This window comes from Podarcis pityusensis (genome assembly GCF_964106645.2).
Source record: "Podarcis pityusensis genome assembly, chromosome: 12".
Taxonomy (NCBI): domain Eukaryota; kingdom Metazoa; phylum Chordata; class Lepidosauria; order Squamata; family Lacertidae; genus Podarcis; species Podarcis pityusensis.
Window position 1 is genome coordinate 1,716,922 of NC_138037.1, and position 280,394 is coordinate 1,997,315.

The 280,394-nt window shown below is 47.8% G+C and overlaps 14 protein-coding genes and 3 long non-coding RNA genes across 34 annotated transcripts in view; 9 read left to right on the forward strand and 8 right to left on the reverse strand.

Moving 5' to 3' along the window:
- Window positions 1-4,879: 4,879 nt before the first annotated feature.
- LOC308459828 (GTPase IMAP family member 4-like) lies at window positions 4,880-14,851 on the reverse strand. 6 transcript variants are annotated; one of them, XM_080975560.1, is made up of 5 exons: window positions 14,713-14,851; window positions 14,003-14,080; window positions 13,434-13,596; window positions 9,380-9,441; window positions 4,880-8,479 (listed from the first exon to the last, which is right to left on the reverse strand). In XM_080975560.1, the coding sequence occupies exons 4-5, from the start codon at window positions 9,396-9,398 to the stop codon at window positions 7,761-7,763; spliced, it is 738 nt and encodes a 245-aa protein (XP_080831686.1). In that variant the 5' UTR covers window positions 9,399-9,441; window positions 13,434-13,596; window positions 14,003-14,080; window positions 14,713-14,851; the 3' UTR covers window positions 4,880-7,760. The 6 variants fall into 6 exon arrangements, with proteins under 6 accessions (XP_080831686.1, XP_080831687.1, XP_080831684.1 ...); XM_080975561.1 differs by lacking the exon at window positions 13,434-13,596; XM_080975558.1 differs by lacking the exons at window positions 13,434-13,596; window positions 14,003-14,080 and having other exon boundaries at window positions 14,713-14,732; window positions 14,765-14,830.
- LOC308459851 lies at window positions 12,228-129,793 on the forward strand. 2 transcript variants are annotated; one of them, XR_013978338.1, is made up of 4 exons: window positions 12,228-12,317; window positions 126,022-127,056; window positions 128,263-128,374; window positions 129,751-129,793. It is a non-coding gene; the product is annotated as an uncharacterized lncRNA (long non-coding RNA). The 2 variants fall into 2 exon arrangements; XR_013978339.1 differs by lacking the exon at window positions 12,228-12,317 and having other exon boundaries at window positions 125,755-127,056.
- LOC308459797 (GTPase IMAP family member 8-like) lies at window positions 14,914-19,562 on the forward strand (the record flags this gene model as incomplete). The annotated part of the gene is given in 6 exon segments (XM_080975496.1): window positions 14,914-14,996; window positions 14,998-15,118; window positions 16,171-16,213; window positions 16,692-17,417; window positions 18,109-18,881; window positions 19,419-19,562. Coding segments are annotated over 6 exon segments (1,854 nt in total). The 3' UTR covers window positions 19,527-19,562.
- Window positions 70,075-100,081, forward strand: LOC308459819 (glycine receptor subunit alpha-4). Of its 2 annotated transcripts, XM_080975541.1 has the most exons (10): window positions 70,075-70,174; window positions 79,413-79,546; window positions 80,541-80,608; window positions 81,578-81,801; window positions 81,918-82,000; window positions 84,642-84,782; window positions 93,036-93,250; window positions 94,598-94,747; window positions 97,667-97,777; window positions 99,021-100,081. In XM_080975541.1, exons 1-10 carry the CDS (start codon window positions 70,128-70,130, stop codon window positions 99,315-99,317), a joined length of 1,470 nt encoding a protein of 489 aa, XP_080831667.1. In that variant the 5' UTR covers window positions 70,075-70,127; the 3' UTR covers window positions 99,318-100,081. The 2 variants fall into 2 exon arrangements, with proteins under 2 accessions (XP_080831667.1, XP_080831668.1); XM_080975542.1 differs by lacking the exon at window positions 97,667-97,777.
- LOC308459861 lies at window positions 99,971-106,108 on the reverse strand. The gene is made up of 2 exons (XR_013978348.1): window positions 105,987-106,108; window positions 99,971-100,059 (listed from the first exon to the last, which is right to left on the reverse strand). It is a non-coding gene; the product is annotated as an uncharacterized lncRNA (long non-coding RNA).
- On the forward strand, window positions 103,922-108,333 carry LOC308459832 (erythroblast NAD(P)(+)--arginine ADP-ribosyltransferase-like). 2 transcript variants are annotated; one of them, XM_080975565.1, is made up of 3 exons: window positions 103,922-104,485; window positions 106,011-106,778; window positions 107,813-108,333. In XM_080975565.1, the coding sequence occupies exons 1-3, from the start codon at window positions 104,420-104,422 to the stop codon at window positions 107,930-107,932; spliced, it is 954 nt and encodes a 317-aa protein (XP_080831691.1). In that variant the 5' UTR covers window positions 103,922-104,419; the 3' UTR covers window positions 107,933-108,333. The 2 variants fall into 2 exon arrangements, with proteins under 2 accessions (XP_080831691.1, XP_080831692.1); XM_080975566.1 differs by having other exon boundaries at window positions 103,924-104,485; window positions 106,011-106,785.
- LOC308459840 (GTPase IMAP family member 4-like) lies at window positions 119,642-128,065 on the reverse strand. The gene is made up of 3 exons (XM_080975577.1): window positions 127,977-128,065; window positions 121,925-121,986; window positions 119,642-120,982 (listed from the first exon to the last, which is right to left on the reverse strand). The coding sequence occupies exons 2-3, from the start codon at window positions 121,941-121,943 to the stop codon at window positions 120,264-120,266; spliced, it is 738 nt and encodes a 245-aa protein (XP_080831703.1). The 5' UTR covers window positions 121,944-121,986; window positions 127,977-128,065; the 3' UTR covers window positions 119,642-120,263.
- An 836-nt stretch (window positions 129,794-130,629) lies between the features above and the next one.
- On the forward strand, window positions 130,630-134,391 carry LOC308459798 (GTPase IMAP family member 8-like; the record flags this gene model as incomplete). 2 transcript variants are annotated; one of them, XM_080975497.1, is made up of 4 exons in its annotated part: window positions 130,630-131,383; window positions 132,040-132,252; window positions 132,953-133,716; window positions 134,248-134,391. In XM_080975497.1, 4 exons carry the CDS (start codon window positions 130,630-130,632, stop codon window positions 134,353-134,355), a joined length of 1,839 nt encoding a protein of 612 aa, XP_080831623.1. In that variant the 3' UTR covers window positions 134,356-134,391. The 2 variants fall into 2 exon arrangements, with proteins under 2 accessions (XP_080831623.1, XP_080831624.1); XM_080975498.1 differs by lacking the exon at window positions 132,040-132,252.
- A 24,389-nt stretch (window positions 134,392-158,780) lies between these two features.
- On the forward strand, window positions 158,781-179,380 carry LOC308460116 (GTPase IMAP family member 8-like). The gene is made up of 5 exons (XM_080976103.1): window positions 158,781-158,933; window positions 160,554-160,578; window positions 161,201-162,000; window positions 176,573-176,597; window positions 178,180-179,380. Exons 2-5 carry the CDS (start codon window positions 160,560-160,562, stop codon window positions 179,007-179,009), a joined length of 1,674 nt encoding a protein of 557 aa, XP_080832229.1. The 5' UTR covers window positions 158,781-158,933; window positions 160,554-160,559; the 3' UTR covers window positions 179,010-179,380.
- Window positions 165,514-170,750, forward strand: LOC308459842 (GTPase IMAP family member 5-like). Its single transcript, XM_080975578.1, has 4 exons — window positions 165,514-166,101; window positions 167,401-167,467; window positions 168,133-168,187; window positions 169,272-170,750. The coding sequence occupies exons 2-4, from the start codon at window positions 167,441-167,443 to the stop codon at window positions 169,892-169,894; spliced, it is 705 nt and encodes a 234-aa protein (XP_080831704.1). The 5' UTR covers window positions 165,514-166,101; window positions 167,401-167,440; the 3' UTR covers window positions 169,895-170,750.
- A 2,149-nt stretch (window positions 179,381-181,529) lies between the features above and the next one.
- On the reverse strand, window positions 181,530-186,569 carry LOC308459843 (GTPase IMAP family member 9-like). Of its 2 annotated transcripts, none has more exons than XM_080975579.1 (3): window positions 186,432-186,569; window positions 184,193-184,257; window positions 181,530-182,930 (listed from the first exon to the last, which is right to left on the reverse strand). In XM_080975579.1, exons 2-3 carry the CDS (start codon window positions 184,230-184,232, stop codon window positions 182,284-182,286), a joined length of 687 nt encoding a protein of 228 aa, XP_080831705.1. In that variant the 5' UTR covers window positions 184,233-184,257; window positions 186,432-186,569; the 3' UTR covers window positions 181,530-182,283. The 2 variants fall into 2 exon arrangements, with proteins under 2 accessions (XP_080831705.1, XP_080831706.1); XM_080975580.1 differs by having other exon boundaries at window positions 186,391-186,527.
- LOC308459834 (GTPase IMAP family member 9-like) lies at window positions 181,530-221,498 on the reverse strand. Of its 5 annotated transcripts, none has more exons than XM_080975571.1 (4): window positions 221,073-221,443; window positions 219,085-219,228; window positions 218,359-218,423; window positions 208,432-211,361 (listed from the first exon to the last, which is right to left on the reverse strand). In XM_080975571.1, exons 3-4 carry the CDS (start codon window positions 218,396-218,398, stop codon window positions 210,700-210,702), a joined length of 702 nt encoding a protein of 233 aa, XP_080831697.1. In that variant the 5' UTR covers window positions 218,399-218,423; window positions 219,085-219,228; window positions 221,073-221,443; the 3' UTR covers window positions 208,432-210,699. The 5 variants fall into 5 exon arrangements, with proteins under 5 accessions (XP_080831695.1, XP_080831697.1, XP_080831698.1 ...); XM_080975572.1 differs by having other exon boundaries at window positions 221,070-221,443; XM_080975569.1 differs by lacking the exons at window positions 218,359-218,423; window positions 219,085-219,228 and adding an exon at window positions 181,530-182,305 and having other exon boundaries at window positions 210,731-211,361; window positions 221,073-221,498.
- Window positions 186,586-202,773, forward strand: LOC308459856. The gene is made up of 2 exons (XR_013978344.1): window positions 186,586-186,728; window positions 202,504-202,773. It is a non-coding gene; the product is annotated as an uncharacterized lncRNA (long non-coding RNA).
- Window positions 221,499-229,122: 7,624 nt separating the features above from the next.
- LOC308459866 (GTPase IMAP family member 8-like) lies at window positions 229,123-241,633 on the forward strand. Of its 2 annotated transcripts, XM_080975594.1 has the most exons (4): window positions 229,123-229,194; window positions 230,492-230,535; window positions 232,797-233,543; window positions 239,189-241,633. In XM_080975594.1, the coding sequence occupies exons 1-4, from the start codon at window positions 229,184-229,186 to the stop codon at window positions 239,845-239,847; spliced, it is 1,461 nt and encodes a 486-aa protein (XP_080831720.1). In that variant the 5' UTR covers window positions 229,123-229,183; the 3' UTR covers window positions 239,848-241,633. The 2 variants fall into 2 exon arrangements, with proteins under 2 accessions (XP_080831720.1, XP_080831719.1); XM_080975593.1 differs by lacking the exons at window positions 229,123-229,194; window positions 230,492-230,535 and having other exon boundaries at window positions 232,359-233,543.
- A 1,463-nt stretch (window positions 241,634-243,096) lies between these two features.
- On the reverse strand, window positions 243,097-251,245 carry LOC308459831 (uncharacterized protein). 2 transcript variants are annotated; one of them, XM_080975563.1, is made up of 2 exons: window positions 250,690-251,245; window positions 243,097-247,374 (listed from the first exon to the last, which is right to left on the reverse strand). In XM_080975563.1, exons 1-2 carry the CDS (start codon window positions 250,775-250,777, stop codon window positions 246,467-246,469), a joined length of 996 nt encoding a protein of 331 aa, XP_080831689.1. In that variant the 5' UTR covers window positions 250,778-251,245; the 3' UTR covers window positions 243,097-246,466. The 2 variants fall into 2 exon arrangements, with proteins under 2 accessions (XP_080831689.1, XP_080831690.1); XM_080975564.1 differs by lacking the exon at window positions 250,690-251,245 and adding an exon at window positions 250,506-250,673.
- Window positions 251,246-260,083: 8,838 nt separating this feature from the next.
- Window positions 260,084-267,829, reverse strand: ZNF775 (zinc finger protein 775). The gene is made up of 3 exons (XM_080975513.1): window positions 267,749-267,829; window positions 263,991-264,092; window positions 260,084-262,906 (listed from the first exon to the last, which is right to left on the reverse strand). The coding sequence occupies exons 2-3, from the start codon at window positions 264,070-264,072 to the stop codon at window positions 261,222-261,224; spliced, it is 1,767 nt and encodes a 588-aa protein (XP_080831639.1). The 5' UTR covers window positions 264,073-264,092; window positions 267,749-267,829; the 3' UTR covers window positions 260,084-261,221.
- A 4,024-nt stretch (window positions 267,830-271,853) lies between these two features.
- REPIN1 (replication initiator 1) overlaps window positions 271,854-280,394 on the reverse strand; it is a 10,710-nt gene continuing 2,169 nt past the window's right edge. For both annotated transcript variants that reach the window (XM_080975514.1, XM_080975515.1), the window contains 2 exons: window positions 278,962-279,066; window positions 271,854-275,590 (listed from right to left, as the gene is read on the reverse strand). In XM_080975514.1, the coding sequence (XP_080831640.1) occupies window positions 274,107-275,590; window positions 278,962-279,066 (1,589 nt within the window). In that variant the 3' untranslated portion in view covers window positions 271,854-274,106. The remainder of the gene's footprint in view (window positions 275,591-278,961; window positions 279,067-280,394) is intronic.

Genomic DNA, 280,394 nt, shown 5'->3' on the forward strand with positions numbered 1-280,394 from the left:
TAATAATACAGATATAAAATCCTTTGACTCAATACACAACACCCCTTCCCCCCTAGTGAGCACAGCAGACGTAATCTCTCAGGTACTGTGGGGGCCTACAACTTCTACTTGATCTCCTGACAACAGGTGTTGCAGGTTCTGGATTGGGTGTTACCTGTGGTAGAGGGGCTGCTCTAGGGGTTTCGTCAGGAACAGATGGAGTCCCCGACATCTCAGGGTCCCCTATCTGTACCTCGTCATCGTGAGGACTAGCAGACCCTGGTTCATTTGTTAAAGCCCCTGGTGATTGCACCTTTGGGCCATTTTCACTCTGGTCTTGCGGCTCTGTGTCGTTAGCCTGGGATGAATTATCTGGCTCCTCCCTGCTGAGCGCCCGGCGCCTCAGCTGATCTATATGTCTCTTCCACACTTGCCCATTTTCCAAGGTCACATAATAGGACACAGGTCCACTAGCCCGGGTGACCACACCAGCCACCCACCGCGAACCTCGTGAATAGTTCCTCACCCAGACCAGATCTTCAGGGGCGAGATACCTTGTTGTGTCAGTCTCAGCCTGGGGGGTTGCTCTTGAATTATGGTTTGGCATTTTATCCGGGTGGACATAATCCAGCACCGTTACCAGTCTCCTACCCAAGAGCAGCTCAGCTGGCGACTTGCCCGTTGCGGTACACGGCGTCGCATGCTGCAAAAATAACATTCGCGCGATGCGAGCTGACCAGTTACCCTCCATTAAGCGCGCAATGGATTCTTTGGCTGTTCTTACCATGCGCTCAGCCTGCCCATTGGAGGATGGGTGAAAGGGCGCGGATGTTACCCCTCTTATGAAGTTATCAGCCAAGAGTGCCCTGAATTCTTGGGATACAAAAGCTGCCCCATTATCAGATACAATGGTCTCAGGTAACCCCTTGGGTTGCAAACAGCTGCCTCAACACCTTGATGACGGCAGCTGATGCCATGCTAGGGACCATCGCCACTTCTAACCATTTGGAATATGCATCAACGATAACCAAAAAGACCTTTCCTTGGAATGGCCCAGCAAAATCTAAGTGCAGCCGGCTCCAGGGAGATCTGGACTGCTCCCACCAGTGGACTGGTGCTCTGGCCACTTCCGGCCGCACCTCTTGGCATGCCTTGCATGTTCGTACCCATTGTTCTATGTTCTGGTCCATTCCAGGCCACCACACATAACATCGGGCTAGCGACGTCATCCTGACCATTCCCGGGTGTCCCATGTGAAGCGTCTCAAGAACCCTGTTTCTCAGTGGTGCTGGGATGATCACCCTATCTCCCCACAGGAGACACCCCTTATGCATGGACAACTCGTGCTGCCTAGTCGCATAAGGCCTGAATTTGTCTTCATGTGGACCACCTGGCCACCCCCTCCCCACCCAAGTGAGCACACAGGAAAGAACAGCATCTTCCCTCGTTTTCTCAGCTACATCAGTAGCCGTTACAGGAGCCCCCGGAAGTGTTTCCAGCATCATTATGTGCTCCGCTGGAGCAGGATCCTCAGTGCTCCCGCCAGGAAGGGGCAATCGACTCAGCGCATCCGCGTGGCACAACCGTTTCCCCGGCACATGGGTCAAGGTGTACTGGAACCCGTTCAGGAATATAGACCAACGTAACATTCTGGGGGAGAGAATTTGTGGCGTTTGTTTGTTCGGGTTGAACAACCCTAACAGTGGCTTGTGGTCCGTTTCAATGTAGAAATGGCGACCGTACACATAATCATGGAACTTTTTGATTCCTGCCACAATTGCAAGCGCCTCTTTGTCAATTTGAGCATAGTTGCGCTCCGTGGGCGACAACGTACGGGAATAGAAAGAGATGGGCTTTTCCGACCCATCCGGTTCCCTATGACTTAGCACCGCCCCCAGGCCGTATTGAGAGGCATCACATGCCAGGACCAGAGGCTTTGACTCGTCATAATGAGCAAGGACACTCCTGCTACTCAGCATTCCTCGCAAGGAGTCAAAAGCCTTCTGCTGCCCCTGCCCCCATCGCCACACAGTCTTTTTCTGCAACAGTCTATGTAATGGTTCAGCTACCGAAGCTTTCTGGGGTAAGAACGAATGATAAAAGTTAATAAGTCCCAGGAATGACTGCAACTCCGTCTTGTTCTGTGGTCGTGGCGCCTCGATGATGGCCTTAATCTTAGCATCTGTGGGGTGGATGCCTGATGCATCAATTTTAAACCCCAAGAAATCCACAGTTGGCACCCCAAAACTGCATTTTTCCTTTTTCAGTTGCAACCCCACCTCCTTGAACTTGAGCAACACTGCACGAACACGCGCAACCAGTTCCTGTGGGTCTTTTCCAGCAATCAAAACGTCATCAAAAAATGGCAAGACCCCCGGCAGACCTCTTAACAGGTGTTCCATGAGCCCTTGAAAAATCCCTGGGGCCACACAAACTCCAAATTGTAATCTGTTAACTCTGAACGCCCCTTTATGTGTGACAATAGTCTGTGCTTCCGCTGATTGTGGGGTTACTGGCAGCTGTTGGTAAGCTTGTGCCAAGTCAATTTTGGCGAACATCTTGCCCCCAGCCAGTTTAGCCAACAGATGTGATACGACTGGAATGGGGTATGAGTTTCCCCTGAGTGCCTTATTGATAGTACATTTGTAATCTGCACAGATCCTGACTTCCCCATTTGCTTTAAGGGGCGTGACGATTGGAGTCTCCCACTTAGCAGAGTCCACGGGTGAGAGAACTCCCTGCTTGACCAATTTCTCCAGCTCTGCTTCGATCTTGGGTTGCAGTGCAAATGGCACTCGCCTTGGTTTGAGTCGGATTGGGGCCACCCCAGGGTCCAACTCGAAGTCAACTGGGGGCCCTTTATAACAACCCAGTTTTCCATTAAAGAGACCAGCAAATTCTTTGCATAATGCCTCGCTCATCTCAGGGCAAGTTTGGATTGAATTAAGCCCTGATATACTCAGTCCCAGGGCGGGGAACCAGTCAGTGCCCAGGAGACTGGGGCGACTGCCCTTCGCAATCACCAGTTTGAGTACAGCCTGTTTGTCCCGGAACTGTACTCTCACGGCACACATTCCCATAACATGGATGCGGCCCGCTGAGTATGACTGCAAGGTTGCCGGGAAGGGTTCCAGAGGGGGCAACTTACCCCTAGGGAAGAATGTCCTCGCGGTCTGGTCCGACACGATAGTGAATCCAGATCCGGAGTCCACCTCCATGTCGCACTGCTGACCCTCAATCTTCACCTTGACGTGTGCCTTGCCTTGTGCTGGGAACTGCACGACCCTCCCGTTGATCTCCGTAACGTAGTGGCAGTCCTTTAGAAAATGGGTTGCTGCGGGCGGTCTGCGATGCTCCGGTCTAGGTGCTCCTGTCGCTCCCAACGCCGCCGATCTACAGACTCTGGCGATGTGACCTGTCTTCCCGCACGTCCGGCACATAGCATCCCGGAAACGACAACTCTTCCGCTCATGGTTTCCGCCACAACCTGGGCACCTGCCTCGGTGATCTTTGTGCACTGTGCAGGCCTGACTCACTGACTCGACCCCACGGACTGGGCTCTGGCTCGGAGTAGCCTCTAGCTCGTCCATGGCATGCGCAACTTCTATCTGTGGCTTAGGGGCCTTGCGACTGGCATCAAGCTCCTCTCTTTCATAATTCTCCGTGGCGGTGGCCTCCTTCAAGGTTGAAGCAAGGGTAACCTCTTCTTTAGCCACGATGCGTCTTCTGGCCTTCTTGCTGCTCAGACCACCGATAAACCGATCCAGGAGAGTCTCTTCCAGATTTTGGAAGTCGCAGTGCTGAGCGAGCTTCCGCAGTTCAGCCAGAAATGCAGATACAGACTCCCCAGCATGCTGCTGCCTCTTATGAAACTCCATCCGCTGAGCCATCTTGGTCTCAGTAGGCGCCAAGTGGCTTGTTAGGCAGGCAAGAATATCTTTGAGAGATGTCTCACTTAGCTTCGCTGGAGCAAGCAATGCCTTGGCCAGCTTGAAGGTCTCAGGCCCACAGTAGCTCAGGAATGTGGCCCTTCTTTTGCTGGCATCGGTGATCCCTTGAGCCTCTGCGAAGAACTCGAAGCGTTCGACGTAGTCTTCCCACGTGTCGGGCTCTGATGGCTGGAAGGGCTCCAATACCCTTGGACTCTCCATTGTCCTGTGGCAGGGTCGTCTTCTCAGCTGGTCAGTGAGTCTTGTTCTTAGCTGCAATCCGGACTCTGAGGCAGGGCTGCGTTTAACCGCTCCTCAGCATTCCGGATCCCACCTTCGTCGCCAGTTGTTGTGACGTGGGGTTTGTGATTTCAGCTCTCTTGATATAACATGCTGGAGACAGTTCTCTAGTAACACTTCTTTATTAAAGCACAAGACTGAAGACTGGGGAGAAGAAAGCTACATTTATAGGGACAGGGAACTAGCAAGAAAGGATACATTTTGGAGGGAACAATATCAGGCAATCACAGTCCTGCCTTTTGGAGGGAACCAATAAGACAGAGGATCCAAATACAGCAGCTTAAATGAACCAATAGTAGCTGTACCCTCTGGAACCAAAAGGCAGTTACTTTACCCTAATGCAAATACAGACAATAATAATACAGATATAAAATCCTTTGACTCAATACACAACACATGCAACTGACCTCTTGGTGACTTTGGATACCCTCAACCGCAGTCTCCTCCTGGAGAGGCTCTCTGAGTTGGGGAGGGCAGCCCTGCATTGCAGTGCTTCTGGTCCTACTTGGATGGTTGTCTTCCATGGGTGAGGCTTGGGGAGTGTTTTTTGGCAACGTGGGTCCTCAATGTGGGCTTCCTCAGGGCTCATGATATTAATATTGCACAGCCTGAAGCAATTGGATATATGAAAACTGACTCCTTTCGGAATAAAAATAGTCCAGACTCATAAATTTTCTTCAAAGCTTTACTAACCAAAACATGTTCAAAAACAGGTAGAAAACAATCAATGATACATCCAGAAAGTTGTATAAAGCACTTGCATATTCAAGCATAGGTTTTTCTTAAAAATATAATTATGATCAGAGCAAGAAATTCAAGCTCTGTCTCTCCTATAGTTTGCATTAGCCTGCACCAAGAGAAGGCAGAGGGCCTTCTTGGTAGTGGCATCTGCCCTGTAGAACGCCCTCCTGTCAGATGTCAAGGAAATAAACAACTATCCGACTTTTAGAAGACATCTGAAGGCAGCCCTGTTTAGGGAAGTTTTTAATGTTTGATGTTTTATTGTGCTTTTAATATTCCGCTGGGAGCTGCGCAGAGTGGTTGGGAAGGCCCAGCCAGATGGGCAGGGTATAAGTAAAAAAATATTTTTATTTATTATGGTATTTATTATTATTGCTACCACTACACACATTTACAAGCATGCCTGTGTTGCCTCACACAGTGTCCTACATTCATTATAGAGTTGCGTGTGAAATAATTTGTGTATGTAGCATTAAGAAAGGTTGTCCAAGGCATCTTTCTGTTTGCCTCTCAGATCTGCCCTCCATTTCAACCCTGCTGCCTTAAGTGGAAACAGGAGGCAACGGTCAGGCTTCCTTTTCTTCCCAACATTTGATTTAATGTTGTTGATATCTTTGCATCTAGCAACTGTGGGGAGGGAGGAATCCGGAGGGAGCCTGTGGAGCATCAACCCTTGCCTTGGTTCCCATCGGCTCCTCTGCTGAGCCCGACCCTCACCCCCTCAGCATGGCTAATACCTCGGTGGGTCAAGCTGCCTTTCTGGCAGGTGTGCTGCTATTTACTGAAGCCTTTAAAGAAACCCCACAGTTTGGAAAGGATCAGCCAAACCCTTCACCTTTGCAGCTTAAAAGAACTGGGTGGTGGTGGTGGTGAAGGAGGAGGAGGAGAAGAAGAAAGGGATTCCAGAATCAGGGAAATGAAACTCTGAAAATTCAGCTGAATGTGGCTTTTTACAACCTCTGTAAACATACTGCATTTTTTTGGCTGGAAGTCTGCATTCACAATTCACACAAGTGTATATACTGAAGGTTAGCAGGTGTTGGTTTGCACATTTCCAAAAACTGTGGAGGAAGAGGTGAACTGAATTGAATTCATCTTTGATTAATTCTGTTGGCAAACTGCAAACTGTCCCTTGCCCTGCCTTACGGATAAGCTGGAGGAAAGAGCTGCTGCTGAAAGCGCCCCATCTTTGAAAAGGGGGTCTACAGAGCCATACGTTTCACAGGGAGACAGAGAAATAATTTACACCAGGGGTGTAAAGAAATCAAAATAGTCCTTATTTATGAAAATGAACTCACCCTGGGGGGCGGGGGCGGGGAAAGGATTGGACAAATAACTCTCCCACCTTCGCTTCCATTTTGTAACATGGGAATGTGGGCCTTCCACAATATCATTCGGAGGGCAGGCCCCAAAGGATGTAAAGTCATTGGGGATTCAGAAACACACTTCTTCCAGCAGCCGAGCTTATCTAAGTGAGACCTCAACAAACCAAGCTTATCTATATTTGGCTTCTCAGTCTGTATTGTGTGTGAAATAGGGATAATTGTGTGGCAGAACATACAAGGCTTTTCCATCTCGCCCTGTCCTCAGATTCTTCTTAAAGGAGGAAGAACACTACTTAAGGGAACACTGCCCTTAATTTTTCTTTTAATATAGAAAAAAATCATAAGCAAAGTGAGCATTTAATATGAAAACCCCCAATTCAGCAAATGTGCTGCGGAATTCAAAGTATTCTAGCACTGGCAAAATTGTACTTGCAAGAGATTCATGGCTGGATCAGGGCACCAGAAAGTGAAAAACAATAGGATGTTTTGATTTCCATGTTTCTGAAGTGATGTTTGTTCCCAAAAGCAGCCTATCTGCAGCAAGACAGCAGTCCTAATCCCAGATAAGGTAAATCCCACTGAATTCAGTGAGGCTTACTCCCAAGTAAGTGGCATTAGGATTTCAGTCTTAATCGGCTGAATTTTGAAAAGCAATGAAATGCACTGCTCATTTCTGCTCTTTTGACATGGAAAGAAGCTGTCTCCTTTTTAGTTTTTGCATTTTTTTTTATTATATTACCACAGTAAGCATTACAAGTGTAAACAAGAAAACATTGTTCAATACACAGGTGTGTTGCATATTTAAATACATTCAGGAATTATTTCATAGCACATGTCAATTTCCATCCACCTGAAAGAAATTTAGAAGTGATGGCTTTTGTTAATTCTGTGGAATTTTTACCTGTCTTCTCAAGTTAAAGTCTGAGCATCTTTGCTGAGGGGGGGGGGGGGAGAACCACCTGGATTTGGCTGCCTGTTTTTCAGCATCTCCAAACTTAATAGAAAAGTAAAATTAAATTTAAATTTTCTTTCCTTCCCCAGCACTAAAGTTTTCTTCACTTTCAGCTAAACTGTCCCTCCCTTGTGTCCGAGTGAGGGAAATGAGATAGAATGACAAATTTAAACTGAACTGTGAAATTAAGGTAGGGAGAATGGCTGAAATCTTAACCCGAATTAATGGGAACGACTTGTTGAATTCAGTGGAACTTAAAGCCCTTAATTTTGAAAGGCACCATGCAAGGAAGGTAGTTGAATTGTAAATACACGATCAACTGAGTGTCTATTGCGTGCTATGAAAAAAATACTTCAAACTATATGCATTTCCACATTAGTAGACGACAAAATGGAATACTGATTTGTGCAAAATAAACCAATTGCAGTGGCTGAAAGTACAAGTGGAAATCAGGACAGACGGAGGCATTTCAGCACATCCCTACTGAGAGTGAAAATGTTCTGGTGTTTAAGTGGATCATTCCCACTAGATGCATTACAGTATGTTGCATATTGAGTCAGACTCTTCTTCTTTCTTTCTTCTCTTCTCTTCATTAATTTCCCTTTCCACCTCCTCACGTATTTTCCTCTTCATCTTCTCAATCTCTTCTTTGTCCTCCTCTAGCATCTCTTCAGTGTAGCAGGGGGCTGCCTTGTTCCTTTCGACCAGGTGGTCGATCATCCCAAGCAATTCGGCCACCTGCTCTTCTCTTTCCTGCCCTTTCGCCCGGTTGTTGAAAGCCAGGCATCTCCCGCCACACTGAGCGATCTGGTTCTGCAGATCCTGGTCTCCCTCCGCCAAGAACTCTTTCAAAGGCTGATCGTCCAGCTCATCCTTCCGGGTGAACAAGATGATCATGTAGTCCTTGGCTTTGCAGCTGAAGATCTTCTGGATCAACCGAGCAACGGCTTTCTCCTCCTTGCTGAAACGAGTCAGCTGAATGACTTGTATGAGGACATGGGCTCCTGGGTAGATGTACTTCACACAGGTCTTGATTTCCTTGGTTGTCACATCTTCTGGAACATTTGTGTCGAAAAAGCCAGGTGTATCAACCACCACAATTCTCCTACCACCAATGACAGTGTCCTCTTTCTGACACTTTGCTGTCACGGAGGTAGGAGAGAGGCGTGATAAAAACCTCTGGTCCCCCAGGATGGTGTTTCCTGTTGCGCTTTTCCCAGCTCCAGTTTTGCCCACCAGGGCGATCCTCAGTTCTGCAAGAAAGAGGCAAGAGATGGTGAGCAACTCTTCTGCATTGTCACCAGAGAGGAAACTGAGGAGAACATGGGCACCACCCCTCCCCTGCCCATCTCCATCACCCAGAAGCTGTGGGGAGGAAGAAACAAATCGGTCAAGTTCTCCTTCCCTCAGGTTCTCATTTCTCCAGACTTAAGTTCAGTTCTCCACTTTTTGGCATGACAATCTGTACACATTTTAAGTGCATTTAACCCAGTATACGTTTCTGTGTGCAATTATGCCCACTATAAACCTTTCTGCAAGCAATTTCCCCTAATATAATTCATTTCTCTACAGATATATGCAAATTTGTGTGCATTTTTTCCTGTTCAATGCTTTTTCATATATATTTTCATATATATATATTGGTTGAACTGCATCTTTTAGCTCGTGTAATAATTGGCTACCTTTCACCCCAGGGTGAGTTACAACAATTGAAACACAAAGTTAAAAACAGGCTAAAATTACAGAAATAAGACGGGTGCTAAAGTTAGACACCTCAAGCTCAAGAGGTGCACCTTCAGCTTTTGCCAGAAGCTGCACAATGAAGGCTCCAGGTGCTCCTCTCTGGGGAGGAAGTTCCACATCTATGGGGCCACCACAGAGAAGGTCCTGGGCTGACCTTTTGTAGGTGGTAGAACAACCAAGAGGACCCCTCCCCCAATCATAGCACCCAAGAGGGTCTGCAGGGAAAGGGGGGGGTCTTTCAAGTATTGGAGACACGAATCATTTCGGTCTTTAAACACCAACGTGAGCACCTTGAATATGGTCTGGAAACAAACCATGAATCAAGCTAATGTCTCTCCCATGGTTACATTGATTCCATCCAACGCTGTCCAGGAATCTGGGAGAATGAGATCAAATCAGCTCGGCCTTACCTGTGCTTCTTCCAGCCATATTCAGACAAGCAGAAAAATTCACAAGCCAATATTTAGGATTTCTAGATCGGAAGCAAAAGGAAACAGAATCAGCCAATGGGGAGCTTTCTGTATTAGGCAGAAATGTGTGTCCCCCCCCAAAAGAAAAATCTGCCTCACAGAATTCTTTTTCCAATTTACAGGATCTTCCTAAGTGTCCACTGTCCCAAATATTTGGCCATCATGTGTGTGTTTCACTCTTTTTGTGTTCCATGCCCCCCCACTGGCTCATGTTCAGAATAAGACCCACGACTCCCAGATTCTGACTAAAACGTCACACCTATGTAGCAAATGAAAAGCGTCTCTGCTTCTTCCAAAAGACACTTTAGCTCAACCTTTGGTGAGGCTCCAGAGGATGAGATGACAGTCATGGACTTGTGGAGCAGCCATGATGGCACCCTCAGACCCACAGTTGGCATCTGAAGGGAGTTCGGAGGATCTGCTCCCTTCGTATTTGATCTGTTTCTCCATAGGATACATTCCTCTGGGGAGCCATGGGGCCACCATTTCCCTCCAGTATGTGCTGAAAGGAAAGGATGTCTTGTGGAGAAATGGCAGGTCCCACAAAAAAGGAATGGCCCTCACTGACGGCTGCCCCAGAATGGAGACTGGTCAATTGGGGCAAGAGGGACACTGCCCCACCCAGCCCCCACTTGCTCCTCCTTCCTTCCTTCCTTCCTTCCTTCCTTCCTTCCTTCCTTCCTTCTGCTCTAGGGTGCAGCTGTGAACATCTTCCTCCTCCTCAGCCTCAGAGTTGCCTTGGTAGATGTCAGTAGGGAGGAGGATGGGAACCACAACAGAGAGAGTTGACTCCGCCCACCAGTGGTTCTGGCTCCACCCACTCTTGGGCTCCCTGCCTCCCACCCCTCCCCCAGTCCGAATGGCCACCCCTGGGACTAGGACTTTCTTTGCCTCAGATCCCAAGATGGACCTGGCTTTGGCTCACTGTCCAAAGCTCTGGATGTCTTCTTCCCCACTGAGGGAAATAGGAAAATGCCTATCACCTTCCAATTCCTTGGCGGAACTGGGAAGGGCAGAAAAGACCATTCTTAAGGGAAGAAGCCTTGCGTGTTTCAGGCAAACAAGGGCAGGAGTTATTACTCAAAGAGCCTTGGCAGTCTGAGGAAACTCCCTCCCCTGCCGTGGTCTTAATAGTGCGGAAAATATAGCGTGACTCTGCTTATGTAACAGAGAGGGTCTGCCAGAGGGCACTGCTGAGCAGCCTTAAGACTGGGGCTGGAAGACAATATCCCATTCCTCCACCCCATGAGATCACTGAATTCATGCACGGGGACGGGGCTGAGCTCTCTGAACATCCTCTACATCATAACTTCCAGAGTTGCAACTATGCCAAGGATTTAGTGGTAAACATAGTTTTCTCCATCTGGTGTAAGCTGAAGAGAGTACAGATACATACAGTCCTAAGTATTATTGTGGATTGCTCACTTTCCCTTGTTTTTTGTCTGAACAGCTAACATACAGAAGAGCCCTGTGTGAGTTTAAAGCTTGCATCTTGCAATTTGCATAAGACCTGGTCCAGAGAAATATATTCTTCCTCATTCTGTCCTTGGGAATACTATTCATCTCCCTACCACCCCATGCCCAGGGGACATGGGCAGGTCTACATTTCTTAGTTATTGTCTGCATCCCACCTCCAAAATGCTGCTTCTCTTGGACCATATAATAAGGCAGAGACTGAAACAAGTTGAGGGCTTCTCATCTCAAGGTAATTGAGAAAGTTCATAGATTAAAGTGACCCCTTTGGATGCAAGCCACAGCCCAGGCGGGGCAGTTCAGAGAAAATCTAGTATACTAATCTGCAGAACCAAAGAAGGTGGCCAAGATTTCTACATGAGCAGAACAAGAATGCAGGGGAGGCCTGGATCAAAAATTCCAAGAGGAAGGAGAGAGACATGGAGCCATCGCAAGATACAATTAATGTTTTGTCCATGTGGAAAGTAGCAAACAGAGTGAAGGAGAAGGAATGCAGATCTCTGCCTCTGTTTACACTAAGTGGGATAGAAACATCTTTTGTTTATGGAGAAAGAAGAAGAGGATGAGATTCTCCAAAAGTCAGTTTTCACCTCAAGGGCTCGTTTTCCATGCACCTTCTCAGCATCCCTGTATCGGACACATCTCTCCCTTTGGACCTCCTTACAGTTCTTTATGGTGCCTCTGGTCAAAGGCCTGCACCAGTCACGATAATCCTGCCACCCACATGGTTGCCTTGCTCAGTCCGATAATATTATAAGAAAAGAATCCGAGGTGCATCTCTCAGTGTGCCTCCTGCTTGATAGGAAACCCCAAAAGTGCTACTGCAAAATTATTGCTGGTGTTAGAGTACAGGGGTATTTCCCAAGATTGAGGGGTGCGGGTGTCAAGGATATTTTGTTCCCCAACAAACAAACCCTATGCACACTTTCCTGGTGTAAACACCATGGAACTTAATGGAGCTTTCCCCACCAAAGTAAAAATCCTCACTATTACTCCTGAAACTGCACTATTAAAATACTAAAATATTAAAAAGATCTGCGGCTCTTGCTCCAGTTAGAATTACTGTACAGCATTTTAAGTGTAGAGCAGACAGCTATTGGAGGAGGGGATTTAGCCTTTTTTTTATTTTTAGCCCTGGTGAATCCTCCAGGGGGTGCCATTGAAGCTCCCAGTCTGTGTACCCAAATGCCTGGGGGGGGGGGAATTGCCAAACTGGGTTTTTGACCCGGGTGAAAAAAAGGCTCCTTTTTTAATTATTTGTTGAAAGCTGCCCAGAGTGGCTGGGATATAAATAATAAATTATTATTATTATTAGTTTGCCCCCCCCAACAGACTGTTGAAGCCATTGAGTTCAACCATTGAAGAAATTCATTGTGGGAATTGGCAGACTTCACCCCTTAGAAAAGTATGACCATGTCTAAAGCTATAGTTTTCCCAGTACTGATGTATGGAAGTGAGAGCTGGACCATCAAGAAGGCTGATAGCTGAAGAATTGATGCTTTTGAAGTATGGTGCTGGAGGAGACTCTTGAGAGTCCCATGGACTGCAAGAAGATCAAACGTATCCATTCTTAAGGAAATCAGCCCTGAGTGCTCACTGGAAGGACAGATCCTGAAGCTGAGGCTCCAAGACTTTGGCCACCTCATGAGAAGAGAAGACTCCCTGGAAAAGACCCTGATGTTGGGAAAGATGGGGGGCACAAGGAGAAGGACGAGATGGTTGGACAGTGTTCTCGAAGCTACCAGCATGAGTTTGACCAAACTGCGGGAGGCAGTGGAAGACAGGAGGGCCTGGCGTGCTCTGGTCCAGGGGGTCACAAAGAGGCGGACACGACTAAACTACTAAACAACAGCATATCTGCAGATTGCAGCCATTTCTGGCAGAAAAGAAAACCGCTCCGCAGTTCTTTACAAATGCCCTTTGAAAGGTTCCCTGTGCGAAAACATAATTTTCTGGGCCACCTCCCTTTTGGTTCTATAAACACATCTCCAGGACCCCCTAAACTACTGTATAAAAAAGTACTATTCAGAATAGCATTTTGCAAAACCCACTAAGCTAGGTAGTAACACAAAAACATTTTGCACGACAGCAACAATTGCACAATCATTCAAAACTATTTTGTTTAATTCATTCAACCATGCTGGTGAATTTGATTCAGTGATACCAGCTTTTCAAAGCCATTTGACCTCCAGCGTCCCCCCTGCCGCCCCCTTAGGCAACCCCACCGCCCCCAACCCCCAAGCACGGGGTGGTACCTCCCAGTTTGGGGGCCGCTGCCTGGCCGGCTCTGCCTGCAGGTTGGCAGGCGTAACTGTGTGCAGAGGCTCCTTCGCCTAAAGGTTTCAAAGGACGGAAGGGGGAAAGAATGTTACAGCCATTTCGAGAGTCACAATTGTAGGGGGTGGGAGGAGGGGGCGGAAACAAAGCTGCGTTTTCCACCTATCTAACAAGAGTCCCAAATTAAAAGGCGAACAGGAAAGACACGGAGCATCTCCAACACAGACTGATCTGCTTCCCAAACCTGCAGACTCGGACCTTCAACTCTTGCAGCTGCTGCTCACGCCTCCCCAACACCAAGCTGTGGGTCTCTGAGGAAAGTGTGGGGTTCCTCTGCCTCTCGGGTGCTTCTGCAAGCGCCGCGGAAGACTCAATGGGGCGAGCAGAGTCGTCTCCGCTTGGCAAATCTTTTGGTGAATGAGAAGTCAGAGAAACCTCCCTGACTTCCCCAAAACAGGCCTGGGCTGCTAGCCAGAAATATTTGGTGGCACTGCAGGGTGAGAGGGGGGCTGGATTCGCCCCTCTCCGTTTTATTCCCCTCTGAACCGAGTCCCTGGTCCACACGAGAGAGAGAGAGAGAGAGAGAGAGAGAGAGAGAGAGAACAACGCCCATCAAGCGCAGCTGCTCTCTGACAACGCGGCGAAGAAGGTGCGCTTCTCTTTCTGCGTTTGGGAACCCCAGACGTCGCCTTGCGCAGAGTGGGGCCCTCGCTCCGTCTCGCGCAATGTCGCCTGCACTGACTGACAGGCGCTTCCCAGGCCCAAGTCTCTCCCCCAGCCCCACCTGGAGAGGCCGGGGGTCAAACCTCGGACCTTCTGCATGCAGGGCAGCTGAGCTGATTCTCCCTCCTGGCGAAAGACTCCCTTGCTCTGAGTTCGAGTGCGGATGGGCTGGAGAGAACAGAGGAGGGAAGGGGGAGATTCCACTTTCACCTGCGAGCCGAGGTCCTGATCCCTGAATTCAGTGATTTGGGAAGAGATGCCAACGAAGGATTGATTTTTCAGAGAGACCCTTTCTCTTTCCTCTGCCTCTCCTTTCTCTATCCAATTCAATGGAGAGATTTCTTTCTTGCAGGGAGAAGCTGTGTTCCGAAAAATCCCTGGTGTGGGGCAGAAGAAGTCATTTCCATTCCTCCCCCCTACTGACTTTTTCTTTGTCTTTTTGTACCATCCCCCCCCACAGCTCTAATTTTGGGATTTGTCAGTCTCCATGTCTGCAAATTTCAGGCAATTCTGGCGGGGGGGGGAGGGGAGGGGGAAAGGACATGTTCTTTTAAAAATAAACTTTAAAACCCCTAGAAGGATGTTCCTGCAGATTGTCAGGCTCCTTTAACTGCCCATTTAATCAAAGGTAAAAGATTCATGATTATACACGCAAGCCAAAGTTTTGCTTCCGAGAGCTCTAACTCAGCCTCTAGCAACAGGTCAAACAAAGCAGACCTTGAGCATCTCTGAGGCAGGTTGAGATACAGAAGACTTAAAGTCAAACCTTGTGGCTGCTGCTCCCTCTCCCAAATACCAACCTGTGGTCCGTCTGAGGTGCGGGTCTCCCTCCGTGTGGGTCTTTCTCTGTGTGGGTCTCCCTCCGTGTGGGTCTCCTCCTCCTTCTGCTGCTGCTCCTCTTGGGTGCTTCTTCCAGAACTGCAGGAGACCAAATGCAGCTCCTCTGAAATTATCCTCCCAGAGGGCAGTTTTGTCCTCTCCTGTAGTCAATAGAAACAGATATGCAATTCCGGGAAGCTGTTTTGGCTTCTCAGAACATGATCTGGCTGCTAGCCATGAATGCTTTTGGGGTGGGTGTGTGGAGCTCCATTTTATTCAGCTCAGAACAGAGTCAGCCATCGACAGAGAGGGAGAGAAGAAACTGCAGAGCAGAGGGACCATCGAACACGAGAGTCTTCTTCAAGCTCCAGAGGCGTCACAAAGAAGGTACCGTTTCCTTTCTTGTCTTAGGAACATCCGAAGCTCCCTTTGCAAGGAGATGTCACCTTTGTCCTTCTGGCTCAGCAATGGCTACCTGCCCCCCTGGAGATGCCAGCGGTTGAACCCGAGACCATCTCTATGCAAACCAGATGCTCAGCTGCTGAGCTGTGCCCCCTGCCCCAAACCACATGGAGAAAAAAGAAGCTGTTTTGTACTGAACCAGACTGACTGGTCCATTTAGATTAGTATTGTCCACACTGGCAGTCAGTGGCTTCTCCAGGGCTTCTGAGTGGGGAGGTTCCATGGAGGGGGGCTGGAATGGCGACATGCAGCAGCAGCAGAAGGAAGCAAGTGGGAGAGAGTCCGCTGGGGGGAGGGGGGAGGGAACTGGTTGGCATCAGCCCCTCCCCACTGAAAAGCAGCTGCCTTTAAGAGATGGTCATCTCTGGAGGGTATTTTCATCAAGACTAGGCCCCAAGGAGCCTACAGACCATCATCCTGAGTGGCTGCAGCTGTTCAGGGCCCTCCCCAAACCAGCCCACCTGCCTGGGAGCTGCAGAAGGGAGGATATCAGGCCAGGCTGCCAGGGACCCCCAAGGCAGAAGCAGAAGCAGGTAAGGGGGGGGGAGAGATGCAGCTCTGGCTGGAGGAAGGGAATATCCGGGTGCTTCCCCCCCCCAATGCAGAGGGTGGGAAGATTCTTGAAGAGATTGTGAAGGACAAAGTGTTAGGCATGTTTGTTTATTAATGCTTATACACCTGTTGGTGGTAAAAACCACACACCCTCAAATCCAAAAAGATAGAACAATGAAATTATCAACAGGAAAAATTAGCAAACCTAATTTAGGACCAATGCATGTAAAAAAAAGTCACCAGCTGCCTCCCTAGTAATTGAATCCCAAATCTGCAGGGGCAGAATATGGTGCTTTGAGGTTCTTTCAGGGTTGTGTTTACACCATAAGCTTCCTCTGGTGATGGAGAGGAGTTTGGGCAAAGTACTAGTCAAACTGTATTGCAGGAGCTAATGAACTTCTTTTTCTGGTTCTCTTCCGGCTCAGCATTCTGCCTGGACAATGGATGAACGGAGAGCGGAAGTTAGAGGTAAGTCTCTCCCTTCTCCTGACCCTCCTGTGAAAGAACCACGTGAAGGGAATGGTGAAGGTTGGACCATTTGTGGGCCACAGTTGGAAGGGTGAGGTGACCCCAGGTGCTTAGGGGAATTGTTGCAGTGTATGGACCCTGGATGGTGGCAATTCAGGAGCGAATTCCCAGGCAACCGGCAGGCTCACAAATCTGGAAATGAGCAGCCCACTCTCCCTTAAGGAACAAGACTTAGTGGTGCTGCAGGAATAGTTGTTGACTTGGGTCTCCAAGGTGTGAGTGTGGCCAGGTCAATATTGTTTTCACTCCTGACTGACTTAGGGTCAGCCACCTTAGGGTCTTTCTTGAGAATAAGAACCTGGGTGGTGTTTCTACAAGGTAATCTCTCAGTTGGGCTACTGCAACGTGCCATGAAACTGACATCCCTTTAAAACTGTTCAGTCTTGGATTCTTAGACATCTTCCTAATTTCTTTCCAGAGACCACCAAAGCACACGAGAGCAGAAACCTCCATGAAGATCTACGGATTGTTCTTGTTGGGAAGACGGGAGGAGGAAGAAGTGCCACAGGAAACACCATTTTGGGCGAAAAGAAGTTCGAGTCCAAAGCTTCACTGAAGGCAGTGACCCAGACTTGCAAGAGAGAAGTCCAGGCAGAGAAATGGGAAGCAAAGCAAGTTGTTGTCGTTGACACTCCGGCCATTTTTGACACCTGCCTTCCAGAGCAGCAGAATAATGCAGAGATCCAGAAGTGCCTCTCTCTGTGTGAGCCAGGTCCCCACGCCCTGGTGTTTGTGACGCAGGCCGGTCGTTTCACCGAAGAAGATGCTGTGGCCGCCAAGAGGGTGGAGGAGGTCTTTGGCCCAGAGGCCACAAAGTACATGATCGTCTTGTTCACCCGCAAAGAAGACTTAGAGACAGAAAGCCTAGAGGAGTACATAGGGCTGTCTGGAAACCGACCTCTTCAGGATTTGGTGGGGAAGTGCAACAGCAGTTGCTGCGCTTTCAACAACAAAGGGACGGGAGAGGAAAGGGCCAGCCAGGCGGAAGAGCTGCTGGTGAAAATCGAGCAGATGATGATGGACAACCAGAACAAGCCTTTCCTCGAGCTGTTTCCAAGAGGACCTACAAGAAGCGCAGACAAAATGAAACCAGAGGAAGAAGCAATGGACACAGACAAAGGAGGACCAAGTATATTCCCTAAAGGTAGAGTCAAATTATGATTCGGAAGCAGTTATAGATCTCCCTGAGTTGAGATTCTCAAGGTAGCCCTTCCTTAAAGAGACCCACCAAATACCTGCTCTTCTTCTTTGTACAAGGAAGAGCCCAAAGGCAGAAGAATTCTGCACCCATAAGGGGGTGGCTCTGTAACTTGCAAACATTTTGCAAATTATGGAGATGGGTGCAAGAGTTAGCTTGCTTTGTGCAATCCACCGCATGAATTCTGGTGTATTTGGAGGGGAGGGATTTGGGTCATGGTGGAGGGAGAAAGGCAATGTCTACTGTATTAAGAATTTAGGATAACCCTGGAGCTGAATCCTGCCAAAGGCCTCTCAAGCACAGCATCCTGTTACATAGAACAGAGGAACCTGCCTTGTACTGAGCTCAGTACTGTCTACACTGATTGGCAGCAGCTCTTCAGAGTTTCAGGCAGGAGACTTTCCCAGCCCTGCCCTACAAATACTGCGTTCCCTTCCTCCCCCTCTGTGGGGTATGAAATTAACAAACCTCTCTTGCAAGACATTCTCACACTTTTCATCCAAAAGACAGGATGGAGCATAATATGGACTTGTGCAGTAGGAGAAATTCCTCCTTGTGATGCATTTTAAAATACTGCGTGGACAAAATTTCAGTGACACTCTTAATAGTGTTAACGTTCCTTATTCCTTCCCAACAGAGCCTGGGAACCAGAGTCGATCCCACAAGGATTCCGAACTGCGGGTCGTTCTTGTTGGGAAGACGGGAGGAGGCAGAAGTGCCACAGGAAACTCCCTTCTGGGGGAGAAGAAGACCTTTGAGTCCAAACTCTCCCCGAAGCCAGTGACCCAGACATGCAGCAGAGAGGTCCGAGCAGAGAAGTGGAAGGGGAAACAAGTTGTCATCATTGACACTCCGGCCATTTTTGATGCTTGTCCTCAAACACAGCATGATATTCTGGAAGTCCAGAGGTGCCTCTCTCTTTGTAAGCCAGGTCCCCACGCCCTGGTGTTTGTGACACAGGCCGGTCGTTTCACCGAGGAAGACGCTGTGGCCGTGAAGAGGGTGGAGGAGGTCTTTGGCCCAGAGGCCACAAAGTACATGATCGTCTTGTTCACCCGCAAAGAAGACCTAGAGACAGAAAGCCTAGAGGAGTACATAGGGCTGTCTGGAAACCAACCTCTCCAGGATTTGGTGAGGAAATGCCAGGACCGTTGCTGCGCTTTCAACAACAGAGGGACGGGAGAGGAAAGGGCCAGCCAGGCGGAAGAGCTGCTGTCTCTGATTGAGAAGGTGGTTCAGGAGAACGGAGACCAGCCGTATCTCAAGCCGCGTCCGATGGAGATGTCACTGAGGTCAGATGGAAGGAATCCTGGGGAGACTTCAAAGCAAACAGCAGCAGGGGAACCAGTGGAAGATGAAATGAATGCTGGAGAAATCCCTGAAGGGCAGCAGAAGAAGAAATCAAAGAAGGTAGGGTACAAAGAATAAGAATGGGGCCCCTGTCTTTTCCAATTGCTGATGACTTACATTGTTGACAAATTCAAACTTGGAAAAGGAGGATGGAAGAGGGTTGTTTTCAGTTGCTCCAGAGGGTAAGAGCTGAACAAGCAGCTTGAAAGAACAAGGAAAAGGGATTTAGACCAAACATTAGGAAGAACTTTATGGTCCTGGGGAAGAATTTATTAATTTAATGCATTTATATCCCACCTTTATATCCGTGGGACTCAAGGTGGCACAAGTGGTTCTCCCCCCCCCCTTTATTTAATCTCCACAAGAATGCTATTTCTATTTCTATTAGAGGTTTTTAAGCAGAGTCGGGGGGGGGGCTCCCTATTGAGAGGCTGCAGAAGGATTGGGCTAGATGACGTTTGAGGTCCTTCCCATGAGCTTAAGGGGGGGTTAAATTCTTGCTTATTTGAGAATTCCCCCCTCCTTCTCCCCCTTGACATCTTTTCCCCTTTCTCTTGACTCCACACCAATCACTTACCCTGGGTTTGTTTCCAACAGGCATCGACTTCTCCCCTGAGCATCCTTTGTCCCCCCTTTGCCCTAAAATCCGGAGAAGCTTCCAAAGAAGGCAAAAGAGGAGCAGGAAGACCTCATCCTCCAATGTAAACGGAAGCAGAGTCATCAATAAACACAGCAGGATAATTTGTGTTCTCCCATCATTATTGCACGTCCTCCGTGTGGCACTATTTCACAGCCTTCATCCCCCTTGCCTTCTCAACCTCCTTAAGCCTAAAGTGGGTTTCACATTTTGGATCCAGGGAATTCTGTGGCTTATCCACACTTCCCCTTGTTTTTCTGCCTCTCCACAGGAAACCCTCTCCTTGGCACTCAGTTGGAGCAAATGTCAACCGTCTTTCCCAGGAATTGATGTTTGCTCTGATTTGGAGCAGAAGAGGGGGTGTTCCATGGGAGAGGAGTGTGAAAAGCGGGAAACTGCTCAGACCGGTGCTTTCTAGGGACGGGATTGAGGAAGAGTGGACAAGCCCAGTGTGCGGTAAATAAATCAAGAATCCTGTTTTAAAGTCATCCATGTTGGTGGCCATCAATATGAGCTTATTCTTCATATGTTGAATCAGATATATATGGGGGCACCAACATCTTTTAAATGCTTGGAGCCTTTAAAACCCTCTCAGGCCCTGGCAGTGGGCATGGGGAGTTCAGTGGCACTGTGTGTGCACCAGGGGAAGGTGTCGAGGCACAATTGTGCCCCTGGAAAACATACTGGCAGCTGCTGGTCTATGAGGCCAGGCTCCAAGGCAGCTGGAACATCCTTTTCTTCCCTTTCTGAGATCACTTAGCTCTTTCTGCCTCAGCAACGGACACCTGGTATCTGCTGCGCACCTGATGCTTCTCATTTCCATTTGGGCAGATTTCCTTTTCCCCTCCCCTCTCAATAAGTTGACATGACTCCCACTTTCTCCTGCTTCCTCTCATTGGTAACAAACACACAGCAGATCGGCGGGGGGGGGGGGGAGGTGAGTGTCTTACCTTGGAAATTACCCTAGGGGCTGATGGGTGAACTGGGGTTTACTGGTATTTTGAAATATATGGTGGGAGCCATATATTCATGTCATATTTGGTGGGAACAGTAGTGACAGAAGATGGTTTTGCTACAAACTGTTTGTACTAAATTTGAATATTTTCCGTTCATCAAGCTGCATGAATTCTCTAGTTGCTCAGATATTAGAATGTGATTCTAAGTTTGGTTCCCTTCACATGCATCTCAGCTGTTCCAGAAACTCCTCCCTGGAAGAGGCAGAGAGGCAAAGAACTGTCCATCCCATAATGACTCCAAGGTCGCTTCCAGCAAGGTTAGAAACTGAGAAATGAAAGCTAGGAACTCAATGGCACCTTAAACCGAGGTTATGGGAGCAACAACGGAATGTTGTCTAGGTGCGCTTTTTTAATAACAAGAATACAAAGCTGAAAAGGAATAGATTGTGGCTAAAATATTATCTTCATTTTTCACATGGTCTAGTCCTTCCCCTGCCCACCCCCCTAATATTCGTAAGAGGGTCTCTTCTTCAGAGAGTAGCTGGAAGTGGGGAGGCAGAAAAAGGTCCTCCTTTCCTTCTGCTCTGCAGTTTTAATCTGAAATCAGTACTGCGCCCAGAGGTCAGAAACTGCTTGCTGTTTGAATGAAGTGTCGCAAAATGTGAGTTTCAAACACCGGCTCGCTGTCCAAGCATTCTGTCTGACCTGCTTGCAGGAAAGTGCGAGTTGCGTGACAACAGGGCGTCAGAGACAAGCCCATACTCCACACTTCGCAGGAGCATTTCTCCTCCAGAAGTCGGATCTTTCAGGCTCACTGGGGGGGGGGGCTGGGGAAATGGCCCCTTTCCAGGCACGAGCTGAGGAGATTTCACCCCTCCCATACCCAAGAATCTCCTGATGATCTCCTGATGGTCTCTGCTGACTCTCCAGAGAGGAGGAGGCGTGTCCTGCCTATCTACTTATTCTGCCCAGCAACATATCAGTCTGTGTGAGAGAGAGTCAGTCAGTCAGTGTATCGGAGAGAGTGAGAGTGTTGGAGATCCTAGAGATAAGATTGCTGCTAAGAGCAGCTGCAGACTCTCAGTGTAGCATTGATTTATGCTTAGAATATTCAGCTCTGTATATAGCTTTGTATCATAGTTGTAGTTATAGAATAAAAGGAAGATATTCTACAGAGCTGCTCTCCGAGTGGTTTATACTCTGCAAGACTCTGCAAAACTCTGCTGCGCAACGACTGTATTATTGAGACAGTGAATCCGGTGCTCTCAGCTCTAAGCTGTGAGTCCACAGCACTGTGACCTGTTCCTGTGAGAAGGAGGTCTCTGGCGGTGCTACCCAGCTCGCCTAGCCCAGTCGGGGTTGAGGTACATGAGTCCAGTCGGCGCACTGGCTCTAGGGCGATGCTGACATCGGTTATGGGCCCAGTCGTTGTTCCAGTCGTCTGACCTGGCGTTGCTCCAGTCATCCCAGGCGTCCCAGGCGTCCCAGTCGCCAGAGGTTTCTGTCGCTGATCGCCGGACGGTGGAACGGACGCTGCATGCTGGACTGATTTGCGGTGCCCAGAAGCAGAGCTGTTTTGGAGCAGAGTGTTCAAGCTGCCGCTGTTGCTCTTGCTGCTGCTTAATTTATGGAGGTATGTTGCTGACTGCCAAAGGAAGAAGATAGCATCCCTGTTTGCCTGTTAATTGCGCTCTGAGTGGGAGAGAGAGTGGCTGAGGGAGTCAAGGCTTTATCTGTGTTGCACGAGGGAAGTGTCTTGCTCTAAGTAATAGCAGACATGGCCTGTGCACATTCTGGCCAGATGGCTCTGGCCTTTCCTCTCCTCACGCCTGAAACCTATGCAGTTTGGCAAGTAAAGATGAAAGCGCTTTTACAGAGGGAAAAGCTATTTCACACGATAGAAGATGACCCTCCAGATAAGGATGATGATGATTGGGTTGAGTGGCATGCTGCAGATATGAAAGCCCGAGGGACAATTATTTTGAGTGTTTCAGACCACTTGCTGGTGAACTTAGAGGGTCAAGAGACTGCACAAGCTGTTTGGCATAAGTTGAGAGATATGCATCTGAGGCAGAATGCTGGTTCCAGTGTGATTTTCTTTAAGAAGCTGTGCAGGCTGCAGTTGGAGAAAGGTGGTGATTTGCCTAGCCATCTATCTCAATTAAAGCGTCTCAGACAGGACCTTGTTCAGCGAGACCCGGCTATTTCAGAGGCTGTGTTTGCAATGCTGATGATCAATAGCCTAGATGAGTCTTATGATGGAGTGGCTGCCCAGATTTCCACAATGCCTTCTGACCGGCTAACAGAAGATTATGTGTCTAGCGTGCTCTTGAATGAGTGGGATTGCAGACAGGCTGTTAAAGAAAGCCGGGACTGTGCTGTTAAAAATATGCTTGAAAATGTGCCTGAGTCTTCAGCAGGGGAAAGTGAAAGTGAAACTGCTGCTGTTAAAGCTTTGAAATTGAAGCGGTGCTTTTCGTGTGGAGCACAAGGCCATTTGAGTTTCCAGTGTAAGAAGTCTTCAAAGAAGAAGGGAAACTTCAGAGGCAGAGGGGGAGGAGGACGAAATCCCCATGCACCTGCTACTTCAAAGGCCTTGATCTCTTGCTGTTCCAGTCAACGTGGGCGGAGTTTCTTCGTGGTCGACTCTGGCTGTGCAAACCACGTGGCCAAAGATAAGAATCTCTTTGTTCAGCTTGAGAAGCAAGAGAAAGAAATTCATCAAGCAGATGGGACAGTTCTCACGAGTATGGCTCAGGGAACTGTGTTCTTAAAGAGCCTGAATGCAACTATTAAGAATGTCCTGTATGCGCCTGATATTCAGGACAATTTGTTGAGTGTTTCCCAGCTTGATCGTCAAGGGTTTAAGGTGGTGTATGCTAAATCTCGCTGTGAAATTCTTAGAGATGGCAAGCTCATTCTGTATGCAAAATGTGTAAATGGATTGTACCAATTGCCTTTTGTTTCAGGTACAGGCACTGCAGAAGCAACTGAGAAAGAGTGTTGCAATTTAACTGTAGATAAGAATGAGAAGTTGCATGACCAATGTATTCATTATTACCATCGCGTTTATGGTCATTTGAATTTCCAGGCTGTGGCAAAAATGCCTGATATGGTTCAGGGTATGAAGTTGAAAGAATGTCCCTACCACATGAAATGTGTTTCTTGTGCAGAGAGTAAGGCAAGGCAAGCTCCCAAAGGTACAGAGTCTGGGAGAGAGGCCAAGAAACCATATGAAGTCATTCATGCAGACTTAGTGGGGCCTCTAGCGCTCTCTAGAGGCAATTCAAGGTTTTTCATGGTTCTGATAGACTCCTATTCGAAATATGTTTGGGTCTATATGCTGCAGAAAAAGGCTGAAGCCTTTACCAAGTTTCGCCAGTTTTGTAAATGGCTCAGAAATGTACATAATGAGAATGTACGTTTTCTTTTCACAGACAAGGGTGGAGAGTTTTGTTCAGAAGAGTTTGAGAGTTTTCTTTCTGAACAGGGCATTGAGCATAGGACAGCCACGCCCAGATCACCCTGGCAGAATGGTTTATGTGAGAGAGTAAACCAGACTCTGCAGCAAGGAATCAGAACGCTGTTACATGATTCAGGGCTGCCCAATCCTTTTTGGGCTGAAGCTCTTTCGTTTTTCTGTCACGTGTATAACAGGAGGTACCAGTCTAGTGTAAATTGCACCCCATATGAGATGCTTCACGGAAGAAAGCCATGTGTAAAGCATTTTAAAATTTTTGGTTCGGAGGTTTGGGTGCACACCTCGCAGGGTGACAAACTGAGCAAGCGTGGAGAACATGGTGTTTTCCTAGGATATGAGAAAGGGGCTTATCGTGTTCTGATCACAGACACGAAAACCATAAGGCTGACCAGGAGTATTGATGATAATCCACAATGGGACAGAGTTGGCGTTTTTCAGTATCATCCCATTTGTGATGATGGTGCAAAAGGGGCAAAGAAAGTTAAGAGGGAGGCAAGTGTTGTTGGTGGTGATAATCCTGATGCCAATGTAGTTCCAGATGATGGCACAGATTATCAGAGCCCAAAAGCCTCAGGTGAGTCTGACGCTGACTCAGACTTAGCAGCTTCATATACTTTAGCTCCCCATTCTCCCAAAGAGGAGGAAGCACCAGAACAAGAGGATCAAAGAGTTTTGCGCAGGTCCGAGAGAACAACCAAGGGTGTACCACCGAAAAGGTTTTCTGAAGAGTTTGCAAAGACTGCGGTCACGAGCAACTCTGGTGGGGTTTTCAAACCTAGCATGAAGTGTGCTGAGAGTAGTAGCACAAAACGCTTTATTTATTTCCTTACCTGATATTTGAAGGAAAGCGTGTATTTGAGTTCTGAAAGTGGTTTGTTCAAATCTGCCTAATTAGAAATGTCAATTTGTATTTGAAAGGAAGAAATGTGTGTGAAGATTTTTCCAGAAGCTGCTTATTCAATGGTATTGTAAAAGTGTTTTATATGCCGGGAGAGAGATACCTGCAGATATGTTAACCAAGGTTGTAAGCAGAGAACAACTTTTGGAGTGTATGTGCAAATTGCAGTTATGTTAAAGATTCTTGAAATGGTCGGATGAAATGGGGGAGGATGAGGAGATTTCACCCCTCCCATACCCAAGAATCTCCTGATGATCTCCTGATGGTCTCTGCTGACTCTCCAGAGGGAAGGAGGCGTGTCCTGCCTATCTACTTATTCTGCCCAGCAACATATCAGTCTGTGTGAGAGAGAGTCAGTCAGTCAGTGTATCGGAGAGAGTGAGAGTGTTAGAGATCCTAGAGATAAGGTTGCTGCTAAGTGCAGCTGCAGACTCTCAGTGTAGCATTGATTTATGCTTAGAATATTCAGCTCTGTATATAGTTTTGTATCATAGTTGTAGTTATAGAATAAAAGGAAGATATTCTACAGAGCTGCTCTCCGAGTGGTTTATACTCTGCAAGACTCTGCAAAACTCTGCTGCGCAACGACTGTATTATTGAGACAGTGAATCCGGTGCTCTCAGCTCTAAGCTGTGAGTCCACAGCACTGTGACCTGTTCCTGTGAGAAGGAGGTCTCTGGCGGTGCTACCCAGCTCGCCTAGCCCAGTCGGGGTTGAGGTACATGAGTCCAGTCGGCGCACTGGCTCTAGGGCGATGCTGACACGAGCTGCCCACCCACAATGCATTTTGTGTGTGCCAGAAGAGGGCCGGATTGAGGTTTGATGAGGCCCTCAGCTACTGAAGGTAATGGGACCCTTTCTATGTCCAGCTGTCCTTTGTCAACCACAAATTGTCACTGTTTTTTGTGTTGAATAAATGCTATATGGTAATTTATGGACCTCACAGGTATCTAAAGCCATTTGCACATAACAAAATACGTGCGGGTTTTTCAAAGTAATTGTTGAACTGAAATACAATTAAGAAGTATATTAATAGTGAAATAGTTATTAAGCTCTAACTTAAAATGATTTTTATGCATAACAAAATAATGCAAACACATTGGTATTTGGGAATAACAAAAGTTCATTGAGAAAAACAATTTACAAAGACTCATAATCTAGTCTCTAGAAACTTGCTATAACATGAAATAATAATAGGTGTAAATAAATGTATGATGCAAACTACAAATAATTATAAATAGCAGAATGTAGGCACCCTATATACAGAAAGGAGCAAACCAGGGATATTTGAGGGAGCAGGCGAGGCCCAGGACTTACATCATAGGAGCCAACGCAACACACAAACACTGTTGCTGGATGTAGGTTTTATTTTATTTGTTATCTTACAGTTTGGAAATGTACATCCAGGTGACGGAAGCCAGCCGTCACAAATGGCGCTGTTTAGCATTTGAAAAAAGACACAGAGAGCCAGCAATATTTTCAGGATGGTATGAGCAGCTCCTTCGACCACCCTCCTCCGATTTTATTCTCCTTTGTTCTCTCCTCTCGCATGGCCGTTTGCCAATGTCTCACGTTACCTACATCCGGTCATGGCTTTTACCCACCCATCGCCATATAAGGTAATTACTGCCCAGAGGGGGAACATAACTCCATATAAGGTTATGCACTTAATACACTGCAAGGCACGGACATGCAGGTCACCGAGGTCAGCGAGGCACCAGGTGGCGCTACAAGCCTTTGCCATGACTTCATGGCTCCCACATCCAGGTTTTTTTCTTTACTTTTTTTGGGCCCCCCTAGCGAGTGGGGCCCTAAGCTATAGCTTGTTTAGCTCATACATAAATTCGGCACTGCCCCCCCAACCTCGGAGCACCCACTGCTTTCATAGTTGGCATACGGGGAGGGGATTGGGGTCTTTCCCTGTTTCAGAGCCAAGAAGCTCCACACATCCCTGTGACTTGAATTTTAAGGCACTTTTGGGTTTCTCATTCCTGGTATAAGACCAGGCGGGAGTAAAGTCTGCCAAGTCCTTTTTTCTAGATCGTCTGCTTTAGTGAGCCACTTCTGCTAAGTAACGATGCTGAACCTTCAACTTCACCATCAATTTAGACTCTCCCTCCCTCAGGAACCATCTCTTTTCTGTTATCAAATAGCCTTTCACAGAAACACCCTTATTTTGACAGCGAAAACTCATTTTGACAGCAGGTGGCGCTGTGGTCTAAACCACTGAGCCTCTTGGGCTTGCTGATCAGAACGCCAGCGGTTTGAATCCCCCGACAGGGTGAGCTCCTGTTGCTCTGTCCCTGCTCCTGCCAACCTAGCAGTTCAAAAGCACACCAGTGCAAGTAGCTAAATAGCTACTGCTGTGGCAGGAAGGTAAACGGCGTTTCCATGTGCTCTGGCTTCCGTCATGGTGTCCCGTTCCACCAGAAGCAATTTAGTCCTGCTGGCCTAATGACCCAGAAAGCTGTCTGTGGACAAACACCGGCTCCCTCGGCCTGAAAGCCATATGAGTGCCACACCCCATAGGCACCTTTGACTGGACATAACCATCCAGGGGTCCTTTACCTTTTACTCAGATGGCCCTGTGAGATTTCGCGTGAGCATCCCAGGGTCCGGGCTCTGAGCAGGCCTTGCCTCCCCAGCAAGGCAGAGAGCTCAAAAGCTCATGATGTGCCGGCTGAGCTTGCAGGGCAGTGGTTGAAGAAGGAGCAAAAAGGGTTTTCTTGTGTGTGTGTGTGTGTGTGTGTGTGTGTTTCTTTGTGGCTGATTGGCTGCTCTCCCTGTGCAAAGGTCAGAGGGGGCAGGGTTTCTGTTGAGGCAGGTGATTAGCTGTGGGAGGAGCTTATCAGAGCTTGCAGGGCAGCGGTTTGATCCATCTTTTAGATTTAGGGGAGCTAGTCTCAAACGTTTGTTGGGGGAGACCTAGGTTTTTTTGTGGGGGGAGTTATTTGTCCTGTCTTCATGCTTTTTATGATGGAGGACCGCTGTAGCCACCCCCAACGACACGTTCTCAAGATGGAGGGGGAGGGAACAGCTGCAGTCGCCTGCGGTTCCTGCGCAATGTTTGCCATCTTGCCAAAGGTTGCAGGCAGCTTTACCTGCAGCAATTGCATGTTGATTGCCCTCTTAAAAGACAAAGTCCAGCAACTGGAGGAACGTGTAGCTACGCTCCAAAGAATTAGAGAGCTGGAGCTCTTCTTGGAAGCAACAGAGCACACCGTCTCCACCAAGGAGGAGACAGGGGACTCCCCTGAGAAGGAGGCTAGTTCACCAACACAGGAGCCAGATATATGGAGAAACGTGACTCAAAGAAGTAGGAGGCCCAGGGTTCGCTCTGATTGTTTAGAAATACACAATCGCTTTGAGGTCCTCTCCCCTAGCATGGAAGACGAAGAGCAGACTCCATTTGAGGATCTCTCCCTCATTACAGTCGATCAGGTATATGAAGACGAGCAGCAAAGTCAGTCCTCAGGGAATGTGCAGGCGACCTTGGAACGGACAGCTCACGGAAGAACCCCGACCAAACCTAAGAGGAGGCGTGTAGTGGTGATAGGGGATTCCCTACTGAGGGGAACAGAAGCAGTGATCTGTGGGCCTGACAAGATGTCTCGGGAAGTGTGCTGCCTCCCCGGGGCTAAGATCCAAGATGTAACTGAACGACTGCAAGGAATCATAAAACCCACTGACAAATACCCCTTCCTCTTGGTTCATGTGGGAACCAATGACACTGCAAGCAATAGCGTCCAGAAGATCAAAAGAGACTACGAGGCTCTGGGCAGGAAATTGAAGCAATTAAATGCACAAATTGTCATCTCATCTGTCCTCCCAGTTGAACGACATGGCCCAGGGAGAGAGGGGAAAATAGTGGAAGTGAACAGCTGGCTTCGCAAATGGTGTAAACAGGAACGGTTTGGATTCTTAGATCACGGACTGCAGTTTCTTGAAGATGGACTTCTGGCAAGCGATGGGCTGCACCTCACAACGGTTGGGAGAAATGTTTTTGCCAAAAATCTCAGAAACCTCATCAGGAGGGCTTTAAACTTACTAATGTGGGGGAGGGATACAGTGCTCCTGAAGGTAGGAGTCTATCAATTGATGAAGATGATCATCCAAATGTCATAGACCAAATGGAGCAAACAGCACACAGACCTAGTGGTGGGAGGAAAAAATCCTTAAATAAGAGTCACGGGGGAATGATTAATGGACTTCAATGTCTGTACACTAATGCGCAAAGCATGGGAAATAAACAAGATGAGCTTGAGCTCTTGGTACAGCAAACTAAATATGACATAATAGGCATCACTGAAACCTGGTGGGATAAGTCCCACAATTGGAATGTAATAATGGGGGGATACAATCTATATCAGAGAAACAGACCAGACAAGAAAGGAGGAGGAGTGGCGTTATATGTCAGGGATGTGTATACCTGTGAAGAGTTCCAAGATTTAGAACCTCAAAGCCAAAGTGAGAGCATTTGGGTCAAAATTAAGGGAGAGAAGAATAACAGTGACCTCATTGTGGGAGTTTACTATAGATCCCCAAGCCAAACGAAGGACATAGATGATGCCTTCCTGGAACAGATGGCCAAGCATGCAAAAGGAAGGGAGATAGTAGTAATGGGGGACTTCAATTACCCGGATATTTGTTGGATGTCAAACTCAGCCAAGAGCATAAGGTCAAACAGATTCCTCACTGGCCTTGCAGACAACTTCATTGTCCAGAAAGTGGGAGAAGCAACAAGAGGAACAGCCATTTTAGATCTGGTCCTAACCAATGTTGATGACCTGGTTAGTGGGATAGAAGTGGAAGGATCATTAGGCGCGAGTGATCATGCTCTTCTGAAGTTTACTATACAGCGGAAAGGAGGAGCCAAGCATACTAGGACTCAATTTCTTGACTTTAAGAAAGCCGACTTCATAAAACTTAGGGAAGTGCTGGGTGAGATCCCATTGACAGTAATACTAAAAGGAAAGGGAGTTCATGATGGCTGGGAGTTTGTTAAGAGGGAGATACTAAAAGCACAACGTCAGGCAATACCAATGAGACGGAAACATGGAAGGTGCCTAAAGAAGCCAGGGTGGCTATCTAAAGAACTTTTAACTAAGTTAAGATTAAAAAAGGATGTGTACAAAAAATGGAAAAGGGGGGAAACCACCAAAGAGGAATTCAAACAAATAGCCAGCACGTGTAGACACAAAGTCAGAAAAGCTAAAGCACAGAATGAACTCAGGCTTGCTAGAGAGGTTAAAAGCAACAAAAAAGGCTTTTATGGGTATGTTCGTAGCAAAAGGAAGAACAAAGAAACAGTGGGGTCACTCAGAGGAGAAGATGGTGAAATGCAAACAGGGGACACAGAAAGGGCTGAACTCCTCAATGCCTTCTTTGCCTCAGTCTTCTCCGATAAAGAAAACAATGCCCGACCTGAAGAATTTGGAGCAAATGATTCAGCAAAGGAAACACAGCCCAGAATAACTAAGGAGATAGTACAAGAATACTTGGCTAGTTTAGATGTATTCAAGTCTCCAGGGCCAGATGAACTGCATCCAAGAGTATTAAAAGAACTGGCAGATGTGATCTCAGAACCACTGGCAGTCATCTTTGAGAATTCCTGGAGAACAGGCGAAGTCCCGGCAGACTGGAGGAGGGCAAATGTTGTCCCTATTTTCAAAAAGGGGAAAAGAGAGGACCCAAATAATTACCGCCCAGTCAGTCTGACATCAATACCAGGGAAGATTCTGGAGCAGATCATTAAGCAAACAGTCTGTGAGCACCTAGAAAGGAATGCTGTGATCACCAATAGTCAGCATGGATTTCTGAAAAATAAGTCATGTCAGACTAACCTGATCTCGTTTTTTGACAGAATTACAAGCCTGGTAGATGAAGGGAACGCAGTAGATGTAGCCTACCTTGATTTCAGCAAGGCATTTGACAAGGTGCCCCATGATATTCTTGTAAAGAAGCTGGTAAAATGCGGTCTTGACTATGCTACCACTCAGTGGATTTGTAACTGGCTGACTGACCGAACCCAAAGGGTGCTCATCAATGGTTCCTCTTCATCCTGGAGAAGAGTGACTAGTGGGGTGCCACAGGGTTCTGTCTTGGGCCCGGTCTTATTCAACATCTTTATCAACGACTTGGATGATGGACTCAAGGGCATCCTGATCAAATTTGCAGATGACACCAAACTGGGAGGGGTGGCTAACACCCCAGAGGACAGGATCACACTTCAAAACGACCTTGACAGATTAGAGAACTGGGCCAAAACAAACAAGATGAATTTTAACAGGGAGAAATGTAAAGTATTGCACTTGGGCAAAAAAAATGAGAGGCACAAATACAAGATGGGGGACACCTGGCTTGAGAGCAGTACATGTGAAAAGGATCTAGGAGTCTTGGTTGACCACAAACTTGACATGAGCCAACAGTGTGACGCGGCAGCTAAAAAAGCCAATGCAATTCTGGGCTGCATCAATAGGAGTATAGCATCTAGATCAAGGGAAGTAATAGTGCCACTGTATTCTGCTCTGGTCAGACCTCACCTGGAGTACTGTGTCCAGTTCTGGGCACCACAGTTCAAGAAGGACACTGACAAACTGGAACGTGTCCAGAGGAGGGCAACCAAAATGGTCAAAGGCCTGGAAACGATGCCTTATGAGGAACGGCTAAGGGAGCTGGGCATGTTTAGCCTGGAGAAGAGGAGGTTAAGGGGTGATATGATAGCCATGTTCAAATATATAAAAGGATGTCACATAGAGGAGGGAGAAAGGTTGTTTTCTGCTGCTCCAGAGAAGCGGACACGGAGCAATGGATCCAAACTACAAGAAAGAAGATTCCACCTAAACATTAGGAAGAACTTCCTGACAGTAAGAGCTGTTCGACAGTGGAATTTGCTGCCAAGGAGTGTGGTGGAGTCTCCTTCTTTGGAGGTCTTTAAGCAGAGGCTTGACAACCATATGTCAGGAGTGCTCTGATGGTGTTTCCTGCTTGGCAGGGGGTTGGACTTGATGGCCCTTGTGGTCTCTTCCAACTCTATGATTCTATGATTCTATGACCCCAAGAGGACCTGGTGCAAAAAGAGCTTTTAAATTCTCCAAGTTGCTTGGCTTTAGCTTGCGTACTTTCAGCCAGCCTGTTTCAGAGCTGCTTCAGCTACAGGTGAGCACAGAGACTCGGAGATGAGCAGTAAAGCTGATTCTTTATTCAAGGAAGCAGAACACAAACAGAGGAACATACAGGCAAGACTTGCCCTTGTCAAGCAGTTGCCAGAAGTGATGCTCTGTGACTCCCAATTCACCATGGCCCAGTGAAGCATAGCGCTGATCCCTGAGCCAAAAGGGGCGCCTTGTTGAGAGATACTCAAACAACTGAAAATCTGGGCTTTAAGTGTTATTCTGAGCCAACTTATCCTTATGGGGAAAGGGTGGTGAATCCCGGATGAGTGAATATTACAATGCCTTTATTCATAGAATCACAGAATTGTAGAGTTGGAAGGTCACTTTCTATATCTGTTTATCTGAAACAAAAGGGCTTAATTATCCTGTGCCTTGTATTGTTTGCAAGGCACCCTCTGAAGCATTGTCAGGTGGCGTTCAGAAGTGAAACTGATCTGTAAAAAATGTTACTTGGAGAGAGAGAGAGAGAGAGATTGCACATACTTTTGTAAACCAAGAAAATCTTTCATTAAAATACATAAAAAAGAAAGAAAGTATATGAGCCCAAAGAGGGTCTTTGCATGCACAAGTGTTCTAGGGAGTCTCTGCCCACCATCATATGTGGCTCACACCATGACCCTGTTCTAATTTCCCCCGTGAATGTGTGAATGGCCAGTTATGCAGTCATTTGGGCCAGGTTTCCCAATCATTCTCCGAAAGGGTAGCCATGCCAGTGATATTGAGGCACCGTCTGTTGCTGTTCTCTCCCTGCTCCCCCTTAGCCCAAACACAGCAGGCTGGCTCCTGTGGGATATAGCATCACTGCAGCACTCAAATACAACATTTCCTGTTTGCCCAGAGTGGACACACAGGGGAATGTTGCTCCAGTCAGGAGGACTTCCTGTCACACCTGGTCTGGAGCATCCTCCTCCTGCTTGTGACCAGGTTGATGGGCATGACCCTGGGAGACCCTATAAAGGGGCTAATCACGCAGCCACCTTCCTCTCACTCTTCTTGACTCTCTTGATGCCTTTTGCTGTCTGCTGGCTCTTAGCCAGCAGCACATGGGCTCATCCCTCGCAGAGGATGAAGCCACACTTTTCTCTGCAACTGTAACTACTAGCTAAAGCCTGCCTTTGGAATCATACTGTGAACTGAATGTAAGTAAACCTTATCATTACATTTAATAGAAGACTGTTGTGTCATTATTGCTTTTAAGAGGGAACTAAAGGGGAAATTTACCAGGAACAATCCAATCTGGACAAGCCAGACTGGATTGTTGTGACTAATCCATCAACCAGCTTCCAGCAAGGGAATGTGCTCTGCTACTAGCTCACTAGTATGAGTGAGGAAGGATAATATTTAAACAATATATCCTCTCCTGCTATCCACATTCCCACAGCCCCTTCCTCCTTCTCCCCCTCCTTGCCCCCTCTCCGTCCCAGAGCCCTTGCAATGCAGCCTCCCTTAGGGCTCTCAAGTGGCCTGCAGATGGCAGTGTGTCCCTTCCAGTGTGGGAGAAGCGCCTCCTGCAACAGCCAGGCCACCTTCCAGTGCCAGAATGCCAGGCTGTTCCTGGAGGTCTTCGTTTGTTTGTGAGGTTAAGGCAGGAGGGATGCTAGAACGGTTTCTTCAGGGAGTGAAGATGCTACACAGAAGTGGCTTGTGGGGAGATGGGGAGCGCATGGAAGCAGGTGGCGCCAACAAGGGCAAACGTGCCTGAATGGTGAACTGCTGGTGCTGGTGCAAAAAGGAGGCACTGGCTCAGGATCACACCCTATATTAAAAGTGCATATCCCCCCACAGAATCCTGGGGACTGCAGTTCATTTAGGACGCTGGGAATGGCAGCTCCGTCTGTGATAGGAAAGCTATAGTTACCAGGATTCTCTTACAGTAGACATACACTTCAAAACTGTGTGGGGTGTTGCAGGTAGTTTGTTGCTTTCTCCCACAAGAGAGTGCCGCATCCATTTTTATTGTGCAGCTTAAATTTGCTGGCCTACAATTAGATCATCCCTGCAAAATAGTCACATTCTGGGAGGGGCCCACAGCCAAGCTCTAAAGGCCTTGGGACTTGGGGTGTCTGCACACAGCAAAGCACCCCAAGGTGCCCTTCAGCTTCTCTTGCGATGCCCCGTGTGGGGTGGTTTTAAGGCATGCAGGATGCCCAGGGGAAGAGAGACCCAATTAATCTGTGTTCTGTTCTCCGCATTCCCATCTCCAGCTGTTTTAGGTAAACAGTGATTTAAGGCTCGTTCTTAGGACGTCCTTTAATGTGCAATTCTCTTTCTGTTTAAAGGGGGCCTGCCCAGGATGTAAACAGAGGCTCCCTTCTTAGAGCCCTTCTTCCTTGCTTGTGGGGCGGGGGCGGGGCAGGGGCTAAGCGCACAGCAGCCGTAGCCACATGGAAAATGTACTGTCATGGACGCAGAGGCGTGGTGGGGGCACCAGCTAGGAGCCCCCAAGGGAAGAAGGCTCAGGGCCCGGGAACAGTGAGCGAGGGAGAAGAGGGAGAAGTCTGGGAGGAGGAGGTGTGTGGGGGGGCAATTCAGGAAATGAGGCTGAGCCCCCCCCCCAGATTTTGGCGTTTCTGCTGCATTGAGGACTCTGTGTCATTTTTAGGGCTCTGGGCGAAAGTCCCAGCCACCCCCCATCCTCCCCCTGCTCCTCCCAAAGTGGGGGCAGACCCCCCCACAGACCCCCCAAAGTGGGGGCAGGCCCCCCTCCTGTTTTGCCACGCCTTGGCATTCCAAGGTCACTGCGCCCGCAGAAGGCGGTTTTCCCTTCTCTCTTTTTTAAGCTTAAGCGAAAGCAAGCAGGAGGCCGTCCCCTTGAGAGTCCTCCAAAAAGGATTTCCATGCTGCTTGGATTATTCTTGAAATCCTTCAAGATTTCTAAAGTGCAGCAATTATTTCCAACGGCTGAACCGCTTCTTTCTTGGAAGTCAAAAGGAAAGCTCTTTCCCTGCCCCCATGCTGAGGTCGGGTCCAGAGCATCACAGGAGTCGATTAAACCGCCCTGGCAGGGGTGGCTAAAGAGGGGCAGGGCAGTTGAAGGTGTGGGGCATGGTGGGGATCCTCAGCCCCATACTCCACAATTCGCACAAGACAGGAAAAAGTGTGTCCCTGTTCTGGGAGGGGTCTTGCCTTGAGTTAGGGGAGAAATAAAGGCAAGACAGACTGGAGAGCCAGCCAGCCTTGGTCATTTTTGCATCTTGTTGTGAAAAGTCAGCATGATGCCCCTCTCAGGACTGGGACTCCAGGTTTTGTTGCTGACACACAGAGCTGGAGGTAGGACAATCGTGTACCATGCAGACACACTTCTCTGCAGAACTGTGGTCTGGAGCGGCTGCCCCATGCTACCCCATAGTAAGGCTGGCTTTGCTCTGAGGAAGCTTCCTCGCCCCAGGCCTGCTGACCACAAAGTGCGCCCCCAGATGGCAGCCTCCCTGCTTAAAGGCCCGTCCCTCCGCAGGCCAGCAGATGGCAGGAGCTGGGATGGTCCAGAGGTGGGAAAGGGCCCTGCTTGGCAGACTTTTGCAGGGGGTTCTGTTAGGCTCTGCTCAGTCCCTGTTTGTGAGCAAGTCACAGACTCATGGAATCAGAGGGTTGTAAAGGGACTCGGGTGGCACTGTGGGTTAAACCACAGAGCCTAGAGCTTGCCGATCAGAAGGTCGGCTGTTCGAATCCCCTCGATGGGGTTGCTCGGTCCCTGCTCCTGCCAACCTAGCAGTTCAAAAGCACGCCAGTGCAAGTAGATAAATAGGTACCACTCCGGTGGGAAGGTAAACGGCGTTTCCGTGCGCTGCTCTGGTTCGCCAGAAGCGGCTTAGTCATGCCGGCCACATGACCCGGAAGCTGTACGCTGGCTCCCTCGGCCAGTAAAGCGAGATGAGTGCCGTAACCCCAGAGTCGGACACGACTGGACCTAATGATCAGGGGTCCCTTTACCTTTAAAGGGACCCCCTAGGGTCATCCAGTCCAGCCCCCTGCAATGCAGGAATCTCAACTCAAGCGTCCATGATGGATGGCCATCCAGCCTCTGCTTAAAAGCCTCCAAGGAAGGAGAGTCCACCACTTCCCGAGGGAGTCTCTTCCACTTCTCAGCTTTCAAAACTATTTTACAATGCAGCTTAAAATATAAGAACAGAACACAACAGCTAACCGCAAGCAATAAAACAACAAAATGCAACAAGCCAGACCTTCGTCAGCAGCAGTTTCAGTAGCTACCCTGCCGTGTTGAGTTCTTACTGTTAATTAGTTTATTTTGCGCTGAATATAGTTCGATATGCTATTATCCTGCATTTTGTGTGTGTGGATATGTAGGTATAGATATAAACACAAAAAAAACATTCTACACCGGGGGATTTGCCCGTTTACTCCATTTTCCACCCCCGCCTTACTCCCCTTGCTAAAACCCCACAGCTTCTCCCACCCCTGGCTACTTCCAATTGCTGTGAGTGAGTTTAACCCACCCAGGGTGTTGCTAACCCTCTGGGCAAAGGGTCTCCTCAGCCCTCCATTAAACTTCATGGAGGGTGCATTGAATGGAGGGGGGCAGGTGCCTCGCTCCTCTCCCTCTTTTGAGCAGCAGTGCATGGCCTGGGCTGGGCTGGCATTCCTTGCGCTGCTGTTGGTGTGGCCTCACCTTCTGCAGAGTGTGACAACGTTTTACATTCTTATGTACATAGGGAGATGCAAACCCCCAATCCTGGACAAAACTGAATCATCTTCATCTCCTTCTGCAAGGCAGCAAGATGGGGGGACATTCCACATTGGTCATTGCCTGGATAGCTCAGCTGGTTAGAGCATGGTGCTGATAAATGTGGGATGTGAAACAAGTAGCAGTCAAGAACAACATTCCTAGAGTGGACATGCAAGGGGATGCTTGGTCCAACCAGTAGAAAACTTCCTGTTTCCTCCTGGGCTGGGACAAACTTCCTCTGCATGTGACTAGGGATGGGCGTGACCTTACCTGTCCAGGTGACAAAAGGACCAGGAACAAAGCCCCCCCCCCCCGATTCCATTCCTCGAAGATGCAACATCTCTTCAGCTAGAGATGCCCAGTTGGCTTTCAGCCAACAGAGCACAAAGGGACTATCTCCTTATGGGATAGTTCCACATGTATATACTTCTGTGACCTAAGTCTGCCTTCAGGGATCCATCTGTGAACTGAGTGAATGTGAGTAAACTTCTTTTATACTTTTTACACAAGATTGTGTCATGTCTATTCTTTTCAAGGGGGAGTAAAGGGGATTACCAGGAATCTTATACTGAGAGGCTAAAACTAGCCTGCAACAAGCTAACCGATGTGTATTTAAAAAGGGGAATGTTAAAACTCTGCTAAGTTATAGAAATTGCTAGTGCAAGTTAGGAAGGATATTATTAAACAATATATCCTCTCCTGCCTCCCTGAACATTCCCACAATAATGCCAAGGTTGCAGGTTCGGTCCCTGTATGGGACAACTGCATTGCACAGGGTTGGCCTAGATGACCCTCAGGGTCCCTTCCAACTCTACAGTCCTATGATTCTATGACCCCAACCGGATATTCATTCATTCATTCCCTGCCCATCTGACTGGGCTTCCCCAGCCAATCTGGGCGGCTTCCAGCATATATAAAAACATAACAAAACCTTAAACCCTAAAAAGCTTCCCTGTACTGGTCTGCCCTCAGATGTTTCCTAAATGTTATATAATTACTCATCTCCTTAACATCTGATGGGAGGGCGTTCCACAGGGTGGATGCCACTACCGAGAAGGCCCTCTGCCTGGGGGCCTCCCCACCCACCTTCCCCTCTCTGGGTTACTTTAAATGGGGCTGTGGAGTGTCTTCCAGGTTAGCTGTGGAGAGTTTGTATTGGGGTGGCTTTGTCCCAGTCATCCGATGAGCAAAGGCATCTTGCAGGAGCTCTCTCCCTCCCACCCCCCGCGATGCCTTCATTAGCCTGACCTCGATTCCACACAGCCTCTTCTCCTGGACATGCATTTTGTGCTGATTGCTTGAGCAGTCCTTAGACTGATAATAAACTGCGCTCCCATAATAAACATGCCTTGCACCTCCAGGGCTGGCGCAGCAGAGAGGAGAGGCCTCAGAGGACCCTCGGCTGCTCTTTCAAGGCTCCCACTGAGCCAGGCCGAAGTGTCCTTTGATTTTTTTATTTATTGTATGTCTATGCTGTTTTTCATTCAAATGAATCTCAAAGCGGCTTACAACCAATAAATAACCATAACATAAAAACAACAACAGAATAGGGCATTGCGAATACAGCATACATCATACAAAATAATTAACAAATTATCAATGAAACAGTTGCAATAGTAATTAAAAAAACTTAACAAAACAGCAACGAAAAATAAGCTAAACCTCACTATTATGGCAAGTTAACAAATCAATGCAGCCTTTAGAATCTATAAGGATAAAGGACCCCTGACCATTAGGTCCAGTTGTGTCTGGCTCTGGGGTTGCGGCGCTCATCTCACTTTCTTGGCTGAGGGAGCCGGTGTACAGCTTCCAGGTCATGGCCAGCATGACTAAGCCACTTCTGGTGAACCAGAGCAGCGCATGGAAACGCCGTTTACCTTCCCGCTGGAGTGGTACCTATTTATCTACTTGCACTTTGACGTGCTTTTGGACTGCTAGGTTGGCAGGAGCAGGGACCGAGCAATGGGAGCTCACCCTGTCACGGGGATTCGAACCGCTGACCTTCTGATTGGCAAGCCCTAGGCTCTGTGGTTTAACCCACAGCGCCACCCGCGTCCCTTTCTTAGAATCTATAAAACGATATTAAAAACATGAACGAAACAGCAACTAAAAATATAAGCTAAGCACTAAGTTAATTCACACAATCTCTGCACCCCCACGACTCACGCTCTCTCCCCAAAATAAAACTGTGCTGCTTCCTCGCCCCCCCCCCCAGGGAAGGGAGGGTGCTGCTGGTGACCTGCCCAGCCAGATGGTGCTCAGTCTCCTTATTGCAGCCACACAGACCCCACTCCAGACCCCAACTGGGAGGCTGGGGAAGGGAGGTGCAGAGGGGCCGCGTCAGGAGCTTTCCCTGGGGTTTTTGGAAGATAACAACAACAAGAAGAAACCAGAAGCCTTTTTATTAGGAATTACAGGTACCGACATACCAAAGGAGAAGAAAAGACTCTTTATGTATGGAACAACTGTGCCCCGAATGCTCCTAGCCAGAGATGGAAAGTCCTGACCAGAGAAGAATGGCAAACCAAGCTGATGGACAATGCTGAGATGGCAAAGTTGACTGGGAAACTCAGAAACCCAAGAGGATAAAAACTTTACAAAAGAATGGGGGGGGGATATAAACTACATAGGAGCCCACTGTAAGCAGATGGAAACAAGAGCAGGATTTTGACTCACTTGTAGTGTAAAAAATACTATGGATATTGTGGTTTGATATAAAAATTGGAGTATGGATGAATATGCAATTGTAGATGATTAAAATGCGGTTCCATGGAGGTGAAAAAGATCTGTCCCGGGGTGACCAGGTCTGGCTGAGATCTGCTCTGCAGTCCAGCCCATAGCTGTCAACTTTTCCCTTTTCTTGCTAGGAATCCTATTTGGAATAAGGGAATTTCCCTTTAAAAAAGGGAAACGTTGACAGCTATGCTCCAGCCTTCCTGACCCTACCTGAGAGTTTAGGAAACCACTTAAGCACTGGCCCTCACCTTCCTCGTTGCATATGAGTCACTACTTTGGATTTTTCATAGGAAGGAGGAAAGGAGACGGGGTTTCCTGGCTTCCTCTTGGGAACGACTCTGACGGCATGTCGGATTGTCGGAGCCATCCATCTCCCTAATAAGCCGCCCTGGATGGCTGCTGGCAGCTGCAAGAAAGAGGCAATTAATAAGGATCTTTCTGACCTAGATCCAGGTGGGTTTGTGGCTCCCGGATGAGATGCCACATTCATTCCTCACGCCATCCTCCCTGCTGAATGCTAACCTCTTTTCCAGCAGCAGTGGGAAAAGGGCTTTGGCTGGGGGGCGGGGAGATCGCAGAATGAAGTCGCCCCTTAAGCAAGGAGTGGGGAGATGAAAGGATCAAAATGGCATCCTTTTTGATAGTGTTATCGTCATTTCTGCCCAGGGCAGCGAGCAAATCATTAAAACAATATCATTCAAAACATTTCTTAAAAGCAGTTTGAAACATTTGCTACTACAGTGGTACCTTAGTTCTCAAACTTAATCCATTCCAGAAGTCTGTTCCAAAACCAAGGTGTTCCAAAACCAAGGCACGCTCTCCCTTAGAAAGTAATGCAAAATGGATTAATCCATTCTAGGCTTTTAAAAACAACACCTAAAACAGTAATTTAACATGAATTTCACCAATGCTTGTTTCTGGGGGGATGCAGGGGTACGCATACCCCTAAACATTTTGTGAATCTAAGTTTGGCCTCATTGAGGGGCAGTATTTCAACATGAGTAGGAAAATGAGAGTACCCCTAAACATTTTTTTTAGAAAAAAGCACTGAATTTTACTATCTAATGAGACCATTGATCCATAAAATGAAAGCAATAATCAATGTACTGTACTATAAAATAAATAACACAGTATTGTAGATGATAAAAATTAAAATTAACTTTTTTTCTTACCTGCACTGATGATAGTCATTGTTTGGATGGGGGGGGGGCTTTTGTCCATTTCCACAGTCACACAATCAATCAATCAATCAATCAGTCAGTAGTTGAACTGGGTTACACACAGTCACAAAAACAAATGAACTGAAAAAGCCTCAAAAACAAAAACTCAAAATAAATAGCAAAAACAAAAGCACCAAACTTAATCCGTTCCAGAAGTCCATTTGATTTCTGAAATGTTCGAAAACCAAGTTGCAGCTTCTGATTGGTGCAGGCGCCCCGGAAACAATCGCTGACACCCACATCGGAAGTCCGCTTTCCAAAAAATGTTCGAAAACTGGAACATTCACTTTTGGGTTTTCGGAGTTTGGGAACCAAGGTACCACTGTATTGATCTCAGGGTTGCCAGGAACAGTATCCTTCAGCCTGGCCAAGCGGGGATGCTTTCAAAGCCCTATTAAAAGTCAGCAGTGAGGGAGACAGACACACCACCCTGGGGAGGGCATTCCACGAGGGGAGAACCACCACTGAAAGGCCCTGTCCACACCAACAAGGCCTCACAACAAGTATCTGAGATAGATAAGGGCAGTGGCTGCATCCAGGTCACCCCTGTCAGCATCGCAGCTGAGAGCGGGATTTGAATCCAGATCTCTTTGGGTCCAAGTCTAGCACTCTAACCACTACACCGCCATGGCTGTTCTTGCTCACCATCTCTCCTCCTTCTCCCACCTGCTTTCGCTGCCCTTTTCACCTTCATTCTGACTTCTCAGCCCTTCCTTCGTCCCTGCATGTCCCGTCCAGGATCCCACGCATTGTTGACCAAGTATATAATTGCTCCTTCGTTGTATAAACTGCTGCTCTACGGGTATTGTAGAACGGGGATTTGACATTGTAAATTGATAGATATTGTGCGCTCTGCTTCAGGCAGAGCTTCATCTAGGAGTTTTCTTTCATCGTGTGCTGAGACAGTAATTCCCCAGAGACGCAGTTCAGTCGAGCTCCTTTGACACCCTGGGACTTTGATGCAAGGTTGAAGTTCTTCTGTCGCCGCCACTATAGGAGTATCCGAATCCAGAACGCACCATCTGCATATAGATTTGTTTTATCCTCTGTAGGGTGGTTTGCTTTCTCTTTGTTATTCTTTAAACCTTTTCTTAATCCCACAAATCTGCATATCCATTAATGTTCTTAAACATGGTATAAATACATTTCTTTTCCTTTTCCCCTTTTTGGAACTGGTCTAAATTAAGGAGAGTGGCTAGCCCATCCTGCTAATTTAAATTTTCTCATTGATCCCACACACCCACACTGGTTTGGCAAGATTTGATCTTGATTGCATCCTTAGAGGCTTTTTGAGAATGAAAGTAGACCTTGCTCACTCAACAGGGATGCCCACCTCTTATCCAGGCTAAACTTACGCAATCCCCTCACGCAAAAGGCAGATCTCTTGGGCTGTTTTCCTTGCCTATGGGAGTACAAAGGGAAAGCAGGATCCTGCCCCCTCTCTCAGGAAGTAAGGGATCAGCCTGCTCCTGCCTTTCAGCGCTCCGCTCAGCAAGGGCAAAGGCACCGGGCTGGCTGACAAGCGCCAGGCATTGTTTGTTGCGGTTACCAAAACGATTTAACAGCAAAACTTTAAGCAGCTTTTAGTTTCACGTTGTGAATGCATTTGGCCGTTTGCCCTATTTGCAAATGCACCTCCCCGTTCCAGGATGCCCTCAGCTGCCCCTTATACTTCTGGCCCCCTTCGCCTCACACGCAGAGACACCGCACCCCTCCGCCCTCCACTTTCCTGGCCCTGCAGCTTAAAGCCCATGGGCAAGCTGGCAATCAGAAAGGGCGCTTCTGCCGCTGAATGTTCCCAAAGCAAGTTCCTCACTGGGGTGTAAGTAATGCCTAGCAAAGACAGGGGGAGAGAGAGAGAGAACACGAAGCACTCAAAGACACTTCTCACCTGGGAAGCGAATTTCCTTGTGAATTCCTCAAAGCGTGTTTGTTAATGCTACTAAGTGCATAAATTGCTTTAGCCAACTCCCTTCGGGCATTTGTGTCCCGTTCATTCATATTCTAGGATTTAAAGATCATGCAAATTGACGCCGCTCAGGCTGCGTTGGGTCGTCAGCCACGGCAGAGGCTTCACTGCCCGGTTGGCACCCAAAGCAGGCTGCCGGGCACCAAGTGCTTTACTTCCAGGGGAAAAAGGTGCCAGGACACACCCGTAGCCTTGAGAACCCCCCGGGGGGGGGGAAGCACTGCTTGGCATTGATATCTGAGCTCTCTGGCAACGTCACCCCTGTTCCCGCTGGAATGTTGAGTCCCGGTCGTGTTGTACAAAGCTCACTGGCCATTACCAGGGCGTAAGAATAGTAGCCCAGGACAAAAGGCTAATCTTGGATAACTGTGTGTGTAAAATAATAAAATAAAATAAAATAAGGGAAATGACATCAAATCATGTGTAGAAAAGAGCAGAAAAGTAGCACACGGAATGTGTCAAACAAGGACAACACGTTTGGCGTTCTTTGTCATCCTGGAAAAAAGTGAGAATTTGGGTGCCGCAGGGTTCTGTCCTGGGCCCACTGTTGTTCAGCATCTTAATAAATGACTTGGATGAAGGAATTGAGGGGATGCCCATCCAATTTGTAGGTGACACCAAACTGGGATGGGTAGCTAATGTCGCAGAAGACAGAATCAGAATTCAAAATGACCTTAACAGATTGGAGAACTAGGCACAAGCTAACAAGATGAATTTCAATTCATTGAGGGAGAATCTGTTGAACTGGCCAAACCAGTCTCTTTGTAAGATACAGGTAGGTAGCCCACCTGTATCTAAGTTTGTTATGAGTATGAGCTTTTGTGTGCATGCACACGAAAGCTCATACCAATAACAAACTTAGTTGGTCTCTAAGGAGCTACTGGAAGGAATTTTTTAATCTTTGTAAGATAATGGCCTGACCTGGGCGGTAAAGTGCTCTCATCAGCATCTTAGAGAGCGAGCCATGTTGCCATAGTGACAACTGAGTGATGTTGCTCTCCAGAGAAGAGGGGCACAGCCTTTTCCCACCTCACATGGATGTCACATGATCCATGAAGGAGATCAAGAGGCTAAAGGGGCAAATTCTGGCATGGGAATTTTTGGCCGGGCTGGGAGCTAGTCAGAAAGAATAGACTTTTCTGTGGAATGAATCCAGAGCTGTGAATTTGTGGGGTTTCTTCAGGAACCCTAGTGGGGATCAAATTTAGCTGGGGTGTTAATGCTATGAGTCCCTCTACCCAGGTCCCTATGCTCAGATTGTATGTATATTTGTCAATGAAACCATATAGCCTACAGACACCACAGACTCCGCTGACCTTCAGTCCAAGGAAACTGAACAGGCGCCCCAGAGTCTCTCACCACCTGGAGAATGAGGTGTACAAAACAACATTATTATTTCTGGTGCTTTCAGTTTAGAAGGTTTTACCTGCTGCTTTTGCAATGTTTCCTTAATTCATGTGACATTTTTGCTGTTTTTTTAGCATCCTCTGGTGTTTTGCAAGACATGGAAAAGTAGGATACAGACTTGGGGGGGGGGGGAATATCAACAAATACAAATGAATAGTTGTGAACAGCTCCACAGACACATTTCAGGGGGGATGCCTCTGCAATGGAAGCTAGGCTGGACATTAGTCAAAATGCCCACACTTTGGCTAAGAGTGGTCAAGAGTATGCACAATCAAGTATGTGACTTTAGATATCTGAAGATGGCTCTTGTATCTCCTCTTGGTCTCCTCTTTTCCAGGCTAAACATACCCAGCTCCTCACAAGGCTTCGTTTCCAGATCCTTGATCATCTTAGTTCCCCTCCTCTGCACACCTTCCAGCTTGTCAATATCCCTTTCCCTCTCTGTAATTCCACATTCTGCTGAGTGAGTTCCCTGGCTGTTGGCACTGCCAGGAGGAGCCCCTCTCGGACGCCTTGTGATTCTGAGACAGGGAGCCCCACGGGACAGCAGTTCCTTGCCTTGCATCACCTGCCATCTTTTAGGTAAAGGCAAAGGACCCCTGGATGGTTAAGTCCAATCAAAGGCGACCATGGGGTTGCGAAGCTCATCTTGCTTTTCAGGCCGAGGGAGCCGGCGTTTGTCCACAGACAGCTTTCTGGGTCATGTGGGCAGCAGGACTAAACTGCTTCTGGTGCAATAGAACACCGTGACGGAAACCAGAGCGCATGGAAACGCCATTTACCTTCCTGCCACAGCAGTACCTATTTATCTACTTGCACCGGTGTGCTTTCGAACTCCTAGGTTGGTAGGAGCTGGGACAGAGAAATGGGAGCTCACCCCATTACAGGGATTTGAACCACTGACCTTCAGATCAGCAAGCCCAAGCTTTAGACCACAGAGCCACCTGAGTCCCTGCGCCACCTATTAGCAGTCTTGTGCTCACCTGGAAGAGGCCCTCTTTGCTCTGCATTTCAGAAATGAAGAGCGAAGCACAGGCCCAGCTGGGGAGAAAAGCAACTCTGCAGAATCAGCCCTGCAGAGGTGATGCTGTGAAGCTCGGTCGCTCTGCCGTTCCCGCCCACTGGGGCCATGTGCTTCTCCTTCCCTTCCACACAGCCATTAAGAGAGATCAAATCACTGAGTTAAGAAGGAGCATGGGGAGGATGCAGGAGCCCAATTAAGCGCAGGCACAATCCTCCACGGCCGAGCCTCGCACTCCCCATCTTCCAGCCGCAGAACCAGCTCCCGGCTAATTGGGCCCGGCAGTCTGTCACGCAGGTTCCTGTCAGACTTCTCCTTGATCCTTTGGGACAGGAACCTATCACACAGGCTCTCCCCCCCTTGGCTCCTGTGTAGTTCTGTGCCCCCTGCCCCCAGCAGCAGCAGCAGACAACAGAGAGAGATGCAAAGGGCTGCAGGTGAGTGTAGAATAAGGTTGCCATATACCCCAAAGTGAAAATCCCGAGGAAGGGTTTTTGCTTCCACACTAGGGTTGCCATATGTCTGGGTCTTCCTGGACATTTTGCAGATTCAGCAAAAATCCACCCAGAAGCTGCTTTGCAGCCCGATTCCCGGATGTGTCCGGGACGTAGGAAAGCCCTAGTGTAGAAGTACGTGTTTCACATGCAGAAGATCCCAGGTTCAATCCTGGCATCTCCACGTGGGGTTGGGAATGTCTTCTCCACTCAGACTCTGGAGAGTGACAGCTGCCAGTCACTGAACAGCACCTGGAGCTAGTTGGGTCCAACGGTTTGACTAAGTGTAAGGCAGTTTCCAATCTTCCCATGCGTCTAAAGTAAGATGACAACAATGAGGATATAAATGAGCTTGCAGGGCAGCAGTTGAAGAAGGAGCAAAAAGGTTTTTCTTGTGTGTGTGTGTTTCTTTGTGGCTGGTTAGCTGCTCTCCCTGTGCAAAGGTCAGAGGGGGCAGGGTTTCTGTTGAGGCAGGTGATTAGCTGTGGGAGGAGCTTATCAGAGCTTGCAGGGCAGTTTGATCCATCTTTTAGATTTAGGGGAGCTAGTCTCAAACGTTTGTTGGGGGAGACCTAGGGTTTTTTTTGTGTGGGGGGAGTTATTTGTCCTGTCTTCACGCTTTTTATGATGGAGGACCGCTGTAGCCACCCCCAACGACACGTTCTCAAGATGGAGGGGGAGGGAACAGCTGCAGTCGCCTGCGGTTCCTGCGCAATGTTTGCCATCTTCCCAAAGGTTGCAGGCAGCTTTACCTGCAGCAATTGCATGTTGATTGCCCTCTTAAAAGACAAAGTCCAGCAACTGGAGGAACGTGTAGCTACGCTCCAAAGAATTAGAGAGCTGGAGCTCTTCTTGGAAGCAACAGAGCACACCGTCTCCACCAAGGAGGAGACAGGGGACTCCCCTGAGAAGCAGGCTAGTTCACCAACACAGGAGCCAGATATATGGAGAAACGTGACTCAAAGAAGTAGGAGGCCCAGGGTTCGCTCTGATTGTTTAGAAATACACAATCGCTTTGAGGTCCTCTCCTCTAGCATTGAAGACGAAGAGCAGACTCCATTTGAGGATCTCTCCCTCATTACAGTCGATCAGGTATATGAAGACGAGCAGCAAAGTCAGTCCTCAGGGAATGTGCAGGCGACCTTGGAACGGACAGCTCACGGAAGAACCCCGACCAAACCTAAGAGGAGGCGTGTAGTGGTGATAGGGGATTCCCTACTGAGGGGAACAGAAGCAGTGATCAGTGGGCCTGACAAGATGTCTCGGGAAGTGTGCTGTCTCCCCGGGGCTAAGATCCAAGATGTAACTGAACGACTGCAAGGAATCATAAAACCCACTGACAAATACCCCTTCCTCTTGGTTCATGTGGGAACCAATGACACTGCAAGCAATAGCCTCCAGAAGATCAAAAGAGACTACGAGGCTCTGGGCAGGAAATTGAAGCAATTAAATGCACAAATTGTCATCTCATCTGTCCTCCCAGTTGAACGACGTGGCCCAGGGAGAGAGGGAAAAATAGTGGAAGTGAACAGCTGGCTTCGCAAATGGTGTAAACAGGAACGGTTTGGATTCTTAGATCACGGACTGCAGTTTCTTGAAGATGGACTTCTGGCAAGCGATGGGCTGCACCTCACAACGGTTGGGAGAAATCTTTTTGCCAAAAATCTCAGAAACCTCATCAGGAGGGCTTTAAACTGACTAATGTGGGGGAGGGAGACAGTGCTCCTGAAGGTAGGAGTCTATCAATTGATGAAGATGATCATCCAAATGTCATAGACCAAATGGAGCAAACAGCACGCAGACCTAGTGGTGGGAGGAAAAAATCCTTAAATAAGAGACACGGGGGAATGATTAATGGACTTCAATGTCTGTACACTAATGCGCAAAGCATGGGAAATAAACAAGATGAGCTTGAGCTCTTGGTACAGCAAACTAAATATGACATAATAGGCATCACTGAAACCTGGTGGGATAAGTCCCACGACTGGAATGTAACCATGGAGGGATACAATCTATTTCAGAGAAACAGACCAGACAAGAAAGGAGGAGGAGTGGCGTTATATGTCAGGGATGTGTATACCTGTGAAGAGATCCAAGATTTAGAACCTCAAAGCCAAAGTGAGAGCATTTGGGTCAAAATTAAGGGAGAGAAGAATAACAGTGACCTCATTGTGGGAGTTTACTATAGATCCCCAAGCCAAACGGAGGACATAGATGATGCCTTCCTGGAACAGATGGCCAAGCATGCAAAAGGAAGGGAGATAGTAGTAATGGGGGACTTCAATTACCCGGATATTTGTTGGATGTCAGCCAAGAGCATAAGGTCAAACAGATTCCTCACTGGCCTTGCAGACAACTTCATTGTCCAGAAAGTGGGAGAAGCAACAAGAGGAACAGCCATTTTAGATCTGGTCCTAACCAATGTTGATGACCTGGTTAGTGGGGTAGAAGTGGAAGGATCATTAGGCGCGAGTGATCATGCTCTTCTGAAGTTTACTATACAGCGGAAAGGAGCAGCCAAGCATACTAGGACTCAATTTCTTGACTTTAAGAAAGCCGACTTCATAAAACTTAGGGAAGTGCTGGGTGAGATCCCATGGACAGTAATACTAAAAGGAAAGGGAGTTCATGATGGCTGGGAGTTTGTTAAGAGGGAGATACTAAAAGCACAACGTCAGGCAATACCAATGAGATGGAAACATGGAAGGTGCCTAAAGAAGCCAGGGTGGCTATCTAAAGAACTTTTAACTGAGTTAAGATTAAAAAAGGATGTGTACAAAAAATGGAAAAGGGGGGAAACCACCAAAGAGGAATTCAAACAAATAGCCAGCACGTGTAGACACAAAGTCAGAAAAGCTAAAGCACAGAATGAACTCAGGCTTGCTAGAGAGGTTAAAAGCAACAAAAAAGGCTTTTATGGGTATGTTCGTAGCAAAAGGAAGAACAAAGAAACAGTGGGGTCACTCAGAGGAGAAGATGGTGAAATGCAAACAGGGGACACAGAAAGGGCTGAACTCCTCAATGCCTTCTTTGCCTCAGTCTTCTCCGATAAAGAAAACAATGCCCGACCTGAATAATTTGGAGCAAATGATTCAGCAAAGGAAACACAGCCCAGAACAACTAAGGAGATAGTACAAGAATATTGGCTAGTTTAGATGTATTCAAGTCTCCAGGGCCAGATGAACTGCATCCAAGAGTATTAAAAGAACTGGCAGATGTGATCTCAGAACCACTGGCAGTCATCTTTGAGAATTCCTGGAGAACAGGCGAAGTCCCGGCAGACAGGAGGAGGGCAAATGTTGTCCCTATTTTCAAAAAGGGGAAAAGAGAGGACCCAAATAATTACCGCCCAGTCAGTCTAACATCAATACCAGGGAAGATTCTGGAGCAGATCATTAAGCAAACAGTCTGTGAGCACCTAGAAAGGAATGCTGTGATCACCAATAGTCAACATGGATTTCTGAAAAATAAGTCATGTCAGACTAACCTGATCTCGTTTTTTGACAGAATTACAAGCCTGGTAGATGAAGGGAACGCAGTGGATGTAGCCTACCTTGATTTCAGCAAGGTATTTGACAAGGTGCCCCATGATATTCTTGTAAAGAAGCTGGTAAAATGCGGTCTTGACTATGCTACCACTCAGTGGATTTGTAACTGGCTGACTGACCGAACCCAAAGGGTGCTCATCAATGGTTCCTCTTCATCCTGGAGAAGAGTGACTAGTGGGGTGCCACAGGGTTCTGTCTTGGGCCCAGTCTTATTCAACATCTTTATCAACGACTTGGATGATGGACTCAAGGGCATCCTGATCAAATTTGCAGATGACACCAAATTGGGAGGGGTGGCTAACACCCCAGAGGACAGGATCACACTTCAAAACGACCTTGACAGATTAGAGAACTGGGCCAAAACAAACAAGATGAATTTTAACAGGGAGAAATGTAAAGTATTGCACTTGGGCAAAAAAAAATGAGAGGCGCAAATACAAGATGGGTGACACCTGGCTTGAGAGCAGTACATGTGAAAAGGATCTAGGAGTCTTGGTTGACCACAAACTTGACATGAGCCAACAGTGTGACGCGGCAGCTAAAAAAGCCAATGCAATTCTGGGCTGCATCAATAGGAGTATGGCATCTAGATCAAGGGAAGTAATAGTGCCACTGTATTCTGCTCTGGTCAGACCTCACCTGGAGTACTGTGTCCAGTTCAAGAAGGACACTGACAAACTGGAAGGTGTCCAGAGGAGGGCAACCAAAATGGTCAAAGGCCTGGAAACGATGCCTTATGAGGAACGGCTAAGGGAGCTGGGCATGTTTAGCCTGGAGAAGAGGAGGTTAAGGGGTGATATGATAGCCATGTTCAAATATATAAAAGGATGTCACATAGAGGAGGGAGAAAGGTTGTTTTCTGCTGCTCCAGAGAAGCGGACACGGAGCAATGGATCCAAACTACAAGAAAGAAGATTCCACCTAAACATTAGGAAGAACTTCCTGACAGTAAGAGCTGTTCGACAGTGGAATTTGCTGCCAAGGAGTGTGGAGGTCTTTAAGCAGAGGCTTGACAACCATATGTCAGGAGTGCTCTGATGGTGTTTCCTGCTTGGCAGAGGGTTGGACTAGATGGCCCTTGTGGTCTCTTCCAACTCTATGATTCTATGATTCTAATGCTTGTTTGGTGTTAGGTGTGGGGATGTTCAGGGATGCAGGAGAGGATATATTGTTTGATTATAGCCTTTCCAACTTGTGATAAGAAGTTCACAATTTAGCAGAGTAACATTCTCCCTTTTAAACTCACAGCGGATGCTGGAAGCCAAGAGAGCATTTTTGGCTAATCAGATATTGCTTCTTCGACTAAAGTAGTCACAGAGAGAGAGATGGGGGCCAGTCCTATGCTTTTGTTACCTGCACAGGTGAGGCCACGCCCACCTCTAGTCACATGCAGAGGAAGTCTGTCCCAGCCCAGAAGGAAACAGGAAGTTTTCCTGCTGGCTGGACATTCCTCCCCATGTGTAAACATGTCCACTCTAGGAATGTTGTACTTGGCTGCTTTTGTGTTTCCCGTGCCATATTAGGCACCAAAGGATGTACTCCACAGGGAGCTGGCTTCTGGCACCAGACCAATTGGCAGACCAACTCTGCCTCACAAAGATGTCTGCAAACATAAAATGAAGGTTGGCAACATCAACTCTGCCGTGCGCGAATCCCTGGCAGATGACCGCAGTGCCTGGAGACAGACAGTCAGGCAGTGCATCCATAGCAGTGGCCAGAGAAGGAATGACCACTGGAAGGAGAAACCCTCTGGTGCATCAGCAGCAGCACAACTGGACACCTTCGTCTGCCCCAGCTGCAACAAAACATGTCTCTCCCACATCGGTCTCTGTGCTGCTACCTCCCAACAGCTTGACCTCACCCCCAAAGGTGCTCTCCTCCATTGTCTCATGAGACAGAGGGGTTAGGCAGCCTGCCTCCATCATAAATGCGCAATGGAATCTTGGACCACATCTTAAGTCCTGCCTCTGAATATCAGTAGCTAAAAACCACAGGAGGGGAGAATGTTGTTGAGGTCAGGTCTTTCAGTTGCAATGGTTGGGGATGTCTCAATTCTGTTGGTTCAAGGAAAAAATAGGTATAAAAAGGAGAATTCCTGGGATGCCAAGATCCAAGTTAGAGGCTAGTACTCTTGGGCGAGAGAACCCCAGCAGAGCTTTAAAATCACAAAACGCACAGCAAAGTAAAGTGTGGCTGTTAGACCTTTAAAATATGCCCTTCCAAGTTCCTTCCAAAGTTCCCCTCTTCCTTTGACATAGAAAAAGACTGCCATGTTTCGAAAGTTTAAAATGGTTTACTTACAAACTCTTCAAAGGTCAGATTTCTGTGCTTTCCCATACAAGTCAGTAAAGTTGCACAGGCAGAAAAACTTGGCTTAGTTAACAGGTGGTGAAAGTTCCCAAATTATTGGTTAGCAACTCAAAAGAGGCTTGTAAGAGCCATGCAGCCTGAGCTGCAGCAACCAGCTCAAAACCTCTTCACTTGCTGAAGTTCACCTGTAGACTGGAAGCTGAACTAAGTAAGGGGAAGTGACCTTGCTAGGCCTAGCAGGGCAGCTTACTCTATGGTATCAACCCCTTCATGCATTAATCAAAATTAAGCATGTTGGTTATAGGATGCTGGTTATCCCACAGATCCCACCATGTCAGAAAATGCCTCCTACTTTTAGGTAGTCTGGGCCCTATCTTTGCCATGTAAGCTGTCAGCCGCACTTGACCCGGCCAGCATCAGCTTCTCTTAAATCTGATCTGCTACACACAGCAACCAAGTCAGCTCAGAGCTCCCTCCACAAGCAACCCACTGTCAGCTCCTGTCTTCCCCGGGGGCTGCCCTTTAATATCTCGCTACTCAGAAACCGAGGGCGGATTCATATGGGGGATGTAACATGAGAGCCAGGCCATAATATTGAAGAGACAGCCAAGAGAAAGCAGTTGCCAGAAGCCGTTATCCTCAGTGAGATCTGGCCAAGGGAGGCCTGCGGCAGGCTGGTGCAATCTCTGCTTCCTAAAAGTTTAATACGGCAAGAGTGGAGTGTGTTACGAAGGCCCAGGAGATGCCTTGTTCTAAGCCACAAATGTTTGCTCAGTCCTGCTCTGCGGGGGATAAAGAGGAGCAAAGAAGCTCTCTCTCTCTCTCTCTCTCTCTCTCTCTCTCTCTCTCTCTCTCTGTGTGTGTGTGTGTATGTCTTGCAGAACAGCTCTCCTGGTCAGGCTAATGGAGCCTCAACTTTTTCGTAAGCTGAGAATGTGGAGTTTGTTTTTCTGATCACAAAACCAGCACCATGTTCTGGGTCTGGGGAGAGAGGATGTTGCAGGTATTAAATATATCACAGTCTGAAGCAACTGGGCACATTTCCTTTGGAAATGAAGACCTATGAAAATATTATTTAAACTTTTACTGGCAGAACTTTCTTCCAAACAGAATTCAAGTATCAAAAATACCCATACAGTATCTTGTGCTGTCCAGCACAGGCTCAGCATCTTACAAAATGCAATATAATCCAATCAGACCTAAAAGCAGAGGTCTCTCTTTGCGTTCAGAGAAAGACTCGCGGCCACTACCTTTCCAAGGTGGCGAATTTGCAACTCATCACCTTCATCACATGATCAAAGGTTCACTCTCAGTACATAGGAGAGAAACAACCAACAGGTAAGCATAAACTAGTTACAGCTCAGAGTCCGTTAGAAAAATTCTTGTGAAAAAACCCAGCGTTAGCAACCCTTCAGCAACACACATTTAACCGTTTTCCATTTTAAATCTCCATTAATACATGCACACTTTTCATTTCTGTGTGAATTAAACCATTACACTTAACAGAGGAGGAACAGATGTCCAGGTTGTGTTGCACCCTTTTTTGAAAAACCAGTTGATTAGTACCATCAGATCCAGCTGGGGACCGGCTCTGTAGGGTACTTTTTAGTCAAACAAACAATGCAGGACTGCCCAGAGGACATTCCTTGTCCACCTGGCATGGTTCCTTCTGAGGAGGCCAGCAGGAAGCAGGAATGGCACAACCTCAGGCCGCAAGTGACTCTTCCAGATGCCCCCTTCCTCATCAACACAATCCTTCACTTTGTTCTCCTTTTCCAGAATCAACATCAACTTGCCTGGAATATGCTGCCTTCATTTCTTGAGAACTGATCTTCAATTATTTTTATACTGAACCAAAACAAACAAAACCCGAAGGAGCAAAGCTAGTGGTGGGCTGGACTGAGCATGGGTCGGCAGGCACAGAGACCTTGGCAGGAGAAAAAGCAAGGGAGGGGCAGGACCATGGACAGCAAAAGGACCAGCGTTTTAAGGAGCTGCTGCACCACTGCTCTGCTTGGAAGCATTTTTGGGGAAAGTGTGGGATGTGAAACACAAGAGCAGTCAAGTACAACATTCCTAGAGTGAACATGTTTACACATGGGGAGGAATGTTTGTCCAGCCAGCAGGTAAACTTCCTGTTTCCTTCTGGGCTGGGACAGACTTCCTCTGCATGTGACTAGAGGTGGGCGTGGCCTCACCTGTGCAGGTAATGACAAAAGCACAGGGCAGGGTAGCCATCTCTCTCTTTTTGACTACATGCATCGAAGAATCAACATCTGCTTAGCCAAAGATGGTCTCAGAGGACAAAGGGACTGTCTTCTTATGGAATAGTTTGCAGGTATATGTTACTTTTCTAAGCTAAGTCTTGCCTTCTGGGATCTGATTGTGAACAGAATGTGAGTGAGTAAACTCTTTTTATACTTTTATAGAAGACTGTGTCATGCCTTATCTTTTATGAGGGAATAAGGGGAAAATACCAGAACAGTTATTATAGAGGCTTCAGCAAGCCTGAGCAAACGCATCCGCTAGAAGTTTAAAAAGGGGAATGTTACTCTGCTAAAATTGTGAACTTGTTAACACAAGTTGGAAAGGCTATAATCAGATAATATATCCTCTCCTGCATCCCTGAACATTCCCACAGAAAGGAGAGTCACAAGTTCTTACCCACTCGAACTGGTCTGCAAGAAATGTACATTTATATCCTCCCCCTTTTAAGAAGCAGCTGCAGGTGTTTTGGCACCTGTAGAAAGTCAGGGTGTAACCATTGGAAGCTGCCGTAAACCAAGCCAGACCACTGGTCCATTTAGCTTGGTATTGTCTGCACTAACTGGCAGCAGCCGTGGCTCTTCATGGTTTCAGGCAGGGTTCCCCTCCCCCTCCAGCTTTACCTGGAGATAGCAAGGATCAAACTGCATGCAAAGCAGGTGCTCTGAGAGGCAACTTCTCCTTAAATATTGGGATTTCATAGACTTGTAGAATTGTAGAGGGACCCCTAAGGGTCATCTAGTCCACTCCTCTGCAGTGCAGGAATCTTGAGTAAAGCACATTGCCTGGCAGCTAAATACTTCACACTGTTGCCTTAAGAAATCATGGGTGAAAGATTAGATTTGATGCTGTCGTGTCACTGGCAGTGACTTTTTAAAATCAAAATGTTAAAACAGTAGATACCAGTTTTGAAAGGTGATGCAGCTTTGAGGTCTGGGTGTGAAATGGTTGTAATGTGGGGTCTAGTAATTCTGTTTCTTCCCCTTTTTCATTTATTTTGACAAAGTAATAATCATAAATAAATAAGAATTAACATGTGCACCTCCACAACCGAGACCACTTCATTGTAACTACCCAACCTCCCAAAATTTCAACACATCTTGCAATGGTTTGATCCCTTTCTGTTTTAAAAGTACAAATTCTACAAACACCCTCCATATCTCCTCAAAATCAATTGTCCTGCATATTCCCTGTCTTACTTTAATGGAACATGTAAATTTATCATTAATAGCTATATTGCACACCTCTTTATTCCATTTTATATCCTGCTTGCCCCTTCCACTTCCTGGCTATAATAATTCGTGCAGCTGTCAATATGGGGCCTAGTAAATCTTATGGAGTATTATTATCATCATCATTGCCGTTATATCAAGATAGGATGGCAGGTGTCTGTCCACATCTGCATAAGGACAGGAGAGCCACAATTTCCTAAAGAGCAACTGAATGGCAAGGAGAGGGAAAACGGACATTGGCTGTGCAGGAAGATCCACGTTGCCGTGAGAGGCTGGCTTGCCCTGACCCAGAAATGCCTCCCCAGAACTATTATCCGTGAGTCTTTGGACGCAGTGACTCAGTGAAGCTGCTCTGCTGGGGGCTCTGCTTTTCTCCTCCTCCATCCATTCCAGATCAAATGGTTTCCGCTTAATGAAAGCCACAGGGATGCTTCCCTCCTCTGCACTTTCAGTCCTGCAACCTGTTGTTCTTCGGTATTTTTTTTTGTTAAAGTATAAAAGGAGAAACCCCTGGACACCTAGTTGCAGGTTTGGGGCAACTGCTCTTTGGCAAGAAAACCCCTGCAGAGATTTAACATCACAAAACGTGCAGCAAAATTGTTGTCTGCCTCCGTCTGTCTCAGGAGACAACGCAAGAGTACACCTTAGAGGGTGAAGCAATAAATAAACCACATATCGCAGAGACAGCACAGTCTTTGCTCTTGCCCAAAGGAAACACGGACCCTGGATCCCCTCAAAACTGCTCAGAGATTGGGGTGGTGTGCAGCAGTGTGTGAGAAGCACCTGTCTCCAGCCATGGCCTTTCCTGGACTGGGATAGCATTGCAGCAGTGGCACGTGCTCCAGGAAACTCCTGCGTAGGCTACTGCAATGTGCTGTATGTGAGACCTCCCTTGAAGATGGCCCAGCTGGTGCCAAGTGCAGCCACCCAGATCTCAGGTGGTGGAGTCAGGTGGGACCATGTTGTGCTCCCTCCTCCAAGAACTGCATTGGCTGCCAATTTGCTATCTTGGGTCCAGTTTAAGGTGTTTGCTTCAGGGACTTCGCATGCAACTTGGGGACCAGGCACTTGAAGGAGCAACTCTCCTGTTTTTTGCCAAACTCCGCCTTAAGATATGGTGTGTGTGTGGTTCTGCTGATGGAATCATAGAGTTGTAGAGTTGGAGGGGCCCCCGAGGGTCATCTAGTCCAGTCCCCTGCAACGCAGGAATCTCAACTAAAGCAACCATGACAGGTGGCCATCCAACCTCTGCTTCAAAATCTCCAAAGAAGGAGAGTCCATCACCTCCTGAGGGAATCTCTTCCACTGTGGAGCAACTCTTCGTGTCAGAATTTTCTTCCTGATGTTTAGTGGGAATCTCCTTTCTTGCAGTTCGAAGCCATTGGTCTGGGTCCTACCCTCCAGAGCAGGAGAAGACAAACCTGCTTCTGTCTATAACTGCAGCCCATTGTGCAATGTCTCACAGCAGGGTCTTCCTGGGTCTGGCTGGCTTCCTGCTCTGTCATCTCCCACAGAGGGACCTGCTTGCCACTGAATTAATTCTTTTAATATGGAAAGCCAAGAGAGGAGAGGACAGGGTGGAAAGCAAAGATGGAGGAGGCTGATCACCCTCTTCTTCTTCCTCCTCCTCCTCTGCTTGCCTCCAGGTGCTCCATAGCATCCCACCTCAGTGGACCACCTTCTTCCTTCTATGAGCCTCTATACTGCTGTCTGTTGTCCACAACCAGCTGCTGGAAATGCTTTTTGGGGTTGGAGGTGATCAGGGATGGAGGGTGCAAAAAGCTTACTCAGCCACCCAGTAAATTTGTAGTACCACTAGTTTGTGACCACACCACCTACCGTGTCATGACATTCTTGACAATTTTATTTTTTAGTTGCGTACCCTGTAGGTTGTATCTGACACTGGATAACTCAGTTGGTTAAAGCATGGTGCTGATAATGCCAGGGTCGCAGGTTCGATCCCCTTAAGGGACCACTGCATATTCTTGCATTGCAGGGGGTTGGACTAGATGCCCCTTGATGCCCCCTTTGAACTCTACAATTCTTCGATTCTATGATTCTATGCTCACAGGCAAAACCAACCACCAGAAGCCTTTTCTCTTCCCAGCTCCTCTCCTCCTCCTCTCTCTCTCTCTCTCTCTCTCTCTCTCTCTCTCTCTCTCTCTCTGTAGAGGGGCTACTCATCACCATGGCAACCACTCCGCCTTTGGGCTCCCACAACTGCACAGTAACTTCACTGCTGCTCCTGCCTCTGCTGTTTGCAGAGCCGGATAAATTAAAAGGAAGGGGGAGAGTTGGAGGGGAGGGGGAGGAGAGGACAGTCTGGGGCCTCAAAATGTGGGAAAGGTTCAGAGGAATCGCCCCAGGAGGAAGCCAAAAGGAGGGCTCAGCCTCTAGGCCCATCCATCACGCAGCTCCTCCGCATTATGTAACTGGGCTCGCCTGCCCCAGGCACAGAAGATGATGAAAGTCCTTTGCATCCATTCAGGCACTCTGAGAGTGGCTTGAGGTGCAGTGAGCCCAGGCAGAGCAGGACCCGAGGACTCTCAGCCACCCTGTGTGTTCTGGAAGGTTGCTCTGATGTTGCACGGACAGAAGTCTAGTGTCCAGGTCAAGGAAAGTCATAGTCCCACTCTATTCTGCCTTGCTCACACCACACCTGGAGTCCTGGGTCCAGTTCTGGTCTCACAATTTAGGAAGGATGTTGACAAGCTGGAAGGCGTGCAGAGGAGGGTGACCAAGATGATCAAGGGTCTGGAAACTAAGCCTTATGAGGAACGGTTGAAGGAGCTGGGGATGTTTAGACTGGAAAAGAGAAGACTGAGAGGAAATATGAGAGCTGCCTTCAAATATCTGAAGGGCTTTCATATGGAAGAAGGAGCAAGCTTGCTTTCTCCTACTCTGGATGGTAGGACTCAAACCAGTGGCTTCAACTTATGAGAAAGGAGACTCCAACTAAACATGGGGAAGAGCTTTCTGAGAGTAAGAGCTGTTCGACAGTGGAACAGTCTCCCTCGGGAGGTTGTCGACTCTCCTTCCTTGGAGGTTTTTAAGCAGGGGGTGGATAGTCATAGGTCAGGGATGCTTGGGGTGAGATTCCAGCATTGCAGGGGGTTGGGCTAGATGACCTTTGGGGTGTCTTTTCCAACTCTGCAATTCTATGACTCCATGAAATGCCACTCCCAGTTGAGGGAGAGGTCCCCCTGAACCCCCCCCCGGGTGATTCTTCCAGCTCGGCTGCCTTGCTTGGAGGAGCAAGTCCCTCCTTTCACTAGACACCCTCTTGGGCATGGGGCTGCCCAGCCCAAATGGAGCCACAGGGGAGGCTGTGGAGACTGAAGGGCAGAGCTGAAAAATCAGCCTGGGGTGCTGTCCAAGTCTTGAAAGTGCAGGGACTGTCAGGAGTTCAGCCTACACTCGAGTAGGACTCTGGCAGAGACACGTGCCCGACTGGCATGTTCTCTCCCTCCTGGCTGATCATTCGGGAGCTTCATAAGCTTTCTTCAGCCCAAACATCACAGCGACCAATGCCAACCGACACTGGCACACTTAGGGATCCACAGAGTTTGCGCAACTTGTGTAACAGACCTCAGCAACTCAGCATTTTGGCTAATCTACTTTATCTACATATAAACACACATGGAGCACTGCAACATGGCTCCCTCTCTCTCTAGCATCAGACAGCAAAGAGAAAAAGAACAAAGGACAAGAGTCCCACTTCACAGAAACACAGTAACACAAACATCCTGTCTCCGTCACTTCCCACTCTGTGGAGTCAAAACATACACTGTCATGGGATAGACAACAATCCCATGACTGCAATCATGGAGCAGGAATTCTAACAGGGACACACCCACCCTCACTTGGTTGCCATGGACGGCCACCTGCCATGGCCTCTTTATTGAGATTCCTGCATTGCGCGGGGTTGGGCTAGATGGCCCTCAGGGTCCCTTCCAGCTTTACGGTTCCATGATTCTCCAGCCCAGCCTTCTTTGCCTCTGGCTCACTGGAGCCTGCAAGCCAGCACCCACCTAAGCAGTCTGAGCCTGAGTATTTTTAGCCTTGGAGAATAGCCAGTGGATGGGGGAGGCGAGGGATTACTGCCTGCTCTCACCTTCTCCTCTCCTCTCCGGGGACCCTGGTGTCATCACGTTGCTCAGGAGCCGTGAAGCCATGTGGGGATGGGGGCATCCCAGGCCCAGGAGGAAGAGGGAAGAAGAGCATGGATTTAACTCCTCTTGTCCATGCAAATGGAGCAGGAGTCCCATGGCAAGAGGAGTTTGTGGCTGGTGGCTGCATGGCCGAGAGGCTGGTGCGTTGGGCAGTGCCACTGGCTTTGCCACCTTCTCCCCCCCCAGGTGCTGCCAGGTGTTCGAGAGACGCCAGGCAGGTATTATGATTCCTCCGGGCGCTGACTTATTTATTAGTGCTGTAGACGTGGATTATTTATGCTCGTCACACATTATCCTCAGCACAGAGCTGCGCACCAGAGGAGTCAGAGACCGGCTCGGTCCCCGAAAGCTGGAGAGATGCGCGAGCGGCTGGAGGAGCCCAGGGTCCTGGCGCGAAAGGGGAGGGAGCGGAGAGCAAAACTGCTTCAAGTGCTGCTTTTTCTACAACATTAATTTCACACCCAACAGACTTTCTGAAAATATCTCTGTGTACTAGGAAGGCTCTCTCCCCGGCTGCCTAGGGATTCCCTTGCAAGAGGTGGAAAAAGGGATGTCAGGACTCAGGAGCTGTGATTAGGGATGGGAGCCCTCCCACACCTGGCCTGCTCCCCGCCCCCAGCCCCACAGCTACATTTTCATGTTCCAGAGAAAACCCTGAGGGGTGTCAAAGGTCCTCTCAAAACATTAGCCAAGGGTCTCTTTCACTTTCATTTTTATATTTGCAGTGTTTTCGTCCTGATGGTTGTGTGTGTGTGTGTGTGTGTGTGTGTGTGAGAGAGAGAGAGAGAGAGAGAGAGAGAGAGAGACTGCTGCTGTGTTGGTAAAACAGCTGCCGAATCCTGTTGGGATGTGAATAGATGCTAGGAGAGGCTATATTTAACAGATATTATTCTTCTTTCCTCATATTTGTGAGTTCAGCAGTGTCATCCCTATTTAAGAGAAGCTTAAATAGGCTGGTTCTAGCCTTTTAAGGAAATCAGCCCTGAGTGCTCACTGGAAGGACAAATCCTGAAGCTGAGACTCCAAGACTTTGGCCACCTCATGAGAAGAGAAGACTCCCTGGAAAAGACCCTGATGTTGGGAAAGATGGAGGGCACAAGGAGAAGGGGACGACAGGGGACGAGATGGTGGGACAGTGCTCTCGAAGCTACCAGCATGAGTTTGACCAAACTGCGGGAGGCAGTGGAAGACAGGAGGGCCTGGCGTGCTCTGGTCCAGGGGGTCACGAAGAGTCGGACACAACTAAACGACTAAACAGAGCCTTTTAGTTTAACTAACCCAGGATGGTTTAAGGCAGACCAGATTCTCCTGGTATTTCCCCCTTAAAACAACAATCACACACAATACAGTATAGTCTTGTAAAAGGTGAAAATAACATATACTCACTCAGAATACTTGTTGAAGAGTAACTGATACAGCAACTTTCTTCAGGCAGGCTTAGGTAATTCAGTTACAAAGACATGCTTAAGTCTAGTTGAAGAGGGAGTCTGAGCCTTGGAGCTCAGATTTAGTAGATGTTCTCACATTTCTGGCTTGATGATGAAAAGGTTTATTTTGTGTGGCTTCAGTTTTCAATGTTTCTGCAAGCTGTTGCTGTTTAACTGCGGTGTGTGTTTTTTTGTTCCTATTGTATATTGCCTTGAGAGAATTGTATGGAAAGTGACTAATGACTCAATGACAATAACAATCACAAATCCCACCAGCTAATAACACCGCCTCTGTCCCAGTGAGTGGCATTTAATCCAGGTTAATTAACTTGGAGCAACAGACCCCGCTTGGCCCAGACAAGGATTTGCAAACCATTTAATAAATTTATAAGTGGTTTTTAAACACCAGGCTACACCTCCTGCTGCACTTGTAGGCTGATGCTGAAGAAATAGCTCCTCTTTCCTCTGGTGTAAACCAGCCTTCCTCCAGCCTGGGGGCTGAGCCGAATCCTGCCCTGGAGCTATAAGCAGATCACCGTATCCATGGCAGCGGGATCCTTAGCTGAAAGATCCTTGACACTCTTCACTTTTTCCTTCTTTATTTCCTCTGTATTAAATGGCTATTCTGCAAGCCCTCCAAGTCTCATTAGACTTCCACCTCCACTGCCTGATGTCCAGGGATGATGGGAACTGCAGTCCCTCCACATCTGGAGGAGCAAAGAATTGTCTGTCTTGCGTTGTCAAGCAGCCAGTGGCTGAAATTGCACAGCTTTTGGAAACTGGAGCTCGCTTTGCTCAGATATGTGATGTAATTTGGGATGTTTCCTAGAAATATATCCATGGGCAGAGGTGGAAAGGAAACTGTACAATATTATCAAACTTCCATGCATCTGATGGAATTGGGCTGTAGCCCACACATGCTTTTTTCCCTGCCGCAATAAATGTGCCAGGTGCTACAATGCCTGATGAGGAACGGTCGAAGGAGCTGGGTATGTTTAGCCTGGAAAAGAGGAGACTGAGATAGGAGAGCCATCTTCAAATACCTCAAGGGCTGTCACATGGAAGAGGGAGCAAGCTTGTTATCTCCAGCTCTGCAGGGTAGAAGGTGAACCAATGGCTTCAAGTTACAAGAGAGGAGATTCTGGCTAAACATCAGGAAGAACTTTCTGACAGTGAGAGCTGTTCAGCAGTGGAAGGGACTCTCATGAGAGGTGGTGGACTCTCCTTCCTTGGAGGTTTTAAAGCAGCGTTGGATGGTCATCTGCCATGGATGCTTTAGCAGAGATGACACCTGGGGTCTCCTTTCAACTCCACAGTTCTATCATTCTGTGATGCTACTATGACTTTTTTCTTCCTAGGTTTTTGCTGTTCTTATTTTTACCTGTAAGCTGCCTTGATCTTTGGTCTTTCTGGGGTGAGGGGGGGGGGGATATTGATGTATGCTACCACGGTTGCCCAAATGATATCTGCCCAAAACTGGCTCCAGAAAGAGACAACTGGCAATTAAAAGGCAATTGGCAATTAAAACTGATGGAAAATGCAGAGATGGCAAAACTTACTGGAAGATTAAGAGATCAAGATGATGAACTTTTTGCAACAGAATGGGGGAAATTTATTGAATACATGAAAAAGAAATTGTAAACAATTAAATACATTAGCAGGATTGATATAAACACAAGCAGTTAGAAATTTAAAGGAATTATAAATTTGTAAGAAGGATAAATTTGGATATGCAGTGATAAAATAATAGAAAAATAAGAAACCGCAGAAGGGGAGGGAAGTCACAAAAAACATTATTTGATTTGTGTAGATTTTTATTCATTGTTGAATGCTGTAAAATGGAAAAATAAAATATTTAATGTAAGCAGCCTTTAGCGCCTGTCAGGGAAAAAGGCAGGGTATAAACAACAACAACAACAACACATTCAGAGTCTTTTCTCAGCAGTCATGGCTTGCAAGGATTAAGGTGTCAGCAGCAGATCCTAGCCAGCCAAAGCACTGTAAAATAATAATAATAATAATAATAATAGTAATAATAATAATAATAATAAATGTATTTATTATTTATACTCCGCCCATCTGGCTGTGTTTCCCCAGCCACTCTGGGCAGCTCCAAACAGAAAATTAAAAACATGATAAAAGATCAAACATTAAAAACTTCCCTAAACAGGGCTGCCTTCAGTATTTTCTAAAAGTCAGATAGTTGCTTATTTCCTTGACATCTGATGCGAGGGTGTTCCACATGGTGGACGCCACTACAGAGAAGGCCTTCTGCCTGGTTCCCTGTAACCTTACTTCTTGCAGGGAGGGAACCGCCAGAAGGCCCTCGGAGCTGGACCTCAGCGTCCGGGCAGAACGGTGGAGGTGGAGACACTCCTTCAGGTATACAGGACCGAGGCCATTCAGGGCTTTAAAGGTCAGCACCAACACTTTGAATTGCGCTCGGAAACGTACTAGGAGCCAATGTTGGTCTTTCAGGACCAGTGTTATATGGTCTCAGCAGCCACTCAGTTACCAGTCTAGCAGCTGCTTTCTGGATTAGTTGCAGTTTCCGGGTCACCTTCAAAGGCAGCCCCATGTAGAGCGCATTGCAGTAGTCCAAGCAGGAGATAACCAGAGCATGCACCACTCTGGCGAGACAGTCTGTGGGCAGGGAGGGTCTCATCCTGTGTACCAGATGGAGCTGGTAGACAGCTGCCCTGGACACAGAATTGACCTGTGCCTCCATGGACAGCTGCGAGTCCAGAATGACTCCCAGGCTGCGCATCTGGGGATTCAGGACCAGGGAGTCCTCCACATCTGCCCGCCCCCTGTCCCCCCAAAACTCTGTCCAATCCAGATGGAATGTAAAGTTGAGGGCAAAGCCAGGATGGCACCCCTGACAAAAACGGGAGAGGGGGGACACTGCTGGACATCGCTCTGTGGAGAGCTGCTGCTCTTGCACTCATCTATTGTTTGTGGGCTTCCTATAATGGGCATCTGGTTGGCCCCTGTAAGAGCAGGTCCCCTTGGGCCTGATCCAGCAGCTTGTCTTGTCTTAGGCTCTTAAAGTTTTCCAGGAAGCCGTCGGTTACCCAGGGGTTGGGGTTGGGGCAGTGGGATGGGAAAGATTCACCAAAAATGTTTGTAAAAATATATATAGAAGGTGGTTGGTGGAAGGACCCTGAGTGAGAGGCTGGGAAGGGAAGATCTCCCAGGGTGGGAGACTAGGAGAAGAAAGGAAATGAGTGAATTTGAAGTATTTGGGCCTGAAAGTATTGCTTAGCAGAAGGCAGAACAGCTGGATGTCATCTGAGAGTGAATATTTTTTGGGGGGAAATTGTATGTAACTGACAGATGGAAAATCAGAAGTGCTTTTGATCTCTTGTTCTCTCCTCTATTCCTGTTCTCTTCTTTATTCTTTCTTTCTCTTTGGTTTCCCTTGGTGTCCTCTGCTCTGGGTCTTTATTTGGATTAAGGTGGTGGGTGGTAGGACCCTGAGTGAGAGGCAGGGAAAGGAAAATCTCCCAGGGTGGGAGATGGGGAGGAGAACGCAGAGGCGAAAGCTGGGAGGGTCTGCTCCTTTCCGTGTGAGGCAAGAGTTAAGATTGACCTGTGAGAGAGGCCTTTGCATTCTTCTTCCTTTCTCTTTCTCTGTTTTTACTTTTGTCTAGATTAGTTTATTTTATCTTACTGCGTGTGCATGTGTAAATAAACACACACACACACACACACACACACACACAGCTCCCAAATAAGCAGCTTAGATAACTATTTGGTCCCTTAAGTTGTTGAAGTTCAGGAGCCGCCTTCAAGAAAATGGATGTTTAAACATCTTTACCCCCATTTTACGGTTTTTTTTATTAGCCACTTTTTTTTCCTGCTGGGATAAAAATGTTTAAATCCCAAAATGCTAGGTGGTGTGAGGAGGGAGGGAGACTCAAAACCTTTGTCTGCTTTTATTTTGCCTTTGATCTACCTCTTGATAAATCCAAAGCCGCCTGCTCTGTGTGTGTGTGTGTGTGTGTGTGTGTGTCAGTCAGTCAGATCTGGGGTGTGTGTGTGTGTTCCTGAATAACTCCTTGTGTCAACAAGGCTTTCAGAAGCCCTTCTCCCCTCAGCTGCTTGAAGTGACGTGGAAACATGCAGTGATTTTGAATCGCTATGAGCTTTCGCAGCGGATGTGCCATGTGTCTATATTTAAACCAGGCTGATAAATTTTGCATCAGACACTGTTTAAAGGCAATGAACAATTAAACTCCCCAAAAAGATGGGCTTTCTGAAAGGTGCCTAAAAGCGGGCGGCAGCTGCAGTGCATTTGGACCTGTTAACAAATGTCTTTGTCTTTCTTAATTGAGGGGGGCATTTCTTTGTCCCACAAAGAGAGAGAGGCTAAAGGAGCGCCCATTCCATGGGTCAAAAAGAACATCTGCTTCCTATGACAGGCCATTTGCACAGCTGTTGCTGCTGAGGAGGTCTCTAAATCTGCAGCACCTATGACCTTAGGTGGACTCTCCTTCCTAGGAGATTTTAAAGCAGAGGTTGGATGGCCAATTGTCTGGGATGCTTTAGCTGAGATTCCTGCATCCCTGAGGTCCCTTCCAAAGCCATAATTTTGCGATTCCTTGGTCTGGAGCAGGCTTCCTCAAACTCGGCCCTCCAGATGTTTTGGCCTACAACTCCCATGATCCCTAGTTAGCAGGACCAGTGGTCAGGGATGATGGGAACTGTAGTCTCAAAACATCTGGAGGGCCCGAGTTTGAGGAAGGCTGGTGTGGAGGAAACAAGGCACGTTCTGTTACCTGCCTGAAGTCCTCCAGACCTTTCCCTGCCATATCTTTAAAACAAGAAGCTCATATTTCTGCTCCTCTCGCCAAGAAGTACCATCCCTTTTTAACCTAAGTCATTCACAACACTACGGAGGGCAGAGATCATGAGCCCCACTGGGCTGTGGGCATCAGGTGCCTCCATAGCCAGTGCTCAAGGAATGGGGTCTGTGCTGGAGCCTGGCCTTGTTGGTGTGGGGTGTGGGGTGCATGAGCACATCTTCACCACAGCTGGAAACCAACAATGGCTGCTGCAGGATTTGGTTGCAGTTCAAGTCCACCTCCCTTGTGAACAGACTCTTAGGCCGCTGTCATATTGTGGGGCTGGGGAGCACACTGAGGGTGGAGCTTAGCTGCTGTGGCTGCTTTTCAGCACTTGGACAGCGCACAGCTAGCAAGAGGGATTTCTTCATTTTATTCTACTCATTCATTACATTTCTAGACTGCCCTTCATCCAAAGATCGCAGGGCGGTTGACAATATAAAAACACGAAACAGTCAAGTCGTCTGCCCACAGCAGTGACCAGAGGAGGAGTGACCACTGGGAGAAGAAGTGCCCTGGCGCATCTGCAGCAGCACAACGGGATGCCTTCATCTGCCCCGGCTGCAACAAAACATGTCTCTCCCACATTGCTCTCTGCAGCCACAGAAGGTGCTGGGACCTTCCAACAGTTTGACTTCATCCCCAGAGGCACACTCCTCCATTGTCTCCTGAGAGAGTTGGATGTCTACGAGCACAGCATAATAACAAACAAAAATAATTCCCTCCAGTAAAGAGCTTTTTATCCAAAGTGTCTCTCACGAAACAGCTGCCAAACTTGCAGGCAGGTTTCAACAGCCGCACCCAGAAAGAGGCAGGTGAACATGTAAGAAGTGGCCCGCAATGGACAAGCCTGGCTTTGTGCTGACCTCACACAAGAGAGCCTGTGTATGCTGGGAAATACTTCTTGGCCTAACCTTCTTCTCCCCCACTCTCAGGGCCAAGTTGCAGCTGAGGCAAGGACCTTAAAGGTAAAACTGTGTGCGCATGCGCACAGAGCACTGGGTCTTGCTCATCGGCACCCTCACCTTGAGCAGGAGTTGCCAAGCGGAGAAGCCTCTTCTGTGTCCACGGCCCAGGTGACAGATGACTTTTCTGCTGCCATCGGCTAATTTTAGCCTTGCGCTGGGAACAAACAGCTCTTGCAATCTTTTTTGGGAGTTAAGGTGTAGAGGCTGCCATATGTTCGCCTGGGATAGTAGAGTTGGAAGCGATCTTGAGGGTCGTCTCAACCCTTTGCAATGCAGGACATGAACACAAGTGCCCTCTCTTTTCCTGTGGTTTTTGGCAACTGGTCCTTTTCTGAACAAGCCCTGCTGAGGCCCATCAGCACGAGGTAGCTGGGATCTCAGGGTGCGAGAGTTCCCCTAAACATTTGTGGGTCAGAACTGGAAGGACTCCTCCAGCAGCCAAACAGCCGCCAGGCAGAGGAGATCCCCTTTTTTCCAGTGGGTCGGTGGACATCTCTTCCTGCTGTGCTTCTGCTCTGTCCTTGAGACCTCCCTCCCTCCTTCCCTTTCCCTTGGATGTGTCTTCTGCTGTTTAGACTAGACTCCTCCTCTTCTAATCTTTGTCTGCACCAAAGCCACATATAACTGGGCCCCTGACAATATCACTTTACGAAACTGCCAGCCTTCCTCAACAATTTTTCACCCTCCCAACTCTTCACAGCAATTTCCCAAGTTTGCTCAGCCAGTCATGGCTCAGGATGAGCTGAGGGCCATTTCTTCCCACCCATCATGTTATGGGCTGTTTGGATGCAAAGGAATGGTGGGAGGAACCAGCTGGGGAACCCTCAAGGGAAGAAGGCTCAGAATCCGGAGATTGGTGGTGGGATGACAATGAGCAGTCAGAGAGAGTAGACTGGGAGGAGGAGGTGTTGGAAGCTGATGAGGCAACAGGGCTTAGTGAGCAGGGAGAGTCTGTGTCAGAGAGCAGTCCAGAATTAGAAGCAGAAGCTGAAGCAGGAGGGTGCGAAAAGAGAGGCCAAGAGGCAGAGATGAGTCAGGCTGGTGTAGAGTCGCGGCTGTCTCCCCCTCCTCCCTTCCCCCCTGTCTCCCAGAACCAGATGAGGCGTAAAAAGGGTGGAGGGGAGGTTTGCTGCACACAGATGTAGTCTCTGACTGCTTGGGGAAAGCCCTGGAGAGGAGGGGACTTAGACAGCCGTGGGGCACTTTCAGTCTCAGCAACTGATCTTCATAGAGTAAGACCACTGGGAATGAACTTTTCTGTGAACTGCCCTGAGACCTCTGGGTATGGGCGAGATATAAATTCAATAAACAACAACAACTGCTCTGCTCTGCTCATTAGGCCTGACACTCAACCAAGTCCATGGAGATTGTGTTTTTGCTAATAAAGAGTTAACTCCAATTTTGAACTGTGTGATTACTGACCAGCAGTCTCCTGTGACATCAGATCTCTCTCTCTCTCTCTCTCTGTGTGTGTGTGTGTGTGTGTGTGTGTGTGTGCGCAAATGCGCTCATTGGAGCCCCCAACCTCTCTTTCCCCAACCTCCTCCCTCCACTCTCTTCATTTCCTCTCCAACCCGCTTCAAGGAATTAATAATTTGTGTGTGCGGTAAGATCATAGAAGAGCTTGCTGAATCAGGCCAGTGGGCCTTCGAGTCCAGCATCCTGTTCTCACACCCTGCTCTAAAAAATTGGCAAATGGATCTTCTCAATTTTGCACCTCCTTGGCTTGGTTCTCAGTGCAGGGAAGCAGCCTGAACCCGCCTAAATGCAACCCTGGGGGCACCTGGTTGGCCACTGTGAGATCAGAGTGCTGGACTGGGTGAGCCATTGGCCTCATCCAGCCACAGGACTCTTCTTACATTCTTAGTGCCAAACTGGAATTTGGAGAGTTTGTCTTTTCTCTGTAGCTGAGAATTCTGTGTCGTTCCAGCCTTCCTGATGAAGAGTCGGGTGTAACACGGAAGTGTTCAGATTTCATCAGAGCTAATCTTTGGTGAACAAGTCTGAGGGCTCACCCACACTTCTTTGCTCGATGCTTTCTAGACTCACTTTCAGGCTTTCCAGGTCTGTGCCAAAGGGTGGCGGCGGTTGTTTTATTGACCCGGCACTTTCCCGAGGAAAACCTGTGATTTATGAGATTCTGAAGGTCATGGGTTCAAGCCCCTCCTTGGGCGAAAGATTCCTAAATTGCAGGGGTTGGACAAGATGACCCTCGCGGTCCCTTCCTATGATTTAATCAAAGCAAACAGCAACCCACAGAAAACCCGATTTGCTCCAATTCAGCGCTAAAATGCAGAATCGATCACATAGCATGGCATGCACACACCATTTGAATGCAAAACACTACTAAACCTTAGGTTACGTAAATACAATCTTGGTAACAACACACACAACGTAACAGGATGTTTTTGACTATGTAACTTCTATTTCAAACACAAGTCAACATATAATATCTCACAAAATGTAATTCCATAGACCAGCACATCATGCAAATGAAACATATCCTGAGAAATTAAAGTCTAATGGATGGCCAATTTAGTAACTGAATGGACTTTATCTCCTGACCATCCACTGGACTTTAATTTCTCAGGATATGTTTCATTTGCATGATGTGCTGGTCTATGGAATTACACTTTGTGAGATATTATATGTTGAATTGTGTTTGAAATAGAAGTTACATAGTCAAAAACAGCCTGTTACAGTGTGTGTGTTGTTACCACACCACGACAACGCCCAACAATCTTTTTGGGGGGGCCAGCCCCCTCAAATATTTTATTGGGGCGGCCGAAAGGAGCTCAGCCCCGAGGAATTGGCTCCTAGGAGCAAAAGATTCCTTCACTGAAGTGGGTTGGACTAGATGACCCTCGGGTCCCCTCCCAGTTCTACAATTCTGTGAAGTAAAAGCCCTCTGGTTTCTCGCAGGCTGCTGGGCTGCTGCAGAATGGTGTGTGTGTGGCAGGCTGTCTGTCCAGCCCAACTGGCGGAAGTGGACGGTCCTTAGTGAAGTCCTTAAGAGCATCGGAAGAGTCTGGCCACAGGTTGACCAGGCCAGATCTCGACTAAGCTGCCTCTTGGGGACGCAGGAGTCCGGCTGGAGTCGGCTCTCCATGGGGGTTCACTTCTGGGGAGAACTTCGCGAAGGCGGCGGGGGGGGGGGTCGAGTGTCCGGTGAGCAAAGCCCTTCGGCGCCAGCAACCTCACAGAACAGAAAGGGAAGAGCTGAACTGGGGGCGAGGGAGAGAGGCAATCCGACGTCGCGGACAGGGGAAGGGTCGGGAAGCCCACCTTTGATCTCCCCTGCGAGAATTTGGGGCATCCAGAACCAACCGCGCTGCGCTGACACCGCAGTTTCTGGCGAGCAGAGAGTAACCCTTCGGACAGGAGAAGCGCTCCGACGGCGCAGACCTTTCTCTCCGTCGGCGCGCACTCTGCACAAGCCCTGCGGCTCATTTTTTGCGCGCCCGAGAAGGTTAAGCTTGGAGAGAAAAAGGCGGCGGCGGATCTGGTTTCGGGGAGCTGCAACGGAGCGCCGCGCCGTCGGGGCTGTCCTTGCGTGGGTTGGACAGCGCCCTCCCCGCTGGAGGGCGGGCCGAAGCGAGCGGGAGTGTCTCTGCCAGGCTCGGGGCTACGGGCGGAGGAAGCCAGCGGCGGGCAGGACTGAGGCGCTGGCCGTCGCTCGGCCGTCGAGGCGCCTCCATGCGGCGCTGCTGCTGCCGCCGCTGCCACTGCCGCTGCCGGACGGAGCCGCGGAGCAGCGGCGGGACATGCACGCGCGCCTCCTCGGGCTGGGGCGCCACCGCCAGCCTCGCCGCCCGCCAGCCTTCCCCGCCGCCGGCGGGGGACGCCGCGCGGCCGAGGGATGCGAGGGCCCGTCGTCTCCCACCTCCTGCTCGGCGTGCTGCTCAGGTGAGACGGGGGGGGGGGGGGACGGGGAGCGTCTCCGGTCGGGGCCGCAGCTGCAGGGAAGGAGCACTTTGCACGTGCTCAGAGGCGCGCTGGTATTTTCCAGGTGGCGGCGCGTTCTCGGCGCCGGGGCTGAGAGCTGGCGCTCGAAACCGGTTCGGGGGCTCAAATCAAGTGCCAGGCAACCCCGCCCCCCCGCCTCACTTTCCCTCTTCGCCTTCGTTCCCGCAGCTGCCTCCCACCCGCCTCCCTCAGCTCCTTCCCCTTCTTTGCCTAAGCCCTGCAAAGAAATCACGAGAGGGTCTCTCTCCCTCTCCTTCACCACCAGCTTAGCCGGCAGATCTCCACAGTCCCAGCCCCCACCTCTCTTCCAGATCTGCTTGGATCTTGTCGGGGGGGGGGGGGCTTCTTGCTTGCACTCGGACTGCGGGGGCGGCGGGTTGTGAAGCCCGGCAGGGAGGGAACGAGCGAGGCTGGTCCTATCCCGACCCAGCGAGGCCTCTTGGTCCTTCTCGGGGGAGAATTTTAGCACCAGCCGCTTTTCACTGCCAGGGGGAGAATGCCCTTTGCTGGGCAAGAAGGCTCTGGGGACCGGATCCCCCTCAGAGACTGGCGCTGGCAATCTGGGCGCAGATGCGGCGGGGGGAGGGGCGCTTCGCTCTCAGGCAAGGCTCGGGAAGGGGTCTGAAGGAGAAGGAAGTCCTTTCACCTGAGCTACTAGGCCTGGTTCTCTCCAGGGTCCGAGAAAGCAACACTTCTCCGGGCACAGGGCAGGAGGGGGACCAGAGAGGCCACTCCAGCAACGAAGCGCCCCAGGGTGGGACGGGCATTGGGGAGGAGTACTGTATGTTCTGGCATGGTGAGCACTCCTAAGAGGAACTGACAGGCTTCTTGGGTTTAGGGGAACGCAGGGGTGCCAGCAGCAGCAGCAGCAAGGTCCTTGGGGTGGGATGTGGGGGTGGCAAGAAGATCCATGTTCCTCATCCATTTTGTGCTGGGAGGTTCCAGCATCGCCCCACAGGCATTCGAGCTGGGGGAGAGCAGCGCTGGGGGAAACTCCTAAGTGTTCTGTAGTATAAGAGCCTCGTAGATGTTTTCAGGACTCCAGCACCCCGTGAATATTTCAGATCCCCTCATGTCAGCCTCGGGTTTCCAGGTAAGCGCTTGGGAAGCTGAGCCTAAAAGCCTGCAGGGAGGTCAGGAGCAAACCCCCCGCCCCCTTGCAGTCTGGGCTTGTTCCGCTCTGCAAATTCGCCAGCTGTCTCTAACATAGCAACCATTTCTACACACGCACACGGACAGTGCAGTTGTGAAGTGTGGGAATAGCCGAGGAGGTTATTTTTGATCGGGAGCAACCTCTGTCCGTCGTCTGGACTTAAAGCTCGAGGTTTGGGGGAGAGGCCGGCCTGCCAGCGACACTGAGATCTGGGGGTTCAGACCTCAAGAGTGCAACACACAGAGAGAACCCAGCTAAGCCGCCCCACCACCTTCATGGAGGGGTGCACTGAAGATAACCCAAATCTTTCCCAAGCTATGGTGCAGTTCTTGCATTCCAATGAGCGTGGGGCTACCCTCAGGAAGGCCCCGCGGCTACTTCAGGGGTGAGAACAGCCAGCCAGATTTTCCGGCTCTGTGGGACTGCCTGATATGGGGCTTGGCTGTTGCCTCGGGATCCTCTTCCAGCTGGGTTTGGAGTGAAAGGAAGGGAACGTCTTGCTTGTACAAAGGCACATCCATCTGGGTGGGCACAGGCAGCAGGAGTTCTCTCGGCTCTTCCAGGAATCCTCACCCCCTCTGCCCCTCGGCTCCGCAGCGCAGTATTTCCTGCCTGCTGTGTCCACTGGGAGTGATATCAGGTTTGCCTGAAGGCACTGAAGCTAAATCAGGTGAAGGTAGCTGATGGGTCTCCATCCCTCAGTGAGTCAGGGACTTCCCCTGCATGCAAAGACAGACTCCGGCCGATTGAGCGGACAAGACCAAGAGTGGGTCCAATGGTCAAGAAGGCGGTTTCTGCAGGTGGTCTAGGGGGAAATGAGGGGCAGGTGGGGCTCGGCCACCTGGAAAGGGAGGCTATCTGGGAGAAGGAAAACTCTGATCATAACCATCCGCTGCCTTGCGGGATATCTTTGGGAGATGAAAAGGCTAAGGAGTAAACCCTACACAAAACAAGAGTGGAGCCCCTAAGGCGGTTGGGTGGTGCCTAGTACGCTTCCTTCCAGTCCCTCCTGCAGCCCAGCTGGTGCTCTCCTTTGGACCCCATCAGTGAGGCCCAGAGAGGGGTCTAACAAGGACCTCCCAGGACCTCCAAACACTGGTCAAGGTTTGCGTCCTGGGGAAGTCCCTTCGGTGCTGCTAACACAGTTGTTCGACTTTATCCCTGGAGATGCACGGATGTCAAGAACTGAAGCTCTTAGCCCCTTGCGTGCTTCTCAACTGGACTGGCGGCAGACGCTCCTGTCCTCAGACTGGGTCAAAAGGGAAAGGCGTGGACGGAAATGGGACCCCCACTTCTGGCGACCCTCGAGGGCTTGAGAGAGACCCCAGGCACTGCGCAGCCGGGCAGCAAATGGTCCACACTTCCTGTCGCTGTTTTCTGATCCCTCCTGCTCAGTCCAGAATGATACAGCTCTCCCCCACCCAGGCATGCAGGGATCCTGTCCTACAAGGACTCACCCACCTAACTTCTGCCAGGGGGGCCACCAGCCTTTCCAGGCAGCACTGGCCCAGTAACGGAGCAGGGTCACTGGAGACGCATCCAGCTCAGATAGTTTTGCTTGTTGCGTTTATTTAGATGTCATTTCTTGATGCAGAAAGAGAGAGGAGAATGTATATTCTACATGCTGCCGAAGTCTCAATTGGCTTGTAAGTTACTCCAGATCTTTCAGCCCCCCAGAGGGAGGGGAAGGGAGCTGTTCTTGCCACAGACCAAAACCTCCAGGGGGCCCTGTTCCACTCCGGATTCTGCAGGGGCCTTGGCGGGCGAATGATGAGTTGGATGCAAGCGCTGCTGACCTCCCGCAGCGTTTGCTTTGCTGACCTTGCAGAGGAGCTGCTGGGCTTGTTAAAATTATTTGGCCTCCCAGGATCTGCGGAGCCTCTTTTGCGTCTTTTAACAAGGTAGCGTCTTGCAATGTGCTTTTCCAGTCTAGCCAGCGACTCCTTTCCTGGGAGCTTCCTTCCTTTTAATGGACGAGCATTTTCACGCGGGGAATCGACAGCAAATCCTCGGGCAGCTCTCGGGGAAGGGGGCATTTGGGAGACGTGTGGATAGCTCGGCTGGTTGGAGCGCGGCGATGATAACGCCAAGGTTGCGTCTCTGATCCTCGTTTGGGACGGCTGCATATTTATTCCTGCATTGCAGGGGGGGTTGGACTCGATGATCCCCAGGGTCCCTTCTAACTCTATGATTGGCAGGGGGGGACTGAGAGGCTGGCCTTAGGGACAGAGGCAGAGCTAGCTGCTCCAGCGCCCGGAGCGGCGCACGTGCTGTGCACCTGGGGGCGAAGCCATGGGGGTGGGGTGAGTGTCCCAGGGGGAGAGATGCCCATGGGGGTGGAGCGAGCTGTCCATGGTGGGCTGCTTCCTGGGGCGGGGGAGGGAGCCAAACCGCTTTGCCAGCGCCCTTCCTCCCTTCCCTCTTCCTTTTAACAGCTATGGGGAGGCTCCCCCCCCCAAGCAGTCCGGGAGCGAGGGGCAATGGCGCGCCGCCCGCCCACAACTCCCAAGTCTCCCCCAGCTGTCAAAACGAAGGGGGAAGGTGGGGAAGGCCGCTGGCAAGGCGGTGCATCTCCACCTCTTCCCCCTGACGGCTCTGGGTAGGCCTGGGAGTCACGGGCAGGCGGTGCGCCGAATGTCACCCCCCTCAGTGATGACACCTGGGGTGGACCGCCCCCACCGCCCCCTTCCTCTGCCCCTGCTTAGGGAGAGGCAGAGCCTGGGCTCCTCGGAGTTGACAAATGGAGGGATGCACATGGAGGGACCAGCAGCTGGCCAAAGAGGGGAAATATTATTGACTTATTCACAGAATCTATAGCCCTCTCTACAGCTGAATTCTCCCCACTCCCAAGAGTGGGGAGCAAAGTAATGAAAACAAATAATAATAATAATAATAATTTATTTATGCCCTGCCTATCTGGCTGGGTTTCCCCATCCACTCTGGGCGGCTTCCAACAGAATGTTAAAGTACAATAACCTATTAAACATTAAAAGCTTCCCTAAACAAGGCTGCCTTCAGATGTCTTCTAAAAGTCTGGTAGTTGTTCTTCTCTTTGACATCTGGTGGGAGGGTGTTCCACAGGGCGGGCGCCACCACCGAGAAGGCCCTCTGCCTGGTTCACTGTAACATGGCTTCTCGCAGGGAGGGAACCGCCAGAAGGCCCTCAGAGCTGGACCTCGGTGTTCGGGCAGAACGATGGGGGTGGAGACACTCCTTCAGGAAGAAGAACAATTTACAAAATCTTTTGTTCATTGAAAAACTAAACAACGTCCTATTTGTCTGGGGGGAGGTGGGGGCAGTGCCTGCCTGCCCCTCTCAAGCACAGCTGGGAAGAGGCCTCTGCAGGCTGGGCACACTCAGAGGAAGGTGGGCGGGTGACAGAGAGAGAGTGCAGTGCCCACAGTGCCCTCTTGCCTGGGGATGGACAGGGAGCGGGCAGAGAGCAGCACCCCCCCAGGAGTGACAGCAAACTCCCTTGGGCGGTGGAAAAGTCTGCTCTTGCCCTGGCAGTTACACAAAGACTGGAACTGGAGGAGGAGGAAGATGGCATCTCCCTGTAAAGGCTGCCAAGGCTGATGTCCAGTTTTTGCAGTGCTGGTTTCCTTAATTTGCTTAATGACCATCCTAATTCTGAGCAGAGCTCTGGGGAAGCACCCCTTGTTCCATGGGGAGAGCCAGCACAAGGCCTTGCAGGCGAGATGCAAGCTGGGCCCAGACTGGCAGCAAAGGGGAAAGCTTTGGCCCCCTGGATAACTCTCTCTGCCCTGCTGTTGGGATGTGAAGAGATGCTAGGATCTAATTATTAGATATTATCCTTCCTTCCTCACATCTGTGAGCTCAGCAGAGTGCCATCCTTTGGCAGCTTAAAAAGGGAAGCTTAGATAGTTTAGTTTTAGCCTTTTAGTTTAAGCAATCCAGAATGCTTAAGACAAACTGGGTTCTCCTGGTATATTTCCCCCTTTTCTCCCCCTTAAAACAACAATCACACAGTCTTGTAAAAGGAGAAAAAGTAACATTACCTCACTCAGAATACTTCTTTTTTTTTAAAATGATATTTATTACTTTTTTAACATTTCCAACACAAACAAACAAAGAATAAAGAAAAAACTAAAAAACAATGCAAATACAATACAAAAACGCTACATGGACTAAAAAAACAAATAAAAACAAGCAAAAACAGTTTAAAATCACCTCAAACATTTTCAATATCTTATATTTCATTCACTTATTTCCAGCGACCTCCTCCCACCTCCCTTTTTGTATTCCACTTCTATTATTTGTTTCAGCAATTCCTTTCCATCTTACTCTGTTTTCTGTTCTATAATTATCTTTACACATTCTTGCCATACTTTTCCTTTAATTTTCTATTAATCTATTTATACCTAATTCCTTATGACATTTCTGCTAAAGCCATATAATTTCATTCCAACATTTTTCTAACATTCCTTAATTTTACAATATCTCTATAAATGGTCTTTAAACTTTTTCCAATCTTCTTCCACCGACTCTTCACCCTGGTCTCGGATCTTGCCAGTCATTTCCACCAATTCCATATAGTCCATCAATTTCATCTGCCATTGTCCAGCGCTTCAATGTTTTCAAAAAGCAACCATTCTCTCAACCAGCAAAAAGCAGATGGTTCACAGCAAAATTTAAAGGTCTGGCAGGGCAGGTCCTCCTCCTTCTTTGGCATCCATCAATATCTTAAGTTTTACTCGAGGCTTCCTGCCCTGCCAAACAACTCTAGGAGCATCCCTCTGCCACCTCCTGAGACCCTCCATCCCATCCAGAGCTTGCAGTGTTTGAAACAAAAGCAACATCCCCAACAACACAGCAGCCCTCATCCCCACCACACTAATTCGGCCCAACAGTGGCAACTTCTGATTTGTCCATATTTCCAAATCCCCCTTCTCTTCAATCCAACATCCTTCACAGTTATCCTTAAGCAGATTCACATTTTTGGCAGTCATGTCAACCCCCAAATACCTCTCTTTCTCAACCAATGTTAGTATCGCCTCCTGAAACTCTGTCAAGCTTTCCTTTTCCAATTCAGATAGGGCTCTGGTCCTCAAATTCATCCGTTCTTCTTTAAGTTCAATCATAACGAATGTCAACTTATGTTCGTCAGGTTGTCTTTGTATGGATGGGACTCTCCTCTCCAGTTGTATTATTTTAGATTCAGCAGCAAGGGTTTTTCCCCTAACTTCATCTGCAGTTTGCCATATCGAAGTAGATTCCTGTGTCAGTTTCTGAGTGGTTTCTGAATTAGTATTCACCTTTTGTCCCAAGTTATTTAAGCTTTCTACAGTTGAATCAATTTCAATATTTGCAACATTGAATTTCACATTTCTCGCATCTATTTTCTTGTGGAGTTGTTCCAGCGAATCGTTTATTTTCAATAATGCAGCCACTAAGGCCTCCTCTGTCGACATCCTGTCTGTTTTTTCCTTTCCGTTTGCCATAACACTTAAAAGATTCAAGGTCAATTCCAAAGTCTCACACTTTCTTATCTTGCAGCTGGAAAATCCCCTAGCCCAGCTCCTATCAAGTAACCAATTTCAAAAACTTCCACTAGGGGAAAGCGAGTTGTATTTGTATCGGTCAGTATGTCCTCTTTTAAACACAGTTTCAATAATCCAAAATTAGTTTCAATTTTCAGTTACTTTCCTCCTTTTTTAATAAAGTTCAGTAAGATTGTTTCAATTTTCCGTTACTTTACTCCTTTTTAAGTGCAGACGAAGACAATGGAAACAATGTATCTCTCTTATGCTAGCTGTCACCGAACGTTCTATTCGCTGTCAATGAACCTTCCAAGGCACGTCGATTTTACTGGCAGCCCGTTTCCAGGTTCGGAACGGTGGTATTTTAACTTCCTCACTCACTCCTGCAGGGATATACAGTCCAAAGCCTCCCCCCTCTTCTGCTGCTTCCAAGGGGGGGTTTAATATTTTTTATTGATGAGAATTTAGTCCTTTACAATGGGCTTTCCAAGACTTTAGCTTGCAGCCTCTTTGCCTCAGTCTTATTTACAAAAAGGGGAGGTGGACTTCCTGTTTTGAACCTCCCCGTTTCGGTGCCAAATTAAAACGTTTAAAAATCCAATTCTTCACTCTACTCACGGGTACAGTGGTGCCCCGCAAGACGAATGCCTCGCAAGACGAAAAACTCGCTAGACGAAAGGGTTTTGCGTTTTTTGAGTTGTTCCGCAAGACGAATTTCCCTATGGGCTTGCTTCGCAAGACGAAACGTCTTGCGAGTTCTTGCGAGTTTGTTTCCTTTTTCTTAAAGCCGCTAAACTGCTAAGCCGTTAATAGCCGCTAAGCCGCTAATAGCCGTGCTTCGCAAGACGAAAAAACCGCAAGACGAAGAGACTCGCGGAATGGATTAATTTCGTCTTGCGAGGCACCACTGTAGTTGCTTTAAGATCAAATTGTCCACAGGAAAAAGTCAGCGCTCTCCGGCAACAGCTATGCGGCTTCGCTTCGTGAAAGAAGCAGTCGATCCGAAGCACCGCGCCGCTCACCCCACATCGCTCTGGATCCCTGAAACCGGGTTTCCCCGTGAGTAGGGGAGGCGCAAAAGGTGCCCGCCAAATCCCACGTTCACAGGCTTCAACCGCCTGTGATTTTTAGTGGGTCTCCGCCTTCGCCATGGCAGCCAGACCCGAATTTCCACGAGGCAAATTCCTCCCGATCAGAGGAATTCCGCCATTGCCGGTGGCGCCAACCCGGAAGTCTACCTGGTATTGCAGTACTCACAATACTTCTTGAAGAGTAACAGATGCAGCAGCTTTGTTCAGGCAGGCTTAGGTAATTCAGTTACAAAGACTTGCTTAAGTCTAGCTTAAGATGGAGTCTGAGTTTGGAGCTCAGATTTAGCAGATGTTCTCACATTTCTGGCTTGGGGGAAAGTGCTGAAAAAGAGAACATTTGCCCAGGGAGGTAAGTTAATATATATGGCTCTGCCATCCCTCTGTCATGGCACAGTGGGAGTCCCGTCTCTCACAGAAGGGACAGAAGGAGTAGCTTGAGTGGCACCAAGAGGTTAGACTATTTATTTTATGCATCAAAATCATGTTCCACCTTTTCAAGGAGCTGAAGGTGGCATACAAAGCTCTCTTTGTCCTCATTGAGCCATCACAACAACCCTACAAGGTAGGATGAGAGGCAGTGACTGGCCATACCTTGTGAGCTTCATGGCTGAGTGGGGATTCGAACTCACTCTCAGGTCCTAGTCTGATGCGCTACCCACTGTACCACACTGCTGCCTTCTACCTCTGCGTGTTGAGGCACCTAAACCCAGCAGGGCTGAATGGCGACAGGCAGCTCAGATGATGCCAGCTCCTATTTCCAGCAGTGGTGTGTGTGTGTGTGTAGAAAAGTGGGGTTCAGCCTGCTGACTGTGGAATGTAAAACACAGGAGCAGTCAATGACAACATTCCTAGAGTGTACATGTTAGAACATGGGGAGGGATGTCTGTCCAGCAAGCAGGTAAACTTCCTGGAACAGACTTCCTCCGCATGTGACCAGAGGTGGGTGTGGCCTCACCTGTGCAGGTAATAATAAAAGCACAGGGCAGGCAGCCATATCTCTCTCTCTCTCTGCCATCTTCCTTCGAGGAAGCAACATCTAAGAATGCCCTCTTGGCTCTCAGCCAAGAGAGGAGGAAAGGACTATCTTCCTATAAGATAGATTCTAAATGTATTTTACCTTTTTAAGCCTGTCCGCCTTCTGGGATCATATTGTGATACAGAACATGAGTAAACTCTTTTATACCTTTATGAAGACTGTGTCGTGTCTTGTATTTTAAGAGGGAACAAAGGGGAAATTACCAGTGCAATTATTATAGAGGTTCTAGCGAGCCTATGCAGACGTTACCGTTGCGAACTTAAAAGGGGGAATGTTATAAACTCTGCTGATATTTTGGGAACTTGTTAGCACAAGTTGGATTAGGATATAATCTCACAATATATCCTCTCCTGCACCCCAGAACATTCCCACACTGACATCCCTCTCTTCCTCCCAGACTGGTGTCAGGGAAAGGAGAAGCAAAATCTGCCTCACGGAGTCTCCCGCAACCAATGTCTCCCTCTGATTTCCTGGACAAGCTCATGGGCCGGACGTCGGGGTATGATGCCCGCATCAGACCCAATTTCAAAGGTAAAGGAGGACTTTGCTCACATGCTTCCCATCCTTTCGCAACGTTTCCCCATCAGGGCTGGCCAATCCAGGACATCATACACATCCCTCCAGTGCTGAAGGTCACTCTGTGTGCAAGAATATTGGAGGCTGGAAGTTTGAAAGATAGCCAGGGATGCAAAGCCCCTCCCCACACAAAAAGAGACACGCTAGAAGACAAGAGAGCCCTTTCCTGGGTGGAAATGGGGGAGTGTCGTCCCTGGGAATTATATTGCAAGACTCCTGGTGTTGGATAGATTTAGATGAGTAGGAGAGGATATTTTATTTAGTCATTATCCTTTCTCTTTCTCACTTCTGTGAGAATGTAAATACTTATTTTTCACCATCTGTGCACAGCTTATCTCTAGAAGCTGTTAGGATAAGGTTGCACGACCTTCTAGAGCAATTATGATATCCAAGGATGCTCTAGGCAGACTTGGATTATCTGCTCCTGTTCATATTTCCCTCTTAACAAAGAAATCACTCTTAGGCTATTTAGTAAAACAAGAAAATATAAGGTTTACTCACATCAAAAGTCTTGCCAGGATTCAACAAGTATGGCGATGAAAATCAGACAGGCGGTAATCCTTAAATATTACAAACACCCATAGTCTAGTTCAAAATGGAGTGTGCTTTCTGGAGGAGAGCTTACAGACAACCTACCCCATTGCAGGCAGGAGAAAAGTGTGCAGAGACAGGAAGAAGTAAATATTAAGTTTCTATTGTTCTTCCTGCCACAAAAGTTTAGAGGCTATGACATCATCATGTCCCCTGTTTGTGACTATCTAGGAATCATGCATTTGTGATTTGGCTGCACATCCTCTCACACGTGTCCTGGGATCATTGGAAAAACAAGTGGCCTGTATAAGGCAGGTGTCTCCTCCAGGTGGACCAATGCTTTGACTTGGTCGAAGGCGGCTTTGAGTTGCGCCCTGGAACCTTGTCAACTGACCTGTGCTTTCCCATTGGCTTACAGGCCCGCCCGTCAACGTGACATGCAACATCTTCATCAACAGTTTTGGTTCGGTCACTGAAACAACCATGGTGAGACTCTGACTGCTTGCCTGGCCCAAGCACAAGGGTCCTCCTCTGCCCTGGGGCTGGCTGGGCAGCGATCCCTGGGGGCTGTGCTTGCCTCTGAGTGGCTGCTGTTCCCTTGGAGGTTGATGGGGGGCAGGGAGAGGAAAGTGGTGGGAAAGGTGGGGGTTCAGGTGATGAGGACAATTGGGAAGAAGGCAGAGAAGAGCCTTGTGGCTTGTGCATAAGAACACACAAATAACCCTGTAGCTGGATCAAGCCCATGGCCCTCCTAGATGGCACCCTTATTTATACGGGTCTTAGTCTATCATAGAATTACAGAGTTGGAAGGGACCACGAGGGTCATCTAGTCCAACCCTCTGCAGTGCATGAATCTTTTGCCCAGTGCGGGTCTTGAACCCACAACCCTGAGATTCTGAGTCTCAGGCCCCACCAACTGAGCTACGGTGGGCACAGTGGCTAACAAGAAACCTGTGGGAAACCTGCAAGTAGGATACTATAATCATAAAAACTCTCTCCCAGGGGGTGGACTGGATGACCCCCAGGTCCCTTCCAACTCTACAGTGTTGATTCTCCCCTCCTGTGGTTTCCAGCAACTGGTATCCAAAGTCATTAGTAGGATCGTGTCCAGTTAGCACTGAGAACAAGGAAGCGATGTTTCACTTGGTATTATTATTATTATTATTATTATTATTATTATTATTATTCCTGCCCCCAACTATGCAGGGAGAGCGCAGCCTACATCAATAGCCATTGATGTGCAGGAGTTCCAGAGCCTTTCTCCAAATCTCTTCCCAGCTTGCTTGCTTGCTCGCTTGCTTCCTTATTCCCACCTCCCACCTGCCTTGCTCACTCCCGGGCCAGGATACCAGAGGCCCTGAACCAACACTGCACATGGGTGCATGTGTGTGCGCAGGTGCATGCCTGTGTCATGTGGCTTGCCCCCGCGTGTGACGGCTCCTCTCTGCTCTCAAGGACTACCGCGTCAACGTCTTCCTGAGGCAGCAGTGGAACGACCCCCGCCTGGCCTACCGGGAATACCCTGACGACTCCCTGGACCTCGACCCATCCATGCTGGACTCCATCTGGAAGCCGGATTTGTTCTTTGCCAATGAGAAGGGCGCCAACTTCCACGAGGTCACCACCGACAACAAGCTCCTGCGCATCTTCAAGAATGGCAACGTGCTCTACAGCATCAGGTGGGCCCAGCGGCGCCTGGCATGGGCTCTCCCTGCTGCCACTCGGAAGCAGGGCAGGGCCTGGCACAGACCCCTTTTCCCCCTGACCCCCTCCTTTCTCTCCCCTTCCCTCCTAGGCTGACACTAATCCTGTCCTGCCCCATGGACCTCAAGAACTTCCCGATGGACATCCAGACCTGTACGATGCAACTGGAGAGTTGTGAGTACCAGGGCAAAACCTTTTTGCGTGCCAGGTGCAGGACAGTCGCCGCACCTGCAATCTATGTTTGGAGGCAAGGAGGAAGGATGCTGCCCCAAATTGTTGCCAGTGAGCTGCACGGAGTGGCCAGCAGATGGGCAGTGGAAGGACTGCCAGCTGAGTCCAGGGTGGCTCCCCAAAGTCATTGTTGAGGTTCTGGAAGGCCCAACAGACTCTGGCAGTGGAAGAGTCCATTTCAAAGCAGCTCTGGTGCTTCTCAGAAAGCAATGATGCCTTGAGTGGCGGAGTTGGAGGAGCAGGTCAAGGGGAAAGGCAATAGCCCCTGGGGCAGGGAACATGTATCCCAACCAGCAAGGGAGGACAGTGGTGTGGGAATGTTCAGGGATGCAGGAGAGGATATATTGTCTGTTCACAATTTAGCAGAATAACATTCCCCCTTTTTAAAACTCGCAGCGGATGCGTTTGCTCAGGCTTGCTAAAGCCTCTATAATAACTGTTCTGGTATTTTCCCCTTATTCCCTCATAAAAGATAAGACATGTCACAGTCTTCTATAAAAGTATAAAAAGCTTTACTCACACATCATTCTGTTCACAATAGGATCCCAGAAGGCAGACTTTGCTTAGAAAAGTAACATACACCTGGAAACTATCTCATAAGGAGACAGTCCCTTTGTCCTTGGCTGGAGGCCAAGAGAGCATCTTTGGCTAAGCAGATGTTGTTTCTTCGATGCATGTAGTCAAAAAGAGAGAGATGTCTGCCCTACCCTGTGCTTTTGTCGTTACCTGCACAGGTGAGGCCACACCCACCTCTAGTCACATGCAGAGGAAGTCTGTCCCAACCCAGAAGGAAACAGGAAGTTTACCTGCTGGCTGGACAAACATTCCTCCCCATGTGTAAACATGTTCACTCTAGGAATGTTGTACTTGACTGCTCTTGTGTTTCACATCCCACAAGTGGAACTTGTAGTTGAGCATGATCTGGTCTGCGTTCCCTTTGCTATGGGGTGGGAAGGTGACTGGTGCTGAGCAGAGGAAGAGGCAGTGAGCAAAGGGCTGTCCCATGGAAGATGGAGCAAGCTTGTTTCCTCCTGCTCTGGAAGGTAGGACTTGAACCAGTGGCTTCAAGTTACAAGAAAGGAGACTCCAACTAAAGACACCAGGAAGAGCTTTCTGAGAGTGAGAGTTGTTTGACAGTGGAATGGACTCTCTCAGAAGGTGGTGGACTTTGGTTCATTGGAGATTTCTAAGCAGAGGTTGGGTACAGTGTTAGAAACGGAGACGTGGAAGCTAGGAGCTCAATGGCACCTTCAACCGAGGTTGTGGAAGCAACAACAGAATGTCTAGGTGCACTTTTTTAATAACAAGAATACAAAGCTGAAAACGAATGAACTGCAACTAAAATATTATCTTCATTTTTCCCATGGTCTAGTCCTTCCCCTGCCCACCCCCCTAATATTCTTAAGAGGGTCTCTTCTTCAGAGAGTAGCTGGAAGTGGGGAGGCAGAAAAAGGTCCTCCTTTCCTTCCGCTCTGCAGTTTTAATCTGAAATCAGGACTTGCTGCACCCAGAGCTCAGAAACTGCTGGCGCCAATGAAATTCCATGGCTCAAAATGCTCCTAGAATGGGAGTTTTGAACACTGGTTAGGTAGCCCCTTGTCATGGATGCTTTAGATGAGATTCCTGCATAGCAGGGGGTTGGACTAGATCAGAGGTTCCCAAGCTTATTTGGCCTAGTGCCCCCTTTTCAGAAAAAAATACTCAGTGCCCTCTGGAAATCTACCTTCGTAAAGTGCAGAAACAGAATGATGCCGTGACGAATTTGCATTCTTTTTATGTATCCATATTTCTAGCTACATCCTAAGCAGATAATCACTCTGACTTTAACTCTATTTTACATTGATAAGCATCATTATACAACAAATGAAACATGTACAAATGGTTTTTCAAAATTTTATTCTCTTCTTGTCTTTCTTCATGCTTTATTCAACGCCCACCCCCTTGCACCCGAGGCTACTACCCGCTCCCTGGATTGTTCCAGCGCCTCCCAGGGGGTGGTATCACCCACTTTGGGAAACACTAAGCTAGATGACATGGGACGCGGGTGGCGCTGTGGGTTAAACCACAGAGCCTAGGGCTTGCCGATCAGAAGGTTGGCAGTTCGAATCCCCACGACGGGGTGAGCTCCCGTTGCTCAGTCCCTGCTCCTGCCAACCTAGCAGTTCAAAAGCATGTCAAAGTGCAAGTAGATAAATAGGTACCTCTCCGGCAGGAAGGTAAATGGTGTTTCCGTGCGCTGCTCTGGTTCGCCAGAAGCGGCTTAGTCATGCTGGCCACATGACACGGAAGCTGTACGCCGGCTCCCTTGGCCAGTAGAGCGAGATGAGCGCCGCAACCCCAGAGTCGTCCACAACTGGACCTAATGGTCAGGGGTCCCTTTACCCCTTTACCATTACACACATTGCACCCAGGGAGCCAGGGGTCCCTTCCAACTCTACCATTCTATGATTCTATGAAGGCCTTGTGGTTTGGGGGAGGGGGGAAAATGCCCGACAGCACTTGTGGCTTTGTGCAGATGGCTGGAAGACTCTGGGATGCTCTCCCCCTCACCCTTCCTTCCTCACCCGCTGCCTTTGCCTTCTAGTTGGCTACACCATGAACGACCTGATCTTTGAGTGGGTGAAGGAGCAGGAAGCTGTGCAGGTGGCCGAAGGCTTGACGCTCCCCCAGTTCATTTTGCGGGATGAGAAGGACTTGGGCTATTGCACAAAGTCTTACAACACAGGTAACCAGCCTCCCTCCGTCAGATGGTTCCATCGTCCCAGCACAGAATGAGCACCTTCCCACCCGCAACGCTGCCCACTCCTTTGCCACGGAGCTTGTGCCAGTGGTGGGCATCTCACCTCCCAGATGTTTCCTCCTCTTTCTTCTTGATTTCCTGACTCTGCTTCCCCCCCTTCTTTTAATTTTAAGGATCCCAATCTTGTACAGAGTCTTTTTAACTGATGGTATCACATCTGCGTATTTGACTGGTTTTTGCAAACCATCCAGGGGAACTTGGTCCATGGGCATTCTAGGAATGGCACAAATAAATGAAATAAAGAGGGGAACAACCTCTTTATGAGGAGGACACATGGAGGCCCCCCCCCAACAACCTTTGTAACCTCAGCGTTGTCTCATTGGCACTCTCTCTCTCTCTCTCTCTCTCTCTCTCTCTCGCTATATATATATATATTCAGTTTTTTCATCATTAACATCATTCAAACTTAAATTCAGCAATATTTATACCTTTGTGGGATTCTCTAACCACTGGACTTCCCTCCTCCCCCTTCTGGTTTTCCTCAAATATATTTTTTAAATTTTGACTGCATCTAATTGCATATATCCAACTTTAATTAAATTTAATTAATTAAATCCCTTACCAGTTAAAAAACAAGTGCTACATCAATCTTGCTAATGTCTTTAAATTTTTACATGGTTCCTTAATATACTCTATAAATTTATGCCATTCTTTTTTAAATTTACTGTCATCTTGGTGCCTGATCTTCCTATTTCTGCGTAGTCCATCATTTTCTCTATCTACTCTTTCTTGGTTGGTGTTTCCTCTTACTTCCATCTTTGGGCAAAAAGCATTCTTGCAGCTGTCTTTGCATACATAAACAGTCTTTTTTTTTTTTAAATGATATTTATTAAAAGTTTAAGAATTACAGAAAAAAGAGAAAAAGAAAACAACAAAAAATTTGACGAAGCATACATTACAATACATAAAAAGAAAAGCATAAAAAACAATACAACAATACAGCAAAAAAAACAAAAACAAAACACAATAACATTAAAACACACATCCAATGTTCCATATCTTTATCTTTCGTTTACTTGTTTCATCGACCTCCTCACACCTCCCTTTTTGTATTCTAATTTAATTAATTGTTTCAGCAAATTCTTTCTATCTTTCTCAATTTTTGTTATATAATTTATCTTAACGATCTAACCTTTTAATTAACTCAACAAATCCTTTCCATCTTTCACTATATTCTGTCATTCAATTTACCTTAATTTATTTAACCTTATCTTGCCATTAAAAAAAACACCTTAAAACTTAATGTACTTAACTCCTTATATCATTTCTACTAAAGCCAAATAGTTTCATTCCAACATTTTTCCTAATACTCATTAATTTTACACTAATTCTCAAAATGAATTTTTTAAAAACTTTCTTCCAATTTTCATCCACCGTCTCTTCTTCCTGGTCTCGGGTTTTGTCAGTCCTTCTTGTCCATTCCATCTAGTCCATCAACCTGGTGATCTTATGTCCAAGGCTCTTAAGTCTTTTCCATGTCCCTTCTGCAGATCTTCTTCTTGTTTATACCTGCACTTTACTTTGTCTTTTGTTGATCTTTTTCTTAATTTCTTTCCTTTCTCATTGGGGGGTAGGTCTCGGGAGGACTCCAATCCAAAAATATCTCCATCTCTCCTCAGCAGATCAGCCCATTCCCCACAGCCCCATTCCCCACAGTCAACACTGTAATCCAGAAAGTATTTAAAAGCATGTTTCAAAGTCCTTCCAAAATTAAGAGCCCTCACAACTCCAGACCCCCCCTAGTCCACTCCAGATTCAAACTTCAAGAACAGCGGCTTATGCTCCTGCAAGGCCTCGGATCTCTCCATTTGTGTTACTTGAGGTTCAACAGCAACCTCCTCCATTATCTTCTGCACTTGCGCTTGCCCTGTCAAAACAAGTTCCTGGGCTGGTTCCTGAATGGTTTCTATATGGGTATTCGCCGTTTGTCCAAAGTTTTTAACTGCAACAGTCATCAAATCCATCTTCTCATGCATCTGCTCCAGCAAAGCGCTTGTCTTGCAAAAAGCAAGCACCAAAACTTCTTGCAAACACATTTTTATTCAAGGTCAGAGTCTGGTCTCACGATCCTAATCTTACAGCTGTGAAATCCCCAGATCGACTCCGGCAACAAATTAACAAGCTCCCTCTAGAAGAGACAATTTCTATTTGTATCCATCTTTTGAAAGCAGGACCAACAAAAGAAAATTACTTTCATTTTTCAAATACTTGGTTTCTTTTGAATGCAAGAAGCAACATTGGAGTCAATTTGTTTCTCTTTTTTTTACTATCTGTCAAAAGACGTTCCATTCACAGTCAATGAACTTCCCCATAATTTTCTGTCTCTGACACCCCGTTCCCAGGTTTGAGACGGTGGAAATTTATCTTTCTTTACTCTCTCTCCTGCAGGCTTAAACAGTCAAAAATTCCCCCCCTTTTCTCCTGCTTCCAAGAGGGGTTTTGGTGGTAATAACTGAAGGAAATTTAGACCTTTATATACGACTTTCCAGACTTTAGCTTACAAAGTTTTTGCTTCAATCTATTTACAAAAAACGGGAGGCGGACTTCCTGTTTAGAGCCTTCCCGCTTCAGTGCCAAATTAAAATGTTTCTTAATCCAATTTTCCGTTCTACTCACGGATACTTGTTTAGAGTCCAATTGTCCACAGGAAAAAGTCAGTGCTCTCTGGCAACGGCTGTGCGGCTTCACTCCGTAAAAGTAGCGGTTGATTCAAAACACCGCGCCACTCCCCCCACGTCGCTTTGGATCCCCAAAAAAGGGTTTCCCTGCGAGTAGGGGAGGTGCTCCTGGTGTCAGCCAAATCCCACGTTCCCAGGCTTCCTCCGCCTGGGATTTTTAGAGGGTCTCCGCCTTCACCGCGGCGGCAAGACCCGATTTTCACGGAGCGGGTTCCTCTCAGTCAGAGGAACTCCGCCATTGCCGATGGCGCTAACCCGGAAGTCCAACAGTCTTTTTAAGTCCTTTGGTATTTCTTCTCCTGTAATGCCGATTTAAAAAAAGCTTCCTTTTTTTATTAACAAAAGTTATCTTAAACATTATTTTCAATTCATTATATATCATTTCCCAGAATGCTCTAGCCTTTTTGCACGTCGACTACATGTGTTAGAACGTGCCTTTATTCTCTTTACACTTCCAACATAGGTTGGTAGTATTTTTCTACATTTTTGCTAATCCTGTGGGAGTCAAATACGATCAGCACATCATTTTCACATAGTTTTCTTTCAATGTACAGCATGCTGTAAATTTCAAATACTCCTTCTGTAATCTTTCCCAATCAGCTGTGTCTCATGGGCACGCTCAGGACCGGATTTAGGTTTGATGAGGCCCTAAGTGAGGAGATTTCACCCCTCCCATACACAAGAATCTCCTGATCATCTCCTGATGGTCTTTGCTGACTCTCCAGAGAGAGGAGGCGTGTCCTGCCTATCTACTTATTCTGCCCAGCAACATATCTGTGTGTGTGTGAGAGAGAGTCAGTCAGTCAGTGTATCGGAGAAAGTGAGAGTGTTAGAGATCCTAGAGATAAGATTGCTGCTAAGTGCAGCTGCAGACTCTCAGTGTAGCATTGATTTATGCTTAGAATATTCAGCTCTGTATATAGTTTTGTATCATAGTTGTAGTTACAGAATAAAAGGAAGATATTCTACAGAGCTGCTCTCCGAGTGGTTTATACTCTGCAAGACTCTGCAAAACTCTGCTGCGCAACGACTGTATTATTGAGACAGTGAATCCGGTGCTCTCAGCTCTGAGCTGTGAGTCCACAGCACTGTGACCGTTTCCTGTGAGAAGGAGGTCTCTGGCGGTGCTACCCAGCTCGCCTAGCCCAGTCGGGGTTGAGGTGCAAGAGTCCAGTTGGTGCACTGGCTCTAGGGCGATGCTGATATCGGTTATGGGCCCAGTCGTTGTTCCAGTCGTCTGACCTGGCGTTGTTCCAGTCATCCCAGGCGTCCCAGGCGTCCCAGTCGCCAGAGGTTTCTGTTGCTGATTGCCGGACGGTGGAACGGACGCTGCATGCTGGACTGATTTGCGGTGCCCAGAAGCAGAGCTGTTTTGGAGCAGAGTGTTCAAGCTGCCGCTGTTGCTCTTGCTGCTGCTTGATTTATGGAGGTATGTTGCTGACTGCCAAAGGAAGAAGATAGCATCCCTGTTTGCCTGTTAATTGCGCTCTGAGTGGGAGAGAGAGTGGCTGAGGGAGTCAAGGCTTTATCTGTGTTGCACGAGGGAAGTGTCTTGCTCTAAGTAATAGCAGACATGGCCTGTGCACATTCTGGCCAGATGGCTCTGTCCTTTCCTCTCCTCACGCCTGAAACCTATGCAGTTTGGCAAGTAAAGATGAAAGCGCTTTTACAGAGGGAAAAGCTATTTCACACGATAGAAGATGACCCTCCAGATAAGGATGATGATGATTGGGCTGAATGGCATGCTGCAGATATGAAAGCCCGAGGGACAATTGTTTTGAGTGTTTCAGACCACTTGCTGGTGAACTTAGAGGGTCAAGAGACTGCACAAGCTGTTTGGCATAAGTTGAGAGACATGCATCTGAGGCAGAATGCTGGTTCCAGTGTGATTTTCTTTAAGAAGCTGTGCAGGCTGCAGTTGGAGAAAGGTGGTGATTTGCCTAGCCATCTATCTCAATTAAAGCGTCTCAGACAGGACCTTGTTCAGCGAGACCTGGCTATTTCAGAGGCTGTATTTGCAATGCTGATGATCAATAGCCTAGATGAGTCTTATGATGGAGTGGCTGCCCAGATTTCCACGATGCCTTCTGACCGGCTAACAGAAGATTATGTGTCTAGCGTGCTCTTGAATGAGCGGGATCGCAGACAGGCTGTTAGAGAAAGCCGGGACTGTGTTGTTAAAAATGTGCTTGAAAATGTGCCTGAGTCTTCAGCTGGGGAAAGTGAAAGTGAAACTGCTGCTGTTAAAGCTTTGAAATTGAAGCGGTGCTTTTCGTGTGGAGCACAAGGCCATTTGAGTTTCCAGTGCAAGAAATCTTCAAAGAAGAAGGGAAACTTCAGAGGCAGAGGGGGAGGAGGAAGAAATCCCCAAGCACCTGCTACTTCAAAGGCCTTGATCTCTCGCTGTTCCAGTCAACGTGGGCGGAGTTTCTTCGTGGTCGACTCTGGCTGTTCAAACCACGTGGCCAAAGATAAGAATCTCTTTGTTCAGCTTGAGAAGCAAGAGAAAGAAATTCATCAAGCAGATGGGACAGTTCTCACGAGTGTGGCTCAGGGAACTGTGTTCTTAAAGAGCCTGAATGCAACTATTAAGAATGTCCTGTATGCACCTGATATTCAGGACAATTTGTTGAGTGTTTCCCAGCTTGATCGTCAAGGGTTTAAGGTGGTGTTTGCTAAATCTCGCTGTGAAATTCTTAGAGATGGCAAGCTCATTTTGTATGCAAAATGTGTAAATGGATTGTACCAATTGCCTTTTGTTTCAGGTACAGGCACTGCAGAAGCTACTGAGAAAAAGTGTTGCAATTTAACTGTAGATAAGAATGAGAAGTTGCATGACCAATGTATTCATTATTACCATCGCGTTTATGGTCATTTGAATTTCCAGGCTGTGGCAAAAATGCCTGATATGGTTCAGGGTATGAAGTTGAAAGAATGTCCCTACCACATGAAATGTGTTTCTTGTGCTGAGAGTAAGGCAAGGCAAGCTCCCAAAGGTACAGAGTCTGGGAGAGAGGCCAAGAAACCATATGAAGTCATTCATGCAGACTTAGTGGGGCCTCTAGCGCTCTCTAGAGGCAATTCAAGGTTTTTCATGGTTCTGATAGACTCCTATTCGAAATATGTTTGGGTCTATATGCTGCAGAAAAAGGCTGAAGCCTTTACCAAGTTTCGCCAGTTTTGTAAATGGCTCAGAAATGTACATAATGAGAATGTACGTTTTCTTTTCACAGACAAGGGTGGAGAGTTTTGTTCAGAAGAGTTTGAGAGTTTTCTTTCTGAACAGGGCATTGAGCATAGGACAGCCACGCCCAGATCACCCTGGCAGAATGGTTTATGTGAGAGAGTAAACCAGACTCTGCAGCAAGGAATCAGAACGCTGTTACATGATTCAGGGCTGCCCAATCCTTTTTGGGCTGAAGCTCTTTCATTTTTCTGTCATGTGTATAACAGGAGATACCAGTCTAGTGTAAATTGCACCCCATATGAGATGCTTCACGGAAGAAAGCCATGTGTAAAGCATTTTAAAATTTTTGGTTTGGAGGTTTGGGTGCACACCTCGCAGGGTGACAAACTGAGCAAGCGTGGAGAACATGGTGTTTTCCTAGGATATGAGAAAGGGTCTTATCGTGTTCTGATCACAGACACGAAAACCATAAGGCTGACCAGGAGTATTGATGACAATCCACAATGGGACAGAGTTGGCGTTTTTCAGTATCATCCCATTTGTGATGATGGTGCAAAAGGGGCAAAGAAAGTTAAGAGGGAGGCAAGTGTTGTTGGTGATAATCCTGATGCCAATGTAGTTCCAGATGATGGCACAGATTATCAGAGCCCAAAAGCCTCACGTGAGTCTGACGCTGACTCAGACTTAGCAGCTTCATATACTTTAGCTCCCCATTCTCCCAAAGAGGAGGAAGCACCAGAACAAGAGGATCAAAGAGTTCTGCGCAGGTCCGAGAGAACAACCAAGGGTGTACCACCGAAAAGGTTTTCTGAAGAGTTTGCAAAGACTGCGGTCACGAGCAACTCTGGTGGGGTTTTCAAACCTAGCATGAAGTGTGCTGAGAGTAGTAGCACAAAACGCTTTATTTATTTCCTTACCTGATATTTGAAGGAAAGCGTGTATTTGAGTTCTGAAAAATGGTTTGTTCAAATCTGCCTAATTAGAAATGTCAATTTGTATTTGAAAGGAAGAAATGTGTGTGAAGATTTTTCCAGAAGCTGCTTATTCAATGGTATTGTAAAAGTGTTTTATATGCCGGGAGAGAGATACCTGCAGATATGTTAACCAAGGTTGTAAGCAGAGAACAACTTTTGGAGTGTATGTGCAAATTGCAGTTATGTTAAAGATTCTTGAAATGGTCGGATGAAATGGGGGAGGATGAGGAGATTTCACCCCTCCCATACACAAGAATCTCCTGATCATCTCCTGATGGTCTTTGCTGACTCTCCAGAGAGAGGAGGCGTGTCCTGCCTATCTACTTATTCTGCCCAGCAACATATCTGTGTGTGTGTGTGAGAGAGAGTCAGTCAGTCAGTGTATCGGAGAAAGTGAGAGTGTTGGAGATCCTAGAGATAAGATTGCTGCTAAGAGCAGCTGCAGACTCTCAGTGTAGCATTGATTTATGCTTAGAATATTCAGCTCTGTATATAGTTTTGTATCATAGTTGTAGTTACAGAATAAAAGGAAGATATTCTACAGAGCTGCTCTCCGAGTGGTTTATACTCTGCAAGACTCTGCAAAACTCTGCTGCGCAACGACTGTATTATTGAGACAGTGAATCCGGTGCTCTCAGCTCTGAGCTGTGAGTCCACAGCACTGTGACCGTTTCCTGTGAGAAGGAGGTCTCTGGCGGTGCTACCCAGCTCGCCTAGCCCAGTCGGGGTTGAGGTGCAAGAGTCCAGTTGGTGCACTGGCTCTAGGGCGATGCTGATACTAAGGTGCTCCACAAGGTATTGGGGCCTTTTCAATGTCCAGCTGTCCTTTGTCAACAACAAATTGTTGCTGTTTTTTGTGTTGAATGTATGCTATATGGTCATTTATGGACCTCAAAGGCATCTCAAGCCATTTGCACATAACAAAATATGTATTTTATCAAAGTCATTGAACTGAAATGCAATTAAGAAGAAGTATATTAATAGTGAAATAGTGAATAGTATATTAATAGTGAAATAATTATTAATCTCTAACTTAAAATGATTTTTTATTCATAACAAACTTAATAATGCAAACACATTGGCATTTGGCAATAACAAAAGTTCATTTAGAAACACAATGTACAAAGACTCATAATCTAGTCTCTAGAAACTTGCTATAACATGAAATAATAATTGTAGGTTTTATTTTATGTTTTTTATCTTATATTTTGGAAATGTACATCCAGTTTTTCCCCCTTTAATTTTTTGGGGGCCCCCAAGAGAGTGGGGCCCTAAGCTGTAGCTTGTTTAGCTTATACGTCAATCCGGCACTGGGCCTGCTCTGCCTTTTCCCTTGCAGGGAAGTTCACCTGCATCGAGGTGAAGTTCCACCTGGAGAGGCAGATGGGCTACTACCTGATCCAGATGTACATCCCCAGCCTGCTCATCGTCATCCTTTCCTGGGTCTCCTTTTGGATCAACATGGATGCTGCCCCTGCCCGGGTGGGCCTTGGCATCACCACGGTGCTCACCATGACCACGCAGAGCGCGGGCTCCCGGGCGTCTCTGCCAAAGGTTGGTGCTGCCAGGTGGTTTGAAGGGGGAAGGGGAGAAATGGCGCTCTCCCAAGGAGGAGGCAAGTGAGCCTCTCCAGTCCCCAAGATGGCGTCTTGCAAATATTTGTTTCATTATTGCATTCCCACCGCACCTTTCCCTCCAAGGAGCTCAAAGCGTCATACATGGATTTTGAGGAATAGGAGAGGATGTTCTATTTAGCCACGCTCCTTCCTCTTTCTCACTTCTCTGAGAATGCAAATCTCTATTTCAGCAGAGTTGAAATCACCATCCTGTGCAGCTTATCTCTGGAAGCTATTAAGACAAGATTGCATAACCAAAGATACTTTGTCAGGGACAGAAAAAAGGAGAGGTTTATTATTTATTCATCATATCCACCACCCACCTTTTCTCAAGGTAGTGTACATAGTTCCTAGAATCATAGAATTTTTTATTTTTGCAGAAAAGGCAATACCATTATTATAACCAGTTACATTTCCATACATTATTATATAGATATAAGTGGTATCATTATCCTAATACGTATATGCTTATTAAAAACCTACTATATTCTGTATAAACTCAAAGTCTATGTCTACCAGCAATCCGTTCATATGTTGAGAGTGTTGTCATGTTGTCAGTCCAATGACTGCAGAGGATCAGATCTTTAGTCTTCCAATGCATCAGTATAGAATTCATCATAGAACCATAGAAATGTAGAGTTGGAAGAGACCCTGAGGGCAATCTAGTCTAACCCCTTGCAATTTAAGAAGGATGATGGAAGGTGTGCAGAGGAGGGCAACCAAGATGATCAAGGGTCTGGAAACCAAGCCTTATGAGGAACGGTTGAAGGAGCTGAGTATGTTTTGCCTGGAAAAGAGGAGAGTGAGAAGAGACTGGATAGCTGTCTTCAAATATCTCAAGGGCTGTCCCATGGAAGAGGGAGCAAGCTTGTTTCCTCCTTCTCTGGAGGGTAGGACTCGAACCAATGGCTTCAAGTTATGAGAAAGGAGGTACTGACTAAACCTCAGGAAGAACTTTCTAGCAGTAAGAGCAGTTCCACAGTGGAAAGGTCTCCCTCGGAAGGTGGTGGGCTCTCCTTCCCTGGAGGTTTCTAAGCAGAGGTTGGGTGGTCATTTGCCATGGATGCTTGAACTGAGATTCCTGCATTGCAGGGGGTTGGACTAGATTGCCCCATGGGATCCCTTCCAATTCTAGGATAATTTTATTCTAAGACACTGTGGGACATTAGGGTGCTCCTGCTGAGTAGGGGACCAGATCCCCAAGGGGGATGGAGTCTTTTAAGTCAGGCCCTGCCTAGCAACCCACTTCTGAGGGGCCACCCCGTTCTCCCTTCCTCCTTTGCAGGTCTCCTACGTCAAAGCCATTGACATCTGGATGGCTGTCTGCCTCCTCTTCGTCTTCGCCGCCTTGCTGGAGTATGCCGCCGTCAACTTTGTCTCCCGCCAGCACAAGGAGTTCATGCGCCTGCGCCGAAGGCAGCGGCGGCAGCAGATGGTGAGTAGGCGGATTGACACCCCCCACCCCCACCTGCCCCGCCCCCCACCTTGGCTGTCTTCTTGATGGAAGGGAGCGATTCGCTGGCTGTATTCCCAGCTGCTCTTCTCAGCCCAGACACAATGGCCATGATCCTGGGTTGGGGAAAGGGAGGGGTGGGCAGGATCAGGGCTTCCCTTCTCAAGTGGCAATAGCTGAGCCATCCCTGTCTGCTGGGTTGCTCAACCCCTTCCTAATGGAGCAGGATTGCCCCCACTTGCCCTCCCTCCCAGATTCCTGGCCCAGCTGACCCTGGATTTTTGTTGAAAGTCACCCAGGATGTGGTGGGGAGGCAGGGGCTTTGGATTGGGCTGTAGCTCAAACTAGCATGTTGAGAAACAGATGGCACCCAGAAGATATTTCAAGGCCTCCTACCTGTTTTGCAGGTGTTTTTCTTTCATCAGGTTCACCAAATCTGCCCCGAGTCTCTGTAGCAAAAGAAAAACAAAACAAAACAGGTTTTGAATCTGATTTGACAACATTATCATTGGCCGCTGCCACCAACTCCCAAGAGCTCTCAAGGTCTAGTTGGAGTCTTTCATTCTGAACCACGAGGACAAATCTTTTTTTTGAGGGGAAGGGCTGTAGCTCAGTGCCTGCAGAAGGCCACTGGTACAACTCCCAACGGCTTCTCCAGGGAGGGCCAGGTGTATCAATGCAATTTGTTCCTTTTGGGGGTCCTTTTCAGTCAGCTGAATCACCCAGAAAATCCTCCAGAACCTTCTTTCTCAGTCCACTTCATCTGTTGGTGAATTCCCATGTGGGAACAAACACCTCACCCATTCTAGTCCTGCTTAAAGTATTTATTGAAAAATTAACATTACAACCACTGGTCTGAGGAAAATAAAGTAAAACTATGCACAGAGAATCCTTCCTCCTCTCTGCTCTTTAGCTGTCTGGCCAGAGTAACAGCCAAAATTCTCTCATTCAGAGCCTGTCTAATAGAGAAGTCTGTTGCTAAGGAAACCCTGTTGCTGGGGAAGACCTGTTGCTGGGATAAAACTTGTTGCTAGGGGCAAAACTATGCAAGGATCGTTTCAAGCCTGTTTTTAGACTACACTAACAGGGAGAAGATGCTTGATCTGAGAGCTGCTGCCATTCAATGGATGGAGCTGTAAGAACATAAGAATGGGGGACAACCTGGCTTGCCAGTAGTACATGTGAGAAGAATCTAGGGGGTCTTGGTGGACTCCAAGCTTAACGCGACTCAATAGTGAGATGCAGCAGCAAAAAGAGGTTGGGTGGCCATCAGTTATGGATCCTTTAGCTGAGATTCCTGCCTTGAATAGGGTTGGACCAGCTGACCCTCAGGGTCCCTTCTAACTCTGTGATTCGACGATTCCATGATTCTGTGAGCAGGATGAGATGTTGCCCAGCTGGAGGGAGCATCTCTGAGCAGGTGCAGAGTGCAAATGGCCTTCTCTAGCTGCAGCAAAGCCAGGCACAGACCTAGAATTCAGAGGAAGCGCCTTCCTGGGCGTGACGGCAGGGTTCCCAGTTGGGTTTGTACCCCCAGAGATAAAGCTACTGGTCTTTGAGGGTGTCGGTGAGACTGTGTTGCTGCTGCTGCTGCTTCCTCCTTCCACCCCTCTCCCCTTCTCCTCAGCCCCCTTTTCCTGAGTCATGCGCCCCAGTGCCCACCCCCACTGCAACCATCTCACTTGTAGAGGCCCACACTTTAATAAATGAAATCGTCAGGAAAAGCAAATGTTGAAAGCACATTTTTGAAAGCACATTTGCGTAGCTTGGCTTATTTGGCATCCATCCATTTCTGGGAGTTGCAAGGAAGGGCCAGGAATGCTGAAGGACCCTGGGCAATCCTGCTCAGCCCCTTTCTCCTCACCCACCTCACCCCATGCCCATCTTTTGAGACGTCACCAAGCCTTGACTAAACCCTCCCAGTTCTATATCTGCAGCCTTAAAGGCTGGCCACTTGGCAAGCCAAGACAGAATCAGAATCGTGGAGTTGGAAGAGACCCCCAGGAATCTCAGCTCAAGCATCCCTGACAGATGGCCATCCAACCTCTGCTTCAAAACCCCCCCGGAAGCAGAGTCCACCACCTCCCTAAGGAGTCCATTCCATGATTCAATGGCTCTTCTGATGTTGAGATGGAATCTTCTTCCTGGTCATTTGAATCCATTGGTTCAGGTCCTACCAAGGTGTGTGTGTGTGTGTGTGTGTGTGTGTGTGTGTGTGTGTGCCTGTAATGATGCTGCCATCCCACAAGCTCCCACAAAACCTTGCCTTTCATCCTCCTCCTCCCTGCCTAAGCTGGGAGCTCCTGAATGGCTGGTTTGTGTGAATGTGCCGTCAAAGCCCACACACCATTTGGAGCCCTTCATTGGAGGCATTGAGTGTGTGTGTGTGTGTTTGTGGGAATGAGGGTTGTCTTTGGGTGGAACGGACTCCCTTGGAAAGTGGTGAACTCTCTCACTCGTTGGAGGTTTTGAAGCAGAGCTTGGAGGGCCATCTGCTTGAGTTGAGATTCCTGCATTGCAGGAGGTTGGGCTAGATGACCCTCAGGGTCCCTTCCAACTCCACAACACTACGATTCTGTGATTCCACCCACCAGGGCCTCTAAGCCCCACTGCCCCACTGCCTTTTTGCTGCCATCCTCCAAAGAGTAGAGGGCAGGCCTGCCAGGCACCTGGTGGGTCTCCCCTCTCTGTTCTGTGCATGTGTGAGTCCACCCAGAGGACTGTAGTCAACCAAGCTCTCTAAGAGGAGACCTGTTGAGCCAGAGCGAGCCACGCCTATGGGCATCAATGGACAGACCCATTGCACGGGCTCCCGCCCAGAGTCTCTATGTGCCAGCCGAACCCTCGGTCATCCACTCTCCTGTTTCTGTTTGATCTGCACTCCCTGCTGGATTGTAAAAGGGTCTGAACAGCCAGACGCCCAGCTTGGAGTCCCTACGGCAGCTGGAGGTCACGCCCAGCAGCGAGTCCACCTGCGAGACCCTCTCTCAATTCGGCAGCACCGACTCCAGGGTAAAAAGAAAGCACACACACCTTCCCCACCCCCTGACCCCACCCCGCAGGTCTCCTGCTCTCCGCCTGACACCCTTCTCCACGCCAACCCTCGTGTTTCCCCCCTCCCTCCCTTGCACCGCCTTCCCCATTGCCTGTGAGAAACCCACCCTGCAGTGTTGCCCACAAATGCACAGCACCCCCTGTATGTGTGGGAGCAAAGGGTTTTTGCTGGCAGTGGGGTCAGCACACAGCCCTTGGAAGCCAAAGGAGCCCAGAGGGAGAGAGGGCTGGATGTGCTGGAAGTGAGCTTAGGAGGACCAAAGGGCAGCTGTTATCAGGGCATGCATGCGTTCTGAGAGGCACACAGCTCTTCGACAGACACACACTATAGAAGCTGGAAATAGAGAAGGCTGCAGCCCCTCTTCACATGCTCTCATGGGATGCGTATAGAAATAAAGAGATAATATATTTGTTAGATATTATCCTTCCTTACTCACATTTGTGAGTTCAGCAGAGTACATCCTCTTTGCTGAAAATAATAATAATAAGAAAGTTGTTGATAAACTAGTGTTAGCCCTTTAATTTAAGCAATCCAGGATGGTTTATCACAGATTGGATTTCCTGGTATTCCCCTTCTCCCCCCCCCCTTAAAACAATAAACACACAGTATTCTTATTAGTAAAGATAGATTTAGGTACTCACCCGGTTTCACAGCAGCAGTCCTGCACCAGACATATATGGCAGTTTAGATTAAAGTGGAGTTTGAGCTGTGTCTCATACTCAGCGCATGTCCTACATCCCTAGTCATTGAAGAGAAGAGATGAGAGAGATTGGAGATTAGGAATCAGAGAAGGAGCAGGCCAGGGATGTGACCAGCTTATATAGGCTGCTCACCTTTACCTGGCTAGAGACAGTGGGAGTGGCTCTCCCAGGGAGGATTTCCTGTAGAGATCCAACTTCCCCCGTGTTTGCTTTTCTAGCAAACACACCTTGTTGGTTTGACTGCCTTGTAGACATCCCACCTGCTCTGTTGTGGCATGTCTCTGGTGTTACCTCGAAAGCAATTGGGTCCCATTAGTTTCAGCGCCCTGGTTCAAGCCACCATCCTTGGAGGAAGGATTTTGGGCTTGAGCCATGATGCAGCAGCATCGAGCCCCCCCCCCGCCCTGTAGACAAGACGGAGAACCTTTAAGCCGTGACTACCCCTCCAAAGCAATGACCCCAGCTCCCTGGGCTGCTCCCTCCCTTTCTCTTTCCCCAGGAGGAGGAGGTTGTCCGCGAGAGCCGCTTCTACTTCCGGGGCTACGGCCTGGGCCACTGCCTGCAGCACATGAAGGACGGTGGGGCAATGGAAAGTCTTGACATCTACAGGCCACCCCCTCCCACCTCGCTCCTGAGGGAGGATGAGATGCTCCGGAGGCGCTACCTGGACAGGGCCAAGCGCATCGACACCATCTCTCGGGCGGTCTTCCCCTTCACCTTCCTGGTCTTCAACATCTTCTACTGGGTGGTCTACAAAGTGCTTCGCTCAGAGGACGTCCACCAAGCCACGCCCTGAGCTCTTACCACGACTCGGAAGCCAAGCCACAAGGACCTTGGGAGCTGCATTCTGTCTGGCGTTCACCTTGCAAAGCATTGGGATGGTGACCTCTCTCCCCCCCATGCCCTTCGTGTTTCCTGGACACAAGTTTCCCAGTGCTGGCCAAGAAAGTTGGCGAGCTGTGCATGGCATGAGAAGGCCCAAAGCAGAGCTTGCTCCCACTTCTTCCTCCAGTACCTCCACCACCGGAGCATGGTGTTTAAGGGTGGGGCGTGTTTCTCAAAGTGCTGGCGTTCCTGCCCAAGGGATTTTAAGGTGCCCCCAGCCCGCTGGAGGTACCAGAGTTTCTACCCTAGACCTGTGTTGCTGTTCCTTTGCCCCAACAAAGAGGTGGGAGAGTCAGCGGGACCCAGTTTCCCAGCTCTGTAGCACAGTGTGCTGCCACCGCCACCCTTGCCATCTAACCCACCAATACGTAGCCAGCATGGTGCAACAGAGGATCTTTGAGCAGGGCATTTCCCAGTCACACAGCATGGTCCTTACATCAGCTGGGCTCCTGCCCTGCATTAGTAGCATGGATATGTCTTGCAAGCAACGTCACTTCCTGCCATCTCCCCAGCACCAACACCACCCATAGATCTGGAAGACCAACCAAACCAGCAGTGGTGCAGGGGGTGGGGGTGGGGGGACTGGGACATGGTGCAGATATGAAAGTCCTTAAGGACAAGGCAGGTGTGGTCAGTCCTTGATGGTCCAGAACCTGCCCAGAGATGGAGACAAAAGGAAGGCACAAGTAATGCAACTCTATCTCGCTGCGTGTGTGTTTATACTTTTTAGGAATGTTTAACTGCTGCTTGGATGGACTATGGGAGAAATGTTTTGGTGTCCTCATTCAACGCAGTTCAGTTCTTTTTTGGGGGGTGGGTAACATAGTTCTTATTCCTTTTCATCTTTAAGCTGTTTATCATGGTTGCATTGAGATATATCTTTGTTTACATTAGAGCATATGACATGCAACAATTACATAAAATTAAAACAACAATAAACACACAGACAAATGTTTCTGACAAGGTTGTGTCAAAGTGTATATAGCAAAAATATGACAATTACTACAGATATGAAATGGTGCAAAGTAACAGTGACAATAGGTAAGAGGAATTTTCTATCAATAACAATTAGAATTTATAGGAATTTATAAGAAAGGGTTAGGGGGAAAGTTAAAATATGTCCTTCATGCACGCTAGACTGTGCTGTAAACTTTGGGTACGGTTCTTCCATATGCCTCTTTATTTGTGTAATCAATAAAGTCACATCAGATTGCATAAAAATCATCATGATTCTTTTGCCCTCTTGCTACTTTTAATTTTTGTGGCAGTTTTTCCAATCCTGTTGTTTGCCGGATTGCATTAGACTATTGGTCCATAACCAACCATTATTTGTAATTATTTCCATGTCTTGGCAATGGTTGTTCTTGCAGCGGTTAATGGATGTGTTATGAGTTATTTGTTTCTAAGTTGCAACATATCGTGACTTACAAGATAAGTAGAGCCAGCCCTGGGGTCTGTCTGCCTTGTAATCAAAGATATGCTGGAGACACAGGGCAAGGGAGGGCGTTGCCTCAGGGTGTGTTTCCTGAAGGTTTCGGCTCTCCGCAAAACAGGGCTAGAATGAGACCATAATGAAGGAGAACACAAAAGCATAGGAATTCAGAATCCCACTCCCTTGGCACCTAACAGGGACAGTGTTGGCATGGGATGAGTTTTCCAGAGGAGAGTTCTCCTTGCCAGAATAAGGGAAAGCGAAGAAATGGAACGCTCCTAGGCCTATACTGACACCTAGGGACCATTGAGGGAAGTTTGCCTCAGCGCAGGACAATCTTCTTGAGAGCTCAGTACAGTGGTACCTTGGGTTACATACGCTTCAGGTTACATACGCTTCAGGTTACAGACTCCGCTAACCCAGAAATGGTGCTTCAGGTTAAGAACTTTGCTTCAGGATAAGAACAGAAATCGTGCTCCGGCAGCGTGGCAGCAGCGGGAGGCCCCATTAGCTAAAGTGGTGCTTCAGGTTAAGAACAGTTTCAGGTTAAGTACAGACCTCCGGAACGAATTAAGTACTTAACCCGAGGTACCACTGTATACGTTTATTTTAGACCGCACAGATTCTCCCCAACCAGGGGCATAGGAAGGGGGGTGCGGTGGTGTGGGCCGCCCCGGGTGTCACCACTGGGGGTGTGTGTGTGTGACAAAATGGCAAAAATACGTGTTTTTAAAATAAATTTTAAAAAATTAAAAAATTGGGCTCATGACACTTTTTTTTGGAAAAAATAATATTATTTAAAATGAGTTTGATAACTTCGCCTGACAATTAATTAACCTCAGCAAGTCAACACAATACATATTGAAACTTTTTAGTTCAGTCAACAAACGCAACAAAACACGGCTGAACTTGACGCTGTGTAGTGGAGAGCAAATGGACAAGGAAGGACAGGGGGTGTTTCTTTCCGCCGAAGTCTGTCTCTGCAGTTTGTACTCGAGCGAAACGTAAACAGCCGGTGACTCATCATCACTCAACCCGCAGCCAATCCTATCTGCACTGGGTACCACCTGACCTTGCTACGCCACTGTCCCCAATATTCCGCCTCCTCCACTGAAATACCCTTCGCAGGACTCCCTGTGGAGAGTGAAGGACCACAAGCCAGTTTGCTCAGCAGTGTTGATAAAACACACTTTTAATACCCCCCCCCCCATTCTTTTAAGGATCAAGGGAGATTGTTCTGTCTGTTGTCTCCTCCAGTCAAATCAAGGGGTCTCTTCAAAATCTGCCTGTGCCCAGGCCCAAATCTGCTTTGGGAGTGGATTGTGCCCAAGCCTTGGAAAATCCTAGGCAGCTGTCTCTTGGACCAGAAGTTGTTTCATCACTGGCAACCCCGCAAGTACTTTCCACCCCAAGTGAGCTTGTGTGTCACCTGGGCAGGCCCTCTCAACTAAGCATGGAAATGTGCTCCAGTTCACATTTAAAGGTGAACTAACCTAATTCACACTTTCTCAAACAGCGCGAAAACCAAAAGACAGCCATCTTTGGAATTCTCACTTCTTTGGATTTTGTAACCCAGTCCTCTAGCCAAATAATGTGCGTAAAAATGCACATGACAGGGCAAATAGTGCATATAAAAGTTTATACAGTGGTAACTTGGTTCTCAAATGCCTTGGTTCCCAAACACCAAAAACCTGGAAGTGTTTTTTTGGAACCCGAATGTCTGATGCAGCTGTTGGCTGTTGTTTCCGGGGCACCTGCACCACCAAGCCACATCCTGGTTTTTGAACATTTCAGAAGTCAAATGGACTTCCAGAACAGATTAAGTTCGAGAACCAAGGTACCACTGTATTTGGCACTTTTGTTTTGGCTATTTATTTTGCGTTTTTGTTTTTGAGGCTTTTTCGGTTAATTTGTTTTTGTGACTGTGTGGAACCCAGTTCAACTACTGATTGATTGATTGATTGTGTGACTGCGGAAATGGATAAAAGCCCCCCATTCAAACAACGACTATCATCAGTGCAGGTAAGAAATGTTTTAATTTTTTTTTATCATCTACAATACTGTCTTATACATTTTAATAGTACAATACATTGATTATTGCTTTCATTTTATGGATCAATTTTATGGTCTTGTTAGAGAGTAAAATTCATGTTAAATTGCTGTTTTAGGGGTTGTTATTAAAAGTCTGGAATGAATTAATCCTTTTTGCATTACTTCCTATGGGAAAGAGTGTCTTGGTTTTGGAACGCTTTGGTTTTGGAACGGATTTCCGGAACGGATTACGTTTGAGAACCAAGGTACCACTGTATTGTCAAAAATGGAATAGAGAAATGCATTATTTTAGGAGAAATTGCTTTGCAAGCTTGTACGTGTTAGACAAACTTTCATATAAATCTATGTATATTAGGAGTAAGTTGAACTAAGATGGGGTGAATTTTCAGCAGGACTTGAAACAAATATATACTCACAAATTGATGTGGAAATGTGGAGGACTGGACTTGAGAATCGAAAAATGAGAAATGAAGATAAACCAAAGTTTGCCCACCCCTAACCCCAACCTAAGCTATGGAATATAGTACAGTGCAGTGGGGTGTCATGTATTTATTTATTCTTATTTAGCAAGATACGCACACACATATATAATTTAAAATACTGATGAAAACAGACTTTAAAAACATTAAACATATCTGAATTATCAAGATATATCTACAAACCAATAGCTTTTTAAAAGCAATGTACCCAATGAAATTCCATGTCTCTGTAGGCTTGCCTGTGGAAAGGAAGTTTAAGCAACGTTTAAAAGAAGCCTGCCCAATGAAGGAGGGAGATCATGTGGCCCTTGCGCAGGGCCGTCTTAAGCATATCCGGCGCCGTGGTGCAAAGATCCCTCCCCGCCCCTTCCCCAGAGCTGTCGCCCTTTCCCCAAGCCTCTGCAGGGATCGCTCTCCTCCCGAGGAGGCTTGGGAAGGAAGCTGCACGTCCACCAGCCCTATGGTTGATGGGCACAGCTGGCAGGCGTGCAGGGAAAGGGCAGGCAAAGCCACGCAGCTCCCCCACTTGCTGGGGCGCCCCTGAGAGGCCGGTGCCCTGGCGCAATGAGCCACTAAGCCCAATGGGAAAGAGGGCGCTGCTCTTGTGAAAAGTCCCAGTTCCGGAGATGGGAGTCAGGCAGGCCAATCCGTCAAGTAAACTGATCCCAAGCTATTGAGGGCTTTGTATACTAATAGTCGCCCCTCTAATCTGGCTGAGTAGCAAACCAGAAGTGTAGACTGAAATGCTCTTTGATGGTGTTGAGGGGAAGGATGTAGAGAAACAAGCCTCTCCCTCTTCCTGTTGCTGGAGGAATCTCTGTGAAAACGAGACCTGTCATTGGGTATGTTTTTGCTAGAAAGAACTTAGTTGAACATTGAGGAAGTGAGCTTCCCCTGCCTCCGAAACCTTAAATCGGCTTGTTTCCTGTTTCGGTGAGAAAAAACACATAAAGCTGCAAGTAAGTTTCAAATGGAAGCGAGCGTGCAGATAGAGATATCCGCTCTGCCTGCACCTAACTTGTTGCACCCCAAAAACGAACAGTGTGGACAATGAAGTCCCCTCTCCACAGAGTCCTGGTGTTGCATCTGATAGGAATCTTCACAGGAGACAATCAGGTATGAAAAGGCACCTTGGAGGGTGGAGGAGGGGGCAAAGGTGGGCTTCAGTCCAGAATTCAATCTTAAATCTGGAGTTTGGGTTTCACCAGCCTCCTATTAACAGGACTGGAGGAACCAGTAGCTGTGGCCAGGAAGGCCAGATCTGGAAGATGAGAAGCCACCAGTGTTGCCTACAGGGTTTCAGGCAAGGGATTTCCCCAGCCCTTTCAGGAGATGCCCACCTGGGACCTTCTGCTCTAACACAGGGCTTTGGCCATTCCTCAGACTTGGTCCAGGCATTCTCCAAGGAGGTCAGTCACTGACTGATAACCTCCAGGGTCGAGGGTGCTATCCATTGGCAAGGGCTGGCTTTTGCAAGTATCTGATTGGTCAGTGGGCACTGTAGGTAACTGGATGCCAGACGAGATGGAGCCTGGAAAACATAAGAGCCTGCCTGTTGGATCAGGCCAGTGGCCCATCTAGTCCAGCATCTTGTCCACACAGCAGCCAACCAGATGGGAAGCCCACAAGCAGGGCATGAGTGCGAGAGAAACTGGTATTCAGAAGCATTACTGCGCACAGCTGTGGAGGCAGAGCAGAGCCATCATGGAGAGCCTTCTCTGCCCCCTAAAGATCCAGATCTTTACTGAAGAAGTTGTTCACAGTTCCACCCCCCCGCAACCCTCAACAACTAGGGGCAGAGGGATCAATGCCTTTGCATGGAGCTGGAGAAGTAGTCAGAAGGAAGGCTTGCTGAGAGCCCTAGAAGATACCAAGGGAAACATCGCTTCCTTGTTCTCAGTGCTAACTGGACACAATCCTACTTCCAGGAAGCCAGACCCTCTTCACTTTGGGCAAAGATATATTTTTGTTTTTTGCACATGTGCAGTTGGAAACAGCCTCAGCACACACCCCAAACAAGGAAAGGGGGCAGTTTGTAAAGAGGTCTCATTTCCTTTTTATTGTTTTCTTAGAGCAGGTAGTGATTTGGGGAACACCTTATTTATTCATAAAAAAATGTGCACTGCTTGATTTGTGAAAACTAAACAAACCTCAATGTGCTTTACAAAAAAAAAAAAAAAGAACAAAAACAACAATTTATTATCTATACCCCGCCCATTTGGCTCTGGGTGGCTCCCAACAGAATATTAAAAACACAACAAAACATCAAACATGAAAAACGTTCCCTGAACAGGGCTGCCTTCAGATGTCTTCTAAAAGTCAGGTAGTTGTTTATTTCCTTGACATCTGATGGGAGGGCGTTCCACAGGGCGGGCGCCACTACCAAGAAGGCCCTCTGCCTGGTTTTCTTATTAATAAGAAAAATCAACAATGTAAAACTTTCAAAAAAATTAAAACAACAATAGAGTAGAAACATTGAAGGACACTCCTTTTTTGGAGGTTTCATAGCAGAGGTTGGATGGCCGCTTGTCAGGGATGCTGTGTAACTTGACCTGTGGTAGGAGCCTCTATCGCAAAGTCTCACCTTCCCAGCCTCTTCGCATGCTAAGCTGCTTACCCATCTTGTTCTTTTCTGCTTGAGGTCTCCCATAGCTCCAGCCCAAGACAAGACCGTTTTTTAGGCAACGAGTTAACGCTTGACATGGCCCTGGATTCCTTCGATGACCAATACGAGGGCTGTGAACAGACGATGGAGAAGGAGATTGCATGGCTAAACCAAACCGAGCTCCTCAAAAACAAAATTTATGCCAACGCCTGGAAATTAGCAGCCAACTTGAGGGATGATAGCAAATGGCCCAGAAACCTCAAGCCAGAGTACGCTGCAGCAATCATGGCTTATACCCTTGAAGAACCCAAGTTGTATCCTGATTTCAACGCAGCTGTAAGAAAAGCTGGGGAATCCAAGGAACATTACCGGAATAATTTCAACTTCAAGACCTTCCACTTTCTCCTGACCAGAGCCCTTCAGGACCTGAGGACCTCCAACACCCCCAGCCCCCCCTGCTACGAGGTGTTTCGAGGGGTCAGAAATATCCACTTCAGCGCTACTGTTAAGGATACGATCCGTTTCGGGCAATTCACGTCCTCATCACGGCAAGAGAGGATTGCCCATGGTTTCGCTGCAGATCCTGAATCGAGAGTTGGACAGCCTGTGGCCAAAACCATCTTTGAGATTTACACTTGTCATGGGGTTCTCATCAGAGAATTTTCTGACATGCCCGTTGAGGACGAGGTTCTGATCCCACCTTATGAGCAGTTCAGGGTTGTAAGTTCCAGAAAGGATGTGGATGGTACAACCCGCATACAGCTCCGCTCTGCTGGGAAATTCAGCAAATACAACTGTGCTTATGCAAGTGGTAAGAACCCAAGGAATTACTCCTGGGATCAGAGAATAGCCAAGTTTCCTTCCTTCCTTCCTTCCTTCCTTCCTTCCTTCCTTCCTTCCTTTCCAAGAATGGAAGAGGGATAACTGTCATTAGTCATAGAGTAGACCTATAGATATCAGTAGATTTAAGTCAATTTATTTCATTGCTCCCACTCTGGATATGTCTAATGTTGGATGTCAACCCCTAATATAACGAAGTAAAAGCAGCATCAAACAGCAGAGTTAAAATTATAGTTACAAAGCAGAGGCAAAGAAAGCAAACTTCTAACAGGAAAATTATATACAGTAGTTGTTAAAACAAATTCATTGAAAGATGAACCCTGTCCGCCCAATAGCAGCTCATTTGTCTCATTTATTCACTACAAGTTAACTTCCTACCCAGATGCACTTTTTTGAAATGGTTCATCCACTTTCTCTTTTATTGTATTTCAACTTTGAATTTTCTTTTGTATTTGTTAGTTACTCTCCTTTTTATTGCAAATTAATACGATAATAAAAATCAATAAAGGAGAGTGAAAAGGGCATTTGTTTGTCACCAACAGGAAAAGGGTTCCTGGATTTATTACTTCTCCCTAATACAGAATGAGATGGGCATTGCAGGGTTGCCATATGTCCTCCTTTTCCAGGACACATCCTCTTTTTTGTGGGTAGAGAGCGATCCAGAGTTAAAACTTGAAGTTGGCAAATGTGTCCTCTACTTTGCTCTAGAAAGGTTCTTTTTAGAGGGCTAATGGTGCCCTATATCTGGGATGGGGGCCCTCAGGCCCAGGAGCTGAAGGAAGATGCCTCAGGACTCTCCCTTGGCCACAGCCCTTTGCCTCCTGGGCTCCACTCCTCGCTGGCTCAGCTCTGCAGCCTCCTCATGTACTTTTCACGGTGTGGAATGTGCTCATGGGGTGCAATAATGCCGAGAGAGATGGGGGTGGCGGTGGATGTCCCCTTTTGGAGCATGAAGGATAATAATACATGAACGACTAATGTTGTGGTTCTTGTTTTAGGTGGGAACTATGAGGACGATGCTGTGGACCAGGGGTCACCCAATGTTTTGGACCAGTGGGAACACTTTGAATTCTGAGAAAGTGCTATGGGTGCTGGTCACCAGAGACGCCAGCTTGTGAAAGCGACTGGAGGGGCCAACGTCATGTGTGCGACGGCACGACGTCAGGAGGAGCTGGGGGCAGAGCTGAACGCAGCAGCTGTGTGGCTTCAGTGGTCAGTGGCTCTGCCTCTCCTCCTCCCAGGGCCACCACCGACAGGAGGCTGCTTTGAACCTCCTTCCCCTCCACAGCAGGAAGAGGAGGAGCCAGAGGCCGGAGCTGGGCCACCCTTGGCTCCACACTCCGCCTCCATGCTTTCTGAATGTTAGCAGGGTGTCCATACCACCCATAATATGGAGGAGGGGGACAAAAGGTCTCGGCCCCCAGGAGCTGGTGCCCCTGCCAGTCACAAAATGGCTGCCTCGGGGATGTGGAGCAGGACAAAATCCTAGCCTATTAAAAGGTGGACACCAAATCGGGTTGGACACTGTTGAGTCGTGGGTTGACATAGCAGCCGGCACAGCGATTTCTTCAAGTAGCTCTTTATTATGGCAAGCTGGAATAGAACTGACTGCGAACAGCTCAGCTGGCCTGTATTTATAGGCAGCCGGCTGTCAACATTGTAACCACAACAGCCCAGAGTTCCCGCCTAAAATAACTGGCGCGGACCTGAGTGAAAACTATCTACAGACCTGAGTGAAAACTATATACAGTATCCCCCTGTTGGCCCAGGGTGAAACTACACTACATAACACCCCTCCCCACCGAGATAAGGCGTTAGTTACAATCGTAATGGTTTCCTTATATACAGCACTACGCGTAATGGTTCAATTAGGCACAAAAGCATATCGGTTACATTTCCCATACTTAGACCAACAGTGATACCTGTCCAACAACATAGTCCTTTAAATGAGTTGGGCGCTTGGAAACTCTGCCAGACCGCCGGGGGCTGGTAGCAAAGTCCGGAGGGCCACACAGTTCTCGCTGAGGCTGTGGTGCGACCCTAGGTGGCGTTGGAACCAACTCCCCTGGATCCGCTGCTGTGAGTGGAGCCTCCGCAAGTGGAGTGGTCTGAGTCTGTTCTGAAACGGCTTGGTTCGGCTCCACGCTGGCAGTTTGCGAGGGAGGTGTAGGTGGGGCCTCGCCATCTGTACGTGTCTCTTCTGGAGCCGCCAGCGCAGTTGGGGGCACCTCGGTAGTGTCCAAGTCCCCAACCCTGCGCCTAAGCTGGTCTATGTGCCGTCGCCACAAGCGTCCGTCTTCGAGTGCCACCTGGTACGAGCGAGGTCCAGTGACTCCCACTACTGTGGCTGGCACCCAAGGGATGTCCCCCACATAGTTCCGGGCAAAGACCTGGTTTCCTGGGACAAATGACCGTGGTGCGTTGGCACAGCCTGGGGGTTCAGCCACGGCAAAGTCTGGGTGTAGCCGGTCGAGCGGTGACCTGAGGCGGCGGCCCATAAGCAGTTCAGCAGGACTCCTCCCTGTGGCCGCGTGAGGGGTGATGTGTTGCACGAACAAGTATTCGGCGACCCGCTCATGCCAGTCTCCCCGGTCCAGGCGCGCCAGTGCCTCTTTTGTCGAGCGCACCATTCTTTCCGCTTGCCCGTTGCTGGATGGATGAAAGGGTGCCGTTAGGGCATGGCGGATGCCCAGTCCCAAAAGATATCGCTCAAACGTGCCTGACGTGAACTGCGGTCCATTGTCAGAGACAAGGACATCAGGACACCCATGCGTTGCAAACAGGCCTCGCAGCACCCGGATGACAGCTTCGGTAGTGGTGGAGGGCATCAGGGCGACCTCCAGCCATTTGGAATAGGCGTCCACCACTACCATAAAGGTCCGGCCGTGAAAGGGGCCAGCCAGATCGATGTGCACCCTCGACCAGGGTGTCTTTGGCGTCTCCCAGGTGTGTCCCTTAGCTGCCGGTGGTGCAGGCCTCGACTCCTGGCACGCTTGACAGGCGGACACCCAGGCAGTGATGGCATCGTCCATATTAGGCCACCAGACGTAACACCGAGCCAACGCCTTCATTTTGACAATTCCCGGGTGGCCAACGTGCAGAGCCTCCAGGACGCGCTGACGGAGTCCCTGGGGAATCACGACGCGGTCTCCCCACAGCAGGCAGCCGCGATGAGCTGAGAGTTCATGTTGTCTGGTTGCGAAGGGCTGGAACTCCGATGCAAAGGGCCCTTGTGGCCACCCCCTCCACACCCAGTTGAGCACCCGGCTGATGGTGCGATCCTGGGCAGATGCGGAGGCCACAGTGGCAGCCGATACAGGCGCTGCCGGAAGATCCTCAATCAGAAGGAGCGATGAAGCTGGAGCCGGGTCTTCCACAAATGCTGGAAGAGGGCAACGGCTGAGGGCGTCGGCATGGCCCATCGATTTCCCCGGGCGATGGATGAGCCGGTAGTGGTAGGCAGCCAGGAAAACAGTCCATCGCAGCATGCGTGGTGAGAGGACCGGTGGAGTTGGACGATCACCGGCGAGGAGGCCCAGGAGTGGCTTGTGGTCAGTGATGAGGTCAAAAGTCCTGCCATAGAGGTATTCATGGAACCTCTTCACTCCAGCCACAAGTGCCAATGCCTCCTTGTCGAGCTGGCTGTAATTCCGTTCCGTCGGAGATAGTGTCCTGGAAAAGTAGGCGAGCGGTGCTTCTCTTCCATCTGGAAAACGGTGACTAAGGACAGCCCCGATGCCAAAAGGTGAGGCGTCGCAGGCAAGGACCAGCGGCCTGGATTCACTGTACTGTACCAGCACACTGTCTGAAGAAAGGAGAGCCTTGACCGCGTTGAAGGCCGCCGTCTCCCGATGACCCCAGGCCCAAGGCGTCTTAGTGCTAAGGAGTCGGTGAAGAGGCTCAGCCACTGTGGCTTTGTGGGGCAGGAACATGTTATAAAAGTTCAGCAGCCCCAGGAATGCCTGCAACTCCGTTTTGTTCTTTGGAGTGGGGGCCTGCTGGATAGCGCGGATCTTGGATGTGGTTGGATGAAGACCGGAGGCATTGATAAGATAGCCCAGGAACTCTACCTGTGGAACGGCGATCTGGCACTTCTCCCTCTTTACCTTGAGCCCGGCCTCCTGGAACCTGGTCAGCACGGCACGGAGGCGCTCGAACAGCTGCTGGTGTGAGTCTGCAGACACCAAGACGTCATCAAAATATGGTACCACGCCTGGAAGCCCTTGCAGGAGACGCTCCATAAGGCTTTGGAAGATGCCAGGAGCCACACTCACCCCGAACTGCAACCGGCGGCAACGGAATGCCCCCCGGTGGGTGACGATCGTCTGGGCTTCAGCAGTGGCATCATCGACTGGCAGTTGTTGATAGGCTTGGGCAAGGTCCAGCTTAGCGAAGACCTTACCCTCACCCAGGGAATGCAGCAGGTGTTGGACAACAGGAACCGGATAAGCGTGCTGCTGAAGTGCCTTGTTGATCGTGCACTTGTAGTCAGCGCAGATTCTCACCGACCCATCTGGCTTGACAGGCGTGACGATGGGGGTTTCCCACTTTGCGTGGTCAACCGGCTCCAAAACTCCTTGGGCGATCAGTTTGTCCAGTTGTTCGTCCACCTTAGCCTTGAGAGCAAAGGGAACCCGGCGTGGCTTTAGCTTGATGGGGGCGACTTGTGGATCAAGGCTAAAGGAGATGGGCGTACCTGTATATTGGCCCAAGGTGCCGTCAAAAACCTCGGCAAAGTCTTTGACCAGACCCTCAGTCTCTGCATTAGAGATGCAGTTGATGCCGGTGACTTCCAGGCCAAGGGCATCAAACCAGTCTAGCCCTAGGAGGCTTGGCCGCTGACCTTCGACCACCACCAACCGGAGCAGGCCCGAAAAATCCTTGAAGGCGATCCGGAACCGGCCAACGCCTACCACGGGAATGTCGTTTCCCTGGTAGTCTCTCAGGTGTACGCGGTGAGAGTCGAGTTGCCTTTTGGACACTCTGGGTACCAGTCTTTTGATGGTGCTCCATGACACGATGGACAGGGCAGACCCGGTGTCGATCTCCATGTCACATGGAGCTCCTTCAATGAGCACCGTGACGTTCAGCTTGCGTCGCGTAGGCGAGTCGGTTTGGCCAATCGTGGTTCCAGACGGGCAGCGGCAGTTGGTGAGAGCGAAACAACTTTCCTTGGCAGACTGGAGTGAAGACTTGGACTTGCGAGTCGATGAAGGGGGGGTGTCAGACGGAGCCGATCGGCAGACCTTAGCGATGTGGCCCCTTCTGGAACACTTCCTACAGATGGCGTCTCTGAATCGACACTTGGCACGGGAATGGTTGCCTCCGCAGCCAGCACATTCCGGTTGGCCCTTGGACTTCTGTTGGAACTTCCTGCGCTCCCGCTTTGTCTGGTGCACGTCATCGTCTTCTCTGGAGGATGCCTCCTCACTGCTGGCCTCTTCATGATGCACCGGAACTGGCTCCCTAGCAAGACGCGGGCTGCTGGACTTGCGGATCTCCTGGGCGGAGCGTTCAGCAGCTTCTGAGGCCACAGCCTCCTCAATGGCTTTCTGTAGCGTGAGGTCTGGCTTGGCTAGGAGGCGCCGTTGCAGATGGATGTCCCGGACCCCGCAGACGATTCGATCCATCAGGGCATCGTCTAAGTCTCGGAACTCACAGTGCATTGCAGCCTGTCGCAGGGCGGTGGTGTAGTTGTTGATTGACTCCCCCTCTGCCTGGTTCCGGTGGTAGAACGCATGGCGGGCAGCAATCTTGGACGGCTTTGGTGCGTAGTGGTTGCGGAGCTTCTCTTGGATCGTGTCCCATGGTGTTGCCTGGACTGCTTCAGGCGCAACCAACGCTCGGGCCGTCTCAAACACCTCAGGCCCACAGAGGCTGAGGAATAGGCCCCGCTTCCGATCCTTTGATACTGCTGTCAGCTCGTTGGCTTGGAGGTAGCAGTCGAACCGAGCGAGGTAGGAGTCCCATGATTCAGAGGCTGGCGCAAACGGCAGTAGAGGCACAAGTGAAGCCATGATTCCGATGCCGGCGTGAAGGGCGATGGATGGAACACAGTGCTCTAGCCAGAACAGTCAGCTCTGAATTGGTTCTGCCCAGTGATTTCGCTCAGTGATTTCGCTCTGTGATTCAGCTCAGTGATTCAGCTCAGTTCAGAGGCTGGCCGCATCTGGCTGTGCTCTGATGTCCATCCATCCCATCCTCGTCGCCAGTGTTGAGTCGTGGGTTGACATAGCAGCCGGCACAGCGATTTCTTCAAGTAGCTCTTTATTATGGTAAGCTGGAATAGAACTGACTGCGAACAGCTCAGCCGGCCTGTATTTATAGGCAGCCGGCTGTCAACATTGTAACCACAACAGCCCAGAGTTCCCGCCTAAAATAACTGGCGCGGACCTGAGTGAAAACTATCTACAGACCTGAGTGAAAACTATATACAGTATCCCCCTGTTGGCCCAGGGTGAAACTACACTACATAACAGACACATACCACGTTGAGATCCAACACACACCCTGCTGTTAAAGACAAAAAGAGGACAATGGGAGCTAAGATGATCCCCAAATGTTTTCCATAAGCCAGGAAGGTGATAAATTTGGGGACACATTGATCTCTGTCCTTGTTTGGATGATGATCATCTGGGCATTTTGTGCAACGTTCTGCACGTGAGGAAGAGGGAAAGAGTGGCTTCACCATCACTTACCTCCAGAACCACCTGAGCTCAATTACATTATGAGAATATATGATGCTGTGGGGAAGGTCAGGAAATAAGAATTTTCAATAGGTAGAGAGAGGAAAAAAAATATTTAGTTCATTTTTTAAAAAAAAGTTTACCCTTGTTACTGCCTTTCCCTCAAGGAGACAGAGGTGGCGCACAAGGTTTTTCTCATTTTGATCAGCAAAGCAACATTGTGCTCTAGGCAATGACCTCTGCAAATCAGCTGCGTTGAAGGATTCCTGCCTAATCCTGAAGACATACCCCTTTACCTTTGCTTTGCTAATGCAAACAGTTTCCTATTGCTTCCATACAATGCTCCTAGTAGTTGTATTGCAAACATTTCCATATAAGGTATTGTTAGCGCTGTGCTTTTACTATGTAAAAAATTTGCCACTTTTCATCATTTGCCAGTTATTCTTCATAATTTTCTAAATCACTGCCTTTTTCATGTGGCTTGGTATAAAATAGCAAAAAGGAACGCGTTGTGAGCAGTGCAAGCTGAGTCCTCTCTCTGCTGATTTTGAACTCCAGAGATGGCTTCCTTGTGGTCATTTCTTTCAACTCACTTCCTGGAATTGAGGTGAAGAAAAATTGAGAAGCCAAGAAGGATCCAAATTCAGCAATTTATTCTGAATTCTCACAAAAAAGTATGAGTGAATTTCCACTATGAATTTGGGACAATAAATTCCCCCAAGGAACGCCCTCTCCCTTGCAGTTTCTCACCTTCCTGTGCCGAGAAGGTCCCTTCCGCACACAGAGAACAAGCAGAGCAGCAAACAGGCTTTGCTCCACAATGCTTAGTATTCATTTCATTGTCTTATTGCATTTACAGTAGTGCCTCGCAAGACGAAATTAATTCGTTCCGCAAGTCTCTTCGTCTTGCGAGTTTTTCGTCTTGCGATGCACGGTTTCCCATAGGAATGCACTGAAAATCAATTAATGCGTTCCTATGGAAACCGCCTTCAGACCAGGTCCGGGGACAGTCTGTCCCCGGACCTCTTCTGAAGGCTGGGGGAGGGGACAAGGGCTTTTCTTCCCACCCCCAGCATTTTAAAAAACCCCGGGACAGCGGAGGACTTCTCCGCTGTCCGGGGCGATCTTAAAATGCTGGCGGGCGGCATTTTAAAATCGCCCGGGACAGCGCAGGACTTCTCCGCTGTCCGGGGCGATGTAAAAGCCCCTGGGAAGGCAGGCAGGGGGGGACAAAGACTTTTGCCCCCCGCCCGCCTTCAGAAGAGGTCCTGGACCTCTTCTGAAGGCGGGCGGGGGGCGAAAGTCTTTGCTCCCCACCGCCTGCCTTCCAAAGCCGTCCGGGACAGCGGAGAAACGCGCTGCCTTTCTCCGCCCTCCCGGGAAGGCAGGCAGGGGGGAGCAAAGACTTTCGCCCCCCGTCCGCCTTCAGAAGAGGTCCTGGACCTCTTCTGAAGGCGGGCAGGGGGCGAAAGTCTTTGCTCCCCCCCGCCTGCCTTCAAAAGCCATCCGCAATAGCGGGAAGCGCTTCCCTGCTATCCCGGACTGCTTTTAAAATGCTGGCGGTGGGGAGCAAAGCCTTTCGGCCCCCGCCGGCCTTCCTGGACCTCTTCTGAAGGCCGGAGGGGGGGGAAAGGCTTTGCTCCCCACCACCAGCATTTAAAAGAGGTCCCCGGAGATTTCCCTATGGGCTTTCTTCTTGCGAAGCAAGCCCATAGGGAAATTCGTCTTGCGGGTTTTCCGTCTTGCGAGGCATTCGTCTTGCGAGGTACCACTGTATAGAGGTAAAGGGACCCTGACCAGTATGTCCAGTCGTGGCCGACTCTGGGGTTGCGGCGCTCATCTCACTTTATTGGCCGAGGGAGCCGGTGTACAGCTTCCGGGTCATGTGGCCAGCAGGACTAAGCCACTTCTGGCGAACCAGAGCAGTGCACGGAAACGCCGTTTACCTTCCTGCCGGAGCAGTACCTATTTATCTACTTGCACTTTGATGTGCTTTTGAACTGCTAGGTTGGCAGGAGCAGGGACCGAGCAATGGGAGCTCACCCTGTCACGGGGATTCGAACCGCCGACCTTCTGATCTGCAAGTTCTAGGCTCAGTGGTTTAACCCACAGCGCCACTCGCGTCCCTTATTGCATTTATATCCAAACCCTATTGTATTCTATCCATTGCACAACAAAGACTGGGAGATTCATGCTTCATTTCAGGAGCACACAGTCTTGACAGAATAAAACTGACTAAAAATGGATCACCCACCTCCCAAGTTTGTAAAATACTGTTAAGTTTTGCTGCAGTAGTTTTGACTGTTTCAAACGGGGGCTGTATAAAGCCCCCACTTGTTCTTCAGAAGGAAAAATGAGGGTCAAGGAGGGGTTTTTTTTGTTTTTGTTTTTAACCAAGGATGACCACTGGGTAGAAAACCGGTAGCTAAACAGGTAGTTAAACAGCCATTTGAGTCTAGGTGGGGAAGCACCAAGCACCTCAATATATCAATATATCTTTACTTACAAATGAGGCCTGGTGGGTTGAAGGGGTGTGTGTGTGTGTGTGTGTGAGAGAGAGAGAGAGAGAGAGAGAGAGAGAGAGAGAACAGAGTAATAATAAATAAAATCCCTGAACCTTGGAAATGGCCAGAGTTTCATGCCATCCTCACTTCCCTCCTGCAAGTGGGATGATTCAGAGCATCCTTTGGACCCCTGAACAGATTCCTTTGCATTACTGTGTCACCACCTTCAAAAAACAACACAGAAGGAGGAATAAGGAAATATCTTACTAAGGGAGACCCAGGAAATGAGGAAACAGAAGAGGCAGGTAGGGAATCTTTTGTTGGAGAGCGCTCTGGGCTATCTGCAGCCCCCGGATCTCCAAGCGTCCTCCGGTGAGCACAGCTCTGGAAAAGGGCTCCCCTTCTTCTCCAGGGCGCTCCAGCAACATAAACCAACTTGATTTATGCACACTAATCTTCTGGCATTGCACAGCAAGAAGAATGAACCATCCGTAGATCTAAACTCCCAAATATGGGAGCGGAGCAACCTCTATGGGTTTCCTCGGGAGCAGCGTCCCCGGAATCTCAACCACGAAGTTTTGGAGCCCAAAAAAGAAACGAAGGAGAAAGTGAGCGACACGCAGTTCCTTTCGGGGCCGCGGGAGGCAGACGCAAACGCGCGGCGCAACAGAGATGGCACTTTCGGTTTCGTTTCCATCCACCCGGACGGAGCTTTTGCGCACCAGCTGGGCGGGCGGGGAGGGGCGCAGGGGGGCTCGGCAGCGGCTCTCCAGGCCCCACCATCCCCGCTTTGTCTCCCGGTCCTCGCGCATCACGCGGGGAGACTCGCGCAAGAGGACAGCGCGGGCTGGGCGTGAGGAGTCCTGCTGCCCTGGGCAGGCTTCGTGCTAGGAGGAGGGACCTCGGACGGATGGACTTGGCATCGCCCATGGGCCCCGATCCCCCTTCCCTCTTGCAAGCTGAACGGGGACAGCGCAAGGCGCTCCCCACGCCCGGTCTCCCCGGGTCTCACCTCTGGCCAGGGAATCAGGAGGGAGATGCGCGCCACGGCAGCGCGCTCAGCTGAGCTTCCAGGAACCCGCCGCGCTCCCCGCCCTCCTGAAGGGCGTCTGGGAACAAAAGGAGGCGCGATCGTGGGATGCTGAGCTCCGCGTCCATCCACCTTCAAGGCTGAGAGATTCTGGCACAGTGCCGCGTTTACGTATAAGCTCAACAAGCCATAGCTCAGGGCCCCACTCTCTTGGGGGGGGGGAATTAAAGGATGCACATTTCCGAAATATAAGATAAAAAACAAAATAAAACTTACATACAGCAACAGTGTTTGTGTGTTGTGTAGACTCTTATGATGTAAGTCAGGGGCCCCGCCTGCTCGCCTGCTCCCTCAAATATCCCTGCTTTGCTCCTTTCTATATATAGGGTGCCTACATCCTGCTATTTAATTAATAGTAGTTTGCATCATATATTTACACCTATTATTATTTCATGCTATAGCAAGTTTCTGGAGACTAGATGATGAGTCTTTGTAAATGGTGTTTCTAAAGGAACTTTTGTTATTCCCAAATGCCAATGTGTTTGCATTATTAAGTTCATTATGAATAAATCATTTTAAGTTAGAGCTTAATAATTATTTCACTATTAATATACTTCTTAATTGTATTTCACTATTAATATACTTCTTAATTGTATTTCACTATTAATATACTTCTTAATTGTATTTCAGTTCAACAATTACTTTGAAAACTCCCCACGTATTTTGTTATGTGCAAATGGCTTTAGATACCTGTGAGGTCCATAAATTACCATATAGCATATATTCAACACAAAAAACAGTGACCATTTGTTGTTGACAAAGGACAGCTGGATATAGAAAGGGTCCCATTACCTTCAGGAGCTGAGGGCCTCTTCAAACCTCAATCTAGCCCTGTTCTGGCGCACGCAAAATGCATTGTGGGTGGGCAGCTCATGCCTGGAAAGGGGCCATTTCCCCAGCCCCCCCCCCCCAAAGTGAGCCTGAAAGATCCGACTTCTGGAGGAGAAATGCCCCTGCGAAGTGTGGAGTATGGGCTTGTCTCTGACGCCCTGTTGTCATGCAACTTGCACTTTCCTGCAAGCAGGTCAGACAGAATGCTTGGACAGCGAGCCGGTGTTTGAAACTCACATTTTGCGACACTTCATTCAAACAGCGAGCAGTTTCTGACCTCTGGGCGCAGTACTGATTTCAGATTAAAACTGCAGAGCAGAAGTAAAGGAGGACCTTTTTCTGCCTCCCGACTTCCAGCTACTCTCTGAAGAATAGACCCTCTTACGAATATTAGTGGGGTGGGCAGGGGAAGGACTAGACCATGTGAAAAATGAAGATAATATTTTAGCCGCAGTCTATTCCTTTTCAGCTTTGTATTCTTGTTATTAAAAAAGCGCACCTAGACATTCCGTTGTTGCTCCCATAACCTCGGTTTAAGGTGCCATTGAGTTCCTAGCTTTCATTTCTCAGTTTCTAACATTGCTGGAAGCGACCTTGGAGTCATTATGGATGGACAGTTCTTTGCCTCTCTGCTTCTACCAGGGAGGAGTTTCTGGAACAGCTGAGATGCATGTGAAGGGAACCAAACTTAGAATCACATTCTAATATCTGAGCAACTAGAGAATTCATGCAGCTTGATGAACGGAAAATATTCAAATTTAGTACAAACAGTCTGTAGCAAAACCATCTTCTGTCACTGCTGTTACCACCAAATATGACATGAATATATGGCTCCCACCATATATTTCAAAATACCAGTAAACCCCAGTTCACCCATCAGCCCCTAGGGTAATTTCCAAGGTAATTTTACCAACCACAATGCTTGGTAAAAAGGGAAGTGGCCTACATATAGAGAAGGAAAATGGAAATTAAAAGATTATGAGGAAATTAAAGACCATTTTTAGAGTTGGCTGTGTTACAGACAATTACATGAGATGTATAAGGAAGATAATAAAAAAGGGTTTAGTTATACAATCTCTAGATTTCAAAAGGTGGTTATAGAAAAAGATGCGAAGAAAGCATATAGTATTCTGCTAGAATGGGAAACAAAAGATGAGGAGGTCAAATCAGTTATGATCAAATGGGCACAAGATATAGGACACAATATACAATTTGAGGATTGGGAAAAGCTGTGGAAAGTGGATTTGAAATTCACTCCACACCAGTACAAATAACAAAAATGTACAAAACCGGGTCAAATATATGTTGGAAATGTAAAGAAAAAGAAGGTACTATGTATCATATGTGGTGGGAATGTAGAGAAGTTTTAAAAAATTGGGAAATGATATATAATGAATTGAAAAAAATGTTTAAAATGACATTTGTAAAGAAACCAGAAGCATTTTTGTTAGGGATTTTAGGACGAGGCCTGCCAAGAAAAACAAAGAATTTATTTATGTATGCCACAACAGCGGCAAGAGTCTTGTTAGCACAAGGATGGAAGAAGGAGGAAATCCCAACGAAAGAACAATGGCAAGAAAAACTGATGAGTTATGCAGTTGGCAAAGTTGACACACAAACTATGTGAGAAGGACAATCGTGACTTCAAGGAAGATTGGGAACTTTTTATCAACTCTTTTTTTTTAAAAACCGAAATGACTTGGACTCCTTGGCAGGTTTTGAATAAACACCCACAAATTTATTAATAGAATATATGATAGATAAGGTAGTGATATGTATGATTTTTAACATGCAGAGAATAATATGTGCAAACAAATCAGAGAGGGGAGCTGAGGGAAGTCTTTGGTGGGGGGGAGAGGGAGGGATGGGGAGGGGGGATAAAAAGGGGGGAGATAATGTAATTGATCATTTGGATTGATAATTTGTTTTGTTGAAATTGTCTAATAAAAATATATTTTAAAAAAGTAAATACATGTTGATCAATTGTGTTTCTATTGTGTGCTATGACAAACTACGTAGAACTATATGCATTTCCACGTAAGTAGACGACAAAGTGGAATGCTGATTTATGCAAAATTAAAGCAGTTGCAGTGGAACAGAAAACACTGGCTGAAAGTACAAGTGGAAATCAGGACAGACAGAGGCATTTTAGCACATCCCTACTGAGAGTGAAAATGTTCTGGTGTTTAATAGGATCATTCTCACTAGATGCATTACAGTATGTTGCATATTGAGTCAGACTCCTCTTCTTTCTTTCTTTCTTCTCTTCATGAATTTCCCTTTCCACTTCCCTTCATATTTCCCTCTTCATCCTCTCAACCTCTTCTCATTGTACTTATTAGAGTATATTACATGGTGAGCGAAATGAATATAATAAATCATATGCTGCCCTGGCAGCTGCTTCCTTTTCCACCTCCTCACGTATTTTCCTCTTCATCTTCTCAATCTCTTCTTGGTCCTCCTCTAGCATGTCTTCTGTGTAGCAGGGGGCTGCCTTGTTCCTTTTGACCAGGTGGTCGATCATGCCAAGCAGTTCGGCCACCTGCTCCTCTCTTTCCTGCCCTTTCGCCTTGTTGTTGAAAGCCAGGCATCTCCCTCCACACTGAGCGATCTGGTTCTGCAGATCCTGGTCTCCCTCTTTCAAGAACTCTTTCAAAGGCCTATCTTCCAGGTCTTCCTTCCGGGTGAACAAGATGATCATGTAGTCCTTGGCTTTGCAGCTAAATATCTTCTGGATTAACTGAGCAACGGCTTTCTCCTCCTTGCTGAAACGAGTCAGTTGAATGACTTGTATGATGACATGGGCTCCTGGGTAGATGTACTTCACGCAGGTCTTGATTTTCTTGGTAGTCACATCTTCTGGAACCTTTGTGTCGAAAAAGCCAGGTGTATCAACCACCACAATTCTCCTACCACCAATGACAGTGTCCTCTTTCTGACACTCTGCTGTCACGGAGGTAGGAGAGAGGAGTGATGAAAACCTCTCTTCCCCCAGGATGGTGTTTCCTGTTGCGCTTTTCCCAGCTCCAGTTTTGCCAACCAGGGCGATCCTCAGTTCTGCAAGAAATAGGCAAGAGATGGTGAGCAACTCTTCTGCATTGTCACAAAGGCCAGAGAGGAAACAAGGAGAACATGGGCACCACCCCTCCCTTGCCCATCTCCATCACCCAGGAGCTGTGGGGAGGGAGAAACAAATCGGTCAAGTTCTCCTTCCCTCAGGTTCTCATTTCTCCAGAATTAAGTTCAGTTTCCCACTTTTTGGCATGACAATCTGTACACGTTTAAAGCGCATTTCACCCTATACATGTTTCTGTGTGCATTTATGCCCACTATAAGCATTTCTGTAAGCAGTTTCTCCTAATATAATTCATTTCCCAACAGATATAAATATATTTCTGTGGATTTCCCCCTGTTCTATGCTTTTTCATACATATTTTGATTGAACTGCATCTTTTAGCTCATGTGTTTGTTTGGGTAGTGTGAATTAAGTAGGTCCGCATTAAAATAAAATACTAAAATAATAATTGGCTACCGTTCACCCTAAGGTCCCAGGGTAAGTTACAAATAAAACACAAAGTTAAAAACAGGTTAAAATTACAGAAATAAGACGGGTGCCAAAGTTAGACACCTCAAGCTTCAAAAGAGGTGCACCTTCAGCATTTGCCAGAAGCTGCACAATGAAGGCTCCAGGTGCTCCTCTCTGGGGAGGAAGTTCCACATCTATGGGGCCACCACAGAGAAGGTCCTGGGATGACCTTTTGTAGGTGGTAGAACAACCAAGAGGACTCCTTCCCCCAATCATAGCACCCAAGACGGTCTGCAGGGAAAGAGGGGGCATCTTTCAGGTCTTTCATTTCAGTCTTTAAACACCAATGTGAGCACCTTGAATATGGTCTGGAAACAAACCATGAATCAAGCTAATCTCTCTCCCATGGTTACATTGATTCCATCCAACAAAGTCTAGGAACCTGGAATGAGATCAAAACAGCTCAGTCTTACCTGTGCTTTTCCCAGCCATATTCAGACCAGCAGAAAAATTCACAAGCCAATATTCAGGATTTCTAGATCGGAAGCAAAAGGAAACAGAATCAGCCAATGGGGAGCTTTCTGTATTAGGCAGAAATGTGTGTCCCCCCCCCCCCCCCATAATCTGCCTCACAGAATTCTTTTTACACTTTACAGAGGGATCTTCCTAAATGTCTGCTGTCCCAAATATTTGGTCATCATGTGTGTGTTTCACTTTTTGTGTTCCATGCCTCCCCACTGGCTCATGTTCAGAATAAGACCCACAACTCCCAAATTCTCACTGACTAAAACGTCATATCTATGTACCAAATGAAAAGCATCTCTGCTTCTTCCAAAAAACACTTTAGCTCAACCTTTGGTGAGGCTCCAGAGGATGAGAGTCATGGACTTGTGGAGCAGCCATGATGGCCCCCTCAGACTCACAGGTGGCATCTGAAAGGAGTTTGCTCCCTTCGTATTTGATCTGTTTCTCCATAGGATACATTTCTCTGGGGAGCCATGGGGCCACCATTTCCCTCCTGTATGTGCTGACAGGAAAGGATGTCTTGTGGAGAAATGGCAGGTCCCGCAAAACAGGAATGGCCCTCACTGACGGTTGCCCCAGAATGGAGACTGGTCAATTGGGGCAAGAGGGACACTGCCCCACCCCGCCCCCACTTGCTCCTCCTTCCTTCCCTCCTTCCTTCCTTCCTTCTGCTCTAGGGTGCAGCTGTGAACATCTTCTTCCTCCTCACCCTCAGAGTTGCCTTGGTAGACGTCAGTAGGGAGGAGGATGGGGACCACAACAGAGAGAGTTGACTCTGCCCATCAGTGGTTCTGGCTCCGCCCACTCTTGGGCTCCCTGCCTCCCACCCCTCCCCCAGTCCAAATGGCCACCCCTGGGAGTGGGACTTTCTTTTTCTATTAATGCTTTTTATTAACTTTTTGTTACATTACATTAAACTATAACAACAACAGCAACAAAAACTAAAAAGAAAAACAGAGAACAGATAATAAACACATAACCATATAACAAATAACGAACATATAACCATAAATCCGTAAATTCTTGCCCACGAACTTATGTTACCCTACTTTATATTTCCCATTCTTCTTCTTTCATTTCTAATAGACTTCCTTCCTCCTCAAAGCGGGTCTGTTTTCCTACTTGTTAAGCTGTTTCTTTCTCAATTCTTCATTCCTAACCTTCTCTGTCCACTATACTTCTATAGCAAATTGTGGTTTGTGAAAATTATTCAAAGCAAGTCCAGGTTTTTATTTGGGGACACTGTTTTTTTTAAAAATAATCTCTATATATTCCCCACTCTTTTTGGAACTTTTGGTTAGACTGTCCCCTAATTGTGTCCTTCATTTTTGCCATTTCAAAATATTCAAATAGTCTATCCTTTTTTTGTTGGTACTATTTCACCTTTTCAATTTTTTGCTACTAGTATCCTTGCTGCCGTTGTTGCATATAAAAATATTCTCTTATTTTCATTTGGGATGTCTGAGTCTAATATGTCCAATAAGAAAGCTTATGGTGTGTGTGTGTGTGTGTGTGTGTGTGTGTTTAAATATTTTTTTCAGCTCTTCATATACAGTATCCCAAAAATTCTTAATTTTTTTGCAGCTCCACCACATATGTAATAGTGTCCCTTCTACCTGATTACACCTCCAGCACATATTAGATTTCTTTTTGTACATTTAAGATATTTTGCAAGGGGTTATATACCACCTGTAAAACATCTTCCACAAATTTTCCCTTAACGAGTAACAGGCCATAAATTTCCATTCTTTGTTCCACAACCTTTCCCATGCTGATAATTGAATAGTTTTACCCAAGTCCATAGCCCACTTAATCATTACTTCTTTCACCTGCTCATCTTTTACCTCCCATTCTAAAAGAAATCCATACATTCTAGAGATTACATTTTTCTTATTTTGTATTAATTCTTTGTCTATTTTTTATTCTTCTCTCGCAAAACCTTTTTTGATATCTATCTTAAAGACCTCATTTATCTGATGATATTGGATCCATTCTGTCAGATTATGTTTAATTTCCTCATATTTTTTCAGTTTCAATTTATTGTCTTCTTCCCCCAGTAGATCTTTATATGTAGTCCACTCCATTTCCATATTCTTCCTTTTAACTGCTATCACCTCCATAGGAGATAGCCACCGAGGAGTTCTGGGTTCCAGTAAGTCTTTGTATTTTTCCCATACCTTATATAATGGCTTCCTTATAATATGGTTCACAAAGCCTCTATGGACTTTCAATTTTCTTTTGTAATTGTTATATGTTGGAAATCAATAAAACTATACTTATTAAAGAATAAATAGGACTTGCAGCTAGGAAAGTATTCATAGTGCAAGTCCCACTGAACTCTAGACCAGTGCTTTTAAAATCAAGAAGATCTGTTCCATAGAACTGGATTGGGATCAACAGATCTGCATCCTCAAAGGGATTCTCATCTGTCTTGACAATCTGAAAGTGGGATAAAGTGGCTTGGAAGTTCAATTCAGGGGAAGGTTCTTATTTTATTTTATTACTGCATTTTCCTTTGCTTTTCCCAGAGCTTAATTTTCAAAATACCACCTTGCGAATGTACATTTTTCTTGCCCTTCAAGTGTCCCCTGAAAAAATGAACCATTTTGGTAAGACCCCAAATCCACACAATACCTTATTTTAGGACAACTCAAGGGGCGGGGAGGAAAGTCTTTTTAAAAAGCTCCAAACTTTATTTGGCAACCACACTTATCTCCAGCCCAAATAAAGGCCACCTGTGCAATTGCATTTGCTCACATGGATCATTTGGAACAATCCCACCATTCTGTCTCCTGTGTAAAACTTTCTGGGTTGGGAGTGGGGAGGAAAAGACCCTGATCACGGGGCAGCCAGGAGTTTTGTGGGGGGGGGAGGGCAGAACTGACATGATTTGTCAGTTAAGTATTTTTATTGTTTTACTTGAACTAGGTGGGGGAGCTGTGCCCCCTGCCCCCCTTAGCTATGCTCATGACCCCGATACCAGTTAAACAATTTCACCTCCCATTGATTTTAATGGAATAATTAAGCCAGCCAGTCTTTCACTAGAAAGTTTAGTAAAATCCCTTGTCTTTGTAGACTCAGTGGTAAGCTTCATTATATTGCACTGGTCTTAAAAAGGTAAAGGGACCCCTGACCATTAGGTCCAGTCGTGACCGACTCTGGGGTTGTGGCGCTCATCTCACTTTATTGGCAGAGGGAGCCGGCGTACAGCTTCCGGCTCATGTGGCCAGCATAACTAAGCCGCTTCTGGCGAACAAGAGCAGCGCACGGAAACGCCGTTTACCTTCCCATCAGAGTGGTACCTATTTATCTACTTGCACTTTGATGTGCTTTTGAACTGGTAGGTTGGCAGGAGCAGGGACCGAACAACGGGAGCTCACCCCGTCAAAGGATTCGAACCGCCGACCTTCTGATCGGCAAGTCCTAGGCTCTGTGGTTTAACCCACAGCGCCACCCGGGATCAGGGTCTCAGAGATGCTTAAGGGCTCCTGCTTTCAGACTGCATAAACCTAATCCTGCAATTAGGTTAGTTTTGTATTTTGGTTATTATTGATCCCATTGACTTATTTCAGGACTGAAGGCTAGGTATGTAGGGTGGGGGTGTCAAGTATTTTTTGTTCCCCCACAAACAAACCCTATGCACATTTTCATGGAGTAAGCTCCATGAAAACTTAATGGGGCTTTCCCCCCTCAAATTGTACTATTAAATTTCAAAGATATGGGGCTTTTGCTCCAGTTAGAACCACAGCATTTTAGGCTTAGAGCAGACAGCTGTCTCTCTCTCTCTCTCTCTCTCTCTCTCTCTCTGTGTGTGTGTGTGTGTGTGTGTGTGTGTGTGTGTGTTAGTTAACCCTGGCCATTGAGAATCCCAGCCTGTGTGTCTATGTACCCAAATGCCGGGGGGGGGGGGCGTTGCTAAACTGGGTCTTTGACCAGGGGGAAACAAAGGCTACTTTTGCACCTGAGAACAGACTTCGGAAGCCCTTGAGTCCAACCACTGAACAAATTCATTATGAGCATTGGCAGACTTCACCCCTTTAGAAAGGGTGACCATGTCTGCAGATTGCAGCCATTTCTGGCAGAAAAGAAAATCGCCCCAGAGTTCTTTACAAATGCTCTTTAAAGGTTACCCTGTGCGAAAACCGAAGTTTTCTGGGCCACCCCCTCTTGGTCCCATAAATTCATCTCCGTTACCCCCTAACCTGCTGTGTAAAAAAGGTAAGTAGTAACACAAAAACATTTTGCACGACAGCAACCATTGCACAATCATTCAAAACTATTTCGTTTAATTCACTCAACCACGCTGGTGAACTTGATTCAGTGATACCAGCTTTTCAAAGCTATTTGACCTCCAGCGCCCCCTGCCGCCCCCATGGCAACCCCACTGCCTCCCAACCCCCAAGCACGGGGTGGTACCTCCCAGTTTGGGGGCCGCTGCCTGGCCGGCTCTGCCTGCAGGTTGGCAGGCGTAACTCTGTGTGCAGAGGCTCCTTCGCCTAAAAGTTTCATAAGACGGAAAGGGGAAAGAATGTTACAGCCATTTCGAGAGTCACAATTGTAGGGGGTGGGAGGAGGGGGCGGAAATAGAGCTGCGTTTTCTACATATCTAACAAGAGTCCCAAATTAAAAGGCGAACAGGAAAGACACGGAGCATCTTCAAAACAGACTGATCTGCTTCCCAAACCTGCAGACTCGGACCTTCAACTCTTGCAGCTGCTGCTCACGCCTCCCCAGCACCAAGCTGTGGGTCCGAGGGAAGTGTGGGGTTCCTCTGCCTTTCGGGTGCTTCTGCAAGCGCCGCGGAAGACTCAATGGGGCGAGCAGAGTCGTCTCCGCTTTTGGTGAATGAGAAACAAGTCAGAGAAACCTCCCTGACGTCTGAGAAAGGGCTCTGGGCTGCTAGCCAGAAATATTTGGTGGCACTGCAGGGTGAGGGGGGGGCTGGATTTGCCCCCCCCTGTTTTATTCCCCTCTGAACCGAGTCCCTTGTCCACACAGAGAGAGAGAGAGAGAGAGAGCGCACAAAGCCCATCAAGCGCAGCTGCTCTCTCCAAACAGCGCAGACAACGCGGAGAAGAAGGTGCGCTTCTCTTTCTGCGTTTGGGAACCCCAGACGTCGCCTTGCGCAGAGTGGGGCCCTCGCTCCGTCTCGCGCAATGTCGCCTGCACTGACTGGCAGGCGCTTCCCAGGCCCAAGTCTCTCCCCCAGCCCCACCTGGAGAGGCCGGGGGTCAAACCTCGGACCTTCTGCATGCAGGGCAGCTGAGCTGATTCTCCCTCCTGGCGAAAGACTCCCTTGCTCTGAGTTTGAGCGCAGATGGGCTGGAGAGAACAGAGGAGGGAAGGGGGAGATTCCACTTTGACCGGCGAGCCGAGGTCTTGATCCCTGAATTATTTTCCCAGCCCCGCCCTTTCCCGATTCCCAGTGATTTGGGAAGAGATGCCAACGAAGGATTGATTTTTCAGAGGGACCCTTTCTCTTTCCTCTGCCTCTCCTTTCTCTATCCAATTCAATGGAGAGATTTCTTTCTTGCAGGGAGAAGCTGTGTTCCGAAAAATCCCTGGTGTGGGGCAAAAGAAGTCATTTCCATTCCTCCCCCCTACTGATTTTTTTTCTTTTTCTTTTTGTACCACCCCCCCCCCCAAAAAAATGGCAAAGGAAACACTACAGCTCTAATTTTGGATTTGTCAGTCTCCATGTCTGCAAATTTCAGGCAATTCTGCAGGGGGGGGGGTAAGGACATGTTCTTTTACAAATAAACTTTAAAACCCCTAGAAGGATGTTCCTGCAGATTGTCAGCTCCTTTAACTGCAAATTTAATCAAAAGGAAAAGATTCATGATTATACACGCAAGCCAAAGTTTTGCTTCTGAGAGCTCTGGCTCAGTCTCTAACAACAGGTCAAACAAAGCAGACCTTGAGCATCTCTGAGGCAGGTTGAGATACAGAAGACTTAAAGTCAGACCTTGTGGCTGCTGCTCCCTGCTCCCAAATACCAACCTGTGGTCCGTCTGAGGTGCGGGTCTCCCTCCGTGTGGGTCTCCTCCTCCTCCTCCTCCTGCTGCTGCTCTTGGCTGCTTCTCCAAGAACTGCAGGAGACCAAATGCAGCTCCTCTTAAATTTTCCTCCCAGAGGGCAGTTTTGTCCTCTCCTGTAGCCAATAGAAACAGATATGCAATTCCGGGAAGCTGTTTTGGCTTCTCAGAACATGATCTGGCTGCTAGCCATGAATGCTTTTTTTGGGGGGGGGGGTGGAGCTCATGCTTGCCATCTCCATTGTATTCAGCTCAGAACAGAGTCGGCCATCCACAGAGAGGGAGAGAAGAAACTGCAGAGCAGAGGGACCATCGAACACGAGAGTCTTCTTCAAGCTCCAGAAGCATCACAAAGAAGGTACCGTTGGCTTTCTTGTCTTAGGGGGCTCCTATTTGGGGACTTTCCTGGCTTTTTCCTGGCCCATATAGGACCAGTCTGGATAGTTAGACTTGGTGAAGACTTGACATTTTTATCCCCAAAAAAGTTTTTGATTGAGTTTCCACTGAAATGAGGCTGCATTTTAATGTTTTAATGTGTTTTAATCTTGTTTTTTTAAGCTGTATTTCAATCAATTGTTTTTATATTTAGTGTTAGCCACCCTGAGCCCGGTCTTGGCTGGGGAAGGCGGGGTATAATTATTATTATTATAATTATAATTATTTTTAGGAACATCCAAAGCTCCTTTTGCAAGGTGATGTCACCTGGCTCAGCCATGCCCCACCTGGAGATGCCAGCGGTTGAACCCGAGACCATCTCTATGCAAACCAGAGGCTCAGCTGCTGATCTGTGCCCCCTGCCCCAATTCACATGGAGAAAATAGGAAGCTGTTTTGTACTGAACTAGACTGACTGGTCCATTTAGATTAGTATTGTCCACACTGACAGACAGTGGCTTCTCCAGGGCTTCTGAGTGGGGAGGTTCCGGGGGGGGGGGGCTGAAATGGCGACATTCAGCAGCAGCAGAAGGAAGCAAGTGGGAGAGAGTCCGCTGGCTGGAGGGGGGAGGGGGGAGAGGCGCTGGAACTGGTTGGCCTCAGCCCCCTCCCCACTGAAAAGCAGTTGCCTTTAAGAGATGGTCATCTGTGGAGGGTATTTTCATCAAGACTAGGCCCCAAGGAGCCTACAGACCATCATCCTGAGTGGCTGCAGCTGTTCAGGGCCCTCCCCAAACCAGCCCACCTGCCTGGGAGCTGCAGAAGGGAGGATATCAGGCCAGGCTGCCAGGGACCCCCAGGGCAGCAGCAGAAGCAGGTAAGGGGGGAGAGATGCAGCTCTGGCTGGAGGAAGGGAATATCTGGATCCTTTCCCCCCCAACCGTTTGAGAGGTGGGGAGGGTGAAGCAAGTATGCCTGCAGATGTAGAGGGTGGGAAGATTCTGGCAAGAGATTGTGAAGGGCAAAGTGTTAGGCATGTTTATTTATTAATGCTTATGCGCCTGTTGGTGGTAAAAACCATACACCTTCAAAGCCGTTTCCAAAAAGATAGAACAATGAAATTATCAACAGGAAAAATTAGCAAACCTAATTTAGGACCAATGCATGTAAAAAAATTCATCAACTGCCTCCCTAGTAATTGAATCCCAAATCTGCAGGGGCAGAATATGGTGCTTTGAGGTTCTTTCAGTGTTGTGTATACATCATAAGCTTCCTCTGGTGATGGTGAGGAGTTTGTGCAAAGTACTAGTCATACTGTTTTGCAGGAGCTAATGAACTTCATTTTCTGGTTCTCTTCCGGCTCAGCAATCTGCCTGGACAATGGATGAATGGAGAGCGGAAGTTAGAGGTAAGTCCCTTCTCCTGACCCTTCTCTGAAAGAACCATGTGATGGGAATGGTGAAGGTTGGACCATTTGTGGGCCACAGTTGGAAGGGTGAGGTGGCCCCAGGTGCTTAGGGGAATTGTTGCAGTGTATGGACCCTGGATGGTGGCAATTCAGGGGGCGAATTTCCAGGCAACAATTCTGTGGGAATGTTGAGAATAGCAGGAGAGGCTATATTATATATATATATATATATGATTATATATTATCCTTCCTCACTCATGCTAGCGAGCTAGTAGCAGAGCACATTCCCTTGCAAATTGCAGGAAGTGAGTTGATGGATTCGTCAGAACCATTTGAGTTATGCAATCCAGTCTGGCCTGTCCAGATTAGATTGTTCCTGGTAAACGCCCTTTGTTCCTTCTTAAGAACAATAATGACACAACAGTCTTCTTTTAGAAGGTAATGATAAGATTTACTCACATTCAGTTCACAGTATGATCCTGAAGGCAGGCTTTTGCTTTTAGTTACAGGGAAAGGTGAGGGTTCATTCTCTAGTGAGGGATGAGCCCATGTGCTGCTGACTGAGGGCCAGCACACAGCAAAAGGGCATCAAGATGGAACAAGGTGAAAAAGCAAAAGGAAAAAAGGGAAGATGGCTGCATGACCAGCCCTTTTATGGGGTCTCCCAGGGTCACGCTCATCTACCTGGTCACATGCAAGGGGAGGATGCTCCAGATCAGGTGTGACAGGAGGTCCTCCTGGCTGGAGCAACATCCCCTGTGTGTCCACTCTAGGCAACCAGGAAATGTTGTGTTTGACTGCTTTTGTGATATTACATCACACAAGTTCAGTCCTGGATGCCCAGACATCTTCCTAATTCCTTTCCAGAGACTACAGAGAGCAGAACCAGAAACCTCAATGAAGATCTATGGATTGTTCTTGTTGGGAAGACGGGAGGAGGGAGAAGTGCCACAGGAAACACCATTTTGGGTGAAGAGAAGTTTGAGTCCAAACTCTCCCTGAAGCCAGTGACCGAGACTTACAGCAGAGAGGTCCGAGCAGAGAAGTGGAAGGGGAAACAAGTGGTCGTCATTGACACTCCGGACATTTTTGATGCTCGTCTTCAAACACAGCATGATATTCTGAAAGTCCAGAAGTGCCTCTCTCTTTGTAAGCCAGGTCCCCACGCCCTGGTGTTTGTGACGCAGGCCGGTCGTTTCACCGAGGAAGACACTGTGGCTGTGAAGAGGGTGGAGGAGGTCTTTGGCCCAGAGGCCACAAAGTACATGATCGTCTTGTTCACCCGCAAAGAAGACCTAGAGACAGAAAGCCTACAGGAGTACATAGGGCTGTCTGGAAACAGAGCCCTGCAGGATTTGGTGAGGAAATGCAAGGGCCGTTGCTGCGCTTTCAACAACAAAGGGACGGGAGAGGAAAGGGCCAGCCAGGCGGAAGAGCTGCTGGTGAAAATCGAGCAGATGATGACAGACAACCAGAACAAGCCTTTCCTTGAGCTGTTTCCAAGAGGACCTACAAGAAGCGCAGCTGAAATGAAACCAGAGGAAGAAGCAATGGACACTGACAAAGGAGGACCAAGTGTATTCCCTGAAGGTAGAATCAAATTATGATTCTGAAGCAATTAGAGACCTCCCTGGGTTGAGTTTCCCAAGGTAGCCCTTCCTTAAAGAGACCCACCAAATACCTGCTCTTCTTCTTTGTACAAGGAAGAGCCCAAAGGAGAGCAGAATCCTGCAACTAGAAGGGGGTGGCTCTCTAACCTGCTAACATTTTGCAAACTATGGAGATGGGTGCAAGGGTTTGCTTGCTTTATGCAATTCAGCACATGAGACCTATGCAGGCATTTGATTCACACATGCATACCATGTGCCCAGCATCCCAATGGTGGGAAATTCCGGGTCATTGGGGCTCCTGGTTGTGGGGTGGCTTCTAATTGTGTTCGGCTGAATGTGCTTAGAAGCCCCTTCAGACCCTGTTTCATAATGTCCAGAGTGGAGTCAGTGCTAGCCAGGACATAGGCAGGTGGACATCTGTATTCTTCCTCCTGGCTACATATGGGAGAATCTCTTAAGTTTTGACTTCTCTCTCCTTCTCACTTTCCCCAATTATTAAGCACAGCTCTCCACATTTCAGCATATACTCTAGTATATGCATTTTAGTACACCTTACTTGGCTGGAAAACTGCACTAATAAATTCAGAGAAATGTGGATTTCAATGGATGGTTGTTTTGCTTTGACTATTGTTTCAGAAAGTCCGTATTGGATAGCTTCTGATGCCGCCCGGGGAAGAGACTCCACAATTGCATCCTCACCACTGGGAAGGCCTGGCCACACCACGTCACTGGGGCACCCTGAGCCTCCCCAACCAATAGGACAGGATGAAAGGAACCCCCTGCCAATCCCAGGAGGCTCTGGGATGGCCGATGGAGGGAGAAGTGCTCCAAGGAACCCTTTGGTCCCAGGTCAGTTTAGCCTTGAGAGCCATGGATAACACCTTAAATGGGGACCAGAAAGATTCAGACAGCCCTGAATGTTGTTTCAGTTGACACTGAGAGATTATCCACACTTACATTTTACCCACCACATTCCAGGCACACATCCATGATTTGAAACTCTGTGTCTGAGAATGTTCATTTGTTTGGTTGGTTGGTTGGTTTTTGCTGTGAGCTTTCCCCACAACAACCGACTGTCTAAAGCTGAATCAAAGCAAATGCCATAGAATCATAGAATTGGAAGGGACCCCAAGGGTCATCTAGTCCAGCCCCCTGCAATGCAGGAATCTCAGCTCAAGCATCCATGACAGATGGTCATCCAACCTCTGCTTAAAAACCTCCAGGGAAGGAGAGCCCCTCACCTCCCAAGGGAGACCGTTCCACTGTCAAGCAGCTCTTGCCCTCAGAAAGTTTTTCCTGCTGTTTAGTTGGAATTTCCTCCTTGTAACTTGTAACTTCTTGTAACTTGTAACTTGTAACTCCTTGTAACTTGTAACTTGGTTTCCCAAGGATTGACATTTGCTCTGATTCATCTTTAAAGAGCAGGTTTTCTTGTGGAAACCAAGACCAGGTCATTGGACACCAAGCTATAACCTGAGGACTGGGACTGGGAAGCATGGAGGAAAGGAAAGTGTGAGTTATATGAACATCCTTTATTCCTTCCCAACAGAGCCTGGGAACCTGAGTCTCTCCCAGAAGGATTCCGAACTGCGGGTTGTTCTTGTCGGGAAGACGGGAGGAGGGAGAAGTGCCACAGGAAACACCCTTCTGGGGAAGAAGACCTTTGAGTCCAAACTCTCCCCGAAGCCAGTGACCGAGACTTACAGCAGAGAGGTCCGAGCAGAGAGGTGGAAGGGGAAACAAGTGGTCATCATTGACACTCCAGACATTTTTGATGCTCAAACACAGCATGGTATTCTGGAAGTCCAGAGGTGCCTCTCTTTTTGTAAGCCAGGTCCCCACGCCCTGGTGTTTGTGACGCAGGCCGGTCGTTTCACCGAGGAAGACGCTGTGGCCGTGAAGAGGGTGGAGGAGGTCTTTGGCCCAGGGGCCACAAAGTACATGATCGTCTTGTTCACCCGCAAAGAAGACCTAGAGACAGAAAGCCTACGGGAGTACATAGGGCTGTCTGGAAACAGAGTCCTGCAGGATTTGGTGAGGAAATGCAAGGGCCGTTGCTGCGCTTTCAACAACAGAGGGACGGGAGAGGAAAGGGCCAGCCAGGCGGAAGAGCTGCTGTCTCTGATTGAGAAGGTGGTTCAGGAGAACGGGGACGAGCCGTATCTCAAGCCGCGTCCAATGGAGATGTCACTGAGGTCAGATGGAAGGAATCCTGGGGAGACCTCAAAGCAGACAGCAGCAGGGGAACCAGTGGAAGATGAAATGAATGCTGGAGAAATCCCTGAAGGGCAGCAGAAGAAGAAATCAAAGAAGGTAGGGTACAAAGAATGAGAATGGGGCCCCTGTCTTTTCCAATTGCTGATGACTTACATGGTAGACAAATTCCAGCTTGGAAAAGGAGGGTGGAACAGGGTTGTTTTCGGTTGCTCCAGAGGGTAAGAGCTGAACAAGCAGCTCCAAAGTAAAACGAAAAATGATTTAGACTAAACATTAGGAAGAAATTTATAGTCCTGGGCAAGAATTTATTAATTTAATGCATTTATATCCCACCTTTATATCCGTGGGACTCAAGGTGGCACACATAGTCCCCCCCCCTTTATTTAATCTCAACAAGAATGCTATTTCTATTTCTATTAGAGAGTTTTAAGCAGAGGCTAGGGGGCTCCCTATTGAGAAGTTGCAGAAGGGTTGGGCTAGATGACATTTGAGGTTCCTTCCATGGGCTTAAGGGAGGGGGGTAAATTTTTGCTTATTTGAGAACTCCCCGCCCTTCTCCTCCATGACATCTTTCTTCCTTTCTCTTGACTCCACACCAATCACTTACCCCGGGTTTGTTTCCAACAGGCATCGACTTCTCCCCTGAGCATCCTTTGTCCCCGCTTTGCCCTAAAATCCAGAGAAGCTTCCAAAGAAGGCAAAAGAGGAGCAGGAAGATCTCATCCTCCAATGTAAACGGAAGCAGTGTCATCAATAAACACAGCAGGATAATTTGCGTTCTCCCATCATTATTGCACGTCCTCCGCGTGGCACTATTCCTTCATCCCCCTTGCCTTCACAACCTCCTTAAGCCTAAGCCGGGTTTAACATTTTTGATCCAGGGAATTCTGTGGCTTATCCACACTTCCTCTTGTTTTTCTGCCTCCCCACAGGAAACCCTCTCCTTGGCGCTCAGTTGGAGCAAATGTCAACCATCTTTCCTAAGGATTGATGTTTGCTCTGATTTAGAGCAGAAGAGGGGGTGTTCCATCGGAGAGGAGTGTGAAAAGGCGGGGGGGACCTCTCAGACCGGTGCTTTCTAGGGACGGGATTGAAAGGGTGGACAAGCCCAGTGTGCGGTAAATAAATCAAGAATCCTGTTTTAAAGTCATCCATGTTGGTGGCCATCAATATAAGCTTATTGTTCATATGTTGAATTGGATATATATGGGGGCGCTAACATCTTTTAAATGCTTGGAGCCTCTAAAACCCTCTCAGGCCCTGGCAGTGGGCATTGGGAGTTCAGTGGCTGTTTGTGTGCACCAGGGGAAGGTGTCGAGGCACAATTGTGCCCCTGGGAAACATATTGGCAGCTGCTGGTCTATGAGGCCAGGCTCCAAGGCAGCTGGAACATCCCTTCCCTTCCCGAGATCACTTAGCTCTTTCTGCCTCAGCAACGGACACCTGGTATCCACTGCGCACCTGATGCTTCTCATTTCCTTTCCCCCTCCCCTCTCAATAAGTTGACATGACTCCTACTTTCTCCTGATTCCTCTCATTGGTAACACAGATTGAGAAATGCTCCTGAGTTACCTTTTCAAGGACCCCGGAAGAACTGGGGGGGGGGGGAGTGTGTTTACACTGATCTCCTCACTCCTCTGACTGAGTCCCGGTTTTGTCATGGCAGCTTATCAAAAGGCGTATTGAGTGTTGTGGCAAAGCCCTGCTATGGTATATTTCTCCTGGTTTTCTTCCATTCTCACTGTCACCCAATTCACTTTTCCTGCTATTCTGTATTCCATCTGATAACCTTTCCATAGGCTGTTGGCCTAAATGTAAGCTGAACACAGTGGGGGTTGATTTTGTGGGAAGGTTTACTTTATTTTTAAAAAACAATATTTTAATGAAACAATTTCAACATAACCAATCATCAATCCACATAATCAATTACATTATTTCCCCATTTCCCCCCTCCCTCTCCCCCCCCCAGGGACTTCCCTCAGCTCCCCTCTCTGATTTCTTTACACATATTGTTCTCTGCATGTTATAAAATTGTACATATCCTTGCCTTATCTATCGTGTGTTCAACTAATAAATATTTGGATGCTTATTCAAAACCTGCCAAGGAGTTCAGATCATTTTGTTGTCTTTTTAGGTAATTTGTAAAAAGTTCCCATTCTTCCTTGAAGTCACAATTGTCCTTTTCACGCAGTTTGTATCTCAATTTGGCCAGTTCCGCATAGCTTATCAGTTTTTCTTGCCACTGTTCTTTCGTTGGGATTTCCTCATTCTTCCATCCTTGTGCTATCAAGACTCTTGCCGCTGTTGTAGCATACATAAATAAGTTCTTTATTTTCCTTGGCAGGTCTTGTCCTACAATCCCTAACGGGAAGGTTTACTTTAGCAGAGTTAAACAATCCCCTTTATAAGTTTATGCAGTGATCAGCTTGTACTGACTCGTCTGAGTTCTATTAATAAAGATGACTCCTAGTTAAAAATCCCTTTGAATCCTTCTTAAAGAATACACACACGAATCTGATTCATGTTAATATAAAACTATTTTACTCTCAGATTCATTCAGTTTACAGAACTGTACCTGAAGGCAGGATTAGGTTACATAACAACCAAATAAACTAGACCAGAGGGAAGTTGGTCCTGAGGTGACTGCAACTGAGCAGTTATCTTTCAAAAATACCAGCAACCGACAAACTGGTTGTCACAGCAACCAGTTAGAACATGGAGGCCATTAGTCCTCTGTCGGAATGTTGCACTTGACTGCAGCTTTACATCCTACAGATTTCACCAGTAAGCGGTTTGGAGGGCATCACCCTTGTATTCCCTCGTAGCCGAGTAAGATTGTCTTCCATGAACACGGTCTCAACAGTGTGTCCATAAGTGACTCTGGAGGCCAATTCTGGATCCACACACAGGGGCGTACGAAAGGGGGTGCAGGGGGTGCAACTCACCTTGGGTGCCACCCTGATGGGGGGTGACAAAATGACGGGCGGCACTAGTCACTGTGGGGCTGGCAGAGTGCACAGGCCATGTGTCTCAGTGCCTCCCCCCCACAGCTGTAGGGCAGCTGAGGCCCCACTGTGCGCCCTGTCCCATCCCCATGGGCGCTGCACACCCCGTGCCATGCTGTCCCCATGGGTGATGTGCACCCCATCGGAACCCATAGCGACAGCGTGGGACAGCACGTCACGGGGCATGTGGCGCCCATAGGGACAGGGGGCACGGTTCCCATAGGGACGGCATGGAAGGCCGAGCGCCCTGTGCCATCCCTGTGGGCACCGAACGCCCCACTCCTTTGGGTACTGCGCCCCACCTCTATGGGGAGTTTGCCCCGCCCCCTGGGCACACCACCCCAGGTGCCTGAGAGGCTTCCTCTGCTGCTGTCCACACATCCTTCCACAGTGGAGACATAGGTTTCTGGGTGGGAATTGATCACGATGAGCGTTTGCCAAACCTGCCTTCCTCTCAGCTTTTTTCTCCCTTTTATCCTGAGTTTGTGCTGCTTCAAAGTCCATGACGCCTTTGGTAAAGGCTGTTCTCCAATTGGAGCTCTCCTAGGTCAGTGTTGTGTGAATATTCAGGGAGGCAGGAGAGGATATATTGTTTAATAATATCCTTCCTAACTTGCCCTAACATTCCCCTTTAAACACACAGTGGTTAGCTTGGTTGCAAGCTTATTTAAGTTTCTCAATATAGATTCCTGGTAAATCCCCCTTATTTCCCTCTTAAAAGAATAGACACAACACAATCTTGTGTAAAGAATATAAAATAAGTTTACTCACACATTCAGTTCACAGATGGATCCCCGAAGGCAGTCTTAGTTACAGATATATATACATGTGAGTCGATCCCATATGGAGATAGTCTCTTTGTCCTCTGTTGGCTGAAAGCTGAAAGCCAACTGAGCATCTCTAGCTAAAAAGAGCTGTTGCTCCAATGAAGGAGGAAGTTGAAGAGAGAGCGGGTGGGCGGGCGGGCGGGCTGCGTGCCTGGTCCTTTTGTCACCTGGACAGGTAAGGTCATGCCCACCTCCAGTCACACGCAAGAGGAAGGATGCTCCAACCCAGGAGGAAACAGGAAGTTTTTGACTGGCTGGAACAAACATCCCCTTACATGTCCACTCTAGGAAAACAAGGCATGTTGTACTTGACTGCTACTTGTGTATCACATCCCACAAATGGTTCTCAGTGTGGTGTAGTGGTTAAGAGCGGTAGTCTCCTAATCTGGGGAACCGGGTTCGCGTCTCCGCTCCTCCACATGCAGCTGCTGGGTGACCTTGGGCCAGTCACACTTCTGTGAAGTCTCTCAGCCCCACTCACCTCACAGAGTGTTTGTTGTGGGGGAGGAAGGGAAAGGAGAATGTTAGCCGCTTTGAGACTCCTGAAGGGGAGTGAAAGGCGGGATATCAAATCCAAACTCTTCTTCTTCTCTTCTTCAATTATCCATGCTACATTTTTAAAGATTTGCCTTGAAAGCATCTTTAAACCTCTTTTGTTGTTCACCGGCATTTTGCTTTCCATTGATGGGTTGGGATTAGAGTACAGTGGTACCTTGGGTTAAGAACTGAATTCATTCTGGAGGTCTGTTCTTAACCTTGAAACTGTTCTTAACCTGAAGCACCACTTTAGCTAATGGGGCCTCCTGCTGCCGCTGCACCGCTGGAGCACGATTTCTGTTCTCATCCTGAAGCAAAGTTCGTAACCCGAGGTAATATTTCTGGGTTAGCGGAGTCTGTAACCTGAAGCATATGTAACCCGATGTACCACTGTAGTTGCTTTGGAAGCCCATAATCAGGCATTTAAACAACCTTTGCCTTCATGACCTCCTTAAGCCCAAACTGTACTATGTTTCTGTGGAATTCTATGGCTTATTCATACCATACTTTTCCATCTATTAGACGCCGCCATATATAAGACTCCCCCCTATTTTGAGGGACTCCGTTTTAAGAAAATGAGGGGAGATGGCCCAAAGTTGTTGAGCCTCTCCCCCCATGCAGCTGCGGGCAGCCGGTTGGCCGTAGGGCACCTTCCCCCATGCCGCTGCGCATGGGAAACGATCCAGGGAGTGCGTCCCACATGCAGCAGCATCGGGTAAGCTGCGCCACCAGCAAGTGCCCCCAGATCGCTCCCCTCTCTCTGCGGCATCTCCTCCCCCCCCCCATGCCACTATCCGTGTATTGGACGACCCTAGATTTTTGACATGATTTTTGTGTCAAAAAACCTCATCCAATACATTGAAAAATACGGTAATTCCTCTTGTCCTGCTGCTCCTTTTGGATTATTTCTAGAGGTTAATAAATGAATAATCTCACTGTTTCATGAGTATATCTGGTTCTCTTCCTGGACCAGAACTAACCCTCAGACAGGCTGCCTGCACAAGACCACTTCCTATGAATACATGAAATTTCTTTTCTCCTGCATCAGCTCCTTGGTCCATCTCCATCTAGGAGTCGTCTGTGAGAAGGAGCATCTCATGGTCTCTCCATGGCCACTGCTTCTGGCCTCCCCCCTTGGGCAGCTCATGGTGACTGTGGGAGAGTGGGCAAGGAGGAGGAGAGGCTGCCATTCTGCTGATACGCTGGCTGTGAGTGGCATTGGCCAAGAGAATGTGATGCTTTTGACTGATCTGGGAAAGTTCTCAAGGGGGTGAGAAGGTTAGAATACCTTCCCGGTTTTCAGAATGTCTTTACTGATATTGCTAGTGATATGTTTGCTACCCTGAGCTCTGTTGGGAGAAGGGTGGATATAAATTGAATAATGTATAATAATTCAGTAACAACAACAACAGCAATTAATTACTAAATAAATAATTAAATGCTGAATGTTTAAAAAAAAATGCATTGGTGGGTCAAGCTACCTCTCTGAGAAGCTCACATGTCATTGCTGATCTTTCTGAGGAATATCCAATAAGCTTCTTGACAACTGTTTGGAAACAGTCAGCTTAGCCCTTCCCATTTGTGGGTCAGTCTCTAAAGGAATGCAGCTGGGTTGAGAAGGAGGAAAAGGCGAACCCAGGCTCTGTGAAATGCAATTCAGACATCTCAGCAGAGCTGTTTGATAAAAGAGCAGAAAGAGAGAGAGCACAGCAAGAGGGAGATTTGAAAAGAAAGACCACACCAGAGGAGAAACAACTTCCTGTTTCTCAGCATCAAAATTGTATATTCAGTTGCTGGGTGGAATATTCTTTCCAACCACATGAATACCCAGAAATGGCCAACGGCAAGAAGCTTCTGCCTCTCACTGCACTGCAATTGCCTGCAGTTGTTGAAGGGGACAACTTTCCTAAATCCAGATTCCAAGCAGAGCAATGGGGGATAGTCCCACCATGAGATAAGAGCCTAAAACGAACCCTACATCTGGAACAGACCAATGTCCCATCCAGTTGAGCATCCTGTTCTCACGTTTGTCAAGCAGATGTCTTGGAGGGAAGAAGCCCACTAGAGGACTTGGGTGCAAAAGGAGCACTCTCCCCCTCCTGGCCCCCAGTGATGGGCAACCTGCAACCTCCTCTCTGACAGTGGAAGTGGAGCAGATGGCTAGAAGCCATTGTCCTCCAGGAGTTCACCTCATCCTCTATTAAAGCCAGCCTAGCTGGTGGCTATCCCCACCTCTTCCTAAGAGGCCGGCTCTTCCATGAGACAGATTGAGGCAGCTGCCTCAGGCAGAAAATCTTGAGGGGCAGAAAATTGGCTAGAAATGAGTGCCATGTGATGTGCCCTGCTAGCTTGCTGCTCCAGGTTGTGGCGCAACATCGCTGGTGTTGACTTGAGAGTCAACTCCCAATCGAGTAGGTTTGATGCAGAGAATGGGAATTGCACCATCTTCTCCTTTGCCCCAGGCAGCAAAATGTCTTGGGCCGCTCCTGCCTCTGAGGATGGGAGATGGTGGCTGCAGCTGAGGGCAGCAGGATGAGGAAGGGATGCATCTGGCCCAAGGGAGCACAGAGCCATGGACCGTCTCCCGGGCAAAGGAGGAGAGGACCTCGACCTTCAGCCGGTGGCTTTCCCAATGGGCACCTTTCGCCAACAGGCCATTTGGACAAAGATGGACCTGTTGGCTTGGGCCCCACTGACCTTTCCTTTCCTAGGGTCCAGCCCCCACTGCCCCCAGTCCACCCCCAATTCTCTCTGCAGATTGACATCCTCATCATCTTTTAAAAAGTGGGGAGGGGGAGAGGCGTCATCATGACTTAGCTTATTGGGTTCATGAAAAGCTCCAAAGCCATTTACAAGAATCAAATGCAATCCTAAAAACACCTAAGCATAACAAAAACATAATTGGATTTCTGGTTTCAGTTGAAAGTTAATCTTCAAAATTCTCTGTATCAGTGTTTTTGTAGCCAATATTTTTTGGCTTTTTTACATGTCCAAGAAGCATCTTTTTTCTGGGCTTTTCTGCAGATTATGCAGATCCAGACTCAAGTTTGCCACCAAGTGTGTCCTTGAAAAAGATTGGTGGCCGCCCGAAGCTTTTCTTTTAGAAATTATAGGTGCAGAAATTCCAAGGGAGCAGAAAATATTATTTATGTGTGTGATGAGGGCTGCGCGGCTGTTAATTTATATATATGTCGGAGGCTGCCCAGAGTGGCTGGGCCAACCCAGTAAGATGTGTGGAGTAGAAATAGTAAAATTATCATTATGGAATGGGACGTCCCTATTTTCATTGGAGAAATGTTGGACGGTATGGTATTGGGGTAACAGGCAAAACATATCAGGAGGAAACAGGCCTCTCAGACATAGTTGTCCTTTACTGCCACATAACAACATACCTCCATAAAGAAGGCTGATCGCCGAAGAATGGATGCTTTTGAATTCTGGTGCTGGAGGAGACTCTTGAGAGTCCCATGGACTGCAAGAAGATCAAACCTCTCCATTCTGAAGGAAATCAGCCCCGAGTGCTCACTGGAAGGACAGATCGTGAAGCTGAGGCTCCAGTACTTTGGCCACCTCATGAGAAGAGAAGACTCCCTGGAAAAGACCCTGATGCTGGGAAAGATGGAGGGCCCAATAAGAAGGGGTTCATAGGGTCATGAAGAGTCAGATACGACTAAATGACTAAACAACAACAGGAATTCGTTCACCACCACCCCCAAATATAGTCTGGTCCCCCACAAGGTCTGAGGGACAGTGGACCGGCCCCCTGCTGAAAAAGTTTGCTGACCCCTGATCTAGTCTACCCCCCTGCAATGCAGCTGTCCCACATGGGGATTGAACCTGCAAACATGGCGTTATCAGCACCACACATTAACCAACAGAGCTATCCAGTCCAGCCTCCTGTTCTCACAATGGCCAGCCAGATGCCCCCAAGGGAGGCCTGCAAGCAGGAGCTGAGCTCAAGAACAACTCTCCCCTTCTGTAGTTTCCAGCAGCTGCAATTCAGAAGCATCACTGCCTCCAGCTGTGGCTAACTCCAGCTGTGCACAAACATCATTTCACATGCATGTATCTTCAGTGACACATATGTGCTGTGAAGGCAACAAATGTGTGTTTGTAAACGTATCTGGCATACAGGTATATTCATCTGAGTGGCATTTATTAATAATAATAATAATAATAATAATAATAATAATAATAATTTGCATACCACTCTATACCCGCAGATATACTGGAGTGGCTTGCTGGTTCCTGCTCCAGGTGGATCACATTTAGTCAAAACTCTCCTCTATGACCTGTCCATCTTGGCTGGCCCTGCACGGCATAGCTCATAGCTTCTCTGAGTTATTCAAGCCCCTTCGCCATGGCAAGGCAGTGATCCATGAACTAATGGATCACAAATAACCCAGAGGTGCATTTTAAATAAAAGGGCACATTCTACTCATGTAAAAATACGCTGATTCCCGGACCGTTCACGGGCTGGATTTAGAAGGCGATTGGGCTGGATCCGGCCCCCGAGGCCTTCGTTTCCCTACCCATGGTCTAGATGATCCTTTGGGTCCCTTCCAACTCTTCAGTTCTATGAGTCTGTGACTCGATGGGTGGCTGGTCAGATCCAGAAGGCCTTATGTTCTTACTGTTCTTATGTTCTTACTGTTTGCCAAGAGCAGAGAGATTAGTATCATGTTTTGCTTTGAAAGGTCACTCAAACAAAAGAAGGAAATGGCCAACCAGAAAAGCAACACACCCTCCCTGCCTGTTGGTTTCTGGACCCAAACAGGGTGTTCTTTATAATCATGTGATTTCTCAGAAATGGCCCATGGCTGATCACTTTCGCTTTCCCTCCTCCCAAAACCAACAACCCCCCCCCCCCACATTTTAAAAACCCAGTTAAAAACCAGTTAAAACCATTAGGGCAAGACCATCCCCCTAGAAGACGTTGAGGAGGTGCTCCTTGCCCTTGCTCTCCCCCAAAGCAGATCTTCCCAAAGGGAGCAACTCCTTTGGTTCTGTCCCTTCTGGGGGCTCTGTCACCCGTGTTGGCATATATTTGACATATATATATAATATAATAAAACATTAAACATTTAAAACAACCTTCCCTATACAGGATTGCCTTCAGACAACTCAGGGGTCGGCTAACTCCATACCCTCCAACATTTCTCCAATGAAGATAGGGAGATACTAAGGAAAGTGGAACATTCTGCGATCAGATCAGAAACTGGGACAGGTTCTGAAAATCAGGGACATCCCTGGAAAATAGGGATACTTGGACGGTCTTCAATACAACAATTATCTAGGCTGTTTCATCTTATCCTCAACCACGTTCTATTGCCCTCCCATAGTCTAACATCCTGTTAGGCCCCTCCTAAACTGGTTCTTACTAGTTTTGTGGTCAGGCCATACCCTTGCATAAGTGATGCTGGCACCGGTGATTTTTAAAAGAATTTCTTCCTCCCCATTGCTCCTTCTCATGTTTTCTCTCCTGCCCTGAAGGGGAAACAGACATCCAAAGAAGGGGGAGAGAAGGGAAATTGATATCTGTTATGTACTGAAGTTCTCACCCTGGGCCAGCAAGGGGATGCTGTAGATAGTTACGCAAACGAAGGATCGAAAGTGACGTTCAGTGATTGGATAGTTAGTATGCAAATAAAGGATCGAAAGTGACGTTCAGTGATTGGATAGTTTTAGAAAGTTGTTACAGTAACAAAGTACTGGAGCTCTATATAAGCAGGCTGACTGAGGCCTTCAGTTCAGTTCTGTTCCAGCTTACAAATAAAGAGCTGCTTTGGAAGAATTGCTGTGTCGTCTGATATGCTCACCCATAACGTAACAATATCATACCCTCTAACATTTCTCCAATGAAAATAGGGAAGTCCTATTTCATAATAATAATTTTATTATTTACACCCTGTCCCTCTGACTGGGTTGCCCCAGCCACTCTGGGTGGCTTCCAACATATGTACTGTGAGAACATAATAAAACCATACAGGGCTGCCTTCAGATGTCTTCTAAAGGTTGTCTAATTATTTATCTCCTTGGCTCAGGGGTTGCATAACTCCATACCCTCCAACATTTCACTGGTGAAAATAACGAAAAGTGGGACAATTCAGGATCAAATCAGTAACCAGGACGGCTTCTGTAAATCTGGGACTGTCCCTGGAAAATAGGGACACTTGGAGGTTCAGGCCAAAGGGGGTTCCTTCATGTTCAGTGTCCTGTTTGGTTAACCAGATGCTTTTTCTGGGAAGCCCACCGCAGCTGCACCCCAGCGGCCTCTGATCCTGGAGGCAGAAAAGTGATAGACTTTTTCTCTATTGATTTTAAAGCCATCCAAGTTGGGGACCATCACTGCCTCATGAAGTTCCATAGTTTACGGTGTGAGGAACACCTTTGTGCTGCGGTTGAAGGTGACCATTTGTGAAGCTGCCAGCTGAAGGTGCCTAAGATGGTTGTGGTCTTGCAGCACTCAAGCTCCACGGACCTTCCAGAGACCTGAGCTCTGTTGGGTCAGGTCTGCCCCTTCCAAAGCTTCCTGTCCTTAAATGAGAGCCCCATTTTCCTGCCTCCATGTAGGACTATGCCCAGTTTGGATTTCTGAAGGCCCGTCCTGCTCAGGAGGCTGAGAAATGCAGAGAGTGTTTCAGAGAATGAAGCAGAATAAAGAGCAAAAGCGAAAGTGATGTGTCCCTGGCCATTTCTCGGAATTCACATGGTTAGAAAGAACACCCTGCCTAGGTCTGGAAACCAATAGGCAGGAAGGGTGTGTTGCTTTTCCTCGCTGGCCATTTCCGTCTTTTGTTTCAGTGGCTTTTCAGCGCAAAACAGGATCTAACCCAGGGGTTGAGAAATATACTCAGAGTCAACTGTGAATTTCATGCTCTTTATTCAGCTCGTAGTAGCAATGAATGAATCTTTCCCCAAAATGCCTAGCTATATATACAGGGGTACCTTGGGTTACATATGCTTCAGGTTACATACGCTTCAGGTTACAGACTCTGCTAACCCAGAAATAGTACCTCGGGATAAGAACTTTACTTCAGGATGAGAACAGAAATCGTGCTCTGGCGGCGCGGCGGCAGCAGGACGCCAGGAAGCCCCATTAGCTAAAGTGGTGCTTCAGGTTAAGAACAGTTTCAGGTTAAGAATGGACCTCCGGAACGAATTAAGTACTTAACCCGAGGTACCACTGTACATTATTTACACAATGGGCCCCATGTAATTGGCTAATTCCGGGCTGCTCCTGTAGGCCAATCAGGTTGCAGATTCACTTCCTCCAGAAGCCTGATTAGCTGCTCCTGCAGGCCAATCAGGTTGCTGATTCACTTCCACCTGGAGCTGCATTGGGTGGCTCCTGCGGACCAATCATACTCCTGCATTCTGGATCCTATTGTTCTAGGATTCAGCTCAGTATATAAACAGGTTGGCAACCTAAGGCCCATGGGCCACAAGCGGCCCATGGGGGTCGTTTAACCGGCCCCTGAGCCACCCCAAACCGAGCCACCCGCTCAGCAAGTCCCTGCGCACTACACTAAACCTGCGCAGCACGCCGGCGCAGACACCAGAAATCGTGGGTACGTGTGGCAGAACGATCTCCATTGATTTAACCTCTCTGTTCCCTCACAAAAGAGCTCAGCAAAGACTTCAGTTTCACCTTTGATGCTTCTTGGACATGTAAAAAAGCCAAAAAATATTAGCTACAAATACATGCACTGATACAGAGAATTTTGAAGATTAACTTTCAGCTGAAACCAGAACTCCGATTATGTTTTTGTTATGCTTAGGTGTTTTTAGGATTGTATTTGACTCTTGTAGATGGCTTTGGAGCTTTTCATAAACCCAATAAGCTAAGTCATGCTGACGCCTCCCCCCTCCATCCACCTCGTCCCACCATCTCATCCTCTGTCGTCCCCTTCTCCTTGTGCCCTCTATCTTTCCCAACATCAGGGTCTTTTCCAGGGAGTCTTCTCTTCTCATGAGGTGGCCAAAGTCTTGGAGCCTCAGCTTCAGGATCTGTCCTTCCAGTGAGCACTCAGGGCTCATTTCCCTAAGAATGGACAGGTTTGATCTTCTTGCAGTCCATGGGACTCTCAAGAGTCTCCTCCAGCACCAGAATTCAAAAGCATCCATTCTTCGGCGATCAGCCTTCTTTATGGTCCAGCTCTCACTTCCATACATCACTATTGGGAAAACCAGAGCTTTAACTATACGGACCTTTGTTGGCAAGGTGATGTCTCTGCTTTTTAAGATGCTGTCTAGGTTTGTTATTGCTTTTCTCCCAAGAAGCAGGAGTCTTTTAATTTCGTGGCTGCTGTCACCATCTGCAGTGATCATGGAGCCCAAGAAAGTAAAATCTCTCACTGCCTCCATTTCTTCCCCTTCTATTTGCCAGGAGGTGATGGGACCAGCGGCCATGATCTTAGTTTTTTAAATGTTGAGCTTCAGACCATATTTTGCGCTCTCCTCTTTCACCCTCATTAAGAGGTTCTTTAATTCCTCCTCACTTTCTGCCATCAAAGTTGTGTCATCTGAATATCTGAGGTTGTTGATATTTCTTCTGGCAATCTAAATTCTGGTTTGGGATTCATCCAGTCCAGCCTTTCGCATGATGAATTCTGCATATAAGTTAAATAAGCAGGGAGACAATACTCCTTTCCTGATTTTGAACCAATCAGTTGTTCCATATCCATTTCTAACTGTAGCTTCATGTCCCACATAGAGATTTCTCAGGAGACAAATGAGGTGATCAGGCACTCCCATTTCTCATAATGCCTCGTAGAATTTTAAGCATAACCTTGCTAGCGTGTGAAATGAGTGCAATTGTGCGGTAGTTGGAGCATTCTTTGGCACTGCCCTTCTTTGGGATTGGGATGTAGACTGATCTTCTCCAATCCTCTGGCCACTGCTGAGTTTTCCAAACTTGGTGACATATTGAGTGTAGCACCTTAACAGCATCATTTTTAAAACTTTTAAATACCGTAGTTCAGCTGGAATGTCATCACTTCCACTGGCCTTGTTATTAGCAATGCTTTCTAAGGCCCATTTGACTTCACTCTCCAAGATGTCTGGCTCAAGGTCAGCAACCACACTACCTGGGGTGTACGTGACATCCACATCTTTCTGGTATAATTCCTCTGTGTATTCTTGCCACCTCTTCTTGATGTCTTCTGCTTCTGTTAGGTCCTTAACATGGTAATCTTTGTACGAAATGTTCCTTTCATGTCTTCAATTTTCTTGAACAGATCTCTGGTTTTTCCCATTCTTTCGTTTTCCTCTCTTTCTGTGCATTGCTCATTTCAAAACGACCTTGACAGATTAGAGAACTGGGCCAAAACAAACAAGATGAATTTTAACAGGGAGAAATGTAAAGTATTGCACTTGGGCAAAAAAAATGAGAGGCACAAATACAAGATGGGTGACACCTTGAGAGCAGTACATGTGAAAAGGATCTAGGAGTCTTGGTTGACCACAAACTTGACATGAGCCAACAGTGTGATGCGGCAGCTAAAAAAGCCAATGCAATTCTGGGCCTCATCAATAGGAGTATAGCATCTAGATCAAGGGAAGTAATAGTGCCACTGTATTCTGCTCTGGTCAGACCTCAAATGGAGTACTGTGTCCAGTTCTGGGCACCACAATTCAAGAAGGACACTGACAAACTGGAACGTGTCCAGAGGAGGGCAACCAAAATGGTCAAAGGCCTGGAAACGATGCCTTATGAGGAACGGCTAAGGGAGCTGGGCATGTTTAGCCTGGAGAAGAGGAGGTTAAGGGGTGATATGATAGCCATGTTCAAATATATAAAAGGATGTCACATAGAGGAGGGAGAAAGGTTGTTTTCTGCTGCTCCAGAGAAGCGGACACGGAGCAATGGATCCAAACTACAAGAAAGAAGATTCCACCTAAACATTAGGAAGAACTTCCTGACAGTAAGAGCTGTTGGACAGTGGAATTTGCTGCCCAGGAGTGTGGTGGAGTCTCCTTCTTTGGAGGTCTTTAAGCAGAGGCTTGACAACCATATGTCAGGAGTGCTCTGATGGTGTTTCCTGCTTGGCAGGGGGTTGGACTCGATGGCCCTTGTGGTCTCTTCCAACTCTATGATTCTATGATTCTATGATTCTATAAGAAGACCCTCTCTCCTTGCTATTTTTCAGAAATCTGCATTCAATTTCCTGTATCTTTCACTATCTCCCTCGCATTTTGCTTGCCTTCTTTTCCCTGTTATTTGTAAGGCCTCGTTGAACAGCCACTTTGCTTTCTTGCATTTTCTTTTCATTGGGATTGTTTTCGTTGCTTCTGCTGTTGTAAAATAGCACAATTAAGAAACACAGAAAATCAGTTTGCCAAGTTTACTGACCCCACCGTGAAAGTGACTGGATAGAGTTGACTTGATTTGATCTTCTATGACTAGAATGTAGAAGGGGCGTTCTCAGGTGAAATCATTCAGTTTAGAGTTTAGATTTGTAGCCATGTTTACCTAGAACTGAGGTTATCTGCAAATGCTCTTGCCTTGTACAACAAGTAGGAATGGAAGGACCTCTAAGTTTTGGTTCTTCCAGTTTCTACAATTCCCTTTTGGACTTAGATCCCTCACAAGGAGTTCATTTTATTTCACTGGAGCCAAGGTAGAAGGCCAGCAACTTTTATCTCTTTGAATGTTGCTTCCTGCTCCAAGTTTCTTAGCTTGCAGTCTTGGGTATCAGAGAGGACCAATTTACGTATTCCCCAAACTTTGTTTTTGGCTAAGCAGTCCAGTAGCAGGAAAGTCCATGCAGAGAAACTGAGTTCTGCAATAATGGGAGTCCCCCAGGAATTCTGCAAATGACTTTTGGTGTTTTTAATGCAGGGTTTCTGGACTGCAATGAACCCTGAGTGGCTTCAGTGGTACCTCGGGTTAAGTACTTACCGTATTTTTTGCACCATAACACTCACTTTTTTCCTCCTAAAAAGTAAGGGGAAATGTCTGTGCGTGTTATGGAGGGAATGCCTACGGGTGGCATGCCTACGGATTTTCCTCCTCTAAAAACTACATGCGTGTTATGGTCGGGTGCATGTTATAGAGCGAAAAATACGGTAATTCGTCCCAGAGGTCCATGCTTAACCTGAAACTGTTCTTAACCTGAAGCACCACTTTAGCTAATGGGGCCTCCCGCTGCTGCCACGCCGCCAGAGCACGATTTCTGTTCTGATCCTGAAGCAAAGGTCTTAACCTGAAGCACTATTTAGCGGAGTCTGTAACCTGAAGCGTATGTAACCTGAAGCGTATGTAACCTGAAGTGTATGTAACCCGAGGTACCACTGTACTTGTCTTTCTGTGACAGGCAGCATGGCCAAAGGTGAGTCTTTTCCTGATATTGACCATCCTGAGGTAGCACCGCAAATTTCTGGAGTTCTTGAAGTTATGACTTCAAGATGGCAGAGACTGGCAGAGAAGGATGAGCCCAGGGGAAACGCAGAATGGGAACCTCCAATATTTCTCCAGTGAAAATAGGGGTGTCCTATTCTACAACAACAACAACAATTTATTATTTATATCCCACCCATCTGAATGGGTTGCCCCAGCTACTCTCGGCGGCTTCCAACATATATAAAAAACATAAGAAAACATTAAAAAAACTTTCCTATACTGGGCTGCCTTCAGATGTCTTCTAAAGGTTGTATAGTAACTTATCTCCTTGGCTTGGGGGTCACATAACTCCAGACCCTCCAATGTTTCTCTGATGAAAATAGGGATGTCCTAAGTCAAAGCGGGACATCTTGGGATCACATCAGAAACTGGGATGGCTTCTGTTAATACAGGACTGCCCCTGAAAAATAGGGATACTTGGAGGGTCTGTGGGAAGAGGACAATCCTAGAGAGGGGACTGGCAGGCTGTGGGGGCCTCCAGTAGTGGGGAGAGAGTCAGAGAAAAGTAATGAGGAAAGGAAGAGGCAAGTACCCCTTGATCACTTATCCATGCACTCCCCATAGCAGGCTTGTCCCCTTTCCCCACCGCTCATGCCAGCGTCTTCTGGGGAGAAGGATGTGCATGAAAGGGAGACCATCTCTGTGCACTCAGAGGAGGAACAGGGGCAAATCTTTGAGATGCCACTCGCATCCTCTTGATCAAGGAGTGAGAAACGCAGACAGCAGAGGGGGCAACACCTAGGAAGGAGCAGTGAGCGCCTGAGATAATGCACCTTCCATATTTAGGAGGAGACAGAGGAACACATGAGGTCCATTCAGCTCTCCTAAGGCCAGAGCACAACTCTAGGGAGTCAGGGTAGTAAAAGATGGGGATTGGAAAAGCCTGTCTGGTGTATCAAAGAAGAGGGGCTTGTCTATGTGTATTGCCTGGAACACCAAAGCTTTCTCTCAATAAAATAATAATAATAATAATAATAATAATAATAATAATAATAATAAATTTTATTTATATCCCGCCCTCCCCAGCCGAAGCCGGGCTCAGGGCGGCTAACAACAATCAAATAATCAAAAAATCAAATAATCACACAATCTAAAAATATTTCATTATAAAAATTAATTAAATCAAATTGATGGCAACCAATTAAGCAAAGTTCTGTGCAGGTTGCCAGAGGAGGGAGTCAGGCTGCGCCCTGATCAAAGGCCTGGCGGAACAACTCTGTCTTGCAGGCCCTGCGGAAAGATGTCAAGTCCCGCAGGGCCCTAGTCTCTTGTGACAGAGCATTCCACCAGATTGGAGCCGCAGCCGAGAAGGCCCTGGCTCTAGTTGAGGCCAGCCTAACCTCTCTGAGGCCTGGGACCTTGAGGATGTTATTATTTGCAGACCGTAGGTTTCTCTGTGGGGCATACCAGGAGAGGCGGTCCCGTAGGTACGAGGGTCCTAGGCCGTATAGGGCTTTAAAGGTTAAAACCAGCACCTTAAACCTGATCCTGTACTCCACCGGGAGCCAGTGCAGCTGGTATAGTACCGGATGAATGTGATCTCGCAGCGAAGACCCCATAAGGAGTCTCGCCGCGGCATTCTGCACCCGCTGGAGTTTCTGGGTCAGTCTCAAGGGCAGCCCCACGTAGAGCGAGTTACAATAATCCAGTCTGGAGGTGACCGTCGCATGGATCACAGTGGCTAGGTCAGGGCGAGAGAGATAAGGGGCCAACTGCTTAGCTTGGCGGAGATGAAAAAATGCCGCCTTTGTTATAGCTGTAATCTGCGCCTCCATAGAAAGGGAGGTATCGAAGATTACACCCAAACTCTTAACGGACGGTGCTGGCACTAATTGCACCCCCGCAAGAGATGGGAGTTGCCCCCTCAATCCCATATCGTCCCGCCCCAGCCAGAGGACCTCTGTCTTCGAAGGATTTAACTTCAACCGGCTCCCACGTAACCATCCAGCCACAGCTTCCAGACATCTGGTCAGTGTGTCTGGGGCCGAGTCAGGATGGCCATCCATCAACAGATAGAGTTGGGTGTCATCAGCATACTGATGGCAACCCAGCCCAAAACTCCGGACAAGCTGGGCGAGGGGGCGCATAAAGATGTTAAAAAGCATCGGGGAGAGAATCGCACCCTGAGGCACTCCACACACCAAGGAGTGGCGCGATGACAATTCCCCCCCAAGCGCCACCCTCTGTCCCCGACCAGAGAGAAACGAGCGCAGCCATTGAAGGACTGTGCCCTGGATCCCCACGTCGGCAAGGCGGTGGTCCAGGAGTTCGTGATCGACCATGTCAAAGGCTGCTGACAGATCTAGAAGAATCAGCAGCCCCGACCCGCCTCGATCCAGCTGCCTGCGGAGATCATCTGTTAGGGCGACCAGAGCCGTCTCGGTCCCATGACCAGCGCGGAAGCCGGACTGGAATGGATCCAAAGCAGATGTTTCATCCAGAAACCTACCAAGCTGTTCAGCAACCGCTCTCTCAATCACCTTACCCAGGAATGGAAGATTCGAGACCGGGCGGTAATTGGATAGATCTGAGGGATCTAATGATGTTTTCTTTAAGAGCGGACGCACCACTGCCTCCTTCAGTTCCCCTGGGAATATCCCGGTGCCAAGGGACAAATTGATAATATCCCCCAGGGGGGCCCGCACCTCGTCTGGACACGCTCTAATCAGCCATGACGGGCACGGGTCAAGAGGACAGGTGGTGGGCTTTCCAGCTTGGAGGAATCTGTCCACATCGGCTGGAGATATCCGGTCAAAGTGGTCCAATACTGGACCCGAGGACAGTCGAGGGGCCTCCAGTTCCTTTATTGTGTCCAAATTGGCAGGGAGGTCATGGCGGAGCAACAGGACCTTTTCCGCAAAAAAGCTCGCAAATGCCTCACAGCTGTTTGTCAGATTGTTATTTAAATTTGGCTGTCCTTCAAGGGACGTTAAAGACCGAATTATACTAAATAATTGCGCCGGGCGAGAGCTAGCGGATGCAATGGAGGCCGAGAAGTAAGACTTCTTAGCGGCCTTCACTGCCATCTCATAGGTTTTCATAAAAACCCTATAAGATGTTCTTGAGGCTCCGTCACGGGCACCCCGCCATACTCGCTCTAGCCGTCTGAGGTCCCACTTCATTTTCCGAAGCTCCTCGGTAAACCAGGGAGCCCGGTTTCTGCGGGGTCGCAGAGGGCGCTTAGGTGCGATCTCATCGATGGCTGCCAGGAGCTGGGTATTCCAGCCCTCAACAAGCTCAGTCAATGAGTCGCCAGGGGGAGCAAGGTCCCGCAAGGCTTGACGGAATCTATCAGGGTCCATCAGCCTCTGCGGGCGAGCCCAAATCGGCTCGCCACCTAAGCAGGGTGGGGGTGGAAAGTCAATCCTGGCTTTCAGAGCGTAGTGATCAGACCATGGCACCTTCATCGAAGGAGACATGATCACATCTATACCGGTGCCAAAGATCAAATCCAGCATGTGGCCTGCTTGATGTGTGGGGCCCGAAACAAACTGGGAGAGCCCTAGTGTCGCCATGGAAGACACCAGGTCCAGAGCCTGTGAGGAGGGAGTGGCATCAGCGTGGAAGTTGAAGTCTCCCAATACCAATAGGTTAGGGAACTCCAAGGCCCAGCCGGCCACTGCCTCCAGCAGGCCTGACAGGGTGGCTGATGGTGCGCTAGGTGGCCGGTACACCAGCCAGACAGCCAAGCTCTCCTCGGAGCCCCACACTAGGCCAACACATTCAATGCCGGGGATCGATGGCGAAGGTAGAGCCCTGAAAGGACAATCTTCCCGGATTAATACTGCCACCCCTCCCCCCCGGCCCACAGTCCGTGACTGGTGGAGGACAGAGAAACCTGGGGGCGCCATCTCTCGTAAGGTAACAGTTACCCCTTCGCGCACCCAGGTCTCCGTCACACAAGCCAGGTCGACCCCCTGCGAGGTAAAGAAATCTCGCAGGGTAGCGGTTTTGTTGCCTATAGACCTGGCATTGCACAGCACCAGTGAAGGAGGTGAGTACTCCTTGCTCACCCTACCCTCGTCTCTCGGGATGGGGCGCAGATTGGAAGGGGTACGAGCATATCCGTATCTCGATCCCCTTCGCCTATAACATCTGCCCCCACCGCCATACCTCCCTCGCCCCTCCACGGTAGCAATCCCAAGCCTCATACTAACCTCCATTTACCAAATAGCCAAGCTCTCCTCGCATGGGAGAGAAAATTTAATGGGAAAATTTCAGCAAGTCTCAGCTCAATTCCACAAACAAGTCTTCTCCTTGGAGGATTGGAAAAGGTTGTTTTCAGTTGCTCCAGAGGGTAAGAGCTGAACAAGCAGCTCAAAAGTACAAGGAAAGGGATTTAGACTAAACATTAGGAAGAACTTTATGTTCCTGGGGAGGAATTTATTAATTGAATGCATTTATATCCCACCTTTTCCTCCAAGGAGTTCAAGGTGGCGCACGTGGTTCTCTCCCCCCCCCCACTTTTAACCCCCCCATGCTATTTCATTAGAGGTTTTTAAGCAGAGGCTGGGGGGGCTCCCTATCGAGAGGTTGGGCTAAATGATGTTTGAGGTTCCTTCCATGAGCTTAAGGGAGGGGGGCTAAATTCTTGCTTATTTGAGAACTCCCCCCCCCCTTCTCCCCCTTGACATCTTTAAAAGGATGTCACATAGAGGAGGGGAAAAGGTTGTTTTCTGCTGCTCCAGAGAAGCGGACACGGAGCAATGGATCCAAACTACAAGAAAGAAGATTCCACCTAAACATTAGGAAGAACTTCCTGACAGTAAGAGCTGTTGGACAGTGGAATTTGCTGCCAAGGAGTGTGGTGGAGTCTCCTTCTTTGGAGGTCTTTAAGCAGAGGCTTGACAACCATATGTCAGGAGTGCTCTGATGGTGTTTCCTGCTTGGCAGGGGGTTGGACTCGATGGCCCTTGTGGTCTCTTCCAACTCTATGATTCTATTATTCTATTATTCTATGAGTTTTCCCTTTTCTCTTGACTCCACACTAATCACTTACACCGGGTTTGTTTCCAACAGGCATTTATTCCTACCAGGGGCTCCCTTTGTTCGTACTTTGTCCCAGAATCTGAACAAGCTTCCAAAGAAGGCAAAAGAAGAGCAGGAAGATCTTATCCTCCAATGTAAATGGAAGCAGTATCATCAGAAAACACAGCAGGATAATTTGCGTTCTCCCATCATTATTGCACTTCCTCCAGGTGGCACCATTTCACGACCTTCATCGCCCTTGCCTCTTTGGCAATCACTTGTAGCTGAATAAGATTGTCTTCCATAAATATGATTTTAACAGTGAGTCCATAAGTGGCTATGGAGGCCAATTCTGGATCCACACATCCTTCCACAGTGGGGACATAGGTTTCAGGGTGGGATTTTCAGTTGCTGGGTGCGATGTTCATTCTTTTCTTTTCTTTCTTTTCTTTTTACTTTTTTTTGGGGGGTTACAAATACAAAATACAGATAAACAAAAAGTAAGAAAAACATATCTATGTAAAGAGATTCTCTGAATCTGAGAAGTTCCCCCCACCCCCTCAATGGAACCTCACTTTAATCATCTACAACTGCATAGTCATCCATACTGAAATTTTTGTATCAAATCACAACAGCCATAGTATTTTTTACACTACAAGTGAGTCAAAATCCTGCTCTTGTTTCCATCTGCTTACAGTGGGCTCCAATGTAGTTTATATTCCCCCCCCCCCCCCCAGTTTTTATCCTCTTGGGTTTCTGATTTTTCCAGTCAGCTTTGCCATCTTGGCATAGTCCATCAGCTTGGTTTGCCGTTCTTCTCTGTTCGGGACCTTGGCCTCTTCTGGATATTCTTTCTAACCACATGAATTCCCAGGAATGGCCAACAGCAAGACGCTTCTGCCTTTCACTGCACTGCAAATGGCTGCAGTTGTTGAAGGGGACAATTTTCAGAAATCCAAATTCTGAGCAGAGCAAGGAGGGATCATCCCACCATGAGATAAGAGCCTAAAAGGAGCCCTACATCTGGAACAGGTCAATGGTGCATCTAGTTGAGCATCCTGTCTCACAGTGGTCAACCAGATGTCCCTTAGGGAAGAAGCCCACTAGAGGACTTGGGTGCAACAGGAACACTCTCCCCCTTCTGGCCCCCAGCGATGGGCATCCTGCAACCTCCTCTCTGACAGTGGAGGTGGAGCAGATGGCTAGAAGCCATTGTCCTCCAGGAGTTCACCTCATCCTCTGTTAAAGCCAGCCTGTTGTTGTTTAGTTGTTTAGTCGTGTCCGCCTCTTTGTGACCCCCTGGACCAGAGCACGCCAGGCACTCCTGTCTTCCACTGCCTCCCGCAGTTTGGTCAAACTCATGCTGGTAGCTTCGAGAACACTGTCCCACCATCTCGTCCTCCGTCATCCCTTTCTCCTTGTGCCCTCCATCTTTCCCAACATCATTCCCACCTCTTCCTAAGAGGCCGGCTCTTCTATGAGACAGACTGAGGCAGCTGCCTCAGGCAGAAAATTCTGAGGGTCGGGGAAGTGGCTAGAAATGTTTCCTAAAAGCACTCATTTCTAGCCACTTTTCTGACCCTCAGATTTTCTCGTGGGAATTGTAGGGACAGAATACCTAAACTGTATAGAAATTTATTTATGTACGCGACTACAGCAGCAAAAATGTTACTCACCCCAAAATGGGAAGAAGCAGAAGTCCCAGAAAAAGAAGAATGGATGCAAAAACTTACGGAATATGCAGTAATGGTGAAACTTACCGAAAGAATAAGAAATCAAGTTAACAAACTTTTTATAAAAGAGTAGAAATGGTTTATTGAATATTTACAGATAAATTGTAAACAGAAAAACATTAGCAGGATTAGTGTAATAACCCGCAGTTTTGTAAGAGTATATATTTACAGTAGGTAATTAAATGAGCAAGTTAAATGAATTTGTATATGCAGAAGATATTGGGGGGGGGGGATAATTTAAGGAACCGCAGACAGAGGGGGAAGGAAGTCAAAATTTAGAAATGTCAAATTGTTTGTAAAACTAATGAAATGTATAAATTTGAAAAATAGAAATAGAATATAATAGAAATAGAAATAGAAATAGAAAACTAAAAAAGAAAAAAGAAATGAGCTCCATGCGATGTGCCAGAACATCACCAGTGTTGACTTGAGAGTCAACTCCCAATCTAACAAGCAATAATAAAAACAAGTTGAATGAATACAACTTAAAACAAGATTAAAATACAACATTAAAATATTGAAACATTAAAATATTGAAACATTAAAATATTGAAACATTAACATATTAAAATGCAGCCTCATCACAGGAGGAGAAGGAAAAGAAAAAAGAAAGAGAGGGAGGGAGGGAATCAAATTGGCTCCCAGCCAAAGGCCAGGCGGAACAACTCTCTTACAGGCCCTGCAGAAAGAAGAAGAAGAAGAAGAAGAGGAGTTTGGATTTGATATCCCGCCTTTCACTCCCCTTCAGGAGTCTCAAAGCGGCTGACATTCTCCTTTCCCTTCCTCCCCCACAACAAACACTCTGTGAGGTGAGTGGGGCTGAGAGACTTCACAGAAGTGTGACTGGCCCAAGGTCACCCAGCAGCTGCAGGTGGAGGAGCGGAGACACGAACCCAGTTTCCCAGATTACGTGACTACCGCTCTTAACCACTACACCACACCGCAGGGCCCTGGTCTCATGAGGCAGAGCGTTCCACCAGACCGGAGCCAGAGTTGAAAAGGCCCTGGCTCTGGTTGAAGCCAATCTAACTTCCTTAGGGCCCGGGACCACTAGGGTGTTGCTATTTATGGACCTTAAGGTCCTCCATGGGGCATACCGGGAGAGGCGGCCCCGTAGGTACGAGGGTCCTAGGTCATGAAGGGCTTTAAAGGTCAAAAGCAGCACCTTAAATCTGACCCTGTACTCCACCGGGAGCCAGTGCAGCTTGAAAAGCACAGGGTGAATATGCTCCCATGGCAGAGACCCCGTGAGGAGCCTCGCTGCAGCATTCTGCACCCTCTGGAGTTTCTGGGTCAGCTTCAAGGGCAGCCCCGCGTAGAGCGAATTACAGTAGTCAAGCCTGGAGGTGACCATCGCATGGATCACTGTGGCCAGGTCGGGGCGGGAAAGGTAAGGGGCCAATCTAGTCAGGTTTGATGCAGAGAATGGGAATTGCACCATCTTCTTCTTTGCCTCAGGCAGCAAAATGTCTTGGGCCGCTCCTGCCTTGAGGATGGGAGATGGTGGCTGCAGCTGAGGGCAGCAGGAGGAGGAAGGGATCCATCTGGCCCAAGGGAGCACAGAGCCATGGACCGTCTCCCGGGCAAAGGAGGAGAGGACCTCCACCTTCAGCTGGTGGCTTTCCCAATGGGCACCTTTCACCAACAGGCCATTTGGACAAAGATGGACCTGTGGGCTTGGGCCCCACTGACCTTTCCTTTCCTAGGGTCCAGCCCCCATTGCCCCCAGTCCACCCCCGATTCTCTCTGCAGATTGACATCCTCATCATCTTTTAAAAAGTGATGGGGGGAGAGGCGTCAGCATGACTTAGCTTATGGGGTTCATGAAAAGCTCCACAGCCATTTACAAGAGTCAAATACAATCCTAAAAACGTGTAAGCATAATAAACATCTCCTTAAGGGGATCGAGGGGGCCCTGTGGGCGATGCTGAGCAACATCATGACGTCATGCGTGTGATGCTGTGTGAAGCTGCATGACATCATGCGTGCGACATTGCTCAACACCTTGAATCTTCTGTCTTCTTTGGCGATCCCTCGTAGCCGAGTAAGATTGTCTTCCATAAACACGGTTTTAACAGTGACTGAGGAGGCCAATTCTGGATCCACACGTCCTTCCACGCTGGGGACATTGGTTTCCGGGTGGGAGTTGATCACGGCGAGGGTTTGCCAAGCGTGCCTTCCTCTTAGCACGTTTCTCCCTTTTGTCCTGAGTTTGAGCATCTTCAAAGCCCAGGACACCTTTGGCAAAGGCTGTTCTCCAACTGGAGCACTCGCAGGTCAGTGTTTCCCAGTTGTCGGTGTTTATACTACATTTTTAAAGATTTGCCTTGAGCCTTTGAACCTCTTTTGTTGACCACCAGCATTACACTTTGTGAGAACACCCTGAATATTAGGAGACTCGTCCCCCTCAGCCCCTGCCAGGCATCATTCTGTGCACTTCTCAGTCTAGTATGGTGCTGATGATGTCAAGGCTGCAAGTTCGATGGGGCAGCTGCATATTCCTGCATTGCAGGGGGGTTGGACTAGATGACCCTCGGGTCCTTTCCAACTCTAGAATTCTCTGATTCTGCGAGCCTCTCGTGCGCTCGCCTTTTCTCTAAGCTGCAAAGCGCCCGACGCCGCCACCCACCGCCCAAACCAGCTGCTGGTTCTCCAGGCATCCACTGGGGGGAATTCTTGTCCTGCTCCTTCCAAGCAGAAGAGGACCTAATTCAGCTGCTACTTTCATTTTCCCTTCGGAGAAGCAGCTCGTCTCTCGCTCCCGTTCACTGCAGGAAAACTCAAACCGGCGTGGAAGACGACGCGGGACGAGGAAGGATCTGCAGAAGCAGCTGAGAAGGTGAGGTCTGCCATCTGGGAAGGGCCGAGTGGTGGAGAGATGAGAGCAGGGAGAAAAGGATCTCGTTGCAAGAGGACCCGGGAGACGCCCCTTGTTCCGCAGCCCTGGGCAGCCTCTCCGCGCTCCTGGGCGCACCTTCCTCGCTCAGAAGCAGCTCCCTTAAATATGTCCAGACATACCTGGCTGGGTCCCTGCCCTCAAGCTTCCGAGGGAGGCAGCAGCTGTGTTTAGCCTGTTGCAACAAAGGGCAAGGGAGGATCCCTGTGGAGGATCCTTAAAGGCTGATCGACCGACTGTGGCTTAAGAGTGCGCCCGAACTGGGGCTTCTCTTCCACCACAAACAGGAACAGGGCAGTTGCAGGGGTGTTTTTGTCAGGGACACTGTACTCCTTCTGGCGCTTGCTGAAACTATTCCTTACCCTCCCCAATGTTTTCCCGATGAAAATAGGGACATCCTATCCCATAATAATATTAATAGTTTTCTTATTTGTACCCATCTGACTAGGTGCCCCCAGACACTCTGGGAGGCTTCCAACGTGTATATATAAAAGCATAACCAAACTTTAAACAGCTTCCCTCTCCAGATGTCTTCTAAAGGTTGTCTGGTTACTTATCTCCTTGGCTCGTGGGTTCCGCAACTCCAGGCCCTCCAACATTTCTCCGATGATCATAGGGACATCCTAAGCCTGGATGTCTCTGTTGGTTAGAGCCAAGGTTGCAGGTTGGATCCCCGTTTGGGGCAGCTGGATATTTCTGCATTGCCAGGGGTTGGACTAGACGACTCTCGGGGTCCCTTCCAACTCCCCAATTCTATGATTCTAAGGAAAAGTGGGACATTCTGGGATCACATCTGAAACCGGAGCGGCTTGTGTAAATCTGGGACTGTCTCTGGAACATAGGGACACTGGGAAGGCCTGTTAATGTTGTTTAGACAAGCCTATTCAGATGCTTAGAAAGCTGGCGAGACTTTTAATCTGTTTTTAGCTCTTGCCATTTTAACTTTTTAACTCAGCTTTTAAGTCATTGTTAATTCTTCTTAATGGTGATTTTATCTTTTGACAAAATGCTTTGAGGTTCTTCTCTTTTTTTTACAATCAAGGGGTGCATATTTTTATGAAATGAATAAATTAAGCAAAAACTCCACCAGAATATAAATTTTATTATTTGAACCCCACACTTCTGACTGGGTTGCCCCAGCTGCTCTGGGCAGCTACCAACAGATCTAAACACATAGATAAAATAGCAAATGTTAAGAACTTCCTGATACAGTCATATAAAGCCTTATATGTTTAAACTGATGTTTGTCTGATGTGCTCTTCAGGGTGAGGAGGGGTGTTCTTCTGCTTGCAAAACGTGAAAATAATATTTGAAATTAATAATAATTATGTTTTTAATTGAATTCTGTTGAAGTGCCACCTGAGGAAAGAGCCACAGCGTTTGGGCACAGTTCAGAGGGCATTTCCTTTCTCATTGCTTGCAAAATATTCTGAACATTTTTATGTCTGCAATGTGCTGTTTCTCATTTGAGATACCACATGTCTGAACTAGGGGTGGGGTGCTGGGCTTGCAGATGGAAGGCTGCCTGAGAATATCATCTTGATTTCTTGCCATTTTTTTCAGGGGAAGATGGACTGGACCAGAGGAGGTAAGGAAGGGTTCCAGTGACTCAGAGGCAGATTGACTGCTTGGGGTGGGGTGGATTATTCCAGATCTATTTCGCAGGAGCTTTGCACGGCACCCCCAATGACATTTATTTTATTTATTTGCAGAAAAAATATTGTTATACCAATGTGTAATATTTTGGGATTTGGGGAGGTGGGAGGTGCCTGGGTGGGGTGCCATCCTGACGCACATCTGCAGGAACCTGGAAAGATGCCCTCGGCTGCATCAGGCCGCTGGTTCGCCCGGCTCATTCTTGCCTGCACTGAGCGGAGCTTGGAAAAGGAACTAGCGCTTGTTCAAATTCAAGATGCATATCATAAATCCCTGCATATTTTCCAAAAAACTAAACCATTCAGTATTCCATTATTGCATCCATCAAAACTTATTTACACTGTTGAATTTATCAGGTGTACACAAATGTTTCTCAATCTGTTCTTCTTCTGCTTTTATTTATACATGTGTGTGCTTTACATATGCATTCAGTTTCTCTGAGGATCAGAAAACAATATAATTCTCAACAATCACATATTAAGAGGGATCCCACCGGAAGTGGTTGCTCTGATATTTTTGCTGACCAGCTCTTTGCTGTCTTTCAAAACCCGCAGGAAATAGGAGAGAACTGAGGATCGTCCTTGTGGGAAAGACTGGAGGCGGCAAAAGCGCCACAGGAAACACCATCCTTGGCCAGAAGCTCTTTGATTCGAAACTTCAGGCCAGGACAACCACCTTGTCCTGCCAAAGGGCGTCTTGCACTTGGAGAGGCCATCCTGTGTCCGTGATTGACACAGCGGATATTTTGGGCACCGGAGATTGCGATGAAAGGCTGGACCAGGAGACCAAGCTCTGCCTTGACCTCTCTCAGCCTGGCCCTCATGCGCTCGTGTTTGTGACCCAAGTGGGCCGCTTCACCGCGGAGGACGAGGAGGCAGCCCAGCGAGTCCGGGAGATGTTTGGGACAGAGGCCATGAAGCACACCATCCTCTTGTTCACCCGCAAAGAAGCCTTAGAAGGCAACTCCTTGCGGGATTACGTGATGCAGTCAGATAACGAGGCTGTCCGGAAGCTGGTCCAAGAATGCGGGGGGCGCGTCTGCGCTTTTAATAACAGGGCGGCATTAGGAGAACGGGAGGACCAGGTCTCTGAGCTGATGGAGATGGTTCTGGAGATGGTTGAGGGGAATGAAGAGCCATACCTGGAGACGCCATCCATGGAGGCAGTGCTTGGATCTTACATGGCGGAAGGCAGGAAAAGGGCCAAGGGAGAGGGGGAAGGGAAAGCTCGCAAGGGTGTCAGCTACAGAAAAGTATTTATCGCCTTATGTGTGTGTAGTGCAGGGATTTACCTGTTACTTTACCATTGTAATCGTTTCTCTCAATATCTCCCCTTTAGCAAAGCTGGGGATTTTTAAAGCCAGCCCACCAGCTTCTTATGAGGTGTCAGGAGAAAAACAAATAAACTAATGAACAAACCGGATTGTCTGGGTGCAATGTCCTAAGAATCACCTGCTTATTGTTTTATTTGCCATTGTATCAGTTGCAATGCCCCTGTGACTCTGGACAAACAGAAACAATAGAGCATGTTCTTCTCCACTTCCTATATTACAGAGACATTTGTATTAGCCTCCTCTCCCCATTACACCACAAGTACTCCAAGGTGCACAGGACCATTTTATGCCTCCCTGCTGCTGTCAGATCCCAACCCTGCTACAACATACGATGTTGCCAGGTTCTGCACAGCAGTGCTCAAGATCCATCGGATGATGACCTGCACCACAGATTAGATTTAATGAACACTCACATGATAGTGCTCTCTAAACTGATAGTTGTAGTCTTTTATATACTAATCTTTTATTCTTCTCCACATCCATTTAATGCTCCTAACCCCTCTTTTAGTTTCTTTTAGATTCTTATAGTCTTTTAGATATACCTTCTCTTTTAATACTTTTTAGCTTTCCAAAACGTTTTACAGATTCTAAATGATTGTACCCCACCCTACTTATTCTGGTCTATGGCCGTAATAAAGATTTGATTGATTGATTGATTGATTGATTGATTGATGATGGATTGCATCAGTTCATTCCATTTCTGAATCACACATCAAACCAACTGAACAGGACAAACATAACAATAAAAGCACATATAAAACTATTCCACGTACGCGGACAAGGAAACAAACTCACATATCTTATTAAAGCCAGTACTAGGGCTGGGTGGTAATATTGTCCGGAAGTGGTTTGAAGTCCGTATCGTGGTATCGGTTTCATAATATTTGACCTGGCAGTTTATCACAAATCATGATGTGTGTGTACTATGCAGAAATCACAATGTGGGGAAAACCGTGAAGCCAGTCAGTGCCTCTACACAGCTCCATCCATACATCAGACATTGTGATATATCGGTATATCATGGTGTTTAGCTGGTGATATATGGCCATATTGAAAACCAGGTATCTGTTCACATCTATAGCTCCATCCTTATTTCAGACATTGTGATATGTAAATGTCATTGCAATGATGAAAACCAGATATCGCCGTGCCCTAGCAAGTACAGATCAAAATCCCCACTTGTTAATGGGAAGGATTCTGATCTGGGTGGCAAACCATAATTATTCCCACTTAACAAATAGGTGACTGGGGCTGACTGCATACAGTATATTTAAGTTGCATGATTCCCCACAGAGAATTCTGGGAACTGGAGTCTGTGAAGGGTGTCTGGGATTGTTGCTCTCTGAGAGGTGAACTACAGTTCCCAGGATTCCTTGAAGGAAGTCATGTGCTCTTACTGTTCTTTCAATGTGTGATGCTGACCACTGACTGAGTTAAGTCCAAAACAAGCATGAATGAGTGTCCATAAAGAAATTTTGAAAAGAGGAAGAAAAATGGTTTGGGGAGGGGGGTGTGGCGTTCGTACGGAGCCCCCGGTCGTCTCACGGACTATTGACCCATACACCACTAATCCGCTGCCACCAACCAGGTCCTCTCTGGTAAAAATCACTTCAGTCTCAGTCAGCTTTTCGATTCATAAAGAAGAGTGTATTTTATTTCAGACTTAAAACAAAACTATTACAGCATTCCAAACAGTGTTCCTCTTTACTTTCTTAGACTTATGTTCCTCTCTCTATCTCTGCTACCACCCCACACTCACGGACCAACTGCCCTGTCTCTCTATTACCAACTGCCTTTCCCAACCAGCCAACCCATGAAATCCAACCAACTACCCACCCACAACTCCCAACGAACTCCTCCCAGAACTCCTCTCAGAACTCCTTTATAGACCCACTGACTCCACCCCCCTGGGTCCTGTCTGTGCAACCTATTTAACTATTTCCCCTCCAGCACTCTCTCATACATGGTAACGTCACAGGGGGTATTCAGAAGACAGAGAAGCCGGTGTTTAACCCTTTTCCTGCACACAATTTCCCCTCTCTAAATTCTCCTGATGACAAACCAACATGGTGCTCATAGCGCCAAAGTCATGAATTCAATACCCTTATGGCAACTTGCAGATTCCTGCATTGCAGAGGGTTAAACTAGATCAGGGGTCTGCAACCTTTAAGACAAAAAGAGCCACTTGGACCCGTTTCCAAAGAAAAAACAACACCTGGGAGCCGCAAAACCATTGCGACATTTAAAACAAATATATCTCCGGAGCCACGATCTGACAGCGGGCGGGAAGGTGACGTCGGGACGGTGCGTGACTAACGCACGCACCGCCCCATGCGACGTCACAGCCAGTACAGCGCCCGCCACAGTGAGGAGTGTTGGGCCGCACAATGCGCCTCCTCCCCTCGCTAGTATCCGCCCCGGAGCCGCAGCAAAGATGTAAAAGAGCCGCATGCGGCTCCGGAGCCGCAGGTTGCAGACCCCTGAACTAGATGATGCTTGGGATCATCTCAGGATCAATTCTATGATTCTAACCTTAAGCCATAAAATACAGAAATATTCCTTTAAAATACAAAAAGCATTTCATTCTGCCTTGCTTTTAAAGTGACAGAGGAGAAAGAGCAGCTTTCTCCTGAGACAAGCCTCTCCTGCAAGTCTGTTTGCCAGACTTGAGATAAGAAATGGCTTATCAGTTCTGAAGCAGCAAAGCAGTTACTCTCTGGAAAGTAGCTCGGCTCCTGCAGTTTGGAGAGCATTTTGCAAATGGGAATGTCCACAAGCAGTGCTGGATTTATGTAGAAGCTGAAGAAGCTATAGGTTAGGGCCCCATTCTCTTGGGGTCCCCTAAAAAATGTAAAGGGGAAAAAATGGTACATTTCCAAAATAAAGGTAAAGGTAAAGGGACCCCTGACCATTAGGTCCAGTCGTGACCAACTCTGGGGTTGTGACGCTCATCTCGCTTTACTGAAGAAGAAGAAGAGTTTGGATTTGATATCCCGCCTTTCACTCCCTTTCAGGAGTCTCAAAGCGGCTCACAATCTCCTTTCCCTTCCTCCCCACAACAAACACTCTGTGAGGTGAGTGGGGCTGAGAGACTTCAAAGAAGTGTGACTGGCCCAAGGTCACCCAGCAGATGCATGTGGAGGAGCGGAGACGTGAACCCGGTTCCCCAGATTACGAGTCCACTGCTCTTAACCACTACACCACACTGGCTCTGTACTCTGTACTGGCCGAGGGAGCTGGCGTACAGCTTCTGGGTCATGTGGCCAGCATGATGAAGCCGCTTCTGGCGAACCAGAGCAGCGCATGGAAACACAGTTTACCTTCCCGCCGGAATGGTACCTATTTATCTACTTGCACTTTGACGTGCTTTCGAACTGCTAGGTGGGCAGGAGCAGGGACCGGGCAACGGGAGCTCACCCCGTCGCGGGGATTCAAACCGCCGACCTTCTGATTGGCAAGCCCTAAGCTCTGTGGTTTAGACCACAGCGCCACCCGTGTCCCTTCTCATTTCCAAAATAGAAGATAAAAAACAATTACTTTGATATAATGCATATTTTGTGATGTGCAAATGGCTTGAGATATCTATGACGTCCATAAATGACCATATAGCATATATTCAACACAAAAAAACCAGCGACAATTTGTTGTTGACAAAGGACAGCTGGACATCGAAAGGGCCCCATTACCTTCAGGAGCTGAGGGCCTCATCAAACCTCAATCCGGCCCTGGACACAAGTTCTAATGAGAGAGGGAAACTTTTCTGTCTCATTTCTCTGTCCACGTGCCATGAGTGGAGCCCCATGGACTCTGTGGGGTTGGCTTTTGAGAATGCATGTGCAGGATTGGGCTCTCTGCTGCTTGCAGTCTCCCTCTCCCCCCGGAGTTGCTTGCAAAGCCTTTTCCCTTCCAACCTGCTGCTGTCTCAGGCAGCCAGGGGGCATCCCCTGCTCTGCTTCAGGAAACTGAATTTATTCCGCCCCATGAACTTTCATTTTCAGCTCTGAGCGAACCTTCGTCTCACAAGCTGAACGATTTCAGGGAGAGCGGAGGAAGGAGCAGCGTACAGAGCAGAAATAGGAAAAATCCACTGATGAAGAGAAAATTCTTGTGATCTCCAAAAAGGTAGGGGGGAGAGAAGGAAGCCGCAGGTGGGGGGGGCAGGCAAAGGAGTCCAAACCGATTAGTTTTTTCATGGTGCAATTTTGTACGTGTCGGCTCAGAACTGAGCCCAATGGGATGGTTAGGACTGCAGCTCACGGGCAAAGCATTCCTGCATGAAGAAATCAAAATAGGCATTTGGAATCTGCTGGTTGTAGCCATCCAAGGGGGTGTTTGCATGATGACAGGATGAAACCTGGCTCACGAAATGTTTGCCCATGAAAAGATGAGGGTTGATTATGCCTCGCTGAGGGGACTTTATGCGAGGATAGGGACAGGGGAGGAATTCAGTTCACAGTTAAAATTGAGCCTACATAATTTGCACTTTCTGAAATAAAATGGAAACTGAAACACAGCCAACCTTCGCGATTCACACTTTCCTGAATTTTGTGATACAGTTTTCCAGCCAAACAATGTATATGAAAATGCAAAAAGCAGGGGGAAGTGTGGAATAAAATACATATATTACTTTAAAAACAAAATTAAAAAATCCATGCATTATGTTAGGGGAAATTGCTTGCAAGAATGTGTACATACAAAAATGTTTTTTAGGAGAGATTTGCACTAAATGCTGGTGAATTTGCATGAGGTTTGTTTTATTTTTAATGCAGATTGCTGCACAAATTTAGAGAGCTGTATTTGTCAAAATGAGAAACTGAGAGAACTGATTTGAGGCAGGGCTTAGCCTCAGAACCTGTTTTGAGTGCCACAACTCTGCCCAGAAAAAAAAAATTAAGTACCGGTAATTGCGTATAAAATAAGGAAACAAAACCCAAGATTTGGGGTGGATTCATGGCCAAAATATTTTAAAATTATTTGAAGAATTTGTGAAGAATTTGTGGTAGGATCAGTTTTGCTCTAATTCCTGATTGCACCAAGTTTTACCCTCAGGCTCAGCTGACTACGCACAGGAACTGATTCCATCTCTTGACACATTTAAAAGCCTTTTTTGCCTGAGAATGATATCCCTGAAGTCTGACCCAGCCATTTCATGGCACACCAACTGCACAATTGTAGAAATGTCTGGATTGGTATCCGTTTAATGGGTGTGTGGTCTTTTGAATTTGTAAAACATTTCCTCTTCATGTGTGTCATGCTGGTGGTTTTCGTTCTGTAAATCTGCACATCAGTGGAAATAAAGAAATAAGTGGGATTTTACTGGTATTTAAAATAAAAATAAAAATGTATGGACTGCAAAAATAAAAATCTACCACAGAAAGTAGCTTGCAATTGTTCGTACAGCCGTAACTCTGTCATTTGCAGGGAGAAGAGACCGGGGCGGGTGAGCCAGGGGCAGCGAGATATGGCAAAGCAGTCAGGATCCACCAAGGTAAGTGGGAACAAAGGAGCCATTTAGGAGATATCCGGATCCTGGCCGGCTAAAAGAGTCCAGCTCTCCTCCCAGCTCTCTTGCAGGACAGAGGAAGTAGCTTTTGCAGTCCCAGTTTGGTCCTCGTGATGCTAATGGAGGAGGAGCTTTTGTCAATTGTCACTTCAGCGATAAGGAAAAATCCTGGGGTGAGGATTTACTCCGCTGCCTGGCTCGTCGGGGTGCCACTCCCCGGGGATCCCTCTGGTCAGCAGGAGGAGGAGTCTCCAGCCAAGTGAAAGAAGCAAAACAGCAGCCAGTAAACCTGATCTTTATTTGTTGCAACAAGGTTCAAACACACGGAGAATAGGAACCCCGAGCATGGGGTTGCATGAACTTTTAAGACGTTCCGCCCCTTCCCATAATACATTTCCAGATACATCACAAATAGGTCACAAAGTAGGAGTGTTTGGCATGTAGAAACATGAGCCCATCACCCACTCCTGGCAATAACCCCAGTTCCTGACACCTTTTAACTACCCTCTCCCCCAAGGAACACAGGCCCCACAAATTTACAGTAATCCTCTCTCAAGTTTGCACTTTTGAGGACCCGTGTCCCGGGGCGTTGGGTTTGCTGACCGAAGGCTGCTAGTAGCTAACATGTTATGTTGCAACAAACATTCCAGCGGCAGAAGTGGTGGCTCAGATTGCGGCGGAAAGAAGACAACGCACAAGATTCTGGTAAGTGTTCCCCCATTGAGTTTAACATCCTGCTGCACAGGATAGGGAATATCATAGAGGGCTGCCATGTGTCCTCTTTTTCCAGCAAAGGGACCCCTGACCATTAGGTCCAGTCGCGGACGACTCTGGGGTTGCGGCGCTCATCTCACTTTATTGGCTGAGGAAGCCAGCGTACAGCTTCCGGGTCATGTGGCCAGCATGACTAAGCCGCTTCTGGCGAACCAGAGCAGCACATGGAAACGCCTTTTACCTTCCCGCCGGAGTGGTACCTATTTATCTATTTGCACTTTGGCGTGCTTTCGAACTGCCAGGTTGGCAGGAGCAGGGACTGAGCACCAGGAGCTCACCCCGTCGCGGGGATTCGAACTGCCGACCTTCTGATCGGCAAGTCCTAGGCTCAGTGGTTTAACCCACAGCACCACCTTTTCCCCATCTTTTTCCAGTAGAAATCAGCAAATGTGTCCTCTTTTTTGCTCCTCAAAATATGTTTGTGTGTGTGTTTATTCCATATACAGTGGTACCTCGGTTTAAGTACTGAATTCATTCTGGAGGTCCATACTTAACCTGAAACTGTTCTTAACCTGAAGCACCGCTTCAGCTAATGGGGCCTCCTGCCGCTGCCGCACCGCGGGAGAACAATTTCTGTTCTCATCCTGAGGTACCACAGTACCTGAAAGAACACTGTAAACAATTAAAAACATTAGCAGGACTACAATAACACTTGCAATGTGAAAAAGACTATGGTTAAAATTTGAGTTATATAGATAAATAGAGAATGGTATGAGATGCAGAAGAAGATGTTGTTTGTGGACTCCACGGAGGGGAGGAGGGAGGTCGGAGAATTCAGAGAATTCAATATTTCATTATTGTATTCTAAGTTTGAATGTCAAATCATAAATGTAAAATTAATTTAGAAATTATTATTTTTAAAAAAAATAAAAGCGACGGGTAGGAAGGGGGCACTCCCTCCCTTACGTGTAATGGATCCCCAGGGGATCCACTGCAAGAATGTGGTTGGTCAAGGGAGCCGTGGGCTCGAAAAAGTTGAAAAGCACTGCTCTGACGTGATCTTTCTAATTCACAGGGGACAAGGATGATTCAGAACTGTGTATCGTCCTTCTTGGCAAGGCCGGTGTGGGGAAAAGTGCCACAGGGAACACCCTCCTCGGACGGGAGAAATTTCACTCGGCTTTTTCAGCTAAGCCAACAACTCAGAACGTCCAGAAGGAGAGTGGGGAATTTAAGGGCCAGAAGTTTTCTGTGATTGACACGCCCGCTGTCTCTAGTTCAGAATCTCTCAAACAGCACAAGGAAGAGATCAAAAAACTCCGCAAGTCCAGTCCTTACGTTCTGGTCTTGGTGATTACTGTGGGCCGTTTCACTCCAGAAGACAAGAAAACTGCTAAAAAGGTCAAGAAGGTGTTTAGGAAGAAGTTTGGGAAGCGCATGCTTGTCTTGTTCACCCACAGAGAGGATTTGAAAGGTGAATCCTTGGAGGACTATGTGGAGAATTCCAAAAACAAGGCGCTCCTGAAACTGGTTAAGAAATGTGGGAATCGCTACTTCGCTTTGAATAACAAGGCAGCTGGAGAAGAGAAGGAGGAGGCCTCCAAGCTGCTGATGGAAAAGCTCTGGGAGATCCTTCACGGGGACGGATCAAGGCCCTGCACAGAAAAAGGGAAAGAGGAGGAAAGGGGAAAGAATTGAAGGATGCTCTTATATCATCTAGTTCATAGTGTTTCGTTTCTTTCTAAAATATGTGGGGCTTCCCTTGTGCCTAATCTGGAAGTTGCAATGAGTGCAGGATGTCACCATTGTTGACAGCAGCAGGTGTTTGTCAGCCTAGGACGCCTGGGCTCAGAGACCTGCCCTGGCTCCCGATTTGCTGCCAGGCCAAGTTCAAGGCATTGCTCTCAGGATATTAAGTTCTTAACAGTTTGGGAGCAGTTTAGCCCTGAGATCGCTTGACCCCACATGTGGTCTTTGGACTGCTTTGATTGGCAGAATGGGCACAGTTACAGGTGCCACGTAATATCTGTTCTGCATTGATAAGTAATTGCTCTTTCAGTGTGGCGGCACCAACCCTCCTGGCTATCAACATCAGGCAGGCAACTTTGCTTTTTTTTGCTGCCTGCAAAAAACATTTTTGATCAGACAAGGCTACTCACATATTTAGAATACTGATAAGTTTGTAATTTGTCGCTGGGTTTGATTTGTGGATGTTTTCATTGTTATTAATCATAATCCTGTTGTTTTATTCATTTTGCAAAGCACTTTGAGGTTTTCTACAATCAAGAGGTAAAGGAATTTTATGAAAATAATAACATAACTGTCTGCAGTTTCCTAAACCCCACATAGGAGTGGATACATCAATCCACTTCAGTTCTCTCGGTTTCTCATTTTTCCTGTCTTAAACTCTCTGGAAATGCATTATTTTTATTTTTGAACCATTATGAAAGTTTAGCCAAATTTTTGTGTCAATTTCTCCTAACAAACACCTTTGTAAATTACATACATACTTTTGCAAGACACAGTTCCTAATAAAATGCACCTTTGCATGTCATTTTCACGGTTTTACGCGTTCTTGTGAACTCCAGCTAAAGAACTGCGTCGCAAGATTCCACAAAGGGAGGATTTTAGATACTGGCTGTTTCATTTTGCTTTGGAAAGTGGAAATTTACTATTTCCACCTTTCAAAGGAAGCTGGATCAAATTTGTCCTGCATCCCTCATTCCACCTCCTTGTTCCTCAGACCCTTTAATCGCCCATCTGTCTGGTATTTGTAGGGCAGCCCCATGGGAAACCCTATTGAACTCGGTGGGACTTACTTCTGAGTAAAAATGGTTCGGCTTGCAGTGTGAAGCTGCCTAGTCTTTACCCAGTTACCTGGGAGTAAGCACCATTGAATACCGTGGGATTTACATATGAGTAGACAGCGCAAGGCTCCATTTTCAGTTAAGGAATAAACACTCCCAGTGTTTCCTGAGAAATGGCTGGCCACTGAAGCATTGCAATTACGGAATGGGAAGGGGATTGGTGACCTTTTTCTTCAAAATTATAGGAGGGGCTTTGTGCGCCACCATCACCATTTCCTCCATTTGGCGCAGGAATTTTATTTTCAGGGTAAACAGGAGTCCATTTTTGATCCTACACACCACTTTTAATTGTTCTCCCATACTTCCGAGGGGAGGAAAAAGGAAAACCGGGGCATTGCAGGATCAAATCAGAAACTGGGATGGCTTCTGCAATTCCTGGGCTGTCCCTGGAAAACAGGGGATCTTTGAGAAGATGCATTCTCCCACCTCGTGGTCGGACTATCCCTGATTGAGATTTCAGAAGGCTCTCCCGGCTCAGGAGGCCAAGGAAGGCAGAGAAAGCTGCAGGGAAACTATCGGAGTAAACAGCAAAAGCAAAAGCGAAATCTATGTGCTGTGGACCATTTATGAGAATTTGCACCATTACAAATAACACCCTGCCTAGTGTGGGAAACCCCGATAGGCAGGAAGAGCATTCTGTTTTTCATGTCAGTGGTTTCTATCTTCTGCTCCACCTTGACTGCAAAACAACATAGCGGTTTCTCTCCTCTTTGCACAACAGAGCAGCAGAGATCTCGCAGTTTCATCCCACATGCTATGTTTTGTTTATGCTGCACGAAAACCTTATTTCACATGCATATATCTGGAGTGTGTTACAGGAATTTATGTAAAGGTTGGGGGCGGGCAGGGTGTTTGCCCTCCAGCAGACATCACACACACACACACACACACACACACACACACACACCAACTACCAAACTCAACACAATCACTCCTGTAAATGTCCCCACAAAACACTTCATCGCAGTTTTTTCGTATCTCTGTTCAAAGGGCCTCCGCTGCACATCACCAAATGCAACAATCCACTGATAAACATATCTACATACTGGCTCATTGGGAAAACTTTAGAAAGGCATATAAAATCTCTCCTGTCTGGATTTGTGCCATTCCAACTTTGTTCTGTTCAGGGAAGGAATAGCTATCAAGGGGGGAGTCTGGGATGTGGGCAACCATAATCCCTGAAACCTGGGATCACGTACTCAGCAGTGTCTTGCAGAAGAGATACTCCCTGGCATCCTGGCAAATCTCATGCACAATAGCCAACCATCCAAGAATGGATTGTGCTCCCGGGTCAGGACAAAGAGGTGTCATTACCTGACCTGGAAACCCAGGAACTTGTCAATACTTCCTTTGTATCACTCGATGGGGGTAATGTGGAGGGCAAGAGAGGGTTGGGGGCAGAACCCGATGGACGGGTTTCTGCCAGAGACCCCTCCCCATTTGTGACATATGTATGATGTATCTAAAATGTGTGCATGATGTTTCACCAAAGGTGTTTGTGGGGGAACGTGGGGGATGTGAAACACAACTACAACATTCCTAGAGTGAACATGTTTACACATGGGGAGGAATGTTTGTCCAGCCAGCAGGTAAACTTCCTGTTTCCTTCTGGGCTGGGACAGACTTCCTCTGCATGTGACTAGAGGTGGGTGTGGCCTCACCTGTGCAGGTAATGACAAAAGCACAGGGCAGGGCAGCCATCTCTCTCTCTTTGACTACATGCATCGAAGAAACAACATCTACTAAGCCAAAGATGCTCTAGAGAGGACAAAGGGACTGTCTTCTTATGAGAGAGTTTTCAGGTGTGTGTTACTTTTCTAAGCTAAGTCTGCCTTTTGGGATCCTATTGTGAACAGAATGATGTGTGAGTAAACTCTTTTTATACTTTTATAGAAGACTGTGTCGTGTCTTATCGTTTATGAGGGAATAAGGGGGAAATACCAGAACAGTTATTATAGAGGCTTTAGCGAGCCTGAGCAAATGCATCCGCTGCAAGTTTAAAAAGGGGAATGTTACTCTGCTAAATTGTGAACTTGTTTACACAAGTTGGAAAGGCTATAATCAGACAATATATCCTCTCCTGCATCCCTGAACATTCCCACAAAAAGAAAACTTATGAAAGAGGAAGCATCCCTTTGTTCGGGGCTTCTGCCATGTGGAAGTCCTGTTGCAGCAGTCTTTTGAATAAAAGATCAAGCCGACCAGCTGCTGTTTTGTTCCTCATTTTTTGGCTGGTGTCTTTGTTTGGCAATCCAAGTGAGCCCTGGAATTTTCCTATAGCAAGTGTAGCATGCACAGTGCGGTTGCAGGGAAAGTGTGCAAAATCTGTAGAAGGACTTTAATTTTAATTGCTGTATTTTTCCGTCTATAAGACACCCCCATGTATAAGACGACCCCTATTTTTTGAGCCCCAAATTAAGCAATAAATATTTTAAACGTTCCATGTATAAGACGATCCCCAATTTTAAACTTAAAAAAAATTGGGGGAAATATAGTCTTATACAGAGAATAATACGGTAAGGTTATTCTCCCCAGTTGGGGGCAGTTTATTATATTCCACCATTCTAGCACAGGGGTCGGGAACTTGAGCTTGCAGCTACACAATCTGCAAAATGCCAGGAAAAAGAAAGAGGCTCTGAAGGCAAATCTTCTGATTCCATGATAATGGGGCCACAATGGTCTCTGAGCTTGTGCAGAGTGCCTTGCCTTTCTGCTGGGCAGCTGCTGCCTGCACCCTTTTAAAACTTCAGGACAGGAATAAGGGACACAAAGACAGTGAGAGTCAAGGTCGTGGAGGGAAACACCGGGACCAAAATAGCTGCAAAGACACACAAACAAAAATGTTGAAATGTCTGTAACTTCCTTTGCAGCAGAACTTAGCAGCATTAACCCTCATGATTGCTTTTGTGCGGGCAAAAACTTTTTCTTTAAGCCAACGGCTTTTTCTGGCAGGCTGTGGGTGGAGTTTTGGCCATTTCTCACTGGAGGAGAATGTAGTTTATTGCAGCCTGTCCTTCGTTTCCAGTTTGGAGCCGACAGCAGCCGCCTCCTCTGCTCCTTGTGTCTGCACTTCAGGAAAAGAATGTCGTCCAAGAACGTCCAGAAGTAGGAAAGATCTGGAGAAGCCACAGCTGTGATCTCCAAAGAGGTAGATGGGAAGGGGTGAAGAGAACAGGGTCAAAACCGGAGACGTTTTTCAAGGAGGCTCTCTCCTAAGAAAGACCCAGAGTCTGTTGCAGCAAAAACAGGAAGGAGTCTTCCAACAACTTCAAGCCTCTTGGGTTTCTTCTTCTGCAACAACTTCTGTGCAATTATAAAAATATTAAGAGCTTTTTCAAAAAAAGGTTTTATTTATCCTTTATACATTTCATTAATTTCACAATCATTTTAGCATTTCAAAGTTTGGCTTCCTTCCGCCTCTTTCTGCGGTTCCTTAAATTTATTTTTTAATATCTTCTGCATATGAGAATTCATTTAATTTGCTCATTTAATTATCTACTTTAAATATAAACTGAATTGTAGCTAAAAACATATAAATGGAGATATGATGTTATAAAAATGTTAAAAATTGAAAATCAATTAAAAAATATTCTAGAAATAAATAAATAAGACTTAAATTTATAAGACAGTGAACGCTGCAATCCTAACCACACTTAACTGTGTTACTGGAAAAATCCGAGGGCTCCCTTGGACAAAAACAAAGACACCAACCAGGACAACTTGGAGCAAAACAGCAGCCTGTAGGCTTGGCCTTTATTGAACTGTTGCAACAGGGTGTTCCCCTCACTTGCAGGAGAGAGGAAAGACACAGAAAAATAGTGTGCAAGACCTTATAAAAACTTTTGAAATTCCCATCCTGTAGGTCAAGCCCAACCCCAGAAACATCATGCATACATCACAGAAAGGAGGGGTTGAGGGAGGAGTTGTGGTGGTAACCTGAGTGTCCTGTCACCTGGCTGGTTCCCCCTTTCCCCCTCCCCATGAGTCATTTTCTGAAGACAAAAGGTAGTCGCAGTTTCCTGCCCCCTGAGGGAAGCTCTGCTCATTGTCCTTTGTTCCAGTCCATGCTGAATCCACTCCCATATGCAAGTTCTTTGTGATCTTGATGGTCTTCTGTCTGGGACCATCAGGGTTGGCATAGCAACTGGGCAGGGCTCCTGTGGATGTGCTGGGCTAGCCTGTATCAAACCTTCCCCATTTTGTAGTCCTTCCTTCATGGAGTAAAATAAAAGTGGAACAGTGCAAATCCGATGTATGGTTGATTTTCTATGAATTTATAACAGAAGTGTAGCGTATGTAGTGTGTGAGTGTGAGTGTGTGTGAAGTTTGTACAAACTGAATGATGGGGGGGGGGGTCCTGCTACACCTGGGAAGAAGCCCCACTGAATTCAGTAGGACTTGCTCCTGAGCAGACTTGGTGGAGGTTTTCCTTTGAATTGCTTCAGCAATTCTGTTGAGTTTAGCAAGCCCTGCACTGGGGTTGATGTATCATCATAGAGGTTGCACCCGCGCCCTGCCTTCGGCTCACGGGGCAGGCTGGCTTTCAGACAAATGACTAACTTGCATTGTTTGCAGGAACAAATCTTGGAAGACTGTCACCTTGAAGCAAGAAAATTGCCCCGGGAGAAAACATGTCACGTGAACCATTGCTGAAAACCTCAGAGGTAAGCCCCAAGAAAGGGTGGGCAATTTGCTCTTGGATCATTTAACAGAAAGGAGAGTAGAAAGGTAATTCATAGAATCATAGAACTGTAGAGTTGGAAGGGGACCCAGGGGTCATCTAGTCCAACCCCCTGAAATTCAGGAAACACAGTTAAAGAATCACTGACAGATGGACACCCAGCCTCTGCTTTAAAATCTCCAGGAAGGAGAGTCCACAACTGTTGAACTGCTCTTACTGTCAGAAAGGTTTTCCTGGTGTTTAGTCAGAATCTCCTTTCTCATAACTTGAAGCCATGGATTCGAGTCCCACCCTCCAGAGCAGGAGAAAACTGGTGATTGGTGGTGGCAGCCGGCCGGAGACTGGCATTGTCGATTGGGGGTGTGATTGGTGTCTGCGTCAAGGCCTGCTTATGATCGGCTGCGGCAATTGGGTGATTGATTAGCGGCAGTGGCGATGCTTGCGTGCAATTGTGTGTGGTTTTGTGTAGTGTGCAGGAGGGCTTATGTCAGTGAGCGTGCAGACAATTGATGGCTGTGGCAATCCCCCCCCATTTTTTGTCGCAGTCCCCCCAAAAAGGGGTCATCTTATACAAGGGGGCGTGTTATACACGGAAAAATACGGCATCTCTGTTTCTCAGGGTCTGTGCACTTTGCAAAAAGTGAGGCCTCAGAGCATTGAGAAGATTCAGGGGGGTTGTTCTTAAAGAAAAGCAGTGGGTGATTTAATAATAAATAAATAAATAAATAAAAGATTTAAAAGCATTTCTCAACTAGCACCAAATTAGTGTTCAAGTTTGCAAACCGAAGGCTGCTTTGGACTAACCTTAAACTATCACAAATATTTCAGGCAGATGAAGATTCCGTCGGAGAAGGTAAGAAAGAAGGCAAAACATCACATTTTGGGGGAGAAATCTACATTAGCTACTGTCTCACAAACATTATTTATCCCTTCCTCCATTTTTAATGGTTCCAGTTAAAACCGCACCAGTATTCCCAGCTCTCCCCTTCCTGAATGTTACAGGGAGCAGACGATTCCCTGGTTACAACAGCTTCTCTGGCTACCCATCATTTTCCAGGCAAAATTCAAGGACCTTTAAAGCCCTTTACAGCTTAGGTCCAAGCTATCTGAAATACTGTATTCCCTCATATGAACTGGCTTGGATTTTGAATGATACCAACTATACGAATGTCATGATCTACAGTGATAAACCATCTGAAAAATTCAGATTGTCACCCCTGTTTGCAGCCTGGCAAATTCTTATGGGAGAGGACAGTCCTTCAGATAACCTGGGTCTAAGCTGTACTTGGCACAATCAGCACAGTTTTCCTTCCACTGCAGTCCAGCTTCCAACAAAAACTACCTGATTCGTCTTGCTATCCACCATGGCCAAATTTAACATGCTAAATTTCCCCATATGAACCGGCCCGGTTCCTGCAATCATCCCTTGAGATCCTTCTTTGTGCGTCTCCTCTTCAAGAGGTCCGGAGGGTGGCAACACAAGAACAGGGCCTTTTCTACAGTGGCTCCCCATTTGTGGAATGCTCTCCCCGGGAGGCCTGCCTTGTGCCTTCATTGCAGATCCTTTAGGTACCAAGAGAAAAAGTTTCTCTTCAGCCAGGCCTTGGGCTGATTAACTTTCTATGGCCTTTTAAATGTGTTTGTGGGAACGGGGTTATTGGTTTGTTTTTTCCTTGTTTCATTATGTTTTTAGTTTTCTCGTTTCATATTTTTATGATGTGAAAAGCCCTGTACTTTTTGGATGAAGGGTGAAATACAAATTTAATAAATAATAATAACCAGGGCATTTTTTCAGCTGGAGCTCAGCTGCGGTACCTCTCAGGTGTGTTAGTGTTACCGAACAAGGGAGAAGTTTTTGGTGAGCTCCAGCATACTCTTTTTTTTCTACAAAAGTAGCACGGATCATAATGTGATTAATTACACAATACCACACCGTTCATTTCAACACAAAGGCCACTAATTTTAAGGGAATGGAAATACAGTGGAACCTCGGTTGTTGAACACCTCCATAGTCAAACATTTCGGGTTTTGAATGCCGAAAACCCGGAAGTAACTGCTCCAGTTTTCGAATGATTTTTGGAAGCCGAACACGCTACGCGGCTTCCTTTTTGAGTTTCCCTATTGTACTGAGACTTCCGTATTGAGTTTTCGGTTTTCAAACGTTTTGGAAACGTTCTTCCGGAACGGATTACATTCGAAAACCAAGGTACCACTGTATCATCAGACAAGCAGCAGAAGCAAATCCTATTCTCCTGCCTGATTTCCATCCCAAAAAACAAACAGGAGAGCTGCCGCCATTTTCACCCCTCAGCTTCGCTGGACGGCAGTGAGGTGTTGCGTTGAATATCAGAAAAGGGTTGAGGTTCACCCGGAGAGAACTCGAGCCCTATGGTTGCTGATCTCCTGTTCTCTAACATCTCCTCCATTGCTCACAGGAGAAGACAGAGAACTGAGGATAATCCTCGTCGGTAAAACAGGCTGCGGGAAAAGTGCCACGGGAAACACCATCCTTGGCCGGAAAGAGTTCGTGTCGGCGCTTAGGCCAGGAACAACAACTGTGACCTGCCAAAGAGGCCAGGGGACCTGGAATGGCAGGACTGTCTTGGTGGTGGACACAGCAGATATTTTGAGCACAGGTGCCTTCAGTGATGAAGAATTAGCAGCCGAGATCATCCGTTGCATTGAGCTGTCCAGGCCTGGTCCCCACGCTCTGGTTTTCGTGACTCAGGTGGGCCGTTTCACAGCAGAAGATGAGGCGGCAGCGAAGCAAGTCCAGGATGTCTTTGGCTTGGAGGCCACCAAGCACATGGTGGTCTTGTTCACCCGCAAAGAAGATTTAGGTGGAGGCTCCTTGCGGGAATATGTGGGGTGGTCAGAGAACAAGGCTGTCAAGGAGCTGATGGAAAAATGTGGCAGCCGCTTCTGCGCTTTCAATAACAGGGCAGGAGGGGAAGAGAGGGAGGAGCAGGTCTCCGAGCTGATGGACATGATCCACGACATGGTTCAGGAGAACAGAGGAGGCTATTACATCAACGAGCTGTACTTGGAGCCCGACATAACCAGTGCAGATCTCAGGAGTTACATGATAGGAAACAGATGGGCCAGGAAAAGAGCAGAGCAAGTTTCTGGCAGGAGGCAGAATGTACCGCGTCTCGTGGCAGATTGGTTGTTGGTCGCTACGGGGATTGCAATTGGGTGCGCTTTGCTGGGCTACATTATTTGGCGTGTGTTTTCTTACTTTCAAGTTGGGAAATCTGCCTCCTAAAATAGCTCATATTGGTCTTCCATACCCTCTCCAGCTGTTTTTGGCCTACAACTCCCAACATCCCAAGCTAGCAGGACCGGTGGTCAGGGATGATGGGAATTGTAGTCCAAAAAAACAGCTGGAGACCCGCATTTGGGAAACCCTGGGGTAGAGTGTCAGACTAGGAAATCCCTGACTGCTCAGGGTTCAGATCCTCACCTCTCAGCCATGAATCTCACTGGGTGACCTCAAGCCAGTCACTCACTCTCAGCTTAGCCTACCTCACAGTGCTGTTGTGAGGATAAAATGGGGAGGGAGAGAATTGTGAACTCCTTGGAGGAAAAGGTGGGATATAAATGTAATTAATAAAGAAATAAACTCTTGTGTGGCAAGATGAGCAACCTGACTTAACTTGGAAGGTTAGAGTTCAGTGAGCGGCAGTAGTGGTTCGAATGTCAGGCTCAGAGCTGGGAGAGTTGGGTTCGAATCCCTGCCACTCAGCCTTGAAGCTCACTGGGTGCTCTGAGTGCCATAGGTTCACCACCACTGCTCTAGAGCAATTGCCTTCAATGTCCTGAAATAAGAACCAAGCGTACCCACTATTTAAAAACGTGACCAGGAAACGGGGGTGGGGGGGTTGTGCAGAGAGGGGGCTGCTGTCCGTGAAAGGCTCTGGCTGCCTTTCTTGAAAATGCTCTGGCCATGTCAAGTTGATTTCCCAAGGCGGCTGGCTTTGCACCAAAAGCAATGTGTAATCACATCTGGCTTTCTTCCTGCCTCACCCAAAAGCAACTTCCTGTGTTCTTCTCAACCTACATGGCTTAAAAGCCGTGCTCAGTTTTTCTCCCTCTTGCAGTGATACGGATTCACATGACTCTGCAACAAAGCTATTTACCAAACCAAAGAAGCCTAGAAGAGTGTAGAATGTGGCCTTGGGGGAAGGAAGACCCCTCTGTGCGAGTCCGACACTGTGGAAAAAGGGGGTCAGATTTCCTAGAAGTGATGAACAGAATCTAGGAGCCACTATGTAAGACGAGCCCAATATTTGGATCTGGCCAGGGACCCACCTGCATCCTGTCACAGCCACACGCTCCTCCCCTGTGATTCCCAAACAGTGGCATTCAGAGGCGATTGGAGACTCTGCTGCTCTTAGGATATGTGGTTCCAGTGGCGTAGGAAGGGGGGTGTGGTGGGTGCAGACGGCCCCAGGTGTCATCACTGAGAGGGGTGATGGCACACCGTGGGGGCAGCACTTACCGCGGGGCCTGGCCGGCAGCACCCCTGAGCCATGCGTCTCTCCTGGGGGTGGCGTGAGCACCTGCAGGCTCCACGATGCCCGAAACGGCAGCGTGGGGCTTGCGTCTGCCAGGCAGACTCCGCAGAGGCTCCACGCAGCGTGCTCTGCTCCGGGCGCCCAAGCAGCCAGCTACGCCACTGTGTGGTCCCAGCCACAAATGCAACCTGAGCATAGGGTGGAGAGGCTTGCAGTATGAACACCCCAATAAATCTTGCTTCCAGTTCTCGCTATGCAGAACTGGCAAAACTGACATATAAGCTACGGGACAAGGATAACGGTGACTTTAAAGATGAATGGGAACCCTTTACAAAGTATTTGAAGACGCAAGAAAGCGAACTGGACTCCTTGGCTGGCTTTGAATAAACATTCACAAACTTTTTATTGATAACCATCAGCTAAATAGTTTGAGGATCTATACAACTGTGTAACATGCAGAAAACAGCATTTTTAGAGAAATCAAAGACTGGAACTGAGGGAAGCCGGGTGGGGTGGGGGTTGTGTGGGAGGGTAGGAGGAAGGAGGAAAAATGGGGGGGGGATAAGGATGATATGTTTCTGGATGATATGTTTTGTTTTAATTTTGAATAAAAATTTTAAAAATAAATGAATCTTGCTTCCCCAGTTTGGGTCCAGCACAGAGGAAGGCGAGGGCTTACTAAGATAGCTCAGTTGGTAGAGATCTCAGGGACGTGGGTTCAAGCCCCACTTTGGGGGGAAGAGTCCTTCATTGCAGGGGGTTGGACTAGATGGCCCTCGGGGTCCCTTCCAACTCTGCCATTCCATGATTCTTTGTTTTTCTGGGCAAGGCCCTGCAGGCAGGCATCCCGTGGTCAATGAGCTTTGGTCAAGTCAGGCGGAGACAGACCCAGATTGCCACGGGTTTGGGGGCGAGGGGACCAGAGTGGGCAGGGGCTGTCAGGAAGATAGAAGCAGGGCTATTGCAGTGGTTCTGAAACTGTTTACTCTGGGCTAGACTTTCAGAAGAAAAAATTGTTCACATTGTTGCAGGCAAACATGCTGTACAGCGGTACCTTGGGTTACATACGCTTCAGGTTACAGACGCTTCAGGTTACAGACTCCATTGGCTAAAGTGGTGCTTCAGGTTAAGAACAGTTCCAGGTTAAGAATGGACCTCTGGAACGATTTAAGGACTTAACCCGAGGTACCACTGTAGTTCCTGGGTCTTGCCAATAAAACTCAAACACGTTGCAGGATTCCCAGAAAATAGACCAGAGGCAATGAATATTTCATCCAGCAGAGCTTTACTGTTACTGAAGGCAGATGAGCATCATGGTCACAAATCCAACACATTGAGGATGGGCACAGTCAATAAGAAATCCACTTGCACACTTCAACTTACAATAACCTATAACAAGTCTAAACCTTCACACTAAGCGTACTATGTACAGAACAGCACACTAGAAGGAAAAGAAAGAGAAAGAGAATCCCAGTCTCCTTCTGGCCTCAACTTTTATAGAAAGAAAAGAAAACAGAACCAGTTTAAGTTTAAGGCAGTTTAAGTTTAAGGCAGTTTAAGTTTAAGTTTAAGGCAGCTGTACTCAGCTTCTCTGAAGGAACAACCCAAACATCATGAACCTTCTGCTTGTTTCTTTCACACAGAGAAGCTTCCAGAACCTTCTTGAATTAAATAGAATAGGAAAGATCTTTCTGCACTAAGAAAATGCAAACTGACAATTATTAATATTGCAGTTGTTGTATAAGGGAAAGTAATGGAAAGTAATAAGATTTTGGAATGCAGAAATAAAGAAAATAATCAAGCCATCAATTCTAGCATGCAGGGGGGGCCACTATCTAAATTGTATGACCCAGTATTTGAACGATTGGTATTAATAATTGTATTATAAATTGGTATTGTTATAATGAGGCTATTATTGGATAGTAATTGAAAACTAATAAAAATTATTATTAAGAAAAGAAAAGAAAGCGGTGGTGGGCAAACATATCTCCATCCTTGATTCCCGACTCCTCACTGCCGATATTACAAAATGTTACAGCAAGAGCTGTCCTTTTTGAATTGTTCTTCAGTGTACATTGGTGTTCTGCCATTGAGTGCCACCAAGCCATCAATCATCTCAATGAGCTCCTTCACCTGATTCTGCTTTTCTTTTTTATCAGCCACATTGTTAAAAGCAATCAATCGTCCTTCGGACATCTCAGTCAGATCCTTCAGGTGCCCCTCAGCGCCTCGTATGAACTCATTTATAGTTAAATGATTCTTATCTAACTCATCTTTATAGGTGAATAAAAGAATCAGATAGTTCTTTCCTTCATCCTTGAAGAGCTTTTTCACGAGCTGAAATGTTTCCTGGTCCTCCTTTGTGATCTTTCCCGCTTTTATCACGACGAGGATGGCGTGAGCTCCAGGAGAGACCATGTCAATGCACTTCTTCAGCTCTTCTCGTGAGAAGCGTTTCTTATATGCTGTATCAAAGAACCCAGGTGTGTCAACAACAACAATTGTCCTGCCACCTACAGTGGCTTCTCTTCGTTCGCAGGCCTTGGTTGTTGAATCAATATTGGATGTGCTTTTAAATTTCTCAGCCCCCAGGATGGTGTTTCCTGTTGCGCTCTTCCCAGATCCAGTTTTGCCAATGAGCAGAATTCTCAATTCTTCGTCTGTGCTGGCTAAATAAGAGATAAAAAATACCATGTCAGCAAAGTTCCTGAGACTAACACACACACAAAAAAAAAGTCTTACAAATGTTTCATAGGTGTGCTACTTATTAGTTACCTAATTTGTTTTACAAGAAAGGCGATTCTGACTAAATGTCAAGAACTTTCTGATGCCAAGAGCATCAGACTTTCCTTCCGTGGAGGTTTTTAAGCAGAGGTTGGCTAGCCATGTGCCATGCGTGCGGTAGTTGCGATTCCTGCATTGCAGGGGATCAGACTAGATTAATAAACAACTACCTGACTTTTAGGGATGCCGGTGGTGCTGTGGTCTAAACCACTGAGCCTCTTGAGCTTGCCAATCAGAAAGTGGGCGGTTCGAATCCCCGCAACAGGGTGAGCTCCCATCACTCGGTCCCTGCTCCTGCCAACAGCAGTTTGAAAGCACGTCAAAGTGCAAGTAGAAAAATAGGTACCGCTCCAGCGGGAAGGTAAACGGCGTTTCCGTACGCTGCTCTGGTTCACCAGAAGCAGCTTAGTCATGCTGGCCACATGACCCGGAAGCTGTCTGCGTGTCTGCGGACAAACGCTGGCTCCCTCAGCCTATAGAGTGAGATGTACATGCAACTCCAGAGTCGTCCACGACTGGACCTAATGGTCAGGAGTACCTTTACCTTTACCTGACTTTTAGAAGGCGGCTGGGGGCCCCCGGCCAAATGGGCAGGGTATAAGTAATATTATTATTATTATTATTATTATTATTATTATTAGACCCTTGGGGTCCCTTCCAACTTTGCAGTGCTGTGATTCTATTGAAGCTACAGTGGAACCTCTGTTTTTGAAGATCTCTGTTGACAAGCATTTCGGAACTCGGACGCCGTAAACCCGGAAGGAAATGCTTCGGTTTTCAAACACTTTTCGGAAGTTGAACATGCCGCGCAGCTTCCATTTTGAGTTTCCATATTGTGTTGAGGCTTCGGTATTGAGTTTTCAGTTTTCAAACATTTCAAGACTCAAACGGTCTTCTGGAACGGATTACGTTCGAAAACCGAGGTTCCACCGTACAAGGGAAATTTCCTACCCCTATTTCTCTTGCCAGTTGAGGGTGCACAGAAAATGTGTTGTGGTGTTTCTTTCCAGTGGGCACCCTGACCACAGTTTCTACCCTCAGCACAATCCAAGGAGAAGACTTGTTTGTGGCCACCTTGAAGTCATAAGCAAACCATGCAGCATTTGTTTTGCTACCTCAGGATGGTCTGTATCAGGAAAAGACTCACCTTCGGCCATGCTGCCTGTTGCAGAAAGACAAGCTGCCATCAAGGTTCACAGCGGTCCAGAAATCCTGCATTAAAAACACCAAAAGTCATTTGCAGAACTCCTGGGGGACTCTCAGTGTTGGAAACTCAGTTTCTCTCCAGGGACTTTCCTGCTACTGGAGTCCTTAGTCAAAAACAAAGTTTGGGGAATACGTAAATTGGTCCTCTCTGATACCTAAGACTGGTAGCTAAGGAAGCAACATTCAATGAGCTAAAGGTTGCTGGCCCTCTACCTTGGCTCCAGTGAAAACAAATGAACTCCTTGTGAGGGATCTAAGTCCAAAAGGGAACCATAGAAACCAGAAAAAACAAAACTTAGAGGTCCTTCCATTCCCACTTGTTGTACAAGGCAAGAACGCTTGCAGATAAGCTCAGTTCTGGGTAAACATGGCTACAAATCAAACTCTAAACTGAATGACTTCGCCTGAGAACGCCCCTTCTACATTCTAGCCACACCGAAGAGGGAGCAAGCTTGTTTTCTATTTCTCCGGAGGGCAGGACCCAAACCAGTGGATTTGATTTACAAAAAAGGAGATTCCGACTAAGTCTGAGAGGAACTTTCTGAAGGCAAGAACTGTTTGATGGTGCAACAGACTCCCTCAGAAGGTGGTGCAATCTCCTTCCTTGTAGGTTTTTAAACAGGCTGGGTGGCCCTCTGTCATGGATTCTTTAGATGTGATTCCTGCGTTGTGGGGGTTGGACTAGATGGTCTTGTGGGAATGTTCAGGGAGGCAGGAGAGAATATATTGTTTATTAATATCCTTCCTAACTTGTGCTAGCAAGCTCCTTTACTTAGCAGAGTGCAGTCCGCTTCTGACGCAGCTGGTTGCAAACTCGTGTGAGTTTCTTAAAACAATAAGCAATTCAATCCGGCTTGCCCATATTGAAATGTGTTCTAATATTTTCCTGGTAAGACCCCTTGAATCCCTCCTAAAAGAATAAAGACACCACAGTCTTATTCATAAGTTTTACTTATGATCTGGCCGAGCACAGTGTGATCCCTGAAGGCAGGCTTAAGGCTTAAAGTTACAAACATGTACAAACAGGTTTTCCCCATATGGGAGATGACCTGGGGAACTGCTATGGCAGTCAGCAGTCCAGTCCAGGTGAGGCAGGAAGCAGGCAGGACAAAAAGGGGAAGAAAAAGAAAGGCGGCAGGTGACTTGGCCTTTTGCCAGGTCTGGAAAGGTCACGCCCACCCACTAGTCACATGCAAGGAAAGATGCTCCAGGCCAGGAGGAACAGGAAGTTTCGACTGGCTGGACCAAACATTCCCTTGCATGTCCACTCTAGCAAAACAAGGAATGTTGAAATCAATGGAAAATGTAAGGAGCCATATTACAGATTGGTTGCAATACCATCTGTTTAAGATAGTTTTTCGGAACAAAGCTCACAATTCAAAAAAGAACTTCTATGAAACAAAGAGAAACTTTTGTTTAAAATGTATAATCTGTTATTAGACTGGGAAACAAAAGATGATTCCTTTCTGTTGGGGATAATTCAGACTGAAAATCCCAGGTGTCAGAAAAGGTTATTTATGTATGTTACTACTGCGGCCCGTGTTTTGTTAGCCCCAAAATAGAAAACGAGTGAGGTCCCACCCAAAGAAGAACGGCAACTGAAGTTGACTGAATATGCACAGCTTGCAGACTCAAGATATAGAATAAGAGAACAAGAAGAAAATGTGTTTAAAGAAGATTGGAAAATGTTTATTGAATATATGGAAAATAATTGTGCACAGCTAAAAACACTGGCAGCATTAAGATAAATTCAGCAGTGTAAATAAGTCTGGATGGATGCAATAATGGAATACTGATTGGTATAGTTTTTGTAAAATATGCAGGGATTTATGAGATGTAAAATGAACCATGGAAAGAGAAGAAGGGAAGTCGTTGCTATTTTAAGGATGTAAAATGAGTATTTTCAATTGTAAAACAGAAAATTTAATAAAAATTATATAAAAAGAGAAAGGGGTGAATCCTTGGCATGGATTGTGCCCCCCCTTTTCCCCTCCCTTTTAGAGCATCACCCAGGAGGGTAGACTTTGCCTCCAACCACCAACCGCCCCTTAAAAACTAAGTGCAGAAGGCGCATTGTGGAATTTGCAAAATATTCCCCCCACCCCACCCTCCATTTCCTCCTGCAAGAGGGATTCCCACCTCTGCTTAATTCCAACAGAACAGCGGGGTGTTTTCACTACCTTGACTTCTGCTGGGCAGTTTTCTCAGCCTGGAGGTGTTCCTGGTCTGGCTGTTTCTCTCTGCAACTTCTGGCAGCCTCTGACTCTCCCCGTCCCTCTCAGAGTTCTGAGTCTGACGCAGGTTTTGAGTGCACAGTAATAGCGGAAAGTTGGACATATGGAAAGTGAAAGTCTTTTCTTCTCACTTGATTTATCCAGTTACCCATCTGTAAAAGGGGACCAAAAGAGCATCAAAAGAGCCCGGCTGATGGATCAGGCAAAAGACAGACCTGGAAACCAGGAGCTCACAAGCAAGACGTAAGCACAATGGCCTCATCCACACTTGTGATTCTCAGCAGCTAGGGGTTTTCTTGTGTGTGTGTTTGTGGGTTTTCTTGTGTGTGTGTTTGTGGGTTTTCTTGTGTGTGTGTTTGTGGCTGATTAGCTGCTCTCCCTGTGCAAAGGTCAGAGGGGGCAGGGTTTCTGTTGAGTCAGGTGATTAGCTGTGGGAGGAGCTTATCAGAGTTAGCAGGGCAGTTTGATCCATCTTTTAGATTTAGGGGAGCTAGTCTCAAACGTTTGTTGGGGAAGACCTAGGTTTTTTTGTGGGGGGAGTTATTTGTCCTTCTTCACGCATTTTAAGATGGAGGACCACTGTAGCCACCCCCAACGACACGTTCTCAAGATGGAGGGGGAGGGAACAGCTGCAGTCGCCTGCGGTTCCTGCGCAATGTTTGCCATCTTGCCAAAGGTTGCAGGCAGCTTTACCTGCAGCAATTGTATGTTGATTGCCCTCTTAGAAGACAAAGTCCAGCAACTGGAGGAACGTGTAGCTATGCTCCAAAGAATTAGAGAGCTGGAGCTCTTCTTGGAAGCAACAGAGAACACCGTCTCCACCAAGGAGGAGACAGGGGACACCCCTGAGAAGGAGGCTAGTTCACCATCACAGGTGCCAGATATATGGAGAAACGTGACTCAGAGAAGTAGGAGGCCCAGGGTTCACTCTGATTGTTTAGAAATACACAATCACTTTGAAGTCCTCTCCCCAGCAGGGAAGACGAAGAACAGACTCCATTTGAGGATCTCTCCCTCATTACAGTCGATCAGGTATATGAAGACGAGCAGCAAAGTCAGTCCTCAGGGAATGTGCAGGCGACCTTGGAACGGACAGCTCACAGAAGAACCCCAACCAAACCTAAGAGGAGGCGTGTAGTGGTGATAGGGGATTCCCTACTGAGGGGAACAGAAGCAGTGATCTGTGGGCCTGACAAGATGTCTCGGGAGGTGTGCTGTCTCCCCGGGGCTAAGATCCAAGATGTAACTGAACGACTGCAAGGAATCATAAAACCCACTGACAAATACCCCTTCCTCTTGGTTCATGTGGGAACCAATGACACTGCAAGCAATAGCCTCCAGAAGATCAAAAGAGACTACGAGGCTCTGGGCAGGAAATTTAAGCAATTAAATGCACAAATTGTCATCTCATCTGTCCTCCCAGTTGAACGACGTGGCCCAGGGAGAGAGGGAAAAATAGTGGAAGTGAACAGCTGGCTTCGCAAATGGTGTAAACAGGAACGGTTTGGATTCTTAGATCACGGACTGCAGTTTCTTGAAGATGGACTTCTGGCAAGCGATGGGCTGCACCTCACAACGGTTGGGAGGAATGTTTTTGCCAAAAATCTCAGAAACCTCATCAGGAGGGCTTTAAACTGACTAATGTGGGGGAGGGATACAGTGCTCCTGAAGGTAGGAGTCTATCAATTGATGAAGATGATCATCCAAATGTCATAGACCAAATGGAGCAAACAGCACGCAGACCTAGTGGTGGGAGGAAAAAATCCTTAAATAAGAGACACGGGGGAATGATTAATGGACTTCAGTGTCTGTACACTAATGCGCAAAGCATGGGAAATAAACAGGATGAGCTTGAGCTCTTGGTACAGCAAACTAAATATGACATAATAGGCATCACTGAAACCTGGTGGGATAAGTCCCACGATTGGAATGTAATAATGGAGGGATACAATCTATTTCAGAGAAACAGACCAGACAAGAAAGGAGGAGGAGTGGCGTTATATGTCAAGGATGTGTATACCTGTGAAGAGATCCAAGATTTAGAACCTCAAAGCCAAAGTGAGAGCATTTGGGTCAAAATTAAGGGAGAGAAGAATAACAGAGACCTCATTGTGGGAGTTTACTATAGATCCCCAAGCCAAACGGAGGACATAGATGATGCCTTCCTGGAACAGATGGCCAAGCATGCAAAAGGAAGGGAGATAGTAGTAATGGGGGACTTCAATTACCCGGATATTTGTTTGTTTGTTTTTTTAAGTAATATTTATTAGAGTTTCGAATAATAGAAAAAAGAAAAGAAAAAAAGAAAAAAAATCATCCTTTACAATCCCATTTTCAATAGCTTCTTTCTTTTCTTTTTTTAATTGATTTTTATTTGTTTTGCTACATCAAACATTAAAACAAACGAAAAAAACATACATCACACATACAGACAAAAAAGAAATACATAAAAAAAGAAAAATAATAATAAAGAAAACAAAAGAAAAAACATCTCCTAACATAAGATACCAACAAATTAGGTTACATTTACTAAATAACAAACAACACTAATTGACTTCCCTTCATCTCGGTTTCAGAATATATTATATGATTTTTTTATCTGCTGTATCTTTTCCTTAAAAAACTCTTTACATCACAGGTGTTACGTCATACCTACTGTAATTTTTAGATTTTTTACCTCTGTTTCCATGTATGTCATAAATTTATTCCATTCTTTGTTAAACTTTATGTCTTTTTGATTTCTTATTTTATGTGTCATTTTTGCCAATTCTAAGTAATCAAATAGTTTGGATTGCCACTCGTTTATAGTTGGGATTTTTGATGTCTTCCAATTCTGCGCTATTAGAGTTCTAGCAGCCACTGTCGCGTACTGAAAGAGTGTTTGATCTTCCTTTTTGATTTCCTCTCCAATTATCCCCAGCAAAAAGGCTTCGGTTTTTTTTATAAAGGTATATTTAAAGATTTTTTTTAGTTCATTATAAATAGATTCCCAGAATTTTTTGATAGGCTCACACAACCACCACATATGATAAAAATCACCCTCCTTGATCTTACACTTCCAACATAATTTATCACCAGTTTTATATATTTTTTCCAAATTTACGGGCGTTACGTACCACCTGTACATCATTTTATACATATTTTCCCTGAGTGTTGTGCATGCCGAGAATCTCATACCTTTGTTCCATAATACCTTCCATTTGTCAAACTCTATATTATGTCCGAAGTCCATTGCCCATCTCACCATTACCTCCTTTACTTCTTCATCCTTGGTGTCCCATTCAAGTAACAGGCTGTACATTTTCGATAGGAGTTTTGTTTTATTTTCTAGTATTTCAATCTGGAATCTAGATTTTTTCTCACATCCCATTCTTTTTATCTTCAGTCCATATAGAATTAATTTGGTGAAATTGGATCCATCCTGTCAATTTGTTCTTTATTTCTTCATAAGGCCTAATCCTCCAACCAGTTTCTGTTTTTACTAGCAAGTCTTCATAGGTCCATCTTTCTCCTTCGATGTTTGTTTTTTTTATTGTCAGGATATCAATTGGCGATAGCCACCAAGGGGTCTTCTGTTCCAATAATTTTTTGTTTCTTTCCCACACTTCCAGCAGTGGTCCTCTAAAATGTGGTTAGAAAAACCTTTATGAACCTTTCCCTTGTTACGCCATAGGTAAGCGTGCCAACCAAATCTTATGTTGAATCCTTCTAGATCTAACAGGTCTTTATTTTTAATAACAATCCAATCTTTGACCCAACAAAGACACGAGGCTTCGTAATACAACTTTAAATTTGGAACTGCAAATCCTCCCCTATCTCTTTGATCTGTAAGTAATTTGAATCTAATTCTGGGTTTTTCCCTTGCCAGATAAATTTAGATAGTATTTTCTGCCAATCTTTGAATACTGAGGTTCCCCTGATTATTGGTATATTTTGGAATAGGAATAACAGTTTTGGTAGTAAACTCATTTTAATTGCCGCCATTCTGCCCGACCAAGAAAGTTTTATTCTATTCCAAGTATCTAAGTCCTTCTTTATTTCTTTCCATGTGTTTATGTAATTATCTTCCATCAAATTTATATTCTTCATCGTTAACCAGATTCCAAGGTATTTTACTTTCTTAGTTACTTTAATGCCAGTTTGAGATTCAAGATGGTTTTTTACCTCCTCTTTCACATTTTTAGTCATCATTTTAGTTTTTGTTCTGTTTAATTTAAAACCAGATAATTTTCCAAATTCTTCTAACAAATCTAACACCTTACTAACACTCTCTTTTGGATCCTCCAAAGACAACATAAGATCGTCAGCATATGCTTTCAATTTGTATTCTTTCACTCCAATTTTTATTCCGCGTATCTCTGGGGTTTTCCTTATCTTATTTGTAATTGTCTCTAACATCATGATAAACAGAAGAGGTGACAGGGGGCACCCCTGCCTTGTACCTTTCGAAATTTCAAAGGGTTCTGTTAAGTTATTATTAATAATTAATTTAGCACTTTGTTGTGAGTAAATTGCTTTTATTCCTTCAAGGAATGTGCCCTCTATCCCTGTCTTTTCCAAACATTTTATAAGAAAACGCCAGGATACATTGTCAAAAGCCTTTTCGGCGTCAATGAACATTAAAGCTGCCGGGATCTCATTTTTGCATTCTAAGTATTCAATAATGTTTATTGTATGTCTTATGTTGTCTTTTATTTGCCTATTAGGTAAAAAACCAGCCTGATCGGTATGGATGAGGTTAACTAAACACTTTTTAAGTCGGGTCGCCATTACGTCTGCGAAGATCTTATAATCATTATTCAATAATGAAATCGGTCTATAATTCTTAATAATCAGTCTATCCGAATCAGGTTTCGGTATCAACGTAATGTATGCTTCTTTCCAGGACGCTGGTGTTCTTCCTCCTCCTAGAATCTCATTCATTACTTCACATAGCACCGGTGTTATAAGTTCTTCTAGGACTTTATAGTATTTGGCCGATAAACCATCTGGGCCTGGGGCTTTCCCTAGTTTCATCCTCTTTATCGCCTCTTGAATTTCCTCTGCTTTTATGGGTTTATTTAATAAATTTCTTTCCTCTTCCGATATGCTGTTAATTCTGTTTTCTTCTAGATATTTTTCTATTTCTATGGCATCTTCTTCTTCTCTTTTATATAGGTTTTCATAGAATTTGAGGAAGCTCCTTTTTATTTCATTAGGGTCCTCCAAGATTTGTTCTTCTACTTTTATTTTATTAATAACATTTTGTTTTTTCCTTTTTCTCAGTTGCCACGCCAGAAGCTTTCCAGTTTTGTTTGCCGATTCGAAAAATTTTTGTTTCATTAACTTAATTCCCCATTCTACCTCTTGATTTATTAATGTTGAATATTGTGTTTGTAATATCTTGTACAGTTGCTTGTTCCCTTCATCACTCGGTTTTTCTATCAAGTTCCTTTCACATTCTCTCAAGTGGGTAATTAAATCTTCTTTTTTTTGTTCTCTCACCTTTCTTCTTTGACTATTTTGTTGTATCAGAAAACCTCTTAGCACTGCCTTACTGGCATCCCAAACTATGTCCATATTTGTCTCCTTATTGATATTTAAATCAAAATAGTCTTTTAAGGTGGTTTTAGCCTTTTCAATCACTTCTTCTTTTTCAAATAAATAATCGTTCATTCTCCATCTGTACATACCCTGGGTTTTCCAATTTAAGTGTAATATTATTGGGTTGTGGTCAGATAGTGTTCTAGGTAGTATCTCACATTTCAACACTCTTATTGTTAATTCTCTTGATACCCATATCTGATCCAACCTGCTCCAACTCTGGTGCGGCTCTGAGAAGTGAGTAAATTGTTTTGTCATTGGGTTTTTGTATCTCCATATATCTATTAAGTCTAAATTTTCCTCGAGGTCATTAAACGATTTCGGAAGTTTCCCTTGATTTAAATTCTTCCTCTTTGAGCTTCTGTCTTGTTCTGGTTTCGGCACTCCATTTAAATCTCCAAGTAAGACCAATTTATGATTCTCTAGATTTAGTAAGACTTGTTCCAATTTTTTGAAAAACTCCATCTTATTTGTATTTGGCGCATAGACCGTCACCACATTGAGTTTTTCTCCCTGATAGTTGATTTGCACTCCTAAGATTCTTCCTTCCTCATCCTTACATATTAATTTAGGTTCTAATTTCTCTTTCACATAAATTACTACCCCTCTTTTTTTCTTAGATTCTGAATTGATGAATTCTATTCCCAACTTTTTATTTATTAAAATATGTTTGTGTTTTTTGGCAACATGTGTTTCTTGGCAACAGATCACATCAATATTTTTTTTCTTTATAATTTTCTCAAATTTATTTCTCTTGGACTTTTCATTAAAGCCGTTCACATTCCACGACAAAAACTTAAGGGTCATTTCAACTAAGACCACTCTTTCCTAGTTTCTGATTTAAATTCTGGTACTTCTGTTTCCAATAGTCTCCACCTCTTCCCCCTCCTCTTCCTCCCCCGATCCTGTATCCTCTGCCTCTTCCTCTGTCCCCTCTCCCCCTTCCTCCAGTCCCCCGACCTCTTTCCCTCCTCTCCCTCTTCCCTCCCCCATTCTTCTCTCTCCTCCTCCAGGTCTTTCTTCTTCCCTACCCAGGTCCTTTTCATATCTTCTCAAAAACTTTCCGGCTTCTTGTGTGTCTGTCAGTTTGAACTTTTTATTCTTATAAAAAAAGGAGATCCCTTCTGGGAATTCCCATTTGTACTGTATTGTATTTCTCTTCAGGACACTTGTTAAATGTCTGTATCCTTCCCTTTTGCGAAGAATCCTGATTGGAATTTCTTTAAAGATAATAATTGGACAACTTCCAATCATTAGCTTTCTTTTATAGCTTGTTCTTTTCAATAGCTTCTTTCCGCGACTTCCCCTCACCTCCCCTTCTTGTATTCCAAGTCCAAATATTTATCCAACAAGTTCTTATCTCTAATTTCTTAACCTTAATTTGTTATTATATTTATTTATATTAAATTTTTAACCTTAATTCATTATTATATTTGGTTCAATTTATATATCAACTTTTAGCTTATATACCTCAATCCTTTATAAAAAACTTTTTTTCTAAGGTCGACCCTGTTTCCCTTCCACGAATTCCCCATTCTTATACTAATAGCAACACAGAATTTAACACAGAATAGAAAAGATCAAGCCTCCTTTGGATTTCCAAACCCCACCCTCCCTTCCCCGGTTTCAATCCCAAAACCATAGTCCATTAGTCCATCTATTGTCAGCCTGGCAACCTCACGTCCGAGGCTCTTAAATCTCTCTCAGTCCCTTTCTGCCGGCTTCTTCGAAAGTCCCTTGTATTTAACACCCAGTCTTGAAGGGGCACTCTCTCTATAATATCCATATTCCTTCCAGCCAGGCCTCCTTGTTTAAAGGTGGAGCTCAAATCCTGTTTCTTAGATCCAAATGTCCCAAGAGCTCCAGCTTCCACCTTGATCAAATTAACATCCATCTTGACAGGCCTCCGGCTCTCATTTGCCTTCTGTAACATTTCAGCCCCTCCTTTCTGCTCCTCCTGTTCGGCGTATATCTCTTCCTCCTCTTCCTCAGTCTCTAGTTTCTTTTCTTGTCCAGCTGCCTGGGTTTTGTACGTCAAGTCCTTTTCCAACTCAATAGATATATTTGCTGTTGACTTCAAATTTGTAGCACTTGTAGACAAAACATGACCTTGCTCGTACATCTTTCGCAGCTTTCCCATGAGAAAAACAACCTCATCCAAGTCAGCCAGTATTTTCCGACCTATTTCCATTCTTGTAATGTCCCTGAACCCCCTCTAGAGGGATTCTGGTTATTTAGTATTCCTTTCACTTCCAATCCAAAAGTCGAATTAATTTGTTTCAGTCCTTCTTTATTTTCAACAACTTGTAACAATATAACCGGCTAAACCAGCTGTCAAAGTCTTCTATATCTCCTCATCAGGCTCCTCTCGCGGATCACTCCTGGTCCCGGAAAGGGTAGCACTTGATCAGAAAATAAGCTCTTATCCTCCAGCACAGTAACTTATACTTTTAAATCCGTGGAATTAATAACTTTTATCCAAAAAGGAAAAAAAAGACTCTTCTCTCGACCTTAGCTGTCAAATCCTTGCTTTAGAATGTTTACAATGGGGGGGGAGACGGACTTCCTCTTTGCACCTCCCCCGCTCGTGCCGAATCCACAAGAAAGGAAAATTTTTAATCCAGTTTCCAAATTACTCACGGGTTGTTGTTCTTGGTTTTTAGTCCAAATTTTCAAAGGAAGAAGTTAGCGCTCTCCGACGAATGGCATGCGGCTTCGCTCGGCAGGGGAAGCAGTAGACTCACAGCACCGCGCCGCTCCCCGTTCCGTAGCCTTTAAAAAGGCTCCTTCGCGGGTCGGGAGGGCGCTAACGGTGCCCGCCGAGTCACCAGGTCCACGGGCATCCGCGCCCGTGGTTTTTGAGGGTCCCCGCGTCGCCGGCGCGGCAGAACCCGACCCCTGTCGAGCAGACTCCCTCCGGAGCTCAGAGGGAATCCGCCATTCGGCGATGGCGCCAACCCGGAAGTCCCAATTACCCGGATATTTGTTGGATGTCAAAACTCAGCCAAGAGCATAAGGTCAAACAGATTCCTCACTGGCCTTGCAGACAACTTCATTGTCCAGAAAGTGGGAGAAGCAACAAGAGGAACAGCCATTTTAGATCTGGTCCTAACCAATGTTGATGACCTGGTTAGTGGGGTAGAAGTGGAATGATCATTAGGCACGAGTGATCATGCTCTTCTGAAGTTTACTATACAGCGGAAAGGAGCAGCCAAGCATACTAGGACTCAATTTCTTGACTTTAAGAAAGCCGACTTCATAAAACTTAGGGAAGTGCTGGGTGAGATCCCATGGACAGTAATACTAAAAGGAAAGAGAGTTCATGATGGCTGGGAGTTTGTTAAGAGGGAGATAGTAAAAGCACAACATCAGGCAATACCAATGAGACGGAAACATGGAAGGTGCCTAAAGAAGCCAGGGTGGCTATCTAAAGAACTTTTAACTGAGTTAAGATTAAAAAAGGATGTGTACAAAAAATGGGGGAAACCACCAAAGAGGAATTCAAACAAATAGCCAGCACATGTAGACACAAAGTCAGAAAAGCTAAAGCACAGAATGAACTCAGGCTTGCTAGAGAGGTTAAAAGCAACAAAAAGGGCTTTTATGGGTATGTTCGTAGCAAAAGGAAGAACAAAGAAACAGTGGGGTCACTCAGAGGAGAAGATGGTGAAATGCAAACGGGACACAGAAAGGGCTGAACTCCTCAATGCCTTCTTTGCCTCAGTCTTCTCCGATAAAGAAAACAATGCCCGACCTGAAGAATTTGGAGCAAATGATTCAGCAGAGGAAACACAGCCCAGAATAACTAAGGAGATAGTACAAGAATACTTGGCTAGTTTAGATGTATTCAAGTCTCCAGGGCCAGATGAACTGCATCCAAGAGTATTAAAAGAACTGGCAGATGTGATCTCAGAACCACTGGCAGTCATCTTTGAGAATTCCTGGAGAACAGGCGAAGTCCCGGCAGACTGGAGGAGGGCAAATGTTGTCCCTATTTTCAAAAAGGGGGAAAGAGAGGACCCAAATAATTATCGCCCAGTCAGTCTGACATCAATACCAGGGAAGATTCTGGAGCAGATCATTAAGCAAACAGTCTGTGAGCACCTAGAAAGGAATGCTGTGATCACCAATAGTCAGCATGGATTTCTGAAAAATAAGTCATGTCAGACTAACCTGATCTCGTTTTTTGACAGAATTACAAGCCTGGTAGATGAAGGGAACGCAGTGGATGTAGCCTACCTTGATTTCAGCAAGGCATTCGACAAGGTGCCCCATGATATTCTTGTAAAGAAGCTGGTAAAATTCGGTCTTGACTATGCTGCCACTCAGTGGATTTGTAACTGGCTGACTGACCGAACCCAAAGGGTGCTCATCAATGGTTCCTCTTCATCCTAGAGAAGAGTGACTAGTGGGGTGCCACAGGGTTCTGTCTTGGGCCCGGTCTTATTCAACATCTTTATCAACGACTTGGATGATGGACTCAAGGGCATCCTGATCAAATTTGCAGATGACACCAAACTGGGAGGGGTGGCTAACACCCCAGAGGACAGGATCACACTTCAAAACGACCTTGACAGATTAGAGAACTGGGCAAAAACAAACAAGATGAACTTTAACAGGGAGAAATGTAAAGTTTTGCACTTGGGCAAAAAAAATGAGAGGCACAAATACAAGATGGGGGACACCTGGCTTGAGAGCAGTACATGTGAAAAGGATCTAGGAGTCTTGGTTGACCACAAACTTGACATGAGCCAACAGTGTGACGCGGCAGCTAAAAAAGCCAATGCAATTCTGGGCTGCATCAATAGGAGTATAGCATCTAGATCAAGGGAAGTAATAGTGCCACTGTATTCTGCTCTGGTCAGACCTCACCTGGAGTACTGTGTCCAGTTCTGGGCACCACAGTTCAAGAAGGACACTGACAAACTGGAACGTGTCCAGAGGAGGGCAACCAAAATGGTCAAAGGCCTGGAAACGATGCCTTATGAGGAACGGCTAAGGGAGCTGGGCATGTTTAGCCTGGAGAAGAGGAGGTTAAGGGGTGATATGATAGCCATGTTCAAATATATAAAAGGATGTCATATAGAGGAGGGAGAAAGGTTGTTTTCTGCTGCTCCAGAGAAGCGGACACGGAGCAATGGATCCAAACTACAAGAAAGAAGATTCCACCTAAACATTAGGAAGAACTTCCTGACAGTAAGAGCTGTTTGACAGTGGAATTTGCTGCCAAGGAGTGTGGTGGAGTCTCCTTCTTTGGAGGTCTTTAAGCAGAGGCTTGACAACCATATGTCAGGAGTGCTCTGATGGTGTTTCCTGCTTGGCAGGGGGTTGGACTCGATGGCCCTTGTGGTCTCTTCCAACTCTATGATTCTGTGATTCTAGGGTATTCAGAGGTACACTGAGCTTCGCCAGAATGCCAAGCAGACCAGAGTGACATGGGAACTCTGTATAAGGCAGCCTTATACAGAGTCAGACCATGTGCCATAGACGCATTACTGCCCTTGATCGGAACACTAGACTTCTGTTGAGGCAGCCTGGAATAGCCTTAGCCTTTTTTGCTGCTGCATCACACTGTGGGCTCATGTGAAGCTTGCGGTCTGCTAAGGAAGGAACTGACTGACCGTCTCCTCACAACAGAAGAAAGCCAGTTTCAACCAGAATACTGTTACTTTCCAGATGCCAGACCACACCTGGTCAGACCACACCTGGAATCCTGTATCCCGTTCTGGGCAATACAATTTAAGAAGGATGTTGACAAGCTGGAAGGTGGGCAGAGGAGGGTGACCAAGAGGATCAAGGGTCTGGAAGTCAAGCCTTGGGAGGAACAGTTGATGAGGTTGGGGATGTTTAGCCTGGAAAAGAGGAGACTAAGAGGAGATAGGAGAGCCATCTTCAAATATCGGAAGGGCTGTCCCATGGGAGGGGGAACAAGCTTGTTTCCTCCTTCTCTGGAGGGTAGGACTCGAACCAGTGGCTTCAGGTTATGAGAAAGGAGGTTCTGACTAAACATCAGGAAGAACTTTCTGACAGCAAGAGCAGTTTGACCATGGAACAGTCTCCCTCAGGAGGTGGTGGTCTCTCCTTCCCTGGAGGTTTTTAAGCAGAGGTCGGAGGGCCATCTGTCATGGATGCTTGAGCTGAGATTCCTGCATTGCAGGGGGTTGGGCTAGATGACCTTTGGGGTGTCTCTTCCAACTCTACGATTCTATGAATCAGCTTTCTACTCTCCTTTCTGTTAAATGACCCAAGAGCAAATTGCCCACCCTTTCTTGGGACTTACCACTGTGGCTTTCAGCTAGTTACCTCCTGTGCAGTATGGCCTGAGATCAGGACAATTTCCCCAGGCTAAGCTTGCCTGGTGCACGCTGGAAAATTCAAGATTTCCTGCCAAACCACACAGGAGAACCACTAGCCCCACGTGGGGCACCATCTGTTAAAGAAAATTCTGGGTTGAGAGACTACTCAGCAGCCCAGCTCATCAGGGTACCAGTCCCCCGTGGGTCCCTGCGGTCAGTAAAAGAAGGAAATTCCAGCCAAGCAATTTGGAGCAAAACACCAGTCAGTAGATTTACATCCCGGCTAGATCGCAGGGCCTTTTTTTTTCGGGCCACCACTCACCGGGGGGGGGCCGCTCCACCAGCCAGAAGCGGTGGTGTGTGCCCCCAGCTGTAGGCCGCATGGCTTTAATTTTGCTGCTGCCACTGTCAACCGTAGACCACATGGCAATTTCTTTTTGGTGGCTGGGGGGGCATGGCTAGGCCGCACGTGGGATGCTTCAAATGTGCATGGCGGTCATGTTGTTTTGCATCCCCCCCTTTCCGCTCTGGCTACAGGCCTCATGTGCTGCACACATTTGATCCTAGGAGGGTCTACTCCACAGGATCCCATAGCATATGGATGTGAATTAACTTGTTATTCCTTTTTCCACAGTTTTAGCGTGTGTGTGTGTGCAGATAGGTTGGCTGGTTTTGTCGCTACCCCCCCCCAATGTTCTAATTGCAAAAAACAACAACCCAACATTGTAGAAAAATAGCCAATATAGTAGTAGTAGTTGTTGTTGTTTAGTGGTTTAGTCGTGTCCGCCTCTTCGTGACCCCGTGGACCAGAGCACGCCAGGCCCTCCTGTCTTCCACTGCCTCCCTCATGTTTGTAGCTTCGAGAACACTGTCCCACCATCTCGTCCTCTGTCGTCCCCTTCTCCTTGTGCCCTCCATCTTTCCCAACATCAGGGCCTTTTCCAGGGAGTCTTCTCTTCTCATAAGGTGGCCAAAGTATTAGCAGTAGTAGTAGGAGTAGTAGGAGTAGTAGAATAAAATAATAATAATAATAATAATAATAATAATAATAATAATAATATGACCTGCCCATCTCGCCCAGGTCTTTAGCGGGTCCTAGTAGTGGTAGATGCATCATGTCTCTAGCCATGGCTGCAGAACAAAGACTCCCCCTCTCACACTCATGAAGCCATAGTGGAGGGCACCCCTAAAGGCGCTGCGAAGGGCACCCTGAGCAACGCTATAAAAGCAACCAATAGGATTTTTAAAGGGCCTTGTCTTCTGGCAGGATGGTCCTGCCTATGAGGCTTGTAATAACTAGAAAAAAGGTGAGGGATGATCATATTGACAGCCCCTCCACCTCTGATGCCAGGCCCTATACAGGGCCCACCCTAAAAAGAAAAAGTGTGTATTCCCAGAGGAGCTCGTGGCTGAGAGTAACACTTCTCTTTCCTGTGGGGATGATGTGCCGGAATTAATGTGCCAGAACCACAGCCTGCAGTGTCGCCTGGCCCAGGCTAAGGAGCATTTAGATAAGTCTGAGTCCCCTCTTGTGAGGGTAGGCGTAGGCATAGGTCACCCGTTTCGAGTTCACCTGACAACTCCTCCAGCCCCAATTCACGCAGAACACAACGCAGGAAGAAGAGGTTTTTCAGATCACGGAAGCCTGGGCGTAAGAGGGACACTTAGGATCCTTTGGATCTTTCAGGCACATGTGATTCCTCCTGTGGCAAGTTGGAAGAATGTTGTAAGGGGTACTGGGTTATTACCCACAAGGCCCCTGGCCTTCCTAGTTGGATTTGGGAACATCACATCCAGCGTCATCGCCACGCTTTTGGGGTCACAGAGCCATGCGAGGAAGATGGGCTGGACACAAAAGGAAGGGTGCGGGTGTCAAACTTCAAACGGACGGATCAGCCACCCAGCACTCGGCTTAAAAAGAATCTTCGCAACCGCATCCTAAATGGGGAATTTGTAGATATCTTTTCTCTGCTCTCCCCGGCTTCTTCTTGTAGTTCCAAGTTTAAGCTGGAATCACGTCGTAAGAAGGATGTTGATGAAGTGGATGTTGATAGAACATTCGATAATTGGTTAATCACTCACACATCCTATATGGGGTTGGTGGCCGCCACTTACCCCGACAAGGCATGGCACCTAGCCAACTACCAAGGCATTATTTTAAAAGCCAGGAAAATGGCAGGGGACTCGTGGCTTTAGCGTATGATGAGGATTCCATGAGAGGGCTGCTGAAGACCCCAAGGCGCGGTGGGACATTAAGGACAGTGATATTTGGTTCGAAGTAGTGGCACCACACTTCCAAAAAAGGGCTTTTGGGGGGAAATCAGGCAAACCCTCCTCCAAAGTACAGAGGGTGGCTACGTCAGCATGCTGGGAGTTTAATAATGGGTTGTGTAGCAGAGACAGATGCCATTTTGACCATGTGTGCGAGCGCTGCAGTGGTCCTCACCCATGGACTAAGTGTTTTCGGGCTAAGCCTCCTTTTCGCGGTTTTCGTAAGACAGGATCGGGGAGTGGATCCAGGGACGCAAGACTCAGGAGCCTCTACCTCTGGAACCCAACAGGCCAAGGCTGCCTCTAGAAAATGAGGTTTTTTCCACCCTAACCCCAATCCCTGTCTGCCTCTCAGCGATCTTACCTTTGTTACAAGCTTATCCCTACAGGACTGCAGCCAACTACTTGGAGGCAGTGTTCCGCTACAGCTTCCGCATCCCCGTCTCCAGCTCACCGGTATCCAGAACCCCTCCCAATCAAAAGTCAGTAAGGGAAATGCCCCTTGTTGCATTTAACAAAATCGAAAAAGAGCAGTGTTTAGGTGTTTAGTAACCAGCCCTTTCCCTGCCCCCCTTTTCAAAAAAAATATAGTTTCCCCATTTGGCATAGTGCCCAAAAAACTTCCTGGTGAGTTCCGTATGATACACAATCTGTCATATCCTAGGGGTGGGTCTATAAACGATGCCATACCACGTGAGCATTGTTCTGTAAAATATATGTCCTTGGACGTGGCCATCAGAACGATTAGGGATTTAGGCCCAGGGCCCTTATTAGCAAAATGTGACTTCAAGTCAGCCTTTCGACTGCTCCCAGTTCATCCTGAGGACTTCTGACTCTTAAACTCAGGGACAGTTGGTATTTTGATAAGGCTATGCCTATGGGTTGCTTTGTGGCCTGCGCGGCCTTCAAAACCTTTAGCATATTTATTGAATGGGCCATCAAAAAGACATCTGGTTCCCCTTACATGACCCATTATTTAGATGACTTTTTGATCATGGGGCCTGGGATTCCCCCTCCTGCGCCCTATCCTTAGCTACTTTCATGTGTCTTGCGGCGGACTTTGGCATACCTTTGGCTGCCGACAAGACCGAGGGCCCTTCTACGGTCCTTTCCTACTTGGGTATTGAACTGGACACACATCAGCAATCATCACGCCTCCCGCAGTCCAAACTCGAATCCTTAAAAGCCTTGCTGGAAACAATGCTGGGGGTTAAAAAGACCACCCTTCACCAGGTTCAATCCCTAATGCGCCATCTCAATTTTGCATGTAGGGTAGTTGTGCCAGGTCGTGCTTTCTGTGCCCCCCACCATAGCATCAGGGTGACAAAGCAGATAAAGGACGATTTGAAACTTGGCTTTCTTTCTTTCTTTCTTTCTTTCTTTCTTTCTTTCTTTCTTTTCTTTTCTTTTCTTTTCTTTCTCTCTTTTTTGGCTTGCATTCTTGCAGGATTATAACGGGGTCTCATTTTGGCAGAGAAACCTCAATCCTGGGGTGGAGTTCCAGGTCCATTCTGATGCTTCTGGCCGCTATGCTTTTGGCGTGTTCTTCAAGGGCCATTGGTGTGCCGAACCGTGGCCATCCTCTTCACACGTAACAGGCATCACTTGCGATTTACCTTTCCTTGGGTTTTTCCCTATTCTAGTTGCCATTCATCTGGGGAACCCTCTTCTCGAATTCCAGGGTCTGTTTCTGGTCTGACAATCAAGCGGTGGTAAGAGTTATATCCAGGCAGTCGGCAAAGTCCGATAGGGTGCTAAGGGTGCTGCGCCTGTTTGTGCTGGAGTGCCTGCGGCACAATATTTCCTTCACAGCCCATTTCATACCTGGTCTTAACAAAAACATTGCTGATGCATTATCTCATTTCCAGGTGGAGCGTTTCCGCGAGCTGGCACCAGAGGCAGCCCAGACCCCGGATGCCTTCCCAGATGATCTGTGGGAGATTGGAAGTGAGAAGTAAACCAGGGAGCATTGTCAGCATTCGCACCCTCCACTAGACGTTCTTATTCCAGGGCCTGGGATGCCTTTGGGCATTTTCATGGCTCCATAACACGGCGCGCTTCCGAGGAGGAGGTGCTTGAATTCCTGGTTCTCCTAAAGCGCAAGGGCCTTGCCATTAAAACTTTAATGCTTTACAGGGCAGCTATCTCCTTCTTTTGTAAATTCCTTTGTTGGCTGGACCCCTGTGACAGCTTCCACATCAAGAAGCTGCTGGCTGGCTGGCGTCGCATCATTCCCCCACGTCAGGATGGCAGGAAGCCCATCACTATCGACACACTCAAACTAATTTGGGGGAAAATTACCAGAGATCTGCTGGTCAAATTTCGAAACATGTCTCTTTCGAGCAGCAGTCTCCCTAGCCTTCTTTGGTGCCATGCGCATTGGGGAGTTTTTGGCGGCCAGGGCCCCTCAATCAGGGTTGGCGGATACGGACATTAAGTTCTCGGGGGATACTGTGAATGTCAGAATTCGGTCATCAAAAACGGATCAATTGAGAAAAGGAGTCACATTGGCGCCTCCTCCGACGGAACAGGAGGGGCCCTTCCCCTATCGGGACACACGCTGCTTCTTCAGGGTCCGGCCTAAGTGCAAGGGCCCTTTCTTCATACACGCAAACACGCGCCCTTTGTCGCGATCCCAATTCACGGCAGTCTTGCGCAAAGTCATAGCAGCCTGTGGAGCTGACCCCCAAGTATATTCTGGGCACTACTTCCGTATCGGGGTTGCCACTTCAGTGGCAGTCCAGGGTTGGGACCCAGCCTCCATCAATACACTGGGGCGCTGGCGCTTGGCAGCATATAAAAGCTACATTCATCCTGGCTCCTCCTCCTCAACACTTGCAATTTAACTTTCTTACAGGTTTACCCACCACGAAGATCTGGGTTGTGGGGCACAGCATTGTCCATTGGGCAGCGGAGCATGCCAGGTCGCACAATGGGGGTCATAACCTTAACATTCACCCCAAGGTATGCATTTATTGGATGGCCACCGGGGCATGCGTTAGTCGGGCTTGATGCCCATATTTAGTAAGGCCGCAGTGGCGCATGGCCCCTCAAGAGTCTTGATTTTACACCTGGGGGAGAATGATCTAGTCAAACAAAAAGGCATTGCCCTGACCCTTGCTGCAAGCACAGATATAGAAAGCTTGCATGCCTTGTACCCAACAATGTCCATCGGCTGGTCCAATCTCCTCCCCCGCCTGCACTGGAGAGGGGTTCCCAATCCCTCTCACATTAATTATGCGGTGGAAAAAATCAACAGGGCCATGCGCAATACCATGCGGCTAATTGGCGGATTCTCTATCCCACACCCCACCATCAGGGCAGAGATGGCCAGCATATTCAGGGCGGATGGGGTGCATCTGACCCCATTTGGGAATGACCTCTGGATGCACGACTTGCGACAAGTCCTCAGGGAGGTTTGAAGACAGACTATGGGTGATGGTTCCTCGGTTGTGGGACTCTTGGTGGCGAGGCCCTTAGGGGGCCTAGGGTGGCAGTTTTAGGCCTTGGCAAAGTATCCTTTAGTCTATCACCAATTTGTGGGGGATGCATTCATACTCCCCCCCATGCGGCTGCGCTTGCAGGGCCCGTTAAAGGGCAAAACCGGGAGTCCCTGGCCCTAGAGCGGCGTCATGTAGGTCAAACTCCCGGGACGAGGTCGGTGGAAGGGCAGGCTGTGTAAGTTTGCGCTTTGCAGTCCCCTCTCGCTGGACTTCATCTGTCTGCATATCCTCAGCCAGGCGGACTGAGAGGGTTGCCTGCCAAGGCCTGTGCCAAGTTTCCCACGTCTGAAGCTCAATAAAGTTGTGGCCAATTTGAACCCCATACTCTGATCTCTTGTCTCATCATTTGGGATAAAGGGGATGGGCACCACAGGCAGGGTGTAGCACATGTGCCCACAATAGAACTTCCTTTGCATATCTAGATCGTGGGGCAAGTCAGTGATGGGATTTAGCTTTCCTTGGCTAACAATAAGCTCAGCAATTGTCACCTCTGGGCATTTCCTGGGAAGGGAGGAGTGTATGTGTCTGAGGGATTATGGTGGGAGGTAGGAGGGAAAAGAGTCCTTTTTCCAAGGGCAAAATGGCATTGGAATGGAGGAAATTGGCAAAGGGGTTGATTTATATGATTTATAAAGCTAGGTATCTTCCCTGAGCTGTCAAGTCGAAAGGATACATTCAGGCATAATATTTGTAGCATTTAATAACTTTAAAAATGTGCCCCCCCCCCCCCGTAATTTCCATAACAACATAAATTCCTGTAACACACTCCAGATATATGCATGTGAAATAAGCTTTTTGTGCGGCATAAGCAAAACATAGCATGTGGGATGAAACTGCGAGATCTCTGCTGCACTGTTGTGCAAAGAGGAGAGAAATTGCTATGATGTTTTGCATTCAAGGTGGAGCAGGAAACAGAAACCACTGACATGAAAAACAGAATGCTCTTCCTGCCTATCGGGGTTTCCCACACTAGGCAGGGTGTTATTTGTAACGGTGCAAATTCTCAGAAATGGTCCACAGCACACAGCTTTTGCTTTTGCTTTCGCTGTTTACTCTGATAGTTTCCCTGCAGCTTTCTCTGCCTTCCTTGTCCTCCTGAGCTGGGAGAGCCTTCTGAAATCTCAATCAGGGATAGTCCGACCACGAGGTGGGAGAATGCATGTTCTCAAAGAGCCCCTGTTTTCCAGGGACAGCCCAGGAATTGCATAAGCCATCCCAGTTTCTGATTTGATCCTGGAATTCCCCGGTTTTCCTTTTTCCTCCCCTCGGAAGTATCGGAGAACAATTAAAAGTGGTGTGTAGGAGCAAAAATGGACTCCTGCTTACCCTGAAAATAAAATTCCTGCACCAAATGGAGGAAATGGTGATGGTGGCGCACAAAGCCCCTCCTATGATTTTGAAGAAAAAGGTCACCAATCCCCTTTCCATTCTGTAATTGCAATGCTTCAGCTGCCAGCCATTTCTCAGGAAACACTGGGAGTGTTTATTCCTTAATTGTAAATGGAGCCTTGCTCTGTCTGTTGTTGTTGTTTAGTCGTTTAGTCGTGTCCGACTCTTCGTGACCCCCTGGACCAGAGCACGCCAGGCACTCCTGTCTTCCACTGCCTCCCGCAGTTTGGTCAAACTCATGCTAGTCTCTTCGAGAACACTGTCCCACCATCTCATCCTCTGTCGTCCCCTTCTCCTTGGGCCCTCCATCTTTCCCAACATCAGGGTCTTTTCCAGGGAGTCTTCTCTTCTCGTGAGGTGGCCAAAGTCTTGGAGCCTCAGCTTCAGGATCTGTCCTTCCAGTGAGCACTCAGGGCTGATTTCCTTCAGAATGGAGAGGTTTGATCTTCTTGCAGTCCATGGGACTCTCAAGAGTCTCCTCCAGCACCTTAATTCAAAAGCATCAATTGCTCTGACAGATCAATTGCTCTGTCTACTCATAAGTAAATCCCACTGTATTCAATGGTGCTTACTCCCATGTAACTGGGTGAAGACTAGGCAGCTTCACACTGCAAGCCGAACCATGTTTACTCAGAAGTAAGTCCCACTGAGTTCAATAGGATTTCCCATGGGGCTGCCCCTACAAATACCAGACAGATGGGCGATTAAAGGGTCTGAGGAACAAGGAAGTGGAATGAGGGATGCAGGACAAATTTGATCCAGCTTCCATTGAAAAGCGAAAAGTATTTGGTACGAAGTTGTAAGTGGGACAGGGGGAGGGGGTTAAATATGCTCTCTGTTCCTGTTTTCGAATATGCAAATAAAAAAACAGTTGTTTTCTGGAGATGGGTGTTAAATCAGGGGTCAGCAAACTTACTGCGCCTTGGGCCAGGGTCTCCAGCACTGATCGCACGGTGGGCCGGAGGGCTGGGGAGTGCGTGCCCATATGCGTGCCCATATGCGTGCACACACGCTATTTCCGGCGCACTTCCGGGTTGGAGGAGCACTGGAAATAGTTTGTGTGCATGTACACAGGGCTCCTCCGACCCGGATGTGCACCGGAAATAACACCTGCGCATGCGCACAAGCTATTTCCGGTGCTCCTCTGACTCGGAAGTGGGCAGCCGTGCAGCACAGTGCCAGTAAGAGCAGGTGGCAGCAGTGGGGGTTGCTGCGGGCCTGATAAACGAGTCCCTCTGGCCTTATCAGGCCCGCGGGTCTTAGTTTGGGGACCCCGGTGTTAAATAATTCCCTTCCCAAATGGTAAAATTTCAGAACTTTGGGGAGAGGTTCAAGCATGTCTCTCGCTGTGCAGGACCTGGTGTCCAGGCACTCATTAGGAATTCAATGTACATTTAATTGGCTGTGGGGCGGTAAATGTGTCTGGCTTAGAAACAGGCCTCTTTTGGTTTCCTGGGGCTTATTCCCAGGAAGTGGGTGCAGGATGGCAGTCTAGGCTTTGGTTTAGGATCGGTGTTTGGGGAAACGGGGTTATTAAGCCTTTGAAATCTGTCTGTCCACAGTCAGGTGGGGTTGGGGAGAGAGAGACTGAAGCAGCAATGACTAGACGCTGCTCTCTAACTTTGTGTTATGACATGCCCTCCCCATGGCATGGCATGTGGGTGGCGCTGTGGTCTAAATCACTGAGCCTCTTGGGCTTGCCGATCGGAAGGTCAGCAGTTCAAATCCCAGTGACGGAGCGAGCTCCCATTGCTCTGTCCCAGCTCCTGCCAACCTAGCAGTTTGAAAGCACACCAGTGCAAGTAGATAAATAGGTACCACTGTGGCGGGAAGGTAAACAGCGTTTCCGTGCACTCTGGTTTCTGTCATGGTGTCCCGTTGAGCCAGAAGTGGTTCAGTCCTGCTGGCCACATGTTCAGGAAAATGTGTCTGTGGACAAACGCTGGCTCCCTTGGCCTGAAAGTCAGATGAGCGCCGCAACCCCATAGTCGCCTTTGGACTTAACTGTCCAGGGGTCCTTTACCTTTACCTCCCCATGGCAGCCACATTGTGCTCTGCCACACACTCCTGCCAGCAGTTTTATGACTACTACCTCCCACCACACTCTCTCCAAATTCAAAATGTACCCCTGATCCAGAAAGGTTGGTGGCCGTTTGATCCAGCTTCCATTGAAAGGTGGAAATAATAAATTTCCACTTTCCAAAGCAAAATGAAACACAGCCAGTCTGTGGGCAGACATACCATGGTCAATAGGCTTTGGTCAAATCAAGCTGAGACAGACCCAGATTGCTAAAGGTTTGGGTGAGGGGACCAGAGCAAGCAAGGACTGTCGTCGTCATCATCATCATCATCATCATCATTTATTTATATCCTGCCCATATGGCTGGCTTTCCCCAGCCACTCTGGGCGACTTCCAACAAAAGATTAAAAATACATTAAAACATCAAATATTAAAACTTCCCTAAACAGGGCTGCCTTCAGATGTCTTCTTAAAGTCTGGTAGTTGTTTTTCTCTTTGACATCTGGTGGGAGGGCGTTCCACAGGGCGGGTGCCACCACGAGAAGGCCCTCTGCCTGGTCCCCTGCAACGTGGCTTCTCGCAGTGAGGGAACTGCCAGAAGGCCCTCGGAGCTGGACCTCAGTGTCCAGGCTGAACGATGGGCGTGGAGACGCTCCTTCAGGTATACAGGACTGAGGCCGTTTAGGGCTTTCAATGTCAGCACCAACACTTTGAATTGTGCTCGGAAACGTACTGTCAGGAAGATAGAAGCAGGGCTATTGCAGTGGTTCTGAAACTGTTTACTCTGGGCTAGACTTTCAGAAGAAAAATTTGTTCACATTGTTGCAGGCAAACAGCCTGTAGTTCCTGGGTCTTGCCAATAAAACTCAGGAGCCAGGAGGAGATCAGAGTCCAACGATTTTATTACTTTCCAAGCAGTAGGTTCAGCGGGATCACTTCCACAAAGACTGAACCCCACCCCACAAACACCGGGGGGGGGGTAGGGTGGTTACCTATAGGTTTCTTACACAAAGCATTAAAATTTCCTGCAATCATATGCATAGAAAGATTTCTCATTACCTCATTCAAGGAAGCAAACTAGCTGTTATTAACCAAAACTCATTTAGATACATTTCACTTTAGCGCGCCTGCGATTCAAGCATAAGCATTTGCTGACATAGCTTTAATTTACCGTGCCTGCGTGGCCTTCGCAGAAGAAGAAGAAGAAGAAGAAGAAGTTATTATTTATACAACGCCCATCTGGCTGGCTTCCAACTGAATATTATAAACAATACAGCATCAGACATTAAAAACGTCCCTAAACACTTATCTTTTAAAAGTATTGTCTGAAAAGTGCAGTATAAATGAGTAACACTTTTTTGTTGCAACAGCTATTGCGCTTTGTATTGCGTGTGCTGTGAACCTGCGTATAGCGACTTGTGTTCTTGCGCTGAGAGTAAAGGCTTTCTCAGCAGTTTCTTATAGCGATAGAGCTGTCTTTTGAGGCCCTTGGGGTCCCCCTGCGAGATCAGAAAAGAAATACTTGGAAAAGGAAAAGGGGCAACGACTAGCTGTGCTTGATTTGTAATATGATCATGGGACACCCAGAAAGTATAAAACAATGCAGCTACACAAGAATATGAATTATTCCCAAAATATAATTACAGACAAGAAGCCTCTTACATATGTACCTTAAGGATACCCTCCAACACTTCAAAGCCAAAATCTGGGACGCCATCTTCCTGTTTTTTATCGAGAGAGCATGTTGGCTATTTTGGTCGCTGTGATCTCGCGTGATTTCACACTGTGCCCCCCCCCATTAAAGCACTTTTTGGGGCACGGCACCCCAAAATGTGCATTTTAAGGCAAGATCGCAGCCCTGAAAAAAGCACTTTATTGGGGGAGGGGAATTGTGCTGTGAAATTGTGTGAGATCACAACAACCGAAATGGCCGCTGTTCCCTCACCAGAGAAAAACAGGATGTCCCAGTTTTCCCAGGACACTTGTGGAGTATGCCTTAAGTATGTATACAAACTCAAGGAAAGGTGTGAGCCTTTGTGGTATGAATGAAGTATGACAAATCACACTTGGGGGGGGAGGGGCTAACAAAATAAAATTGGCAGAAGGTTTGAAGCATAAAGACTCTTTTGCAACCGATCTGTACAACTTTATTATTTGCACAGCTAAAAATGAAAGCAAGACTTCCTTGACTTTAAAGAACAGCCAGGGTTAGCATAAATTGTGTCTTGTCTTCCGTGCAAACGGATGTCTGTGGTAGGAACTCACCTGTGTTATTTGGGAGGTTTTTTTATGCATTTCCTAAACTCTGCCTTCTGGGCTAGAGTGGGATGTTTGACTCAATGTTTACATGATATTTTATGTTGTAAGAATTTTTAAAAAGAAAAAGAAATAAGATTAATATCATTTCTTTAAACTGAATAATCTATTAAGCCCAAGAACCATAAGTAAAGTGGCTGGGTTGGTATTTATAATGTCATTTTTATTTGAATATTTCCACCATTTGTTTTTGCTTTTGCTTCAGTGTATCAATACTGAAAAGCCTAATGAAAAGATTAAAGGGAAAATTAAACGGAACAGGAGAAATGAAACATTTACATTCCAAATAAATGCACAATGGTGAAAACAGGTCATTTATTGGGACAGAGTGATTTTTCAGCTGTTGTTAAAAGTTGCAAAACAATGAAGCACGGGATGGAGCGATGGAGAAATTTCAGAAACAACAATCTGATATGATGGAGAACAGCAACAACCGGGGAAAGAAAGACATAACATCTTACGAGGACAGGAAGAAACACCACGGACAAAATAATTCCCACACACAGCAAGAACAAGGATATAGTTTGAGTTCCTCACTTGTAGTTTTATAAATCATTTAATGTATCAACACAAACAGAAGTTATTGTCATGGAATTCTACTCAGTATTGATCCACAGCAGAACTCCAGTGTATAGTTAGGAGAGTAAAAACTTAAACATGTTGCAGGATTCCCCCCCAAACAGACCAGAGACAATGAATATTTCATCCAGCAGAGCTTTAGTGCTACTGAAGGCAAATGAGTGAAATGGTCACAAATCCAATACATTCAGGATTGGCACAGTCCATAAGAAATCCAGTTGCAGCAGACTTAACTTAAACTTACAATAACTTAAGCCTTATCTCCAGCAAGACGTAAGCCAACTCCACCAAGACATGTCCTTATTGAATTGTTCTTCGGTGTACAGTGGTGTTCTGCCATTGAGTACCACCAAGCCATCAATCATCTCAATGAGCTCCTTTACCTGACTCTGCTTTTCTTCTTCATCAGCCACATTGTTAAAAGCAATCATTCGTCTTTCGGACATCTCAATCAGATCCTTCAGGTGCCCCTCAGCACCTTTTAAGAACTTCTCTAGAGTTGAACCATTCCTATCTAACTCATCTTTATAGGTGAATAAAAGAATCAGATACTTCTTTCCTTCATCCTTGAAGAGCTTTTTCACGAGCTGAAATGTTTCCTGGTCCTCCTTTGTGATCTTTCCTGCTTTTATCACAATGAGGATGGCGTGAGCTCCAGGAGAGACCATATCAATGCACTCCTTAAGTTCTTTTTGTGTGAAGCGTTTCTTAATTTTTGTATCAAAGAACCCAGGTGTGTCAACAACAACAATTGTCCTGCCATCTACTGTGGCTTCTCCTTGTTCGCAGTCCTTGGTTGTTGAATCAAGATTGGATGTGCTTTTAAATTTCTCAGCCCCCAGGATGGTGTTTCCTGTTGCGCTCTTCCCAGATCCGGTTTTGCCAATGAGCAGAATTCTCAATTCTTCGTCTGCTATGGCTAAATAAGAGATAAAAAATACCATGTCAGCAAAGTTCCTGAGACTAGCAAAAAAGAAAAAAGAAAAAATGGGCTTACAAATGTTTCATAGGCATGCTACTTATTAGTTACCTAATTTTTTCTACAAGAAAGGAGATTCTGACAAAACGTCAAGAAGAACGTTCTGATGCCAAGAGCTGCTCAACAGTGAAATGGACGCCCTTGGAATGTTAAGTCCTGGGCCATCAAAAGTCAAGAGGTTGCCAAATTCCAAATCTAACATGCCAAATTCTTTCTGCAGGTAAATATCAGAGCACTCCCACTACTCTCTTGAGTAGTTCCCCCCCCAAAGGGATTTAAAAGAATTTTATACCAGGTTTTGTTTTGTGTGTATATGCCTATGCATTTAGGAACAGCATTTCGTGACAGATTTTCACATGGGGAAAAAAATTCCCCTTTCAACAGGATATGTGAACCTCTAAGAAGACTCAACCCCATTAACAAAGTGTTTGTCCCTTCTTTTCTCCCACAGCACTAATAATAATAATAATAATAATAATAATAATAATAATAATTTTTATACCCCACCCTCCCCAGTCAAGGCCGGGCTCAGAGCGGCTTACAAGCAATAATAAAAACAAGTTGAATGATTACAACTTAAAAACAAAATTAAAACACAACATTAAAATATTAAAATGTAGCCTCATCGCAGAAGGAGAAGGAAAAGAAAAAAGAAAGAGAGGGAGGGAATCAAACTGGCTCCAAGCCAAAGGCCAGGCAGAACAACTCTGTCTTACAGGCCCTGCGGAAAGAAATCAGATCCTGCAGGGCCCTGGTCTCATGAGTCAGAGCGTTCCACCAGACCGGAGCCAGAGTTGAAAAGGCCCTGCCTCTGGTTGAAGCCAATCTAACTTCCTTAGGGCCCGGGACCTCTAGGGTGTTGCTATTTATGGACCTTGAGGCTCTCCGTGGGGCATACCGGGAGAGGCGGTCCCGTAGGTACGAGGGTCCTAGGCCGTGAAGGGCTTTAAAGGTCAAAAGCAGCACCTTAAATCTGACCCTGTACTCCACCGGGAGCCAGTGCAGCTTGAAAAGCACTGGGTGAATATGCTCCCATGGCAGAGACCCTGTGAGGAGCCTCGCTGCAGCATTCTGCACCCGCTGGAGTTTCTGGGACAGCTTCAAGGGCAGCCCTGCGTAGAGCGAATTACAGTAGTCAAGCCTGGAGGTGACCGTCGCATGGATCACTGTGGCCAGGTCGGGGCAGGAAAGGTAAGGGACCAACTGCTAGATGCGGCGAAGGTGGGAAAATGTCGCCTTGGCTGTTGATGTAACCTGCGCCTCCATGGAAAGGGAGGCGTCAAGGATTACACCCAAACGCTTAATGGAAGGCAATGGCACTAATTGGGCCCCCGCAAGAGAAGGGAGTTGGTCCCTCATCCCCATGCCATCCCGACCCAGCCAGAGGACCTCTGTCTTCGAAGGATTTAGTTTCAATCGGCTCCCACGAAACCATCCAGCCACAGCTTCCAAGCATCTGGTCAGTGTGTTTGGGGCCGAGTCGGTGTGGCCATCCATCAGCAGATAGAGCTGAGTGTCATCAGCATATTGGTGACAGCCCAGCCCAAAGCTCCGGACAATCTGGGCAAGGGGGCGCATAAAGATGTTTAAAAGCATCGGGGAGAGAATTGCGCCCTGCGATACTCCACACACCAAGGAGTGGCGCGACGACAATTCTCTCCCTAGTGCCACCCTCTGTCCCCGACCAGAGATAAAAGAGCACAGCCAGTTACAGGCTATGCCCTGTATCCCCACGTCTGCGAGGCGGTGGTCCAGAAGATCATGATCGACCATGTCAAAGGCTGCTGACAAATCTAAAAGGATCACCAGTCCTGACCTGCCTCGATCCAGTTGTCTACGGAGATCATCTGTTAGGGCAACCAGAGCCGTCTCGGTCCCAAAACCAGGACGGAAACCGGACTGAAATGGATCTAAAGCCAATGTTTCCTCCAGAAACCTACCAAGCTGTTCAGCAATCGCTCTCTCAATTACCTTGAGATATGGAAGATTTGAAACTGGGCGGTAATTGGATAGGTCTAAGGGATCTAATGAAGTTTTCTTTAAGAGTGGACACACCACTGCTTCCTTCAGTTCCCTTGGGAATGTCCCCGTGTTAAGGGACAAAGACGCAATATCTGGACACTCCCTGATCAGCCGAGACGGGCACGGATCAAGAAGGCAGGTGGTGGGCCTACCAACTTGGAGGAATCTATCCACATCAGCAGGGAGTATCCGATCGAAATGGTCCAACACTGGACCTGAAGTCTGACAAGGGGACTCCAGTTCATTCACTGTATCTAAATTGGCAGGGAGGTCACGGCGGAGCAACAGGACTTTCTCCGCAAAAAAGCTCGTGAATGCCTCACAGCTGTGGGTCGAATTTGTGCTTAAATTTGGTTGTCCTCCTAAGGACGTTATTGACCTAATTATTCTAAAAAGTTGTACCGGGCGAGAGCTAGCGGATGCAATGGAAGCTGCAAAGTAAGATTTCTTAGCAGCTTTCATAGCCATCTCATAGGCTTTCATAAGCGTCCTATAAGATGTTCTTGAGGCTCCGTCACGAGTCTGTCGCTATACTCGTTCTAGCCGTCTGAGATCCCGCTTCATTTTCCGGAGCTCCTCAGTAAACCAAGGGGCCCGGTTTTGACGGGGTCGCAGAGGGCGCTTAGGCACGATCTCATCAATGGCTGCCAAGAGCTGGTTATTCCATGTTGGGATATGGCTACTACGCAGATGCGAACAAGCAGTTTGATGTTTACATTACATGATGGCCCTGACCATGGGACAGGATGTTCCAGGGATTTCTCAGAGATTTGTTCTCAGTGTAATATGAGACCTTCCTGTTGCTTGTGTGAAGGAAGTTTGATGCAGTTGCTTGGAGGAGACTGAGCGAGCAGACATGTTTTATGTACAGTTGTACAGTCAGAAATAAACTAGAGATGAAATAGACTTTCTGGCGATCTTCTTTCTCCTGCTGGTACGCAAGAGGGAAGGGGGTGTGCACCTTTCATCAGGGAGGTGTCGCCTATCAAGATCTCCCTGGACTGCCGGGATGCCAGCCAGGGAAGATCACCGGCAAACAGGCCCCTGTAGCCTGGGAGAGGGGCCAGCCTCTCCCGAGGGGGCTAGTTTTCCAACATTCCAGTCCTCAACAAGGTCATCTAATGAGTCGCCAGGAGGAGTAGGGCCCCGCAAGGCTTGTCGGAATCTATCAGGATCCATCAGTTTTCGCGGACGAGCCCAAATAGGTTCGCCATCCGAGCAGGGGAGGAGCGGGAAGTCATTATTGGCTTTCAGAGCGTAGTGATCAGACCATGGCACTTCCACAGCGGGGAGCATGATCACATCTATGCCAACCCCAAAGATCAGATCCAGCGTGTGGCCTGCTTGATGAGTGGGGCCCAAAACAAATTGGGAGAGCCCTATTGTTGCCATGGAAGTCACTAGGTCCAGAGCCTGTGAGGAGCGAGCGGCATCAGCATGGACGTTGAAGTCTCCCAAAACCAGTAGGTTTGGGAACTCCAAGGCCCAGCCCGCCACCACCTCCAGCAGGTCTGACAGGGTGGCTGCAGGTGTGCTGGGTGGTCGGTACACCAGCCAGACAGCCAAGCTCTCCTTGGTGCCCCACACGAGACCAACACATTCAATGCCAGAGATCGCCGGTGATGGCAGAGCTCTGAAAGAGCAATCCTCCCGGAATAACAACACTACTCCTCCCCCCCGACCCACAGTCCGCGATTGATGGAGGACAGAGAAACCTGGGGGTGTTATCTCATGTAGGGAGACTACTTCGCCTTCCCGTACCCAGGTCTCCGTCACGCAAGCCAGGTCAATCCCCTGCGAGACAAAAAAGTCACGCATGGTGGCGGTTTTGTTGCCTATGGACCTGGCATTGCACAGCACCAATGACGGAGGTGTGTAATCCTTGCTCTCCCTACCCTCATCCCTTCAGATGGGGTGTAGATTGGAAGGGGTTCAAGGATCACTGCATCTTGAAACCCTTCGCCGATAGAGATATCTAGCCCCACCGCCATTCCTCCCTAGCCCTTCAATAGTGGAAATCCCAGACCCCATACTAGCCTCCTCAATAGAGGGGTAACATCCCAGAGCCAGTGTGGTGTAGTGGTTAAGAGCGGTAGTCTCGTAATCTGGGGAACCGGGTTCGCGTCTCCGCTCCTCCACATGCAGCTGCTGGGTGACCTTGGGCCAGTCACACTTCTTTGAAGTCTCTCAGCCCCACTCACCTCACAGAGTGTTTGTTGTGGGGGAGGAAGGGAAAGGAGAATGTGAGCCGCTTTGAGACTCCTTAAAGGGAGTGAAAGGCGGGATATCAAATCCAAACTCTTCTTCTTCTCACTAACAAGTCATCCTTGGGCCAGGACTCCTGGGTCAAAATGGTATGGGGAAGAGGTGGAGGTTTGATAGGGTAAGTATCCCTAGAAGATAAAACCCAACCAACCGCACCCCAAGCAGGGAGGACAGTCCCGTGGTGTTTCGTTAACTGTCAATCCCCCTCTCCCTCCTGGGTTGATTGGGGGACTGTTGGTTCTATCTGTGGCTGTGGGAGTATTAATGAGGTGTGTGCTATAAAATGTGGATCACTGGCCAACAAAGAGCCAGCTTCAAATTCGGAAGATCTGTCCATCCTGTCAATAATAATAATAATAATAATAATAATAATAATAATGGGATACAAACAGTAATTTAAATATTCTATATCTGAGGTTCTCAGAAAAGTAATTGCATTTGTATTTGTGGCTTTAACACTTTTTAAGTTACAAATAATCTGTTTTCATTTATTAAATCAGTTCTTCCATTATGTCTATGAAATTAATCTAAGCACAACCAAGTATTGTTTTGGAACTGTATTTTGTCAGGTAGTTTTAAGCAAACCCATTCCCTTTTACCCTGTTTGCCTGAGTATTTCTTATTAGTTCTGTCATTATGCACAACTTTAAATTGCCACTCATCTTTTGTTGGTATTAACTCATTTTCCAGTATTTTGCTATTAACATTCTAGCTGATGTTGTCACATCAAGAAACACTCTTTTATTTTCATTTGGGATGCTCATTGTTAGAATGCCGAAATAGATAAACGTAGGATTTCTTTTAAAATTGTGTGTTTTGTTGTTGTTTAGTCGTTTAGTCGTGTCCAACTCTTCGTGACCCCCTGGACCAGAGCACGCCAGGCACTCCTGTCTTCCACTGCCTCCCGCAGTTTGGTCAAACTCATGTTAGTCGCTTCGAGAACACTGTCCAACCATCTCGTCCTCTGTGTGTTTTAGCATTTATTTATTTTTGGTTCCTCATAGGTCATGTCCTTTTTTTATTATTATTACTTTGGGGACATGTCCATCACATGTGGAATAAGGTTCCTTCATTTTGTTGCAAGTCCAAAACCTATTGCTGATATTTATTTATTCTGACTGATTTGGATGGGATCAGGTACCATATGTAAGTCATTTTCATGAAGTTCTCATTTATCAGATAGCACATGGTGAATTTTAAGCCTTTTCCCATTGTTTTCCCATTTTTCAGTCCAGTAGTAATCTGTGTAGTTTTGATAATATCTTTGTATTATTTAATAATAATTATTTTTCTAAATCTGATGTCTTTGTGTCAAGTCCGTTTTCATCTGGAAAAAATTGTTTAACTGGTAATCTATTTTTTTTTAAAAAAAAAATTGTTTTCTTTTTATATTTTCACCTTTCTTGTATTTCTACCCTTTTCTTCTTGTATATGTGGAGTAACCAAGTGAAGGAAAGCAAACAAACTTAGCAGATAACAATAATTATATGGAAATGTGATAATAATATTGAAATGAATCAAATGCTTAACACGCTAAGGTTTTATTATTTGCAGCTTCCCAAGATAACTCAAGGAGGTGATTTTTATTTTTTTATTTATTTTTTTGCTTTTGCCCCTTCCTTTTCTAACTGTTTCTAAAAAACCCTGCCCCCTTACAGGATATCACTTTTACAGATGTTAACGCAGACCCAATGATGGAAAACCCTCCGCCCAACTCCTCCTGACTACAAGGCTATTTATTACCTGCAGCAACAACAACAAAAGACACCAGCGTGGCCACAGCTATCTCTTTCAAAGGATATAGACTGACGGGGAAGTGGGGCTGACAAAGGGGAGAAAGTTGAATTGCAAGGACATTCTCACTTTTTAACCTCAAGACTCTGTGCTCCAGGATTGAAAATATATGTAAAAGATCACGATTGCCTCAAGATATTTAATTAGTTTGTTGTGTATTATGTGTTATTATGTAGGAATGTTGAAATGTGTTTGACAGAGTGTTATTTCCACAAAGGGTTGGGGCAATTTTTGTGTGTCATTGTTTTATGTTTAATGTATACTGTCTTATTTTTTACACCCCAATGAATTATTCTCATGCATTTTATGCTTTCTAATAGATCAGGCTATTGCGTAGTCCAATGTTTAGATTAGATCAATTTATGACCACATTTCCTTGTCCCACCTGGCACTCTACCAACCTTCCCTACCCATTTTAAAACGTGTTTTAACTCGTTTACCAAGGAGAAGCTTCAGGATCCATGAAAACACCAGATACATGAAGGTATATATGCTTTGATTTAGCAGGACTGATCCCTTATAGAGTTAAATTGACTAATTTGGACAAGTGCCCCTTTTAAGAATGGTTTTGTTTTAACATTGGTTTAGAATGCGTTAACCATGGGGCTAAATAGATTCTAATTGGGCTCAGTTCTAACTGGGCATGTATCCCAGGTGCACTGAACTTTCTCTGATCCCCTTAGAACAACTGAGCAACTTTCCTAGAGTGCAAGACCAACACTAATAATAATAATAATAATAATAATAATAATGCAATCCCATAGAAAGGAAAAGGCAAAGACATCTCTCTCATGAAATGTCCAAACCTATGCCAGGGACAAGGCGACATGGTCAAGATGAAAGCCCTAAGACTCACCTTTGGCCATGATGCCTGTTGCAGAAAGACAAGCTGCCATCAAGGTTTACAGCGGTCCAGAAATCCTGCATTAAAAACACCAAAAGTCATTTGCAGAACTCCTGGGGGACTCTCAGTGTTGGAAACTCAGTTTCTCTCCAGGGACTTTCCTGCTACTGGAGTCCTTAGTCAAAAACAAAGTTTGGGGAATACATAAATCGGTCCTCCTCTAAGACTGGTCGCTAAGGAAGCAACATTCAATGAGATAAAGGTTGCTGGCCCTCTACCTTGGCTCCAGTGAAAAAACATTGAACTCCTTGTGAGGGGTCTAAGTCCAAAAGGGAATCATAGAAACTGGAAGAACCAAAACTTAGAGGTCCTTCCATTGCTACTTGTTGTACAAGGCAAGAATGTTTGCAGTGTAGTAAAAAAATTCTGTAGCAGCACAGTCCTGAAACCATTTTGACTCCCAGACTAACCAAATGTTTCTCTGCAAGGAGGGAGGGGGTGAGGGAACCTCCCCGTTGTCTCAGGAATTAAGTGATTACCATCTCAAAGGAATGGCCAGACTACCAGAAAAGGCAATCAGATAAGGCATTATCAGATAACCTGGCAGACAGGAAAAACAACAACATTCAAATTTCTGTTGTAGACCGCCTTTTCTGTGGTGTAGGTATGATGTTTGTGGGGGGTGGTCTTGGGTAACAGGGCAGGGAATTTAAAATGTCTATATAAAGGCAGGCACACCTTTGTTCTGGGTCCTCCTGCGTGTGAAGGGGGCACCCTGTTGCAACAGTTCAATAAAGATCAGGCTTACTAGCTGCTTTGCTTCTCAGTATTCTCTGGTTGGCCTCTGTTATTTTTTCCGACCGATGGAGAACCTACAAAGGACTTCCATAAGGGAATAAGAGAAGATAAGCTCAGTTCTGGGTAAACAGGGTTACATGTCAAACTCTAAACCGAATGATTTCACCTGAAAACGCCCTTTCTACATTCTAGTCAGTTTCACAAGAAGATCAAATCAGTCAACCCAATCTAGTCACTTTTACTGTGGGGTCAGTAAACATGGCAGGCTGATTTTCAGCATTTCTTAATTGTGCTATTTTACAACAGCAGAACAATGTACAGAGGATGTGCCCGCAAATCAGAGCCAGAGGACTCACAACCTCACAGCTTTGCAGCCAGAGACCCCACACCTGTACTTCAATGTCACACCGAAGAGGGAGCAAGCTTGTTTTCTGTTGCTCCAGAGGGCAGGACCCGAACCAGGGGATTTGATTTACAAAAAGGGAGATTCTGACTAAGCCTTAGGAGGAACTTTCTGGAGGCAAGAACTGTTTGGTGGAACAGACCCCCTCAGAAGGTGGTGCAATCTCCTTCCTTGTAGGTTTCTTAATGGTCTGGGAATCGGGGGGGGGGGGGGATTGCATCTCACAAGAAGAAGGAGAAAGGATTTAACAGGTGGCTGTGCTTTTTTGGAGGTAGGGCGTTTGTGGAAACTTCTACCACCTGGCCTCTCCTTCACACGCCTCCAAAAAGGGGTGAATCCTTTTTGTACATCCTAGACTTATGACTTACAATTTGGCTGGCATGCATAACTTTGGTATGGGAAGGCGAAAATTTATAAAAGTTTTATGGACCATATCCTTAGGAAGAATCTGTATAGAGTTTGGGAGAAATATAAAAATCTGCTGGAAAGGAAAACACCTTTATGGCTCTCTCCTATCAAGGCTATTACAATTAAGAGAGCCAATATGGATAGACAGTAGGTGACTTACAGGGAATTGCTGTATTTTACAGGGGCGGAACCTAAACTGAAATCAATGGAAAATGTAAGGAGCCATATTACGGATTGGTTGCAATACCATCTGTCACATGAAATGTTTAAAGTAGATAGGAAGAATGGTTTTTCGGACCAAAGCTGACAATTCAAAGAAAGAACTTCTACAAAACAAAGAGAAACTTTTGTTTAAAATGTATAAATCTGTTATTAGACTGGGAAACAAAAGACGAGTTCTTTCTGTTGGGGATAATTCAGACGGAAATTCCCAGGTGTCAGAAAAGGTTATTTATGTATGTTACTACTGCGGACCGTGTTTTGTTAGCCCCAAAAGGGAAAACAAGCAAGGTCCCAACCAAAGAAGAACGGCAACTGAAGTTGACTGAATATGCACAGCTTGCAGACTCAAGATATAGAATAAGAGAACAAGAAGAAAATGTGTTTAAAGAAGATTGGAAAATGTTTATTGAATATATGGAAAATAATTGTGCACAGCTAAAAACACTGGCAGCATTAAGATAAATTCAGCAGTGTAAATAAGTCTGGATGGATGCAATAATGGAATACTGATTGGTATAGTTTTTGTAAAATATGCAGGGATTTATGAGATGTAAAATGAACCATGGAAAGAAAAGAAGGGAAGTCACTGCTATTTTAAGGATGTAAAATGAGTATTATAAATTGTAACACAGAAAATTTAATAAAAATTATATAAAAAGAGAAAGGGGAGAATCCTTGGCATGTACTGTGCCCCCCCCCCTTTCGCCTTCCTTTGAGGGCATCACCCAGGAGGGCAGACTTTGACTCCAACCACCAACCGCCCCTTAAAAACCAGGTGTGGAAGGCGCATTGTGGAATTTGCAAAATATTTTCCCATCCCACCCCCCACCCTCCATTTCCTCCTGCAGGAGGGATCCCCACCTCTGCTTAATTCCACCAGAATAGTTTTCACTACCTTGACTTCTGCTGGGCAGTTTTCTCAGCCTGCAGGTGTTCCTGGTCTGGCTGTTTCTCTCTGCAACTTCTGGCAGCCTCTGACTCTCCCCGTCCCTCTCAGAGTTCTGAATCTGACACAGGTTTTGAGTGCACAGTAATAGCCGAATGTTGGACATATGGAAAGTGAAAGTCTTTTCTTCTGGTTGATTCATCCAATTGCACATCCATAAAAGGAGAACACAATAGCATCAAAAGAGTCCAGCTGATGGGTCAGGCAAAAGGGGTCTATCATTGTCCAGCAGCCTGATGGCTCTGCAAACCAGATGCCATGACAGGAAACTCACAAGCAAGACGTCAGCTCAATGGCTTTCCCCACACTTGGGGTATTCAGAGGCATAGGAGGCAGCCTTATACAGAGTCAGACCATGTGCCATAGACGCATTACTGCCCTTGATTGGGACACTAGACCAGTGGAGGCAGCCTGGAAGAGCATTAGCCTTTTTTGCTGCTGCTTCACACTGTGGGCTCATGTGAAGCTTGCGGTCTGCTGAGGAAGGAACTGATTGACCGTCTCCTCACGACAGAAGAAAGTCAGTTGCTACTGGGATGCCGTTCCTTTCCAGATGCCAGAGCACAGCTGGAATACTGTGTCCAGTACTGGGTGCCACAATTTAAGAAGGATGTTGACAAGCGGGATTATGTGCAGAGAAGGGCAACCAAGATGATGAAGGGTCTGGGGGAAAAAGCCTTAGGAGGAACAGTTGACGAGGTTGGGGATGTTTAGCCTGGAAAAGAGGAGACTGAGAGGAAATAGGAAAGCCATCTTCACATATCTCACGAGCTGTCCCATGGAAGATGCACCAAGCTTGTATTCTCCGTCCCCAGAGGGTAGGACTCAAACCAATGGCATCATGTTACAAGAAAGGAGATTCTGGCTAAATATCAGGAAGAACTTTCAGGCGGTAAAAGCAGTTTGACAGTGGAATGGTCTCCCTCAGGAGGTGGTGGACTTTCCTGCCTTGGAGATTTATAAGCAGAGGTTGGATGGTCACCTGTCATGGATGCTTTAGATGAGATTCTTGCATTGCAGGGGGTTGGGCTAGATGACCTTTGGGGTGTCCCTTCCGACTCTACCATTCTAGGATTCTAGCATTCTGTGTGTACTGTAAAAAGGAGGCAGATAACTCCTCACTCCTGCATCACTACTACTACTACTACTAATAATAATAATAATAATATATTATTTGTACCCTGCCCATCTGGCTGGGTTTCCCCAGCCGCTCTGGGCAGTTTCCAACAAATACAATATACAATAGTCCTTCAGATATTAAAACCTTCCCTGAACAGGGCTGCCTTCAGATGTCTTCTGAATGTCAGGTAGTTGTTTATCTCTTTGACAGCAGATGGGAGGGCGTTCCACAGGGTGGGCGCCACCACCGAGAAGGCCCTCTGCCTGGTTCCCTGTAGCTTTGCTTCTTGCAGTGAGGGAACCGCCAGAAGGCCCTCAGTTCTGGACCTCAGTGTCCGGGCAGAACGATGGGAGTGGAGACGCTCCTTCAGGTCTACTGGGCCGAGGCAGTTTAGGGCATTAAAGGTCAACACCAACACTTTGAATTGTGCTTGGAAACATACTGTGCAATAGAGCTGATTCCCAGGCTGCAGATCCCAAAGAGCAAGCTCTCTCCACTCTGGGAGAGTGGGCTGGTTGCTCCTGGACAAAAATCTCCAGAATTGCTCATCCACCCTTCCACTGCTTGTGGGGACACCCAGGCAGTTTGCAAAGCAAACAAACACAGAGGAGTTGAGATCTTGCACTGACTTGAAAAACCTCAGCCGGGTCCTGCTGCCCAACTGCTACCTGCAGAAGCTTCTCCCCCACCTTTTTCTGGGAGTTTGTGCTGGTTGTGCAGACTCAATTTCGCCACTGAGTGTGTCCTGGAAAAGGATCTGTGGCCAACCCCACCTGTATGCGAGAGATCCTTCTTCGTATGCCTCCTCCTCAAGGGGTCCAGAGGGTGGCAACATGAGGACAGGGCCTTTTCTGCAGTGGCTCCCCATTTGTGAAATGCTCTCCCCAGAAAGGCTCGTCTGGCACCTTCATTATGCATCTTTAGGTGCCAGGTGAAAATGCTCCTCTCCAACAAGGCCTTGGGTGGATTGACATCCAAAGCGCTTTTATATGTGTTGTGCAAGGAGGATTATTGGGTTTTGTTCTTATTTATATTAAGTATTTCATCATCCTCATCAATGCCACCCTGATGAATATACCTGTGTGCCAGATACGTTCACAAACACACACTTGTTGCCTTCACAGCACATATGTTTCACTCTAGTTCTATGCATGCGAAATAATGTTTGTGCACAGCTGGAGTTAGCCACAGCTGGAGGCAGCGATGCTTCTGAACTCCAGTTGCTGGAAACTACAGAAGGGGAGAGTTGTTCTTGAGCTCAGCTCCTGCTCGCAGGCCTCCCTTGAGGGCATCTGGCTGGTCACTGTGAGAACAGGAAGCTGGACTGGAGAGCTCTGTTGGTTAGAGCGTGGTGCTGATAACGCCAAGGTTGCAGGTTCAATCCCTGTCTGGGACAACTGCTTTGCAGAGGGTTGGACTAGATGACCCTGGGGGTCCCTTCCAACTCTTCAGTTCTATGAGTCTGTAACTTGATGGGCCCCTGGCCTGATCCCAGAGGGCTCTTGATATGTTCATATGCAGCATAAATGAAACATAAAACATGGAAGTCTTTGCTGAGCTGTTTTGCAAAGGGCAGAGAGATTAGTATCCTGTTTTGCATTGAAAGGTCCCTCAAACGAAAGAAGGAAACGGCCAGCAAGGAAAGCAACACACCCTCCCTGCCTGTTGACTTCCGCAACTAGGCAGGGTGTTCTTTCTAACCATGTGATTTCTCAGAAATGGCCCATGGCAGATCACTTTCGCATTCCCCCCTCCCAAAACCAACACACCACACACACACATTTTAAAAAAACAACAACCAGTTAAAAACCAGTTAAAGCCATTAGGGCAAGACCATCCCCCTAGAAGACTTTGAGGAGGTGCTTCTTGCCCTTGCTCTCCCCCAGAGCAGATCTTCCCAAAGGGAGCAACTCCTTTGGTTCTGTCCTTTCTGGGGGCTCTGTCACCCGTGTTGGCCCAGGATTTAATCAACCCCCCCCCCTCTAGTGGATTGAGTCCAGGTGGGCTCTCAAGCTGCCAGTCCTCATGGGGTGGGCAGGGCAGGCTTCTCTCTGATGACCAAAGGAGGGGAAAGACTAGCTTCCTCAAGAGCAGGAGGGCCAGCAGCTGGGGAGGAGGGCCAGGTAGGCAGATCACCTTCTCTGAGAGCAGAGAGCCAGGCCTCCCTGAATAGATCGTCCCCAAGAGAAGCCGTGGGGTTCCTCAGCTCTGCTCTAACAAACCCATAATGCCACCATGATACTCTTTTATTCCTTCACTTTTTGGGAACTGGCATGTTGTGAAGATGGCAGTGGCCAGGACTTTGAGGAGGGGGTTAAAATTTGCACTTTAAGGAACATGTTAGCTGCCTGAAGATTTACCGCTCTGACAAAATCGCAGGCAGGATTCGAAATTCAAGATAAAAGCCCCGGAAGAAGAATGATAAAATAATTTAGAGAAACTTTGTGTAATAAAGAAATAATGCAGGTTTACTTAAGGTTTACTTAAATTACTTAAGGTGATGCTCCCCCCAAAAAACCCTGAAGTGTTTCTTTTAGGCATATCAGATGTTTCAAGAAGACATATTTGTACACTATGACAGCAGCAAGGGAGCTTTATGCGCAAAAACGACGAAATCAGGAGAAGGAGTGTCTCCACCCCCATCGTTCAGCCCAGACACTGAGGTCCAGCTCCGAGGGCCTTCTGGCAGTTCCCTCACTGCGAGAAGCCAAGTTATAGGGAACCAGGCAGAGGGCCTTCTCGGTGGTGGCGCCCGCCCTGTGGAACGCCCTCCCTTCTGATGTGAAGGAAATAAGCAGCTATCCTATCTTTAAAAGACATCTGAAGGCAGCCCTGTTTGGGGAAGTTTTAAATATTTAATGCTGTATTGTTTTTAATATTCATTTGGAAGCTGCCCAGAGTGGCTGGGGAAACTCAGCCAGATGGGCAGGGTATAAATAAATTATTATTATTATTATTATTATTATTATTATTATTATTATTCCTACTAAAGAAGAGTGGCAGTTACAACTGATGGAATATGCCGAATTGGCAAATGTAACTATGAAAATTGGAGATCAAAAAGAGGCTAATTTCCAGAAGGAGTGGAAACCTTTTGTTGAATAGTTAAAGAATTATTGTGAACACGTAAAAACGCAGGTAGAATTTGAACGAAGAACAGCAGTTTAGAACTAGCTGGAGTGCAGTGTGGAAAAGTTGAAGTGTAGAATATTTATAAAATAATAATAATAATAATAATAATAATAATAATAATAATTTATTATTTATACCCCGCCCATCTGGCTGGGCTTCCCCAGCCACTCTGGGCGGCTTCCAAAATAATATTAAAATACTATAATACATCAAACATTAAAAGCTTCCCGAAACAGGGCTGCCTTCAGATGTCTTCTAAAAGTCTGGTAGTTGCTGTTCTCTTTGACATCTGGTGGGAGGGCGTTCCACAGGGAGGGCGCCACTACCGAGAAGGCCCTCTGCCTGGTTCCCTGTAACTTGGCTTCTCACAGTGAGGGAACTGCCAGAAGGCCCTCGGCGCTGGACCTCAGTGTCCGGGCAGAACGATGGGGGTGGAGACGCTCCTTCAGGTATACAGGACCAAGGCCGTTTAGGGCTTTAAAGGTCAGCACCAACACTTTGAATTGTGCTCAGAAATGTACTGGGAGCCAATGTAGGTCTTTCAAGACCGGTGTTATATGGTCTCGGCGGCCGCTCCCAGTCACCAGTCTAGCTGCCGCATTCTGGATTAGTTGTAGTTTCCGAGTCACCTTCAAAGGTAGCCCCACGTAGAGTGCATTGCAGTAGTCCAAGCGGGAGATAACCAGAGCATGCACCACTCTGGCGAGACAGTCCGCAGGCAGATAGGGTCTCAGCCTGCGTACCAGATGGAGCTGGTAAACAGCTGCCCTGGATACAGATTTGACCTGTGCCTCCATGGACAGCTGTGAGTCCAAAATGACTCCCAGGCTGCGCACCTGGTCCTTCAGGGGCACAGTTACCCCATTCAGGACCAGGGAATCCGCCACACCTGCCCGCCTCCTGTCCCCCAAAAACAGTACTTCTGTCTCGTCAGGATTCAACCTCAATCTGTTAGCCGCCATCCAACCTCCAACCGCCTCCAGGCACTCACACAGGACCTTCACTGCCTTCACAGGTTCTGATTTAAAAGAGAGGTAGAGCTGGGTATCATCCGCATACTGATGAACACCCAGCCCAAACCCCCTGATGATCTCTCCCAGCGGCTTCATGTAGATGTTGAAAAGCATGGGGGAGAGGACAGAACCCTGAGGCACCCCACAAGTGAGGGCCCAGGGGTCTGAACACTCATCCCCCACCACCACTTTCTGAACACGGCCCAGGAGGAAGGAGCGGAACCACTGTATAACAGTGCCCCCAGCTCCCAGCCCCTCAAGACGGTCCAGAAGGATGTTATGGTCGATGGTATCAAACGCCGCTGAGAGATCCAGCAGAACTAGGAAACAGCTCTCACCTTTGTCCCTAGCCCGCCGGAGATCATCAACCAGTGCGACCAAGGCAGTTTCATTCCCATGATGAGGCCTGAATCCCGACTGGAAGGGATCCAAATGGTCCGCTTCTTCCAGGTGTGCCTAGAGTTGTTCAGCAACCACCTCAGCTCAATCACCTTGCCCAAGAATGGAAGATTTGAGACTGGGCGATAGTTGGCTATCGTGGCCGCATCTAAAGATGGTTTTTTAAGAAGCGGTTTAATAACCGCCTCTTTCAGCGAGTCTGGGAAGGCTCCCTCACGGAGGGAAGCATTCACCACCCCACGAAGCCCATCGCCCAGTCCTTCCCGGCTAGCTTTTATAAGCCAGGATGGGCAAGGATCAAGGAGACAAGTGGTTGGTTTCACTCGTCCAAACAGCCTGTCCACATCCTCGGGGGTAACAGATTGGAATTGATCCCACACAACTTGACTAGACAGGACTCTAGCACTCTCCCGCCCCAGCCCTGCTCCCACGGTGGAGTCTACCTCTTCTCGAATCTGAGCGACTTTATCTGCAAAAAACTTTGCAAAGTCATTGCAGGAGATCATGTTGCCCCTACTGGGCCCTGATGGAGCAGGTGGTTCCGCTAAATTGCAAACCACCTGAAAGAGTCTCCTGCTGCTGTTTTCCGCAGATGCAATAGAGGCGGTGAAGAAAGTCTTCTTCGCCGTCGCTATCGCCACTTGGTAGGCTCGACGTTGAGCTCTAACCCGTGTCCGGTCAGATTCAGAATGGGTTATCCGCCACCGGCACTCTAGCCGTCTCAACGATTGTTTCATTGCCCTCAGATCCGTGGAAAACCACGGGGCTGTCCGGGCTCCATGCAATCGGAGAGGGCGCTTTGGAGCCAAACAGTCAATAGCCCTGGTTAACTCCACATTCCAGCGGGCCACCAGGGAATCAGCTGAAAGGCCATCAACATGGGATAAAACATCCTCTACCACTCTCTGGAAACCATTTGGATCCATTAAGTGGCGGGGGCGGACCATCTGAATCGGTCCCGCCTCCCTGCAGAGGGGAAGGGTCGCGGAGAAGTCCAGTTGCACCAGGAAGTGATCTGACCATGGCACTTCTTTGGTTTCGCTTTTACTTAGTGTCAGATCACCAACATCATATGCAGCAAATATGCAGAAACTACAGGGGGAACAATGGAGGGGTGGAGGGGAAGTCAAATGTGAAACGGATGTGCACCTGCAAAGTATGTAAACTCTGGTAAACTTTTGAAATTCAGAATTTATTTATTTTTTAAGATATAATGCAGTAGAAAAGGTTTGTGGGGAAACACAGAAAGAAGGCGGGATGGGAAGTCAATTTATGAGACAATGTAACTGTTGGCTATGCACAATATTGTGAAAATTTTAGAATTTTAATTAAAAATTATATTACCCCCCCAAAAAAAAATTTACTGCTCTTATCACCTGAGAAGAGGTGGCCCTGTTGCTATAGAGACAAATGGATGGGCCTTTCCCACCCTTACCTGGCTGTACCCCACATCATCCTAGGATGGAGAACAACAGGTGAGGGGGGCTGTGTATGGGAGAGTCAGGTGTCGGAGCTCGGCTGATGCTGGAAGCAGGTGACCCAGAGATCTGTATTGCTCTGTGCTGGACCCAAAACTGACTTAGGGCTTTCCTGGAAAGCTAATGGAGAGGCAGGATCTGTTGGGGGTGGGCAGGCAATTGCTGTGAGCCCCCCAAGACACCATGGTCTCCATTGACCTTCATTCCTGGGTAAGTGCAGACATTCCTGGAGTCTCTTCCCTCTCAGAGACGGGGATGCACAAAACAATATTTCAGTTAATAGTCTTTGAATCACGCTGCCCAAAATACTGAATGCTCCCCATGCATGGTGAATAGGCTGGAGCTGATTTCTGGAAAGGTTTGCACCTCTAGAGGTAGAAATCAGGTAGCGGACTTGCAGCATGATTTTGCATGAGTGATAGAGGGGGGGCTGAGAGAGGATCTCCCACCCCCTTCCTTGCCCAGCTGCAACACAACAGCCCTGCAGTGCTGCTCGTGGGTCTTATTCTCTGGGGGTTGCTGCTTTCAGCTCAGATGCAGAGGGACCTGGGATGCACCAAAGCAAGTACTTAAAAATGAATAAATCTCCTAGCCAGTGAACCCTGCGCTTTTGGGTCCAAGGGCACCCAAACTGCTGGGGAGAACAGAGCCAGCTTCCAGCTTGTCCTGGGCCGTTCTTGGTTTTCAGAACAACAGAGAATCTGGGATGGCCTTCAACTGGGTGGCTGGATTACAGCAGCCTGTGAAGGCGTAGAGACAGCTGCCTGCAGATCTGTGCAGTGCCGTGCAATGACAGGGAGGGAACTAGAGTCAAGGCTGCTCTTGAAAGTGAAACTAGAAAGCATTTATCTCCGCAGAGTTCACAGCACAGAGAGACACCGGAGAAAGAGAAAAGCCAGCTGGATTCCCTTAGCAGAGATGGCCAACTGGTAAGAAGGTGTTTAACTCCTTTTCATAAACTTTGCTATGGGAGGGTGGATTTGTTCAGGGGACACTGAAAATACCCGACTAAAATAACTAAAAATATACAGATGGAATTACAATGAGCAGACTTGCACTTCTGGAGCCGGACTGAGTGGTTTGAAGCCACAGCAGCCTTCTGCTCCCTGCTGACCTCCTCCTCCAGATCCAAGGCCAGTTTGGTATTCTGCTGCGAAGCAAGTGAGCAAAACAAGAGGGGAGCTGCAACAAAATGCTGCAGCACATGTTTTGCTTTTGTCCTTGACTTTCAATCCTTCACTTCCTCCAAGGGGGTCAGGGGTGTGTGCCTGGTTCTTCTAGGCTGGAGACACTGAACTCCAAACCTCTCTTCCAGAGCCTTTTTGTAGATCAGTAGTTCCCAAAGTGAGTGGCAGCACCCCAGGGGGGTTATTTAGGGGGCACTAAGAGAAAGAGGGGGAAAGCAGGGGGGAGGGTGCAAATGACTGACTTTGAAAAGCTGGTGTCACTGGATCAAGTTCATCCATTTTGCTGAATTAGTTAAACTAAATAGTTTTAACTGGGTTTCAGACAAAGGTGCAATTATTCCTTACACTTTTGAATTTTATTGTGTTGTTTTCTTCCTGAGTGGGCCGTGCAAACCACTATTGTGAATTATGCTTTGGGCAGAATAGGGCAGAGGGCACTGGAGGTGGGTTTGCAGAACCAAGTGGAGGGTGGCCAAAGACTGTTATAGGTGTAAAAGGGCATGGCAAGGGGCCATCCTGCAGCCTTAAAAACGTAAGAAGAGCCTTCAGGATCAGGCCAGGGGCACAGCTAGTCCCACATTCTGTTCTCACAGTGCCAGCTGGGTGCCCCAAAGTGAAGCCCAGAAGCAGGATTCGAGCCCAAGAGCCCTCTCAAGCCTGAAGCCCTTCAGAAATAACATAGAATGGTAGAGTTGGAAGGGACCCCAAGGGTCATCTAGTCCAGCCCCCTGCATGAAGGGATCTTTTGTCCAATGTGGGGCTCGAACCCACAACCCAGAGATTAAGAGGCATCACAGGAAGAAACCATGTTGGGAATTGCTAAATATACCACAACCTCTTTGGATGAATATTGCAAGAGGATTGTGAAACGTAACATGACATGACATTTCCCTATAAGATACAGAAGGATATACTTTGCCCACAAACTGGTTCTGTACACAACTGCTTATTTCCCCGGTGAAACGTTAAATGGTCGAACTTCTTGCTGGGTGAAAGGCAAGGCCCCCTCCTCATTCTTTCTTCTCCTCTCTACTTCTAGGGTTACAGGATTCTTCCCTTCCATTAGGAGCTGGTTTAGGACTGGTAAGTTTTTCCTCAAGAGTTTCCTCAAGAGCCCCCGAAGGTCATATGCAAAGTGTGGGGTTCCCTAGGGAGGGGTCACTACGAGGCAGGGGGCAGCAGCCGGGCGCTAGAAGAGCAAATGACTATCAGACTCTGAAAAGTTGGAATTGCTGGATCAAGTTCATCCGTTTCATTGAATTAATTGAATAGTTTTAATTGGATTATGTGCAAATGTGCAATTGATTATTACTGTTTTGAATTTCGTTGTGTTATTATCTTCCTATGTGTGCCATGCAAACCGCTATTATGAATAATGCTTTTGATAGGGTAGAGTAGGGAGCACTGGGAGTGAGTTTGTGGACCTAAAGAGGCGATGGCCAGAAAAAGTTTGGGAGCCACTGATCTATTGCATTAGACAGAGAATTCTCGTAATAATAATAATAAATAATAAATAAATGTTATTTATATCCCGCCCTCCCCAGCCAAAGCCGGGCTCAGAGCGGCTGACAACAGTAAAAATAGCGCAGTGTACATAAAATCATAGTCAATTAACTGAAATACATTCTAATCAATTCAGAATCAAATTAATGGCAACCATTGAGCTAGAGTTCTGTGAGGATTACCGAAGGAGGGGGTCAGGCTGTGCCTTGGCCAAAGTCCTGGTGGAACAGCTCTGTCTTGCAGGCCCTGCGGAAAGATGTCAAGTCCCGCAGGGCCCTAGTCTCTTGTGATAGAGTGTTCCACCAGATCGGGGCCACGGCCGAAAAAGCCCTGGCTCTGGTTGAGGCCAGCCTAACCTCCCTGTGGCCTGGGACCTCCAAGATGTTTTTATTTGAAGACCGTAAGGTCCTCCGTGGGGCATACCAGGAGAGGCGGTCCCGTAGGTCATCAGCAGGACGAGGCTAGTGATCTTCCTGGGGTCAGCTAAAACACTTTTTTCAGGCCACAGACAGGCTGCAAGGGAAGGAGCAGAGCAAAGGCTGGAATGATCTCTGTGCCAATCTCATCTAGCACTGATGAGAAACTAAGGCAGAAACGAGACAGATCTCGAATACACACAGCCAGCAACTTTTCCCTGAGTGTGACTCCGGTCAAGGGAAGCGACATAATGAAGTTTCTAAGCTTCGGATAAATCACTGCAGAGGGTTAGAGACATCCATCATTCCAGTTGTGCATCTTTTGTGGGAACAGATTTGGAGCGCATGAACTGTCTTACAGAATCACAGAACCATGGAAGGTTCCCCCAAAGATCCTCTAGTCCAGCCTTTCTCAACCTGTGGGTCCCCAGATGTTGTTGAACTCCCATCACCCCTAGCTAGCAAGGCCAGAGCTCAGGGATGATGGGAGTTGTAGTCCAACAACATCTAGGGACCCACAGCTTGAGAATCGCTGCTCTAGTCCAACCCCTGCAATGTTCCTATTAACACCGCCCACACATTTAGACTCCTAGTTTCAACAGGCCAGCCCGGGATATACTCTTACGGTGCCAACACATCACCTCTCAGCTATGCATTTACCGTATTTTTCGCTCTATAGGACGCACTTTTTCCCCTTCAAAAATGAAGGGGAAATGTGTGTGCGTCCTATGGAGCGAAGACGCCATAGCCCCGTGACCCTCTCCTGGCTGGAGAGGTGACGCGCGGCTATGGCAGGAGCCTCTTTAGCCGCGCATCACCTCTCCAGCCGGGAGAGCACGCGGGGGGCTAAAGAAGCCATAGAAGCTTTCCGCTGCTCCCCGACCTGCTCTTTGGGGCTGGTGGTGGGCTTCCCCCCGCCAGCCCCAAAGAGCAGGTCGAAGGGAACCTGAAGCCTGGAGAGCGAGAGGGGTCGGTGCGCACTGACCCCTCTCGCTCTCCAGGCTTCCAAGGTAGCCACCTGAAGGCGACTGAACGCACCTTAAACGGCACCTTGTTTTAGAGGGGGAAAACAAGAGGGGGAAAATTCTCCCCCTCTCTGCGCAGCGCCTCCTGCCGCTTCGCTGAAGGGGCGCTGGGCAGAGAGGGGGAGAATTTTGTTTCTTGTTCTCCCCCCTCTAAAACAAAGTGCGTCCTATTGTCCGGTGCGTCCTATGGTGCAAAGAGTACGGTATTTATTTTTTGCAAAACAGATGGACTCCTTCCATCTCTGCTTACAAGACATAACTTAGGGGGTCCCCAGCCTAGGGCCCCTCCTTCAAAACTACAGGCAAAACACCCCGCGCAAACCCCCCAAAATCAATGAAATGCACTGGTTTCCTACACAACCTTCGTTGTACCCTCTAATACCTGAACTTTCCTCAACAGCACCAAATCCTGAGAACCAGATTCCGACAGAGAGCAATGAAGTGCGGATTGTCCTCGTGGGGAAACCAGGAGCAGGAAAAAGTGCCACAGGAAACACCATTCTCGGGCGGGAGGCATTTGAGGTTGGCACCGTGACAAGATCCTGCCAGTTAGGAATCAGGGAATGGGAGAAAAAGCAGCTAGTCCTCATTGACACGCCTGCTGATTTTGACCTGGGGAGCGGCACAGCCAAGGATTCCCCTGACTCCCAGCACTGCCTCCGTCTATCCAGACCGAGACCACACGCTTTGTTGCTGGTCACCCACCGCTGTGGCGATGCAGACTATAAGGCAGTAGAATGGGTTCAGGAGATATTTGGCTGCGAAGCCATGAAGTACATGATTGTCGTGCTCACTGGGGAAAAACTGGACAACGCAGCTTTGAAGAAACATCGATCTCTCCCAGAATACCAACGCCTTCAGAACATGGCTGGTCACTGCAATTTGCAGTGGTTCTCGGTCAACAACCGCAACCAAAACAAGAGGGAGCAGGAGGCTGAGAAACTGCTCTCCTTGGTGAAGGCCATGGTGGTGAAGAACCAGGAGAAGCCCTTCTGCGGGCCTGAAAGGGTTGGGAGTCCTACGTCGATCCCAAATGAAAAGGACCTTTCTGGGCACCCACCAGAGGAAGAGAAGCTGCAGGAGGCCGTGGAGATTCCAGGAACTGAGGGGTCCGGAGTGGGAGGAGGAGAGAGCCCCCCTGTTCAAAGTAAGCACTCCTGGCAAGGTTTCCTTCCAGCTTCAGCCTATTCCTCCTGGTTTGCAATGAGCCCTGCTCTATGTGTGTAAAGTTTTTTTAAGAAAAATCATAGAATCATAGAGTTGGAAGAGACCACAAGGGCCATCGAGTCCAACCCCCTGCCAAGCAGGAAACACCATCAGAGCACTCCTGACATATGGTTGTCAAGCCTCTGCTTAAAGACCTCCAAAGAAGGAGACTCCACCACACTCCTTAGCAGCAAATTCCACTGTCGAACAGCTCTTACTGTCAGGAAGTTCTTCCTAATGTTGAGGTGGAATCTTCTTTCTTGTAGTTTGGATCCATTTATTTTATAAAATAAAATAGCAAATTTGCTTCCCATACAATAGATTCTTTCCAAATCTACCTCTTAAGCCAGCCCACTTCCTTGTTTCGCTCCTTTTTGGCAATATGTAAGCGCACACTACAAAATACTTTTGAACCCTTGGAAACAGGACTACAAGGGGGTGGAAGGGAAAAGTCTGTGATAAACATGTTCTGTCTCAGAGTGACATCTAGCAGCCCTGGAGGCAACTGCAAGGAATGAGATTGAGCACTGTTTGAAATTAGTAGTAGTAGTAGTAGTAGTAGTAGTAGTAGTATTTCGTTATTTATACCTCACCCATCTGACAGGGTTTCACCAGCCACTCTCGGCGGCTTATAGCACATAAACAACTGTAAAACATTAGACATTTAAGGCACAGGCTGGCCAGAGAAACTGACGCCTCTGCTTCAGGTTTGTTTCCAGGCACAGTTTAAATTCCTGGGTTTAGGCTTTAAACCCAAAACCAGTGGTTCTGAGGCTTTTGGGGCCACTGCTCTCTTGGTTCTGTAAACTCATTCCCAGTGCCGCCTTTCCCAACCCACTAAAAACATAATTCAGAATAGTGATTTGCACCACCTACTAAGGAAGAGAATAACGCAATGAAATTCAAAACAGCAAGAATCAATTGCACGGTTCAAAATCCAATTCCTGTATTCAGTCAGTCAGTCAGTTTCTTTATTACTGTCCATGACCAGTAGTCAAACAGAATCTTTGCCCAAATATATAAAATAGTACCAAACAGAACAAAAGAGAGAACTTTAACATTAAAATTACTAGCAACTGTATCGTGCTGTAATAAAGAGATAGGTTGAGGTTTCTGCATCCCATTCTATAGTTAACTGCTTGGGCAATTCATTTTTTTTTTTTTAAAGAAATTTATTGGGTTTTACAATAGAAATGAACATAATAAACAATGTAACATATATCTTAACATAATTTCACATTTTCTTTGGACTTCCTCACATCTCCCGCTCCCACTTTCATCGTTATAACATTTTGTCAGCAATTTATTATCTTATTTACATTCTTATATCCCTTCTATGTTTCATAATCTTCTAGTTCTCAAAAAGAGTTATATTTTCACAATCTTACTTATTTTCTTAAAATCATCTAAATTTAGTGGTGCTCAGTTATTTTGCTCTAGCATCCTATTTAGCATTCACTCAAATTACAATATTTTTGTAAATAATTCTTAAATTTCTTCCAATCCTCCTCAGTCCTCTCTTCTCCCAGGTCACGAATTCTGCCGGTCATCTCAGCCAGTTCCATGTAGTCTATCAGTTGCATCTGCCATTCTTCCAGTGTGGGTAGATCTTGAGTTTTCCAGTGCTTTGCGAGAAGTATCCTTGCTGCTGTTGTTGCATACATAAAAAATGTCTGGTCCTTCTTTACCACCCCTTGGCCGACAATACCCAAAAGAAAGGCCTCTGGTTTCTTAGTGAAGGTATATTTAAATACCTTTTTCAGTTCATTATAAATCATTTCCCAGAACGCCTTCACTTTAGGGCAAGTCCACCAGAGGTGGAAGAACGTTCCCTCACACTCTTTACATTTCCAACACTTATTGTCAGTCAGGTGGTAAATTTTTGCAAGTTTGACTGGGGTCATATACCATCTATAAATCATTTTCATTACATTTTCTTTCAAAGCGTTACATGCAGTAAATTTCAATCCAGTACTCCACAACCTTTCCCAATCCTCAAACATGATATTATACCCAATGTCCTGTGCCCACCTTATCATAGCCGATTTAACCGTTTCATCTTGTGTATTCCATTTTAACAGCAAGTTATACATCCTTGAAAGTACCTTGGTCTTTGGTTCTAACAATTCTGTTTCTAGTTTCGATTTCTCCACCTGGAACCCTAGTTTCTTGTCATTTTTAAAAACTTCTTTAATCTGAGCATAATGTAACCAGTCTCGCACTTTATCCTTCATTTTCTCCAAACTCTGCAATTTCCAGTTGTCTCCATCTTTTTCTAGTATTTCCCAATATTTTGGCCATTTAGCCTCCATATTGGGTCTTTTTCGGGCCTTAGCTTCCAAAGGTGAAAGCCACCTTGGGGTTTTATTTTCCAGCAAGTCTTTATATTTTGTCCAGACATTAAACAGTGATTTTCTGACAATATGGTTCTTAAAGGCCTTATTTGCTTTAACCTTGTCATACCATAAATATGCATGCCATCCAAAAGCATTGTTAAACCCTTCCAAATCTAACACATCAGTGTCTTCAAGAAGTAGCCAGTCTTTTAGCCAGCAGAACGCTGCGGCTTCATAATACAACTTTAAGTCTGGCAGGGCAAAGCCCCCTCTTTGTTTTGCATCAGTTAATATCTTAAACTTAATTCTGGGCTTTTTGCCCTGCCAGACAAACTTAGAAATATCTCTCTGCCACTTCTGAAAGCACTCCGTTTTGTCCAAAACCTGAAGTGTTTGAAATAAAAACAACATCCTTGGCAATACATTCATCTTGATAGCAGCAATTCGGCCTAACAAAGAAAGTTTCAATTTTGACCAACTATCTAAGTCTCTCTTAATTTCTGTCCAGCATTTTTCATAGTTGTCCTTAAATAGACTTAGATTTTTTGCTGTTATGTTTACCCCTAGGTATTTTACTTTTTTAACCACATTAAGTTCCGTCTCATTCTGAAACCGTTCTGACTCTGTATCAGTCAAATTTTTTCCCAAAACCTTAGTTTTCTGTTTATTTAATTTAAATCCAGCCACCCGACCAAAGTCATTAATCAGTTGTAATACTCTTTTCGTACTAGGCTCTGGCTTCTGCAAGGTCAAAACCAGGTCATCTGCAAAAGCTTTTAATTTGTATTGTTTCTGTCCGACCTGAATTCCTTCCACCAACCAATCCCCTCTAATCATATTCAATAGCACTTCCAGAACCGAAATGAATAACAAAGGGGAGATAGGGCAACCTTGTCGAGTTCCTTTTTCAATTTTAAACTCTTCTGTAACCACATTATTAACTATCAGTTTAGCTTTCTGCTCTGAATATATCGCCTCAATCCCATTCTCAAAACCCCGTCCCACTCCCATCTCTTTTAAATTTCCCATCATAAATTTCCAGGAGATGTTGTCAAAGGCCTTCTCCGCGTCTATAAAGATTAAAACTGCTTTTGTATTTATATCTGTTTGCAAAAGTTCCAAGATATCAATAATGTTCCTTGTATTAGCAAACAAATGTCTACCTGGGAGAAAGCCTGCCTGGTCCTTATGGATTACTTCATTTAAAACTTTTTTAAATCTACTTGCCAAAATGTCTGCAAATATTTTGTAATCCACATTTAAAAGGGAGATGGGACGGTAGTTCTTAAGTTGTGTCTTTTCAGCTTCCGTCTTTGGTATTAATGTGATAAACGCTTCCTTCCACGACTCCGGTGCCCTCTTCCCCTCCATAATTTCATTGCTGACCTCCATCAAAGGTTGTATCAAATAGTCTTTTAATGTCTTATAGTACTTGGAGGTCAGCCCATCTGGCCCTGGAGATTTGCCAAGTTGCATGTTCTGAATGGCTTGTTCAATCTTCTGTCGTGTTATTTTAGAATTCAGGATTGTCCTATTTTCTTGTGACAATTTGGATAGTCCATTTTTTGCCAAAAATTGTTTAATCTCAACTTCGTCTTGCGGCCCTTGGGTGTATAGTTTTTTGAAGTATCTCTGGAAACACTTTCTGATGTCCACTGGATTCTGAATGTTTTTTCCTTCAATCTCTAAGTTTGTAACCGTATTTAATCTTTGTCTTCTCTTCAACTGCCAAGCTAGCAGTTTTCCACATTTATTCGCCGACTCAAACGTTTTTTGTTTCATTAGTTTAACCTTCCATTCGATTTCCTGATTTATCAGTTTAGAATATTGTGTTTGATAAAGTTTAATTTCTCTCAGAGTTGGCTGTGACTTCGGGTTCACTCTTAATTTCTTCTCTAATTCTTTTATTTTATCCAAGATCTTATCTTTTTTCTCATTTTGTGTTCTTTTCTTTACTGCATTCTGTTGTATCAAGAATCCCCTCATTACAGCTTTACTTGCGTCCCAGACGATTCTTTTTTCCACCGTAGTATTCATATTTATCTCAAAATAATCCTTCAAAACTTTTTGGGCCTTCTTAGTAATTTCCTGATCTCTGAGCAAATTGTCATTCATCTTCCATCTAAAGGATCCAGTTGGTAGTAGTGTCATATCCATCTTTACTGCATTATGGTCGGAACAGGTCTTTGGGCAGATTTCCACTTTTCTGACCTTAGGTGCCAGGCCTCTAGAGATCCATATTTGGTCGATTCTTGTCCAGGTCAGTTGGGCTTCAGAAAAGAATGTTCCCTCTCTTCCTAGTGGGTTCTTTGTCCTCCAAATATCAATCAAATCCATATTGTCTGTCATTTCAAAAAAGGTTTTAGGTAGTCTGCCGTCTTTTGTAACATTTTGACTTTGTGACTTGTCCATGTTAGTTGATACGACCCCATTCATATCTCCCATCATTATGATGTTGTTGTAGTCCAGATAATCCAGCATTGTCTCCTGCAGCTTCTTGTAAAATTCCGATTTCCCTTCATTAGGTGCATAGATTCCTAATATCAACAGTTTCTCTCCTTGGTATTGTATCTCAATAGCCAAAATTCTTCCATGTTCATCTTTAAATAAGAATTTGGGTGACAGGCTCTCTTTTGCATATATCACCACGCCTCTCTTCTTAACTTTATCCGACGATATAAATTCCTGGCCCAATCTTTTATTTATTAACACTTTTCTGTGGAGCCTCGTCACATGTGTTTCTTGTAAACAAATAATGTCCAATTGTTCTTTTTTTAATATATGAAATATTTTCTTCCTTTTTTCCGGAATGTTACAACCATTAATATTCCAACTCAACAATTGCAGAGACATCCTGAATTGATCTGGTTATTTCTCCAGGGGTGGTATCTTCTCTGGATCTTCAGGTTCCCCAGGTGCTGGTGTTGGTGCTGGCGTTGCCCCAGGCCCAGAAGGTAGTTCAATTCCTTTTTGAAGGTCCTCTCCGTGTGTAGACAAAAATTTGTCTCTCTCTTCCAATGTTCTAATTTTGACCTTTCTCCCTCTAAAGGTAAAAGATATTCCTTGGGGAAATTCCCACCTAAATGGAATTGCGTTGCTCCTTAGTAGTTTGGCAAGTTCAGAGTAGTTTCCTGAATTGCTTGGGCAATTCAGGAAATTCAGATTGCAAAAGTGACGCCTTACAAGGGCTCTAATCAGTACAAAGTGTTGATCCCCAGGAGATTCCTCAGCTCTGTTCTTCTCTTTCCAGCAACATTAACAGATGCAGCTGATCCCGTTTCAGCAGAGCAAAAGGAGCTTTGCATCGTCATTGTCGGAAAGTCCGGGGTTGGCAAAAGTGCGACTGGAAACACCATCCTTGGGGAAAAGAGGTTTGACTCCAGGCTTGAAATGACCCCAGTTACAAAGTCTTGCTGGTTAGGAATAAGAGAGTGGAGGGGGAAGCAGGTAGTTGTCATTGACACGCCTGCGATTTTTGACTCTGATGGAGCCAGAAATTCTACTGAGATTGAGCACTGCCGACGTCTCTCCCAGCCCCACCGGCATGCTCTGGTTCTGGTCGTCCCAGTGGGCCGATTCACAGAGGAAGACCACCAGGTGGTACAGCGGGTGAGGGAGACATTCAACAGTAGCGACGACCAGGAGCGCATGGTGGTTGTCTTCAGCCACAAAGAAAGGTTGCAGAATGAAACATTGGAAGATTACATATCTTCCAGTGACAACAAAAACTTTCAGGAACTGAGGGATCAGTGTGATGGACGGTTTTGCAGTTTCAACAACAATGAAACAGGAGACCAGCTTGCAGCCCAAGCTGAGGAATTGCTCTCCATGATTGAGGAGATGGCAGAGAAAAATCAAGGCGATCCTAAGATGACAAAGTTGGACAAAGTTGCTGAGGCAAACGCATAAAGAACATACTCTGGTTTTCTCCCGCTTGGACTACCGCGCTCTTTGTGGAGCTACCTTTGAAGGGGACTCAGAAACGACAACTAATCCAGAATGCGGCTGCCAGACTGGTGACTGGTGACATTTCAGATGCGCCAATAAATGCAGAACACAGCGGGCAGGGTTTTCACTTTGCGCAGCTCACTTGGAACGAGCATCACTGAGTACCTATCCAAATCTGAACCCTTTCCAAAGCACTGGTGTTTACCTTTAAGAAATTGGGGGTCAAAGGCATGGATAAGGTCATCCAAGGTCATCTAAGGAGGTCCTTCTTCTCGTCATGCCTCCCCTGCTAAGAACCTTAAGAAGAGCTCTGCAGGATCAGGCCCAAGGGAGCAGTCCAGCAGTCTCTCCCCACAACGATTGACCAGATGCGCCCGAATGAAGCCCACAAACAGTATGGACTTTGCCTCAATAACTGGGGGCAGCAATGACTCTGAATCCTGAAGAAGTGTGCATGCACACAAAAGCTCATACCAATAACAAACTTAGTTGCTCTCTAAGGTGCTACCGGAAGGAATTTTTTTATTTTGTTTCAACTATGGCAGACCAACAGGGCTACCTACCTATAATCTGAATCCTAGCTGCTGGAAGCCACAGGATAGAAATCATTCCTGCTTGCTGGTTTCCTACAGGCCAGAAGGTTTCAACCTTTTTGAGTCCACGGCTCCCTTGACCAACCTTCTTTCTGTGGCCCCCCTGTGGGGCTCAGGAGCCCAGTCATGCCACCCCTTGCCTGCAGAGCCGGCAGCCCCTCACCCTTTTTCAAACACCCTCCCTTGCGGAGTGTGCCCTCAGCCTCCTCTCCCCTCTCCTTGGGAGTCCTCTGGGCAGCCGCTGCTGCCGCCCCTGGTCTCTGAGCTGCCCTCCTGCCCCATAGAGAGGTCCCTCCTCACCCTGCCTCACAGGGCCTGGGACTTGTCTGTCCATTCCCAACAACAAGAGCTGGCTGGCTGGGCTCCCTTGCCCGCTTGCTTGCTTACTCTGAGGCCGCCTCAACTCCTGGCACCCAGCACCGCCTGGCCAGTCCCAGAGACACCATTCGCCTGGGGAGCTTGTTGCCAGGACTGCTGCAACAAACAGCCTTGGGGAGGCAGAGAAGCAAGAGGGCAATAGAAAAGGAAGGAAAGAGGGACAGAGGTCAGTGTTGCCAGTGGCACCCCTGGCCATCCTTCAAGGCACCCCAAGATGCCACCACACACTGGCTGAAAACCACTGGCTTAAGGCGACTGGTTGCCCATTGTGAGAATGGAATGCTGGACTTACAGCCATATCCCATGATGGACTTGTAGCTTAACAGGATAGGTCCCTCTGTCCGTCCTGCTTGCCTTATCTTCCCTTTATTTACCTTCTCTCTGTTACCACTATCCTGTCAATCTGCGGAGTAAAAACTTAAAAAGTGATGCAGATCTTTTCTCTGTGTGTGAAGAGCCTGCCAGAGAGTTGATGTTTTGGTTAAACCTTCTGGGAAGCAGCTGGTTTCCTCTGCTTCTGTTATCTCTTCCGCAAGGTCACGCTGACTGCAATAGTCAGGCCAGGAAGAGCCTTGGCTTCACTTCTGACTTTCTCTTTCTATCACTTTGTTCTGATGTGGTGTTCTGTTCTGTGTATAGTGTTAAGAGTTTATGTTTATTATAAGTTCTTAGTTTAAGTCTGCTGCAACTGGATTTTTATGGACTCTGCCAATCCTGAATGTATTGGATTTGTGACCATTATGCCTTCAGCAACAGTAAAGCTCTTCTGGATGAAATATTGCCTCTGGTCTATATTTTGGGGGACTCTGCTACGTGTTTTTCTTCCTCTGGCAACATTTGACACATCCTCCTCCCGCATTCGCTGAGACACCCAGGCAGTTTTCTTTCTCAGGGTCTCCCAAGTGCCACCACTAAGGGGACCATGCAGGAGGTATTCTGGCAATGACCGTGTCCCTTACACCCATAAAACTGTTTTGATCCACGGAAATATGAGCTTAAGATGCGGATACCAATGGGAGGAAGGATCAGGGTGTTGTTAGAAGAGACCCCTGCCCCCACTCCCTTCACAGAGACTGACTGCCGAGACCTCCTGCAAATTGTACCTCTGTGAGGGGAATGTGGGCCTCCCAACAACTCTTGGCACCCTCAACATGCTACAGTTCCCAATCCTGGCTTCCACCAAAGAACCCTGGGAGTTGCAGGGCGCAGTTGACCAGAGACCCCTTCGCAGAGCTACAATTCCCAGAGAGGTTTAACAGACTTTCCCAGGAAAGTCCGAGAGCTGTAGCTCTGTGAGGGGCTCTAGCGCTTCCTAACTCCCAGCACCCTTAACAAACTACAGCTCCCAGAATTGTTTGGGGAAAGCCGTGACAGTTTAAAGTGGTATCATAGCACTTTAAGTCTATGGTGTGAATAGGGCCTTGTCGCATGCATATTGTTTGACAAACTCACGCAGGTTTCCTGGGCTGGAATTCCCAGTCCCCCTGGAAAGAGGAATTTGTTAAAACCACTCTGGGAGGACAATATAAAGCACCGTCTTGCAACTCTCAGTACCCATAACAAACAACACAGAATACTTTGGGGAAAGAAGTCATGACTGTTCAGTGCCACTGTAGCACTTTAAATTTACACTGTTAGACTGAAGACTGGGAGCAGCCGAGACCACATAACACTGGTCCTGAAAGACCTACATGGGCTCCCAGTATGTTTCTGGGCACAATTCATAGTGTTGGTGCTGACCTTTCAAGCCATAAACGGCCTCAGTCCAGTATACCTGAAGGAGCGCCTGCACGCCCATCGTTCAGCCTGGACACTGAGGTCCAGCTCTGAGGGCCTTCTGGTGGTTCCCTCATTTTGAGAAGTGAGGTTACAGGGAACCAGACAGAGGGCCTTCTTGGTGGTGGCACCCACCCTGTGGAACGCCCTCCCATCAGATGTCAAAGAAATAAACAACTATGACTTTTAAAGACATCTGAAGCCAGCCCTGTTTAGGGAATTTTTAAATGTTTGATGTTTTATTCTGTTTTTAATCTGTTGGGAGCCGCCGAGAGGGGCTGGGGATACCCAGTTAGATGGATGAGGTACAAGTAATATAATTAATAATAATAATAGTTATTTTTACTGCTACCAATATTATGACATGGATGAGTTGAGAAAGATGACAGGAAACCATCAGCCAGTGAAGAGTCAGGGATCCTCCTGCTCATTTAAGAGAAATCACCACAGCCAGGAGCCGAAGGAAAGGCAAACTTAATTTTATTCAACAAAGAGGATCAAGCAGTTGGGGGAATAAGGTGCATCATCCAAGCATGAGAGTTTTGCATCAAGCGTCTTCTGGGGAGAAGCAGCTCTTGGCTCTCACCGCAGGCCAGAACCACCCCAGGGGAGCTGATCCATGTTGCCCTGAGGGGCAGAGAGGTCTTGCTCTGGGCGAATCTCTGCTCTCCAGTCACCATTAATGCTGCTTGCGTCCCATCCAAGTGGTCACCATCTGGGCGTCTGGAGAGGGCACAGAAGGAGGGGAAGGATATTCCCAGGGGACCCAGAAGGCAAAGCTATAAAGGTTTGACGTGGCGTTCTTATGCAGAGGATGCTGAGGGGTCAGGGAGAAGCAGGGAAGGGTCTCTCTCTCTCTCTCTCTCTTACACACACACACACACACACACACACACACACCCTGGATTCAACATTTCTCTCAAAGTTTCAACCTGAGTGACTATCTCCCAGGACTGTCTTCACCCAGTAATTTTTAGGTTTGGGGAGAAAAACCAGAAGGCAACTTCCATCCCTGCCTTCTCCAGGCACGACAACACTTTTAAAATTGACCTGGGTTGGAAATTGCTCATTTTCACAGCACATTATGATGATCCTTCTTTTTTGCAAAACCACATCGCCATGCCAGTTCTGAAAAGGCCACATCAACAAAAACAAAACAAAAACCACTTTTCAATGTTGCCGTTTGCCTTTTAAAAAAGAGGCACTCCACAGATTGCTGTACGTGAATAAGCGGTATAACCGCCAGGAGTTTCTTGCGATGGGACCATCTTGGGAGGCCGGTCATATGACGTTCCCAAAGGTGTCTCTGCAGAGGGAAGGCTGCTTCCTTGCCCTGTCCATCTTCTGAGCCAGCAAAGGAAACCTTCAGCAATGTGGTAACATTCCTGAGCTTGTTTTGGACTACAACTCCCATGGTGCTGTGCTGGCTGGGGGCTGATGGGAGTTGTAGTCCCAAAAAACTTCAGCGGGCACCAGGTTGCTGAAGGTTGTGCTGAATGGAGACCCCTGGCCACCCATAATGGATCACAAGATATTTGACAACCACCACCTTTTATACAGTTGCAGAAAAACAGCAAAAAGAAAAGTGGTTTACCAAGGACCTAGTGAGTTATATTTGGACACAAAATGTTCCCTGGTGGATATGTGGACAAGCTCACCTGTTTACCAGGACCCACCCCTGAAATAGGTTCTCATCTCACACATCAGTTAGGAAAACTCTTTTAACCTGTTCTGGCCACCCAGCAAAGGACACTGAGCAATACCATATCCATTCTGCATCAGGCACAACCCCTGAGTCCCATCAGGTCCCAACACCAGGAAGGCCCTGCCCATCCTCATACAATGCTTCTCATTCAGCCAAACCATGAATGTGCCCAACGGCTTGGCACAGCCGCTGCCAATCTGGTGCCCTCCAGGTGTGTTGGGAGTACAAATCCCATCAGCTACCTGTTGGCAGAGCCCAGCACATTTGCAGGGCACCAGGTTGCCAAAGTCTGGTGCGGTGCTTTGGACTGAAACTTTGGATCAAAACTCTTTAAGTGATTGGTAACATGCCATGTGCAGATCTCTACAGAGGTAAATAACACTTGTTTTCTTTTCTTTCCGAATGCTGCTGCAGTGTGCAACTTCCACCAAGATCTCCACCCGTCGTGCACACTTTGAAACAGGAGTGCTTAAAAACGCTTGAAACGTACGTCAACATGTTGAACGCTCAAGTTAAGTCTTGTGTAACAGAGAAACTGAATGAAGGAAAACATCCACACCGTAGCAGACAGAGTCCATTCCGGGGGGGAAGGACAGAGCTCAGTGGCACGACCCTTTTGCAGCTGCTGGATACTACCCTGGTCAGGGGAGATCAGCCAGGGAAGCCCCCTCAAAACAGGGTTTAAGGTTTAAGGATGAGAGACCGCCCCCCTCCCACAACTCAAAAGCATGAAGCAGGCGCATTTCTCAATCAGATCTTCGGAGCTTGCTTTTGCCACCCTCGCACAACCCAGATGTTTTCGACTCCCAGCAACCCTAGATGTGTGATGCTAGGGCTTCTGGGATCACATCTGGGCCTGCTGGGGCCGAGGAGGGGCTAGGAGCCCCAAAACATGCGGAGGACACAGCCTCAGTGAAGGCCACTCTAGTGTTTTATAGAAGTTTCTCTCCCGGCTCAAAACCATCCCCAAAATTCAGGGCACCTAAGTGGTTTCAGAACATTCAGCTTTTACATTCACTTCTTTTTCCCACATTAAGCTATCCAAAAAGAGTCCTTTCATGGTCTAAACTCCCACATGGTCTTTTCCTTCCATGGATCTTGAAATCAGGCTCTGGAAACCAGAAGTTCAGAAGAGGATGTTGCTACAGCTCTTCAGAATTCCTCTCTCCTCCAAAGACGTTTTCCAGCAACAACCGGCAAACACATCCGCCCTCTTCTACGGGTTCTCTGGCAAATGTGTGGGTTCTCTGGTACATAGTGCAATCGCTCCGCCTTCCTCCAATGCGTTTAGCAAGACACAGCTGTCAACAGAAGATTCTCCCCTGAGCTGCAGGTTCAAATCCACAGGAAGAAGACGCACAGTGGGGCAAAATCCTCCGCAATCAAATAAAACTCAGTGTACCCCCGTTCTGTTCCCCCGGCAACCCCCGAGTTTGTGTTGACTATCTTTGGCACCAATTTCGACCCACCCAGCCCCCCAAACCAGACAACTCTTCGTCACTCTGCTGCGGGACCAAAAGAACAGGGAAGGCTGTAGCTGGACATGCTGCGTGGATCTTAGGGGAGGGCAGGAATTAACCACCCAACGGGGTTTGGGGGAAATAAACCTGGGCATCAGTACTTGTAAAACGGGAAGCAGAACATAAATGCAGGGAAATCCCAGAGCGGAGGTAACGCTGCGTGGCGCAATGGCTCAGAACGGGAACTTAAGAGGGGCACAACGCCACTGCCCAAAATGGAAACCAAACAATGGCACAGCGTGAGAAAAATCCCACCCATGAAGGTTCAGGGAACACCCAAGCTTGAAACGCAGCCGATGTGTAGAGAACGGGCTTTTGCTTCAGAAAGGAAAGAGGGGTCCCCAAGCAACGATTCACTGCCCCCGGCTGATGGGATCCCAAGTTCTTGGAGCGGTTATGGTCCATATCCCTGGCGGGGCAAACGCTGCCCTGCTGAGAGACCCTTGACCTCCCCTTCCCAGGCGTTATCCCCAAGTCCCCATAGCCCCTCCGTGCTCCCACATCCCAAACAGGCCCTTCCGCTTCCAGGACCCCCCCCCCCGTGGCCGCCCCCTTCCCCCTCCGACCTCCCCGCCCTGGCGAGGCCCATCGGAGCAGCAGCCTCGCCCTCAGCAGAGCGCCTCTGGCCCCAGATGACTCTTCCGGTGCGCGGCCAGGTTGCCCTTCTGCGCAAAGTTCTTCCCGCAGGTCAGGCACTGGAAGGGGGCGTCTCCCGCTTGGAGCCTCCGGCCGGGGCTCACGGGGGCCTCCTTGGGGCGTCTCCGGCCCTCCTCGCCCTGCGGCGGCAGCGGCCTCTCGGCCTGGTGGTGGGTCCTGCGGTGGCCGGCCAGGCTGCTCCGGCGGCCGAAGGCCTCGCCGCACTCCTGGCAGGGGAAGGCTGCCCCGTTCTGGCGGGGCTTCTGCTGGTGCTTGACCCGCAACGGCCTCTGCATGTCGCCCTCCTCGCTTGGCGCGCGGGGCCTCCCCCGGGTGTGCATCCGTGGCGGGGAGGGCGCCCCCGGCTTCTCCTGGGCAGGGGGCCCGCAGCCACCTTTCTGGCGGTGGGCGAGGAGCAGGCGCTGTTCCCGGAAGGTCTTCCCGCAGACGGGGCAGGAGGGGGAACCCTCTGCGCCACCGCCGTGCACCCTCTGGTGGGTCAGGAGGTTCTGCTTGAGGCTGAAGCGCTTGCCGCAAACGCCGCAGCCGAAGGGCTTCTCTCCGGTGTGGATCCTCTGGTGGATGATGAGGTTGTGCTTGAGGGTGAAGCCGCGCCCGCACTCGGGGCACACGAAGGCCCGCTCGCCCGCATGCTGCTGCTTCTGGTGGCGCAAGAGGCTCAGCGGATGAGGGAAGCTCTCGCCACACGCCGCGCATTTGTGCTCCTCCTCCTCCACCTGGCTGTGGATGACCAGGGCGTTCTCATCCCCGGAGCCCTCCTCCCAGGCGGGGAACGGGAAGGGGTTGTCACCCCCCGGCGGGGAAGCCTGGTGACCCCGGGCGGGTGGCTCCTTGTCTCCCTCCATGGGGCCCTCGCTTCCTGGAAGGGGAGAGAAGAAAGAGGGAAAGCACAAGGAAGTTATTTCATTTTAATTTTTTCCCATATTTCATTTCACTTGTAATCTGCATGCCACCTTTCTCTAGTACAGTGGTACCTTGGGTTACATACACTTCAGGTGACAGACTCTGCTAACCCAGAAATAGTACCTCGGGTTAAGAACTTTGCTTCAGGATGAGAACAGAAATCGCGCGCCGGCACTGGGAGGCCCCATTAGCTAAAGTGGTGCTTCAGGTTAAGAACAGTTTCAGGTTAAGAACGGACCTCTGGAATGAATTAAGTACTTAACCCGAGGTACCAATGTACAGTGGTACCTCAGTTCCCAAGCGCCTCTGTTGTCGTACGTTTCTGTTCTCAAACGCTGAAAATCCGGAAGTAAATGCTTCCATTTTCAAGCGTTTTTTGGAACCCGAATGTGCAAGAAGCTCAGTTTTCGAGCGTTTCAGAGGCCGAATGGGCTTCCGGAACGGATTCCGTTCAAGAACTGAGGGACCACTGTACTACACGCAAGGCGGTTCACAAGCTGCAGAAACAACAATGATCGCACGCCTTATAGCAATCTGGCGAGATACGAAAAGTGTCATAATAAAAAACATAACTTTAAAATAAACAGCTTACGTCAAATAAAATAATATTCAGTAATCCATTAGGAGTAGAATAGTACACAATAAACTTAAACATCTGCAAATAATATTTAAACAGAAATTCACTCTTAACGATTCCAATAATTTCCAAGCTGTAATCAATAAAAACAGCAAGTCTCAGTGCATAAAATAACACAATGCAAATTGAGAAGCAAAGACACAGAAAATTGTGGTTTTTTTAAAAAAACATCTGTGAGCTCCTCTCTTTGCAGCTGCTTCTGCTGTTCCTAAAGTCATGGCCTAGAAAAGGCTCTCAGGGCTAGAGGGTGGGGGCAAAGAGGTGGAAAAAACCATTGCCTGGTGAAGAACAGAAAGTCTCTCTCCCCTCACCATATGATTTTTATTGATGTTTTAAAAGTATGAGAAAAGGCACCAGGAAAAGAATAACTACAATAATGCAGGCGTCAAGGCAGTTATGAAACATGAGCGCAGCAGAATAGTTTCATAGAATGGTGGGGCTGGAAGGGGTCCCCCCAAGGACATCTAGCTCAACCCCCCGAAATGCAGGAATCGCAGGTGAAGATTCCCTGGCACACAGCCAACTTCTGTTTCAAAACCTCCAATGAATCACAGAATGGTAGACTCAGGTAGGTAGCCGTGTTGGTCTGACGCAGTCGAACTAAATAAAAAAACTGTCCAGTAGCACCTTAGAGACCAACTAAGTTTGTTCTGGGTCTAAGCTTTCGTGTGAATGCGCACTTCTTCAGTGTGCATCGGTGGTGCTGCAGAGCTCCAGTCCAAAATACAGTGGTACCTCGGGTTAAGAACTTAATTCGTTCCGGAGGTCTGTTCTTAACCTGAAACTGTTCTTAACCTGAAGCACCACTTTAGCTAATGGGGCCTCCTGCTGCCGCCGTGCCGCCAGAGCACGATTTCTGTTCTCATCCTGAAGCAAAGTTCTTAACCTGAAGCATATTTCTGGGTTAGCGGAGTCTTTAACCTGAAGCGTATGTAACCCAAGGTACCACTGTAGCCGAAAGGGACTGGCAGCTGACAAAACCTCTCCAGGTGTGGTCAGGGGTCGAGACACCCACAGGCCCACACCAGCCGGCATTTTCCCAGCTCACCCAAAACATGGATTTTGGGGGGCAAAGTAAACAGGATAATGTCGAACGCAAACAAGGCCAGTTGCAGGATCTCAGGAGAAAACAAGCTTGTTTCAACCCCCCCCCACACACACTACACCCCCACATAGCGCCAGGAACACACACATTCCAAAAGACTCAGAGAGCTGCTGCCAGTCAGAGCAAGCACCACTGAGCCACAGAGACCCACGTGGTCTGACTCAGCACAAGGCATCAGCTTCCTAAATCCCAGCAGCTGCACCTTCAAGGGACCCCTGGCCCCCACCCCACCCCCCGGCCCCCCAGGCTTGGTCAACGCTCCTTTTCCCCGGGCGGAAGGCAGACCTCGCAGGGAGGGCACTGCCTGCAGGGGAAATTGTGCCAAAAGCCGCAGGGCTTTTGCCGAACCAGCTCTGAGTCAGAGAGCACCAAAGCTCCCTCCTTAAAAAATAATGATTTTATTTTTATATATATATGCACACACACACACACCTGCCCAGACAAGACTCCTCCAGCTTCCACACAACCTGCCCTTCTCCCTTTTTCCCAAAGGGGGGGGGGATAAGAGTGTGATGACGTCAGCCAAATCACAGCCTCACCTTCACTCCGGGGAGGGGGAGAAGAAACTGCAAGTCCCAGAATGCAGCTGGGCAGCTCTACCTGTGCGGCTGGATTTGCAGCCAGGCCTCCGTGGGGCCTGCAGCCTTGGGGGCTTTTTGGGTTTTTTGCAAGGGGGGCTGTGGAAGATTCCGGCCGGCCTGGCACCTTCTCCGAGGCTTTGCAAAGCGGATCCTGCTTGCCAGTTGCAGATGCACCACCAAAAAGGGGGGGTGCCCAAATGCACACCGTGCAAGAAACAAATCCGCCCCCCGGGTTCTGATTGATTGATTTGCAAAATCGGGGGGAATTGGGGCCCCCTCGCCTGCGCGCCCAAGGCGGAGGAAAAGGGGCCCCTTGCCAGGGCCAAGGTGGCGCGGGGAGCCGGTGGCAGAGGCGCCCGCTGCTGCTGCTGCTGCCGTCCTCCGCGCGAGACTGGAGACTGGGCGGAGGCCGGAGCGCCCGCGGGGCCGGATTGCAGCGAGGCGCGGGCCGCGGGGAAGGGAAGGAAGCGTCGCCGGCCGGCCACGTGCGCCCGGAGCGGAGGCAGCCCAGGCCCGAAAGGAAGAAAGGGGGGAGGAGGAGGAGAGGCAGCCTGGGAAGAGGAAAACTGGGGGGGGGGGGTCCCTCTGCTTCTATCCAACACCCCCCCCCCAAAAAAATAGGCTCGCTCCGGATCGCCTCCCCCACGCTCCGTTCACACGGCAGCTGCGAGGAGGGGGGAGATGGGGTGCAAAGGGCTGAGAGAGGAAAGAGGGGGCGACCCCTCCGTGTGTCCCCCCGCTCCCCCCCCCCAGCGATGCCTCACCGTGCCCGGGCTGCTGCTGCTCCTCCTCTCCGGCCGCCCCGATCCCCCGCATCGGCCGCCGCTGCTGCTCCTCCGCTTTGCACGAGGCACTGCAGGCAGGATCCGGCCCGCAGGGGAGGGGAGGGCCGGCGCTGCCCCCCTTCCTCGCTCGCCCGCTCGCCTTTTATTTGCTGCAACCACGTACCTTTTGCAGCAGCGGCGGCGGCAGCTCCGCGCTCCTCCTCGGCTTCGCCCAGCAACGGCCCCGCCGCGCGAGGTTGCTTGCAAGACATCCCAGGCAGGCAGGCAGGCGGCGGCAGCAGCAACTGCAACCGCAGCCTCGGGGAGGTGCCACTTCCTGCAGCTGCGGGAGAAGCCGCGGCGGCTGCTGGCAAGAAAGAGCTCTGCCCTCCCCGCGCCGCTTTCCTCTGCTGCGCTGCGCCCGGAGGAGCGCGCCGAGATGCCTGACGCCCAGCCGCGGTGCCAATAGAGCTCAGTGGTACCACACGGACCGGCAGCAGCAGCGGCTCGCTAAGGGTTGGGCCGTCAGCTCTGCCCCAGTCCCCTAAATATTCTAGTCCTCATGATCCCGAATAAAAGGTTGAGCGATTAAGGCTTTGCATGAAGTCAGATCACTGGCCTGTCCTACCAGGAGATGCTGAGGTTTGGACTTTCTGCTTGCAAGGCTCTACCACTGAGTTACGGCCCAAGAGCCGCCGCCCCCCATGGAACTGGGGGTGTCCTCAATGCCCCACAAGGCTATAGGATTGTAGCCTTGGAAGGGGCACCCCAAATGTCTATCCCACCCACCCCGCTGCAGTGCCATATTGAGGCTTTGTAGGATAAAGCGATCTGCAAGTCAGAGCGAGGCAGTGTGGGGTAAGGGTTAGAGCGGGGTCAGCAACCTATTCCAGCCGTGGGTCAGTTTACTGTCCCTCAGACCTTGTGGGGGGCCGGACTATATTTTTTGGGGGGAAATGAACGAATTCCTACGCCCCACAAATAACCCAGAGATGCATTTTAAATATAAGGACACATTCTCCTCATGTAAAAACACGCTGATTCCCAGACCATCCGTGGGCCAGATTGAGAAAGTGATTGGGCCGCAAACGGCCCACGGGCCTTAGGTTGCCTACCCCTGGGTTAGAGAACTGGACTAGGACGTGGCAGGGAGCGGGGTTCGAATCCCCAGCTGGCCACGAAGCTGGGTGGGTGGCCTTGGGTTACAGCCGCTTCCTCTCCAACGAAGCGTGTGTTTTGTTTAAGGCTTCAAATCCGAGCGGAAACCTTCTGTGTGCGACTAGGCGAAGTGTTTTGTCCTTGTCCTTGAACAAGGGAGCCTGAGCAGATTCGGCACACCGCCCCCCTCCCTGCCATCTGCAGGCTCTGCCAGGGTGCAGCGCCATGACGTGAGCCGGGGCTGCTGATCCTTGGCTCTGGGGAGGGTGGCCTTGGCAAGCGGGAGAAGGACTGGGCCCCTCGCTCAGGGGGATGCAAGAAGCAGAGGAGAAACAGCATCTCCCAGCAGCATTTCGCCAGCGACCTCGCTCCTTCTCTGGACAGACAAAATAAAGTCTTTGTCTGCCTGTTTGTTGCATTTATTTCTCACTGTTTCCCTCACTGTGGCTTATCTGCTTCTCCCTGCTCCTCCTTTAATTCCCACAAGGACACCGTGAGGTCGGTGGGGCCGAGAGAAGGGCAGAGACTGGCCCCCGAGGTTACCGCTGAGTGGGTGGGGGGCCATCTGTCACGGGTGCTTTAGCTGAGATGCCTGCATTGTACGGGGGTTGGACTAGATGACTCATGGGGTCCCTTCCAGCTCTAGGATTCTAGAATTCTTTGATTTTCAGGGGGGGGGGATTAGGCTGAATGGGGTGGTAGGGGAGGGGTCGTACCTCTGGGTCATGCTCCTTCTGAGATGGTTTGGTCCCCAGCCTTCACTCCCACCTGTGGCTCCCAGATGCTCTGTGCATGAGACAGTGGCCACATCCCAGGAATGGTTTCGACTGGCCGGCTAGGCCAGGCATAGGCCAACTCGGCCCTCCAGATGTTTTGGGACTACAACTCCCATCATCCCTAGCTAACAGGACCAGTGGTCAGGGATGATGGGAGTTGTAGTCTCAAAACATCTGGAGGGCCGAGTTGGCCTATGCCAGGGCTAGACCAAGTGAGGGTAGCCAAGGGGTCTCAAACCCTCAGTGAGTTAGGGGCTTTCCCTGTCTGTGAAGACAGACTCCAGCGGACGGAGCGGACAAGACCAAGCATGGCTCCAACAGTCAAGAAGGCGGTTTCTGCACTTGTTGTAGACGTGGGCATGGCCAATCTTGCCCCTCCAGATGTTTTGGGACTACAATCCCCATCATCCCTGACCACTGGTCCTGTTAGCTAGGGGTGATGGGAGTTGTAGTCCCAAAACATCTGGAGGGCCGAGTTTGGCCATGCCTATGTAGAGGGAAGGGAGCCCAACGAGGAGGAGGAGAAACTTCTGCTGCCTTGCGAGACATCCTTAGGAGAGGGGAAAGGAGTAAACCATACACAAATCTGGATTCCCAAGATGGTGGGATGGTGCCTTGTACGCCTCCTTCCGGCAATTCCTGCAGCCAAACGTCTTGCTCTGCTTTCCTTTGGACCCCATCAGCGAGGCCGAGAGGGGGGTCTTGTCATCTGGGCAGCCCTGGACCTCCAGACGCACTGCCCAGGCTTAAGCCCCTGAGAGGTCACCTCCAGGCTGCTAATGCAGCGATCTGACTTCACCCCTGGAGGCGCACTCCATTGTCTCGAGACAGGAATGCCAAATGCTTCCCCTTCTCATTCCTGGATCCAGTTGCTGGGATGGCCAGGCCAGGCTGCCAATGGCCTTCTAAGTTGTTGTTGTTGTTGTTGTTGTTTAGTCGTGTCCGACTCTTCGTGACCCCCTGGACCAGAGCACGCCAGGCACTCCTGTCTTCCATGGCCTCCCGCAGTTTGGTCAGACTCATGCTGGTAGCTTCGAGAACATTGTCCCACCATCTCGTCCTCTGTCGTCCCCTTCTCCTTGTGCCCTCCATCTTTCCCAACATCAGGGTCTTTTCCAGGGAGTCTTCTCTTCTCATGAGGTGGCCAAAGGATTGGAGCCTCAGCTTCCGGATCTGTCCTTCCAGTGAGCACTCAGGGCTGATTTCCTTCAGAATGGAGAGGTTTGATCTTCTTGCAGTCCATGGGACTCTCAAGAGTCTCCTCCAGCACCAGAATTCAAAAGCATCCATTCTTCGGTGATCAGCCTCCTTCTCATTTCTGGATCCAGTTGCTGGGATGGCCAGGCCAGACTGCTAATGGCCTGCTAAGTCCTTAAGTCCTTAAGGAAACAAAGGGTGCAGCTGTGTGCCAGAGGGCAAACAGGTGGGCTCACTTTCTGGGTTAGTTAGAAAGACAAAAGGGAAGAGTTGAGAGTTGAACTGTGAGCTAGAAGCTGCAGGCAAAAGCTGGAGACCAGAAAGGCAGAGAGAAAAAGCCCTGCCTGATTTCTGCTGGGATCCAAGGCTGTGGCCATGGGAGAAGCAAGGCCTTCTGGGGGTGCTAATTCTGTGAAACCCCCCCCCCATCTTAGGCTCAGGTTGTGTATATGTGTATGCTATAAATCTTAGAAACACCACAGTCTCCCCTATCCCTCATTCCCAAAAGGAAACACAAACCCTGGAGGAGCGCCGGGAACCCCTGGGATCTTCCACCATTCAGAGATTGGTGTGTAAGGAGAGCGTGCAGGATCAGGCCAATGGGACCATCTTGTCCAGAATCCTGTTCTCACAGTGGCCAACCAGACGCCCATGCGAAACCCGTGAGCAGGATTTGAGCACAAGAGCAACACTCTCCCCTTCCCGTGGTTTCCAGCAACTGCAATTCAAAAGCATTGATGCCTCCGACCGTGGAAGCAGGGTAGAGCCATTGCAGAGAGTAGCCATTGGCAGCCCTCTCCTCCTCCATGAATTTGCCTAATCCTGTGGGAGGGAGTTCCGCAGTTGAACTATGCGCCAGCCTCATTGGGCTTCATGCATTGGTCCAAGCCCTTTTCTGTGCTGCTCTGGTTGGCAGCCAACGCTGCGTTGATGTGAGTTGTTCCCAAGAGACCCGCTGCCGATATTTCACAAGGTTTCCTTAATTCCCTACTAATTGGGATTCTCACGGAGGCAGCGTTGGCCAACCTGTTGCCCTTCAGCAGTTTTGGGATACGGCTCCCGAACGCCCCCCCGCCCCCAGCCGTGGGAAAGAGGAAGGCAAGGAAGACATTGCCTGAGCCTGCCTGGCCTTGTGGCAACAGGAGATCTGGGCTGGAAACACACTTGCGGGCGAAAATAAACGGTGGAGATTAAAAATGTGCAGGAAAGGGCAAGCCAGAGGAATAAGGAGCAACTCCCCAATGAAGAAAGGCTGGAACATTTGGGGAGTTTAAAAAATGAGGCACGGGGTGGAGAAACGAGAAAAGGTTTCTCTCCCTTTCTCATTGCACTAGAGCTCATGCACATCCAATGGAGCTGAATGGAAGATTCTGGAGAGGATCATAGAATCGCAGAGTTGGAAGGGGCCCCCTAGGGTCATCTAGACCAACCCACTGCAAGGCAGAAATAAATTATTATTATTATTATTATTATTATTATTATTATTATTATTAACTTATACTCCGCCCATCTGGGCGGTTCCCAGCAGAATATTAAAAATAGAATCAAACATTAGAAACTTCCCTAAACAGGGCTGCCTTCAGATGTCTTCCAAAAGTCAGTTGTTTATTTCTTTGACATCTGATGGGAGGGCGTTCCACAGGGTGGGAGCCACCACCGAAAAGGCCCTCTGCCTGGTTCCAGTCTCAAGTCTAGCTACCATATTCTGGATTAGTTGTAGTTTCTGGGTCACCTTCAAAGGTAGCCCCATGTACAGCGCATTGCAGTAGTCCGAGAGGGAGATAACCAGAGCATGCACCACTCTGGCGAGACAGTCTGCGGGCAGATAGGGTCTCAGCCGGCGTACCAGATGGAGCCGGTAGACAGCCGCCCTGGACACAGAATTGACATGAGCCTCCATGGACAGCTGTGAGTCCAAAATGACTCCCAGGCTGCGCACCTGGTCCTTCAGGGGCACAGTGACCCCACTCAGGACCAGGGAATCTTCCCTACCTGCCTGCCCCCTGTCCCCCAAAAACAGTACTTCTGTCTTGTCAGGATTCAACCTCAATCTGTTAGCCGCCATCCATCCTCCAACCGCCTCCAGACACTCACACAGGACCTTCACCGCCTTCACTGGTTCCGATTTGAAAGAGAGGTAGAGCTGGGTATCATCCGCATATTGATGAACACCCAGCCCAAACCCCCTGATGATCTCTCCCAGTGGCTTCATATTTTAAAAGCATAATAACAAAACAGCTTCTTTTCTTGCAGGAGACCAATAAAGATCAACAGCTTGGCCCTGCTTCCTGGGTAGCCAGCCAGCCTCCTCTTGTACCTCCGACCATGACTGGACTTCAAGGGAGATGGCACTGGGGATCAAAGGTTTTCAAAGAATATTTGAAATATAAATATAGTAGTTTAAACTCTGTTGAAGCATGTGAGGAACTTCAGTAATAGTTGCAAGGCAGATATAAGAATTAAGACATATTGAGAAAAAGTTTAATCATGATAGAAGTGTGTATTGGCAATAAGTAATACGAAATCGAAATATGGAATAGACGGGAGGTGGGGTCTTTAGTGTTAAGACCAATTTATGTTTCATCGTTTGTTAAGAAAATTATGTGTCTATGGTTATTCCTGTGTGTAATTTGGTATTTGTGTTTTCTCTTCTTTTCTTGCTGTATCAATAAAAAATACAAAATAAAAGAGACAGGAAGCGGGGAACTGCCAATGCTCCTTCCCTGAGCCACATCCCTTCTCCTAAAGCCATTCTAGGTCAGGAAGGAGCCAGCGGGGTCTTCCCTGGTGCCCATTGCCCCTGCCCCTGCAGTGAGGCCCACTCCCACCCAGAGAAGCAGTGTTCTTACCCTTCAGCCCATAAGAATGTAAGACTTGAGCCTGAGAGCTCCGTTGGTTGGAGCACTGTGCTGATAAGGCTGAGGTTGCAGCTGCATATTCCTGCCTTGCAGGGGGGTTGGATTAGATGACCCTATGCTGGGAATCCCACAGGGCAAAGGATCTGATACCCTACCAGGTGAATCCTCCTCCTCCTCTTTCTGCTCACCTTCCTCCATTTCATGGGGTCTGGATCCCTCATCCACTGGGATCCAGGGACTGCAGCGGCAGCTCTCAGGCGGAGCCGATTTGCCTTGCAAACCGATTTATGCTCAGAATTTGGAACTTGCCTTCCAGGCCAGAGCAAACGCCCAGAGCTCTTCACACAGATTTATAAAGCCGCTGCAAACAAGGACTTATTAAAATATGCAAAGGATGCCATCCATTAGCATATGCAATGCAGGTTTTGAAAGACTACCTGCAGAAGTTATTATCTGCCCTCCCTTCCCCACAGGTGGGCGGGGTTTGGGGCACGGAGCGGGGCTCACCTGGGCGGGTGCCACCCACCTGCTTGGGCCGGCCTTTGACCCGCCCTCGGCCAGGGAGGACAATGGACGGCCAGCCAAGAGAAGAGGCTGACTCCGTTGTCCGAGCCTCTTTTGGTTTTCTTCCTTCCAGGATCACCCACCCACCTTCCCTCCAATTAATAATTTCTTGACTCCATAATTTCATCCTAGGTCAGCAGTCTTCAAGTTAATGATTCTTTCCTTACAGGCTAATATTTTGCATTCCAGGTCAGCAGGCGCTGCTGCGGTCGTAAGATGGTTCCTGCATTCAGAACTGGGAAGGAATTTCCCCTGCATTGGCAGGTTTCGCCTTCCTTGTAGCATTTCGTCACAACTTTGGCGGTTTTAGGCCTTGGCAAGGTATCCTTTAGTCTAACATCAAGTCTGTGGGGGATGCATCCATGCTCCCTCCCCATGTGGTGGCGCTTGCAGGGCCCGTTAAAGGGCAAAACCAGGAGTCCCTGGGCCTAGAGCGGCGGCATGTAGGTCAAACTCCCGGCACGAGGTCGGTGGAAGGGCATGCTATGTAAGTTTGTGCTTTACAGTCTCCTCTCACTGGACCTCATCTGCCTGCATATCCTCAGCCAGGCGGGCTGAGAGGGTTGCCTGCCAAGGCCTGTGCCAAGTTTCCCACTTCTGAAGCTCAATAAAGTTGTGGCCAATTTGGACCCATACTCTGGTCTCTTGTCTCATCACTTGGGGTAAAGGGGTGGGCACCACAGACAGGGTTTAGCGTGTATGCCTGCAAGCAGGGTGTACTACCTCGTGACTTTTTTTTTTAAAAAAAACCCTCTTTATCTTACACAGGCATAGGCAAACTCGGCCCTCCAGATGTTTTGGGACTACAACTCCCATCATCCCTATCTAACAGGACCAGTGGTCAGGGATGATGGGAACTGTAGTCTCAAAACAGCTGGAGGGCCAAGTTTGCCTATGCCTGGTCTTCCAGTTGATTGCAATCATCTCAGTCACTTACTTTAAAAATGTTTTGCTGATAATTTAAATGTTTCTCTCTTCCCTTCCCCCGCCCCGGCCACCTGCCCACTAACCGCTTTCAGGGTTTTATTCCAATGAGGCAGGTTTTCCATTTTGTTCAGTAAATAAGTATTTGAGAGGCAAGGTGGTGTAGTGGCTAGAGTGCCAGGCTGTGACCTGGGAGAGACCCGGGTTCGAATCCCCACTTGGCCAGAAAACTCGTTGGGTGTGACCTTAGGAGCCAGCCACTGCCTCTCCACCTCTTGCCTCCCTTGCAGGGGTGTTGAGGTGGTGGTTAAATGAGGACAGGGAGGACCATGTTGAGTTCCTTGGAGAAAAACGGTGGCCTATAAATGCAAAAATCAATCAATCAATCAGTCTAGATTGAATGGTGCAAATGTGGCCCTAGAAAGCCAAGGTTCTGGCTCAGCTCCCCATCGATCCTGAATCTAGTCCACGGTTTCCCAAACTTGGGTCTCTGGATGTTTTGGGACTATGACTCCCACCATCCCTAGCTAGAAGGACAAAGTGGGTCAGGGGAGATGGGAACTGTAGTCCCAAAACAGCCCGAGACCCACGTTTGGGAAACCCCGATCTAGTCTTATTAACGTGGATCTTAAATGTCAGTCCTGCCTGTGGCCTCCCCAGCCGCTCTCTGGCGTCAGCAGATGCCCCACCCTTGCGGATCTGATCCAGGAACAGAGAAGACGGGAGAACGGGGTGTGCCCCAACACCATGCCTGCGGGCTTGGCCTTTGGACATGCCAATCGGGGGGAGAATCCAAACCATCGTCCTTGCATGCTGGCCCAAGCCGTGTCTCCGCACAGTCGCCCACAATCAGGGAGACTTCAGAGGTTTTTTGAAAAGGAAAATGAAGGTGGTTTTTTTTGTCTATGTAGCTTGGAGGGGCCCAAATGACAAGGAATTATAGATGAGATGGAAGACCTCTGGTAAGGTGTATATTATTATTATTATTATTATTATTATTATTATTATTATTAACGTATACCCCACCCATCTGGCTGGGTTTTCCCAGCCACTCTGGGCTGCTCCCAACAGAATAATAATAATAATAATAATAATAATAATAATAGGATAACTCATCAAACATTAAAAACTTCCCTAAACAGAGCTGCCTTCAGATGTTTTTTAAAATGTGCCGCACTTTCCCTGCTCCCCAAAACAAGAGCAGGGACCCTTGGGCCCTCCAGTCGCCGCTGTACTACAACTCCCATCAGCCTCAGCAAGCATAGGGGCAGAATCATAGAATGGCAGTTGGAAGGGACCCCCAAGGAGCATCTAGTCCAACCCTCTGCAAAGTCTAACCTTGCTGCTAAATGATGATGGGAGGTGTAATCTGGCACACCCACGACTAACAGATAAGCAAGATCACCTGCGTCCTATGCTCAGGTTGCATATATGTGTAAATAAAACCATATACCCTGAAGACATCGCCGTCTCCGCTTACCTTCCAAGGAAACTGGACCTTGGGCCTGGAACCCCGGGGGTCTCTCAGCTCTCAGAGATTGGGGGGGGGACGTAAAAGCAGCAAGAGAAACAGAGGCACATTTCACAGATGTTTTAATGGAATCTCCACCCCACCAAGGAAAGGCCCCGCTCTCAAGTGAACGACCGTCTCCCTGCGGAAAATGCACTTGAGGCCCTGATTCACACATGACAGAATGAAGGGGTTATGTCTGAATGAGCAGGAGTGGAAGAACGTCGGTCCTCTCCGCAGGCCTGAAACGAGCACATTGTTAAGATTTATTTCCAATCTTTAGAAATTTAATGCTTGATGGGCACTGAAGACTCTGCCCTAAGGTTTGGAAGAAACCTTGCATCCTTCCGGAAGGGGGTCTCTGTGGGGTCGGCAATGAGAGGAGCCGGGCAAAGTCTGGAGTCTGTTAAGAAACTAGGAGCGCCAGGTCATGAGCTAACTCCAAACTTTTGCTGGATGCGGAAAGGATGCAAGAGGCAAATTTTAAAAAGAAACTTTTAACAGCCTTGCCGTCTTTTCCCGCTTGGTTCCCTATTAAATGCTTTGGACTACAACTCCCATCATGCTGTGCTGTCTGGGGGCTGATGGGAGTTGTAGTCCAAAATACCTCAGAGGGCACCAGGTTGCTGAAGGCTGTGCTACACTGAATGTAGCCCAGCCATAATGGATCACAACACATTCGACAATCAGAAGCGGTTACCCAGCTCCTGGTGAGCTATATTCGACATGGTTGGCCACACGTGGTGCCCTGGTGCCTGGCCTGAGGTGGCTGTCCCCTCCATACTTCAGCTAAGTTCAGGGATATGCGAACAAGCTCACCAGGAAATAAGTTCACACCTCACACATCAGCCAGGAAACTTCTTTTGACCTGTTCTGACCACCCAGAAAAAGGACACTGAGCAATACCATATCCGTTCTGCATCAGGCACACAGGGCAACCCCTGAGGTCCCATCAGGGCCCAACACCAGGAAGGCCCTGCCCATCCTCATACAATGCTTCTCCTTTGCGCAAACCACGAATGTGTGGGAGTACAACTCCCATTAACTGACACAGCTCAACACACCTGGAAGCTGATGGGAGTTGTAGTCCAAATCTTTCGCACGACGCCCAGGCTGCTTAATGTTGTGACTACTATTTGGGAGCCCCTATGCAAAGGACACGCTCTTGACTTAAGTCTGGGGTGAGGAAACTTGCAAAAGAGCAGCAGCTGAGTCCATGTTGTTGCCCTTTACCCAGACTTGGTATCCCAACACAGCATGGGTAGGCAAACTAAGACCTGGGGGCCGGATCCGGCCCAATCACCTTCTCAATCCGGCCCGCAGATGGTCTGGGAATCAGTGTGTTTTTACATGAGTAGAATGTGCCCTTTTATTTAAAATGCATCTCTGCTTATTTGTGGGGCCTGCCTGATGTTTTTATATGAGTAGAAGGTGTCCTTTTATTTAAAATGTATCTCTGGGTTATTTGTGAGGCATAGTCCGGCCCCCCACAAGGTCTGAGGGACGGTGGACCGGCCCCCTGCTGATAAAGTTTGCTGACAACCTGTGGTGCAGCAGATCCCGCAGCAAGATCCCACTCTTGCAAAGCACAAATGCAAAGAAGAAGATTACACTTGAGCAGAACAGACGGACGGACAGACAGGACACACACACACACACACACTTTGTCCTGGCCTGCAAGAAAGGCAAGTTTTGGCAACGATCCCCCCCCCCCCCGAGCCGGCAGTCCCTATCGCGCCTCCACCTTGAGAGCGGGGGCCGGCCCTTGCGGGGCGCCCTTCCTGTGCACCCGCTGATGCTTGGTGAGATGGTGCTTTTGGACGAAGCGCTTCCCGCACTCAGTGCAGGGGTAGGGCTTCTCCCCCGTGTGGTAGCGCTGGTGCCGGACCAGGTTGGGCTTCTGGCTGAAGCGCTTCCCGCACTCGCCGCACTGGTAAGGCCTCTCGCCGGTGTGGATCCGGCGGTGGATGGTGAGAGCCGACCACGACACGAAGCCTTTCCCGCACTCGTTGCAGATGTACTGCTTCTGTTCCGGGGTGGGGGGCTTGGGGAGCTCGGGCTTCCAGAAGACCCCCTTCTTCGTCTGCGAGAGAGCCAGCGGCCGAGTCCCCGGCTCCACGATCAGAACCGGCTGCCCGTCGTCGCCCTGCGGCCCAGAGACCTCAGCGGGGCAGAAAAGGCCCTGCCCGCCGGCCACCAGCGATTCCACCACCGCCTCCAAGCTCTCCGGGTGTCCCAGAGCGAAGCGCCCTGGGCCCCGCTCCACCAGGGCCTCGGATCGCGCGTGGCCGGCCCTCTGGTGCCCCGTGAGGCTCCCCTTGGTGGGGAAGGTCTGCCCGCAGGCGTGGCACTGGAAACCCTTCTCCGCCGCGTGGGTCCGCTGGTGCTTGAGCAGGTGCTGCTTTTGGGTGAAGCCTTTTCCGCACTCGGCGCAGGCGTGAGGCCTCTCGCCGCTGTGGTACCGGAGGTGGCGCAGGAGGTTGGGCTTCTGGGTGAAGCTCTTCCCGCACTGGGAGCACGGAAAGGGCTTCTCGCCCGTGTGGATGCGCTGGTGGATGCTCAGCGAGGACCACCAGGTGAAGCCTTTGCCGCACTCGCTGCAGATGAACTTCTTCACCCCCCGACGGCGCCCCGTGGGCCGCGCCGGCGCCCAGCCCAGGCCGGCCCGCGCCTCCTCCCGCTGCCTTGCCACCGTCTCCCGGTAGGCCTCCTTCAGCTCCTGGAAAACCAGCCGGCGTTGGCGGGCGTGGACCCGGCGGTGGAGGCGCAGAACCGCCTTGTTGCTGAAGCTCCGCTGGCACTCGGGGCACGCTCTTGGGCTCGGCTGCCCCCGGAAGTGGGTCCGCTGGTGCCTGGCGAGGTGCTGCTTCTGGCAGAAGCGGCGCTCGCACCTGGCGCACTGGAAGGGCTGCTCCCCGGTGTGGTGGCGCAGGTGGCACAACAGGTTGGGCCTCTGGCTTAAGCGCCTCCCGCATGCCTGGCACCCGAAGGGCTTCTCCCCAGTGTGGGTGCGCTGGTGGGTGTTCAGCGACGACCGCCCGGCAAAGCCTTTCCCATACTCCGCACAGGTGAAGTCTCCTTCCGCGGCGCCCGTTCTCTGGGTCGCTTTGCCCTCCCCAACTCGGACGGCGCTGTGCAGCTCTTCACCCGCCAAGTCCGCTCTTCCTGCGCCGTTGGTGCGCAAGCCCCTGCTTCCTCCGGAGTTGGGGTCGTCTTCTTCCTCCTCCTCCACTGGGGGCATCTTCTGGTTCCTCGCTGCCAGTCTGTGCCATCGAGGGAAACTCCTTCTCCGGCTGGTGCACTGAAAAATGGCGCCTTTCGCTGCCCGCTTCCTGTCGCTGGTTCCATTTGGTTTCTTGGCCTCTTCTTCTGGACAACTTCCCTCTTCGGTATATCTGGTTGTGCGGAGGACTTCTGGAAGACAAAAGGGAAATAATAGTCAGAGGTTGGTGGTTGTCCTTTCGAAGGAATAAAAATAAAATAAAAAGGAATAAGAATAAAAGTAAATAAAAATAAAAAGGAATAATTGCCTTGTGACAACAGGAGATCTGGGCTGGAAACACACTTGCGGGAGAAAATAAACTGTGGAGATTAAAAATGTGCAGGAAAGGGCAAGCCAGAGGATTAAGGAGCAACTCCCCAATGAAGAAAGGCAGAAACATTTGGGGAGTTTAAAAAATGAGGCACGGGGTGAAGAAACGATAAAAGGTTTCTCTCCCTTTCTCATTGCACTAGAGCTCATGCACATCCAATGGAACTGAATGGAAGATTCTGGAGAGGATCATAGAATCGCAGAGTTGGAAGAGACCCCCTAGGGTCATCTAGACCAACCCACTGCAAGATAGAAATAAATTATTATTATTAATATTATTTACTTATACTCCGCCTATCTGGGCGGTTCCCAGCAGAATATTAAAAACAGAATCAAACATTAAAAGCTTCCCTAAACAGGGCTGCCTTCAGATGTCTTCCAAAAGTCAGATAGTTGGTTTATTTCCTTGACATCTGATGGGAGGGCGTTCCACAGGGTGGGAGCCATCACCGAGAAGGCCCTCTGGCTGGTTCCAGTCACCACTCTAGCTGCCGCATTCTGCATTAGTTGTAGTTTCCGGGTCACCTTCAACGGTGGCCCCACGTAGAGCGCATTGCAGTAGTCCAAGTGAGAGATAACTACCAGATGGAGGTGGCAGACAGCTGCCCTGGACACAGACTTGACCTGCGCCTCCACGGAAAGCTGTGAGTCCAAAATGACTCCCAGGCTGCGCACCTGGTCCTTCAGGGGCACAGTTACCCCATTCAGGACCAGGGAGTCCTCCACACCCGCCCATCCCCTGTCCCCCCAAAACAGTACTTGGGTTTCCAGAGACAGATGTGCACCCAGGAGAACCTCCAAGCTATGCACTTGCTCCTTCAGAGGGAGCGTGACCCCAAATAAAATGGGTAACTTGCCTCCCCGCTGGGCATGGGGGCTCCCCACATCTTGGAGGACAACACAAACCTGAGCTGACGTTCCAGGACGCTTCATTTTCTCCAGAATCCCTCTTACGCAGGAGGCCACCATTCTTTCTCCTCTCCTCCATCCTTCCCGGCTCTGAGAAGCCTGGAAAATGCAGGAACAGCCATTAATTTGGGAGGAAGAGGCAGCCCACCGTCTCTTGCGCGGTTGGGAGAAGCAACCGCAGAACATCATAAACCAAAGAGGATTTCAAGGGAGAGCAGCCAGCAACCGTCCTCCCCCAGGAGGCAGGAGCTCCAGGATGCTGGGCTTTGAAACCCGGAATGCCACAAAGAACCAGAATGGCAAAGTACGACGAGGAAGAGGACGTTAGGCCTGTCCATATAGGCCTGTCCATTGGATGGACCACGTCAGCCGTCATAGCAAATTCTCCCCCATTGAACTTGTCCAATCCTCTTTTAAAGCTATGCAGGCTGGTGGCCACCATTGCCTCCTGTGGCAAGGAGTTCCACAGTTTAACGATGAAGTGCATGGATAAGTCCTTCCTTTTCTACGTTCTGAATCTTCCAACATTCAGCTCCACTGTATGTCCACAACTTCTAGTGTTATGAGAGAGGGAGAAAAACTCTTCTCTCTTTTTTAGTTTTTTATTTATACTTTTCAAATTTATACATTTCATTAGTTTTACAATCAATCTGACATTTCAATAATCGACATCCTTCCCCCCTCTCTTTTCTCTATCCAGTTTCTCCTTGCCAGGAGTAATTTTACAAACTTCTAGTATGTTGACTCTTCCTCACCTTTCCCCTAAACTCAAACCAAACGCCGCACCCTTTCCTCACCGGAGAGTCGCTCCATCCCCTCGATCTATTCCTTTGCCCTTTCCTGAACACTTTCCCAACTCTATAACATCATTTTTGAGGCGAAGCAACCAGAACCGTACCCAGTGCTCCCATTGCAGCCACACCACAGATATGTTTAACAGCATTACTATATTGGCAGTTTTAGTTTCAGTTCCTTTCCTTACGATCCTAATGTTAAAGGAATAGGAGTCTCTTGATTATCCAAAGATGGAAAACATTGCCTGATCTCAACAACTCATTAATGGTGGAATAAGATATGGAAAATTGCATTACATGAAAAACTTACCTGGTGGTACACCTATTTTTTTGAAAGGCACAACAAAGGTAACCTCTTTTGTCTCTGTTTGGTGGGATTTTATGGAAGGAAGGAAAATGCATTTTCTCTTCCACAAATCTCTCAAGAAATTTGGAATAAGTAACATCAAATTGGTTGATTGGTTGGTCCTGGTGTAATATAGAGCCTTTTCTTCTTGGTGCTCCTTATGTCTCTAAAGATCGCTTTTAAAGTTTCATGTTTTTATATCAGGTGTGCCCCAACTCTTGTTCTCTCTCATTTCCTACGACGGTTATTTTCCACTTACCTGTCTGCATCTCATGGCAAATATCCAGGTAACCAGCTTTATAACTTCTTCTTGTGAATGTAACATCCCATGACGGCCCTGGCTTGGTTGTGGTTTGGTTTTCATGTGTTTATCCCATAAAGTTCTATTTTGTTATTTGGGTTATATCGATAAAATGGAATCATTATTTATATATATATATAAAATTAAAGGTCCAGCAACCACCTCTGGGCCAGGAATCATAGTTGGAGAGACCCTTTGTGGACCTTAGTGCCCAATGCTGGCACAACGACAGCCATTTCTGTGTCTCTGCACCCTCCACCTCTGCAAGTGACCAAGGCAGCAAGATAAACAAATAAAAATCTGGCCAGCTGTCAAGCATGACAGGTGCACGTCCCCCCCGCCCCATGGAGAAAGCTCCACCTGTTCGAGTCCTCCTTGTCCTGCAGCTGTCCAAAGTCACAGCGCCTCCGTCTAGGGAGGGGAAGCGGCAACCCCCGTGAGGTACCTCTATAACCACAGGCAAAATATGCATCATATAATCAAATACAATGCTTAACAGACCACTGTATTTTAGTTTGTTGGAAGCTGCCCAGAGTGGCTGGGGAAACCCAGCCAGATGGGCGGGGTATAAATAAATTATTATTATTATTATTATTATTATTATTAAGTTGGGAGGGACCCTGAGGGTCATCTAGTCCAACCCCTCTGCCACGTAGGAATCTCAGCTCAAGCATCCATGACAGATGGCCATCCAACCACTGTTTAGAAACCTCTATGGGTTCGAGTTCTACCCTCTGGAGCAGGAGAAAACAAGCTAGCTCCATTTTCCATGCCACAGCCCTTCAGATATTGAAAGGTGGCTCTCTTATCTCCTCTCCGTCTAATAATAATAATAATAATAATAATAATTTATTATTAACACGGCTCCCAATTGAGTGTTAAAAACAATACAGCATTAAATATTAAAAACTTCCCTAAACCGGGCTGCTTTCAGATGTCTTTTAAAGATAGGATAGCTGCTTATTTCCTTCAAATCTGGTGCAAGGGCATTCCACAGGACGGGCACCACCACCGAGAAGGCCCTCTGCCTGGTTCCCTGTAACCTCATTTCTTGCAGTGAGGGAACCGCCAGAAGGCCCTCAGAGCTGGACCTCAGTGTCCGGGCAGAACGATGGGGGTGGAGACGCTCCTTCAGGTATACAGGACCGAGGCCGTTTAAGATAAAACATCCCCAGCTCCTTTAAACATTCCTCTTGAAGTCTTGATCATCTCTGCTTGTCCAACCCATCCTTAAACTGTGGTACCCAGAACGAGACAGAGGACTCCTGGTGGGGCCGGCCAAGGCAGAAGAGAGCGGGGATATGACTCCCCTTAATCTGTACACAAGACTTCATTCCCATATAGCCTCTTAGCAGCCCGGCTCAAAATCCCCCTGGGGCAGCCACAAGGAGCGAGACTTTTTTCTCCACCACTGCAGAGAAGAAACAAGGGGAAGGAATGGCTTGACGGGCTGAATTGATGGCTATCAGAGTAACTGAAGACCTGGGGCAGAAAAGTTGAAAGCGCAAGCAAGAGGACACCTCCACCGTTTCCCAGCTCTAAGGACAATCTGCTTTGGGCAGGGCCTTTTTAATTTGTGGCAGATACACAGTATCCTGCATGAAGCTCCGGCGCTGCTGCCAGTCAGTGCAGACAATACTGAACTCAGCGGAGAATGATATGGCTCTGCATAAGGCTGCTTCCTATATTATTATATTATATTATATTATATTATATTATATTATATTATATTATATATTATATTAATTCTTTTCTATTCTATTCTATTCTATTCTATTCTATTCTATTCTATTTTTATTTGGGAAGGTTGGTGGCAGCGGTTGCTTAGCATGCGGAAGGTTCTGAGTTCGAATTCCTGTAGTATGTCCAGGTTTGGGGGGGGGTGGAGACTCCCCTGCCTGAAATGCTGCCGGTCAGAGGCGGCGGCCCTGAGCTAGGTGGACCCACACGGTCTAACTCTGTAGGCTGCTGCCAGCTGGGCACGACCTCCTCCGCCTCCTGCACAGGCTGGCAGCCCACACTCATCGGTGCCAGCTGAGCCCGGGGAGGAGGATGCCCCTCTTGGATCTGGCAGCTGCTGCGAATCTGCAAGTGCCCAAACCAAAGGAAGTCCCCGGAGGACCCGGGAGCCAAAGGCCGAGGTCACCCGCTTGGCTCGGCTGCGCGCCTGGGCATGGCAGGCTCCCTCCCTGCAGCCAGCAAAAGGCTCCGGGGGCTTTCTCCTTGGATTCCCCCCAGCAGATCCCGGGATCCTGCTGGGATCCAGTGGATCTGCAGCGCCGAGCATGCCAACACCCCAAAAAAATGCTCCTACCTGGTGACTTGCGCTCTGCAAGCCAATCCCCGCCTTCTGCAACCAGCTGGCTCCTCTGTTTGCACTGGCCAAGAGAATGCAATGCCACCTTAAGCAACTCCGGTGCAATGATTGGCCGAGGCGCCTGCCAATCTCATCCCCGGGGCGGGGGCGGGACCGCGGAGGAAAGGCTTCGCGCAGAAGCGAGAGAAGAGAAAGGACGCCGGCGCGCAGGGAGCAGGAGGCGGCGCCTGCGATTGGCTGCGGCGCACAGCCGGGCCGGCGCCATTGGAGAAAGGGAGGGCCAATAGGAAGGTGGCTGGTGCACCTCGCTCCGCCCCCTTCTCCGCAGGACAAGGCTTAACCCCTGCGCGTCCAGCGGAAAGTAGGAGCAGAATCGCGAAAAGAAAAGGTGTAATTAATAGATAGATAGATAGATAGATAGATAGATAGATAGATAGATAGATAGATAGATAGATAGATTTCCAGCAGATTGTTGTTATTATTTTTAATAACTTTGTTACCGGAAAAATCCGAGGGCTCCCTTGGACAAAAACAAAGACACCAACCAGGATAACTTGGAGCAAAACAGCAGCCTGTAGGCTTGGCCTTTATTGAACTGTTGCAACAGGGTGTTCCCCTCACTTGCAGGACAGAGGAAAGACACACAAAAATGGTGTGCAAGACCTTATAAAAACTTTTGAAATTCCCATCCTCTAGGTCAAGCCCACCCCCAGAAACATCATGCATACATTACAGAAAGGAGGGGTTGAGGGAGGAGTTGTGGTGGTAACCTGAGTGTCCTGTCACCTGGCTGGTTCCTCCTTTCCCCCTGCCCATGAGTCACTTCCAGGAGACAAAGGGGAGTTGGCAGTTTCCTGCCCCCAGAGGGAAGATCTGATCATTGTCCTTTGTTTCAGTCCATGCTGAATCCACTCCCATATGCAAGGTCTTTGTGATCTTGATGGTCTTCTGTCTAGGACCATCAGGGTTGGCATAGCAACTGGGCAGGGCTCCTGTGGATGTGCTGGGATGGTGAAGGGATTATGGCTGACCAGAACCAAGCCACCCCCCTTTGATAGTCCTTGTCATATGGAGTAAAATAAAAATGGAACAGTGCAAATCCGATGTATGGTTGATTTTTCTATGAATTTATAACAGAAGTGTGGCATATGTAGTGTGTGAGTGTGAGTGTGTGAAGCTTGTACAAACTGAATGATTGGGGTGGGGGGTTCCTGCTACAACTTTTTAAAAATAACTTTTAATAACTTTTTTAAAAATAACTTTTAATAACTTTTTAAAAATAACTTTTAATAACTTTTTAAAAATAACTTTTAATAACTTTTAATATTATCTTTAATAAATTTTAAAAATAGAATTGTGAAGTTGGGACCCCCAAGGGTCATCTAGTCCGACCCGCTGCAATGCTGGAATCACAACTAAGGAATCTCTGACAGGCGCCCCCCAACCTCTGTTTAAAGGTAAAGGGACCCCTGACCATTAGGTTCAGTCGTGGCCGACTCTGGGGTTGCGGCGCTCGTCTCACTTTACTGGCCGAGGGAGCCGGCGTACAGGTCATGTGGCCAGCATGACTAAGCCGCTTCTGGCAAACCAGAGCAGCGCACGGAAATGCCGTTTACCTTCCCGCCGGAGCGGTACCTATTCATCTACTTGCACTTTGACGTGCTTTCGAACTGCTAGGTTGGCAGGAGCAGGGACCGAGCAACGGGAGCTCACCCCGTCACGGGGATTCGAACCGCCGACCTTCTGATCGGCAAGTCCTAGGCTCTGTGGTTTAACCCACAGCACCACCTGTGTTTAGAACCCCCCACAATGCTGTCTGCACGCCTGCGTCCTTGAACCTTGGGGCCCCAGGTGTTGTGGGACTGAAATCCCCATCGTCCCCAGCCAGCATGACCAATGGTCAGAGCAGTGGGAGTTTGACTCCAACCACATCTGGGGACTCAAGGCTGGATATCAATGGAGTCTGCACTGGCTGGCAGCAGCTCTCTGGGGTCCAGGCAGGACTCTCTCCCAGGGACTGGACCTGGGACCTTCTGTCTTGCAAACAGATGCTCTCTGCCACTGAGCTAGGGCTCTTCTGGACCAACGGGGCTGGACTCCCTTCCGTCAGCCCTCCCAGAGTGAGGGGTCTGCATCCCAGGAAGCCCCCTGCTCACATCTTGCCTCTGCCATGAACTCAGACTCACAGGGCCTTGGGAGAGCTCACCTTTTCTCAGCCTGCACCTCCCGTCTGCTAAGGTGGGACTAAGAGGCCATTCTGCATTCTCATTTTGTATTTTCCTGATGTGAACCATCCTGGGATCTTCAGATGAAGGGCAGTAGACTAATTAAACAATTAAATAATTAAATTAATAACAATGATGGCAATGTCTGGATGGAGAACCTGCAAACCCCGAAGTAGTCCGGGCTGATTTCTTTTGAAGAAATGTGGGCTGGCACTGGCAAAGTATTCTCACAATCAACCTCTGTGCTACGCAGCATTCTTCAGCGGGAAGGCAACTGTGGGCTTCGTAAGAACGCTGGCATTCATGCGAAGGATATTTATCGTACAGTGGTAGTTTGGTTCTCAAACGCCTTTGGTATTCAAACAACTTGGAACCCAAACACTGCAAACCCGGAAGTGAGTGTTCCAGTTTGTGAACTGTTTTCAGAAGCTGAATGTGCTCCATTTTGAGAGTTAGGCTGACGATTTGAGTGTTACGCTGAGGTCTGTTTGATTTTGCTATTTATTTTGCCGTTGTTTTTTTGCGGCTTTCTTGTTTTGTTTTTGTGACTGTGTGACACCCAGTCCAGCTACTGATTGATTGTGTGACTGCAGTACATTGTTTATTGCTTTCATTTTATGAATCAATGGTCTCGTTAAGATACCAAAAATCATGTGAAATTGCTGTTTTAGGGGTTGTTTTTAAAAGTCTGGAACAGATTAATCCATTTTGCATTAATTTCTATGGGAAAGCGCGCCTTGGTTTTGGAACGCTTTGGTGTTTGAACAGACTTCTGGAATGGATTAAGTTTGATAACCAAGGTACCACTGTATTGGGAAGAAGGCTGCCTGTGCACAAACTTTTAGCGCCACCGTACAGGTAAACTTGACCCATGGGAGAGATCCAGGTTATTGGGAATTTGTATGAAGAATGCTGTGTAACCCGGAAGCTCACATCCCCTCATTGCTGTATTTCCTCCTGTTAAAAAGAGGTCCTTCTGACATTTCCGTGGTGGGTTGCAGGCATTCCCGTTAATTCAGAGATGGGGAACCTACAGACCTCCAGATGTTGCTGGACTCTACAACTCCCACCAGCCCCACAACATTTGACCACGTTGGAAGGAGCTGTTGGGAATTGCAGTCCATTGCATCTGCCAGGCCCCCCAAGGTAATAATAATAAATTATTATTTCTACCCTGCCCATCTGGCTGGGTCTCCCCAGCCACTCTGGGTGGCTTCCAACAAAGATTAAAAATACATTAAAATGTCACACATTAAAAACTTCCCTGAACAGGGCTGCCTTCAGATGTCTTCTAAAAGTCAGATAGTTGTTCTCTTTGACATCTGGTGGGAGGGCGTTCCACAGGGTGGGCGCCACCACCAAGAAGGCCCTCTGCCTGGTTCCCTGTAACCTGGCTTCTCGCAGGGAGGGAGCCACCAGAAGACCCTCGGAGCTGGACCTCAGTGTCCGGGCGGAACGATGAGGGTGGAGACGCTCCTTCAGGTATACAGGACCGAGGCCGTTTAGGGCTTGAAAGGTGAGCTCCAACACTTTGAATTGTGCTTGGAAACGTCCTGGGAACCAATGAAGGTCTTTCAGGACTGGTGTTATATGGTCTTGGCGGCCACTCAGTCACCAGTCTAGTTGCCGCATTCTGGATTAGTTGCAGTTTCCGGGTCACCTTCAAAGGTAGCCCCACATAGAGCGCATTGCAGTAGTCCAGATGATTGCTGGATGTACAACTCCCATCAGCCCCACAACATTTGACCACACTGGAAGGAGCTGATGGGAATTGCAGTCCATTGCATCTGCAAGGCCCCCCAACGTGGCTTTAATTCAACTGGTTTTGGGAAGAAAGCGCGAGGCCACATGGCCACAGTCGACACACTGCAAGGAACTGTGTTTTTAAAATTAACATCTACCGCTTTATTTGTTTTAAAAGAGTATACAATAGGAAACCGCTTGAAAATGAAATTGGCTTGTGTCTAAAACAGGGCACCTAGAAAGGGCAGTGTTACTACTACCTTGCATTATTTTCTTAAAGTTAGCGTTAGGAGTTTAGGATGTGGTCTCCTTGTCCACAAGTCTTGCACACACGGACACACAAACGACCCAATCCCATAGCCTGCCCTGGGTATAAATAATGCCGAATTAAGCAAATAGATGCAGAGAAGCTTTTCCCCCTTGCTCCGTTTGCATGCGGTGCTGCAGAAGCCGAAGGTAAAAAGTTGAAGGAGGCTTTGAGGACAGAGGTAGGACAATAGGACTTGGAAGTCGGGTGAGAGGAACAGGTCACCATGCAAGACCCCCGGCAGCTCCTCCTCGCTGCAGATTTTGAACCTCGTGCAGAGACGACTCACAAATCTTCGGATCGTGTCTCGCCAGCAATGAGGACTAGCCACCTGCTTATTTTCTAAAAAATTAAGCTGCAATCCTAAAAGGGGAAAAAACAAACCAAAAGAATCTTGCCTGCTTCTGCGCGGAATTTCCCCCAAAGTCACGACAAGACAGGCCTGCTTCTAATTATTTTAAAAATCTATCATGCTGTGTCAGTTGTGGATGAGAGTCCTTTTTCTCGCTCTCTCGCTCTCTGTCCACAGGCACATCCCTGCCCCAAATTCTGCCGTTCACGGAAACCGTCCGTCTGCAAAGAAGCAGCAAAGGTCCGGATTTTTTATTTTATTTTTAGAGCTCAGGCTGGCTTTTGTTGGCCGCAGGGCCTCTGCAGTCCCTCGACTCTCGTAGTTAATCTGCGGAACTCCCTCCCTCAGGAGACAGCAACGGTCACCAATCTAGATGGCTTTAAAAGGGGTTTAGACAAATTCTTGGAGGAGGAGGAGAGAGCCAGGATGGTTCTGCTGTACCTCCACTGCCGGAGCCTCTCTCCCCAAGCATTTAGTGGCCATTGCTGCCGGAAACGGCAGGAGGGCTTCTTATGGAGGTCTATTATGACAGCAGAACCTCCATGCCCAGGGGCAGTCTACCTCTGCATAACCAGATACAGTGGTACCTCGGGTTAAGTACTTAATTCATTCCGGAGGTCCATTCTTAACCTGAAACTGTTCTTAACCTGAAGCACCGCTTTAGCTAATGGGGCCTCCCGCCACCGCCACGTGATTTCTGTTCTCATCCTGAAGCAAAGTTCTTAACCCGATGTACTATTTCTGGGTTAGCAGAGTCTGTAACCTGAAGCGTCTGTAACCTGAGGTACCACTGTAATGGAGGACAACAATTGGAGGGAGTTGCTGCCCTCTGGTCCTGCTTGCTGGTTCCCCTTTGGGCATCTGGTCAGCCGCTGTGAGAACGGGATGCTGCGCTGGACGGGCCATTGGCCTGATCCAGTACGCTTCTCTTATCTTCTAACGTTCCCGCGTCTTCTGCTCTCGATCTCAGTCTGCTCGCTGCCCCTGCTGGAGACATCGAGCAAAGGAAGCCCCCCAGTTCAGACTCAGCCCACGGGACCACGAGCGCCACCCCCTCCCCAGAGGAGATCCATTGCAGTGGAGATAGCGGGGACCGAGGCTGCAAATCCTGCGCCCCACCTCTGAACCGTGGACCCCTGCTCCCTTTTAAGCCACACGCTCCGTTCTCCATCAGAAAGAAGAGTGTGTCGCCAAACACGTGCAGAGTGCATTTCCTCGGCAGCCTCTCCAGGACAGCAGAAAAATACTCCGGGGAGGCCTTAGGCATGGCGACTCTTTTTCCGGAAACGAAAGTCCTGGGTCCCTCCTGCCTTGTTTGATTTCTCAGGGCAGGGCGAAGTTTGCCAAAGCAAAATTCTGAGGTTAAGGCAGGGCGGGGGCAGCGAGAGGAGAGGACCTCTTTCCGGTGGGAAATCTGCAGACTCACCAAGGGACGGAAGGGCACCGCAGACTTTGCCCAGTTCACGCGGCCGCAGGGAAACGTGGTTGTGCCATAGATCTGGAGTGCTGCGACACCCCAGGGGTCATCCAGCCCAACCCCGCTGCAATTCAGGAACCGCACCAAATGGAAACACGGGTGCACCGTAGAACTGTAGTGTTGGAAAGGACATCCAGCCCAACCCCACTGCGATGCAGGAACCGTGCCAAACAATTCCTGGGCAGGCAAGGAGGCCAGAGGGCCAAGAAGCAGCGGCCAGCCCAGCTATGGAGGGAGCAGGCCCCAGAGGCCTAGTTTGGCGGAGGCGGCGGTGGCGGCTGGATCTGCCTCACCACATACCCCTGTCGGAGGCTGACGCCCGTCTCTCCGGGAGCGGCCACGTTCCTGTGGCTCCTCTGGTGGGCGCGCATGTTGGAGCCCTGGCTGAAGACCCTGGGGCAGAGCGGGCAGGCGTAGGGTTTCTCCCCCGTGTGCAGGCGCTCGTGAGACACCAGGTTGGACTTCTGCGAGAAGCGCTTGGGGCAGCGGCTGCAGGCGTAGGGCTTCTCGCCCGTGTGGATGCGGATGTGCGCCACCAGGTAGGGCTTGCAGCGGAACTGCTTGGCGCAGACGGGGCACACAAAGGGGCGCTCGGCCATTGCTGTGGGAGGCGGCGGCAGCACGCTGGGCAGCGGCGGCAGAGGGGTGTCGCCCTGCGCACAGGCCAGGCGGGCATCGGTCGGCACCGGCGGCACTGGAGGCAGCGGCAGGGGCCGGCGGAAGGTGTCCAGCCCGAGGGCGTCCGCCGCAGTGCGCGGGTTCTGGAAGGCATCTCCCTCAAAGGCGTCCAGCGGGTGGCTGGGCGGCAGGGGCTCCCTGGTGTGGATCTTCTGGTGGGAGATGAGGTTGGGCTTGTGGCGGAAGCTCTTGCCGCACTGGGCGCACACGTAGGGCTTCTCGCCGGTGTGGATGTGCTGGTGCGACGCCAGGTAGGCCTTGCTGCCGAAGGACTTGCCGCACTCCTGGCACTGGTAGCGGCGCTCGCCCGTGTGCACCTGCCGGTGCGCCAACAGGTTGGGCTTGTGGCGGAAGCTCTTGCCACACTGGGCGCAGGCGTAAGGGCGGTCACCCGACAGCTGCGCCAGGGCGCCTGCTTTAGGCACGGAGCCGGCGATGCCCTCGGCCGCCATGTGCGCCATCTGGTGCGTCACCAGCTCCTCCCAGCCGTGGAAGCTCCAGCCGCACTGGTCGCAGATGAACTCCCCGTTGCTGGGCAGGCCGGGCGCCTGGTGGCCGGGCAAGGGCTGGGGGCCGTAGCCCAGCGACCAGGGGTTGAAGCCATGTGTCAGAGGAGACTGCTGGTGCAGAGCCATCTCTGGCCAGAAGGGCAGGGTGCCCTCGCCCTGGCTGCAGGGGAAAGGGCTGGGGCTGGCACCCGGCTGGCCTTCCTGGGGCACGGCGAGCTCCGGCGCCTGGGGGGCCCTTCCCGCGCTCTGGGGGCCCGGCCGGGGCCACTTGCGGACGTGCAGGCGCCGGTGGGCGGTCAGTGCCAGGCGGCCCAGGAAACGGCGCTGGCACTTGGGACACTTGAAAGGCTTCTCCCGCTTGGGGGTCTTCGACCGGTCTGCAGGGGCCCGGCCGGCCCCCGAGGGCCCCCGCGTGGCCTGCGACGCCCCTCTCTTGGGGCCCTTCTTGGCGGCCCGAGGGCGGGGGGTCTTTGCCGAGTCTGGACCGGGTCCCTCGGAGGCCACTGGGGTGTCCGGCGCCTTTTGGGGCTGCGTCTCGATCACGTCAGCTGCAGGAAGGAAACAGGAGAGAGGGGAAATATGGGCATTAATCTGGACACCTCCAAAGGGGACACTTACATCGTTCCATCGCCTGGTCTTCTCTAAAAGCAGAAGGCAGACCCTCGAAATGCCCCTATTTTCCAGGGACATTCCTGAGTTGCAAATTTGATGCCAGAATGTCCCGCTTTGTCTTAAAAGGTAAAGGGTAAAGGGACCCCTGACTGTTAGGTCCAGTCGTGGCCGACTCTGGGGTTGCGGCGCTCATCTCACTTTACTGGCCAAGGGAGCCTGTGTACAGCTTCCGGGTCATGTGGCCAGCATGACTAAGCCGCTTCTGGCGAACCAGAGCAGCGCACAGAAACGCCGTTTACCTTCCCGCCGGAGCGGGACCTATTTATCTACTCGCACTGGTGTGCTTTTGAACTGCTAGGTTGGCAGGAGCAGGGACCGAGCAACGGGAGCTCACCCCGTCGCGGGGATTCGAACCGCCGACCTTCTGATCGGCAAGCCCAAGAGGCTCTATGGTTTATGCCTTATTAAATCCAAAACTATAATTCAGAAACAATGGGAATGCTTAAATGAATATTTATACAAGCAGGGCTCAAATACAAAAGTTTGGTTGTGCTTAGAATAACCTTGTGAAAAATATAGAGAACATAAAGATTTGACTGTTTATGAAAGAACCCAAGGAAGGGAAATGATTCAAGAACAGATGCAAAGGCAAGCAAGATAACTAAGAGACGTGCGGTGAATGCGGTGGAAGTCTTTTATAATATTTTAACTAGGATTTATATATTGTAATGTTTGAAGCATGAATTTGGTAATATTATTGGTTATGAAAAGGTTTTTTTCTTTTCCTTTGTCTTTTGTCTTTTTTTTTTAGTTTGTATTTTGGAAAACATGTATATAAATGTGTTTACAGTGTTATGTATTATTCTTTGTTTCTCTTTCTTTTTATTTTCTTGTAAAATTCAATTAAAAAATTTTAAAAAGAGGCTCTGTGGTTTAGACCACAGCGCCGGATGTCCCTATTTTCATTGGAGAAATGTTGGAGGGTATGGAGTTATCCGACCCCCGAGCCAAGGAGATAAGGAAGTATACAGCTTTTAGAAGACATTTTAAGGCAGCCCTGTATAGGGAAGTTTTTAAATGTTTAATGCATTATTATATATATATATATATGTTGGAAGCCGCCCAGAGTGGCTTGCGCAACCCAGGCAGATGGGTGGGGTACAAATAATGAAATTGTTGTTGTTGTTGAGTAGGACATCCCTACGTTGAGTAGGAATGTTGGAGGGGATGAGAAGGGGAGCTCTTTACGTGGATCAGGCCCAAGGGGATCCATGCCCTGGAAGCCACAGGGGGTTTGGCATGGGTGTGGCTAGGATTTTTGTTATAATAATAATTAATAATAATTTATTATCTATACCCCGCCCATCTGGCTGAGTTTCCCCAGCCACTCTGGGCGGCTCCTGACAGAATGAACAGCACATTAAAACCTAAAACATTAAAAACTTCCCTAAACAGGGCTGCCTTCAGATGTCTTCCAAAAGTCAGATAGTTGTTTATTTCCTTGATATCTGATGGGAGGACGGGCAGGCCCTCAGCCTGGTTAGGGGGACAGAACCTCAGTTTGCTATGATTTTTATTGATTGGGGGTGGCAGCTGCCCCTCCCTGCCCCTGGGCTACGCCCATGAGGAGCGGTGCAGCAGTAAAACTGCCAGCACATTTGCAAAGCTAAGCAGGCTCTGGCCTGGTTTCAAATTGGATGGGAAACCATGTGCTGAGATTGCTGCTTTGCAGGACTAGAGAACCCTCAGTCTCTCTTCCAGATCGACAGTTCTATTATTCTATGAGGTGCTCAAGACAGATAAAATAAAGTCCTCCTTCACACAGCACAGCTTTAATCTGCGGAACTCGCTGCTACAGGATGCAGGGATGGCCGCCAAGCCTGGTGGCATTAAAAGCGGGTGAGACAAATTCATGGAGGACAATAAAGCTATTGATGGCTCTTAGCCAGGACGGCTCTGCTCTGCCTCCGCATCTGGGGAGAGCGGCTCCTGGGTTCGAATCCTGCTGGTTCCCCGCAGGAATCTGGTTGGCTGCTGCGAGAACAGGGGGCTGGACTAGGTGGGCCATTGGCTCCTCTTATGTTCTTAAACTCACAAACCGGACCTGAGCGGAACAGCAGCGCCCTCACCATTCTTCAGGAAGCAATATTTGGCCCCTGGGGCTACTAAGAGACATCGATCGCCCTCTCCCCCATGAATTAACCCCACTCTCTTTTTTAAAACCACCCAAGGGGGTGCCGTCATTACATCTTGTGGGGAGTGAATTTCAAATTTTAGCTATGCGCTGAGTGTAGAAAAAAAGTCCTTTCTTTTGCCCTGAATCTTGCAGCATTCAGCTTGCACTGCCTGTCCCAAGTGTTGCTACGACTGCAGAGTAACTCTTCTCTGTCCCCTTTATTCATGCTGTGCATAAGTTTATACATCTCTCTCAGGTTCAGGGCCGGTGCTTTCTTTAGGGCAGGCACCCCCAAACTCGGCCCTCCAGGTGTTTTGGGACTACAACTCCCATCACCCCTAGCTAATGGGATCAATGGTCAGGGATGATGGGAGTTGTAGTCCCAAAACATCTGGACTGACTGGAAGAGTCTGCGACCAGAAGGAGGAGGAGTACCAGGAAGAATGGAAGATATTTAAAGACTATTTAGCCAAGTATGTCAAGACAACTTAATTGGAAAAGCTTGCAAATACTAGATAGGCTTAGGATTTAAGTATGTAAGGATAGGATTTAAGATGTTTAAAGCTAAATTAGAAAGAATGAAAGAAAGAAGTTAAGTGATTAAGTTAATTTTTTGAGAAAATTGATTTTGGAAAACTGTTAAAATGATACATAATGAAATTCAACCAAGGGGATTTGAGGAAGTCACTTAATAATGTTACCAAGATTCAAAGAGGATGTGTGTTTGTTTGTGTGTTTTAAATTTTTTGGAAAATTAATAAAACATTTTGAAAAAAACAAAACAAAACATCTGGAGGGCCGAGTTTTGCAATGCCTGCTTTAGGGCAACTGGGCAGCTGCAGAGGGGTGCAGTTTTATGCAGATTAACTTTCGTTATATCTTACAAATTCCCGATAATGCTTATCAGGCATGTGCTCCACTCCCTGAGCTGCAATGGGACAGCCTGCCCTGATTCCTTGCTAGACCCCTCCCTGCCCCACTCTTAAAATCATCCTTCTTAGAATTCTTAGTGCTGTGGAGTGGAAGGGACCCCGAGGGTCATCTAGTCCAACCCCCTGGAATGCAAGAATCTTTTCGCCCAACATGGGGCTCGAACCCACGACCCTGAGATTAGGAGTCCCGTGCTCTTACCTGGGGAGTCGGCGTTTCCCGCAGAGGGTGGGGGGTCTGCAGCAGGGTGGGGCGCCTCTCCCCGTGCCAGCCGGGAGAGCAGTTCAGGGATAGAGAGCAGGCATTCTGCAAAGGACAGAAGCAGAGGCGGGGGTTAGTTGAGGGGGGTAGAAGAACATAAAAGAGCCCCCCCTCCACAATGGCCAAGTAGGACCTGAGGGCAGCAATGTTCTCCAACTGCTGTTCCCCCATTATCTGGTTATTCGGGGGTAGACTGTTTCTGGATTTGGAGGTTCTGCTATCGTAATGGACCTCCATTAGAAGACCCCTCCGGGATCAGGGCCTCCCAGAAACCCTCCCTGCCAGATGGGAGCACGAGAGCAATTCTCCCCTCCTGGGGTTTCCCAGCAGCTGGAATTCGGAAGCATCTCTGTCTCCTGCTGTGAAGGCAGAGAGGAGCCATCCTGGCTGGTATAGAATAATAATTTATTATTTATACCCTGCCCATCTGGCTGAGTCTCCCCAGCCACTCTGGGCGGCTTCCAACTGAATATTAAAAACAATTCAGCATTAAATATTAAAAACTTCCCTAAACAGGGCTGCCTTCAGATGTCTTTTAAAGAGAAGATAGCTGCTTATTTCCTTCACATCTGAAGGGAGGGTGTTCCACAGGGCAGGTGCCACCACGGAGAAGGCCCTCTGCCTGGTTCCCTGTAACCTCACTTCTCACAATGAGGGAACCGTCAGAAGGCCCTTGGAGCTGGACCTCAGTGTCTGGGCTGGATGATGGGGGTGGAGAAGCTCCTTCAGGTACCGTATACTGGACCGAGGCCGTTTAGGGCTTTAAAGGTCAGCACCAACACTTTGAATTGTGCTCAGAAACATACTGGGAGCCAATGCAGATCTCTCAGGACCGGTGTTATGTGGTCCCGGCGGCCACTCCATCACCCGCTCCTCCTCCATGAATTTGCCTAATCCCCTTTTAAAGCCATCTAGCTTGGCGGCCATCCCTGTGGCAGGGAGTTCCATAGTTTAACTCTGTGCTGTGTGAAGAAGGGCTTCGAAAATCTCTCCTAAATCTCCCAACCTTCAGCTCCCTTGGATGCCCTCGAGTTCTGGCTTTAGGAGAGAGGAGGAAAAACTTTACTCCTATCGCGTCTGCTCTTCCTCACCTTTTCCCTAAACTAGAAAGCCAGGCCCATTGGCCCATCTAGCACAGCATTGTCTGCACTGGCTTGCAGTAGCTCCTCTGGGCTTTCAGGCAAGGAGCCTTCCCAGCCCTAATTGGGGAGGGGACGGAAGCTGGGACCTTCTGAGCTGCAGCCCTTCCTATTGAAATGAGCAAGGTTCTAGTCCTCATGTCTCTGAATGCCCAACCTCTGCTTAAAAACCTCCAACGAAGGAGAGCCTGCTGCCCTTCCTTGGGAGTCTGTTCCCCTGTCAAACAGCTCTCT

What these genes read in the sequence shown, in the direction of transcription:
- LOC308459832 (XM_080975565.1), top strand. Translation starts at nt 104,420, where the DNA reads ATGAAGTCCCCTCTCCACAGAGTCCTGGTGTTGCATCTGATAGGAATC. An exon ending in TCTTCACAGGAGACAATCAG is followed by an intron (nt 104,486 to 106,010) that starts GTATGAAAAGGC and finishes TTTCTGCTTGAG; the next exon opens with GTCTCCCATAGCTCCAGCCC. An exon ending in GCAAATACAACTGTGCTTAT is followed by an intron (nt 106,779 to 107,812) that starts GCAAGTGGTAAG and finishes TTCTTGTTTTAG; the next exon opens with GTGGGAACTATGAGGACGAT.
- LOC308459842 (XM_080975578.1), top strand. Translation starts at nt 167,441, where the DNA reads ATGGCAAAGCAGTCAGGATCCACCAAG. An exon ending in AGCAGTCAGGATCCACCAAG is followed by an intron (nt 167,468 to 168,132) that starts GTAAGTGGGAAC and finishes CAAACATTCCAG; the next exon opens with CGGCAGAAGTGGTGGCTCAG. An exon ending in AGACAACGCACAAGATTCTG is followed by an intron (nt 168,188 to 169,271) that starts GTAAGTGTTCCC and finishes TCTAATTCACAG; the next exon opens with GGGACAAGGATGATTCAGAA.
- LOC308459831 (XM_080975563.1), bottom strand. Translation starts at nt 250,777, where the DNA reads ATGTCTTGCAAGCAACCTCGCGCGGCGGGGCCGTTGCTGGGCGAAGCC. An exon ending in CGCCGCCGCTGCTGCAAAAG is followed by an intron (nt 247,375 to 250,689) that starts GTACGTGGTTGC and finishes CTCCCCTTCCAG; the next exon opens with GAAGCGAGGGCCCCATGGAG.
- LOC308459843 (XM_080975579.1), bottom strand. Translation starts at nt 184,232, where the DNA reads ATGGCAGCTTGTCTTTCTGCAACAGGCAGCATGGCCGAAG. An exon ending in AACAGGCAGCATGGCCGAAG is followed by an intron (nt 182,931 to 184,192) that starts GTGAGTCTTTTC and finishes TCTCTTATTTAG; the next exon opens with CCAGCACAGACGAAGAATTG.
- LOC308459819 (XM_080975541.1), top strand. Translation starts at nt 70,128, where the DNA reads ATGCGAGGGCCCGTCGTCTCCCACCTCCTGCTCGGCGTGCTGCTCAG. An exon ending in TACGATGCAACTGGAGAGTT is followed by an intron (nt 82,001 to 84,641) that starts GTGAGTACCAGG and finishes TTTGCCTTCTAG; the next exon opens with TTGGCTACACCATGAACGAC. An exon ending in CACAAAGTCTTACAACACAG is followed by an intron (nt 84,783 to 93,035) that starts GTAACCAGCCTC and finishes TTTCCCTTGCAG; the next exon opens with GGAAGTTCACCTGCATCGAG.
- LOC308460116 (XM_080976103.1), top strand. An exon ending in TTAGCAAAGCTGGGGATTTT is followed by an intron (nt 162,001 to 176,572) that starts TAAAGCCAGCCC and finishes CAAATATTTCAG; the next exon opens with GCAGATGAAGATTCCGTCGG. An exon ending in TGAAGATTCCGTCGGAGAAG is followed by an intron (nt 176,598 to 178,179) that starts GTAAGAAAGAAG and finishes CATTGCTCACAG; the next exon opens with GAGAAGACAGAGAACTGAGG.
- LOC308459866 (XM_080975593.1), top strand. Translation starts at nt 232,736, where the DNA reads ATGCACTGGTTTCCTACACAACCTTCGTTGTACCCTCTAATACCTGAA. An exon ending in AGAGAGCCCCCCTGTTCAAA is followed by an intron (nt 233,544 to 239,188) that starts GTAAGCACTCCT and finishes TTCTCTTTCCAG; the next exon opens with CAACATTAACAGATGCAGCT.
- ZNF775 (XM_080975513.1), bottom strand. Translation starts at nt 264,072, where the DNA reads ATGGAGGAGAGGAGAAAGAATGGTGGCCTCCTGCGTAAGAGGGATTCT. An exon ending in GTCCTGGAACGTCAGCTCAG is followed by an intron (nt 262,907 to 263,990) that starts GTTTGTGTTGTC and finishes TTTGTCTTCCAG; the next exon opens with AAGTCCTCCGCACAACCAGA.
- LOC308459834 (XM_080975568.1), bottom strand. Translation starts at nt 221,277, where the DNA reads ATGTGCAATTGGATGAATCAACCAGAAGAAAAGACTTTCACTTTCCAT. An exon ending in ACTGCCCAGCAGAAGTCAAG is followed by an intron (nt 211,362 to 221,072) that starts GTAGTGAAAACT and finishes TCTCTTATTTAG; the next exon opens with CCATAGCAGACGAAGAATTG.
- LOC308459828 (XM_080975556.1), bottom strand. Translation starts at nt 14,011, where the DNA reads ATGCAGAAGGTCCGAGGTTTGACCCCCGGCCTCTCCAG. An exon ending in TTGACCCCCGGCCTCTCCAG is followed by an intron (nt 9,442 to 13,973) that starts GTGGGGCTGGGG and finishes CTTCCGATCTAG; the next exon opens with AAATCCTAAATATTGGCTTG. An exon ending in TATGGCTGGAAGAAGCACAG is followed by an intron (nt 8,480 to 9,379) that starts GTAAGGCCGAGC and finishes TCTTTCTTGCAG; the next exon opens with AACTGAGGATCGCCCTGGTG.